Genomic DNA, 263,257 nt, shown 5'->3' on the forward strand with positions numbered 1-263,257 from the left:
GGACGGTGACGGCTAACAATGACCTTGTTGAATAATGCAGCTCCCGGGGCAGCCGGGACGTTTCAGGACCTCCAGGCTCAGAGTTAAGTCCTCCAGGAGCCCTAAGATAAGTGTGCACACAGCAATCACAGCGCTCACTAACTGTATTCTAATGTTTGCATGAAGTTATATTATTCTCTGACGGGCGCAGTCACGAGGAAGTTTATTCTGCACGCTTGGATTTCATAGAATAACAGCATCCAACTCGCTTCCGCGTGCGCGCTGAAGTAAGTCTTTGTGAAATGGTTTCGGGAACACGGTCTTTTTCAATTTCATGTCCCATCTGAACTACGTGGTCTTCGAGAGACGATACATTCCAGCAATTGTCGTCTCATCCCACAAGCATTCGTTAAGCCTTTCAAACCATCCTGGGCACTGCTTACTCCCGCTGAAGGAAAGTGGGAAAATCCATAAATATTGCAAGATTTGTTCACCGAGCAAACAGAATTGCCCAAGCCGACACTTCCGGTTTTTTTCTTTCTTTCTTTCTTTCTTTCTTTTTTTTTTTTTTATTAGTCTGACTTGAGCAATCGCCTGGCTTTTGATCTCTTGCGCAATTAAAAAACAATTGTTGGAATATAAAGTCTCTTGAAGACCAAATATTTCAAGTGAGATATGAAATGTAAAGTATAGAGTTTAAAAAATCACCGCAGAAAATATAAATGAGGGTGGGGGGTGAGGAAAGTGACTTGCACTTGGAGAAATAAAAACAGGACAGCCTCCCGGCGACCCCTGGAAGCACACGGGGTGGAGGGGGAACCCCAATTCCTATGGCTCCCGCCCCCGAGCTCTGTGCTCTGTGCTCACGGAGGATGCAGGGCTCGGAGGAGACAGGTAAACAAAGACATCTGCTGGCCCCGAGCACGTCCTGGCGTTGGCGAAGCACCGTTCTGTGCTGCCAGACTTGCCAAAGCCCTCAATCTGTTTCAGGGGCCTCATGGGTCCCCCAAGTCGGGGGCAGGGCAGGCAAAATCCCCCAAATCGTGTCTAATTGAACTCCCTTTTAATTGAATTACTGTGGCAGTTTGGGGAAGGCAGGGCTGTCGATCTCTGTTTGGGACTAATCAAGATTCACGTGGTATCCTGGAGGCCACACGAGGCTGCGTGAAGACAAAAGGCAGACAAGAATAGCACATCACAGGCTCCCGGACAAGCCGAGGCTTATACTGGGTTCCGGCGCCTGCCATAGATTCCGAGAAATTGAAAACGAGAAGGAAGAGCCCGGCTGGCATGGCTCAGTGGTTGAGCATCGACCTATGAACCAGGAGGTCACAGCCCTGATTCCCTGTCTGGGCACAGGCCCGGGTTGCAGGCTCGATCCCCAGTAAGGGGTGTGGAGGAGGCAGCCGATCCATGATTCTCTCTCATCACTGATGTTCCTATCTCTCTCTCCCTCTCCCTTCCTCTCTGAAATCAATACAAATATTTAAAAAAAAAAATCAAGCCCTGGCCTGTTTGGCTCAGTGGATAGAGCATCGGCCTGCAGACTGAAGGGTCCCGGGTTCGATTCCGGTCAAGGGCATGTACCTTGGTTGCAGGCACATCCCCAGTGGGGGATGTGCAGGAGGCAGCTGATCGATGCTTCTCTCTCATCGATGTTTCTAACTCTCTATCCCTCTCCCTCCTCTCTGTAAAAAAATCAATAAAATAAAAAAAAATTTTAAAAAAAAATCAAGAGATAGCCGTAGCCGGATTGGCTCAGTGGATAGAGCGTCGGCCTGCAGACCAAAAGGTCTGGGATTCGATTCCGGTCAAGGGCACGTACCTTGGTTGCAGGCTCCTCCCCAGCCCGGGTCCTGGTTGGGGTGCGTGCAGGAGGCAACCAATGGATGTGTTTCTCTCACATCGATGTTTCCCTCTGTCTTCTACTCTCTCTCTCTAAAAATCAATGGGAAAAATATCCTCCGTTGAGGATTAACAAACAATAAATAAATAATCAATCAAGATATAAGACAATTGAGCCTAATCGCGCCCTGAACAAAAGCAACAACCTCTGGCCACAAGACATGAAACTCTGTTAAAAATAATTTCTTAATATAGAAGGTGAAGGAATGGACCGGGCCCCTTCCTTCCTTCGGGTCATTTGTCACAAGGAGGAAGGATGCTCTGACCGGGCAAAGCCGACCAAGCCCTTGTTGGGAGCAAGGACACCAGGACAGTGCACGTGACCACGATAGGAAGAAACGAGAAAGTCCCCAGGGTGTGCAGTGATATTGAACCTTTTGTTGTTTCGATTGAAATGTTAAGTGAGGATGAAAGTTGAGTAATTTGTTTTTATTTTTCTGGACCGCCCAACAATAATTCCAGGCACATGACAGGTGACTGTTGTTTTTCTCTTTAGTAAAGGATTCTGGGTGTGGACATAAAATAGTACGAATGGTATAAACTTCCAGCAGCATTTCACACTATATATTTAATATATATATATTTTATCTCAGAGAGGAAAGGAGAAGGAGAGTTAGAAACATCAATGACGAGAGAGAATCATGGATTGGCTGCCTCCTACATGCCCCCTCCGGGGATCGAACCCACAACCCGGGCCTGTGCCCTGACCAGGAATCGAACCATGACCTCCTGGTTCCTCGGTTGATGTTCAACCACTGAGTCACACCAGCTGGGCTCACACTCATTTTTATATTTAAAAAATAACAACAAGAGGAATTACTGGAAACGTATTCAATATGTTTCTTAAAACAACTACAGTTGTGGAGCTGTTGGGAATCCTGTTTCCTGTCCTCATCGGCAACAGTGTTTGCTCATAAAAGACAGGCCACTGCACCGCTGGCTGCCTCGCAGCTGTACCTTCGCTCGGTTCTCATTTTCCATCTAATTAAATGTAAATATTATTACAAGCCAATGGAGCGAGATGTCATCTGCCCACCTTTCTCTACAACTTCTTTATTTCCCTGAGCAGGTGCCATAATAGATAGGAACTCTAAATGCCTATAACATGGAAATAACAACAGTATCTGCCTCATAGTCCTACTGAGAGGCTAAAGTAGGATAATATTTGTGGCCACTCTTTGGAGTAAAGCACAACGTATACAATACAGATTATTTTTATTTTTGTATTTTCTTGATTTTTTTTAAAATATATTTTATTGATTTTTTACAGAGAGGAAGGGAGAGAGATAGAGAGCCAGAAACATCGATGAGAGAGAAACATCGATCAGCTGCCTCCTGCACATCTCCTACCGGAGATGTGCCCGCAACCCAGGCACATGCCCCCGACCGGAATCAAACCCGGGACCCTTCAGTCCGCAGGCCGATGCTCCATCCACTGAGCCAAACCGGTTTTGGCATATTTTCTTGATTTTTTACAGAGAGGAAGGGAGAGGGATAGAGAGTTAGAAACATCGATGAGAGAGAAATATCCATCAGCTGCCTCCTGCACACCCCCTACTGGGGATGTGCCCGCAACCAAGGTACATGCCCTTGACCGGAATCGAACCTGGGACCCTTCAGAGCGCAGGCCGACGCTCTATCCACTGAGCCAAACCGGTTAGGGCTACAATATGGATTTTTATGATTACTAGGGTTGCCATTATTATTTTGTTGTTTTTGTTCATCCTCACCCGAGGGGATTTTTCCACTGATTTTCAGAGAAACGGGGTTGGAGAGAGAAGTGCCCTTTTACACACAAGCCTGCCGTGGCTCAGACAGCAACGACTACATGTCCAGGACCCAGCGTTCATGAACTACTGACTCTGTATGCACATTGTTTTAAATCCATCCGCCAGTAAAATAATTTCTGCTGAAAAGCTGTCCGATCATACGTTGGGAAGCTTATAGCCAATTCATAGTTTAAGATTTATTGATTTATCACATCTATTCACAGCTTTTATTGCACACCTACAGCGTGAGAGGCAATGCCCTTTCATGCATATCAGCTCCCGCATTCATTTGCACTAGAGCAAGTCATATATCATCACTGAATCTCATTACAGGCGACTTTACTTCCTGGTCCCAAAGCTGTAGCTTCTATCTATAATAATAAAAGGGTAATATGCTAATATTACCAAATATTAAGACCAAATGTCTTCTGGACATCATTCCAGACATCCTTCCTGAAGAAGCTGGGGCCCGAGAGAAGCTAGCCTGGGTCCCAGGTGCCTGCCGGCGGCCAGAGTAGGGAAGCCCAGGTCCCGGGTGCCGGAGGGAAGCCGGTGCTGGCAGCCGGGGGAAGGAAGGCCTACTCTTGCACGAATTTTCCTGCACCCGGCCTCTAGTATTAAAATAAAATAGAATTCAAAGCATGACCGCAATGTAAAGGGGACTAGTATTGGGTTATCTTTCAAATAACCACATTTTCTCTTTCTGTACAATTAATACGTTGGTATAGAATGTTATTGATTTTCCTCCTACTCAAATATCTGACTGTGCCTTATTATGACTAAATCAATAATCCACTTTGTGTGTTATCAGTGGAGGTACTTATGAGTTATAATGTTGCCTAAGTCTTTTTTCTGGCATTTGATGAGTCAGATGGCTCTACCAGACCACATTGGCAAAGGCTCTGCTTTTACACAAGAAGTATTCCGTGAAAAGAAATCTGAAACATGTGGGTAAAAGAGCTCTTTGTTTTGATTCATAAGAATCATTTCTGCTTTAATTTCTAGCTATATTACACGTGACCGTATACATGGAAACTTGCCAGATCGCTTCTATCTCCATACACTGTAGACCTGTCTCTTGCTTTCGAATCGATTGGCCTCAATGACCATTGTTCCTCAGCTGTAGCTTGGGAGCACGCAGGTTCATATTAAAGGGCCCCTTTTGGTGACTTGCTGTCCCAGTCCGTGCAGGTCGGGTACTGGCACTCTGTGGACACATCACCTAAGGTCGTGCCCAGGGCTGTGAAAGGCCCGAGGGAGACCTTCCCCCCTAAAGCAGGAGGCGTGGTACCCCTTTGAGAGAGTGCAAATCAGGGACCTGCCCTGTTATGTGAGGGATCGGCCCCAGAAGCCACACTGATCTATGTGAACAGCGCCTCTGCTTGGATGTCTGCCGTGATCACTCTCCTCCTGTTTTTTTATTTTAATTTTAATATATTGTATTGATTTTTTACAGAGAGGAAGGGAGAGGGATAGAGAGTTAGAAACATCGATGAGAGAGAAACATCGATCAGCTGCCTCCTGCACATCCCCCACTAGGGGATGTGCCCGCAACCCAGGTACATGCCCTTGACCGGAATCGAACCCGGGACCCTTGAGTCCGCAGGCCGACGCTCTATCCACTGAGCCAAACCTGTTAGGGCTTCTCTCCTCCTGTTTTGTTGGAGGAACACGAAACCTTCAGGCCGACGGATCCCAGGAAAGAAGTCAAACGGGCTGTGAGAACCACTTTGTGGTTCAGTTACCAGCAGCGGAAGAGCGAGTACCTTCAACGAGATGTCAGTGTGTGTGTGTGTGTGTGTGTGTGTGTGTGTGGTGTGCGTGTGTCCTCTCTGTCTCATTTCTCACCGTGGTCACACTGCCGTGGGCACGTACTTTGGCCCTCAGAATTCTTGCTGCGCTGAACGAGAGGCAAACATTTGTGCTGGGAGGCCGTGTGGACGGGTTTGCGAAGAAGCCATCCTGTTTGCTTTTGGTGCAATTCGGCCCTGGCTAGATACACATTTGTTCTCAGATTTTTTTTATTTTTTTTTTAACTGCGATGCATGTTGGAGGGGAAGTTGGATGACATTTTATTTATTTTAAGCTGTCTTTTTTTTTTTTGCACTAAGAGCAGCAAACGGACGGATGTTTTTTGAGATCTTTTTTTAGTTACTGATTTCCACAAGCAAAGGCGTTTTCATACATTTGAATAATTCCCCTTACAACGCAGATTGTTTTTGCTTTTGAAGTAAGACGCTCTGGACGCTCGTTGACCGATCGCCATGGCAAGTTTCTGCTTGTGAGGTGTTCCCGGGCTACGTGCCATCGTGTCCGAAATGCTTTCATCGCCCTGGCTGGTGTGGCTCAGTGGATAGAGCGTCGGCCTGTGGACTGAAGGGTCCTGGGTTTGATTCTGGTCAAGGGCACAAGCCTGGGATGTGGGCATGCAGGAGGCAGCCAATTCATGATTCTCTCTCATCATTGATGTTTCTATCTCTCTCTCCCTCTCCCTTCCTCTCAGAAATCTATAAAAATATCTTTTTTTAAATATATTTTATTGATTTTTTACAGAGAGGAAGGGAGAGGGATAGAGAGTCAGAAACATCGATGAGAGAGAAACATCGACCAGCTGCCTCCTGCACACTCCCCACTGGGGATGTGCCCGCAACCCAGGTACATGCCCTTGACCGGAATCGAACCTGGGACCTTTCAGTCCACAGGCCGACGCTCTATCCACTGAGCCAGACCAGTTACGGCTATAAAGATATCTTTTTAAAAAATAAACGCTTTTGTCGCCTAAAGAATTCTTGCAGCTCTTTGAAAACTACCCTTCTTCTTACTAAATTTTACGCTGACAGCCTGACGAAGCTAAACTGGAAGCTGAGGTTTATGTCTTCGGTCTGTGATGGAGGGGACATTTCTTCTTGTTGAAAACCAATCCGTGTTCTCCTTGCTTTTCATTTTTCAATGCTGACCGAGTAGCTGCTGTGTGCCAGGCTCTGGCCCGGTCACTGAGGCACACAATGTGTATGACACATAGTCCCAGACGTCAATGAACCTGTCACCTATTTTGGAAAATAAACTATAGACACAAACGCTCTGCTGTCCACCTAAAAACGATGTACTGGCTGAGTGCAGGGGAGGAAAAGATAACTTCTCAATCAGGGATCCAAAAGACGTGCTGAGCTGGGGTCGCCGGGGTAGAGGGTGTTGGGGATGTCCAGGTGGGAGGTCAAAGGTCAGGAATCCGAGGGGCGTGGCCACAGTGGGGGAAACAGGATGGACGCACTGTCTCACCAGGGCTGGGCTGAGCTGTGGAGGACGGTCACTGCTCACTGCTGTGTGACCCCCGGTCAGGACCCCTGCAGCCTAGGCCTCACCCTGGGCTCTCTCATCCGGAGGCCGATGGGCTGTGTGTCCATGTGTCCGTGTGTCCTGTTGTTATCTGAAGCTGTAAAGGCAGCAACAGGGAGCCATCTCCGTAGGCAAGGCCCTGTCTCATATCATTGGCTCTACTGGCCACGCCTGCGAGGATGTGGGGAGGGTCGCGCAGCCCCAGGAGGGAGCCGGAGTCGCTGGGCTCCAGGACTGTGACAACCTGCAGGTGACATGGGCCACATTGTCAGAGGCTGAAAATAAACACATTGAGCCTAACCGGTGTGGCTCGGTGGAGAGAGCATCAGCCTGCTGACTGAAGGGTCCCAGGTTCGATTCCGGTCAAGGGCATGTACCTTGGTTGCGGGCACATCCCCAGTGGGGGGTGTGCAGGAGGCAGCAGATCGGTGTTTCTCTCTCGTCGATGTTTCTAACTCTCTATCCTTCTCCCTTCCTCTCCGTAAAAAATCAATAAAATACATTTTTTTAAAAAAGAGAAAAGAAAACAAACACATGGAAAGAGGATGAAGGCTGAGAAGGGGGTCCTTGGATTTGGCATTTGGAGATAAGGTTTAGGAGCTAGAGAGGGGCAAACCAGTCCAAGAAAGGGCCTTGAGCAAAGGGGAGACAGCGACCGGGCCAGGCCCCAAGGGACAACGCGGCGAGAGATCTGCAGCCTGTCTGTGGGCTGGTTCTTATTGCTCATCGTGGGCAGAGGTGATTTGGGCCATTTTGTTGTCTGAGGAGACTCAACAGAGAGGAAAACATAAACGTTTGGAGAGAAAAAGTCACAGCTGCTCCCCGGGCAGAGGCTGGGAGATACACAAGAGAAGGTGACTGGCGGTCGCCTCCAGCCCCGGACGGACGGGGCGAGGTGTGAAGACGGAGTGTCCCCGCCTGTTAATGATTAGCCAGGAGTCGGGATGCAGGTGCCAGGCTGCCCGTGACAGGCGTGGCGCTCCGGGCCACCTCCTTGGAAATCTCCTGGCCTCCCGCCTCCCGGGGGGCCTGGCGCTCAGCTCTGGGAGACTTCCCGGACCCGCCACCTGCCGCCCTCGGCTGATCGAGAGTTTGATTGACTGTCTCCCTGACGGAGAGGAAAGAGAACAAACGCGTTCCACGTCTGTGGAGTTTAATCCTGGGGAACGTACAGGTTTCTGGGTCTCCCAGGGGAAAAAGCAGCCGTGATGGAGTCAGAGCTGACTCGCCTGAAAGGTCAAGTGCACAATCTAAACAAATGCCCGGACTCCCAGGGCCAATGCACTCATCCCGTCCAACACGATGGGCACTGTGCTCATCACCCACGTGACCGTCGCACACCGGGGACAGCGGGGCCATCACAGCTACTATTTCACGGCACTTGGGTGTTTGGGAAGAAGCAGGTGAAAAATCATACACACTTTGTAAATGTGTAAGAACGACCGTTCCTATTGTTCTTCCTAGCTTTGGATCCGACCCTTTAAACACACATGGAAAGATCCCCTTCATTCACTGGAAGTTCATCTCGCGACAGAGCCAGTGCAGTAATTCAAACTATCTGCCCGATGCCACGTGTAGAATTCCTGCCCCAAAGACTGGGCCTGGACTCGCAGGGCAGCTTGACTGTCAGGGCAGTTCATCTGAGAGCTTAGTAACGGGCAGGGGGTCCGTAGTCTCCGCCCTGAAGAGCCAGTCAAGAATACTCCCATAGGGGAGGCTAGGGGACTGTCTAGGGCGGGGGGATAAAATGGACACATATGTAATACCCTTTGTAATACTTTAAGCAATAAAAAAAAAAAAAAAGAATACTCCCCAGCCCCGGCCAGTGTGGCTCAGTTTGGTTGAGGGTCATCCATGCACCCAAGAGGCTGTGAGTTCAAATCCCAGTCAGGGCACATGCCCCGGGTTGCGAGCTCAATCCCCAGTAGGGGGGCGGTAAGGAGGCAGCTGATCCATATTTCTCTATCATCAATGTTTCTCTATCAATAATGTTTCTCTATTATTGGTGTTTCTTTCTCTCTCTCCCTTCCTCACTCTCTAAAATCAATAAACACACTTAAAAAAAAAAAAAGACAGCAAGTCCCCATATCCATGAGCTGCTCAGTTGTCCTTGGGGCACGAAAACACAATTGGAGAGTACAAAACAAGAATGACTCTCCTGTGAATGTCTCTTTCAATGACTTTGGATGCATTGGTTCAGATCTAATTAAGAGGTATGAGTAGCCCTGGCCGGTTTGGCTCAGTGGATAGAGCATCGGCCTGCGGACTGAAGGGTCCCAGGTTCGATTCCGACCAAGGACACATACCTGAGTTGCGGGCTCTCTCCCCAGTGTGGGGCGTGCAGGAGGCAGCCAGTCAATGATTCTCTTTCATCAATGATGTTTCTCTCTCTCTCTCTCCCTCTCCCTTCCTCTCTGAAATCAATAAAAATATATCTTTTTAAAAAAGAGACATGCGTAAAAGAGGGATTTCCCCAACTTAAGAAAAGGTTTATTGTCATGTATCATAAACTTGGCACTAACTGCCCTTTGATAAATGTACAACTATCTAGTTTATCTCTAACCTTTGAATTATAAATTTCAAGTAAATATCTATTTATATACCTATAGAAGATATTTGTATATCTATATCTATATCAATATCTATATCTATATCTACATCTATATCTATATCTCTACCTAGAAGGTGTGTGTGTGTGTGTGTTATGGGTTAGTACATATACACATATTCCCATGTTCTTCCTGCTACAGATACAGGAACCTCATTTTATTGCACTTCACTTTATTGCTCCTCACAGATAATTAGGGTTTTACAAGCTGAAAGTTTGTGGGAACCCTGAGTCCAGCTCGTCTCTCGGCGCCATTTTTCCAACAGCATGTGCTTGCTCACCGTGTGTAGCTGCGTCACCTTTTGGTCCTCCTCACAATATGTCAGGCTCTCTCGTCATTCTATTTGTTATGACCTGTGATCAGTCATCTCTGATGTTACCCGTATCATTGTTTGGGGGGCTCCAAGGCCCCACCCATGTAAGACGACAAACGTAATCGGTAAATGTGTGTGTTCCCCACACACACACCTCTCTCCCTCTCCATGGCCCCCCTAGTCCCTGAGACACAACAATGTTGAAGTTAAGCAACTAATAAGCTGGTAATGGCCTGCAAGAGTTCCAGTTAACAGAAAAACTGGTGAAACCCAAATAGGATGTAGGGTTTAGTTGATAGGACGGCATGATGGTTAACTTGCTGGTTTTACTAACTCTGTTACGGTTATTCAGGCTTTACCACTAGGGTATGTAAAAGATATACAGAAACTCTCAGCATTACTCCTGCAGATTTCCTCTAAATCTAAAATTATTGAGGAATGTAAAAACAAACTGATCTTGTATGGACGGAGACAGCAGGGCCCCTGCCGGGGGCACTAGGATCTTGCCCTGGGCATCCAGACAGGACCCACGCAAAGGCTCCTGGGGGGGATAGGGCGGGGCGGGGGAAGCCGCCATTCACAACTGATAGTCTTAACGGAAACTCATGTATGAAGGAGAGTTCATGGGATCAACCAAAAGGAGATTTTGGACCTAAAACATAGACCCATATGAAAGAGATCCACCTGAAAAATAGACCCGGGCTTAAAGAAAGTATGTTTCAAATGTTTAAAGAGGCTTTAAAACATAAACGCTAGAAGAACAGCACATCTTGAAAGTTACAAAGCAAATTTGACCAAACCAAAAATGAATCCTAAAAGAAAGAATTTAAATGTATGTATTTCAATAGAATGTATAAGCCAATGTTTTAAACATGGCTGAAAAATAATAATGATCATCGTTTTAATTCATATAGCCTTATATTAGGTGTGAGTAAATATTGCTTTTTGTAATTGTGCGGACATCTTTCCTCAATGGTGTGTGTGTGTGTGTGTGTGTGTGTTTATGTAAGAGTGTGGTAATGACGGACAACTTAATAGGTTGCAAAGGGAAAATTCCTTATTCATTTGGTTAAAAATAATCTTTACCTCACATAAGACATTAATTCCTGTTGAATTAAAGATAAAAATATAGGGGGACATACTTCTAATTGAAGCGTTACCGAAGCCGGAATGGAATATCCACAGATTTGACAACACAAAATTAGAGTATTTGGTTTAGCAAAAGAAAACAAAGAAAAAATAACATGATGGAGGAAGAACCAATTGGGACAAATGGTGAACATCGGGGAGCTGATGTCCCTGGTGTTTGTGAAGTTCTCTGTGTGCCCGTGGTTTGGGATGCTGTACTCAATAAATTACGTGAGAGAGTCATCACTTCATTGCAAAATAGACATGTTGGTTGCTGCCATGTCCGGGCGACTCTGAACAAAGATGCTGCAAGCATCCACGTGCAGGTCTGTGTGTGGACACTGTTGCCCAGACTTGGCCGGAACCAAGAGGTCCCTCAGTGTGTGATCTATAATAATAAAAGGGTAATATGCTAATTAGACCAGATGTCATTCCGGACATCATGCCAGACATCCATACGGATGAAGCCAGGGCCGGAGGGAAGCCCGGGTCCCGGGTGCCAGAGGGAAGCTGATGCCAGTAGCTGGGGGGAAGGGAGGCCTACTCTTGCACGAATTTCGTGCACCGGGCCTCTAGTAGAGGAATAAACTGCCCAAGGAAAGTGACATCCTGGTCCTGGGGGGACACAGGAGGGCACAGGGGAGACCCCGAGACAAAGGAGTGGATCACATCCCCTTGCAAAGAGGAAGGGAGAGGAGTCCGCTCTCTCCTTTGAGGACTCAGGAGCGTGTGCGGAGGGTGCGGTCAGGCCGTGACAATCTGCACCCACACACAGCACAGCTCCGAAACCTTCCTCTGCCGCTGCCTGCGATGCAGCCGGTCAGTGGGGAGGATGAGTCATCAGCCGTAGGTGGGAGCTGGTTCGCTAAACCTCAAGCTCAAGGGAAGGAAGAGAGGAAATAGTCGTTTCTCAGTGCCCCGTTAGGCCAGTGGCCAGGTGATTCAGAGCCCTCAGGAGCCCTGATTCGGGCCTCATTCCTCGCTGCTGATGGGTGGCTGCCACACAGCTTCTCCTCCCACACTGGAGTGGGGTGCCTCTCCACCGTCCGCCTCTAACAGAAGTCCAGGGCCTCCGCTGCCTGGGGGCTTCGGTCCCACGTCCTAACCGTTTTCCTCATTCTTCTTTATCGTTTGAATCCCCTGGTCCATGTGCTGTCGCTTCAAATGTCCCTACAGGGAACTCTTCGGGCCCTTGGCCACGGCCTGCCATCTCCCTCTGGGGACTTGGATGAATGTGTGCCTTGGGAACGTCTTCTGCGTAATTCATGATTCTGCGTAACTCATGCCCGCCACTTGGGAGAGTTTTCCATATAGTTTCTTCATCCCCTCCACCCCCATGTGCATTTTCTCTCATTCTGGAACCCCGATTACTTGTATGCCCCATGGATTGTTCCCGAATGACCACCCCTCATTTCTTATTATCCACAGGTTCTATTGTCCTGGACTTGAAAACCCAAAACGTTTTTGCTTTAGAAAAAAAAATTGTTTTCCTCTGGGCAGTTCTAATTTCCTAGGGCTTTGCCTTTCATCTCCACGCTTCCTCTCTGACGGCTTCTCCTTCACGGGCTCCGTCGCCACGTCTCTGAGTTTCCGACATTCATTAGAGTTTCTCTGAAGCTTTCTCTGCTTTCCACACGGCCTCTGCTTCTGGCGCCTGGCTTGTTGGTTTCTCCCTCTCATGTGAGAGGCGTTTCCCAGGAGTGTGGAAAGTCTTTGCTTCGCTCGCTGTTCATATTTAAAAACTGGCTTTTAATCTCGGTGTGCGGAGCAGAGACTACCAACTGAGGGGCGGCTTTGTCAAGTGATCAGGGAGACTTTGGGGAAGGCCAGCTGGCAGGATCCGATCTTCTCTCCGGATGGTTCGGCTCGTGTAGAGAAGGACCCCCGAGTCCGGGTCTTGGGTGGGACCTGACTGTGGGTGTCCTGTCGCCCGGGGGGAGGGACAGGAAGACACTGGAGGGGCGGTCAGCATGCGTGTGGTCCGTCCACACCCCCCCTCCAGCTCGCCCCTCACCCTGTATTCCTCGCAGCTGGCTTTCCTTCATCTAAACCGCTTGGGTTCCATTTCTGCAGAGAGTTCGAGAGCCTGAGCATTGTCGCTGTCTGAGCGTGTGAGGGGGCGGTGGGAGCTGGGATCTAACTGCGTCTTGGGGAGAATTCCAAACTCCCCAGGCGCCCACCATCGCCACGCACGCCCCTCCCTGTAACCATGGCGCAGCTCCCCGCGTCTCCCCAGGATTCGGAAGGACAGAGCAGCCTTCTGCTCAGGGGTAACGCACAGCGATGGCGAACCTTTTGAGCTCGGGGTGTCAGCATTTTGAAAAACCCTAACTTAACTCTGGTGCCATGTCACATATAGAAATTTTTTGATCTTTGCAACCATAGTAAAACAAAGACTTATATTTTTGATATTTATTTTATATATTGAAATGCCATTTAACAAAGAAAAATCAAGCAAAAAAACGAGTTCGCATGTCACTTCTGACACGCGTGTCATAGGGTCGCCATCACTGGTCTAGACACACAGAGCTTATCTAGCTCCACTGTGAGGCGCAATCGGATTCCTGCTCTCCCTGCCCATCTCCACGGTCCTCACGCAGAACTGTGCCTGTCTCCTGATTTGGTGCCGATGGAGCCCGTGTTTCTATTTCCTGGCAGAGGCGGCCACCATGATGAGCTGCCATCTCAGAACAGAAGACGGTTTAAATTCCATTTTAACAGCCATGTTCTCTCTTGAACGATCAATATTCCTGAAAATGTCGTCTTCCCGAAACTCTACCGTAACAGCGAGGTTGACAGTGTTCCGCATCCTATAATCCCATCCCCGTGCTGTTCACTTGTATCCTAAGAATTGCAGGGGTAGGGGAAGGACAGCATCCTCTTCAAACTGCGTACTTAAAAACCAGAAGAATTACCATCTTGTTTTTTAAAAGAAAAAACATTCAGAATCAGAGGAAAACCAGTGGGTCTGACGACCTAATAAAATAGAGAGGACTCTGCCCTAGCCAGTTTGACTCAGTGGATAGAGCGTCGGCCTGCGGACTGAAGAGTCCCAGGTTCGATTCCGGCCAAGGGCACATGTCCGGGTTGCAGGCTCAATCCCCAGTCTGGGGCGTGCAGGAGGCAGCCAATCAGTGATTCTCTCTCATCGTTGATGTTTCTGTCTCTCTCTCTCCCTCTTCCTTCCTCTCTGAAATCAATAAAGAAATATATTGAAAAAAATAGAGAGGCCTCCATAAAGCAACTGACATTTCTCCTACCCCTTGGAAGCCGCGCCTGCCTTTTGAAAGGCATTTCAAGAGGGAATGATGTTTCTATCACAAGAGAATGGGGCAAAAGGAAGAACAATGTGTTGAATAATGAGAGATTTGGGAGGACAGAAAAGAGATAATGCGCGCAAAAGGATGCGGGCCAATGAAGGCTTTACCTAGCCTCAAAGGACGCGATTTGTATTGAGTTTTGCACCTTCTCCGGGGAGCCACAGGCAGGCCTGGCGGTCCATCACACAGAACTCCTGAAGCAGTCTTTGATTATGTTGTCACTGTTAAGAATCGGGCTACAGTCCATGGCTGTGCAAACTCCCCCGAGCCCAGCTGACTCCATCTCGTGGGTGGTGGGCAGCTCCAAGCACACGGTCCCTTGAGCCGCAGGAGGCCAGCCAGCTGCCAGCTGGCCCCGCTTGCGAAGACGGGGAGCCATTCCCGGAGCAACCCTCCGTCCGTGTGGGAGTCTTGATGAACGCCCAGCCTCCACTCCTCCGTGGAGACGAGCTAAGCAGGTGCGGCACAGCTCCTCACAGAGGCCCCCCCCTGCCCCCCATCATCCCTGCCGTGCTGGCTTCTCTTCCCCTTCGTCTCCCCCGTCCCCTCTCTTCAGAAATTTCCTCTTGAATAATTCACCTGAACGCAATTCCTTCTCTCCGGCTGTGCGTTAGGGGCCAATGAAAGGAGAACATAAACTTAGCAAAGGATGTGCCTCTATTGTTGACCTATTTCTATTCGCTCCGCATCATTTGCCGGCTCCGTCCGGGCTTCTCCGGCTCTTGATCTTAAAGACTGGAGAACCGCGTCGCGGGATGGGGTTTCATTTGGTACGGATTCTTGATATTTATGCGAAAGATTCGTTAGTGATGCACGAAGGAGGAACATGGAACTGGAAGCCAGGAAACCCACGTGTGAGTCCCAGATTTTATTTCCCGGGGAGGAGACTGCGAGACAGTCCTTCTCTCTCTTCCAAAATCGGAGTTCCCTGCGTTGCTGAAATGAAGCTGTTGGTGTAGAAGGTTATTCCCAGGCACTGGTTTTATGATTTCGTGACGTGAGAGAGGCAGTGGCTTTAGTAGAGCTGTGCCTGGGGCCTGCTGCGCGGTGGTGGCGGCCACGGTGTAGAGCTACGTCTCGCCTGCGACCAGGCCAAGCCCGTCCCTCGCTGGACAGCCCCGATACCTCGCTAGCCCAGGGCTGTGGCTATCCACACCAGGCAACTTCTGCAAGTAGCAGGTTCCATCGGCTTCCAGAGAACGTAATGTAACCAAGTACACCATGTTTGTTTGTTTTTTATACATTTTCATTGATTTCAGAGAGGATGGGAGAGGAAGGGAGAGAGAGAAACATCCATGATGAGAGAGAATCATGGATCGGCTGCCTCCTGCACGCCCCCCACTGGGGATCGAGCCCGCAACCCGGGCATGTGCCCTGACTGAGAATCGAACCGTGACCTCCTGGGTCATAGGTCAACGCTCAACCCCTGAGCAACTGTGGCCGAGCCTAAGTAAACCATGTTAATAGGAAACCCACTCGGGAGCGAAGGCATGCCACGCTGTCCCTACACAGCCCTCCCAAGTCACACACGTCAATGCAAGTGACCTGCGCCCCAGTCACCTGCCTTTGTGTCATTGTTCAACAGTGACTCCAAAGGCCAGGATTTTAGACAGAAGGGAGGGGGAGCCCCTGGCGGGGGGGATGTGGGGAAGCTGAGAGGCAGGGAGGGCTTTGGGTTCCGTCTGGGGCACTGGCTGCGATTAGACTCTGCAGACTACTGGCTCACACAGAGGCATTAAAGCCGAAAGGAAAATGGTTCCTTTGTTCCGCCCGGAGATATGCTTAAAGGAAATTCCTGCTCACAGCAGGTGATCAAACAAGCTCTCTTAGAGGCCATTGCACGGAGCCACTCACGTTGCTTTGCTGCCATAAAATGGTTCATTTTCCCATTTTCTCCCGCTTTAACTTCCAGGTCGTATTAATTAGGTTTATCAACAATGTGACAACTCCGAACGGGCTGCCAGCGTCTTATCAGAACACGTTTACAACCTGTTCTCTCAGAGGAGTAAAGCTCCCAACTACCCAGCGATCCCCCTAAGACAGAAGAAAATAGCTTCTTATCTTGGGAGAAGGGTGAGCCTGTCGCTCAAAGTATGTCACCACAAGCACCATCCCGCCTTCATCTGAGACATTCACATGGATTGGCCTTCCGCTCGGTCATACACCTCAACTTTTTAAAAAATATATTTTATTGATTTTTTTTTACAGAGAGGAAGGGAGAGGGATAGAGAGTTAGAAACATTGATGAGAGAGAAACATGGATCAGCTGCCTCCTGCACGCCCCCTACTGGGGATGTGGCCTCAACCAAGGTACATGCCCTTGACCGGAATCGAACCTGGGACCTGTCAGTCCGCAGGCCGAAGCTCTATCCACTGAGCCAAACGGTTAGGGCTACACCTCAACATTTACTAATTCCAATGTGGTGCACACAATGATTTACTAATTACTTTATTGATCAAAATGTTTCACGGAGAAGAATGTAATTTGTACTTTATGTTTTATCCTAATACTTTTCACTTATTTGTAAGGATGAAATAGAAGTGTGTCCCTTTCTTCTCATGACCCTCCAAACCATTCCAGTATCACATCTTTACCCTGGGAAGTAAATTTCCCCATTATTTGTGTGTGTGTGTGTGTGTGTGTGTGTGCATCCAAAAGCCATATGAAATCCAAATGTCAACTCCACTAACCTTGCAAGAGAAACATAAAGATCAAGATTCGTTGTCTATCAAGTGAAGCTAGAAAAAAAGGGGTGCCTCACCAGCGTGGCTCAGTGGTTGAGCATCAACCTATGAACCAGGAGGTCACGGTTCGATTCCCGGTCAAGGGCACATGCCCCGGGCTGCGGGCTCGATCCCCAGTGTGGGGTGTGCAGGAGGCAGCCGATCCATGATTCTCTCTCATCGTTGATGTTTCTATCTCTCCTCCCCTTCCTCTCAGAAATCAATAAAAATATATTTTTTTAAAAAGAAGGAGAAAGGGGCTACTGTGGTCCTGGTGTCTTCAAGCTTCAGCGGCCTAGGTTTAGTCTGACAGCCACACCAGCTGCACAGCCCAGGGATTTGTGCTGCTGGTGTCTGACTTGCCACAACCCCCGGCACAGGTTCAAGGTGACCAACAAGGAAACATCCATTTCTCTCCCTCTTTCCCTCCTGCCTCATAAACGCACCCTCTCACTTCCTTTCCTTTCCTTGGACTTTACAGACCCATCACTGCCCATGTCCGAGCATGCTTCGTCATTTGTCTCGACCCCACGCTTCCCCGGGGTGTGCAGCATCAGAGGGAGGTCCAGCCACCATCCCTTCTCCCCTACAGACACTCTTGTTGGACTTTATATTATAGGAATCATGACTTTTTTTGCCTTGATCAATTATGACTCTGCTCGACATAAATTCAGTAAGTGGATGGGGAAAATCTGCCAAGTGGTTTGGATATCACGGAACGGGAACCTCTCTGTATAAATGTTTGTAACGATTCTATTAGGCAAAGACACTTTAGGGCATGTTTTATTGGCCCATTAATACCTGAGTGGAGTGGTAAAGATATCTGGCTCCAAGCCCTGTTGCATGCAAGCAAGAAAGATGTGGGTTAATGGAGCAATTAAACATCCTTTCACATCCCAGGGCTGGAGTGAGGTTGGGAAAAGGTAAGGGGACTACTATAATAGTAAGACGACTATAAACACAGCGAAAGAACTAGAAGCTTCTGTGTGAGCCACAGGAAGACCTACGACAGCCGCCATACAGCTGGGACTTTGTAGGGCACCAGAATGGCTGTCTTTACATGCTTTCTTGTCAAAAGAGCGGTTGTGCTTTACGGAGGGGAAGGGGCCGTGCAGTGAGGAGGCCCGCCATGGGCAGCATGAGGTCAGAGGGTGGCAGAGCGGCAGACGGCATGCTGAGAAATGCCAGCAGTTGTCTGATTACCAGATGTTGACATGACAGGACTGTTGTGAGGATTCAGAAGATGTGAGGGGTTGCAAAGAGAGGCCAAGTGCTGCCCTAGCTGGTTTGCTCAGTGGACAGAGCATCAGCCTGCAGACTGAAGGGTCCCGGGTTTGATTCCAGTCAAGGGCACATGCCCAGGTTGGGGGCTCGATCCCCAGTAGGGGGCATGCAGGAGGCAGGCAGTCTATGATTCTCTCTCATCATGGATGTTTCTATCTCTCTCTCTCCCTCTCCCTTACTCTCTGAAATCAATTATTTACATATATATATATATATATATATATATATATATATATATATATATATTAAAAAGAGAGAGAGCCCTAACCAGTTTGGCTCAGTGGATAGAGCGTCAGCCAGCGGACTGAAGGGTCCCAGGTTCGATTCTGGTCAAGGGCACATGGCCGGGTTGCGGGCTCGATCCCCAGTTGGGGCATGTAGGAGGCAGCCAATCAATGATTCTGTCTCATCATTGCTGTGAATCCCAGCCAATTGAAGAAAGCAAGGCCACTCTTGTGAGGGAAACGTATTGATGACTGGGACCCAGTTCATTCCATGGTTCTGGGTTCTTCTTTCTGTGTCAACAGACGTGTGGATTGAACAATGTCAGGCCCGAGACACTCGGCACCACTCCATCCAGTACCTCTGGCCCCAATAAACACACGGAGGGGCGTCAGGCTTGGCCTGACTGAGGATCTGGGGGAGCATGGAGACAGCAGAAGACCCAGAAGCAGAGAAAAATGCTGCACAGACCTGTGCTCCCTGCCTCACCCTTAAACCCAGTCATCCTCCAGGACTAAGCCCGAGTTCTAAACAGCAAAGCCCAGCTGCCGCCCGGAATGACCTTGACTTCTCCTCTAAGTCACTTCCTCATCACTTCTTTCTAAAACTCATGGAGACAGCCTCCTCCGTCACCCCTCTGCTTCCCGTCGCTTCCTCTTAAGCCACACTTCTCATAACAACTGCCATTCCATTCTTTTTGTTTTGTTTCTTGGTAATCCTCACCCGAGGTTATTTTTCCATGATTATTATTTTTTTTTTTTTGAGAGAGAGAGAGTGGAAGGGAGGGGAAGAGACAGAGAGAAGCATGGATGAGAGAGAGACACATCGATTGGTTACCTCCCACAGACACCCCACTGACTGGGTCCGGGGATGGAGCCTGCCACCGAGGTGCGTGCCCTTGACTGGAATCGAACCCGGGACCCTTCAGTCCGCAGGCCGAGGCTCTACCCACTGAGCAACACCGGCCAGGGCTGCCATTTCACTCTGTCAAGGAAAACCTTCTATGATGCTTTATGAACCACAAGGTGAAATGCAACCCCTGATGCCACAAACTCCTGAGAAATCTGCCCTTGCCCGTCTTGTTGGCCAACATCTACATTTACCTCCTGCTCCGATCATGTGGAAGGGCGGTCAGTGCTCCCAGCCACCAGGCTGCAAATTGCCAGCGTCGTCTTCCCATCCCCCCCTCCCGCTGGAGAGCTGGTCCTCACCGTTTCCTGGATCCTCTCCCTGTCCAAGCTGTGTCCCTCACCACCTCAACCACACCACCCGCCCCCATTGGGTGCAGACCATTTCCTGTGCTCCCAGAGCATCGTGGCTTCATCTAAATGACCCTCTCATTACTTATTTATGTCATAACCAGTTTTCCCAGAAGGACTTAATTTATTTCCATTCCTACATCTTATGCGTCTCAGGTACTATTACCAGTTATTCCTCTAAATGTTCCTTTGCATCAAGTACCCTCATTTTTAAGAGTATCATTGAGATTAGGAAACTGAGACTTAAAAGAGATTAATTGAATAACCAGTTATTAATTGGGAGATATGGGATTTCAACGCACCTGTGTAACTAGATAGGGCCTCCGCTGTTAATCACCTCCGTGGCCAACGTGCCCTCCTTTCTGATCCCCCCCCCCCCGAAATTATGTGTTCATCTTAGTGCCCTTCAGAATAGGACCTAACACAGCTGACATTCAACAAACCTGTGTCCAATGAATACATGAATCCTGACATCCAATACAATTTCTTTTCCACTGTACCATTTACTGGCCCTTAAAGTAACAGCAGGGAGAAAAAAAAAAAAATACCTCTTTAAGTCTGAACAATTCTGAAAATTCATGTTCTCCAGTTCAATCAGTTTCACATAAAGACATTTTATTCCCCAATAAGCCTGTTCGTTCCTTTTAAGAGTGAAGGCCCATGTGTGCTGAAATGCTCTATCTTTTCCTTCAGGTCCTCCAATTCCAGGAGAGTTTGTTTAACTTATTAATTATGGCCATTTAAAAGTCTTTGGCTACTAATTCCAAAATCTGGATCGTTTCTTGGGCTCTACTGACTGTTCTCTCTCTCTCTCTGGTCAAAATCCCCTCCCCCCAAATTTATTTATTTGTTTGTTTGCTTCTTTGCCCCTGCTAAGTTTTTCTTGCAGGCTGTAATTGTAGAGGTTCCAGTTTCTGTGTCTTTCTCCGACGAATTCTGAGTGGTGCTGCAGCCAGTGGGCAGATCACTGGGGATCTATCGCCTTCATCCTCCAAAGGCCTAGTTTTGGTTCCCCTTAGGCCAAATCTATTTCGGTTTTATTCTTTCTGCGGGGGCTTCCTTCTTACCTCTAGAAAGCAGCCTCGGGGGCGCGGAACGCAAACGCCCGAGTTGTTTACCAAGGTCTGGCCACTGTGTCCGGGCCCCAAGTTCAATATCCTCCCAGAAATGTGTGATTCTCTAGAATCTCTGCTCGGTTTTCCAGCGCTGGCCACCGCACTCTTTCAGAGCCTCCAGAGTCCTGCCTCTGGGCGCACGCAGCCTAGGAATTCAGCCAAGGATTCGGGGGGCTTTCTGCACGTTGGGATCTTTCTCTTAGCTGGCAACAGTAGAGTAAGAAATTTATTTTTCCCTTCCCAGCCCTTGCCCTCCCTCCCTCACTGGTCCTTCTTGCGTTATAGGTGAAATAGAAAAGCCTCTATTTTCTTATCCAAATAGTGTGTGTGTGTGTGTGTGTGTGTGTGTGTGTGTGTGTGTGTGTGTGTGTGTGTATGCGCGCGCATGCCTGTATTTTCCACGCAAGCTCCCTCGTTGACTCCTGAGGTGTAAACTTCCAGGAGAGGAAACGCCAAGTCTCCACGTTGTGCTGCATGAAGACTCACCATGTGTCAAGCCATCAATGCACCAGGCAGCTCTCTGGGGAAGCTTTCCAACCGAGCTCTACATGGCAGCCGAGCGGGGTGCTCCTTCACCCTTAAGTGGTCCCCAAGACCCGACTTCCTTGCAACCCTGGGAAGCAGCACAAGCAAATCAATTCAGCAGAACCTCACCGCACAGCCAACTGACCCGCCCACCCGCCTAGCCCTGCAGCGCGGGGCGCACGTGGGGACGCGGGTGGCGGAGCTGCGCGGGGGAGTCCCCCGACTTCAGCGAGCCCAGCAGGTGCCCCGCAGCCGGAGCCCCAGGCCCTCGGGGTGCGGGACGCCCCGGGAGCCGCCGCGGGGCCAGGCGCAGCGCCAGCGGCACCTGGGCGCCTGGGCATGCGCAGAGCGGGTCTGGGGCTCGGGCGGCCGAGCCTGGCGGCGCCGGGGGGAGCGGGAGGAGGAGGAGGAGGAGGAGGAGGGGGAGGAGGAGGAGCGCAAAGCCGGGAGGAGGCGCGCAGGCAGCAGCCGCCACCGCCACCACCAGGCAGAGGGAGAGTTCGCGAGGAGAGACCCTGCTCCCACTTGGAGCGCCTTGGTCGGCTTTTGGAGACAGAGAATGCGAGACCCGGGAGGAGCCGGGAAGAAGAAGAAGAAGGAAAAGGACGTGAGGGGAGCCTGAGCGGCCCGGGGCGTGGACGGAGGGCGCCGGCGGGGCAGGGAGCCCGAGGCACCCGGCGCGGCCGGAGCGCGGCCCGGGTGGCAGGTGCCGCGGGCGCAGCGCCCTCGCACCCCGCGCGCCTCGCGGAGCTGGAGCGCACGCCGCGGCCGGTCGGGGCCGCCCGGAGCCCCCGCTCCTCGTCGGTTCGCCGGGCGGCGGCGCCTCGGGAAGGACGGGCGATGGACCGCAGGGCGGCTCCCGGCGCGGGCGCGCGTTCCTAGGGCGCTGCTCCCTGGCGCCGAGCGGGAGGCGGCGAGGGACCGCGGGCCCTGCGCCCCCCGCGCACCGGAGGCGCGACGCCGGCGGGGACCGCACGCGGAGGAGCCCCGCGCCCAGGTGAGGACGCCCGCACCGCTCGCCTGGTCTCCCTCGCCGATCGCCTGCGGGAGGAGGAAAAGTTTTCAGCTCAGGTAGGAAATGGCTTCGCTGGGAGGGTTTGAAGTGGGTTCTGGAGACGGAGGAGGGAGCCGGTCTGTGCATTTGGGGGTGGGGGTGGCGGGGGCCTTGAACCTGGAGAGAGCGCGGTCTGGAGCGGAGTGCGGCTCCCGGAATGAGGGTGGGGTTGCGGGGTGCCACCGGCTGCCAGAAAAGGCCGGGGAAGGGGGGCAGCGGCGGCCAGGGGGGCAGCCCGGGACGTGCCCCCCCCCGCGCCCCCTCCGCGCTCGGATTCCTTCGCCCCGATGGTCGGGTCCGAGGCACCAAGTGCGCGGACGGGAGGAGCCGCTGGGCAGGGTGTGCGTGGCGCGCGCGCGGGTCCGCGTTTGGTTTCCCGGCGCTTTGGAGAAGCTCAGGCAGACACCCACCCGCCGACCTTGCTTCGCGGTGGGCGCTGGTTCGAGGGCGTTTTCAGGCGCCAAGAGGCGAACCGGGCGCCGAGGGTCGCACCTGCCCAAGGTCCGCGGCCGCCGCGCGCCGTCCTCCCCCGGAGCGTCCACGCCCGCCACGCGGCGGCGGGTGGATGGCGCGGGGTCTGCTGGCCGCCGCGCAGCTGCCTCCCAGCTGGGCTGTCTTGTGCGTGTTTCACGCGGCGGATCGGGGGGAGGAGGGGGCGCGGGGGTGGGGGACCCCAGGGGAATTCGTCCCTCTGCCTCGCTCGGTTGGGTGGCGATCCTTTGGATCGCACGCAGGTGGGAAGCGGCCCAGGAGCCCCAGCCCCGCATCCATATGGACGGGTTTGGGGAATGCAGGCGCTCCTTTGCCTGCCAGCGCTTGAACCTGACCGCGTCCGCATTTGCGATGCGAGAAAGAATGGCTCAGCCCAGCCCGCGGCCGCCTCTAGGAGGGTTTGTGCTGTGGAGGGCAATTGGCAATCGATGGTCGTTGCACGGAATGCTTCGCCCAGACCTTCCCTTTCTCTCCCGGCCTCTGGGTGCCCAGCACACAGATAGCCTGCTCCCCGTGTTGGGTCTTTCACGGTTCCTATTAGAAAAATAACCTTTCTTAAATTAAAAAATTTTTTTAAAAATAGTGCATCTGTTGATTACGTAGTCCCAAATAATTTTATAGCGTGAGTCACGGTGCGGCGTGAAGCATTCATCACGATTTCCTGTGTTTAAAACAATGCCTTGTATTTACTTAAGCGAGAGACCCAGCCTGAGACTGTGCACTTGGGAAAGGCGAGAGCTGTGCCCAGAACAAATGCATGCGTCCAGGGGAGTCGGGGGGGAAGGAGCATATGAAATTCAAAACGGGGGTGTCGGGGTGTGGGGGGGTGGCTTTTGGTTCCACACGTGTGGCCTGCGTGCACCCTCTTGCCATGGGAGCTGGTATTGCCCAGGGTACATAGAACATGCCTGCCTCTTTGGGGTGCGTTCCACATGCCAGGGAACGTGGTTGGGATCACCCATTTCGTTTCCCCAAAGAACCTGCCTTCAGATGTGTTGACAGGGTCCCTCTCCATCCGCTAAGTATACACTTCGCTATTGTTGAGGTCGAAAGCGCCTTCGTTTTGAAATGGGTTTCCATATGGAACTGTAACTTCGGTTTAAATTATTCATTTAAAATGAATTGCGTCGCAGGTCTGGTTCAGACTGTTTCTGCGGGCTGGGGTGTGGGGGAGGGTGACCTCAGATTGAATTTAAGGTGGAAACAGCCGTGTTGAAATACTCAAAAACAGCAACGAATCTTTATTCAGGTGAACTTGATCTCTGAAAAGCGGCGTTTGAAACACAGATATCTTTGACGAGGCACGCCTTGTGCATGGGAAGTTATTGTAAAAGATCAGTGTAATTTGGGACAAGGGGAAGCATGTAAGTGGAACTGGTCAAGACTCAGAGAAAGATTGAGAGTGTTTACACAAGTAGTTCTTCATTAGCCTACATCTAAACTTCATTCTGAACCTTCCCTTTACAGTTTAGAGAAATGTGTGACGATACAGTGCCTCGTTTTTCTTCCTGTGAAAACAAGTAAAATTCCATTCAAAATGATTATTTTTTTTTTCTTAAGAGTCTTTAGGCATACTTACTTAAAGATTATTTACCTTGCACCCTCTCGTTCCCTTAGAAAGACACGCAATTTCTTTTCTGACCCAAAATTTGTTGTTTGAAGGTTCAGTTTAAAAACGTGAGTTTCTTTGTGGGCTGTTTTGGCTCTTAATTGCATGCAACCTGTTGACAATTGAGCCTGGAAGGTTGTTCAAGAATGAGGGTATCTTGGGCAGTCAATTGAACAGGCAGAAAATGAAGCAACATGACTAAAGCTACTTGTGGATGCGAAAATTACAACGCAGTCGTCTTCAGATTTTTATCTAGAAGGTCCTGTATCATTTCCTGAGCCAACGTTTTGCTGTGGCCTCGTAAAGCTGAGACCATTGGCGGGATGAGTTTCTCACTCCTAAATGGCCTGCATGTGTTCGGGGTCACGGGGAGACCGGGTCTTGTTTGCGGGCAGGGCAGTGCGTCTTGAGAACAGCTGTGTGCGGTGGCATTTCGGCTGTGACACGGATGAACTGCCCGGCCCATGGAGACGGGGCCTGGTCCCTGGAGAGACGCAGCTGTCCTTCGTTTAAGGAACCTAATTTTCTGTCATCATAGATTATTGTCCTCACGTTGTGCTTTGGAAGTGTCCGTGAGTAATGGGATGTGTTTTATTTTATGTGACATGTTTCTGCACGTGAAATGCATTTTTTCCTCGCAGAGGGATATTAAAAAGGCCTATATGGCTCCAATAAAAGTAATCAGATGCCTCCAGCACGGGTGGCTCTTTTGGAAAAGCAGTCAGCGTGCTGGAATGTGCCTCCTGCTTAGCCCTGAACGCCCCAGGCTTTTCCTGGGGGCGGCGGCGGGGGCGGAGGGCGCTCACGGGTCTGTCACCTGTCAGTCCCAGTGGGCCCAGTGGGACCCTTGTCTAGTTCTTAGTCTGCCTAGAACTCAGGGATGGAATTTCAACTTCAATGGGAAGCTTCCATTTTAGGGGGAAATGAGAAGAGATTATGTAATGGATTTGCCAGGAGGCATCGCCAGTCACACCGGAAGTTAGCTTCTCGTCTCTGGCAGCCTGTCTTCTCCTTTGAGGATGAGGCCCTTGTTCAGATCCATTCAGAGCAGCACCTTGGAACCCCAGCTCAGCCCCCGCAGAAAGGACTTGCCGTGCCAAAGGTGCCCCTTTCAGCTGTAACCCAGCCTGGGGCGGGGTGGGGCGGGATGGAGGGGGTTCTGCCCGGCCTCTCTGATCCCTGAAAGTTGCATATCCTGGGCACTGCCCGTGTGTGTGCGCAGTGTCTCCAAACAGAAAAGAAGACGATGTCCTTGGTCGAAGCGCAATGGGCCTTCGTCTTTCCCGGCGTCCGGTGCAGGCGACAGCGGTGCCCGGCCCACCCGGAGCGGTTTTGAGGGTTGAAAGGCATCATGCACGTGGGGGTGCTTTTCTGGACGCCCTCCGAAGCGCCGTGACATGCAGGACACCCACCTTACTGTTCCCCGACCTGCGGGTGGCCCCGGGGCTCAGGAGTTGGCAGCCCTGCCCTCCTTTTTGCCCAGACGTCTGGCAGCTCGTGGACTCCCCGGCTCCTGGCAGGCTCGCCCGCAGGCTGGCGATGTGTTCTCCCACCTGTGGCATCTCCCTGCCCACAGGCGCCTCAGGCCGAGCGTCCTGGCTGGGGAGCACCTTCCTAGACAGGTCCCCGGAGGCCGCCGCTGCAGCTCGCCACGGCGCCACAGCCCGGGACCCGCTGGGTGATGGCAGGAGGACCATCTGAGCTGCTGCCATCTTCCTCCCACCAACTGTGCCAGCCCGTCCTGAGCCAGGAGGACATGAGCACTTCGAGAAGAAACGTGGTGGTAAAAACAACCGCACACTGACCGGCCGGCGTGGCTCCGTGGGGGGGCGTCCACCTAGGAACCAGGAGGTTGCGGTTCAATTCCCGGTCAGGGCACATGCGAGGGTTGTGGGCTCCATCCCCAGTGTGGGGCGTGCAGGAGGCAGCCGATCCATGATTCTCTCTCATCATGGATGTATTTCTCTCTCTCTCTCCCTTCCTCTCTGAAATCAATAAAAATATATATTTAAAAACAAATGAAAAACACCTGCGTACTATTAGGCCAACAGTAGCTGGCAGGTGCCTGTGGGCTCTGAGGTCCCCGGACGCCTTCCCAGCCCGGCTCTGCGTGAGACTCAGGCCCCACTTCCGACTGTTCCGTTTGAGGTCTCCCCGGAGAAGGGAGTCTGAGATGGTTGACTGCCCTTCCCCTGGTCAGTGTAGAAATTCCCATGCCCATAAGCCTCCGTTTCTCTCACTTGTGTCATATTTGCCATTTCAGCGCCCTAGGCTGCTCTCTTGTGTTTGCAATTTGCATTCTTAGTGCTAACGTCTTGCCTGGCAAGACGTTCGCTATGACCTTGACAGTTAACCTCATCCTTGCCAAGAACTTCTCTCCGGGAGCCGGTCTTCACCAGCGTAGACACCCTCCCCGACAGGGCGTCCCTGCGGCCTGGAGACGTGGCCGCCAAGTTCCACTTGACAAATAAAATCTCCTTGTGTGTCATTGTTGGCAGGATCAAATCTCAGCTCCGCACACTCCTCCCGGCCGCTGTAATTGGAGTTGCTGACTGTCAGCGACAGAATTAATCCTTCGTGCGGGTCATTGTTCTAGCCCGGCCCTGGCTTATTTCCTGTGCCCCGTGTTCCCGTGAAACCCAGCACAGCAGCTGAGCGGTGACAGCTGCTGCCTGTCAGTCACCTCTGCTGCGGGGGACGGTGCTGTGCGGGCATCCTGGGTCGGGCAGGGTGCCCTCAGATAGCACTCAGGTGAGCTTACACCCCAGGTGACACCTGCCTGTGTCAAAGAGGATGGGGCCACCGGAAGTCCCCTGCAGGGGACCGTGCGTGGATGGGGGTGCGGCGCCTTCTAATGTATCCCTGGCAGCTAGAGCCACGGACTTAGATTCTTGCAAAAAGCCCCTGCCAGGAAGCTGTGGGCAAAGGGGTCTGCTACCGCTCTGTCCGTACCTTTGGACATAGCACTTCGTAGCGCAGTCCCCTCACTAGAATTGCCCCCGCGACCTGGGCCGGAGAGAAACCTCGTCACTGCTGAACCTCAGAAAGTGCCTCCCCCGCAGCCATTCGAAGGCCCAGCCAGCCAGCCAGCGCTCAGGAGGCTCCAGCGGGCCCCAGTCCAGTGGTGTCTTGCAGATTCCAAGAATCCGTATCAATTTTAAGTGTTATGGAGTTGTATCCATCCACCCATCTGACTATCCATCTACCTCTATGGACACGTCTATCTTTGTCTGTTTATTCATTTAAAACTAGTATTGAGTCCTGACCGGTATGGCTCAGTGGATAGAGCATAGGCCTGTGGACTCAGGGGTTCCAGGTTCGATTCCTGTCAAGGGCATGTACCTTGGTTGCGGGCACATGCCCAGTGGGGCGTGTGCAGGAGGCGGCTGATCGATGTTTCTCTCTCATCGATGTTTCTGACTCTCTATCCCTCTCCCTTCCTCTCTATAAAAAAAATCAATAAAATATATTAAAAAGAAAAGACTATATATATATTTTTTATTTTTTTTTTAAACTGGTATTGAACACAGTGGGGGTTTTGTGGTTCTCAATTTTTTTTTAGTTCAAAATACCCTAAAAGCACAACTTCTCTCATGTAAAGACACCTCGAATCATCTGCATGGAAAGATGACCCTCCTGTCTTCTTGCCTGGAATTTCTCAGTGGCTGATAACACCCGCCCTTGCATTTCTTGTGGGAAGGCAGACATACAGGAGTCCTGGGATTGACCCAGTGTTCTTCCTTAGGGGGTCCTCCTTTCTTCCCCCCAAATCCTCTCATCACACAAGAGCCAGCCAAAGCCAACTCTTTAAACTTCCCTCGAGCGTGGCTCTCACTCCACATTCCCTGGTGATCAATGCTTCAACACCCCTCAACTCACTGAATTGTAAGAAACTGCAAACGTATCTAAACAGCTGCAAGCCACATGCCCCTGCTCTGAGTTCTGGCTGTGCCCTCCATCTTTAATAGTCAGGGGCAACCCACAGAGCATTTACGATTCTCACCGAAGAAACTCTTTAAAGTTCAACGATCGAAGGTTCATTCCATCTCGTCTTCTGTGCCCTTTCTCAATGTTCATGGCCGTTCTGGACCTTTTCATTGACCGTCAGTGAATGCACCCCCCACCCTTCTTGTTTCACTGCCCCTTCCTCTTGGTCCTGTGCTCCCTGGCTCCCCTCTCCCCCCTCCCCACCACCTGGTGCACAGAAACCGCTCTGCCCAAAACCAGCGGCCCTTCTTGGGGGATCCCTGGTAACCCCTCTCCAGCCCCTTCAACCTCCTGTAGTTCCCAGCTCCCGCCCTCGGGCTCCTGCTCCTCCCAGCTGCCAGCCCATCTCCTGAGCAGTGGGAGACTCCCATGGCTTTCTTGCCCCTTCTTCCTTTTGTAACTCTATTTTCACGGTTTCATTATTGTCATCAAACCCTTCGGCGTGGATCCTACCCGTTTCATCAGCTCGGCTTCTGGAAGGAGCGTTTCCGGGAGCTTGATGGTCAGTGAGCCTTCGTCTGTGTGTCTGTGTCCTGTCCTTCCTGTCCCTCGGACCAACATGACTGTCCTGCAGGCCCACGCTCCCCAGTCGTCTCGGTTTATCCTCTTCTACTGCCTCCCCCATTGAGTCAGACATCAGGCTGCAGTCATTCGGCCAAGGAAGAGCTCAGGCCTCATGACTTCTTTCCTTCCTGCTAACACAGCGGTTCTCAACCTGTGGGTCGCGACCCCTTTGGCGGTCGAACGACCCTTGCACAGGGGTCGCCTAAGACCATCCTGCAGATCAGATGTTTCCATGACGATTCATCACAGTAGCAACATGACAGTGATGAAGTAGCCACGAAAATAATGTTATGGTGGGGGTCACCACATGAGGAACCGTATTGAAAGGGCCAGAAGGTTGAGAACCGCTGTGCTAACAGCTTTGCCATTCGTAGCTTTTCCAGCGTTCACGCAGGAACCTGGTTAGCAGGCAGGTCCGGGGCGGGGCCTGGGGATCTGAATTTCCATCCGTGCAAGGCTTTCCCCTCACACCTCTTTCTCAGAGTCTCTGAGCTGCCCTGATGAGCTCTTGCTCGCTCCTAACCCATTCTCTACAGATGACTTTTATTGGAGACCAAATCCCATCCTTTTTACCCTCTCCGGTAACTTCTTCGCCATCCCCCGCAGTCCCTGCTGCATCACCGCTAAATGTCTCCCGTCGGCATCCCACTGGCATTCGGCTCGTCCCATGGCTCGGGCGCAGATTTGAAATTCAGCCTCAAGGTCCTGTCCAGGTGACCCTGAGCCCTTGCCGTTTCGTAAATGCCATTGTCCCGACTTTCACAGGCTCTCGTGACTCCTGCTCTTCCGCATCCTCATGAGTTCAGGTTTCAGCAGTTTGTCAAGGACTGATTGCTTTACACAACCCTTCGCGTGGGGAATTCATCTCTCGGTGACTTAGCCGACTCTCATTTGTCTAACGGCTCACATGCGTGCGTGTGTGAGCAAATATTTCAAAGGCTGGAGTGTGGCATCCCGGAAGTAAGATCCCAGGTTGCGTGTGTCCTTGATTCAGCCTCAGGTTGCCCCATCTACACATGGACATAGAAAATGGGTAAATACCATCTTTGCTGTTTTTCTAGTTATAAAGGTAAAATGGATTACCAAAAAAAACTCAGACGTTACTGAGCTGTATTATGTCAAAAATGCACATCTACCAGGGCCCAAAGGCCCCGGAGGTGACTGTGGGTAACGGTTGGGTGTCGGACCCTCTGACACTCTTCTACGAACACCCTCCCATTGACTTCACACGAAACTGAGAGAGGAATAGACTTTTGCAACCGGCCTTTAAGTCCATCGATTTTCCTGGATTTTGAATCTGCAGCGTGTTCCAAACGATTGACTGATTTCGCTGCATAAAAATCAATCCACGTAAAATGGCCTGGCGATGTAGGGCTACGTTGGCTATGAATTTCTGACCAGTGAAGTATGTCTTTATTCAGCGCTCCGTCTGCCCCTAGGACAGTGCTGGAGATGTGGATGTGTAGGGGAGACACGCCGATCCTGCCCTCCCCCACTCCCCACCCCCCGGCTCAGCCTCTTCTCCTACCTTCGGGCTCATGTTGGCCATGGACCGATGGAGACATGGTGGGCAGATTATCATCATCGTGTTTGGGGACATGTCCTCTGAGAGAGCTGATTTTCATCCTGAAATGTAAGCTTTTGGATTTGTTGTGTCTGGAAAGACAGATGACTTATTTTTGAATTCTGAACATGGACATATGTGTCTATCCAACATACACATATATATGCATATTAGTTTTTTGTTTCAGGAACGAATATAAACTTGGAATGAGAAACATAGAAAACCTTTAACAGAGATTTAACCGCACGTTTTTGTATATTTAACAAAGCTCCATTTTGGGGAGAAGTGCAGAAAATGAGCCGTGTCTTAAAATGCCAGTGAGTGAAGGCACCGTCTAAGACATTTGTCAAACAGAGCATCCCTGCAGAAGTCAAAATCCACATTGCTCTGAGGATTTGGGACAGATACAAGGTGAATGGTTACTGCCACCAGGTTTGTTATCCTCTGAGATGAATCCGTTCCGTGGTGGGATTCTGCAAGACGGTGGACCAGACAGTGTGGGAGCAGGTACAGGTTTGGGGACTCTAGAGTGATCATGTTGTGTGAAGAAGAAGCTTCCGGGTGTAAAATGCCAGATGATAAGGGGCCAACACTCTGAGGCCAAATGAGGCCTCTGCTGTCTGCGTGAGTGAAATGCTAGAACAGCGGTTCTCAACCTTCCTGACGCCGAGACATTTTAATACAGTTCTTCATGTTGTGGTGACCCCCAATTTCATTGTTACAAATTGAACATACTTAAAGCATAGTGATTAATCACAAAAACAATCTGTCATTATAGATGTGTGTTTTCCGATGGTCTTAAGCGACCCCAAAGGGGTCGCGACCCACAGGTTGAGAACCGTTGTGCTAGAAGGAATCTTTTCACATCTTAGTAGATCTTTTTTTTAAAATATATTTTATTGATTTTTTACAGAGAAGAAGGGAGAGGGATAGAGAGTTAGAAACATCGATGAGAGAGAAACATCAATCATCCGCCTCCTGCACACCTCCTACTGGGGATGTGCCCGCAACCGTGGTACATGCCCTTGACCGGAATCGAACCTGGGACCTTTCAGTCCGCAGGCTGACGCTCTATCCACTGAGCCAAACCGGCCAGGGCCTTAGTAGATCTTTTATTCGAGGACCCCGCGGTCCCAGATGTTGGCGGACTCACCGAGGCCACCCAGCGAATGAGCTGGATTTCTGACTCCAGGTCCAACTTCTCTTCCTTGCAGTCCGAGCTCTTCCTAGGCGTCTAGGTGTGTCTCTCCCCCCACGTACTCCCTCTCGGTGGTTTCAGCCGCACTCAGCGCTTCCCCGAGTGCTGGATGCTTCCAGAGGCCCGCTCAGGCACCTGTAATGCGCGCTGTGGACATGGGGACCCATCACCTTCCTCCAGATGCACCATTTCCTGGTAATGGATGCCATCGCAGTCATCCTGGTTTCTCAGAGCGAGCCCTGTGGCCGGTGCTTCCTTTATCCCATTGCTGCTAAGTGCGGTCTGTACATCCCCATGGGATTTGGGGAGCGGCCTCATCCGTCCCTCCCCACCTGCTCCCACTCCCCCTTCCTTCATTCCGGCTCTTCCCGGCCCCCCCTCCGCCCAGTTCCAGGAACCTCCAGCTCCTGGTCCTGCTTCCCATCTCCGAGCTCTTCTCTAGTCTCCGAGGAGATGGAGTCACTTCCAGTTTCATTCCACGTCGAGGTCCGTTCCATCTCCCTTCGTCCCCCTACGGCGGCCACACCCGCTGCGTGAGGAGGCTTGGGGGTGCCTCTCTTCTCCTGCCTCTGGGGTTCTGGGGAGACCCTCCTGCTTCCTCAAACGGGCTCACTTCCCTTTGCCCGCCCGTGAGCATCCCACACGTCGTAAGAACTCTGTCTTCTCAAGAGACATTGGCTCTTCCATCCTGTCTCGTGTGGGATCCTTGTGTCCGTTACAGCGTTGGCCATCCCTGCTTCTGCCACCGTCAACGCTGGACATGGCAGGCCTTTCCTTTGGGATTTGAGCTTCTTCTTGGAGCCAGCCACCGATGTCTTCTCTCCACCCAGGACTTTCCACGCTGGGAATCTGAGTGATGCAACGGGTCCCTGTGAAGGCCGGGGTTTGCGTGCTACGTTTTATTCACTCAACTATCCCAGCGGCCGACTTACCCCAGTGCTAGCGCGTAGCACGCTTTCGTTATGTGTTGCTTTGAATGCGTTTCCTCTGACTATTTCTTTGGGGGGTGGGGGGGTGAATCTGAGGTTGAGCCGTTTCAGGGCGTGTGGCACTTTATAGGTGAGCAGACAGTCAATGTTCTGGAAGAGGATTCACAGACACGGTGCAGGGGATGCTCTCAGCTCAGGCTCAGACGTTGCGCCTGCAGCCTCTCTGCTGCAGATGTGAGGGCGACACTGGGTCCCCTCCTCCTCTGAGAGGCGCGGTCCTTTCTGAGCACAGCCTTCGGCGAGGGCCCCTCTCCGCAGCCAGTCCTCGCGGCCAGGACACCTGGAGGAGTCCGTGTTGGTCGCTGACCGTCACTCCTGGGGGATCCTCGCCGGCAGCTCCCGAAGGGCTTCTGGAACCACTGGAGAGACTTCCACCCCAGGGCTTGGCGGTGAGATCCCTGAAACCCTAACCCAGGACCGTCCCCACCAGGGCTGTCCGGGCGGGCGTGACACGTGTCGTCTTGGGACTGAAGCCAGGACAGCTGATTCGGAACTGGGCCAGGGTCTCTCCGTCTGCATTGGAAATAAATACCTCGAGTAATCCTCCCGCTGCATGAATTAAAAACCCCAGGAACGGAAGATTAACCGGGAGAGAGAGAGACAGATGCTGAGACAGAGAGAGCGGGGGGAGGGAGAGAGAGAGATTGAGAGCGAGCATTTTCTGTTTTCCCTGAGTAGGCTCATCGGCTGGATTGGCGGGGGGTGAGATCCTAGGCTGTTCTCTCGGGTAAGATGATTCATAATCAGTGTAGGGTGTTCTCGGGCTTCCAATAGGGCGACAGGCTCTTTCTCCCTGGAATGTAAACACATGGAGCCAGGTCTGAGCTCTCGGGTGTAGAACTGAGACGGAAGTGTTCCCGGCGAATGTACCCCCCGTCGCCAGCCATAGAGTCGTGAGTATTTTTTAATGAGGGTAACCATGCTCAGAAGCGGGTACAGGAAGAGCAGTTGTTCCCTCAAGTACAAGAAGTCCTTAGCGCTTCGGGGAGGTCCTGAGTTGTGGCACAAGCAGACCATGTGTTTGCACGTGGGCAACGCTCCGTGTAGAGCAAGCATGTCAAACTCGCAGCCTGCGGGCCACCACAACGAGTACTTTTGCGGCCCAGCCAATATAACGGCATGTAAGAAACATTTTAATAAAAATTTCGTCACTTAATTTTTACAATATCCTGTCACACATAATTATTAATAATGAACTACAACGTTGGCTCATGACGGATCACGATCATCGTGTAGCATTCATTTCCCTTACGCGCAGGCGCACCATTTCTCCCCGCTAATGCTGCAGCGGGTATTTTAGCATCCAATGGCCACGTCGTTAGTCTGGGACTGACTTGTTTGGTGTGCGCAGCGGGAAATATTTCGCTTTCGGAGCACAAGAAAAATAGGTTTATTTGCCTTAGGCTTATTAATTTGTGCAGTTATTCAGTGTCTGGCAAGATAATCTTGAAGAGAAAATACTAATTTTTATTAAAATGTTCTGTTATTTTCTGTTAAGGATGACTCATTCATTTCAGCCCTCTGTATTCCGCATCTCTATCGAAATAAACCTACGTTTCTATGAAAACGGAAGCTTTTTGCTTCTTTTGTGGCCCACAGACACTTAAACCTTGTTTATTTGGCCGGTGTCAGCCCTTGAGTCTGATATGCCTGGTGTAGGGGTTACTTCTCTGAGCAAGAACATCACGTATATTATTGACACGAACAACAGAAGGTCAAGAAAGCAAAGTCAGAACAGCCTGGAACTGCGTGTGCGCCTAAGAGTTCAATTCTTGGGAATGTTCCTAAAAATGGACATAGGTTCGTTTTGCTCCTTGGTTAAAGGGCATCCCTATGTAGATCTAGAAACGGGAACACTTTAAAAAGAGATACCCAATGCAATGAAGACTTTTCACAAGTTCCATGTCAAGCGTTATATGAGTCCTAAGAGAATGAAGCAAAAGCGTCGGTCACCGAGTTCCTTAGGATTTGGGAGAATCCTGGGGGAGGGGACCACAGTCTGGTCCCTCCCAGCTCTTCTGCTGGCCCCGGCCTGGCTCAGCAGTTACTCCCTTTCTGGGTTGTCTCGGGCACTGTTCAAGGTGCTGGAGGCGAAGCGATGACTCAGAGGGCCAGCTGCTGCCTCTGCGGAATTTGCGTCCTTGTGAAAACCCATCGGGCCTGGAATAGTGTCCCTACGGGTTCTACCGGGCCTTTCCGGTGGCTGTCAGGGCGGGGGGCGTGGGGTGTTAGACTGGCACAGCCTGACCTGCCTTGGGCTGTACTCACCCCCTAGCCCACCTCTGCAACTCGGGGCTAAGATTGCATTTTTCTCCAAACAAACAAACAAACACAGTGTTTTCTAGAAAAATGAGACTGCTGGCGCTGGTGTTTGACACTAGATGGCAGACATCTGCATTTCGGCGTTTCATGAGTGAGCCAGAGTTTGAAACATTGACGTGAGCTTCCGCACAAGCCACCTGATGGGAAAGAAATGTTGGCAGTTTCCCGTGAGCCAGCGGTAAGGGTTCGGTTTTATGTTCCATGCTTTCGACCGGCCGTTCTTTTCATCCATCGCCTTTAGCCCATTTTCTCTCCAAACACAGGATCGCCCCTTTTGGAAGCCCTTTTCGGAAGTCACAGGTATCGGGGGAGGGATGACATAACCTTCTCTGGTGTCCTCTGACCCGTGTTCTGTTTATACGAAACGTTAAAATCAGCGTTGCAAGTGGAGACACAGATGGACGCCCTTGGAGCTGGGGAGCCGGCTGCTTTCCCAGGGGCCTGAGAAACAACCGTTCCATTTTCTTGTGACGGAGAAACAAAGACACTAGAAACGCCCCACGTGACTACATCCCCTGACTCTCTATTTGTTACCGAAATCCAAAAAAATGCAATGTGGGCAGATGTTGTCCCGGGCAAGTCACATGCATCAGCCGAGGTTAGCATCACCATCACAGAACCGGTCCCCAGCCCAAGGCCTACTCACGGAGAGCCCGCCCACCCACCCAATTTTCAGCAAAGAAATAACCAACCACAGCGCGATGCCCACCACATCCCCACAGGACGGAGGTCCACAGCCAAGTCCAAACCAGACTGAGCCAAGCAGTGCCCACTGACTCCCCAAATCCCGGGAAAGCCGTGGCAACCACAGATGCTGCCTTGGCCGTCCTAAGCGAGCCAGCCACGAAAGTCTTGGCCCTCGATAAGCTACACACCTGGCACCCTGTGAAATAGCGTTGTCTGCGCCAAGTTGTTCTTGGGACTCAAAGGGTGGAGGAGCCTAACCAGTGGGCAGCATCCCAGGAACTGCTTCCTGTAAGGGATCTCCCTGGAGGGAGACTTGAAAGCAGCCGTTCTCAACCTGTGGGTCGCGACCCCTTTGGGGGTCGAACGACCCTTTCACAGGGGTCGCCTAAGACCATCGGAAAACACGTCTATAATGACATACTGTTTTTGTGATGAATCACTATGCTTTCATGATGTTCAATTTGTAACAATGACATTGGGGGTCACCACAACATGAGGAACTGTGTTAAAGGGTCGCCGCATTAGGAAGGTTGAGAACCACTGCTTTCAAGGGTCAGCCAGATGGAAAGAGACGGAGATGGAGGGTGGACCAGTTGAGGCAGAACTTTGCTCATCAGCGCCACCTCCTTGCTGTTTTCTGAGCCCTCGCATGCGCTTTCCTCCCCTTTGGAACACGCTCCATCCACAAATCGATACACTTGCTTCTTCACTTACTGTCTAGATCTTTCCTCAAACGTCAGCTGGTCAGACCAGCATTTTGTGGTCGACTCATCAGAGGTAACCTCCTCTCCCCCATGGCCATCTCCTCAATCTGCTGCCTGGGCCCTGAGCACTCATCCCATCTCATAATGTGTTGTTCTCACTTAGTGTCTGTTTGCTTCGCTGCAGATGAGCTTGCTGAGGCCAAGGGCTTCGTCCTTTCATTAAATTGCTAAGTGTCCAATTCCTAGAACTCTGCCCGGCCCAGAGCAGGCCAACAGCGCTGACTGAAGAAAGGAACGCTGACAGAGCCACCCCCTGTGGGCCTTCCAGCCAGGCCTTTGCGTTTGTACGCATCCATAGTGGAATCATGTACAATGAGTTACAGGATGACAGGCTGCGGAACCATGAAATCAACCGGGACATTCAATCAGATTGACTTGAGGATGCCTAGCTTTGTTTCCAACCCTGCTCTTTTACCCTCGTTTTCTATGAGAAGTAGATAAGGGTAACCAACTTGTCTATTTTTGAAAATTCTGTTGTTGTAAATGCTCACTGAGCAAATCGTGAACATATCCATTAAAAAGAAAATCAAGAAATTATCGAAACATAAAATGGAAGAGGAAGGTGGAGTAGGGCTTTTCTGAATTTGGGGATTCTGTGGCGTACATTAGGAAGTCAGCAGTTGAATACCTACTGTGCGCCACTACGGAGCATGAGATGGGTAACAGCTGAGTACCTACTGCAGGGGTCCTCAAACTACGGCCCGCGGGCCACATGCAAATACAAATACTGTATTTGTTCCCGTTTTGTTTTTTTTACTTCAAAATAAGATATGTGCAGTGTGCATAGGAATTTGTTCATAGTTCTTTTTTAAACTATAGTCCGGCCCTCCAAAGGTCTGAGGGACAGTGAACTGGCCCCCTGTTTAAAAAGTTTGAGGACCCCTGACCTACTGTGTGCCACTACGCAGCATGTGATGGGTAACAGCCGAGTACCTACTGTGTGCCACTACGCAGCATGAGATGGGTAACAGCCGAGTACCTACTGTGTGCCACTACGCAGCATGAGATGGGTAACAGCCGAGTACCTACTGTGTGCCACTACGCAGCATGTGATGGGTAACAGCCGAGTACCTGCTGTGTGCCATTATGCAGCATGTGATGGGTAAAACTGAGTTCTGACGATGGTAGGGTAGAAGGCACGCCCTGTCGTCACTGTTCCTGGGACACGCACCCAAGTTTAAGAACTGCTTTGACTACACGAGACCTCAGTTGGGCCTGAATGTTTGTCATCTTTGATCTTGAACCCATATGTGTATGTGAAAATCTTTGACGGTCTGGGCTCTGAATCAAAGTGGAAAACAGTATTTGTACAGGTGTGGTTTCAAAGCAGATATGTAGAAAGTCAGGCAGATACGGGGATCCTATGGGAGTCCGTGGTCCAATAGACTTTGGGGCTGTCGTGAGCTTGATTAATTGATTTCTGAAAGATAAAGAGATGCGAGGAGCCAGTACCAAGGACCCTCCCTGAATAGGGGATGTCTTGTTAAGACAAAATCAGTGCTCTAGATACTAGAAGCATTTTGATTTGAGCGTATCTGCTGTTCTTTTCTAACGTTTAAAAAAAACATTTTGGTGTATGGCCTTAGATGGATGACATGAACCTTAAAAATGCTATTTTTTTAATAAGAACTCGATGTTTGTTTGTTAGAAGTTGTTTCCCTTGCAAACGTTCGCTTTGGTGTGTTTCTAAGTCATAGTGAAGACGTCAGTTTAACTAAACCCAAAGGGGAGGGGTTTTTTGAAAAGAAAGCGGGTTTTTGAAAGAAAGAACTTGAACTTTAGACTCTCCCAGGGCCTTGTGGTGGGTGGCGCTTCCGTGGTAAATGTATCAGCCGTCCGCCTGTTGCCATTACAGGCGGACTCTTTGCGGGACATCTAAGCGTGTTTGCATGCCAGGCACCTGCACCTGTGATCTGTGTTTCTTCTCCTCTGCTTCCGGAATGTTCACGGTTACTTTGTATTGCACACATGCTTTGGTGACATGTAAATACTTGTCCTTGGCATCAGTGAAAAGGATACTTCTACAGAAAATCCCACCCCTTTTTTTAAAAAGCTGTTAATCCCTTCCTCGCTTTGTTTTCAATCAACCCAAGCCATTGCAAACGTTACTTAGGGACCGTCCGCCTCAGGCCGGTGTCTACAGCTGTTTGATGTTATTTGGAACAAACCGCCTTTCACCCTTTCCTGTTTGCTCTGTGTCAGTAAACGACTTCGGCCTTTGCTTTCTGCTTCCCCCAAAGCAGGGAGTGAAAGCCTGGCCCGTGGTGAGTGATTGTAGGTCAGATAACATGCATTTAGAAAAAAAAAAAAATGGATTGGCATCGACTGTCTGACTCCTTCTGTACCTTTCCCAAGATCCATGCAGCTGGGACCAAGGTGGATTCATTCGAGGCAGACTGGGAAGTGAGTCTGTATTTTCTTCTTTTTTTAATATATTTTATTGATTTTTTTACAGAGAGGAAGGAAAAGGGAGAGGGATACAGAGTTAGATACATCGATGAGAGACAAACATCGATTCAGCTGCCTCTTGCACGCCCCCCACTGGAGATGCGCCCGCAACCCAGGTACCTGCCCTTGACGGGAATCAAACCTGGGACCCTTCAGTCCGCAGTCCGACGCTCTATCCGCTGAGCCAAACCGGTTAGGGCGAGTCTGTATTTTCTTTTGTGATCCATTTCTTGGGAGCTCCTGCCCTGTGGGACGCGTGGCTCGTGGTGGAAATACCATGAGGTTGTAGGGCCCTTTTGTTAGAACGGCTCACCGAAAACAACATAGACGTTAACCTCTACACAATTTATCGTGTGCCCGTTCTGTGTGAGCGCTGAGCACCTCCTCTGTCATAAATCATGTGATGCTTATACGGGACTCCAAGGTACCATTTGGGGCACAGACTACATTTTTCCCGCTGCAGCCTCCCGCTGAGATTTGAGAGATTGACTCTGTGCGGTACCTGCCTGTTCGGACCCTGTAAATCCTGAGAAAGTGGCTTGCCCGGGGCATGTGTTTACGGGGATTCTGCGAAGTCGGTAAATATTTTGCCTTTTTCTCTTTCCTGTTTTACTTTGTTTCCTTCAGAACAAGCATTGGAAAGCTATCGATTGTGGTGGTGCCATGTTGAGCTTTATTCACCTGTTTATTTTTTAATTTAAGAGAGATTATACATTTTCTTTTTTTAAATATATTTTTATTGATTTCAGAGAGGAAGGGAGAGGGAGAGAGAATAGAAACATCAATGATGAGAGAGAATCATGGATCGGCTGCCTCCTGCATGCCCCCCACTGGGGATCAAGCCCACAGTCCAGGCATGTGCCCTTGACCAGAATCGAACCCGGGACCCCTTAGTCCTCAGGCCAACACTCTATCCACTGAACCGAACCGGCTAGGGCTCACCTGTTTGTTTTTAAAAGGCAATCTCATGCAGTTAAGAGTGATAAAATCTTGCTTAGGGGTCGCTAGGACAAGAAGAAAACCATTTGCTACCGGACGGCGGTGGTCATCGAGAACAAGCCACTGGGAGGTGGGGAGATGGGTCTGCAGGTAGAACCATATGCGCTAAGCAAAGATGGGCTTCAGGGTCCTGTGTTCCGTGTTGGATCTTGGCCAGGTTTCATATGTCCTGTGAAATGGGGTAGCAACACCAAGCCCACGGCTGGACCCGGGACCACATGAAGGAAAGCACCCTAGCATCTCCTGCACCCACGGTGCCTGTGCCTAGGACATTCCTGGGAAATTGGTCGAAATCCCAAAGAAACTTCATTTCTTCCTCATTTTCCTCTTGGTCTTTCAAGGACATGCGTTAAAACGTGGGCAGCAGGTGCACAGCGCTGATCCTCACGCTTCTGCACTTAAAAAAAATCTTGCAACCAGGAGGTTAGAACTCTCAGGAGAGAAACCCTCTGCTCACGTGCTCCCAGAGCACCCAGATCCATGTATCCCAAAACCTCCATGAACCCTTACCCGCCCTGGCCCAGCGCTGCGGGCAGGATGGAGGGAGCTGGGAGTGAGGGGATGGGATCAGATCAAAATGCTTTGGAGCAGCATTTTGCGAAGCCAAGGCATTGAGAAAATTTGAATAACAGTCGTACAGGATATACTTGAGTGGAATCTAGATATATAAAAGGCTAATATGCTGTGTCCAACTGGTCGCTATGACGCAGACTGACCACCAGGGGGGCAGATGCTCAAAGCAGGAGCTACCAAGCTGTGGTGACTTGGCAGCGGTGGTTCTCGGGTGACACACTGGAACCAGAGAGGAGGGAGCCCGATTCCTCTCGGGGTAGCGCTGTTCCACCTTCGGCCGTGGGTTATGTTGTTGCGGGGGCACTGTCGGCCCCAAATCTGGTTTACTGCACACTCGCGTTTGCGTTCCACACCCTGTATGACAGCAACTTTGCAGAGTGCCCTCTTGCACTCCAGAAACCCTCGGGGGATGTCGAAGTGCCGGTTTCAGCCCGATCCCCGAGGGCCAGGCCGAGGAACCCCACCTGCTGGAGAGACCCCACTCACTCCACAGACGCCAGGGAGGGACCGCGGGAGGTTGGCTCCAGGGCGTGTCCGGCCCCTCTCTTCCAGTCCCTCCCTGCCGGCCACCTTCTAATTAATTTCCTTTCAATGTGCGCGAATCCGTGCACCGGGTCACTAGTTTTATTATAAAACTCTGTTACTCCATTTAGAGTCAGAAAAGGTTATGCCTTGATGAGAACATTTGTAAACATCCCCAATCAGAGTGACTGACGCAGAAGCCCAATAAGTAGGGGGTTTAAACGTGTACATTTGAATATATTTAGGGTGACATCAATAAATATTAAATATTAAATATTTAATGCCGTTTTTAAGAAATTTGAAAACGTTCACGCAGGGAGTGTTAGGCCAACCAGGCAAAAGCCGGTTTCTTTCCGAAGCTGTTGACGACTCACCATGACCCCTGTGTTTCCAATGACATCTGCCTCGCGGACGTGGGTGCTCCTCAGGCCACAGGTCACTGGGGTGTGTCTCCACCCCCCGGACTCCCCCTCTCCCCCCCGGGCAGGCCAGCACCCTCAGGGGAGCTGCGGGGGCCTCATGCAGCTGTATAGCCTGTGTCCCACGCAGGACCCAGAGCACAAAGATGCGTTGAGTTAAAGAATGGCCTCGGAGCTGGGCCTGTCAAGAGATGTGAGGTTTGCATTCCTGGCGGGCAGTGGGGGGCGGGGGAGGGGCGGGAATGGGAGCAGCCCTTACAGATGTGGACGTTGAAATGAACCTGTCATGTCGTCCATTCAACAAACAGCTATTCAGCGGCTACGCGGTGCCAAACACTTGAGTGAAAACAGACCCGGCCGCTCCCTCTGGGACTTACAGGCGAGTGGGAAAGGACAGCACTCATCACGCAGCCCCGCGAGTGAGTGCACAGCTGGACTGTGTGTGTGCCCCAGCGGACACACGAGTGTGACGTTGGGGGAGGGGAGAGGGGGGGGAGTGCTCCCCAAGCAGCTGTGACGCAGACGGGACGCCGTGGCCGGAGGGAGGCCGTGGGGCCCCGTGGGCCGCCGGAAGGGGCTCTGACTTCCGAGCCATTCATCCCCTTGAGCGTGAAGTGAGCCGTGGGGGGTGCGGATCCCCCGGGTTCCAGTGAGGGGTCTGGGACCCTCAGTGCCTGCGGAGGAGGTGGCCCGTTGGTGCCGGGACAGAGTGGGTTCTGGGAGGATGTCGCAGTCCTCCGGGGCTTGGACGTTGCGTGCTAAGGATGGAGACAGAGCAGGTGGATACTGGGACAAAGGAGAATTAACAACAGCCCAGCTGGTGTGGCTCAGTGGTTGAGCATCAACCTGTGAACCAGGAGGTCATGGTTCAATTCCTGGTCAGGGCACAGGCCCGGGTTATCAGCTCGAACCCCAGTGTGGGGCGTGCAGGAGGCAGCTGTTGGATATTCCGCTCTCACATAGAGGTTTCTCTCTCCCTCCCCCTTCCTCTCTCTCTCTCTCTCTCTCTCTCTCTCTCAAAATCAATAAAAAATATTTTTAAAACACACGCACAAAGAATAAAATTGGTAAATTTTGCATGACACCAAATTAAATGGTCCCCAAATAATGGTCAGATTCTGACGATGCCCAGAACTTTATGCACTGTTACTACCTTTTTTTTTTTTTTTCAGGAAGTGACGATGAAGGCGTGTATTTTTCATGTATAAAGTGAAAGCCCCCCATTCCTGGTCATTTTGTTCCTTCAGACATCGCTGGTGGTTTGGGGACCCTCCCCTCCCTGCCTCTGTGACTTCAGCCGGAGCCAGCTCCCTCGCTCAGGGCCAGATGCGCCCGTCCGGCGGTCCTGAGTCAGGGATGGCGTTCCGTTCGGCAGCTTGAAATGGGCAGTGATGTCACTGTTTCCACCACAGACACGGGCGAGGGCTGTAGATCAGAGTTTTGGCTTTTCTCCCTGGGAAGCTGGTTGTTAATTACTTTCTATTGTACTATTGCTTTAAGTTAAAAAATTCAATGATGAGTAGATTGTCTGAATTCTTAAAATATATGCGTGCGGCCCTGACTGGTTTGGCTCAGTGGATAGAGCGTCAGCCTGCGGACTGAAGGGTCCCAGGTCCGATTCCGGTCAAGGGCATGTACCTTGGTTGCGGGCACATCCCCAGTGTGGGGTGTGCAGGAGGCAGCTGATCGATGCTTCTCTCTCATCGATGTTTCTAACTCTCTATCCCTCTCCCTTCCTCTCTGTAAAAAAATCAATAAAATATATTAAAAAATATATATGCGTGCGTGCGTGTGTGTGTGTGTGTGTGTGTGTGTCAAGTTCAAGTGATTGGGAGCCACCTGTAACCCCTGCGGACAAAAGTGAAACCCTGTTATTCGCATCTTCGAGTGGTACCTCATCCTTTCCATCACGCATTCACCCGCCCGTGCACAGAGCAGGCATCGGTCTCCCTTAGGGAGATGGCCACCTGGTCGGTGAGAGATGCAGAGACGCCTGAACCACGTGGGAGGATGGGTTCTGAAGGGAGGCGAGAGTCCTGATGGGAGAGGACTTGGATTTAGGAACTGTGTGGGGGGTAGAGCTAGATCCCTTGATAACAGGTGAGAGAGGGTGGAGGGACCTGCCCGTTTTCTAGATGGTGCGGGGGGTGGGCTGTGGGGTGTCTCTCTCTCGCTCGCTCTAGCATGAAACTACAGGCAGAGAAAATGGGTTGGAAGGAGGAGGGGTGGGCTGGGAGGAGGTGGGTTTAATTTGGGGCATGCTAATTCGAAGCTATTTTGGAAGATTTAGGAAGTCTTTGACACGTGCCTTTGAAATGGGAAGACGATGGGGGTGACAGTGATAGAGAGTCATTCGCAGGTGGGAGTGATTAAGGCAGAGTGAGAATGAGATGGAGTTCGTCAGGATCCCGGCAGGAAGCAGATGTCACGCTCAAACGGGGTAATTCAGGAGAATTTGAGGACAAGGGTGTCCCTAACGGTGATGGGCAGCGTGAAGGCCGCCCCCACACACACACACCCACCCGGAGCGGACGGCACACGGGGCCTCGCAGGGCGGGTGGGACGGTGGGGCCTGTTGACATGGCAACATAACCATGTGAGTCCCTTTGATGCATTTCTTTGAGGGCCGCTGTGCTCCCTGCCAGTTTTCCTACACGTTATGGACATAATGACGTGTAGCGTCTCCTTATTAGCTGCATAGTGAGGCATGCTCCCCCTCCTTTATCTTCCTCCCTTTTCGTGGCATAGAAATAGCTTCTCCAGAAGGTGCAAGATGGTCCTTGGCCGTTGCCCTGTTCCTGGTTCGGATGTGTGTTTTGTTCATGTTGTTACTCTTGTAGGTAGACGTACGGTAAGGTCTCGCCCAGAAGTCTTCCCCGAGTCCTGTTTGGGTTGTTTCCTTCGGAAATATTTTGGGTTTCCTGAAGTCAAATGGCAAGATCCAAGAGCGATCTCCTGGGGATGGGTCATGATTCCATTGAAGGCTCCTTGATACCGTGCTCTGAGCTGGCTTTGAACAAATACAGGATCATTTCTTCCGCACCTTACGTGTCCGACAGCTCCCGCCAATGAGGGACTCAGGCCTGGCGGCCTGTGGGACGCACACGGGGAGAGGGAAATGAATCAAGTGACTTACGCCCCTTCTCCCTGGCGACACAGGGTAAGAGGACACAGCCTTCCGACACGGAACTGAACCTGGCACGTGTTGAGGTTTCGCCGCCCGATTCTGAAGGCGCTGCCTGCGATGCATGGCGACCCGGCGCTGATCTGCTGTCGTGCTTCCTTCGAACTGGATCAAAAGGCCAGCGGTGACCCCGGCCGGGCCCCGCCAGGCAGCATATGCTCACCCGGGAGGACGTGCTGGCGTGGGTGACTCGGTTTCTCGCGGCGGAGCTCGGGGCCCGCGCGTTGGTGCTCTTTCGCACGCCTGCCCATGTGCTAATTCGTGCATCTGCTGTTTTCCCCTGACGAGTCTGACTGCATTTCCTTCTCTTTGCATTTCGTGTTTTTCCCCTTCTGTCGGTGGTTTCCACCCGTCTTCATTATCATGGGTCTCTCTCCTCTAGCATTTCAGTGGGGATGCTTCTGAAGTTTTCCAAACGACCTCCTCCACGTGGGTTCCGCCATCTTTTACTTCCGAAACGTCTTAAAAAGCGTATCACCATTAAAAAATAATAATACTAATAAATAAAATAAATGCTTAGTTGTAGAAAATCGTTTGGTTCGGGAAATTAACATGCAGGCGGCCCTTTAAATATTTTTGCACTGTTGCCCTAGCTGGTTTGGCTCAGTGGATAGAGCGTCAGCCTGTGTACTGAAGGGTCCTGGGTTCAATTCCGGTCAAGGGCACATGCCCGGGTTGCGGACTCCATCCCCAGTAGGGAGCGTGCAGGAGGCAGCCGATCCATGATTCTCTCTCATCATTGATGTTTCTATCTCTCTCTCCCGCTCCCTTCCTCTCTGAAATCAATTAAAAGTACATATTTTTAAATATTTTTGCACTGGATAAAAGCGGTGAAAGATGTAACCTGACACATGTTTAAATGTTTCGCTTTGATTCCAAATTAAATAAGTAAATGCCCAAAATGCATATGGTTTCATAAACTTTCACACACTACCAATATAATTTGTTGGGGGGAATGGGATCTGTGTATAAGTGGACTTATGCCGCCCAAACTCATGTCGTTCAAGGGTTGACATATTCAAAGGCTGATCAACTTCTTGCTATTTTCTTATTGGCTTTTTTTTTGCATTGAGATGTTGCCTGATACTTTGATTTTTTTTTTTTTGTAGTAGATAAGTTTGTTCTAAGATAGGAGTTTTCAAAGCATGAAAGGAGAATAATGGCTAAGGAGGTCTTAGTTCCTTTTAATGTTCAGTGAATAATACAAAAGCATTTTCAGCTTACTGTAAACAGAACACCTATTACTTTTCGCTGACATCAGAGCGTTTTAAAACTGCTCTCTCTGCCTGTCGTCCAACCAGACTATACTCCTGGGCCAAACTTCTCCCTGTGAGTGAGGGCGGATGGCCTCCCTCACCCGAACGTACTGAAAAGTCTACTGTAATCGGCTCACGTGTTCGCTTGTTCATGAAATATTTATAGGCACCTGTTGTGCTTATAAAATGCTCTGGGCACAAAAGGAGTCGGATTAAATTACATAATAGCGATGCCATCTGGTTTGTTTCCCCAGAAATAAATGTGTGAGTGCAGGAGGATCACATCTCCCTTCTTGTTCTAGCCGTTCTGCACAGCGTACCGGCTCTGCCTCGTTGATTGTCGTTTTCAGAGAAGGGTTTTTAAAGGCCATAAAACGGCAATTACGGCGCCTGAGGCTCGGATGCCAAATCATGAAACCCACAGCGCCCAGCGGCTCTCCGTGGTTCGGTAGCCTCTCTACTAACAAGGAAATAAATATTATCCCTAAAAGTGACTACGTGTGGACTCTGGGTTGAGCGAAAAATAAACCCAGAGTTGAAGGTCAGGCAGTCCTCTGAGGAGAGAAAGACGTCCTGTCTGGGGGTGTAAGTGCCTCTGTCGTGCTCGGGATTTGAAATGCTGAACTTCCGGAACATGATCCTAAACTACGTGCATTTCCTGGTGCTGCACCCGGATGCTCACTCCCAGGAGTCCGGGGTCTCCTCGGGGGGCACCTCTGCTGGCGAGGCAGAAACCGGGGCCGTGGCCACAGGTGAGAACTCTGCACCCACCTGCAGAGCCTGGGGCACCGGCCGGATGCTCATCACGAACCATCCCCCTCCCCCGTGAACTTGGATGTGCGAGGCGTGGGCAGGGACGCTACCCAAGGAGGTTGACGGACGGATGGATGGTGACTGTCTCCAGGCCGAGGGGGTAGGTGGGGGAGGCGGGAGAGACAAGGGAGAGAGGTTCAGATTCAAAATCCTCCTGTCTGATCGTCGCCTGCTCAGTCATCTCCGGGGAAAACCCTGGGAACGTGTTTTCGGTGGATGACTTGGTGGGAGCATTAGACCGGCCAGTCTGTGCCCCTGTGATCCCGCCTGATCGACGTAGAAGGTCACTCTTTCTCTGCATTTATACTGCCATGTATTATTCCTCTTCTCTAGTCTATTCCTCTTCATTTCTGTCCAGTCTTGCTGGTTGGCTCGGACAGTGGGTGGGGGGCGGGATCTGTGTGCAGGTGATGGACAGGCGGCTTTGGCAAAAGTACGTTTCCGCGCCACGACATGCCATTTTAAGGGTTAGGCTCAGACGTCTCCCTTGTGTACTCGGAAAGGTTGGTTTTCATGGTCATTGCATGACACTGCGGTGTCATCGGCGGCAGGATAATGGAATGTACGAGCACCCATCACGGCGACCACACACGAGGGAGACATGAAGAGAAACATGTAAGAGGAACGAAGGCCAAAAAAAGAAAAAAAATCGGCATGGATCGTGTGTGCGTCCAGCATACGGTGCTATTTGAGCTTCCCTGGAGGCTTAGACAAGAAGCAGCCCGGGTGCTCATTTTTAAACTGTCTGTCAATGTCTGTTTTCGCAAATGCCTCCTCTCAGACGGCAGGTGGGACATCAGGCTGTCTCGGATTGGCACTGCGCGCTGAAGACACATTAAATGCATGTTGGTCTCCGTGAAGGGGGGTGGAGACGGCTGGGGTAGAGTGTTGTGCTAAGGAGAGGACTGGGTGTTTCGGGCTGAGAGAGGTGGGCTGTCTCGGAAACAGAAGGCGTCCGGGCCAGGACCAGACATGTCTCTCTGTGTCTCTGTCTTGCCCTCGTTAGCGATGGGAGCCTAAATGGGAATGTGGACTCTGGGGCCCCGACAACACTCCCACTGTTTGCTGTGCTCTGATTGGAGCAGAAGAGACGAAGATGACAAGCAGGGAATGGCCAAAGGCTGATGACACCCGTGGCACGGGTTTTGTTTTGGGGTGTAGAGGGGGCAGAGACCTGAACTCTCCCCGCGGCCAGCAGTCACGGGAAGAGGATGAAATGTTCGCCTCCTCCTGGGATCGCCTCCCTGCAGTCCTCCGGCCTCTCTCCCTGGCAGCCGCCCCCCAGTCGCCAATGCACTCGGGCCCAGGGCTACGTTTTCGTCCAGTTTAAGGTTTTAAAAACTGTATTTACAAACGAGGGTAAAAGAGCCGTGTTAGCAGGTCTCACGTTGCTGTTCGATGGTGCGACGTGTTACTGCTTGATGGTTTTATGTGTTTAATCTATTGTGAGATAACAAAGCTTATTTTATTCCCTTTACTAGCGGATTGCGAACGTCTGAGGTCACTGTTCTCTCTTATAAAAAATATATATATATATATATATATTTGGGCCTGGCCCAAATTTGGGTTTGGCTCGGTGGCTAGAGCGTCGGCTTGCGGACTGAAGGGTCCCAGGTTCGATTCCGGTCAAGGGCACGTACCTTGGTTGTGGGCACATCCCCAAGTAGGGGGTGTGCAGGAGGCAGCTGATAGATGTTTCTCTCTCATCGATGTTTCTAACTCTCTATCCCTCTCCCTTCCTCTCTGTAAAAAATCAATAAAATATATTTAAATATATATAGATAGATATATAGATATGAAGGGAATTGACAATATTTTTCTCCTCCGTATGTGACTTGCAATGTTTGGTGCTCACCAAGGATGGAGGTCCCTGATGGCACGGTCGTGCATTTGAGGAATAATCTGGCGATTGTGTAATGGGTCATGACTCATAGCGTTTCCTAATATGGTACTAAAGCAAATCCTTTTTTCCTAAGGTCTCCTGCCGCTTCCCACGGAAAGCTGCTTTTTACAGCGTTAGGGACATAAAATTGATATTAGTTGTTTCTAAATAAATAATTTGGAGAAGGTCATTTCTGGGAAATATCATGAATAAACTGCTTTTACCTGAGTGCCGATGAGGGTAGAATTGCGCAGGCCGCGTCCCAGCGTCTGAGGAAACCTGCCCCTGAGACGGGGCTGCCCGCCGTGTACGTGTGACCGTGACCTAGAAACCTGCACAGAGCCAATCAGGGTGTTTTTCTCGGAAAGTCGCATGATGAGGAATCCGGAGAAGTGCTAGGGAAGAGAAAACGTGAAGGAAATAACTTTCCTCGTTCGGGCATGAATCAGTGTATATGTGGGCTCATCGGGGGCCGGAGAAGACCCCAAACTTAGCTGAGTGAAACTTCAGTCGCCGCAGAGAACGTTCCAGAATAAAAGAGGATTCCGCGACACATGTTGTGGCGGTCTCCTTTGACTCCCGAGGACACTGGATGGGCTGCTTTGCGTAAATGCGTTTCATATGTTATAGTTTTCAGAATTCGTCCACGTTTACTAGGCCGTGGAATGCCAAGCAAACAGTAGCTTCTGAGGCGTTGGCTTTTAGTCATTGCAGGGGGGACCTTTGAGAACTGAAGGCAGAGCATCCTGCCCCGCAGGCCTTTCTCCAGGTTTGGGGGGGCCCTCCGGCCTGGGCATTAGCATTTCTGCTTCAAGGATGCGTGTAGACCAGGAGTGGGCAAACTTTTTGGCCCGAGGGCCACAGTGGGTTCTTAAACTGGACCGGAGGGCCGGAACAAAAGCATGGATGGAGTGTTTGTGTGAACTAATATAAATTCAAAGTAAACATCATGACATAAAAGGGTACGGTCTTTTTTTTTTTTTTTTTTTTTTAGTTTTATTCATTTCAAACGGGCCGGATCCAGCCCGCGGGCCGTAGTTTGCCCACGGCTGGTGTAGAGTCTTAGGCTGGTTGTGGGTCTGCCTTCCAGAGCCACACCGTTCATAGGTATCAGAGAGAATATGGGAAACCCCATCATATACGTGGGTGTGTGTGTGTGTGTACGTGTACATTTATATAAAAGAATCATTTATTGATTTGAGAGAGAGGGGAAGGGAGAGGGAGACAGAAAGAGAGAGAGAGAAACATCGACGTGAGAGAGATACATCGATCGGCTGCCTCCTACTGGGGATGGAGCCTGCAACCCAGGCATGTGCCCTGACCGGGAGTGGAACCAGCGGCCTTTCCCTGCACAGGATGACGCCCGTCCATCTGAGCCCCACTGGCCATTATACTTTCACTGTGCCTGGCTTTTCTCTACATATATTTTAAATTGCTTCCTCTTTTTTAAAAAAGAACAAGTTAAGAGGGTGGGGTGGAGAGGAAGGACGATGAAGGGGCTCTCCAAGGTGGAGAGCCTGGGTTTGGGACAGTTTGCTCATTGGGGCAGATGGAGAGAGAAGGGACAAGAGTGATGCCAGGGTTTCTGCATTCCTGACGCGGGGATGGAAGGTTCGGCAGGTTTGAGGAGGTAGATGGTGACTCTGTTCGGTGCCGCCGACCAGGGGGTTTGGCAGTGAGGGGCTGGTTGGCATTGGAGGCGATCCGACTGTGATGCTGAAGAGACTGTCACGGTGGCGAATGGGAGCCGGGCGCCTGTTAAGGGCTTTTTTTGTCCAGAAACGTCGAGAGCTCGGCAGAGGAGGAAGGACGAGTCCCTGGGTGGTGCTGACTGGTGTGATCATGGGGGTGCGGAGGAGAGTGGCTGAGGTCACCGCCCTCTCCCAGGTCCAGGCATGGCCGGCAGGTCTGCTGTCCGCTCTGCTCTGGGCCCCGTGGGTCACTTTCCACATCAGAGTCTCAGGACTTTTACCCAAATTAACTTTCATTTTAAAATATTACACATTGCCCTGGCTGGTGTGGCTCAGTGGGTAGAGCGTTGACCTGCGGACTGAAGGATCCCGGGTTCAATTCCAGTCAAAGGCACATGCCCCGGTTGCGGGCTCGATCCCCAGTTGGGGGCGCACAGGAGGCAGCCGATCAATGATTCTCTCTCATCATTGATGTTTCCATCTCTCTCTCTCTCCCTCTCTCTTCCTCTCTGAAATCAGTAAAAACATAAATATTACACGTTGAGTAAGGTGCTTGGGAAATCATTACTATGTTAGGTTGGAACCTAGCACGTATCTTATTAAAGGACATCTTGAATTTAGCGAATTATTCTGCCAAGTGACTGAGAAATGACAGGTAATATTTGTGATAAGCTTTGAGTGAAGATAATTGATTTTTTAGAACATGAACACTTTATCAAGTTTATGGCGTATATTGAGTCCCATTTTACCTCAGACAGGAAAAGATTACCTAAGCCGTTTAAAAATTCAAATAAAGGTTTCCTTAGGAACATCCACAAAGATGTATTAATAGATGACTTTATCATGGCTAAAATATTGCTGGTGCCACACGATAATGTTAAAAGATGACAGGAGATTGACAATAATTATTAAATCAAGCATCCAAAATTTTATTACAGGCAGGTAGTTAATTTTTTATTTTTTTATTTTTTTATTTTTTTGTCAATCTGGTTACAACTCAGCTAAACGGTGAGAGAAGATACTGGAGGGTTGACTGGATGTAAAAATTTAGACCGAAATTCTCCCTGGATGGATATGAGGAGCCGCGGGCCTTTCTGGCGTACAGCGCGCCGGTGGGTGCGTCTTTGCATCCCAAAGTGCAAAGTTGGGGGATATCAGACCCTTTTCAGCTCCAGGCGGAACCCGGAGCCTCCCTATTTGATTTCTAACACACGGCTCTGTTTATCATAACCGCTTGTGACCATAAAAGTATAAACTGCAAGGTAGCGATGATGGGTGAGGGTAATATATTACGTTAAGTAAACTTGTCCCGCGCGCAGGGCGAGGAGAGCTCTGTTTACGTTACAGTAAGCTGTTTTCTGCTGCATTTACAGTTCTGCTATGCAGATAAATCCAGAGGGCTTGTGGCAGCACAATTAGTTCATCTGGCAAACCCCAAAGACAGCATTAGTATAATTTTAGCCTATTTAACTCTGTTTAGGTCATTAGTAACACGATATCAACACAGTCTTTTTTTTTTTTTTTTTAGCTGATCAGTTAAAAAAAAAAAAAAAGAAAATTACCGGACAAAAACCTGAACAGTCCAATCTAACATACCTCAAGCTTGCAAAACAAAATGAATATAAAGGTCATGAAATGAGCTGGAAGAGACATTTAAAATGGAAGGATGTGTAATAAAAGTTATTTTTCATGCTCCCTCTCCCTTTCAACAAGGCCTGAGCCCCACTCCCCACCCCACCCCCTGATTCCCTACTGAAGCAGGATTGCAAACTTCAGTCCGGAGTTTCTAACAAGTAAGATCTTGTTAATAAATTTAACTCGGTAGCCAATAGGAAAACCTCCGGCCAAGGGATGGGGAAAAAATAAAATACTTTTCACAGTGCAGTATTACTGAATGCAAACTATGGGGATGAAGTGGCTCAGAATAAACACAATGCACCAAGTGTTTGATCTCGCCTTCCTAAAGTCTGGTGCCTTTTAAAACTGCGTATTTGTCGACCAGAGGTCATCGGCGTCCATTCGACACCCATGGGAATCCCCAGTGTGGGGTACAGTGAACCCTAGTCCACTCTTCTCCTCCGGGAAACCACCCCGTCTTCAGTGGGAAGAAGGGAACGTTTGCTCCTTCCGCCAAGGGGCGCTGACTTATGTAGACAGAAGACCCCGCCCCTGGTCTCTGATTGGGCCATCCTCATCCAATGAGGACTCCAGATCCTCCCAGTCTGATTGGTCTAGCAGTCACTGTCCTGAGTGGCCAGAAGGGAGCCACTCTGATTGGCCAGTGAAAAAAGCGGATGGGGAAAGCCAGTCCTATTGGCTGAAGCGGGATCCCAGGAGCCCCTTTATAAGGGCTGCTCAGATGTGAGAGGCCCCTGTAGAAGTGGCTGCTAAGCTTTGCTTTCTAAATCTGAGCCCAGTTAACCACCGATACCTGAATAGGTATCTTCTTTCTCGGGGTCCACATATCCTAGAACACCTATTTTATTAGACTTCAGAAATAAAATAAGTTGATTAAAAGCAATATCCTTTGAAATAATAAAAGCTTAATATGCAAATCGACCGAATGGCAGAACGACCGGCCGCTATAACGTGCACTGACCACCAGGGGGGAGACACTCAACGTAGGAGATGCTCCCAGCCCGCAGGCCCCAGGCCAGCCGAGGCGGGTGCCAGCAGGGCCCCCCCCCCCCGATCACCCCGCCGGTCGCCCCACAGATTGGCCCTGATCGCCGGCCAGAACTAGGGACCCTACCCATGCACAAATTTCGTGCACCAGGCCTCTAGTTTTGAAATAAAAGAAAGTGTGAAATTTCAGTACACTTTTATGTAATTCAGTTACACAACTTTCTTACATAAATATGCTTTCCATAAAATATTGTTTATTCTTTAAAAGAAGATGTTTATCCATTTTTTCGTAACTACGTATTACAGACTGATAGCCACCTGTTGTAATTCAAACACCCTGCATTCGTCCCTGATCCAGGCCACAGGCAGGAGAGAAAAATTCCATGTCAGAATGATTGTGAGAATATCTGTTCGAATTATTTTAAATCTGGATTTGCATCCCATAGCTTTAGTGGAAATCACTGGCCATTTATAGGTGGTAAATATCATTTGATTCTTTAAAAAGTTTGTGTCACTTGCCATTAAATAATTAACAGCCCTCTCATCACCCAGCCATGGGATGTCTGCAGCGAAAAGCAAGCCTTGACCGATATGGGACTGGGGGTCAGGGTGAGAAAAAGACCTCAGAAATTGTATCAATTCAATGCTTCATTCAGCCCGGAATGTAAAGGTGGTTTCCTATTTTTAACAAACCTCTGCCTGGAGAACCCCTGGGCTCTAAGCATGTTCCCGTGTTTCCAGTTTCCACCCCAGCGAAGACCTTTCGCGGGATGTAGTCACTTCAGTAACCAGCCCCACCGCCTCCTGTCAGCAGACAATTAATAAAGGTGTCAGATCCATGACCCAAAGGGAGGCTCGCTGGTAGAAACATTCTAGATTAATATCTGACAGTCTTATTAAAAAGCAAGTCATTCTTATTCCGAAAAGCAGCCCGAGTTAAGAAGATGAAAAACTTTCTTTATGGTTTAATTAAAGTACGTGGGGGCTGGGGGTGGGTGGATGAGAGAGGCTGGAGGACGGGGAATCGGCCTGTTGGGCCTTAGACCTTCCGACCCACCATGTCCTCAGGAAGCTAAGTTAACGCCCCATTTTATTTCAGAAATGCCCGCTTTCAGAAATAGGCTATTCCTCCCATGCGCTTGCCTCTCCGTACGTGCCAATGTCTACAGCGACATCCAGGGTCTCCTTTGGACTGACCAAGCCATGTCTCTGTGTCGGCTGACACAAATGGTTGTGCAAACGCATTCGATGTCGTGTTAGAAACGAGACGTTGCCTGCTGGTACTGCCACGCAGCGAACACGGATGCATGCCGAACGGAATGGACACGTTGAGCCGTTCAGGGCAGAAGCTTGCCCGTCGGTGTAAAGTAGGCCTAGTCCTAGGCAAGGCGTCGGTAATCCCTTCTCTCAGGCAATCCTAGTGCTGGGATCCACACAGAAGTGATGTTCTCGGGAGCAAGCATGACTGTGTAGCTTGGAAGCAAGCTCGGAAATAGCTGAACCAATTTGGCTCAGTGGATAGAGCATCGGCCTGCAGAATGAAGGGTCCCAGGTTCGATTCCGGTCAAGGGCATGTACCTTGGTTGCAGGCACATCTCCAGTAGGGGGCGTGCAGGAGGCAGCTGATGGATCTCTCTCATTGATGTTTCTAACTCTCTATCCCTCTCCCTTCTTCTCTATAAAAAATCAATAAAATATTTTTAAAAAGAAAGCTCGGAAATAGAGTTAGTGCCCCATGGGGGTGCTGGGGAGATGCCTGTGAAGGGCGAGGGGAAGGGAGTGGGCTGGACAGGGAGGGCCTTCAGGCCCCACTGCAGGTCTGGCCCCTCTGATGGGTGTGCGGGAGCCCCAAACCACACCAGGTGAGGGGAGTCTCAGGCCCGAGCTGGTTCTAATCTCCAGCCACTGGCTGTGAGCAGCTGGATGGGGCAGTATGGGGCTGGGCCTGGTGGCAAGGCCGGTGCCGGGCTGAATGCAGCAGAGTAGATCAATAGGACAGAGAGTGCCCTGGCTGGTTTGGCTCAGTGGATAGAGCGTCAGCCTGCGGACTGAAGGGTCCCAGGTTCGATTCCGGTCAAGGGCACATGCCCGGGTTGCAGGCTCAATCCCCAGTAGGGGGTATGCAGGAGGCAGCCGATCAATAAGTCTCTCTCATCATTGATGTGTGTGTGTCTCTCTCTCCTTCTCCCTTCCTCTCTGAAATCAATAAAATATGTTTTTTAAAAAAAATGGACAGTGAGTGGCGGCTGCCACCTTCAACCTTCCCGAAGCAGGTTCTGTGGCAGGAAATTGAGCGGACTGCCGTGGCCACCCTGCCGACCAGGCTGTAAAGTGCAAACTGCATCTTCACACCTGAGCAGCCCTCGCTGGTCTATCTACCCTCTCACCGCTTTGTATCTGTTGAGAGATGTTTATCTTCACTGGGGGCCTGGGTTGCGCAGTGTCAGCCCTCCCAGCTCTGAGGTCTGGCCATCGATTAAGGAGCTCGCCGCTGCTGTTCCACAGAAATCCTCCGCTGCCTGCGCCTGGCGTGTGTGGCAGCCGGGAACGCCATCACCATGTGGCGGCAGCCACTCCCCTGGCTTCCTCTGGGTCATCAGAGGAGGGTGACGGGGCTTTTTGAGCCGCCGTTTTCTCCGTTGTAAACCGTGAAGGATAGTGTCGAGGATTAGAAGTGAGGATTAGCGGGTGAACATGAGTAAAACTCGCAATAGGGCGTGCTAAGCGCCCTGCCAGCATTAGCGATCGCTATGGTGACTGTAGGTTTCGAGACTCCTTCTGTTACCGTACATTTCACTCTTCTCCTGAACTATCTGGCTCCTATATACAGTGGGGCCTTGACTTACGAGTTTAATTCGTTCCAAGACCGAGCTCATTAACTCAAATTACTCTATCAATTCAATGCAAAAAATCGGCTGAGAGACAGCTGGTATCTCAAAAAACTCGTTAGTCTGGACACTCGTAAGTCAAGGTCCCACTGTACATCGCTTCCCTCTGAGCCCACAAGCTTTGCTGCAAAAGCTCCAATCGTGCCCTGCCCTTTAACGTCACGTGTCGGTAAACGATGCTGGAAACCGAGAGAAGTCCTACATTAGGGCCTGGCCTAGTGCCGCGGGTTCTCGATGGGACGTTTTGCCGATTTCCTCGCAAAGCCACGGGCCCTGGATGCGCGCTGAGATCTCATATTTCTGAGGAGCAGAAATAAACGTTGGGGGTTTGTGATGCTTACGTGTGAAAGGAAGCTTGGGGCCTGTCTAGACAGAGGCCGGGCCACCTGCCGCCGACGGAGGCTCGGGGACGAATCGAGAAATGATACCACCTCTGTCGCTTTGGTAGCTTTGGGGACGTGTTCACCCGGAAATTATTACCTGCCTGAGAACGGGTGTGGGAAGGGCAGCTTGGGAAAGGGATTGTACGCTCTGCTACATGCGATGGAATGCAGCCATTCACATTCAGTGGATCGCGTACTCTCTGTTTTTCCTGGGAAAATGCAGTTCTATCGGGGCAGGCACACGTATGCATGCACCCCCTGTGAAGCAGGTCTGCTAGCCCTACTTGTGTGTCGTGTGTTAAACTGGCCTTTTGCCTACCTAGGTCAGTGGTTCTCAACCTTCTGGCCCTGTAAATACAGCTCCTCACGTGGTGACCCAACCATAAAATTATTTTCGTGGCTACTTCATCACTGTCATGTGGCTACTGTGATGAATCGTCATGTAAACATCTGATCTGCAGGATGGACTTAGGCGACCCCTGTGAAAGGGTCGTTGGACCGCCAAAGGGGCCGCGACCCACGGGTTGAGAACCGCTGTCCTGGGTACAAATACATTGCATTGGCCTAGGTATTTGTTTGTAGCGTAATTACCATGGCTTCGCTGAGCATCTGAAACATGGAGCTAGTCAAATGCATTCTCAGTCTCAAAAATATGTACATCTATTAGGCGCCTACTGAATGCTGAGCACACAAAAAAAGAATGCATTTGTTCAGAAAGTGTGTAGTAAGTGCCTCTGTGAGGCCCGGGGCTGGGTTGCATAGAAGAGGCACGAGGCACCGTCTGTGTTTCTGAGGTTTGAACGACGTGGCTGGGAAGGTACCACGCAGATGCAGGGACCTGCGGGAACGTAGGCCAGGGCAGTGCGGGGGTGCCCCTTCTCACAATCCGCCTTCACCGATGGTTTACTCAGCGAAGAGTCGCTTTGGGAGTAATTTTACTATTTTTGACCTGTTTTCTCCCCCGGCCCTCGCCTGCACCCGCTTTTCTGAGCACCAGCGTCCGACTCCTGCGCCCTCCGTCTGGCCCGGCGACGGCAGAAAGCCATCAGCGTAATCGCTGTAAGAGGACTTTGTTTTATTTTTTGTCACCCAGCACATTTTTATTGTCAGCGTGGTTACTAATCATTCATTTTTATTTACTCTAGCCTGGGGAAGTTTTGCAAATAGCTTGGGACTATTTAGGAAAAAAACGCTTTAAATCCTGGGTTCTGTCCTAGCCTGTTGACCGGTGAACACAGCGCAGACACCGACCTCGTGACCCCCTCCCTTCTCCCCCTCTACCCTCCCCCCGGGATTAAGACGTGAGTAACAGACAAGGTCTGCCTCCCCTTCTGCCAACTGGGGTTTCCTGGCCCCACGGCCCCCATCCTCCCAGACCAGGCTCAGCTCCAGGACGTCGGAGCGAGGCTGTGCTCCTCACAGGTTTCATTGGAATAAATACTCTGAGCGGCTGAGATAGAAAATAAAGGTGCTTGCCCGGCCGGCGTGGCTCAGGGTGGAGTGTCGACCTATGAACCAGGAGGTCACGGTTCGATTCCCGGTCAGGGCACATGCCTGGGTTGCGGGCTCGATCCCCAGTGTGGGGCGTGCAGGAGGCAGACCATCCATGATTCTCTCTCATCATTCATGTTTCTCTCTCTCCCTCTCCCCTCCTCTCTGAAATCAATAAAAAATTTGTTTTAAAAAGAAAAGGAAGGTACAGACCATAAGTGTCTATTTTATAGTTTTCTTAAACGGAATTAAAATATTTAGGAGTGTATTTAATTAAGAAAAGGGGAGAGGGCCCTGGCTGGTGTGATCAATGGTTAGAACACCATCCTGTGTATGGAAAGATCACAGTTTCGATTCTGGTCAGGGCACATACCCAGGCAATGGGTTCGATCCCTGGTCGGGGACAAACAGGAGGTAAACGATAGATGTTTGCCTCTTGCATCGGTTGTTTCTCAGAACTCTCTCCTTCTCTCTCCCTTTCTTTCTCTGAAAAAAAAAAAAAATCAATGAAACATTTCCTCAGGTGAGGATTCATAAAAAAATAAATAAAAGAGGAGCGCTAGGATCAGATTAAACATGACATAGACGGAAAAAAAACCCTATGACATCAATGATGAGTTCTTTGGAAGCGGATGTGAGTGGCTCAACCCTTGTGAGAATCGTCAGGGGGTCTGAAAGAGAGGAAGTCCCTTAGGGGTCCGGGTTTTTGCCTTCCCCAAAGGGCCAGTGTGGGGACGTCTCTTACCGGGTTAGGACGCGCTCCTGTGGCCGTGTGAAGAGCACCGGTTGGTCGTGTGGCCGTCACGGTGCCCAGCGGCACAGAAATCCTAGTCCTTGGTTCTCAGGAAAATCACAAAGACCTTGGAGTCCTATTGACTGAGGAATCGGTGTTCTCATTCTAAAGTGAAACGGAAGTTGTGAGCGTCCGCACTAGGTTCTGGTGGGAGGGATTGCACCAGGCCCGTGGCTCACGGCCGGGAGAGGCAATGGTTATTCAGGAGAATGAATAGAAAAATGACACACGTGGCCGCTTGGAGACGCAGTGAATACACGGATCCGTACACACTTGCGGACACATCCACATGCGGGTGCAGTCCCGGGATTTCATGCTAACAGGGTCACCATTGGGAAACTCCCCTTGAATACACGGTGGTTGCTCTTTCTCTCTCTTGATTATCGATCATTAAATGAGTGATTTGGGAGGAAAACATAGGTCTTCCGGAATTTCATGAGAATTAACCAACCTATCAGGGAGAAAGCGTTTCAGCTTGGTGAGAGTGGGGAGATTTTAAAGCTGAGGTTGGTCGCCAGGCAAGGATTTTGAGCAAACGCAGCTGACTTTGTTCAAGGAAGGAAGGGGCTAGGATTATCCTAAGACAGTGATGGCGAGAACCTTTTGAGCTCGGCGTGTCAGCATTTTGGAAAACCCTAACTTCACTCTGGTGCCGTGTCACCTATAGACATTTTTTGATCTTTGCCACCATAGTAAAACAAAGGCTTACATTTTTGATATTTATTTTATATACTTAAATGCCATTTAACAAAGAAAAATCAACCAAAAATATGAGTTCGCGTGTCACCTCTGACACGCGTGCCATAGGTTCGCCATCACTGTCCTAGGGAGAGAGAATGTACGGAAGGGGACCCTTCGTCACCTTCAGTCGCTCAGAGATGAGACGGAGAAACGTCTCCCCGTGGGTCCTTTCACATTAAGAAGCACCTCAGCCTCGCCCCGCCCAGCATCGCTGCGGCGTAAACGCGGGACATGGGCCCACGTGGCCGCGTCCACGGGTCGGGGTGCAGGCGGCCCTGAGCCTGGGCAGGCATGCCTTCCTCTGTTCCTTTCCAGGCTGAGCCTTGGGAACGCCGGGGAGTTGCAGCTCAGTGAGTCCTTCTGCTTTAAGGAGAGAGAGACTGAATTCTAATGGCCACACAGGAGGCCCTGGGTATGTGGGCCGTGGCCACCGTCGGGTGTCAGCTGTGCGTAGCACGCAAGGGGAGGAGAGGAGGGGGATTCTGCTTCCTTTTTATTTATTTTTTTAAGCTTTCCTCTGCCGTGTTGCTTTGATTTCTCACTCCCATTCGAGAGAGGAGACTCCTGGCCCTGTCTAGTGTCTTGGGGAACTCGTGAGGCAAACCCAGCCCGACGGGCGGTCTGTCCGCCTTCCTCCCGCCCCCCACGCTGGTCTCTGAGCGTGATTTCTGTCCGCCCTGCTCCGCCTCGGGGAGCAGACGATCGGGGCCTCCGGGCCTGGGAATTCACGTGTGGCATATGCTTCGATTCTTCGTGAAACGTATCTGAGGCCAAGCCAAGTCAGGACCGATGGAAAGTTCTGGAGGTGTCTCGGTTGCTATCTTCCCGTGGATTTTCGCTCTGGAATCACACCAGAGCCTGTCAACACGTAACCGTGGTCCCGGCGGCCGTGAAGGCCTCCACGTGAAAACGGGCCAAGCTGCACTTGGACCGCGGCCCGCGGCGATCTGCGGGCGGACATTTCCCAAGGCCCATGTCAGGGCTTTAGAATTTCATGAATCAAAACACAGACAGGGATAAAATGCGAGACGCGCTTAGAACCCAAACCTAAAGCCCAGAATGTAATCCCCTCCCCATTCTTCAACGTCGCAAGGAGATTACTCTTCCGTTGGCCATGAACTTATGTGTAAAACCCTCAGGTGTTCTGTAAAAGATGCAGGAGGCTGTCCGGCTGCCCTGTGCCTCACGGGCACTCCCTGTGCTGCGGCCCGCTCCACGAGTGTCCTGGGGGTTAGGGGCACGTTTATGGCTCCCTCTTCCTTCTAGGTTCTGTCCGCTGCCCCTGGAAAGAAAGGGGAGGTTGATGCTCAACCATTGAGCCACACCAGCCAGGAAGTCACAGTTTGATTCCCGATCAGGGCTCATGCCTAGGTTGCAGGCTCGATCCCCAGTATGGGGGGGTGCAGGAGGCAGCCGATCCATGATTCTCTGTCATCATGGACGTTTCTCTCTCTCTCCCTCTCTGAAATCAATAAAAAAATATTATTTTTAAAAAAGGGAAGGTTGAAGCTTCGGCTTTATTTAAGAGGAACACTGAGATCTCCCAGTACAGAGGTCGTCCTGGTGACGCTGGGTTTGCAAACATGGCTGATCGAGAAGTCGGGGCTCCTCTGGCGGCACCCTCTGCGCTCATATAGAAAGCAGGGTGCACGCCCCCTCCTGGAGCCAGGGCTGGCCTCAGGTCCAGGCCACATGTCCGTCACAGGCCCGCAGGGGCAGCGTGGGTTGACCGCCCTGGCCGCGCAGAGCAGACACAGAGGCCTGCTCCTCCCTGCAGATCCGGGGCGCCCACCCCAGGGAGACAGCAACACCTGCCAGTTCCCACGCCTCCTCTGTGGGCATGGCGGTGCCCACAGCGCCAGTCTCTTACCTAAGGCTTATTGAGGCTCCTTCTCTTTTGATGGGAAATATGGCAGAAGAGCCATATAAAGGTAGAAAGGGAGTCTTTTTCTCCCCCTCCCCCAGCACACACAGCCCGAGGACTACCATGGAGAGCTGGACTCCCCTGCAGGCCTCCGGGGACTTGGGGGCGGAGGGGTGCCATTCGATGGGTGCACGGGGCGTTCGGGTGGGGACCTGCCTCCAGACACTGACCCCTGCCCCTCTCTGTCCTTCACTCCCTCCTCTCTCCAGCTCCCTCACCCCAAAAGAGCATAAGCCCCTTTTCGGGCCTTCATTCCGGCGTTGCAGCCAGTTACACAAGTGTGTTCTGGCGAAGAGCGACCTCGTCTCAGATTCATATACACAGAGACTTTCTCACGGACTGAGCAGCCAGAGAAGCTCCCTGTTTAGTTAAAATTCACAGACCTGACTTAACCTGACTTCATTATACATGATTAGACCCGTAAGCAAGTCTTCGATTCAAGTCCCAGGGTTTCTGAAACGTGGTTTTCGAACACCCCCTTAGACTCATGGTTCTCAACCTCCCGAATGCCGCGGCCCTTTCATACCGTTCCTCGTGCCATGGTGACCCCCAATGTCATTGTCACAAACTGAACGTCATGAAAGCATAGTGACTCATCACAGAAACAATACGTCATTATCTATGTGTTTTCCGAGGGTCTTAGGCGACCCCTGTGAAAGGGTCGTCCGACCCCCAAAGGGGTCGCGACCCACAGGTTGAGAACCGCTGCCTTAGACCCACAGAGGAGCCGCCCCTCTCTGCTCTCTTCAGCCAGGGAGCGTATTTTCAATCCTGTGTGAACCCCGCGTAAAACTTGGAATGCATGGTGCCGTGTCCTACTTGTAAATGAACTCGGATTGCGGCACATGAGCCGATCGGTCCGGGCGCCATCCTAGGGGGCACCCCTCCCCGTGGCCCCCTGCGCACGGATGGGCCCGGGACGGTGTTTACGCAGCCGGAGGTGAGACTGAGCACGCTCCACGCCGGCCAGTTGACAGCCTGTTGGGGATCACGTCAGGCATCTGGAGGTGTCGTCTGCCATGTGGAGGTGTTTTGCTGATGGTTAGGCAAATGCTGGGCTAGAATTCACGGGCCTCCGCTGCGAGGCGGTGCACGAAGGAGGGAGAAGCGCCACCTGCCATTGCTGGCCAGTCGCCGCTCATGGGAGCCGTGTGTGTGGTCCGAATCCATCCCACACCCCCGGCCCCCCAGGAACTGTCAATGTCCTTTTCCTTGGACATTTCCGAGTATCTTGTTCTGATGGAGAACGTAGCCATCTTACTCCAGCGAACAGAAGATCCCTTTGAAAAATCCAGCCCCAGTCGGTTTGGCTCAGTGGCTAAAGCGTCGGCCTGCGGACTGAAGGGGCCAGGGTTCGAATCCAGTCAAGGGCACACGCCTAGGTTGTGGGCTTGATCCCCAGGAGGGGCCGTGCAGGAGGCAGCTGACCAAGGATGGATCTCTCATCGATTGATGTTTCTCTCTCTCGCTCCCTCTCCTTTCCTCTCTAAAATTAATTTTAAAAAAAAAATTTTTTTAAAGAGTCCAAAATAAAAGTAAAAGAGAGCATTAAGACACTTTGAAAAATGTATACGCTTTTCTGGGACAAAGGAACAGAATGCCAGTGGGACTGGGGCAAAGACTGCTCGTTAAGGCATTTAACAAAAGGCTGCCCAGGCTTTAGGTACAAGAATCGTGGGGTGACTATATCCACGTGTATACGAAACTTCACACACGCCCAGACTAAATTTAGTATCCGATACAGCACTAAACTAAGTGAAAATGGCCTCCTTGTAGACCTCTCTCTGCCAAAAAGGCATATATTAATGCATGAAAATTACCTAAAACTATTTCTGACTTTGCCTCTGAAGTACTATGTAAGCTCCCATTAAATGCATGGCCTTTAGAAACAAGGCCATTTAGCCCGGCCGGCATGGCTCAGTGGCTGAGCGTCGACCTATGAACCAGGAGGTCACGGTTCGATTCCCAGTCAGGGCACATGCCCGGGGTGCGGGCTCGATCCCCAGTGTGGGGTGTGCAGGAGGCAGCCCATCCATGATTCTCTCTCCTCATGGATGTTTCTATCTCTCTCTTCCTTCCTTTCTGAAATAAATAAAAATATTTTTAAAAAAGAAGAGAAAGAAGGTCATTTATTTTCAAATGTCATAAAAACGCCTTAGTGGTAAATATAAAATAATAGGATCACTTTTATATCTATATAAAAACCCACATTTTAAGCATCATTAATTTTTTAAAAACTTATTATTCATATGTACTACTATTTGTAATACCTTAATAAAATTTAAAAAAATAAAAATAAAATTAAAAACCTATTATTTTATATTTCTCTATGTGGCATATTATCCTGTTTGTATGTAAATGATCTTGGGCCATTTTAGGATGAATGTGCTGGATCCGCAGGAGACTCAAGGTCACCTTCATAGCTGGCCTAGTCCCATGGTCGCCAAGTTGCAGCTCGCGAGCCACATGCGGCTCTTTGGCCCCTTGAGTGTGGCTCTTCCTAAGCCTTAGGCATACCCTAATTAGGTTAATAACAATGTACCTACTTATATAGTTTAAGTTTAAAAAATCTGGCTCTCAAAAGAAATTCAACCGTTGTACTGTTGATATCTGGCTCTGTTGACTCATGAGTTTGCCGACCACTGGCCTAACCTGAAGAGAGGACCGATAAGTAAAGAAGCCCCATACTTTTTACCGATAGCATGACCTACGTGTAAAACAAGATGCATCTGGGACTCAAAGAAAAGAGGGGCCAAGTCTCCTTGCGGCAGGAATAAAAGTTTAAAGGACTAGGATGTAACCATGTTTAACAAGGTGAAACTTTATCACTGTCAAAAGTCTTGATCATTATTTAAAAAAAGAGAGAGAGAGCGAGGGAGAGAGACCAGAATTTTCCCCTGAGTCTGTCCTGGCTTCTCTACCCGCCCATCCCCCTTACGAACGCGAACCACACTCCCCAGGTGCTCTTTTAACTTGAAGTTCCTCACTTTTCCCAGGGAGATAGAAAGCACTGATTGGTGCTCCTTATTTAGCAATCTAGATTTTTTTTTGGCAGGCTGCATTGCTGGACCAAAACCAAAAAGATGAAATATAACAGGAATAAACATTAAATCTTATATTTAAATTAAAAGTGTTATCCAGAATTTTTTAAAAAAAAAAAAAAAGAGAGAGAGAAGCAGGCACTTACATGGAAAAAATAAAGTCTGAGGATTTCAGCGCAAACTTAAAGCTAAGCCCCTCGTAGGAGGTGGATGCTCAACACCAAAGGCGAACTTCTGCTCACAGCGGGCTTCTGGGAGACCCACTGCCCGTCACCATCATGCTGGGCACCAGTGAGAGCCCATCTGAACAACGGCCGGCTCGGTCTGCGTGTCACGTTCACGGTTACGGAAAACCGGAAGCTCCGTGGGAGGAGACGAGACGTTCGCACCTGCATCCCAGGCCAGCCTCCCTTCCCTGGGATGAGCGCCTCTCCCCGTAACACGCGTGTCCTTCCCTGGCGCCAACACCCATCCAGACGGACAGACGGATGGACGGACAGCTCCAGGCGTCTTCCCTCCTTCCCCTTGGCCTCGGCTTTTCTGACGCCCCTGGAACCAGAGCCGAGGCTCACACACTTCATTGTCTTGCCTTTAGCCTCAGTCGTCCTGCTCCTGTGTCCGGGCCCCAGTTCCCAGGGGAGAGGGAAGAAGATGCTCACGCCGCCCTAACACGTGATGCCAGATTAGACTCACATCTACCGCTGAAGACGTGTTCCTTCCTTCCGTTTCAGGAAAGACTATTGCAACGCTTTCCACGCATGCAGTCTTGATTGGAAAAAGGAAAGACACGTCGCCCTAGCTGGTTTGGCTCAGTGGATAGAGCGTCAGCCTGTGGACTGACGGGTCCCCGGTTCGATTCCGATCAAGGGCACATGCCCAGGTTGCGGGCTCGATCCCCACCCCCAGTAGGGGGCATGCAGGAGGCAGCCAATCGATGGTTCTCTCTCATCATTGATGTTTCTATCTCTCTCTCTCTCCCTCTCCCTTCCTCTCTGAAATCAATAAAAATATTTTTTAAAAAAGGAAAAACACAAGAAGGCTACTCTGAACGTATGTTCTTCACGGGAGGTTTTATAACCGCTGAAGTAACCATGTGGGCGTCGGCGAAAAGCCCAGAATCGCCGAGTCCCTAGCAAGCATGTCCTTGGGCCCGGTGTCTGAGAACGCACTAAAGTATCACAGTTTGAAGGTCATCTGGGTAGGACTGCTGCAGAGCTGTCTTGGAAAGTGACGGAAGTCGGTCTATTTGTGTAAAGAGGAGGGGCCGGTTCCACTTCCTTCAGGGCGCTTCCTCCGTGCAACGGGAGATGCTGGTCTGGCTCAGGCCCAGGAAGTCCAAGGTCAGAGGGCTCCTTCCCAAGGCCTCACATTGATGGCCACTCAGAAGCTCCCGCTTGCTCCAGACCCCCAAGTTGGCTGAACCCAGTCTTTTATTTGCTCTCTTGTGGGTGGCTTGCTTGCTGAACCTGGAGCTGATTCACTTGAATGAGGTCTTCTCACCACATCATCATTACAAAATAGATGGGGTCCCTGCCCTAGCCGGCTTGGCTCAGTGGATAGAGCATTGGCCTGTGGACTAAAGAGTCCCGGGTTCAATTCCGGTCCAAGGCACGTGCCTGGTTTGTGGGCTCAATCCCCAGTGTGGGGCGTGCAGGAGGCAGCCGATCAATGATTCTCTCTCATCATTGATGTTTCTATCTCTTTCTTCCTCTCCTTTCCTCTCTGAAATCAATCTATATATATAAAAGCCTACACGACCATTATGACTGGACGACCGGATGACCGGACGGTAGCTATGATGCACACCGACCACCAGGGGGAAGACTCTCAACACAGGAGCTTCCCCCTGGTGGTCAGGGCGCTCCCACAGCCAACCTCCCGTCCTCCTGGCCAGCCCCGATTGGCCCTGATGGGGACTGGGCGAGACGGCCCTGATCGGCCCTGGCCAAAAGACCCCACCCATGCATGAATTTGTGCACTGGGCCTCTAGTAAAAATATATTTCTTAAAAAAAATAGATGAGGTTCCTGATACATGACATCCATACGTTCCTTAGTGTCCCAGACACTGTAGTGGCTCAGCCGTAGTTAAAAATGAATTTTACTCTTCGAAAGCTTCATTGCAGCAAAGAGGTTGTGACTTTTGTTTGTCCCTCAAAAATATAGCTAATGTAGAAATAGGGGCCCCTATAATTTTTTGAGCATGAACTGACCTGTCATGATCGAACTTAAAACTGAAATGTTATTATTCTTCATCGATAGTAGTAGCCCTACCATTTTGTTTTTCATCAGAAATTGTCAGATTAAAATTTTGGGGGGGGGGAGGGGGTGTTCATTTTAAATTCCTGAAGGGCCCTAATTTCTCATTTCGCTTCCAAAATCTGTTGGGGTGCGAGACCAAAGTAACAATTAGATATTCTCGATTTATTTCTTACTGTAGACCGTCCTTTTAGAAAAAAAAAAAATAGATCCCAAATAATTTATTTCATTTGGCTGAGATCAGTTCTGTAATCTGTTTAGCAGGTGGGTATAATCCAACATGGAGTTTATATCATCTAAGAAAAAATTATATTAACTGATATTAAAAACAATATTAATTTCAGCAGCTGCTCCATTTTCCTTCTCTTCTCGATTTCCAAAAACAAAGGGTCTGGCTTTTGTTTGATTTTCTCGTTTGTACCCATTTCTCTGAAAGTATGTACTTAAGGACTAACTCATGAACTGAAGATAGCAATTTTCATCTTGCTGCCTGATGGCGACCTCATCCTGGAGAATGTAGGCATTTCTTTATGAAGCTCGGATTTTCGGGCCGTGGAGTGGTTTGGGGTGCGATGACGTTACCCCGAGCGGTTCTGGGCGATGATAGTCCAGCAGGTCACACCTCTCAGCAGGAGGACACGGCGCCAGGCCTTCTGCAAACCGTCAGGTTAAGCAAAACGCCCACCGCTAGGAACCTTCACTCATCCCACAGTTGATTAGAAACGTGTTCAAACTTATCACCTGTAACCCATCCTCCAAGCCGCTGCCATTAAATTGCAAGCTCATCATTTTCTGCTCTATAGAGCCACTTGATTTCTGCTCAGGGACGCGTTCCTTGCTAGTCACATCCTCCCCCCCCCCCCCTTATGTAGCCGTATTTATTATCAGGCATGGACGGTATCAAAGTTTTGTAAAGCGAGAACGTAGATAACCTTCTTCTCCCTTTTGACCTCTAATTATGTTGCTAGGCATACGCTATTTCTGTATCCTGTGTTATGACACAATTCAACATTATTAGTGTTAACATTTGGAAATCAGAAGTGAAGTACTCTTCAAAGGATTCGTTTGATTAACAATCAAGGAAATAAAACTGCATTTCTAAAAGCAGGCGAGTTGGATCCGCGCAGTTGTGCCACTTGGGACTCTGTCGCCTTTGGCTCTAGGAGACCAGCAGGCACGGCAAAGCTTCCCCCCACCCCCCACCACACACACACACACACACACACACACACGCACACACGCACAGACACACGGTTGGATTTTCTGTGTGTGGTGCGTATGGTGAGGCGCACTGATAACCCGTTTTGTGAGACGTTTGTGTTTATATCTGTGCAGGACTGACTCTCTTGACTGTGTTACTCTTGTCCCTCCATCGAGGCTACAGTCTAAAACCTGGGACTTTATCGTCATGGACTCAATGTCGTTGGCCAGTAAGGTTCACTTACGTTCAAGGCCAACTCCGGACCGTCCTTAATGCTCCAAACTTTTTTATTTTAATATATTTTTATTGATTTTTTACAGAGAGGAAGGGAGAGGGATAGAGAGTTAGAAACATCGATGAGAGAGAAACATCGATCAGCTGCCTCCTGCACACTCCCCACTGGGGATGTGCCCGCAACCAAGGTACATGCCCTTGACTGGAATCGAACCCGGGACCTTTCAGTCCACAGGCCGACGCTCTATCCACTGAGCCACACCAGTTAGGGCAACGCTCCAAACTTTTAAGGTGTTTTGAAAAAGTGCGATTTCAGATGCATCGGTGGCCATTTCTCAGTTTGGTCCAAGTGTCTTTTAAGGGGGGGAAAAAAAGTATTAATTTGATAACTGAAAGAAGAGAACGTCCTCAGAAGTATTCCCCATAAGTTAAGGTACTGACATAGGCAGCTAGGCCTCGACTGCCGGCATCCTTCATACTTCATTTTTATAAAACATACAATCGCCGGATTTACTTATGTATTTGTAAACCATGTATTTTCAACGTGCTTGTCATACCCGAACACTTTCTAAACTTCTCTTTGGATTCTCCAAGACTGTGAGCAGCAAATAACCTTTGAAACTATATTTAGAATGTATTCATCTGTGTGGAAGGGATCAGAATTTTCTATAGATAAATTATTTTTAAAATTTTATTTATTGAGTTCAGAGAAGAGGGGAAAGAGAGAGAGACAGACAGAGAGAGAGAGAGAGAAGAGATTTGTTGTCCCATCCACCTGTGAATTCATTGATGTTTGTATGTGCCCTGACTGGGATGGGATCTGCCACCATGGGGTATTGAGGACTCACTGAGCTACCCGGCCAGCCCAGGGGCAGCCAAATCTGAACCCACGTTAACTCTTTCGCTATAAAATGGTCCAATGGGCTCCGGTGTGGCTGGGAGTTGGCTTGCGCCCCGGGGAGACACGTGTGCTGACGTGAGCATCGATGCCGAAACGCAGTCCTGTTCGTCTCCCTTACGCTCCACCCGCTGAATCTCAGAGTCGATTTTTAGAACACGCGAGCTTTTGCAGCTAGGCCCACGGTTTTAAATGCTCAGTGACGAGACAGAACCTCAAGGCGAGGTTTTCAGAACCAGCGTTCGATCCTGCTCTCCGGCAGCTCCCAGGGTTCGTTAGAGCAAAAGCAAAATCCACCTTAAGATGTATCCCACCTCGACGGATGTGTCAAATTTGCGGACTTTCGGGAAGGCGGTACCAAGCGGTACTCTCTCTCTCTGTTTTCAGGGAACTAGTTGAAGGGCCTGAGACACCCGTCCCGTCGGGTTAACTCCTCCACGGCTGCCCTCGCTCCCCCTCCGCGCCCCGTAATTTTCCATCTCTGACTCCGTGAACATCAGCGGCGGCTCCCGGGACATTTCAGCTGCTCACACTTTAGGAACCTCCAACTCCGTGTGGGCGTTGGAAGCCAATCTGAACCCGGAGGCGGAAGGAGAGCCATATGTCCCTAATGGTTTGATTTCATTTTTTTTTTTTTTTAAGTGAACGCACTGCTGCCAGCTCCGAGGGGAGACAGGGAGCCGCTCCGACGTGAGAGCCGCCTGAGAGCCGGGCCGCCGAAGCGGCAGCCGGCCCGGGGCTGCTGGGGGCATCCGCAGAGCTCAGCCGGGGCTGCGGAACGATGCTGCTGCGTTTTGGTGGATAAAAAAGCTTGTGTTGAAAGGTCAGTGTTTCGCCTGATACGTTGGAAGGAATGGATTGGCCGATGACTTTTAAATCTGAGTGTGGGCTCCAGTGCCCACCCTCCCGCTGGGAGAAGAGAGCTGCTAGCAGCCCAGCTCCCGCCCCTGCCGCCCCTGCTGGCGTCCGTGACCTCGGGTGGCCCCTGTGGGTGACTGGAGAGCAGGTGAATGTTGGATGGATGAGGGGTCCCTGGACCTGAATACAAAAACTGCATCTATAGGGAGTCCCAAAATTCACGCAAGAAGTAATTTTGATAGAAAACACAGGTTTATAATTAAAAATTGTAAACTTTTTATTGATTCATAAAGTATACAGTATAGGGTTATGTATGGAATAGCACATCGGGTAATATGGCCTCCACGGCTTTGCTGGCACAGACGCAAAGCCGTAGTCTTCATTGTCCCTGCTCCTGGGCCATCATTGGTACTTGGTCATGCTCATCAAATGGAAGAGATTGAAATCAAAGGGCAACAGATATTAGAATCTGATTCAATAAACCAAGTAAAATTAGGCTTTTACTTTTTGTTGTTGTTAATGCTCACCCAAAATTCAAATCTTGCGTGAATTTTGGGACAACCCTTTACAAAAACTGCATATACTCGTCAGTGCTGCACAAGGGACCATGTTCTTAACAAGATTTAAGGCTCAGAAAACCAAAGAATCTTCGTGTTTGTAAGCGTGTCCATGAGGGGGGGAGGGGGGAGGGGGAGTGAGTGCCTTGTCGTGCGTTCCCCACTTTGGACGGCAGCTTGTGATTGGCGAGCCCTCCTTCGGGTTCAGGTAAAAGCAAGATAAAGGCCGTTTCAGCCAATATTTGTTCTCCTGGCAGCTCCCTCCGCCGAGCTCAGCTTCACTGCCTGGGGCTCTCTGTGTGTTTATCCCGGGATTAGTCTCAAAGGAGGCAGATGGGGTCAGGCCCCTGAGTCAATCTGACCGTTTCATCCGGCGATTTCAGTTCTACTGTTTCGCAGCAATGCCCGTTGACTAGGAACACACCTTTGGCATGTGCCCATTGAAGGTGGGGGGGAGACACATCACACCATCTGCTTACGTAGCCGTGGGGTTTCAGGCCGGCCCCTTGTGTGTCTGGGCTGTAAGTCCCTGTGCGGACTCAGTGCAGAAGCAGGAGGCCTTTGAGAACAAGTGAGCCCTCAGGGGAAGTGGCCGGTCCTCACACCCATCCTCCCGCCGCCCGTGGGAAAGGGCTGGCATTTGTGTCCTGCTCCGAGCACACGAAGGGTAGATCTCTGTTTATTTCCACGAAGAAAGGACGTTGTGTGTGTGTGTGTGTGTGTGTGTGTGTGTGTGTGTGTGGTTGGCACCTATGGTGGCAGGAGGAGTTGATTGCTTCCGAAAGCTTTGTTCCAGCTCCAGCCTCGGCAAGGATTTTTAAACGCTGAACTTGGAACCGGGCACCGGACATACGCGCACGGGAGACCTGGGTGCATTGTTTCAGTTCCGAAGGGCAGGGTGGAGGCTGGCAACCTCTGCCGTTAGCCGTGTCGTTGCAACAGTGGTTGTGGCTCAGGGGCAGGGACTGGCCCTGTCACATGTCCCACCTGCAGATTAGTGAGGGTGGCCCGTGGCATGAAACCTATGGATTGGCATTTTTATTAAGCGATCATTTATATTTTCAGGGCTTCTGAAAATAATAAAGAATGAGTAACGCATGGAGGACGTAAGTAAGTCAAACTAGGAGTTTGTATTTTAATGGTGTACAGAAAAACTACCCTCCTAACAGATCACAAAGAATGAAAAGAGCCTTTTAAGATATTGTCAGTCCAAGTGAAAACATTTCGTAATGGGAAATGCAAAAGCCATGTTAAGCATATAATCTGGTTGGAGATTAGAGGCGCTCATCCGTATTATGCACACGCATGAGCCACTGGAAGAAAATTCAAACGAGACAAAAATATAACAATGTCGCATGAAAAAATAGATGTCGCGGCAAGTGAGGGCGGGGACCGAGCTCATGGGGCAGATATCCAGGATGCGGAGGTATTTTCAAGATGGACCTTAAAAATGGGTAGAGCTCTAGCAGGTTTGGCTCAGTGGATAGTGTCAACCTGCGGACTGAAGGGTCCTGGGTTCGATTCTGGTCAAGGGCACATGCCTGGGTTGTGAGCTCTATACCCAGTAGGGGGCGTGCAGGAGGCGGGTGATCCATGATTCTCATCATTGATGTTTCTATCTCTCGCTCCCTCTCCCTTCCTCTCTGAAATCAATAAAAAATATTTTCTTTAAAAAAAATGGGTAGAGTCTGGCCCCTCAACAAAGGGTAGGGAACGGCATTCCAGACCCTGAAATTCTAGAAGAAAATGAAAAGGATTTCACTTCCAATTCTCATTCAGCATTTGGTTCAAGGAACAAGCATTTAGATACGACGCAGCCTATTTGATCTTCTTCCCCTTAAGTCATTTAATTTCTTTCATGTTTGGCCAAAGCCTGTGAAGCAATGTAACCACTTGATTTTGCCGGGTGAGTTAGAAAGATGTAGTCACCTGGAAAATGCCAGAAGGATGGACTGAGACCGGTTTTCTTCCAGTCTTGGGAGAGGTGCCGGGTTTCATCAGGTTGACTTAGTAGCTAATAACAGAAAGAACCTGCCGGACACGTTCCCAGCACCCAACCCTCCCTGCACCAAGTGAGTTGCATGAGTAGGTATTATTGCCACACACCCCCCAAACACATACCCCAACTAAGTATGATTTCTGTCAACTTACAAATCTTTCCTCTTGCAGTTTAATAGAAAAAAGGACACAAATAACAAAATTGGGAGACTTCGATTCCAGGGTTGACATTGTTCCTTCATGCGCGTCATAGCTACCGGTCGAATGGTAGGACGGTTGCTTAGGCTTTTATATACATAGATGATGAAGATTCTTTGCAATACGTGCATGGCAGGCCACGCGTTGCATTGCTGCTCAGTGTGCTTAATGAGTAGTTACTCGGTGGAAGAAAACAAAGATGAAACAAAGATGTGAAATGGCTGAGCAAAGTCACCAGGCCGAGGGACCCCACCAGTGCACGAATCCGTGCACCGGGCCTCTAGTTTAAAGTATAAAATAAAACTGTCCACAGATAGTACATTCCACTTAGAACGACGTTACCATATGCAAGCGTGGCATTTCTGATGATCCTTCAAATCAAATGCATTCTTTCCAGCCTGGAAAAGCTGTGCATGTATTGTAGGATCGTTCATCCACGTAATGGTGCTTTATTGAATCTCGTGTTTCTACGACTTTGGTTTCTTAAATGTGTGTACGTTCCAGGGTCGATAGGGAGCAGCTCTCACTCAGGAGAGGAGAAAAGATTCAAAGGGGAAGAGAAGTCAAGCTTGGCTTGTTTGATTGTCGTCGCCGTGTTAATCTGTTTTGATTAAAGCGTGGCAGCTCCTGTCCATGCATATATTGTTCTGAGATTAGCACGTGGGTCAGGGGAGACCTGAGAGCTTACTCAGTATTCCCAGCGTTCTCTCTCTTATTTCTTCTGTGTAATGTGAGAAATATCGCCAAGCTGTAATGCCAATGCCACCTAATTCTACTTGCATTAGGAAGAGGTAATCACTTCAATCTATTTGGCGCCACGGGGGGCAAGATCCCTTGGGTATTTGCCAGAAATACTCAATATGTCAGCAGTGCCCTTCGGTGAGCGTGAAACAGTGCCTGAGTAACTCCCATCGACACTTACCACAAGGGTACAATAAAGTGTTTTCTCAAGTGTAATTGAACAATAGCTTCTTAAAAAGAATTTTCATGTCTTGTCAATATTTTCCTTGGAAATGGCAATCATTTAGATTATCTTGAGCAGCGGCGATATGAACCGAATTAGGTGTTTTTTTTATTTATTTGGACTTTATATTCTCAGCTCTGTGTTTTAGGTGCATGATGGGTAGATAAGAGCGGGCACATCCAACGGTGGGGCAGGCATTTGTCCGTCTCCCGGGCCCCTGTTACTGAACCACAGCTTCCGGCCGCTGGCCCAGGCCGGACGGGCCTGTGTATGTGTGCCAACGCACACCCTGTGCCTCACACCTTGTACCTCCCACACCAGTCACGTGTAGGATGGATTAAATAGCACCCCTGCCCTTCGGTGTAAATCGTTGGAGATGTTTCTAGAACTAGGCTGGGAATGGCTGGGGTCTGTGTGACTGACCCCAAGCTAAGACAGCCCTGGGGGGCCTCCTCTTCTCTCCACTCATTTAGCCCCTGCTGATTCTGGGATGTGTGGATATGGTCCCAGGTGCAGACTCCCACACCTGTGGCCCCAGGGTGCAGACTCACACACCTGTGGCCCCAGGGTGCAGGCTTGCCACACCAATCCAAGTAAGTGCCCCAGTTTTTCCGGAAATCCAGGGGGCTTCTTGCCTTTGTGGACCCTGGGTGATGCTGACCTGAAGAAAATGTTAACATAGGAGGGTACATGCCGGTCCTTAGAAACCTCCCAGATTTATAGAAATACTAGAGGCCTGATGCATGAAAATTCGTGCAAGAGTCGGCATTCCTTCCCCCAGCTGCCGGCACTGGCTTCCCTCCAGGACCCGGGACCCAGGCTGGCTTCCCTCGGGCTGCCTGCAGGCATCTGGGACCCATGCTGGCTTCCCTCACCCTCCAGCTTCATCCAGAAGGACATCCGGAAGACGTCCGGTCTAATTAGCATATTACCCTTTTATTACTGTAGCTGTCCCGAGCTTTTAAGGGCGTGTATGTAGCCCACGGGACTCTCTTTATCAGGCCGTTTGCAGAGAATACACATGGCAAAGGCCACACACTGCTCCCTGGGGCTGGTGCTGGGCAGAGCCATCACCCTTGTAGCACCTTCCGATTGAGCTGGTTTATGATCACAAGACGTAGTCGCGGCCAAGAAGCAAACGAAGAATCCGAAGGACCGGGTTAAAGCCCAGGCCTTGCCGCGCGCTGAACTGAAGGTGCTTTGGAAAATGGCCTCACCAGGCTCTCGCTCCCTCCCCTGTAAAATGCATGCCCGTGGGGCTCTGGCGAAGATTAATGAGGTTCCACAGGCAAAGTGCCTGGTGCGAGGGACACGCGGAATCAATGCTAATGTCAGAATAGTTTGAGGGGATGACTCACCGCGCTGGCATTTGCTCTGCACGGGTGCATAGCTCACAGTTCCTCCATCTTCCGCCCCCGGGTCCCTGTGAAATTCTGTTGGTTCTATTTCAACTTCTCCCAAAATCAACTTGGCTAGAAATCCCAGTGACTGACTCTCCCTTCCCGACCCTACACGTGGCATCTGTTACTCAGACCTGATGCGTTTCCCCTCTAGGTCACGGACCCCTGGTGGTCCATGAGGTCCGAAAGGCTGGCGACCGCTGCTCTAGGTGGTCCATGACCTTCTCCGCATCCTTACGCGAGAGCCTGATTCCGGGCTCTCATCACCTCTGCACCCGGTGGCCAGCCCATGCCTCCTCCTCACCGGTGACCTCGCCTCCTCCCTGCCTCTGCCTCCCGCACTGTCCTGGGCACAAACCACTCGGCTGGGTCCAAGGCAAGAATTCTGCATGTGGAGGGTGTAAACTCCCGGGGAACCCCTGCGTTAGGAACCCGGGGAACCTCTGTGAAAACAGACATGGCGGTAAATGGGGACCAACCAACTCAGAGCCAGGAGGCACCTGGGAACCCTGGTGTGTGAAAAAGGAAGAATCATGTCTTCCTTACTATCTTACGGTCGGCACCTGGCCTGACAGAGAGCAGTGCCTCTTCGATGTGTTTGTCTGAGCGCAGGTGATGCAGGAGAGCATCGCAGATGTTCCGGAAGCTACTAGAAAATATTCCTTATAGCCCTAATCAGTTTGGCTCAGTGGATAGAGTGTTGGCCTGCAGACTGAAGGGTCCCAGGTTCGATTCCGGCCAAGGGCATGTACCTTGGTTTCGGGCACATCCCCAACAGGGGGTGTGCAAGAGGCAGCTGATCGATGTTTCTCTCTCATCGATGTTTCTGACTCTCTGTCCCTCTCCCTTCCTCTCTGTAAAAAATCAACAAAATAAAATAAGAAAAAGAAAGAAAGAAAGAAACATCCATGATGAGAGAGCATCATGGATTGGCCGCCTCCTAAAAAAAAAAAAAAATATTCCTTATAGAGCCAGCAGCCGGAGCCTGGAGACCGGCTTCCCTCGCTCCCTCCGTCCCTTCACACATGAGTTAAACGTGAAGCCACAGACAGTCATCTGTGTGATGGGGTCTAATCGCACCGCCTTCGTAGAGCCACTGTGACGATCTCGAGGGGTGAGATCCTGCACCCCGTGGACTTGGCCCGCGGCAGGCCTCGGTGAACACGGATACCGTCCGCGTTAACGCAACTCCTGGCGGAGGGGGAAGCTGTTTCGAAGGTCCCCCTCCCTGCAGGCCTTCATCTTCTGTTTGCATAGAGTTGTGAATCTGAGTGGCTGCCCTCACCCCCACCCCCACCCCCCCGCGCCCAAAAGAACGGAGATGAAAATGTCCTCTGATTTCAAGACGTCAGGTTCGTACTTTCTCGGCCCATTGAACCCCTGACAGTGAGCCACTCTCTCGGTGACCTTTTTTGGTCTCGCCCATTGTTTAAAAGTCTCCGTTTGATTTCACAAAGGCTTTTGTGCGGCGTTTTCCTGATGCTTATTACAGGGTGAGAATTGTGTGCTATAAAAAGGATTTGGCTGCATCGTGCCTTTGCCACGAACGTGATTTCATGGGGGCACGCTGCCCCCGCAGAGCAGCCAGGGTCAGCGTGACTTTTGCAAGAGTCCGTGAGAGAAGCATCAGAGAAAGGGAGGAAAACCCCGTCCCACACACCCCCACACCTCCCCACACCCCCCACACCCCCCCGCACCGAATGCCACATGCTCCTCGGGCCCGTGTGAGTCACCTGGGCTGTGGCACGGCTTCCCCCGGGACAGAGCCCTCCCCAGGCTTCCCCTGCAGGGCGGGGCAGCACCCACATCCGCTCGGTCTGATCTGCACAATTCAACCCTCCCAGGGCCAGGGCACCCCACACACACGACTCTGATATATTACACCCCAGTTAGGGGCGCAGATGGCAGTCACAAGAGCCCCGAAAGCAAAGCCCACTCCTCAGGGTCAGCTTCTGACCAACAGCTTCTCCACTGAGTCACAGCCGGTCCCCAGCCACCAGCAGGAGGGCAAACAGCCGCACAGGGACACAGCCTGAGCGCTCAGCTCCGGTGGCACCAGACTCCCCCCCCCCCCCCCCCCCCCAGGACACCACTCCCCGGCCACTCCACCAAGACTGGGGGACAGAGCGGCGAGGCCTGATACGCAGAAGCAAACGCCGGAAGGAAGCCAAAATGAGGAGGCAACAGAATGTGTCCCCAAGGAGAGGACAACAGCAAAAGCCAGAAAAAACAAAATTCAGACAAATCCAGCAGACACGGAGTTCAGCTGGTTACGAGGATGCGCGATGGTGTCAGCGAGAACAACGGGGAGATGGCAAACATAACAACGGAGATAGGAGATCCAAAACCAGGACCCGTCAGAAGCGAAGAAGACGGTCACGGGAACGAATGGCCCGAGGCATGTCTTTAGCGTGTTCTGTGTGCACGGTGTGCGGCACACGCCTGTGTCGGCTTCCAGCCGAGGCCAGGCGCTGGTCTTGACTCAGGGGAGAGCACGCGTTCCAGCCGCCAGCTGGACGGCCGTCTGTACTTGAAAACCGACGCGTAGACGGACTCGGGCGGTTCACATGGGTGTGTTGCAGGTAATTGTCTCCAAAAAAAGGAATCCAAGGAGCTGTCACGTCAAGGAAAATAGCTGACAGGGCTTGTTGCCAGTGGCAAAATGCAACGTTTCAAGCAAAAATTAAATTTCGGAGCAAGTATATCCCGTCCTGTGAGCGTGACAGCTTTGTAGTGTTGAAGGAGCTCTCTGATGAGACAGGTGGTGGCATTAATTAATGGGGCTTGTGTGTGTTATGCAATGGAATGTGCTGGAATTGGGAAGATCTGCATACTTCCGTGAACCAAGGCTTTTTTAAAAAAAATGCAAGATGCTGCCAGTTCGCCAAAGGAAAAAGATTCACCCAAAATGCAGTGGGTTTTAATATAACACAGTGCGAGGACTTCATCGGCGGGTGAAGAGTCCACGTCGCAACTCAGTGGATCTCCTATATAAGAAACCACCACTGTTGCCTTAGCTGGTTTGGCTCAGTGGATAGAACAACAGCCTGCGGACTGAAGGGTCCCAGGTTCGATTCCGGTCAATGGCACAGGCCCGGGTTGTGGGCTCGATCCCCAGTGGGGGACATGCAGGAGGCAGCCGATCAATGATTCTCTCTCATCATGGATGTCTCTGTCTCTCTCTCCCTCTCCCTCCCTCTCTGAAATGAATTAAAACACACACACACACACACACACACACACACACTTAAAAATCTTTACTGGTGACGATGCTTGGCCAGAAATGATGATCCAAAACTGAAAAAAAAAATAACCAGCGATTACCTCTCTGTGCCTGTGTTTTACACTTTAACACGTAGATTAAACTACTGTATGAGGACGGTGGGCCTAGGATAGAAAGAGTAAATATTAATTATTAGCAGTCTTCACACTTGGATTCCATCTCAGAAGGACCTGAGTCTAGATCAGTGGTTCTCAACCTTCTGGCCCTTTAAATACAGTTCCTCATGTTGTAACCCAACTGTAAAATTACTTTCTTTTCTTTTTTTTAAATATATTTTATTGATTTTTTACAGAGAGGAAGGGAGAAGGATAGAGAGTTAGAAACATCGATGAGTGAGAAACATCGATCAGCTGCCTCCTGCACACCCCCCACTGGGGATGTGCCGCAACCAAGGTACATGCCCTTGGCCGGAATCGAACCTGGGACCCTTCAGTCTGCAAGCCGACGCTTTATCCACTGAGCCAAGCCGGCTAGGGCCATAAAATTATTTTCGTTGCTACTTCATGACTGTCATGTTGCTACTCTTATGAATCGTCATGTAAATATCTGATATGCAGGATGGTCTTAGGCGACCCCTGTGAAAGGGTCGTTCAACCGCCAAAGGGCACCCAAAAAAAAAAGCGGGGGTGGGGTGGGGAGGTGGCAGAGTTCAGTGCAGACTGCAGAGTTCAAATCCTGGTCCTAGCACAGGCTAGCTAGCCTGATGATTTGGGGCAGGTAATTATACCCGAAAACTGGTAGCTTTTGGAGAGGGCTAGGAACCCCCTCTGTATTCTCCAAACTGGTCAGTAAAAGGAAAGACTCAAGCTTTGTTTTCCTGCTTCTCCTCTGCCCACTGTTTCTCCAGCCGCGCCAAGTCATGGATGAGGGAAATGTTATCTTTTTAGGAAAAAAATTCCAGTTAATAGCTGAGGACGAAATGGCTAACTGAGAAGAGAACAGCTTTTTTTAAAACCCTCGCCTGCAATCATGAATGTGGGCAGGGATCCTCTGTTGCTGTCAGAATCATTAGCGGGAAGGATGAAAAACTAACCAGGACCTTCAGCGAAGGGGAGAAGCAGAGATGAAGAAACAGGACGCAGAGATGAAGAGAACAACGGCCAAACAGAGGCAGTGGGTGGGCCTTGTTTGGATCCTGATTTGAAGAAATCGGGCCCAAAATAACATCTGCGATATCACCAGAGCACGCTCCCAGCGAGCATTCAAGGAATCTCGGACAGTTTGTAGGTGTGGGGTTGGTGGGGTGCTTATGTATGTAGGATGGGCGGGCGTTTAGGTGAAATATAATTGCCATGTGTTGGCGGTGTCCCTACCTGGGTGATGGGGTTCATCACACTGTCTCTACATCTGTGCATGTTGGAAATGTTCCATTACTTAAAATTGATTTTTGTTTTATTATTCCATAGGGGGCCCTCTTTTAAAATACAGGGCATTTGTATTTGGTTCAAAAGGGTGATTATGTTAGAATGGGGAGCCCTAACCAGTTTGGCTCAGTGGATAGAGCGTCGGCCTGCAGACTGAAGGGTCCCAGGTTCGATTCCGGTCAAGGGCATGTATCTGGGTTGCAGGCACATCCCAGTAAGGGGTGTACAGGAGGCAGCTGATCGATGTTTCTCTCTCATCGATGCTTCTAACTCTCTATCCCTCTCCCTTCCTCTCTGTAAAAAATCAATAACATATATTTTATTTTAAAAAGAATGGGGGAAGAATGATCATATTTTTAATTCACCTGTTTTTGTACGGGGGAAAGACTGTATGTGCTGAGGAAAAGAAGCATAGCACTGATTATAAAACCGGCGTAATGTGAGTTTGCCATCCCCACTTCACTGGCTGGGGTCCCTATGACTGGTCCCCGTGGGCCCTGCAGAGGAAGGAAAAGTCAGGCCGTTCCCACTGTCACATTCTGGGGGGCTGTTTGCTGAGCTCCCCAGTGCAGTTCAAGGACGTTGCCTGTGTCTGTCTCCTGTCCTGCCCAGTAACCCTGCTCAGCACTGTGCCTGCTGCCACGGACACGTGTTACATGGAGACAACGTCCCCCTGCTTTCACTATCCTTTGACAGATGAGCCTATTGAAAAATCATGGAAAGGTTTTCAATATTTTAGTCCAAATGAGTCCCTGTCAAACGGGGGAATTTCATTCCTTTGGAATCAAATCAAACCGAGAATAAAACCAACACATAATCAACGAGGCCGGATCCTGGCTAGAGGTGCAGAAGCGGCTGTCGCGTTTCTCTCTCTGGCGGCGTGATTTGATCAGCACCTCTTGAGGACTGAATTTGTCTCGATTGCTTCTCTCTGCTTTTGTCCTGGAGCATTTGCCACCCAGAGAAAACTGCCTCCCTAAGAAGGAGGCTGAGGAGTCGGCGTTATTCTATAGTTTGCACAACCGGAATACACCGGAGAAGCAGTGACACTGAAATCGTGTCGCACCTGAGACCACACAGATGCGTGGGTGGGCCGGGACCCGTGCTGGTCACGCCTTCAGCAATCAGAACACGCTCTGAACAAATGCATCAGTGACAACCTGGTCCCAGCTTCCCTGCCTCCCGCCGTGAGGTCTGAGCCAGAGGGCGAGAGGAGCTAAACAGTGGGGATGTCAGGAGATTCTCAATCAAAATGACAGCAGCTCCCCGAGCCCCACTCTGCCCAGTGCCAGACGTACCTCTCCTGCTCTTCATGCATCCACACCTTTCATCTTCCTAGAAGTTGTTTATTGAGGCATAGTGTCCCTCGAGGAACTGGTGGCTTATGGGAAATCACCTGCCCCAAACCATCAGGCTAGCCTGTGCTAGGACCAGGATTTGAACTCTGCAGTCTGCACTGAACTCTGCCGCCACCACCACCCCACCTTTTTTTTTTTTTTTTTGGTGCCCTGATCAGGAATCAAACAGAGAGTTCTGGTGCATAGGATGATGCTCTACTCACTGAGCCACACCGACCAGGGCCAGGGCTGGGCAAACTTTTTGACTCGAGGGCCACAATGGGTTCTTAAACTGGACCGGAGGACCGGAACAAAAGCATGGATGGAGTGTTTGTGTGAACTAATATAAATTCAAAGTAAACATCATTACATAAAAGGGTACGGTCTTTTTTTTTCCAGTAGTTTTATTCATTTCAAACGGGCCAGATCCAGCCCGCGGGCCGTAGTTTGCCCACGGCTGGACCAGGGCAAACCCTGCCCTTTTCGTCTCTACTCGATGAATCTCCTTGAGGATAAATAGGTTATTAGCATCCGCTAAAAAAAAAAGGTGTAGTTAAAAGCATCACCAGCCCTAACCGGTTTGGCTCAGTGGATAGAGCGTTGGCCTGCAGACTCAAGGGTCCCAGGTTCGATTCCGGTCAAGGGCATGTACCTTGGTTGTAGGGAGTGTGCAGGAGGCAGCTGATTGATGTTTCTCTCTCATCAATGTTTCTAACGCTCTATCCCTCTCCCTTCCTCTCTGTAAAAAAATCAATAAAATATGTTTTTAAAAATAAAAAATAAATAAAAGCATAACCAGTCACCGATAATATATATAACAAGATAGATAATAACAATATTAGAGTTTGTTAACTCCATCTCCACGTTAACCCTGCCCTAGCCACATCGCCCCCCACCCCCACCCCCCACCCTCTGCCTTGGTTGCGTATGCCCGGGGCACCGGTGTGTCCACAGTTCACGCTGTGGGATTAAAGGATTTCTTTGGGGGTGTCTTATCAGATGTTGAACCTAGCGGCTGTCAGATTAACACAGAAGGCTACAGATTTTGCTTTATCTTATGGATTGGAGACTGCATCTTAGTTTTCGTTTCTGAAATCTTTCCAGGATGAATTGCGGATCTTAGTTCCATAGCAGACGATGCCAATAAAATTGATATTGGCAGCGTTGAGTTGTTGACGTTTTGTTTCCTCCAAACATAATACAGCGTCGTGAAGTCACTTGTGAAATCGCCTGTGAAAATGGCTGCGACTTAAACTGTTCCGTTGGGTAATCACAGAAATCAACGCTCTGCTTTTAACTTGGGTTCCCATGGAAGTCCACTCTCGCTGGAAATGGTGCGGATACACTTACATAACATTTCTATTTGTATAGATCTTCTGCTACTGCAGAGTATTTTAAAATAGCTCATTGTTGTTGGTTCTTTTCTGGGATGTTTTCCCCTAAAGCTAACTTCTGGGCAATCCTATATAAGAAAAAGCTAATATGCTAATTGTCCCCTCGGGAGTTTGACCGACTGGGAGTTTGACCACTCGCTGTGATGTGTGCTGACCACCCAAGGGCGGCACGGAACGAAGGCAGCCCCCGGCTGGCAGCGTGGGGAAGTAAGGCTCCGATCGGCCCTGATCGCCAGCCAGGCCTTGGGACCCTACCTGTGCACAAATTTCGTGCACCGGGCCTCTAGTGAAGGATATATTTGACTTCATATCTACGTTTTCGACGTACAACATGCCTCCTCCACTAAATCGCCCTGAAGGACATACTGAAAATGGTGCGCCTGAATCTACTCACGATCGCTTGTCTCCCACGCATATTTGTGTTAGTATGTTACTGAGCGGAATTTTTAGCCACATCTTCATGACAAAAGGCCTGTTGCACTTTGTTGTCCTTTGTCACCGTGGCAATGGGTCGACCCACTGTGTGAGGAGCTCTTTGCACACCAGGAGTTTTCCACAGACATTCTGGGCAAGTCGTGGAACTTAAACCCAACCACTGACTCCAAGGTGAGTCGTGGAAAGTGAGGCAATGTTACTGTGGGGATCGCCGCTACAGACCACGTCAAGAAAGGACAACCCAGAACTGACCGCAGGGCCAGGTGTTCACACATTTCAAGCGCCGTTGACCCAAGTCCCCCACGCACAGCTCAGGGCCGGGGCTCTGCCCAGTGGCGGGGCCTTGCCCAGGTCTCCTCTGCTCCGCACCCTGAAGACATGACTGATCCCCTCTCGCATAGGGTGTCGCGGCTTCTGCGGCTGAGCCCTGGCACCGCGGGTGACCTGGGCGATGTGTCCAGGCAGAGCTGGCTGTGTGCCCAACACGATGCTGCTTCCTGCTGCTGGGGTTTGTGTGACGTGATAGCTCACTCAGAAAACCCTTCCCTAGCCCTAACCGGTTTGGCTCAGCGGATAGAGCGTCGGCCTGCGGACTCGAGGGTCCCAGGTTCAATTCCGGTCTCTCATCGATGTTTCTAGCTCTCTGTCCCTCTCCCCTCCTCTCTGTAAAAAATCAATAAAATTTTTTTTTTTTAAAAGAAAACCCTTCCCAAGATACCCCAACGAGGAGAGGGTCTTGGGGATCATATGCATCTATCAACAAGTGAATCTAAGAATCTAGTGAATAAATAATCTGATGAACAGAATGAACTGGTGATTATAATAGAATCAGGGACATAGAAAGGGAATGGACTGACTATTCCTGGGGGGGAATGGGGTGTGGGAGATGCGGGAAGAGACTGGACAAAAATTGTGCACCTATGGATGAGGACAGTGGGTGGGGAGTGAGGGCGGAGGGTGGGGCGGGAACTGGGAGGAGGGGAGTTATGGGGGGGAAAAAAGAGGAACAAATGTAATAATCTGAACAATAAAGATTTAATTAAAAAAAAAAAAAGAAAGAAAGAAAACCCTTTCCAAGATACCCCAACGAGGAGAGGGTCTTGGGGATCGATGACAGATCCTCTTCGAGTGTCTCTGAGTCACAGCTCCAGGAGCCAGCAGGCGCCGTGAACGGGCCTCGCAGAACACGCGTGAACGTTGTGTTACTTTCTCGTGGTCAAACTGGTGAAGCAATTACTCATAGCTGTATCTTCTCTCGTGTGCCTGTTGCAAGAATTAAGAGGAACACTTTATTTTTTTAATATATTTTTATTGATTTCAGAGAGGAAGGGAGAGGGAGCGAGAGAGATAGACACATCAATGATGAGAACCATCACTGATCGGCTGCCTCCCGCACGCCCCCTCCTGGGCATCGAGCCCGCAACCCGGGCATGTGCCCTGACCGGGAATCGAACCTGGGACCCTTCAGCCCATCCACACACAGAGCACAGGACAGAAGACCTGCTCCGTGAGGCCTATGCTGTGTCCTTACACGAGCTGGGATCCTAGGGCAGCCCCGGCCAGAGGCCGGCGAGGAGGAAACACTCCACAGGCTCCTCCCCGGGGGCTGGAAAGGGAGGAAACGGAAGGAAGGTTTTGACAGTCTGTCTGCTTGAGGGGGAAGTGCCCACTTTCATTACCAGGTTCAGGTCCTTAGCGCATTGGGAGTGTTCAGTGCCAAGCCGTGACCTGACTTCGCGGGATTATGGGCTGGATTAAGGGGCTTTTCTGTTCCAGGGAAATTTACAGGAAGTTCCCTACTTTACCCAAGTGGAACTCTCTTGAATTTTAATGACACATCTCCTTTCTTTGTTCTCTTAAAACTGAATTCAAAGCATTTCCTTCTCGATGCTTCCATACCAGGTTCAATATTCCAGGGGACTCTAGCCTCCGAGTTTTTTTTATTTTTTTCTTTATTGATGAAGGTATTAATTACATATGTGTCCTTATCCCCCCATTGTCCCCCACCCCCCCACTCATGCCCTCACCCCCCTGGTGTCTGTGTCCATTGGTTAGGCTTATATGCATACATACAAGTCCTTTGGTTCATCTCTAGCCTCCTATTTTTTTTTTCTTTATTGATTAAGGTATTACAAATGTGTCCTTATTCTCCCATTGTCCCCCAACCCCCTCAGTCCTGCCCTCACCCTCACCCCCTGTTGTCTGCGTCCATCGCTTAGGCCTATATGCATGCATACAAGTCCTTTGGTTGGTCTCTCCCTCTTACCCCCACCCTCCCCTGCCTTCCCTCTGAGGTTTGAGCAGCTGATCGATGCTTCTCTGGCTCTGGACCTGTTCTTGTTCATCGGTTTATGTTGTTCATTATATTCCACAAATGAGGGCCTCCTATTTTTTAAAGGGAATCCGCTCTAACCCCCGGGAGCTGCGACCCACGGGCGGAAGGGTTCCCCACCTCAGGCAGTGAGGCGGCCTCCAGGCTGTGAGTCGGAAGCCACAGTAAAACCTCGTTCATCAGGAACTGCCTTCTCCGTGAGCCTCAAATGTGTAGGACAGTTTCCTTTCCTTTTTCTTTTTATTCCTGATTTCCAGGCCCAAACCAGAAAGCTTTCAGGGTCTCCTGGGAGTCAATTTATTCTCAATTTACAGACAGTTCTAAGAAGCTCGGTGATCTGGGTCTCTAGCTTGCACCTGATCGAAAAATGAGTAGCCTGCCCAGCCAGTGTGGCTCAGTGGTTGAGCGTCGACCCATGAACCAGGAGGTCACGGTTCCATTCCCGGTCAGGGCACAGGCCCGGGTTTCAGGCTCGATCCCCAGCGTGGGGCGTGCAGGAGGCAGCTGATCATTGACTCTCTCTCATGGATGTTTCTCTCTCTCCCTCTCCCTTCCTCTCTGAAATCAATCAAAATATTTTTTTTTAAAAAAAAAAGAAAGAAAAATGAGCAGCCAGAGCCGTGTCTAGTTGAGGTGGAGGATTGCAGCAGGAGCTTGCTAGCGAGGAGAAGGTGGTGGGGGAGGAGGCACCAGAATTTGATTTGAAAACCATCAAGGAGCTCCCGGTCAGAGGGAGCGTTCCGAGGTGCCGTCCAGAGGCGCCATCAGCAAGGGCTGCTGCTCCCGGCCAGCGGGGGAAGTTCGGGGCACGTTTTATCAGGCTCCTCTCCTATTTGTGATTAAAGTTGTGTTCGTTATAAGAGGAAGCTGTCGTTGTCCGGAAAAACCCCACTTGATCTAGAAGATCTAGTTGCAGTTCAAGGGCTCACCCGCTGCCGCCTCTCCCGTTTTGGGCTGCGTTTTTTGCATTGTGTTTCCGCCCTTTCCCTGCAGAGGTACGTTTTCCAGATGGTTCGTGTTTTTGTTTGTGAGGAAACCCTGAGATGTCGGTTATCATTTGCGTTTTTAGGCATTAGACGCATGACTTGCACCAGAGGAACAAGAGATGAGCCAGAGCAAGAGAATTCCTGCGTCCGGGGATTTTAACTCCAAGATTTTAGGCGCCTGCAGTGGCCGCACCCCCTCTGGGCAAGGATCTCTGCTCCCAGGAATGACTGACTGGCAGTAGCATCTTCACCGGGTCACCCCGACTTTCCTGCGCGGCCTCTGTCTCCCCTCCGTCCAGTCCCTTCCCCGGTGATCGGCAGGGGAGGGGCGGGTGGCTCCCTGGGGAGCGAGCTTGCCATTCCTGGTGAAGCTGCCCAGATGGCCATGCGTGTAATGTCTGGCCTTCCTCTGCCTCCTTTCCTATTAATACTAATAACTAGCTAATTGCAATGTTATCAGTTGCAAGTCCCGTGGGCACCCTGAGAGTTTAGGAGAAAGTAAAAGCTCATGCCCTAAAGGGGCAGGGGCGGGGACCCCGAGAATTCCCACGCGGGTTCCCTTTGTCTTGAGGGATTTTTTTAAAAAATATATATTTTACTGATTTTTTTAGAGACAGGAAGGGAGAGGAATAGAGAGTGAGAAACATCGATGAGAGAGAGAGAGAAACATCGATCAGCTGCCTCCTGCACACTCCCCACTGGGGATGTGCCCACAACCAAGGTACATGCCCTTGACCGGAATCGAACCTGGGACCTTTCAGTCCGCAGGCCGACACTCTATCCACTGAGCCACACCGGTTAGGGCAGCATTGAGGGATTGTATCTCTCTGTGTGGGAGAGCCTCTTAGGAGAGGGTTTCAGCAGAATATGCACCAGCCCCCACTATGTGCATTTGCCCCTTTAGAATGATAATCACGGGGCCCTTTGGGGTGGAAAGGTGAGAAAGGAGGCTCACCTTGACACTGAATTGGGAGCATCCCCCCTTGCCCCGGAGTCTGCCCTCTTCTCTCTCGGGAGGGAAGGAGGAGGAGTCTGCACAGCAGCTGTGTGGGGGTTGGACGCTGAGTGAGTTTCCACAGACGTGGCTTTCGCGCTAATTCCACAGAGCAGACCAGCCCAGACGTGTGCTGGGCGTGGGACTGGGCCTCACGGAAGGTGACGTGGAACGGGGGTTTCGGTCCAAAGGGTTTTCAGTGGAGTCTGGTGGGGGTGGGGGGTGTACCCTCTGACTCCCTGTACCCCTTCTGTATGCACACGCAGTTTCCACAACAGAAGACAGGTTAGTTCCTCTCTGGGCTTGGCAGGCCCTGGACAGGCGAGGGCGTTAAGATGGTCTTATCTAGCCCGGCCGGCGTGGCTCAGTGGTTGAGCATCAACCTATGAACCAGGAGGTCACGGTTCGATTCCGGTCAAGGGCACATGCCTGAGTTGCAGGCTCGGTCCCCAGTAGGGGGCGTGCAGGAGGCAGCTGATCAATGATTCTCTCTCATCATTGATGTTTCTCTCTCTCTCCCTCTCCCTTCCTCTCTGAAATCAATAAAAATATATGTATTTTTTTTAAAAGACAGCCTTGCCCTAGCTGGTTTGGCTCAGTGGATAGATCATCGGACTTCGGACTGAAGGGTCCCAGGTTCGATTCTGGTCAAGGGCACATGCCGGGGTTGCAGGCTCAATCCCCAGTGGGGGGCGTGCAGGAGGCAGCCGATCCATGATCCTCTCTCATCATTGATGTTTCTATGTCTCTCTCTCTTCCTCTCCCTTCCTCTCTGAAATCAATCAAAATATATTAAAAAAAATAAAAAACAGTCTTGTCCAGTGAGCCCGGAATGGCCCTTTGTTGGGAATAAGTGTGACCCTGTGAAGGGGCTACCAGGGAGAGGAATTCTAAAACCCTGCAAGGTCTTTTCCGCCGTTCCCACGCTCTACAGATCAGAATATTCCAGAAAACAAATCCTAGGCCCATTTGGAACCATAGACTTAGAATAGTCTGGACATGAAAGGGACCGAGATATCATTTCACCCCCTTGTTTTAACGATGAGGAGACGGGCCAGGCAGAGTGTTCCGGAAGGTGCTGGGCGCTGCGTGCTGCTGCCCTGGCCTCTCCAGGGGAAATGCTGGCCTTTCCCCAGGGCGGTCAGCAAACTCCGCCCCCCTCCCAGAGCCCGGGCCCTGCTCCTCTCCCCGAGGCCCTCCCCGCCCTCGGGTGCAATGCAGGCCTTTGCTGTGGCCCCTGGACCAGCCCGCTGGCATGTCCTCGTCACCATGGCAACAGTCCTGTTCGGGGTCAGGTCAGGTTAATGCTTTATTATTTTCTAGTTATGGCCATTGTGATGCTAATTGTTTATGGCAACAGACAGTAGGAACCTATGCAGACTTCATTTGGACAGTCTGTGACACTGGACAGAAGTAAACTGAAAAGCATTTCAGGTCAAAAGACCCGGAGTTGAATCTACTGATGTGCTTGGTTTCAGATCGGGCCTAAAAACTGACATCTCCCTTTTCACAAAAGGTGGCTTTGCAGGGGAAGAGCCTCCTTTCTGACTTTTATCTATTTTTACTTGATAGAAGAATGATTGAGCCATGGTAGAAAGGTGACCAGGCGGTCAGTATACTCAGCATCATTTATCTGATCATACTGGGAGGGGAAATCAAACGGGCAATGAAATAAACTTAATAAAAACGAATGGGTATTTTTAAACAAAAACCAGTGCTAGAAATGGGCGCGGTAAACAAGAAGAACTGGTGTGTATACATACCTGAAATTCTGAGAGCTATCCTCAAATGTGGGGTTACCGGCCCGGCCGGCACGGCTCAGTGGTTGAGCATTGACCCATGCACCGAAAGGTTGCAGGTTCGATTCCCGGTCACGGCACATGCCCAGGTGGTGGGTTTGGTCCCCGGTTGGGGTGTGTACTGGAGGCAGTTAATCCATGTTTCTCTCTCTCTCTCTCTCTCTCTCTCTCTCTCTCTCTCTCTCTCTTTCCCTCTCTCTCTCTCTCCCTCTAACCTTCTCTTCTCTCTAAAATCAATACAATAAAATAAAAACATTAAAGCATATGGGGGTGCAAATTACAAGTAGAGTTCATAGGGGATATATATATTAAACAGTGTGGCAAAAATAGAAAGTGTGGACAGGAAGAATGTTTACCTGCTAGTCAAAATTTATTTTTCATTTCGTTTCACCGCTTTCCCAATCAGCTTTTGTATGTTTTTCTTTCTGATTTCATGGCTCAGGAAATGTCTGCTGCAGACAACACGAAAGTGAGGCTGGTGTGATTTTTTTTATATAAAATGGATATTGGTTATACAAGCCTAAGATAAACTGAAGTTGCATCGCTAATTAAATATCGGGGTCTTCATTTAACGGCATAAAATGTGGGTCCTCGGGAACGTAAGCGTCGCGGACGGGAGACTTCAATCCAGTTCTGGGTCCTCCATTTCTCTGCCAAGGAAAAGTGGGAGGAGCCAGAGGACCATCTCATCTCCTTTCTATTTCTCTAAAAGTACAGGTCCCTCCAATAAAAACAACTCCTTTGAAGGGTTAAAGGGGCCTTTTGGGTTATGAAATTCCCCTTTTATTGCAGCCAACATTCATTATTACGAACCTTCTAGAATCGAAACTATGAACAGATCAGTTCTGGTGAGTATTTGAAATCAGTCGCTGTGATTATATATTGCGTAATATATAATGAGTGACGTTCATGTAGAAAATAAATGATAATCATAACATGGCCCTAGCCGGTTTGGCTCAGTGGATAGAGCATCGGCCTGCGGACTGAGGGGTCCCGGGTTCGATTCCGGTCAAGGGCACATGCCCAGGTTTCCGGCTTGATCCCGAGTGTGGGGCATGCAGGAGGCGGCTGATCAATGATTTTCTCTCATCATTGATGTTTCCCTCTCTCTCTCTCTCTCTCCCTCTCCCTTCCTCTCTGAAATCAATAAAAATATTTTTTAAATCATAATATGGACTATTATAATGCCAAGTGATTTATGTGAATATTACTGACCTAGTCAGCAGGTAGGATGGTTGAGTAAGCACTGTGTCCCAGAGGCAGTGATTCTCAACCTTCTGGCCCTTTAAATACAGTTCCTCATGCTGTGACCCGACCATAACATTATTTTTGTTGCTACTTCATGACTGTCATGTTGCTACTGTGATGAATCGTCATGTAAATATCTGATATGCAGGATGGTCTTAGGCGACCCCTGTGAAAGGGCCGTTCGACCGCCAAAGGGGTCGCGACCCACAGGTTGGGAACCGCTGCCAAAGGGGCCGTCACATTTTGCATCAGTTTTGTTGCTATCGCTCTTCTCTTTCTGGATCGCTCACTGACCTCATCCCTGTTTCTTCTCCGCATTCATAATCACGTGCTTGGGATCCACCTGCTTCTTTCAGGGCAACACTCAACTTTCTTTTGCTCAAATTCTTGTCCGTTAGGGGGGTCTCCTTTCCACTTAAAAATTGAAAAACAAGGAAACCACACGTGTAATAACATGACCTCGTTTTTAAAGTGCTCGTTTGATTTTAGGGCGCTGTGGGTTGGGACTCACAGGAACTCTGTGTTGAAAGCTGTCCCACGTGCTGGGGAAGGCCAGCTGCCTGCAGCATCTTCAGATCTTGCAGCTTTTCTTTCAACCAGGTGTCCTCGCTCTCGACTCTGCGAGCCTTAGCCTGTGGATCCGAACAGGCCCCGCGGCCAGCAGAGGGGGGGGGGGGGGGGGGCCTGGACAGGACCCGTGTTTACATGTTCTCTGGCTTTGTGGCCCTCTGGTAATCTCAGCTTAATCGGGTAATGCCTGTGACATGGAAAACTTATTACTTTGTGAGAAATGGTCATAAAGTGAAAGAGATAATTTTAGCAAAAGGTAAATAATGTGTTTAACTTGTGGTGTGAGGATATACACAGGAAAGAGGTGACTTCCTAGGAACACGTGATTCAGAAGAAACCTCGATGCCTGGATAAACATTTCAGTAGTCATGATGTTAGGGATTCAAGGATGTTTGCCTCGGACGAGGGGTCCGCTGTCCTGGGGGGTGAGGGGAAGGGCCGAGGGGAGACTGAAGGGTCCCGGGTTCCGTCCACAGAGGCAGGGAGAGGGAGAGAGAGAGAGAGAGAGAGAGAAACATCAATGATGAGAGAGAATGTATTGGCTTCCTCTTGCATTCCTCATACCGGGGATCGAGCCCACAGCCCAGACATGTGCCCTTGACCGGAATCGAACCCGGGACCCTTCATTCCGCAGGCTAACGCTCTCTCCACTGAGCCAAACCAGCTAGGGCATCACTGTGGTTTTATTTGAGACAAAATAATGGGAGATCTCCCCATCAATATGGAAATGAGGGCATTTACTCTACTGCCTGGATATTATAGAGCAAGAATCAGAACCCTTTTTCTATAAAAGGCCAGACAGTAATCGTTTAGGCTCTCCACACCTACCGTCTCTATCATAATTACTCAAAAAGCAGCCATAGGCAGCCCATAGGCAAACGGCGGTGGCTGTGTCCCAATAAAACTTTATTTACAAAAGAGGAGCGTGCTCACTTGTTTCAGGCACGAAGAAGTCTGAGAAAGGTGGCGTTGACCTTCTGTTAAATGCTCGATGCTGCCATTTTCACCTCCACTCTTACTATTAACTGTTACTGTGGAAAGCACTTATTTGAGAAACTCCAATACGTGTCTTTCATCAGCCAGCTTGGTAAGAGGTACGGGACTGTGTGCCAAAGATTCTACCCAGGTTGGGGGAGGGGGAGGTGTTTTTGTTTGTTTTTTGTTTGTTTTCAAACCTTCACCAAAACAATTCTGCTGTGAAAAAGGTTTAAAAACACATGATCTTTTGTAATATGAATAGGGAAATGTCCTGGGTCCCCTTGACAGAAAACTCCATTCAACCTGAACTTGTGCTTTTAGAACTTCCGAAGCCTCGCCCAGAGCCGCCGTTTCTGCTCTTCCTGGCTGGCTGGACGATGCGGCGACGCCTTCCCGTGCTTGATCACAGCTCCACGCTCGGCTCCTGCTGCAGGGAAGCCCAAGGTATGGCGCAGATCAATCGGGGTAAGCGCAGCGTATTGGGCCGGGCGTTATATAGTCAGTGGGAAATGGAGAAATGCACTGTGACAGGGAAGAGTGTGGCGAACCCGCTGGTGGTGCAAGGATGCTGCAGGTGAGCTCATAGGAAGGGGGGTTTCTAGGGAGGCGTGATTTGGGGGGAGGAGGAAGTGCCCTGTGCGGCATCTCAGTGCTCAGAGGCTTGGAACCTGCCTGGATATTTGTGGACCTGCCGTCCTGTCATGGTCATATATGTTGTAAGAAGAGAAATTTGATTTATTTTGCCTGACCGTGCTTTCTTTTGTGCATGTATGTTGTGTGTGTATTTCTCCATTCATCTTCTCTGTTGAAAGAGGCATCAAATGATGATTTGGCCGCTGTGGGCATTTCTCCTGTTACTTCCATAGCAGCATAGCAGAGGCTAAAACCACAGGCTTTGGAGCCAAGCTGCCGGGGTTTCAATCCAGGCTCCACCTGCTACCAGTGTAGTGCCTCAGTTTTGTCATCTGTAAAATGGGGATAATATTAGTTCCTCCTTTATAAAGATTTTATGAATTAATGAGTTAAAGTCCTTAAGTTAATATTTATTTTTTCCTTTATATTTTTATCATGAACGAGAATAACACACATACATAAAAAGTAGGAATGTATAGCTCAAGAAAAGCAAGACCCACATAACGACCTGGAATAGAGCCAGGCCCCCTCCCAGCTGCTCCTCTGCCAATCCCTCCCACTTTATTTAAAGCATAGCGGGCATTTTATAAGTGTATCTTAAATAAAATTTTAAAACACCAGTTATTAAACGGGGTAATAATACAAAGGAGTGCTCGAATAGTCTCCTTTCCCCCAGCGTTGCTACTCCGAACACGATGCCTCTCTCCACATCCCCCTCCCCCGGCAGGCAGCAAGCCCTCCACGCAGTAATAGGAAGGGGAGGGAGGAGGAAGAGGAAAGGGGAAAGGATATGCTAAGTGAGGCCCAGGCCTGGGGGCGGGCTGCACAGAGAAGCTATGACTGACTAAAAAATACATACATGTATTTATATATATACACTTGCACTGACCATATATATATGGACACACACACACATATATATATGTTTATGTGTATATATATATATACACATATACATATATTGCTTAAAAATGCAAGAGCTGGATGTTTAATTAGATCAGTAGTTATGAAAAAGAAAACTAACATTATTCCATAAAACTTCCTTCTGAAAACTGTGCGATTTGGGGTGGGATAGTTAGAATCAGCTGGATCGCAACGAAGACTTCAGGCAGATAAACCATTAGCCATATCACCTTTAAGTCAGTGAACATGCAGCCCCACCTTCAGACACCGTTTTCGCTTAAGTAAACGAGGGGGTGGATGGGGCACAAGGTCTGGGAGCACAGACTCTCGGTTCTCGGAGCGGGGCTCCGGCTGTTCTCACACAGACGCGGGGCAGACAAGCACCGGCGAACGGGCACACACCGGCCGCGTTCCAGAGGGTTCCGTGTGCGACGTCATGTTGGCGGAGGCTCGCATTTCTGGGCACCCATAGAGCATGCCTTTGGCCAGTTTCCCTTCTTAAGGGGAACACAAGAAACGCAGAGTTGGGTTTGCATGTCGGCCATCCATTCTCAGCAGAATCAAGGAGCACCTGGAGCAAGGTCACATCCTTAAACTCAAACTTACAAGAACCTCGCAAGCCGCCCGGCCGGGTGGTTCGGTGGTTAGAGCGCCATCCTGTGCCCCAAGGGGTTGCGGGTTCCATTTCTGGTCAGGGACGTACCTAGATTGTGGGTTCAATCCCTAATAGGGGTGCCTACAGGAGGCAACCACCAGATGTCTGTCTCTCTCTCTCTCTCTCTCTCTCTCTCTCTCTCTCTCTGTCTCTCTCTCCCCCCCCCCCTTTCCTACCTCGGTAAAAATCAATAAATATATACCTGCCGAAACCGGTTTGGTTCAATGGATGGAGCGTCCCCTGCGGACTGAAGGGTCCCAGGTTCGATTCCGGTCAAGGGCATGTGCCTGGGTTGCGGGCACATCCCCAGTAGGAGGTGTGCAGGAGGCAGCTGATCGATGTTTCTCTCTCCTTGATGTTTCTGACTCTCTATCTTTCTCCCTTCCTCTCTGTAAAAAATCAGTAAAATATATTTTTTAAAAATTAAATAAATAAATAAATATATACTTGGGGAGGATTAAGAAGAGAGACTATAGTCTGCATCCCAACATTATAGGCACATAGTCTGAAAACATAACAGTGAACTGTTAGAGGTGATAAGAACATCAAGCAAACGGTCTTCTGGAGTTCGATATGTTGTCAACCTTTAACAGTTCTTGAAGGAATGAGTGACACATGCTTCCTGGGTACTGATTCAATGGGGCTTTTATTTCATCCTAAATTGACTTCTATCATCTCCAAGGCGGCACCTCCACACTCTCTCCCCACAACTCCACTGGCTATAAAAGTTCCATGTGCACCCTGCGCATGCCCCTTCCAGTTTTATAAACTTGCATCCACTCCCTCTTCCCCGGTCATCCTTGTAGACAAATTTAACAGCTCCCTCCCGCCCGTGGTCACTTCCGCTGCTTCTCTCTGGCCCTTTTCCAGCGACATCGCAGGATCCTGGCGGGGCAGGGACCAGGACCTCCCGCGGGCCCTGCTGTGGGCGGGTAACGGGTTGGCCTGCACAGTGTTTTCCTGATAGCGGCTTGGGGGTTTGGGTTTGATTCAGAAATGACTCGGACGTTCCCCCCCACACAGCCTGTAACTCCCCTCTTTAGAGCCACCATGGCAGGGGGTGCCAGCTCCTATTCAGTTTGGCCTTTTTTGTCTAACTTTTCCTTCCCCCGTTTGTAAACACTTGCACTGACCATACAAGGGCCTGCCCTTAAAGAGGACTCACTCGGTGACTGTTTCAGAAAGGTGATGACGGGGCTCCATGGCTGTTCTTACGCCTTCAAAACGGGCAGTTTAGCCCTAACCGATTTGGCTCAGTGGATAGAGCGTCAGCCTGTGGACTGAAAGGTCCCAGGTTCGATTCCAGTCAAGGGCATGTACTGTGGTTGTGGGCACATCCCCAGTAGGGGGTGTGCAGGAGGCAGCTGATCAATGTTTCTCTCTCATCGATGTTTCTAACTCTCTATCCCTCTCCCTTCCTCTCTGTAAAAATTCAATAAAACATATTTTTTAAAAAAAAAAAAAGAAGGAGGAAGAGGAGGAGGGGAAGGGGGAGGTGGAGGAGGAGAAAACGGGCAGTTTAGCCGCGTCCTCTCCTCTCGTCACGTGTCAGCAGGATGAGTGGACAGTCGCGCCTTACTTTATATTGACAGTGATCGCTCACTAATCCATCTCGGTGTATAAGTTTGTGTTACTTGTTGGTATTATAACCTGAATGAACTTGAGCAAGGCCGCCCACAACTCATCTGAGCCTCTAAATCAGGGGTGGGCAAACTTTTTGACTCGAGGGCCACAATGGGTTCTTAAACTAGACTGGAGGGCCGGAACAAAAGCATGGATGGAGTGTTTGTGTGAACTAATATAAATTCAAAGTAAACATCATTACATAAAAGGGTACGGTCTTTTTTTTCAATAGTTTTATTCATTTCAAACGGGCCAGATCTGGCCCGCGGGCCGTAGTTTGCCCACGGCTGCTCTAAATCCTCCTCCTCTCTTGATAAATATTTGGGGCGGGGGGCACTTTATTAATCTAATGTCTGTCCCGTTCTGTCTTTCTGTGGTTTTAGTCTACTCTTTATTTTAAATATATTTTTATTGATTTCAGAGAGGAAGGGAGAGAGAGAGATAGAAGCATCACTGATGAGAGAGAATCATTGATCGGCTGCCTCCTGCACACCCCACACTGGGGATCGAGCCCACAGCCCAGGTAGGTGCCCTTGACCGGAATCGAACCTGGGACCCTTCAGTCTGAAGGCCGATGCTCCATTCACTGAGCCACACCGGCCAGGGCCTAGTTTAGTCTTTCTCCTCTTTGATTGCTTGCTAGATTTGCATAGCAAATGGTTAGTTAAAACCAAATGGAATTTCACCCGACGGTTGTCCAGCATTCGCAGGGTCTCCTCCGTGCCCTGCTCTTTCCAATTTGCCGCCTGTCCACTTGCTGACTTGGCAGTATGTCCACGAAGCGTTTGCCAGCTCTGCAACCTGCCAGCCAGGCTTGCGGCTCCTCCTTCCGCCCAATGTGAGGGTCTCTGTGTAAATAGAACAGGGGTGGTGGGGGCAGAGGAAGCACCCAGCCTCCCCCATAAAGTCATGGGGTTCCAGGCCAGCGTCCTCCTGGCCCGGGATTGTGGATGGAGCCCTGTGACTGCATTTAGGAGTTTCATTTCTATCGATCAGATGAAATCAGGAGATGGAAACACTAGAAATCCTAGTTATGTAGCTTCTTAACGCTAAATTCTGACACATTAAGCCTGTGTTATTCTTCATTGGTTTGGGAATTGAGTTGAGAAGTTGAGGATTTAAAAATAGAAAACTAGCCCTAGCTGGTTTGGCTCCGTGGCTAGAGCGTCGGCCTGCGGACGGAAGGGTCCCGGGTTCGATTCCTGGTCAGGGCACATGCCCTGGTTGCAGGCTCGATCCCCAGTAGGGGGCATGCAGAAGGCAGCCGGTCCATGGTTCTCTCTCATCGATGATGTTTCTCTCTCTCTCTCTCTCTCTCTCTCCCTCTCCCTTTCTCTCTGAAATCAATAAAAATATATTTAAACAAATAAGAATAGAAAAATAATCGTGTGAGCCCCTGGCTTTCTATCGGCTGCAAGGCGGCCACCTGGGTGGTTCATCTGCCTTGGCGACATCTCGTCGACGTCCCCGTGTGCTGTCATCTGCTTCTGAGGATGACCTGGGGTGACTGTCCTTTCGCTAGCCTGGCTGTTTGCAGCCCTGAGCAGAGGCAAAGGCAGACCCGTTGGAAGGAGGACCCACGAGGAATGGAGAGCTCCCCGGCCGCGGGCCCAGGACACCCGCCCCAGGCCCCTCACCTCCTGGAGCTCAAGGACACTGGAGCCACTGAGGCAGCTCATCGACCCCAGCCTCAGTGATGGGAGAGCCTCGAGGTCTGTGGTTGCACCAAAAGTATAACTTTGTGCAAACTACTGTTAACAAGGAAATTGACAATAAAATTATGCAGGTTTGCATCGTTTTATTAGTAAAGTTACACACACACACACACACACACACACATACATACACACACGCAAAGGAAAAGATCTGCAGAAATCTCTCCTAAAGAAAAAAATAGCAAGACCTACAGCTTGCCGCGATCGATAGAATGTCTTTAAATGGCGCGCATTCAGCCACCTCAGGAAGATCGTTACAGGATCTGCTGAGCGAGGAGAAGCGAGGAGCTTGAGGACGGCCAGAACCGCGGCCTCGGCGGCCGTAGAAACGCTGCTGTCGGCGTTTCCATGTTTCTGATCAGTCCCACGTTTGCATGTCTGATAACAGCGCATTTTCCCAGCCATCCTAAGACTTGCTTCCTCTTGGGAGATCACAACCCAAGCGGAAGGCCCAGGACAGTCTCTGCCGATCTGAGACCTTGGCAGAGGGCAGGGGCAAGAGCAGGGGCAGGGGGCGTTTCTCCTGGCACAGCCACTGAAATGGCGTGAAAGGAGGAAGCGGGTCCTGAGGATGGAGAGCAGGCGGGCTCGGCTGGGAAGGTGAGGCAGGCCAGACCGAGGGACCCCACCGGTGCACGATTCCATGCACCGGGCCTCTAGTATGCATATAAGATCTTTGGTTACTCTCTTCCCACCCTCCTCCCTACTCCCTTCTCTCTGAGACTCATCAGTCTGTTCCATGTTTCCATGCCTGCGCATTGAGTGTCTGCCCCCTGGTGGTCAGTGCATGTCATAGATAACAATCAGAAGGTCGTTTAGGCTTTTATACATAGAGATGAATTTTTGAGATCCCGTAAAATACTTGTCTTTTTTTTTGGTGGGGGGGGGGGGTGGCAGGGGGTGGCCTTTGGCAATGAGTAGTCATTCCGAAAGGTATGGTGAGAACAGTTTCTTAATTCTCAAGGGATTACTCCACGGTGGCTTGTGTTAAGGTAGTTTTATATTTAGTTTCAAGAGGTTAAGATTTTCGTCTGCCCTGGACGAGTGGTAAATAAACGCACAATGACCTGTTCACTTTCCCGGGGGTGACTGGCCACACTGCCCTGGGATCAGAATTCGCTCTGGGATTCTCCCCGGATTTAGCACGATTCCAGGAAGCCTGAGGGGACCTTGACTGCATTAGGGACTTTTTGAAAACGGGTGGTAAGCATTAATGCCATACGCTTGAAGCCACGTGATTCCCGGGGGCCTAGCTGCTCAGGGAGAAGAATGAGACATGTCGGGTCAGGGGTTGTGGAGGGACAGCTGCTGCAGGTGCTCTGTCTTTTGAGCTTTTCCGCGTGAAGACGTTTCCTCTCCCAGGATTGGGCAGCACGCCCTCGAGGGTAAGAGTGTGGCTTCTCTCCTCGGCGTTTTGGGGCGTCTGGGGAATTCTCCCTTCATGACAACCTTCTTCTGTGTCCAGTCGGCCAATCGGTAACTACTTGCGGGAAATGAAATGTGAACGTTCTCCTCCGATGACCTGCGGTCAGACGTGTAGGTTAGAAAATCGTATCGCAGGTCCAGCAAGTCTTTATGAATGGAAACTACAGAGGTGGCCCTAGCTGGTTTGGCTCAGTGGATAGAGCGTCAGCCTGCAGACTGAAAGGTCCTGGGTTTGATTCCTGTCAAGGGCACATGCCCGACTTGTGGGCTTGATCCCCAGTGAAGGGGGGGTGCTGGAGGCAGCAGCGATCAATAATTCTCATCATTGATGTTCCTATCTCGCTCTCTCCCTCTTCTCTCCTCTCTGAAATCAATAAAAGTATATTTAATTTAAAAGAAAGAAAGAAACGACAGAGGTGGCAGTGAAATAAGTGCTGCTACGCCAGGTCTTTGCTCCCCGTCACCGAGAGGAAGGCGTGCACACAGTGAGGGGAAAACCTCCGTGAGTCGCAAACACCTGGAATGAGCCTGCGTCTTGCCTCTTCCTCTGATGAGTCTGTGGTCTTCCCTCGGGCTGCCCTGTAGCGTGTGTTAGATTTACTGCGGGGCCATCACATGACCTAAAGGGACGTGTCCGTGACAGGCCGGCCCTCAGACACAAGCGCCAGAGGCGTGGTGACCAAGAATCGGCCCTGGAACTTCTGGAACTTTCGTTTGCATTAGCGTCAGCCACTTGATACCTAATCTCTCTGTATGTGCGTTCATTTTCCCACGGCTACGAGGTGGGGATTGGGCTACTCAGGGGTTTATGAATTCAGAGGCTGGCTTCCGCCCAAATCCTGTCCTTGTAAGCACCCCCGTGGTGACCCATCATAGTGTTTCTGTCTGTTCCATTTCAAGTTGTATAAGACAGCAAACCACTTCGAATAGTAAGCAAGCGACGGTATTACATCGCTACACCTCCGTCCCACTGGCTCCTCTCTTGTTATATGTTCAAGGTGTTTCTGGTCCCTCACTGCCTACGTCAAGTGCCGTTTGCCTGAGTGCAACTCTGTGGACACAGCCCTGAGATGGCAGCACGCAGGCTGGTATCTGCCATTCCACCACGCGCCAGGCTCACCAGCCAAACCGGTTCCCTTTCTTTTCTTTTCTTTTTTTTAAAAATATATTTTATTGATTTTTTACAGAGAGGAAGGGAGAGGGATAGAGAGTTGGAAACATCGATGAGAGAAAAACATCGATCAGCTGCCTCCTGCACACTCCCTTCTGGGGATGTGCCCGCAACCAAGGTACATGCCCTTGACCGGAATCGAACCTGGGACCTTTCAGTCCGCAGGCCGACGCTCTATCCACTGAGCCAAACCGGTTACCTTTCAACGATGGCGACAGGGGATTCGCGGCCTCCAGGAGTCTTGGGCAGGTGGCCACGGGAGAGAGGCCGTGTTCCCCTCTCAGGGGAAGGTTCTCGCTCCTAAGGGATGAGGGTGCTTTTACAAAATCAAGTGTCTTTTTGGTGTTTCCCAGGATGGGGGCCCAGGATAGAGCAGCCGTGTCCGGACTGCTTGCCTAGGATTTCTTGGGCCTCATTCACTCAACAATCACTTGTGCCTGGTGCTACGCAGGCCCCTGCCGTGCGGGGTGGAGCACACAGCAGACACATCTGACATCCGGGTTGTAAGTGCTGTGTCCATTGGGGCAGACAGGCAGGGAGCCAGGGAGCCGTGACCGAGGACGGGCCAGACGTGCGCCCGGCAGAGCTGGCAGCGGCGCCGAGGCCCTGTGCCCGCGGGCACGCAGCAAAGCTTCCCCCGGGAGACAGGCCTTTCGCTGCTCACCTTCGGAAATACACGTGCTGTGGGAAGCGCATGCCACATACCTGCTAATTCATCTCCTCCAATAGAGACACGTCTTAATTTCTTGTTCCTTCCATTGTTTAGGGCAGGCAGTGTGGGCAAGGAGAGAGAAACAGTGAAGAAAAAAAAAAAAGAGAAATACAAGGCACCTGGCAAATGAGATGTGCTTTCATTATTTTTTTCAAGACAAAGATAATAAAGAATTCACAGACGAACCAATAAGAAGTATGTTTTCTGTTGGAGAGCGGCGCCTGTCATCGCTGTGAGGCTGCTCCCGCATCAGGGAACATTCCCAGTGGCTGGGGCTCCGCGTGGGCTCTGATGGGAATGACCATAAAAATCCCCATTCATACAGTTTTTTTTTTAACATATATATATTTTTTAATTTCAGAGAGGAAGGGAGAGGGAGAGAGAGAGAGAGATAGAAACATCAATGATGAGAGAGAATCATGGATCGGCCGCCTCCTGCACGCCCCCTCCTGGGGATCGAGCCCGCAACCCGGGCATGTGCCCTTGACCGGAATCGAACCCGGGACTCCTCAGTCCGCAGGCCGACTCTCTAACCACTGAGCAACCCAGCTAGAGCGATACAGTTTCTCTATTTGAGCTTAGGGGTCAGATGCCTGTATCCAGCCGAGGTGAGGCTTTGACAAACACATTCTTCTGCAGGTTTCAGCTGCTACCACAATGTAAACATAAGAAAAGAAACAAACGCCTTATTTGGGTAGAAAATCATGTGACTTTTTAATCTTTAAAAACCCAGTTCCTTTTTACTTCTTCAGAAAAAGAGAAGTAGCTCCAGCTCCCTACTACAGCCTCGTAAATAATTATTCTCCAGGCCCTTTATCAGTGGGTTTTATAGTTTCGTTGCGAGAATAATGTCTATAGGTTGGCCCAATCCTAAAGATGACCTTGCTTGACATTGACCTGCCATTTAGACATCATCATTTTGGCAGGGACCACCTTCCACATGCATCCTGCTCAGCTGTGGGCATGACGCCCATCATTCGGAATGCGGGGGGGGGGGGGGGGGGGGTAGGCAGGGAGCTCCCAGGAGAAGAGAGGTTTGGAGACGTGAATGGAAAATGTCGCCTCTGTTTAGCATGAATGAGCCTGGGATTTAAATAACATTCTTCGGGCCAGATAAGTCGTTTTTCTTTGGCTTCCTAGGCATGTGTCGACTTCAGATATTTAAGTGAAGTGTTTTCTGGCTGTCCTCAGTCCGTCTTTGATCTTCCTATTCCCTGTTGTGTGTTCACTCTTAAGCTTCCCCAGTAGGGGGTGTGCAGGAGGCAGCCAGTACATGATTCTCTCTCATCATTGATGTTTCTATCTCTCTCTCCCTCTCCCTTCTTCTCTGAAATCAGAAAATATATATATATATATACTAGAGGCCCGATGCATGAAAATTCGTGCAAGAATGGGCCTTCTTTCCCCTGGCTGCCAGCACCACCTTCGCTCTAGCCGGAGCTGCCTTCCTGCCTTCCCACACTGCCCAGAGGTCCAGAAAGGCTGGGGCAGTGCAGAACTCCTGCGTCATCACCATGGCGACAATGCAAGCGTCCCGCCCCCCCCCCCAGCTGTTTGGCACCTGTGTATGCAAATCAATCAGCCATCTTTGTTGGGTTAATTTGCATACTCACTCCTGATTGGCTGGTGGTGTTGTGAAGGTACAGTCGATTTGCATCTTTCTCTTTTATTAGTGTAAATATTATTTTTAAAGCGTTCCGGAGACAATGGTGGTGATGGTTGCCCAGCAGTGTGACTGAATCCAATGCCATACACTGTGGCACAACACAGTTGAGACGGTAAACTTTCTATTCTGTGTATTTTAACACAATTAGAAAAAATAGTTACGCAATTACTCGTGTTCATTCCCCATCCCATTCCCGTGGGAGGAATTTGAGGGGCCTCTTTCCATCGTCATGCTGCTGCCCTGTGCTCTCCACACCCCAGAAATGTCGGAACAGCAGGCATGCCCAGCCGGCGTCTCGCACACGACTGCAGAGTGAGACTCAGAGGTGGGGAGAGGACCCCTCCGCATCGCAGCCTCTCCGGCCTTCCTCTGGCTGCGTGGTCCATCCGCCGATAGTTTAAGAAGAGGACGAGGTCAGTTTGTCTGTAGTTTAAGATGAGGACTGTGGCAAAGAGCCAAATGAGCAAAAATGCACCGCAATCCCAGGATTGGAGAAGTGGAAGGAATCCGGTAATCAATAGAAAAGCAAGCTTGGAGATCGATATGGAAGTAGGGCACTTCATTAAATAGATTTTGATGAAAGGGTAGAAACACGCACAGCGTGAATAAAAGAAAGCTGCAAGAAATGCAAGCAATATGGAGGAAATAAGATGAGAGAAGGTCTATCAATATATTGAGGGGAAATGCAAAAATATATATATCATCTCTACAATACAGGGAGAGACAGGAATCAATGGAAGTAATAGATATTCCTTTCCGGGCCAGTGCTGGATGCGAGGTGCAGAGCCGGCCCGTGCTGGAAACCGCAAGTGTTATTGGCCGCGTATGAAAAGAGACAACAAGCTGTGTATGGAGAAACGCAGAAATATCCTCCCTGGCCACACCATCTCTTCGGATGGCTAGGAAAACCTAGATGAGCCCGAGCCAGTTTGGCTCAATGGATAGGGCGTCGGCCTGTGGACTGAAGGGTCCCGGGTTCAATTCCAGGTCGGGTCACATGCCCGGGTTGCAGGCTCAATCCCCAATAGAGGGTGTGCAGGAGGCAGCCGATCAGTGATTCTCTCATCGCTAATGTTTCTATCTCTCTCTCCTTCTCCCTTCTTCTCTGAAATCAATAAAAATGTATCTTTTAAAAAAGAGAAAAGGGAAGGAAAACCTAGAAGAAAAGTGGCAGGCTCTCAAGTTACAAATCCAAGGCCGCCCACAGAGCCAAACATCAAGGCTCCAGCAACTTCCTGCGGAAACAGTCCCTTCATTGGCTCCATGTATTTGGGGAGGTCCTTCCTGAGTTTCTAGGACTCTATCCGCCAAACAAAGATGGAGATATGTACTGCTCAACGTTGTTATGAAGAGTAAAAGAGAGCATGTATTTAAAGGGCAGGACAGTATACCCTTCACCTCTCCACCCTGAGGAACAACGTGTGCAACGTAAGCAGCCCATGGGAAGCGGAATGGGGGCTGCCAAGGCTGAGAAATGAAATGTGTCCGTGACCACAGTGGGTGGGAACGAGAAAGTGAGACCATGTGGGCGGGGGGGAGCGTGGACAGTGAGCATGGGTAGTGGGTCGTGAGCGAGGGTGATGAGCCTGGGCCATGGGCATGGGCGTTAGGGCCTGGGCAGTGGAGCATGAGCCAGGGTAGTGAGCCTGGGCAGTGGGCATGGGTGTTAGGGCCTGGGCAGTGGGGCATGAGCCAGGGTAGTGAGCCTGGGCAGTGGACATGGGCAGTGGAGCATGAGCCAGGGTAGTGAGCCTGGGCAGTGGGCATGGGCGTTAGGGCCTGGGCAGTGGGGCATGAGCGAGGGTGGTGAGCCTGGGCCATGGGCATGGGCGTTAGGGCCTGGGCAGTGGGGCATGAGCCAGGGTAGTGAGCCTGGGCAGTGGGTGGTGGGGCGTGAGCAGTGAAAGTGGACAGTGGGGTGTGGGCACTGACCCACATAGGTGCTGCCGGACCCCTGCCCAGTCTGGAGCGCCGGCCTTGTTGTCTGGTGTTTTCTCGGCCCCACTTCCAGAACATTCCATACCAGTGGGCTGAGGAGGCAGAGAATTTCCGTGTCATTTCGTGGTGAGATTTTCAAAGCTGTCTTTCTCGGTGCCTGGGACCCTATTTTCACGTGGGCGTTGCACTTCGGAAGCACATGGAGGAGATTGCCTTGCACTGTCTACTTCCCTTTATTGTCCCCCGGAGAGGGCAGCAGCTCATAAGGATGATTTCCTCTCTGAAATCAATAAAAACATATTATTAAAAAATACAAAGCCCTAACCGGTTTGGCTCAGTGGGTAGAGCGTCGGCCTGCAGACTGAAAGGTCCCGGGTTCGATTCCGGTCAAGGGCATGTACCTGGGTTGCAGGCACATCCCCAGTGGGAGTGTGCAGGAGGCAGCTGATCGATGTTTCTCTCTCACTGATGTTCCTAACTCTCTATCCCTCTCCTTCCTCTCTTAAAAAAAATCAATAAAATATATTTTTTAAAAAACAAAGGGACAACATCATTCAAAGTTCGCGTGACAAGCAGCCCTTCTCTGAGGACGGTCAGAAGTTCAGCACCTGAGGCTGGAGGGGGGCCGACCTACAGGGAGCTCGATGGGGCCCAGGGCGGGGGCGGGACTTGGCCCAGAAGCTTCTGGAGACAATCTACGAAGTGCCGTTGATGAAATCAGGTGTTATGTAGGTTTTCACAGATTATATTTCTATGTAGTATCAGGGATAAAGTAAGACTTCTAAAGCAGAACTCTCTTTTCTTCTCGGCGGCGTCCTGCCGAAGGTGAGCCAGCGTTGGCATCCGCATGTGCTGGGCCTCCTCGGGGCTCCCCGCGGGCCGGCCCGTTTGTCCTCGGCTGTCATGCTCACTGTTTGCTCACGACCTTTATGGAAATGAGGGGAAAGAATTAACTCTGCCAGCGTGGGGTCCGGGACAGACTGTCACCGCATGGTTTAAGGGGCTCCCCTGTGTGCGGACCGCGTGGTCCCTGCCCTGTGCCGCCGACTCCTGACTCCCGTGGGAGTCAGGGCTTCTCCGTGGGCCGGTGACGAGCTGTTATCTTTGGCACATCCTTGTCCTTCATTTGTAATTTTGTCAAACTTTTTTTTTAATGGGGTTTTTTTTGCTTTTTGTTTTGTGTGTGTGTGTGTGTGTGTGTGTGTGTGTTTGGGGGGTTAATCCTCACCTGAGGATGTTTTTCCATTGATTTTTTTTTTTTTTTTTAGGGAGAGTGGAAGAGAGAGGGAAAGACGGAGAGAAACATCGATGGGAGAGAAACACATCGATCGGTTGCCTCCTGCACGAGCCCTGACCAGGGCCCAGTCTGGGGAGGAGCCTGCCACCGAGGTACCTGCCCTTGACTGGACTCGAACCCGGACCCCTCAGTCCACAGGCCGACGCTCTATCCACTGAGCCACACCGGCCAGGGCAGGAGAATTTTCTTTACGCTGCGGAGGAGATGACCTTCTAGGTGGCCTCTCCCTGACTGAATCACGAGATTCAGGTCCTGCTTCTGGTTCCTTCTGCATCCGTTGCCTCGTTCCCCCGGCCTCCGGGCGCCTCTGCGCTCAGTCCCAGGTCCAAGCCGCTTCACGGCAGATTCCCGAGCAGTGAGATGACGGGGACACCCACCTGCTCCCACACTTGCTTCCTGCTCACGTTCAATAGACGTGAATTGGTGTGGGGTGTGGGGTTTTTTTGCTTTTTGACTAAGAGCCAGGCCGTCCACCAGCGGCAGGAGGATTGCTTTCTATCTATATGCAAATGGGCTGCCGGTCCTCTCCAACCTCTGGGAAAAGGCCTTTTAACCAAATGACTTCTATTTCTGTGACTTCAGGTGTGACATTAGTGGGGTGGGAGCTGACCGCCGAGTTCCCATCCAGCCGTGTCACCCACATCAGGAACCCGGGGGAGGGGGAGGTTTGCACCCACTCGACAGGGAATAAACAAGTCGTTGAAATGCCCAGTAGCCGTAACCGGTTTGGCTCAGTGGATACAGCGTCGGCCTGCAGACTGAAGGGTCCCAGGTTCGATTCCAGTCAAGGGCATGCACCTGGGTTGCGGGCACATCCCCAGTAGGGAGTGTGCAGGAGGCAGCTCATCGATGTTTCTCTCTCATCGATGTTTCCAACTCTCTATCCCTCTCCCTTCCTCTCTGTAAAAAATCAATAAGATATATTCAAAACGAATCTATTGAAGCTAAAGTTTAATAAATGCACGCGGTGCTGACCTTGAGGTCAGTGCGATAGGGCAAGCCGGGGGAGACCTGGGCCAGCTTTGGTTCCTGGCTGATTCGTGCGTTTAGATGACTTGGAAATTCGAGGACCAATGTGCCGAAGATTCAGGCGGTGGCGCTGGAGAAGGAGAGCGAGGGACCGTGTCCCTTGGGGTTGCCACGTTGATTTAAATGTGTTCCCCCTTTTGCAATCGTTTGTCTAAAGCGGTGACATAACATGGGGCTCTCGCGGGCCAACCTGAGACTCCGCACACCTCCCGTCTCTGCCTCTCTGTGCCAGCTCGCCCTGCGCCTGCTGTTTGAGGATGAGCAGAGCTGGCCCTGCCTTTCTCTCTCCCTTCCTGCCCTTCCCTCCAGTGCAGACATGAGCACCTGAATCTTTCCTGGGGTTCTCAGGCCTCTGGGGCCCCCCAGTTCCTCTGCATCACAGGAAACACAGCGAGGGAAATCAAAAGATCTTTGGGCGGTGCCGGGAAAGAGACCATTTTTCTTACTTGGAAAAGAAAAGGGGATGCCCTCGCTGGTGTGGCTCAGTGGATACAGCATCAGCCTGTGGACTGAAGGGTCCCGGGTTCGATTCCAGTCAAGGGCACTTGCCCCAGTTGCGTGCTTGATCCCCAAGTGGGGGGCGTGCAGAAGGCAGCCAATCAATGATTCTCTCTCATCATTGATGTTTCTCTCTCCCGCTCCCTTCCTCTCTGAAATCAATAAAAATATATTTAATTTTTAAAAAAAGAAAGAAAAAGGGAGCAAGCTTTCTTGACTGTTTTTTACAGTGAAGGCACTGTCAGAGACGGAGATCAATAAAGCACGTTTCTCGACCTCAACGTCCTTAGAGTTTCAAACAGTGGTTTTCAAGTTTCAAGGCATGAAATCAATGTATTAGATTAGGGAGTGTTTTTATTTACTTATAATAATATAAAATAGAAAACAGTTCTAGCTGGTTTGGCTCAATGGATAGAGCGTCGGCCTACAGACTGAAGAGTCCTGGGTTCGATTCCAGGTCAGGGCACATGCCTGGGGTGCAGGCTCGATCCCCAGTCGGGGTGTGCAGGAGGCAGCCGATCCATGGTTCTCTTCTCATCATTGATGTTTCTATCTCTCTCTCCCTCTCCCTTCCTCTCTGAAATCAATAAAATATATTTTTTAAAAATAAAATGAAATAGAAAACAGCAAAGTGTCTCCCATGAAGTGAGGGTCGTTGGCATGAAATTAATTCTCAGGAGAATGGGTATGTGTGTGTGCTGCTACGCCCTGTAGAGCTGTTTCTTTCTGTAAGATTCAGTAGAATCATGAACATGGACGTAAATCCCTGCAGCTCAGGTGTTAAGACATTGACATTGAGAAGAGACGTGGGGGTGAGAGGACTCAGTGTCAAACCAAAAGCGTCAAGGGTCCCCGTGGCCAGAACTGCATCAAGTCTGTGCCATGTCGCCCGCCCTTCCAGGACCAGACGTGGATGAACTAATTCTCTGCGTGGCCTGTTTCCGTTGATCGTCTTCATGACAAGTAGGAGGGCGCTGATGAGGAGGAACCCTGTGAGGATGTTATTCCTATTCCGGTAGGTTTCCTGGCTGGGGCGCTGCAGTCCGAGCTGATTCTGTCTTTAACATCCAGCTCTGCTAGAAGCGTGGGATCCAGATCCCTCCCCGCCCGCCCCCCCTCCCCATCTCCACACACAAACCCCAAAGCTCCCCTCACCTGGGAGAGACCCTCCTCGAGGCCTGGACACTCCTCGGGGTGCAGCCCCCGCAGCAAAGGGAAGGTTGTTGGCGTGTGAGGTGGGTGGGGGGAGCCCTTACACAGACATCAGTGCCTGCCGTCAGAAACGCCTGATTCTGGGGCTGTGCTCTGTGGATGGCCCACTGAAATGCTAGCTGAATCATAAACTGGGGCTCTGTCCTGCCTCCCATCTTCCTTTCCTTTCATTCCCACACTTGCCCTTTGAAGAGTCTGTTTAGAGCCAATAAAAGGATGCATCAGACACACCCTTAACGATGGCTCAAGAAAGCTGGACACATATCCAGGGGTCTAGAGTCACAGTCGCAAAATTAGAGAGACGCCATGGTGGTCACTCCGTCCGCCTCTTCTCCAGGCCTCCTGAGCCCCACCTCGCCAATCGGTCCTGGCCGGGCAGGACCCTGGGGGTCAGCTCAACCCTCCCTGTCCCCTCTCCTAGCCTCGCTCTCCTTAGGAAGCTGCAAACCCTGACAGACACTCTCAACCAGTTAATTCCAGGGACTGCATAGCCATGTCATGTTACGTTGTAGGTTAGAGTCCACAGAACTGAAGGTGAAACCATGTCAAACCTTTCCCTCTCTCTCTTTCTCCCTCTCTCTCTCTCTCTCTCTCTCTCTCTCTTAAAAAAACCAGGCAGAATATGAATGTATTTCAACTGATAAAGGTACAAGCCCTGTGATTATGTTATTCCTATGCCAGTGTTCTCAGTAAGAACTGGATGTAAGTCGTGAATTTGAGTTTCTGCAAAGTATCTTTGCACCTAAGCACTGAACTACACAATTACACAATGGTCGCTAGACAGTTCTTCTTCCGAATTTCATAGATGCTGATTTTACCTGTTTATCTGATCCCCGGTCTCCTAAAGAGGCTTAGAGTCGGGGGCAGGGGGTCTCCTTTTGACACTCGTTTCTCAGTATCTGCTGAATGCAGCCTCGCTCACTCATTCACTCATTCACTCATTCACTCATTCACTCATTCACTCATTCGTGGTTCATTTGCAGAGTTTCTGTTAAGTGTGACAGGTTGGGCCAAGCTGTGTAGATACTATGACGGTGAAAAACACTGGTGTCGCCCTCGCCCATATGGCTCAGTGGATAGAGCGTCGGCCTGCAGACCGAAGGGTCCCGGGTTCAGTTCCGGTCAAGGGCACATGCCCAGGTTGTGGACTCGATCCCCAGTGTGGGGCGTGCAGGGGGCAGCCAGTCAATGATTCTCTCTCATCATCGATGTTTCTATCTCTCCCTCTCCCTTCCTCTCTGACATCAATTTTTAAAAAAAAGAAAAACACTGGTTTCTACCCTCAAGGTTTGGGGTGTAGGCCCTCGCAGATACCGAAACCCATGATTCCCAAGTCCCCTCTATGAAATGGCATAGATCAGTGTTCATACAGTTGGCCCTCTGCATCCGAAGACTTGCAACTGTGAATTGAAAACAGTACAGGTTTCTGGCCCTGGCCAGTTTGGCTCAGTGGATAGAGCGTCGGCCTGCAGACCGAAGGGTCCCGGGTTCAATTCTGATCAAGGGCACGTGCCTGGGTTGCGGGCTCGATCCCCAGTAGGGGGCGTGTAGGAGGCAGCCAATCAATGGTTCCCTCTCATCATTGATGTTTCTATCTCCCTTTCCCTTCCTCTCTGAAATCAGTAAAAAATATATTTTAAAAATATGGGGTTGACGGGCCTGGAGGGGCAGGCTTCGTAGTGGGCGTAGACACCATTCATCGGGGACAAGATGTTCGATTTAGGATTGTTACTAACCGAGGTACAGACCGTTATTCCGGGGTAACGCGCTAAGGATCTTATTTTAAAAACCAAACCAAAACAAAACTTTCAGGACCACAGGCATCCCGTGTCTTTAAATGACTCAAATACCACCGGTTAGAATATGAAACGTTGGCCGTGGCGTTTGCTTTTCAAAACTCCCAGGATTCTTTCTGTGTCTAACATCTATGCAGTTCAGGAACTGAGCACAGTCACTGCTTGTTCCGTTTGTTGGTGATTAACATTCATCGCCGCCACCCTGACGCGTGAAGTGATTGTCTCTTGACGCGTGGTGTGTGTGTGTGGGGAGGGGGGGGGGGGCAGCAGCAGGAAGCATGACAACCTTAGCCATTTACAAAGGCCCGGCCGCCAGGACAGGTGTTCTGAGGCCTGTCCCTGCGCCGGATCCGACACCTGCCTCCCTGTGGCTGCAGCCCTGACGCCCAGCATCTTCTTCAGTGACGGGCAGCGGGAGTGGCCTCAGATCTGCTAACGCTCTGACGTGGACGGACTCTCTGATGGTCTCTCGGCATCCGCCTCTCCTGGAATGACACCAGGTAGCAGATGTCAGATCCTGGCCCGGGGGGCCGGGGCCATTGCCAGGGCTTGCAGCGTGGGGTCTTAGTACGTTCCCCAGGCGACTTCGGAAGGGATGTGGGATTTGGTGACACATGTCGGAACCTGATGTTGCCTTTTTGGTAAAACAGATTTATGTTAATTTTTTTAAGTTTTTTGTTTTTTGTGGAGGTTTTTTTCAGAGAGGAAGGGAGAGAGAGAGAGAGACAAACATCAATGATGACAGAGAATCACAGATCGGCTGCCTCCTGCACACGCCTGCTCTGGGAATCAAGCCCACAACCCAGGCACGTGGCCTTGACCGGAATCGAACCCGGAACCCTTCAGGCCGCAGGCTGACACTCTATCCACTCAGCCAAACCGGCTAGGGATTCTGTTAACTTTTGATGATCTGTTGGGATTCACTGTAGAATTTTATTGGGCATAGATTTGCAAACGTCCGGCTGTATCTAAGGGGGTAAAACAAAGAAAAAAATGCTGTTTTTGTTGACTTGCTGTGTTACATGAAGCCCGCAGGCCCCAAATATTTCCCAGCACAAAGAGAAGTTTCCAGCCCTGACCAGTTTGGCTCAGTGGCTAAAACATCTGCCTGTGGACTGAAGAGTCCCAGGTTCGATTCCGGTTAAGGGCATGTACCTTGGTTGCGGGCACATCCCCAGTGGGGGGCGGGGGGGTGCAGGAGGCAGCTGATGGATGTTTCTCTCTCACGGATGTTTCTAACTTTCTATCCCTCTCCCTTCCTCTCTGTAAAAAATCAATAAAATATATTTTTTAAAAAAAAAGAGAGAGAGAAGTTGCCATGTGTGCATGTCATCTTGGTAACGGTGGTGGAGGAGGAGGGAGGGCTGGGCAGAAGGTGAAATTCTCCGATGGGCAAGCAAAGGCAAGGGGCCTATCGGGTGTCTTGTCTTCCAACCTCCAGGCGAAGGTACGGTTTAGTCGGCTTTTCAAGTATGTGGCTACTGTAAACACAGCCGCGGTCGCAGACAGGCCGAACAGCATGAGACCAGCCGAGAGATGCTGGGCCCAGACCACGGTTTCTCACACTCCACGTGGGTAAACAAGTCGCCTAAGGAGACATCAGAAACCGTCAGAAGGGCTTCCTGGATACAGCGAGGCAGGGAGATGGTGTGAACGAGACATAGCAAACGGCAGCCCTTGGTCACATGAGGAATCAAACCCACACCTGTTGGTGTTTCTTTGTTGTTGTTGTCATTTGATTTTTTTACCCTGATGGTTGTCTGGAGTCTGCTTATCTGTTTGCTTTGCTTTTCATCATTAGTTGCCCAAACGGTAAATGCTTTGCTTTTTTATCTTTTTTTAATATTTTTTTATTGATTTCTTACAGAGAGGAAGGGAGTGGGATAGAGAGTTAGAAACAAGGATGAGAGAGAAACATCAATCAGCTGCCTCCTGCACACCCCCTACTGGGGATGTGCCCGCAACCAAGGTACGTGCCCTTGACCGGAATCGAACCTGGGACCTTTCAGTCCGCAGGCCGACGCTCTATCCACTGAGCCAAACCGGTTAGGGCCAGGCTCTGGTCTAAATCTCTGGCCCCCTGTGCTGTCTTTCTCCAACTTGGAAGAGACTGTTCATCCATTCAGAAGTACGTATACCTGTTGGAATGTATTTCTGCAAGGGAGTCTCAAGAGCTCATGTTTCTGTCTAACAAACAACCCACACTATCATTTGCCATCGAGAATGGGTAGAATGAGCCAGGAACTAACTGTGCAAATGTGTCACGTGTCCACAGCTTGAGCAGAAATGCAGTTCTGAATACTCCTGGTCCTATAGGCCTGAAAATAACTTTATCGTCGACAAGGAATTTCACCAAAGCATTGTTAGCGTACAGAGCTTTCGACATAAAGTATTCCCTTTTCACCGTGGAAACTTCGAGGCTTCGTTCTGATGGGTAGACGTCAAACAATTTCGAGAAAAGAGGTTGGATGCTAGTTTCAGCTGATTATATAAAAAAGTGATGATGGATAAGTGGGTGTTTTTTTTTTTTTTCTTAAATCAACATCTGTTTCCTATGTGTCGCGCTGTCATATTTGCTTAGTGTACAATTCAGGCGAAATCTGGGCTGTTTTTAGCAAAGCCAACACATCAATGGAGGGAGAACTTGAATGGCATTCTGATTTTGCTTACTGACTTCGCTGTCCCAGGAGTCTGTGCTCCTGGTGATGACTCAAGTATCCTTGTCACACAAAGATAAGGCCACCAGCTCCGTTCTTTCATCTGGAGACGGTTCCTATTTTAGGGGCAGTGACCGCATGGGAGTTCAGTCATAAAACAGATGTGAAATCCTGACTGCATGGGGTCTTCTACTTCCTCTCTCTGAAAACTAGAAAAGTTGTCACGTGAAATGATTTTATAAATCTTTTTAAAATTTTTACAAGAAATAAAATATGTAGGTATTCATTGTGCAGCAAAATACAGAGATCCTGCCCTAACCAGTTTGGCTCAGTGGATAGAGCGTCAGTCTGGGGACTGAAGGGTCCCAGGTTCGATTCCGGTCAAGGGCATGTATCTTGGTTGCGGGCACATCCTCAGTAGGGGGTGTGCAGGAGGCAGCTGATCGATGTTCCTCTCTCTCATCGATGTTTCTCTCTATTCCTCTCCCTTCCTCTCTAAAAAAAATCAATAAAATATATTTTTTAAAAAATTTTTAAAAAAATACAGAGATCCTATTGACATATTTTAATATGTCCCCCTATTCTATGGTGCTAGGTTGATCTTGATTTCAAAGATGCTGCTTCTTTTATCAGTTGTGTGACATTGTTAATTAGACTCTTCTTCTCTCATTCTCTCTTCTATAAAATGAGATAATAATGGTACTTGCGTCATAAGGTTTTCCAAGAAATAAGAGAATGACTATGGGTAAAGCTCTTTGGAAGACATCATTAAATGCTGGCCAATTTTGTTAATATTAGTAATAAGTGTCATTGGTATCTTCAGCTCATGAATCCTGGTTTTCTTATTGCAATGTATCTGCTCCCTTTTTTATATTTAGCATACCCTTTAAAAAAAAAAAACAACTTTATTATTTTATCCACTAGCCAGTTTGGCTCAGTGGACAGAGCATCAGCCTGCAGACTGAAGGGTTCCGGGTTTGATTTCGGTCAAGGGTGTGCAGGAGGCAGCCGGTCAATGATTCTCCCTCATCATTAATGTTTCTATCTCTCTCTCCCTCTCCTTTCCTCTCTGAAATCAATAAAAATACACTTTTTAAAAAAGGAGAAAAGTAAATAGAACTTTATTGTTGAAAGTATTACACATGTCCCCCTTTTTCCCCATTGACCCCTTCTACCTGCCCCCACTCCCAGCCCCAGCCCTTCACCACCCTATTGCCTATGTCCATGGGTTATGCACATCCTATATAATAAAAGGCTAATACGCAAATTGACCAAACATCGGAGCAACCAGTTGCTATGATGCACACTGACCACCAGGGGGCAGATGCTCAACGCAGGAGCTTCCCCCTGGTGGTCAGTGCACTTCCACAGGGGGAGCGCCGCTCAGCCAGAAGCCGGGCTCACGGCTGGCGAGAGCAGTGGCGGTGGTGGGAGCCTCTCCCACCTCCAAGGCAGCGCTAAGGATGTCCAACTGTAGGGAGGGCCTAAGCCATCAGTCAGACATCCCCTGAGGGCTCCTGGACTGCAAGAGGGCGCAGACTGGGCTGAGGGACCCCCTACCAAGTGCACGAATTTCATGCACCAGGCCTCTAGTGTGCATATAAGTTGTTTGGTTAATCTCTCTCCCCCTCCCCACTTCCCTCTGAGATTAGTCATTCTGTGCCATGCTTCCATGCCTCTGGGCCTGTTTTTTTCATTGTTGGGGCTGACCAGCAGACCCTGAACAGATTACTTTGACATACATTTCTGTGAAAGAGAAGGCTAAGGGACTAATTTGCTTTAGTAGCAAAAAGCCCTGATTGCCTGCCTCGTTGGCTTTTGATTGTAACAACAGCTTGACCTCAACTTCATCTCTAGATACAATCAGCAGGGTAAGCATCCTTGAGAAAGCACATGCTTCTACCAGGTCGGGCCTTTAAAGACTGAACATGGAGATTTTAGTAAAACACCCGGGGGATGAGACTTGTTTGGAAAAAGTCAAGGTCGGGGCTGCCGCCTTCGGCAAGATCCCCCAGGAGGCCCCCGACCTTTCAGAGAATCCTCCTTACAGACATGCCTTCCAAGTCCTGTGCTTCCCCACCTTCCATCAGTTTATTTTGTTCATTAGAGTCCACAGATAAGTGAGATCATGGGACAGCCTTTTCAATGAATCGTTTACGATCCTCCATCACAACAACGCACAGTCTTCCAGATTTTCAGAGCGTTGAAAACCTAGCAATCAAACCTTCCGTTGTGACGCAGCAGCAGGACCTGTCTGCAGGCACAGGGCTCATTTCCCCTGCAGGGCAGAGTGCCTCCTGGGCCTAGTGCCTCATGAATGTCGCAAAAGAACGGCTTTGCATGCGTTTCTCCTTGTATTGCCACGTCTCTAGAAATTCTAATAACAAAAGGTTGTCTTCTTCGTGGTGCGGATGCAGAATAACCAGGAGGCCCGTTGGCTTGTGTGTCTGAGGGAATACGTGGTGTTTCCGCAGCAGCTGGCGTGCTGCACGGTTCTATTCCCAGCACCCTTCCCTTTGTGGTCAAATGGAATAAAACTGTGAAAGGAGGCAGCAGGGCACTTTTAAAAGCAAGCTTCTCCTTGTTAAAGGGAATGCTGTTCCGGTGCTGGCGACCTGGAATGTTCTGTTCGCAACATGAGCAACGGCACCATATTAGGGCACGTCTTCCCTCCTGGCAGCTTGGCACGAGTAGCCGGAGTTAACAAGTCAGATTCTGACTGTGCAAGTCCGAACGCATCTTACCCCCTTGAAGGACACATTAGCTTACGGAGGGTTTGTTGACCGGATGGACGGGACGGCGGGGCTGAACTAAGCTGGGAATCTGATTACCACCTTGGGGCTCCTTGCGGCCTTCGCCTTGGCACCTGCCTGTGGTAGGGTTGTTGTCCAAGTCTGCTTCGCCACCTAGTGGCGGGCTCTGGTCTTGCCTTCACCTGACCAGCGCAACTCACATCAGCTATCGAATCCTGTAATGAATTAGGACAGAGGCAGACGTCCTTCGCAAAGAAGGCAGTTCAAAGACAGACCCCAAAACAAGCCCCTTTAACTCTTACCACTCGCAACAGCATGGATGGGCCCGGAGAGCATGATGCTATGCGAAATGAGCCAGTCGGAGAAAGACACGTATCACATGATCTCACTCGTTTGTGGAATATGATGAACAACATAAACTGATGAACTAAAATAGAGCCAGAGACATAGAAGCATCGAACAGACCATCCAGCCTCAGAGAGAAGGCAGGGGAAAGGGGGGTGAGAGATCAACCAAAGGACTTGTATGCAGCCCTAACCGGTTTGGCTCAGTGGATTGAGCGTCAGCCTGCGGACTCAAGGGCCCCAGGTTCGATTCCGGTCAAGGGCATGTACCTTGGTTGCGGGCACATCCCCAGTAGGGGGTGTGCAGGAGGCAGCTGATGGATGTTTCTCTCTCATGGATGTTTCTAACTCTCTATCCCTCTCCCTTCCTCTCTGTAAAAAATCAATAAAATATATTTTTTTAAAGAAGGACTTGTATGCATGCATGTAAGCAGAACCCATGGACACAGACAGTTAGGGGGGGAGGGCATGTGCTGGGGGGTGGGAATGACTGGGGAGAGGTCAATGGGGGAAAAAGCAGACATATGTAATACTTTCAACAATAAGGAATTTTTTAAAAAAAAAAACAAGTCCCTTTGATACTGTACATACTGGATTCCGAATAGGGAAGAAGCACGAATCATTGCTCTTAGAATAAAGAGCAAACTGATTGCAAACTGCAAAGGTCATTTTCTCCTGGCTCTTCGTGGTTAAAATAACGATAGAGGTAGAGTGGCATTCGTTTAGACTTCTATTAAAAAGTGACCTACACATTTTCAATTCGTTTGGGAGGTTTAAGAATTGACAACTCCTGCCCGGCCAGTGTGGTTCAGTGGTTGAGCATCCATCAATGAACCAGGAGGTAGCTGGTTCGATTCCTGATCAGCGCACATGCCCTGGTTGCGGGCTCGATCCCCAGTGGGGGGGCGTGTAGGAGGCAGCGGATTCATGATTCTCTCTCATCATTGATGTTTCTAGCTTTCCCTCTCTCTTCCTCTCTGAAATCGATAAAAAATATATTTTAAAAAAGAATTGACAACTCCCAATTTTTTTTTTTTCAGGGATAGGCACAGTCAGGCTGGTTTAGAGGAAATAAAATGAGCTCATCTTCTTGGAATTCATCACAGAAAAAAAGATCCCACGTTTATATTGGCCCTTAGGTTTCTCTGAGCACTTCCCCGTGTGTTTTCACATTGGATATTTACACACATTTTTTAATTTAAAAAGGTATCTATAGATTGATAATCCCCCAAAATTTTATTTGATAGCTAGGGGAACGGGAGTAGATTTCTCATGACAGTTGCTCACTTTTCCCTAACCGTGGCACTCTCAAATGATTTTTTCACATTTTCTGCTTCACTGTCTCCTTTTAAATATGAATAAAAGGTGTCAAACCATCTGCGGCAGGGGCTTCTGGGTATTGTGGACCATGACCCACAGCACAAAACACATTTTTTACATCATGACTGCATACGCGTGTGTGTGTTTAATTGATTTTTTTAAAGAGAGAGAAACATTGATGTGAGAGTGGGACTTCAGTCAGCTGCCTCCTGAACACCCACTTACCAGGGATCAAGCCTGCAACCTGGACAGGTACCCTGACTGGGAATCGAACTGGCAACCTTCCGGTGCATGAGACGACACTCAGCCAACTGAGCCACACCAGCCAGGGCTGTGTGTGTGTGTGTGTCTTACACAGAAATTTTATGAAACAATACTTACTGTTATTAGGTGGAATGCCTTCTGATCCAGCCTGTCAATTCTGTTTCTTCTCTTTTTTTATTCTTGTATGGGCCCAATTTTGGCCTCCTGACTTACATTTTGAATCTTAGAGAATCCTTTCTGGATGGGATCTTAAATGCAATCCCATATAATAAAAGCCTAATATGCAAATCGACCGAACGGCTGAACGACCAGTGGAACAACAGGTCTCTATGACATGCACTCACTGACCACCAGGGGGCAGATGCTCAATGTAGGAGCTGCCCCCAGCCCACAGGCCCCTGGCCAGACAAGCCGGGTGCCAGCGGGGTCCCCCTGATCGCCCCACCTGTCACCCCACAGATCAGCCGTGATCACTGGCCAGGCCTAAGAACCCTACCCATCCAGAATTTCATGCACTGGGCCTCTAGTGTAGTGATAATGGTCTAGAAAAAATAGACACTCAGAGTTGAAATCTAGAACCAACCTGTAGGTACCCCCATGGTTAGGATGGGGCCTTCCTCCCAAAATCCAGGGGTGCTTTCCAAGGGGCTCCTGTCATGCACCAGCAGGTCCAGGTTTGGTTTCATCCTCCTTGCGTGAGGGGTGGAGCCTGGAGTACTTCAGTGGCACTGCCCAGAATGTCTCACCAACCCGCAGGCCCCGGCTCCCACCGGAAGGGTCAGGAACCTACTCTGAATCCCTGAGAGGAACTTGAGCTAGACCCCTGCCCCCATTCCATTCCTGCCTGACCCCCCTCTCCCCTCACACAGGCTGCATTCCTCCTGGGAACCACTTGTAAGAGGCGAGGATCAGAAGGCTTATAGGAGTGTCTGTCCCCACCGCCTGTTTCTGAGGATTAAAAGCATGTCTTCCCTGCCCTAGCTGGTTTGGCTCAGTGGATAGAGCAGTGGTTCTCAACCTGTGGGTTGTGACCCCTTTGGGGGTCAAACAACCCTTTCACAGGGGTCACCTAAGACCATCGGAAAACACATATATAATTACATATTGTTTTTGTGATTCATCACTATGCTTTAATTATGTTCAATTTGTAACAGTAAAATTGGGGGTCACCACAACATGAGAAACTGTATTAAAGGGTCGCGGCATTAGGAAGGTTGAGAACCACTGGGATAGAGCATCAGCCTGCAGATTGAACGGTTCTGGGGTTCAATTCTGGTCAAGGGCACATGCCTGGGTTGCAGGCTTGATCCCCAGTGGGGTGGGGGGGGGGGGTGGGAGGCAACAGATCAATGATTCTCATTATTGATGTTTCTCTCTCTCTCTCCCTCTCCCTTCCTCTCTGAAATCAATAAAAAGATTTTTTTAAAAAGTATGTCTTCCCTTAGGTGTCTGCACCTATATGTCAACTCAGTGCCTATCTATATATATAAAAGGCTAAGCGACTATCCAATCGGCTGGTTGGTGTGATGCACACTGACCCCCAGGGGGCAGACGCTCAACTCAGAAGCTGCTGAGCTGCAGTGACTTGGCAGCGGCAATTCTCCGGTGATGCACCCCCAAACTAGAGAGGAAGGAGCCCGATTCCAGGGTGTGTCACCCAAGAACCGCCCTCTCGCAATCCGGGACCCCTTGGGGGATGTCAGAGAGCCAGTTTCGGCCCAATCCCTGCAGGCCAGGCCCAGGGACCCCACCTGCCGGAGGGACTGTGCTCACTCTGCAGATGACCTTCAAGCTGTGTGGCTGCCCCAGGTGCAACCGGCCCGGGAGGAACCTCTAGAGGTTGGCTCCAGGGTGTGTCTGGCCCTCTAGCCCAGTCCCGCCCTGCCGACCACCTTCTAATTAATTTCCTTTCAATGTGCACGAATCCGGGCACCAGGGCACTAGTAGAATATGAACACCCTTGACTCAAAACATACTAACTCTCGGGCAGAAAGGCTGTGTGTGAGTCAGGATAAGGAAACGGGCATTGAGCATAGAGATGATAATTCTCTTCTCAGGAAAAAGCACCTTAAACAGAAGGCTTTTGGCCTGGATTTATCATTATTTCATTTGAGTCCCACCTAGACCTCCTGATGTTTAGGAAGTCACGTGTTCCTTATGAAACGATAACTCTTTTCTCTCTCTCTTTTCTCCCCAGACTATGTCCGAGAGTCACAATGAACTTGCATAATAACAATACAACGTTGCCGTTGTTGCCAAACCTCAGCTCCCTCTGGGTACCCGGCTCCCCAGGTGCAGGGCTGCCCCCGGGCACGGCCACTGATTCTGGCAGCTACAACGTTTCTCAGGCAGCTGGGAATGCCAGTCCTGCCAATGGCACCGTCAGCGACCCTCTGGGAGGCCACACCGTCTGGCAGGTGGTCTTGATTGCCGTCCTCACGGGGGTCGTGGCCCTGGTGACCATCATTGGCAACATCCTGGTGATCGTGGCGTTTAAGGTCAACAAGCAGCTGAAGACGGTCAACAACTACTTCCTCTTAAGCCTGGCCTGCGCCGATCTGATCATCGGGGTCATTTCCATGAATATGTTTACGACCTACATCATCATGAATCGCTGGGCTATGGGGAACTTGGCCTGCGACCTCTGGCTTTCGATTGACTATGTGGCCAGCAACGCCTCCGTCATGAACCTGCTGGTGATTAGCTTTGACCGGTACTTCTCCATCACCAGGCCGCTCACCTACCGAGCCAAAAGGACAACGAAAAGAGCCGGCATGATGATAGGCCTGGCCTGGGTCATCTCCTTCGTCCTCTGGGCGCCTGCCATCCTGTTCTGGCAGTACTTCGTGGGCAAGAGAACCGTGCCCCCGGGGGAGTGTTATATCCAGTTCCTCACCGAGCCCACCATTACCTTCGGCACGGCCATCGCCGCCTTCTATTTGCCCGTCACCATCATGACGATCTTATACTGGCGGATCTATAAGGAAACGGAAAAGCGTACCAAAGAGCTGGCCGGGCTGCAGGCCTCCGGGACGGAAGCAGAGGCGGAAAACTTTGTCCCAACCACGGGCAGCTCTCGGAGCTGCAGCAGCTACGAGCTGCAACAGCAGAGCGTGGCGCGCTCGGCCCGCAGGCGGTGCGGCTGCTGCGACTTCTGGTTCCCCACCAAGACCTGGCAGCCCAGCGCCCAGCGCGTGGAGCCGGACCACAGCAGCAGCGACAGCTGGAACAACAACGACGCGGCGGCCTCCCTGGAAAACTCCGCGTCCTCCGACGAGGAGGACATCGGCTCGGAGACCAGAGCCATCTACTCCATTGTGCTCAAGCTGCCCGGGCACAGCACCCTCCTCAATTCCACCGCGCCACCGTCCCCAGACAGCCTGCGGGTGCCCGACCCAGAGCTGGGCACGGCGGGCGTGGAGAGGAAAGCCAGCAAGCTGCAGGCCCAGAGGAGCATGGATGACGGAGGCCGCTTTCAAAAGAGCTTCTCCAAGCTTCCCATCGAGTTAGAGTCGGCCGTGGACCCGGCCAAGACGTCCGACGCCAACTCCTCCGTGGGGAGGTCCACGGCCACGCTACCTCTGTCTTCCAAGGAGGCCACCCTGGCCAAGAGGTTTGCTCTGAAGACCCGGAGCCAGATCACGAAGCGGAAGCGGATGTCCCTCATCAAGGAGAAGAAAGCCGCGCAGACCCTCAGCGCCATCCTGCTCGCCTTCATCATCACCTGGACGCCCTACAACATCATGGTCCTGGTGAACACCTTCTGCGACAGCTGCATCCCCAAAAACTACTGGAACCTGGGCTACTGGCTGTGCTACATCAACAGCACCGTGAACCCCGTGTGCTACGCCCTGTGCAACAAGACCTTCCGCACCACCTTCAAGACGCTGCTGCTCTGCCAGTGCGACAAGCGGCGGCGGCGCAGGCAGCAGTACCAGCAGCGGCAGTCCGTGACCTTCCACAGGTGTGTGCCCGCGCAGGACCTGTAGAGTGAGCTGGGTATATGGCCGTGCCCTTCTGCAGGTGTGCGCCCAAGCAGGAACTGTAGAATGAGTTTGGCCAATGGCCATGACTTTCTACAGCTGTGCAACCAAGCAGGACATGTAGAGTGAGCTTGGTATATGGCCGTGACCTTCTGCAGGTGTGCGCCCAAGCAGGAATGGTAGAGTGAGCTTGGTCAATGGCGTGACCTTCTACAGGTGTGCACCCAAGAAGGACCTGTAGAACGAACTCGGTCAATGGCCGTCACCAAACACACACGCCAGCCCACAGGCCTTCGGAGGGCGTCCGTGGGGGGTGGGGGAGGATGATTCCTGGTAAATAATGTTCTTACCACTCAGATGAGAAAGCTGCCTGTTTACTGAACCATTGGATAAACCCATTTTAATACAAAAAAAGTCAAATATTAATTCAGAGGGGGGAAAAAACATATTACTGAATATAAAGAAAGTGACTCTGAAATAGACTTCAAGTGTTTTTTCTTAAAGAGGAAAAAAATTGCTTCATGGCCATTCGACACCCATGCTTGCCTCTTTTCATGTCCGTGAGTCCTGGAATCTCAGGGCCACACAGCTGGCTGCCCTCGATGCTACGTCTTTTACCCGGACCCCAACAGTGTGGATTCGGGTTCCGCCTGGACAGGGCCAGGCGACTGCCTCCGCGGCCCTGAGGTGGTTTCATCCGCCGCTAAGCTGCACCTTCTCGCCCCAGTAGAGCTGTTCGTCTCCTCTTTGGAGTGTTGTGAAACTCTGTTTGTGGACTTGATTTTTGATTCCTGCTGAGTCCTGTTTGGTGCAGTTCAAGTTTTGTACAAATAAATATGTAAGGATATGGATATGTGTGAGTGTGTGCGAGTTCCACATACACACACACCATGTATACGATATAGTGCGAATCCTTGAACTGGCAAGGTATTCCCACAAGACATGCTTTCAGTACTTTGGTAACTGAAGTTCTCCAGACCCTAACACAACATAAAGGCGAACCCAACCCAGAGTCACGTTTCCAAACCCAGGGCTGTTTGACAAAGACCACCCTGGAGAGCGTGCCCGGCCCTCCCGCAGATCTGGGCCGAGGAGTCAGCCTGGGATCAAGGTCAAGCCCCAGGACTTGGCCAGACGGAGTGTCAACCATCTCCTTTTTTGATATCCTCAGCAAAGCTCCATCCCCTGGGGCCCCTGTGAGCTCCAACACTGAACCCCACCCCCAGGTTCGAATGGAATTGTCCAATACTGAATGTGCCCCAACCAGGCTGCTTCCCACGTAATGATCGTGTCACATGGGAAAGTCACACACAGCGATGTGTGTGGGAAAGCAGGCCGGCTCGCGAGGGAGGGCGAAGGAAGGAGCGGCTGGCATCACCCCGGTGAAAACTTTCCCCCTTGGTCACGTAGCTCTGCCCAGCGCCTCCTGGTCCATCCTGTGGCCTCACCTGGGGGGTGGGGCTTAGGCAGTCACGTGTCTTCTACAGAAAGCATGACACTTTGAAAAGTCATGTTTCAAATGGATTTGGGGGTTGTTGGGGGTTTTTTTTACATTTTTTTAAATGACTTTTTTATTCTTCTCCGAATTGACCAAAATGTTAAATGTTCTATTTGGGCGTGGGGGTGGGGGCGCTGCTGTTGGTATCATTTTTGTTGCTGCTATCATTGTTGGGGTTGTGTGGGGAGAGGGTGGGGAGGGGAGGGGCGGGGGGGACATCTCACCTTTGTACAGGCCTCCGTGAGGAGGGGCGGGGCCAGAGCTGCTTCTGTGTCCGTGTGAGCTGATGTTTACAGGTGACTTTGATGACCATGGGGAGCGGGGGGGGGGGGGGGGGGGGGGAGGTGGTACTGTGGCGTCTGTGTTTCTGAGCTATTTAATTTTGTGTTCTATTTCTATGAAGAACTATTTATGCATACTTCACCACATGTCTGTTCACGTTGATCCATATTGCTCTTCGGTCTTCAGCTGGGGTGCCTTGAAAGGGGCTCCCCAAGGCCCCACTCGAGCAGCGAGTTGAGTGCACCCAGCTTTCACGAGGCTGAGAAGAGAAGTGTCATTCTGTGGGCATAATAAATAAAACCAACTGTAACTTCAACATAAAGTTTAACTCCGTAGTGACCCTTGACCGGGGCTGGACAGAGCCCTCGTCACCCTTGTGTTTGAAATCACATGACAAAGAGAAGGCAGCAAATCAGTGTTATTGAAAGATTTTTTTGAGGGGGGGGGGGCGGTGGGAGGGCCACATTTAACCAAAGAACAAGAAAAAAGAGCAGAAGCTATTTTCTAATGTGTATAGCTATCCCCAGGATGTGATGTTACCCACCCATGAAATGTCTAGTGAGTACCTGCACCTACAGTTCATGTCTCCGGTGAGCTGGCACTAATAAACCTGTGAATGCTAATCCACGTCTCCCGTTCTTCCGTGATTTCCATCCGTTTTGAATCTTCGAAACTGCCTCTCCTTCAAAGGGCTGTTTCTTGTAGTAAAAAAAAAAAAAATCAACGATTAGAAATAGAGAGACCCTGAGCTTCGGAAGAACTGCAAAGGTTCATAGAAATCCCTTTTCTAAACTATGTTTTTGTTGATTTTAAAGGGAGAGAGAGAGAAACATCCATGAGGAGAGAGAATCATGGGTCGGCTGCCTCCTGCACGCCCCACACTGGGATCGAGCCCACAACCCGGGCATGTGCACGGATGACAGGAATTGAGCCTACAACCTCCTGGTACATGAGACGAAGCTCAACCAACTGAGACCCACCAGGCAGGGCCAGTAACAACCCTTACCCATGATTACCCCTTGTCCCATCATGAGGCTGACACTGATAGAAAATAAAATTCCAAGACTAGCCTCTCCTTTTTTTTTTTTAATATATTGTATTGATTTTTTACAGAGAGGAAGGGAGAGGGATAGAGAATTAGAAACATCGATGAGAAAGAAACATCGATCAGCTGCCTCCTGCACACCCCCTAACTGGGGATGTGCCCGCAACCAAGGTACAATGCCCTTGACCGGAATCGAACCTGGGACTTTTGAGTCCGCAGGCCGACGCTCTATCCACTGAGCCAAACCGGTTAGGGCTTCTCCTCTTCTTTTCCTAGTTTCATCGAACTGTTGCTTTCACGTCTCTTAGGGGTGAAAGCTGCTTTGAAACACTCCTGACTGTGCTGATAGAAAGGTATGTCCAACTCTTAGGTCGTTCCTGCAGAGGGAGTATAAGAAAAACACTATTTTGAATGTGGACGATTTAGAAGGGAAATCGAAGAGGTAGTAAGTGTTTGCAACTGGACGTGGTTGCACCTGCGTCTCCCAAAGAACTGTCATGGGAGAAGGTATTGAGCATTTACACAAGGTCGACGGGCCTTCATCCCCAAATGGGAAATCACACTATTTTATTCCATAAGAATTAGGTTCCAAGAGCTTTCATGATCACTCACTTTATTTCAAGGAGAAAGCCCTGGCTGGTGTGGCTCAGGGGTTAGAGTGTCTGCCTATGGAATGAAGGGTCCTGGGTTTGATTCCAGTCAAGGGCATATGCCCAGGTTGTGGGCTCAATCCCCAGTAAGGGATGTGCAGGAGGCAGCCGATCCATGATTATCTCTCATCATTGGTGTTTCCATCTCTCCCTCTCCTCCCTCTCCCAAATCAATAAAAACATATATATACTTTTTTTAAAAAGTGAGTTTATTACCAGGTCTGGCTTCCCATTTACGTAAACACAGAGGTGTTATTTGCTGCCATCTAGTGTGCATATTGGGAATAACACCTTGGTGGGCATAACTGGAAATACCTGCTTTCTGCGGGCATCTTGAGACGAACATCTCAGGGCAGGTCACTAGGAAAAGCTTTTGTCTGCTGCCATCTAGCGCACACACCGCTGACCAACCGCAGATGGAACAGCTTTCATGAAGCTGTAAGCGGAACAACTACTGCAGCCATCACAGGGTCTGGAGGTACTGAATTGCTGAAGGAAAAGTATCCCAGTTAGAAAGGCACTCGTATCCTGTAACGAGGGAAAGAAACCACAAGTGGTTTCTGGGCACGATCACAAGAGGTAGCTACTATGGCGAGAGGCACCTGAATCCCCACAGGCAGCTACCTAACCAGACTCTATTGTGAGAGGCAGGCACAACAAAATGGGTCTCCCTTAAATCGGGAGGAGTTGGAAGCAGAGGCATCCAATCCAACTAGTAGAGGCCAAGGAGACCCCTGCCCAGCCCCTCCCTGACAGATGGGCACGGAGCCTGTCTGGGAGCCCATGCCCACTGAGGCCTCCCCTCATGTGCCCAGCACACTCTGGGTATACACAGCCCTGCTATTAGGATCTTTATTTTAATGAAACCAAGACATCATTCCCTATAATTATGACCTTCGGTTCATGATTTGCCTTAATATGCATGTATGGTAAGAGGGAACGTGGCCCCTGGGCAAAATTTCCATTCTGCCTTGAGACCAGTATGGGGGGTGGGGGGACGGGCAGAGCGGGTGTTTGGCTAAGGGGTGAGGAGAGAATGAGAGACCAATATGTATCCCCTTTCCACACACCTTTTGAGGGGGTCATGAGTTAGTGGGCAAGGAGAGACCTGTAGGCATATTCTCCCTCCCTCCTTCAGGAATTCTGTATCAGGGCTCCCGACAGCCTGTGTGGTTACAGCGGTTGCCTGGCAAAAGGAGGAAGATCTGGAGCTGAATTTCCCATCCCTGCTTTCGCCAGGATGTGATGGGAAGGAGGACATGAGAGCCAGAGGAGACCTTGAGATGAATTACGTGTCCTGGCTCCAGCCCGGCATCTAATGGGCAGCTGGCACCTGAGGAAACTGGCGAGGAGAGACCTGGATGCCATCTCTCCACCTGGTGCTGGCAGTGTGGGGAGTAGAGGGGGTGCCTGAAATAAGGGTGGAGTTCCCGGGAGTGTCTGAGAACCAGAGGGGATGCCTGGGGTCGGGTGCACTCGCGCAGCTGGAGTCTGTGGGCACCTTCTCCAGCTGTTTTCAAGCCAGTGCTTCCCCAGGACCAGTTTCCTGGGGAACTTCCTCCTGGTTCCAGTTGGATCCCTTCTTTTTTTTTTTAATATATATTTTATTGATTTTCTACAGAGAGGAAGGGAGAGGGATAGAGAGTTAGAAACATCAATGAGAGAGAAACATCGACCAGCTGCCTCCTGCACACCCCCCACTGGGGATGTGCCCGCAACCAAGGTACATGCCCTTGACCGGAATCGAACCTGGGACCCTTCAGTCCGCAGGCCAACGCTCTATCCACTGAGCCAAATCGGTTAGAGCTGGACCCCTTCTTGCGATCACCTCCTCCGGACAGGATTCAGAAGTGCGCTACTTGCAAATACACACTTTTTAAAAAATATATATGTTTTTATTGATTTTTAGGGAGAGAGAAACATTCATCAGCTGCTCTACAGCCTCCTCCAGGCGCAGACAGCAGGCGTGCCCGCCCCGCCCCGCCCTCCAGACACCGGGACCGCCATTCAGGTGGCGCCACGGAGGGCGTAGCCCCGCCTCCGGGAGGAACCGGGTCGGGAGGGCGGGCTGGGCACCCGGGACCGGGTTCCGGACCCTCGGAGCCTGGAGGGGGCGTGGCGCGTGGCAGCGAGGGCGGCTGCCAGCCCGGGTCTGAGGGGCGGGGCCCCAGGACTCCGCCCCTTTCCCTGGAGCCGGCTCCGCCCCGGAAGTTCCGGTGTCGGCCAGTGGGGGTGAGAGGTCAGCAGGAAGTCGATACGTGGCCGCCGCCTGTCCCCGCCGAGGAGGCGCAGCAGCCGGAGATGGCGGCGGTGCTGAGCGCAGAGCGCCTCGAGGTGTCGGTGGACGGCCTGACGCTGAGCCCCGACCCGGAGGAGCGGCCCGGCGCGGAGGGCGCCCCGCTGCTGCCGCCGCCGCTGCCGCCGCCCTCGCCTCCCGGGGCCGGCCGGGGCCCGAGCGCCGCGGGGAGGCCGCCGGAGCCCGGGGCGGCGGCGGGGGGCGCGGCGGAGGAGGCGCGGTGCCTGGAGCAGCGCTGGGGCTTCGGGCTGGAGGAGCTGTACGGCCTGGCGCTGCGCTTCTTCAAAGGTGAGCCCGCCGCCCCGCCCGCTCCGGGAGCGCGGCCCGGCCCGGCGGGGGCCCCGGCGGGGCTGGGCAGTCTCACCCGCGCCGGGCCGGGCCGGGCCCCCCGAGCCGGGCTCCGTCCTTGGCGGCTCCCGAACTTCGTCCCTGCCCGCTGGGCCGCTGGGTCACAGCCCTGACGGCCTGGGGCCTCGGTTCCGCCGTCCGAGGGCCGCCTCCCCGAGGGGACCGGGCGTTTTCCCTGATTTGGCTTCTCGGGTTTCCGGGAGCTGGGATGGAAGCATGAGCCCGCTCTCTCCCAGCGGACCCCATCCTGGAATTTATTTATTGCTATTCTTCTTCTTATTATTATTACTGTTACTATTATTGTTATTGTTTTCTGTTTTACCGCCGCGTTTCTTTCTCTGCTTCTCTGGCGCGGCACGTCGCACCCCACCGACCTGAACCCCCTTCCCGCGGGCGAAGGCGGCTTTCCGTCGGGGGCTGCACACCCTCCCCGGTCCTGCGGGGGGACCGCGCGCTCCTGCAGGGTCTGAGCACCTGGCACTCCCGGTGTGGCCGACAGGAGGGCGTGTTCCGCCCGCACGTCCCCTCCGGCGGGTCACACTCCCAGGAGGAAGGATGCTCGCCATGTCCTAGGAACTTGCAGAAGGTTAAAGTGTTACCCCGTAAAGCAGTGAGCCAAGAGCGAATGCTCAGCGTTAGGTTTAAAAGTGCTCCCCCACCACCCCCACCCCGTGCACCTCGCAGAATTGTAAAATGTCTCTTCTAAGAGCAGCGGTTCTCAACCTGTGGGTCGCGACCCCTTTGGCGGTCGAACGACCCTTGCACAGGATGGTCGCCTAAGACCATCCTGCATATCAGATGTTTGCATGACGATTCATCACAGTAGCAGCATGACAGTGATGAAATAGCCACGAAAATAATTTTATGGTTGGGTCACAACATGAGGAACTGTACTTAAAGGGCCAGAAGGTTGAGAACCGCTGTTGGAGCAAGCTTGCGGTGTGTGGGGTTGTGTGTGTGTGTGTATGTAATTGGGTGATTCACTGAGTCAGATGGTGGCGATACCAGTCACATGAGCTGTCAGTGGGAAAAAGTGATGAGCAGCCCGTTAGTTCGATCTCTTCGAGATAGTGGGACCTCGTGGGCTGCCTGGGCGAGGAGAGACCTCAGCCCAGGAAACTTTAAGCGGGGTTGCTAGGTTCCCTACACATTCCAGAACCGTTGTATTTGTGACACTTTCCCCAGAGGGGGTACCCTTGGGGGTGCATGTTTTACCAGCTGAAGGTGAGTGGTTCAATGTGGTGATGCATGCATGCAAGAGTTACTTGCTTTTTCTCAAAAAACTTCAGTCGTGCACGCTAATGAAAGTCTCTCTCTCATACATGTTACAGAACAGTTGATCGTGCCACACTCATTGCACTTTTCGTTAAGAAGTTTACCCTTGAGCCCTAACCGGTTTGGCTCAGTGGATAGAGCATCAGCCTGCGGACTCAAGGGTCCCAGGTTCGATTCCCGTCAAGGGCATGTACCCAGTAGGGAGTGTGCAGGAGGCAGCTGATCGATGTTTCTCTCTCATCGATGTTTCTAACTCTCTATCCCTCTCCCTTCCTCTCTGTAAAAAAAATCAATAAAATATATTTAAAAAAAAAAAAAAAGACATTTACCCTTGAAATACTCATCATCATTGCACAATGAATCCAGCCTTGGATTTGGGATCTCTTGGCCCTTGAATGTAGGGTTTCCTGTAGTGATGATGCATTCTCACAGATATAAAATCCTGATGGTTTCTGTGCTATGATTAATAACTACATTTTACCTTCAAATTTTATTCTTAGAATGTAATTTCCCAGATTCGGGAAGGTTAACGTATATTGTAGCAGAAGTACGTCAGAATAGAAAAGAACCAGCTTCTAATCCTAGCTTTTGCCACTTGACTAACAACAAAAACACAAATAGGTAATCTCCTCACCTGAGCCTGTCTTATTTGGAAATGGTAGTGGTATCATCCTTGAAAGATTAAAGCACTGTACAGTGTGCGGGAAACGTAGCATTGCTTTGGAGTCAGGAAGCCGTGGGTTCCATTTACTGTGTAATTCCTAGACAGCTAAGTTTTCTAGACTCGGTTTCCGTCCAATTATACACGCGGAGCTGGATTTGATGCCTCGGACTTGAGATGTAGTGGGCTAACCCTAATATTATTTTGCTGAGTAGTACGACTCCTAGGGAACCTGTAATTTGGGGGCCTAGTTATCAGTCACCTTAAAGCAGTGGTTCTCAACCTTCCTGACACCGCGACCCTTTCATACAGTTCCTCATGTTGTGGTGACCCCCAACCATAAAATTATTTTCGTTGTTACTTCAGTAATGTAAATATCTGATCTGCAGGATGTATTTAATGGGGTCGCGACCCACAGGTTGAGAACCGCTGCCTTAAAGGAAAAAAGCTACATTGATAGGTATGGTTCACTCCCTTCCTAAGTTAGGCTTTCAAAGCAATATCCAAGCACTTAAAAGGAGAAATAGCAGCATAGCAATCAAAAACGACCTTTCTGCGTGAATCTTTACATAGTTAGCAATGAAGAGGCCATTAGGATGTGAGACGCCTCATTGGGGGAGGGGAAGGAAAGGGTCCTAACGCAGTCAGGAATGATGGGAAGAGGGGTAAGGGGCTGCTGCCTTTTTTTTAATGTGAAATTTTCCAGTGTAATATTTGGCATTTTTATCAGCCTTGCAAGGACTTTGGATAGATCACTATTCTGTGGATTTGTACTAGTATCTCACAAGAATTAGCAATAGCATTACACTTGTTTATCTTCCTCTGTGGGATAAATATGACTCTTGAAAGCATGGGTATCTTTTTCCATTGAAAACAACTTGGGCTGGGAATCAGGAACCCTGTCTCTCGTTCCATCCCTGCGGCAGTGGTCACAGGCCAGTGACTGAACCATCATGTCAATTACCTATCCTTTCAGTCTTCTGAAGGTAAAAGTCAAATAATAGATGAAAATGCAGATACATGTAAGTTAGCATTTCCCCATCTCAACCGCAGACATTGTGGAGCCCTTGTTATGGATAAAGCTTTATATTAGGTCACCACTGTGAATGAATAGTCCATTCCCTTTTGCTGTTAAGGAACTGAGAGGCCAGAGGAGGAGTTAAAGACCCAGTGACAGCTGCAGTCCACTGTGGGGGCTCCGGGAGCAAATGCCATTCCAGAGGGGGCAGGCCGGGAGTCACTCAAGGGCAAGGCTTGTGTGTCTGGGAAGGGCAGGTAGGGAGCAGTTCCAGGGAGGGAGCTGGAAGGTAAGCTGTCGGGCCCGTGGGCCGGTGAATGCCTTGTAAAGAGCCTTTTTGTTGGTACACAGGAGACACACTGAAGGTTTTCAGCGGAGGAGCAAAGTTGCCCAATTCTAGTTTAGCAAGATTAAGCTGGGTAAGCACTAAATCGGTTGGCTCTATTGTAGCCTTCGTACTTTTTGGATGGCGTTAACTTGCGGAGTTGTACTTTGGCTTTCAGAGTTCTTAGGGGTGAATGTTTCCTTCTGTAACACTTCATCACCTCATTATTTAAGCTGGTGGGTGGTTGCATTAATTTTAAATTCCAGAGTAATAATTGCCACCAGTTACTGAGCAGATGTTCGCTGAAAGCCCGGTACGGTTTTGCGAGCTGCATCTACACCGTTCTGTTTAATGCTGCACAAGCCCTTCGTGAGGCATCACCTCGGTTTCTTAGTTGAGGAGCTTGCCCAAGGCCACTCAGTTATTATTAGTAAGAGGCCGGCTCGGTTCCAGAGACCGTCCTTCCCGCAGCAGGAGATGAGCAGCAAGGAGGAGCCCTGTTCCTGGTGGTGTTCCGAGGACAATATTTTAAAGTTCCTACCCTATTGCCTTATCACATCATGGAACTTCTTTTTTTTAATTGAGTTTCTTTGGATGGCATTGGTTAACAAAACCATACAGGTTTCACGTGTACAGCTCAGCAAAACATCATCTGCCCACTGCGCAGTGCTCCATTGCCCGAAGTCAGTCTCTTTCTCTCCTCCATTACCCCTCCCCCCTTTACCCTCTCCCACCTCCCCCACCCCTTTCCCTCTGGCCATCACCAAGCTGTTGTCTGTGTCCCTTCACCTTTTTTCACTCAGCTCCCAACCCCCTCCCTGGAACTTCTTTAATATATTTGCTTGAAAATATTAAGGGCTGATGGAAAGATTCATTTTGTTTTTCTTTTTGTTTTTTCATTTTGTTTTTCTACACACGATCACTTTCTTGAGATTCGCTCAGATATCTGGAAAAGTAAAGTGTGAGAAAGCATCTACTCTGAATCATAACATTGCTGTCAGTTTGAAATACTGATGTAGTGGCAGGGAATCCCCTCCAAAGGACTGAAGTAAATGTGCCCATCAAAAATATTGGTATTAATAGTATATTTCTATTAATATACTAGGAGACTTTGCAGGAAGCCTGCATTTAGCTAACCTAATGATTGTCATTAGAGATTGAAAAATGTTGGTATTCTAATTGTCTTTCCTTCACTGTAACACTTTTCCTCATATACTATTTGGTTTGGGGTACAGTAAAAATAGGAAAGGAAAGTAAATGCTTCTTTCTCTATTTTCAAAATAATGAGTGTCTCTAACAACCTCAAAAGGTGACTTTTTTTTTTTAGTATACTATTGATTTCAGAGAGGAAGAGAGAGGGAGAGAAACATCAATGATGAGAGAGAACCATTGATCAACTGCCTCCTGCACACCCCCCACTGGGGATCAGGCCCACAACCCAGGCATGTGCACTGACTGGGAATCAAACCATGACCTCCTGCTTCATAGGTCAACTCTCAACGACTGAGCTGTGCCGGCCAAGCAAACGGTGACAATTTTTTAATGTCATTATGTACTCATGCTTTTAAACATTTGATTTTATTATTTTAGCTGTTATTATTGATGCTCAAATGATAGGATCACACACACACACACACACACACACACACACACACACACTCTAGATGCCCAGTGTACGAAATTCGTGCATGGGTAGGGTCCCTAGCAGCTGCTTGCTGGCTGCCAGCCAGAGCCTCCCTTCACATCCACCTTGTCTTGGCGCCACCTGCTCACCTGCTCCAACATCCCTGCGGTCCCACTCTCGTTGGGGCCAGGAGCACCTCCACTGCTGCCCACTGCCAGCTGTGTCATCGACACCCACCATGTTCTGCTCCGCCCCCTGGTGGTCAGTGCACATCTAACTCCTGGTCAGTCGAACTCCCGCCCATGGGGACAATTTGCATGTTAGCCTTTTATTATGTAGGATATATGTATGATTTTAGCATCTGCCAGAGGATTTGTGCAAAAATACACAAATCATAAGTATATGGCTTGATGACTTTTCACACAGGGAACACACCCTGGTAACCAACACCCAGAAGGAGGTAATGTTTACTTTTATCAGTTAACTAAAATGAGAGCTACTCTGCTCATATTTAGGAAGCTGAGTCTAGAATCGCAGTACCTGGGGTGCTCTCTCCTAGTTCTGCCACTCAGTTTAAACTTCGTGCTTTCCTTTACTCAAAGGGTTGTAAGAATTATAAGAAATTACATATATAAACTCATAGATAGTACCTGGCAATTGGTGTTCTGTGGCCAAGGACATTGCTTATTGTGGGGTGTGTTGACTTAATGGGGAGGGAAGTCAACTTTCAATAAGCACTTTGGCCATGATAGGCAGTTCCCAGTGTTTCATACTCATTGACGCAGCAATATTGCATTGTATTATACTTTCTTGTAAGTAGTATAAGAATTTATCATTCAAGTTTTTTCTCAGCTCAATATGGGAGCGATGTGGCTGTTTTTTTAAATATGTTTTTATTGATATTAGAGGGGAAGGTAAAGAGAGAAGAAGAAGAAAAAAAACATTGATTGCTGCACTGGGGATCAAGCCCACAACCTGGGCATGTGCCCTGACCGGGAATGGAACCCGTAACCTCTCATTGCATGGGACAATGCTCAGTCAAGTGAGCCACACCAGCCAGGGTGAGGTGTGATTTTAATATTCCTAAAAGTAGCATATTCTCTGTGAGGCAAAAGTGTGATTGTAAGCTGCTGTGGGGGAAATTCGGTGTCTAGGATGAGGGAGGGGAGGTGGTCCTGCTCTCCTCTGCACAGAGGAGCGATCCCTGGGTGCTGCTTGCACTTTGCAGCACCAGGCTTTAGGGTGGGAATTCAAATCCCTGCCCTCGGTATCATAAGAGCTGCTGTTTAGCCATTGACTGTGGAACCCACAACCTAGGCATATGCCCTGACTGAGAATTGAACCCACAACCTTTCTGTGTACCAGCCAAGGCCCCAACCACTGAGCCACATGGCCAGGGCTTTTGTGGCTTTTTTGAGGTCCGTTAGATGCGTTTTATGTAATGCTGAAGACTAGAAAGAGATCAACTCAGAATGAAGAAGTGAAAATCACAGCTGTCCAGTGATGGAATAGACGGCTGTGGGGCAGTGAGTTACTACCACCAGGAAGTGTTCGAGACGGGTTAGTAATTACTAGGTGGATATGCTGTGATTGCTTTTGTGTATCTACACAGTTTTTTCTTTGTGGTTACCATGAGGCTTATATAAAAGATTTTATAGTTCTAGTTTAAGCACATCACTTCACAGCATACAGAAATTCTATACTTTTATTTCTCCCTAGCATTTTAGGTTATTGATGTTACAGTTTACATCTTTTCTATACTGTATATATAGTAACAAATTACTGGAGGCCAAGTAGATATGGAGGGCAGATTTGAGCTTTGGTTGTGCCATTCAGTCACCTGTCTTTAATATCCTTCCCAACCCATGTATTTGATGGCTTTCATTTCATCAAGTAAAGGCTAGACAGGACTTTGAAATAATTTGTTACCTTTACCTCCAGACAGAAGGGAAAATATGATTTCTCCGTAAATGTACTCTAGCAATTGAGGTATGAGACTAATAACCTTGTGATGATTAATTTCAGGTGGAAGGGACTTAATTTTAATCTTTCAGACCTTTGGGCGTGGTAACAGTGATTATAATGCTGATACCAAATTATTTATGCTGTCTTATTAAAACTTATGAATTTAATAAGAACATGATCTAGAAGCCATTTCTACTTTTAATTGCTTGGGAACATGTGTTTTGTGTATTGTATTGGTTTCCTATTGCTCCTGTAACAAACTACCAGAAAATTCGTGTCTTAAAACAACACCTCCTGTCTTAGAGTTTTTGGGGTCAGAAGTTCAAAATAGGTCTCACTGGGTTCAAAGAAAGTGGGGTGGTGGGCAGAGCTGTGCTCCTGGAGGCGCTGGGAAAGCAGCTGTTGCCTCTTCTGGCCTCTAGAGGCCGCCTGCACGCTTTGGCTTTATGGTCCCTCCTCCGCTTGGAGGGTACAAGCTGTACACCAGCTTCCGGGCTCCCTCAGACCCTCTCTCTCCTCCCATAGAGAAGGACCCTGGTGATTACATTGGGCCAAGGCGGGGAAGTCCATGGTAAGGCAGTTGCAGCCTTAATTCCCTTTTTTCATATAATCGAACGTATCCACAGATTTGGGGTTAGGATGTAGACATGGGGGTGGGGGGTGGCTGTTATTATGCCTACCACAGGCCATAAAGTCTTCCTGTTACTGGACAGCAGAATATTCATCCATTTTCTAGACATGCTCTTTCAGGGTCGTGGTCTCCACTGATGGGTCAGTGCTAGGGCAAGGGGTCCCTCGGTCCTGGCATTGCCCACCTGGCTTTGCTGCTTTTCTTCCCATCCTGGAGGTGAAATACAACTGAAGCTCTAGGGAGGGCACCTTCTGTACCCGGCTGTAAATTACTCTGCCAGTTTGCTCAGCTGTCTGACTCAGTTTCCCTATTCCACGTGTCCTGGTTTACTGGCCTGTCTCATTGTGAACTGACCACTGAAATTTAGCATATTATTAGTTAACTCATTTGACCTTTTTACCAAGTGGAAACCAAAGCAATTAAAAAGGTCAGGTTTATGAAGGAAGGAAAGGGATCAAGTAGTTATTACTCTTGGTGTTATCAGGATGATGCTCTCACCAACTGAGCTATCCGGCCCGGGCTAGTTATTACTCTTAATAGTAATAATATCTATTACCTCTGAAGTAGCAGTGGACTCCTTACTCCTCTCTGACTGATTGATCAGAGAGGTTAAGTGTCCTACACCTAGGAAGTGTCTGAGAGGAGAGGTAAACCTAGGCTGTCTGATTCCAGAGCCCCTCCTACCACGTCACACTGCATCAGCAGGATGGGAACGTTTTGAATACAGCCTTTCAAAGTATATGTGTGATCATATTGAAAATGACTGATTCAAAAGTATTTTTTAAACCTTTTAAAGAATGATTGTTGAACATGTTTAATATGTATAAAAGATGTCAGTGGTACCCTTACGTTTGTGTGCCTGACTGTAGCTTTACAGACTGGTTTCTCTGGAGTCGGGTTTTTTTGTTGTTGTTCTGTTGTTTTTTTTAAATATTTTTTTATTGATTTCAGAGAGGAAGGGAGAGGGAGAGAGAGATTGAAACATCAGTGATGAAAGAGAATCATTGATAGGCTGCCTTCCGCATGCCCCCTGCTGGGGATCAAGCCCACAACCCGGGCATGTGCCCTGACCAGGAATCGAACCCAGGACCCTTCAGTCCTCAGCCCGATGCTCTACCCACTGAGCCAAACCGGATAGGGCTGGAGTCATTTTAACAAATATTGGTACTTGGCTTCATTTTTTAAAAATTCCGCATAAAGGTTATTAAAATTTAGTATTTGAAAAAGGTCTCACTATAATAGTGTTTCTACTCTCGTAGGCAGTTTGGACATACCTATAGCAAAACTTGAGCATGCAGCTAAAAATTATGCATTTTTCCAGTGCTAATTATTTTCCTTGTGGGTTTTCTTTCTTTTCTTACAGAAAAAGATGGCAAAGCATTTCATCCAACTTACGAAGAAAAACTGAAGCTTGTGGCACTGCATAAGCAGGTTCTTTTGGGCCCGTATAACCCCGACACTGGTCCTGAGGTTGGATTCTTCGATGTGTTAGGGAATGACAGGAGGTAAGTGTTTTGTTGTATTATTAATTTAACGAGAACAGTGTTGAAAACGGTACAAAGTGAATTGGTGACGATGCAAATAGCTGGTTCATTAGCTTAGAACTGAAACAAACATTTTTGCTTGCAGCTTCTGGAGTCTTCAGGTGTTTATCTCTTTTGGGCTTGGAGGTGTTTATGGCTAAATATTGTGGAAGAAGCTTACTCATCTGATTATGAACATAAGACAAGTACAGCTTCATTTGATTCTTCCTAATAATAATAATAATAATAAAAGCTGCCATTTAAAATATGTAGTAATTGATTTCCTTATTGGGACATATAGAGAGCTGTGACAAAAAGGAATACATTGACTATTCAGTTAAGGCTAAAATATAAGTAAAATTCAGATACGCTTTTGCTAGTACAGAAATGATCAGCAGTGCAGTGGTTAAGTTGTAGTTTGGGTTGTACGTGGCATGGCTCATTTAGTAAATCAGTATATGCTTGTTGAAACTGGAAGTTTTGCACCTTTTGTGTATAATAGAATTATTCTTCACTTTAGTTAGGATTGAGAATTGTTCATGTTTAGGTTTCAATTTAATGGAATTCTCATCCTCAAGACGAGGAGGTGACTTTTCTTGTTATTCCTTCCAGGAGAGAATGGGCAGCGCTGGGAAACATGTCTAAGGAGGAGGCCATGGTGGAGTTTGTCAAGCTCCTAAACAGGTGCTGCCATCTCTTCTCAACATACGTCACATCGCACAAAATAGAGAAGGAAGAGCAAGAAAAGAAGAGGTGAGGCTTGGGTGCCCCAAGCACTGGATCCTTGTACCGCCCAGTATGTTGAGGCCTCTGCTTTATGGAGTGTTCTAGATCAGGTGTCTGACTGCCTTTGGCTCCACAGTGATGGCAGTTGGCAGACTTCCTCATGTGAGCAGATACATATTCCCGAGTTTGGGGCTTGCTGCCTCTGCCTGGCTATCCCTGTAAGAGGACCCGCCTTCCACGGGCAGCATTCCTTCTGTGTCATTACACTAAATTTTTGAGCAAGCACCATAAAGTCAGCCACCCTCTCCTCCTTACCCTCTGGTCCGACACACCCTTTGCGGCTGCCTCCCTTGTTTCTAGAATATTCATACTGCGTATCATGCTCACGGGCTGTGAAGCACGGTAGGCCTTATATACACATTCCATGTTGGTTCTGGCTTCCAGATGGCTTATTCGTTGTTTCGAGGGGCTGGAGGGGGAGCTGCTGGATGCACTTCGCATTTATGGATTCTGCATCGTTGTGAGTGCAGCAGGATGGTAGTTAACACTTATTTATCCAGAGGCTATATTCTTAATAACTTCGGCTATCTACATGTTCTACGTAATGAAAATGACGCTATAAAACCAAATTTGTTCAGATTATATTACACTTACTCTAGAAACAGTTGGTTCTTTGGTTTCTCACCTGAACCTGGATTGGAAATAATAGATGAGCAGAGAACATAGCCTGATAATGAGGGAGAAGCCAGAAGCCAGGAAAAAATAGACACAAGAATTATAAAAATGTGGCAGTTTGGCGCCATTTAATAGAAAGGTAAACTTCTCCATCACTGTATTATGGCACATGCAGTTTTTATGCTTATAGTTATAACTCTAGAGTCATCAAAAGACAGAGCACTGGATATAATTTCCCGTTTAAGAGGATAGGAAGTAGCTTAATACATTTTCAAAGGTCATTTTTCTCCAGAGGAAATGTTTCGATTCCTGTAAGAATGTAATGAGGTCCCTTTACTGGAAAATTGATTTATGTGCTACGGTGCATTGTGTAGTGATGTTAAGTTCCTTTTTAACAATAAATTGAATATTTAAGTGCCTATTCAACATATAAAACTGTAGTTTTCCTTTTAAAAATAAATTTCTGTCATGAGATAAGGTCCATGTAGAATTCCTTTAAGGCATTTAAAAGACTAGACTTCCTTGCCCAGCTGGTGTGGCTCAGTGGTTAAGCTAAGAACCAGGAGGTTATGGTTGGATTCAGGGTCGGGGCACGTGCCCAGGTTGCAGGCTCGATTCCCAGTAGAGGATGTGCAGGAGGCAGCTGATCAATGATTTCCTCTCATCGTTGATGTTTCTCTCTCTCTCTCTCCCTCCCTCCCTCCCTCCCTTCTTCTCTGAAGTCTATAAAAATATAAAATAAAATGAAGAGACTAGACTTCTTTTATCCTAAAGCTTAAGCTCTGGCTTGTGGAACATTTGCCCTGTATACCAGCTGTGAAATATTAAAAGTAGGTCACTTTATTACTGTATGTTGAGTCTTGGCTGTGGTTCAGGTGTGTGGTTAATTATTTAATAGGAATTTGGAAAGAAAAGTGGGGTAACCAGAAACAGTACTCATGGTAGAACCAAGAAACAGTGTATTTTCTGAGAATCCTCAGAAATCTTCTCTTTCATCCCCTCTTCAGCCTCCCTGTTCCCCACACGCTCTTAGACGCGGATGGCATCCACTCCTCGAGCCGGGATCTGTGGTCCTTTGGGAGACGGGTTATGGGGAAGGGGAGCGCTGGGGAAGGGCTGCACCTTATTCCAAGTGTTCTTTTCTTTCTTAAAAGCTTTCAAGTTATTTTTAGTTTCTGAAACAATACGCAAATGAATGCAATACAAGTTATTTTTATGTATGAAACAATCTGAAAACCTCCCTTCCCACCGTACCTTTAATCTCACTCCTCTCTCCATAGATAAAAATTGACACAATTAAGATGTATACATTTTCAAAGGTCATTTTTTTTTTCTCTAGACCTTTTTCTGTATATTTACCTGTTTTTTGTTGGTTTTTGTGTGTGTGTGTGGTTTGTTTGTTTGTTTCCATGAAACAGATATGTTAAATGTCTTTACAAATTAGACCAGCAGTTCTAGCCTTCTTTTATGGTGCATGGCATTTCAGGGTGGATTATTCATTCCTCTAAAGTGTGTTGGCTGCTTCTCTTTCCGGCCCTGTGCTAAGCCCTGAGAATGTAGTGGTGAGCTAGGCTGTCTCTGCCCTTAAGCCGCATGTACCTTCACGGGGAAGGCGGATAGAAGTAGTGCTGAACTTACCACACAGCTTTCATTGCAGTTACAGGAGTAGCCTGAAGGAAAAGCATGTGGTGCTGTGAGCATATGTACGAGGGGAGCCTTGGGGCATGGGTAGGCAGCTCGTCATGATCTGAGTAGTAGTAATTCTGGCCGAGATCTTGTATATTGTGTGATTGGTTCTATATGTTAAGTGTGTGCATTTCAGATTTTGATACTGTGTGGTTTTCTGAAAAGTTTCTGTCCATGTCACTGTGAAATGAAGTCTGAAGTTGCTTTTAAACAGGATGTCCGTATGGGGCTCATTCTCTCTGTCCTGTACCTGGTAGGAAGGAGGAGGAGGAGCGCAGGCGGCGGGAAGAGGAGGAGAGAGAACGTCTGCAGAAGGAGGAAGAGAAACGTCGGAAAGAAGAAGAAGAAAGGCTCAGGCGGGAGGAGGAAGAGAGGAGGCGGCTGGAAGAAGAGAGGCTTCGGTTGGAGCAGCAGAAGTAAGCTGGCTGTGCGCTTCAGCTTAGGGGAGAGAAACGGACGCCTTGCTGCTGTGGCCTGACTATGTGCCGAGGATCGTTCTGATCCGGGCGGCTGGGGGGTGGACCAGCGTCAGCTACTTAGCGTTTCTGCCAGTGGTGTGTTGCCACAGAGGGCCTCGTCTTAAGCAGCATCTGGCTGCAAAAGGAGTGAAGGGTATTGAAAGGGTTTGGGCTTCACTCCAGAACCAGAGACTGAGCAGCTGAGGTTGCTCGCTTGCTCCCTATCCCTGAGTCCGCGTGGTCTCTTGTCTTTGGTGTCTCTTTTCCAACCTTCCTGTTCTCTGCAAATCGTCGCTGTCTGCTTGGGCACCCACAGGCTAGTCCAGCCTGGATTTAGATGGTTTTTGTTTTTGTGCATCTGATAGAGAGAGACTGGCTGGCATCTGAGAGACCCAGTTTCACATTCCCGGGACAGGGAGTTTGGTTGTTTTAGCCTATGCCGGGGGTCCCCAGTACAGGGCGTGGGAGCTGAGACCGTTCCTTAATCAGGGCTGTGAGAGCAGCTGTCTCAGAAGCTGCTGTTCTGGAGGAGCTCTGGGTCCAGGAGGAAGGACTGACCCCCACAGGACACTGGGAAGAAGGCCCGGGGTCCTCAAGGTGGCAGGGCGTATGAATTAAACCAGAGGACATGGGAGCCCAGGGATTTCTCCGCATTATTGCTGAGTCATTCCTCAGAAAAGCTGCAGATCAGCCCAGGCCTCCATCTGCTTTGAAGAGAGATGATGGCTACTGCTCCTGGTGGGGCCATAGTTGCCAGTCGGTCCTCTCACAGCTTCGTGGTTAGAGCAGAGGCTGGAGCCAGTCCGCCTTGCCTTCAGCACTGGTTCTGGCATCTGCTACCAGGGTAATCTCTAGCCTCCATTACCCTAACGCCTCCATTTCCTCTTGTGAAACCCTACCCCCAAAAGCAGTGGCGAGACCTGGGGGGTCAGTCCAGGGAAGGGCCTTGAACACTGCCTGGTACAGAGTAAGGGCACATAACCGTTAACAGATGTGCTGGTAGTGATAATGATGATGTGTTTATTATTATTCTCTCTCTCCATCCCAGATTTTCCTTGGGAACCTAAGTAAAAAATTAGAGATCATATTCATTTTCTTAAATTGCTTCTGGGCCTGGGACACATGCTGATTGGTATACATTACTAGCTGAGTCATTTCTAAGAGGTGTCAGTTATAAAAATAAGTAACAAGGGCATTTTATTTTGTCATGACCGCTCTCCTGTAGCCAGACTGGTGTCTATTCTTTCCTGTTTTTAGGCAGCAGATAATGGCAGCTCTAAACTCGCAGACCGCCGTGCAGTTCCAGCAGTACGCAGCCCAGCAGTACCCGGGCAACTACGAGCAGCAGCAGATCCTCATCCGCCAGCTGCAGGAGCAGCACTACCAGCAGTACATGCAGCAGCTCTATCAAGTCCAGCTCGCCCAGCAGCAGGTATGGGAGGCGGCTCAGCCTGCAGCCTCAGGGGGTGTCTCGTTTCATTGGAACCCCAGGTCTTTTTTAACAGTCGCTGATGAATTTTGCATTAGCCTCAGGTATAGAGTAACTTTTAGCTGACCTTTATTAAGGGAGACTTTAATGTTGCATTGGCAATTATGAAAGAAAATGTAATCCTCAAGCAACAGGCAGTGTGGCCGCTGGTCTATCGTCCGAGGTGTATCTGGGAGTTGTGTGGGTTGAGTGTCATTCCACTGAGTCTATGTAGATTTCAATAGTGGTCCTGGAGCCAGGAGGACTTGGTAACTAGCATTAGTTCAAGGATGTCCTTCGGGCAGTGTGCTGTCATAGGCCTGGACAGCTTCCATGGGAGGACCCTGGCCCTTAAGGCTACTGGCTGGTCCATCTTGACTTTTGTGTAATGAAATCCTGGTACCTGTCCTGTTAACCTCACAGGACAGTCAGAGGAGTAAGGTGAGGAGATAGCTACTCTGTGAAAGTTTTTGTGCATTTGGAGGGTAACTGATTTTACATTCTCTTTGACATCTTGCGGTGGCATAAAATGCCTCTTTACAGTCAATTTGGCTAAGTTTTCCTTATTGGAGTAATTTTCACTTATAAAGCGGTTACTACCTGTCAAATCTGAGTGAAGAAATTCTTGTTAGATGAAGAAATCTTTGTTTTGCCAAGCTCTTTAAATTCCTTGAAATTTAATATTCTAACCTAAAATACCTTTCCCCCTAGTCTTAAGCATTAGTGTCAGACACAAAAAAAGAGCATATATTACACAATTCCATTTATGTAAAGTTCAATATAGGCAAAGAAGACTATAGTGCTATGAATCAGAATAGTTGTTACCCTTGGGGGTGGGGTGGAAAGGGCACCAGGGACAGGTCTGAGATGCAGATAATGTCTTGATCTGGGGGTTAGTTACATGGGCATGTTTGATTTATTAAAAACAATCAAGCTGTACATTTATGATTTGTATACTTTTGATATTTCTACTGGTATTAGTATTTATCATCTTGATATAAGAAAAGGAATGCCCTGCCCTTGCTAGTGTGCCTCGGTGATTGGAGCGTTGGCTCGCACAGTGAAGGGTCGCGGGTTTGATTCCCAGTCAAGGGCACGTACCTGGGTTGTGGGTTCAATCCCTGGCCCTGGTCGGGGTGCGTGCAAGAGGCAGCCAATCGAGTGTCTGTCTGTCTCACATCGATGTTTCTCTCTCTCCCTCTCCTTCCTCCTCTCTACCTCTGAGCCATTCTCTCTAAATCAATGGAAAAAAATACCCTTGGGTAAGGATTAACAAAACAAAAAAAGAAAAGAAGAAAAAAAAAAAGGAAAGGGAATATCACAAAATAATTGTCCTTTGGATTTCAGATGTTTTTGCTCTCCCATTTTACCTCAGAGAGCATTTTGATTTCATGTATATGAATTTTATCAAGATTCTCTTCTCTCAATTTTAAGGACAAATGTCACTGTGTCCAGCTTTTGCCCTTAATAATTTTATTTTGTGTTGATTATTTCTGCCTACTTTAATTTTTCTCTTTAGTTTTTCTAGTGATCCTCAGATAACAAAATGTGATTCTCAGTTACAGGTTTTCATTCACGTTGATTTTTTAAATCACTTTTAACTGTTGGTTTATATTGTGCTATTAACATTCATTACAGATAGGATAAAAACTGGTAAGGTTTATTAGTAACCTCTTGGGGCAGAATGTTCTGGTCGTGTTAATACATGGGTCAGAACGCATTCCAGGGCAAGTGTCTCCTTTATTAGCCTTTCGGGTCAGTGTGTCTTCACTCTTTCTCCACTGCAGGCGGCGTTACAGAAACAGCAGGAGGTAGGAGTGGCGGGGGCTCCTTCGCCTGCATCCTCGAAAATGAACGCAGCTGTACCAAGTGATATGATGTCGGTTAATGGACAGGCCAAAACCCACACTGACAACTCTGAGAAAGAGCTTGAGCCAGAAGCTGCAGAAGAGGCCCTGGAGAATGGACCAAAAGGTATTACATCCACATGACTGAATCCAGACGCCGTGAAAAGCAAAGTCAGGAGGTCATATTGACTAGACCTGAGAGCAAGCACATGTGTGCGAGAGTTGCACGCATTTTCACTCTGTTTAGTCTGAATCTGTGCTTCTGGTGACCCTTAGAAGAATAGTGTAGAGGGGGAAATCAGATCTATATTGATTATCTGTTGCTGTGTGACAAATCGCCCCCAAATTCAGCAGCTTAAAATAATAATAAACATGTGTCATCTCACGCAGTTCCTGTGGGCATTTTGATTTCATGTATCTGAATTATAGATGGAGGACAGCTTAGCTGAGTGGTGGTGGACCTGGTCCCTCCTGAGGTTGGAGTTGAGGTGTTGGCCGGGACTGTGGTCCTATGAAGCTTGACTGGGACTAGAGGCTCTGCTTCCCAAAGGGCTCCCTCACCCGACGGGCAAGTTCAGGTTGGCCGTGGGCCGAGGTCTCACTTCCTGCCTGGGGAAGCCTCTCCTGGAGCTGCTGAGTGTCCTCACCACAGCGGCAGTGGCTGGCTTCCTCCAGAGCACGTGCCCTGAAGGTGCGCAGAGCTGCGCGGCAGTGTCTCTCGTGCCCTGACCTTGGGGTAACACACCCACATTTCCGTGCGTTCTCTTGGCCACAGGTACCACCTGATGGGCGTTTCGGATGGTGACCTCACAGGGGCATGAACACCCCGAGGCAAGGGGACTGGCAGCCATCTAGCAGGCTGGCTCCCATGTACTACAGTGTATTTTTTGAGACTGAAGTACCATGCTGCCCAGAAGATCATGTAGCATTTTCGAGGTCTACTGGCTTTTTATGGGCAACTTGTTCATTCATCCAGCAGTTGGCTGAAAATTTCCTGTGCGCTAGGAGTACTGGGGTGAGGCAAACTGCACACACACTTGTAAATCATGGCTCTGGTTAGCACTGATGGAGAGAGAGGGTTATTATCGTTTGAGCGCGTGTAACATGGGGAGGTGACCTAGTCAGAGAAGTCGCCAGAGGCTTTGCTGGGGAAGGGACCATTGAGCTGAGACATCAGAAGCAAGATGGGCGTCAGCTCAGTAAGACGGAGAGAGGAGCGCTCGGTGCCAGTGCTCAGGGCGGCGGGTTCAGAGCTCTTCCTTGTCTTTTAGAGCAAGTAACAGAAAACGGTGTCAGAAAAGACTTTGAAATGCCTTAGCTTGCAGCCCCCCCTTTTTTCCCCTGTTAACAATATATCAGTATTTTGAAATGAATCTTGGTCGAAAGCTCTGTGATGAACTCTGGGAAACCCGTTGAGTAGTCCAGTGCGTGTGGAGACTGCTCAGCAGCAAGACTTGCCTCCTCCTTACTGAGTCCCTGGCAGTTCCACTTCTGCCCGAGTTTTTCTGTTTCTCTGAGTTCCTCGAGAATAACTTCTAGGAACTTGAGCTACTGAGAGATGAAGACCTTTTTCAAAGTCCATATCCAAAAGTGAATTTATTTCTAAGTCTGGATCCTTCTTTTTTAAGGCCAGATCTTTCTTCTTTGTTATAGATAAGATAAAAACTGATAAAGGCCCAGCTAGGAAGTTCCCACGGTTATTTCTAAATCCCCACATGTAATTAGCATGTCGGGGAGGGCGGCGGGGGAATCACGTGTAAGATTTCGGATCACATGTCTTACTTGAAGTGGCATGCTGACCTCTGGGCACCTGTGACATTGTTCAGGGAAGTAAATTGGGGAGACCTCCCTGGGGGCCTTTATGTGCCTCTGAGTCCTCCATCCGGTAGACCGTGTCGCCCTGGGTGCCTGCATGCGGCTGGGCTGCCTCAGGTGACGGCTCCTCCCCTGTAGCTGTTGTAATTTCTGTTGTCTTCAGACTCTCTTCCAGTAATAGCAGCTCCATCCATGTGGACGCGACCCCAGATCAAAGACTTTAAGGAGAAGATCCGGCAGGACGCGGATTCCGTGATCACCGTGGGCCGAGGAGAGGTGGTCACTGTTCGCGTACCCACCCACGAAGAAGGATCCTATCTCTTCTGGGAATTTGCCACAGACAGTTATGACATTGGGTTTGGGGTATATTTTGAATGGACAGACTCTCCGAACACTACTGTCAGCGTGCATGTCAGTGAATCCAGCGATGACGAGGAGGAGGAAGAAGGTAGAGCCATTGGTCCATATTCAGTCGCTGCTGGGTTGTGTCTTGGCAGAAGGGGCAGCGGTTCAGAGGTCAGCCAGCCTTCCGCTTCCTGATTAACACTTCACAGGCAGGATCGCTCCCTACAGGGTTGGGGCTTTGGCTGGGAAGGTGGTGAGAGGCCAGCTCCTGTAGGGACTGGTGCCTGAACAAGGTCTGTTTGGCCATTGGTTTGGCCATTTCTGCTTCCTGAATAGTATTTTACTTCCAGCCTTGTGTGTGTGAAAGCTAAACATGCAAGGTGATTGTGAAAAATTTCAAAGGCGCAAGCAAGAAACTCTGCCAACTTCGGAATTTATTTAAATTTGTTTCTGGTGTTAGCTTTTTAGGTCATTATTCTAAAAAATTTTAATGTAAGTACAGAAACTCATTAGAACATCCTACAAGACATACAAATTTTAAAAATCACTCGCTCTTCCCTGTTTCACTAGAAGGTAATTTTTTATTTGCTCTGAGTGGGCAAAATTGTTTCCAAGGACAGTCTAGGACAGCCGTGGGCAAACTACGGCCCGCGGGCCGGATCCGGCCCATTCGGCTGTTCTATCCGGCCCGCGGAGCCGAAAGAGCGGAGGGTTCTCTTGCTCTCCCCTCCGCTCCTTCACCAGCAGCAGTGTTTACATGGCAACGTCGGGAAACACGGCCACAGCTCCTTCTTCTGAGTCCAGCTTAAGAACCCATTGTGGCCCTCGAGTCAAAAAGTTTGCCCACCCCTGGTCTAGGAAGTAGGTTATCAAATGTATTGCTTGTTAATTGAGAAGATGGTCTCCTCGGTATTGTCACATAGCAGGCTAGAACTCGGGGCTTTTGTGCACGGTGCCTAGTAAGCACTGCAGTGTTTGCTGCCGCGGTGGAGAGTGACATGGAGGGAGCTGACGGTGAGAATGGAAAGCACCTTCTCGTGGGTCCTGGGAGCCCGCTGTTCAGACGCTTGTAGACTGGCCGCTCGTTCCTGAAGAGGCTGGGAGACTAGAGGGGGTCACTTTAAAGAGGCAGCCGGTCGGGGGAAGTGTGTGGCGGGAGGCTCAGAGTTCCGTGAGCTTCTGAGCAGCACAATCATGTCACCGCACCGTGCCCCAGCCTGGGCCACGCGTGGAAACACACGGGGCAGTGTCCTTTCGGAGCTGCTGTGCCTCCCATGGCGTTTTGTCGCCAGCCGTCTTCATTTCTGAGGGCCACCTGCAAGATGAAGCGTTGTCCACACATGTTCCTGACTGAACCCGAAAGAAAAGATACAAGAGGGAAAAGCAAAAAGAAGTGAGACAGAGAGCTGAGCAGCAGGTGCCAGGGCCACGGTCTCAGCGACCTCAGAACCCGGCACTGAGCCTGTGCCGGCCTTTCTGGGTCATCACAGGGACTCATTGCGATCAGACCGTTGGCAGGCGATCAGACCGTTGGCAGGCATCTGCGAAGGAAAGTGTGTGTGCGTGTGTGTGTGTGTGTGTGTGTGTGTGTGTGTGTGTGTGCACGCGCGCGCAGATAGTTCTACTTACAGAGAGCTTTGTAAGTAACAGAAGAGTTCTCTGTTCCGGAGCAGGTACAGGAGTATTTCTCCTGGCTTGCCTGCTGAAGAGCTTCTAAAAGTAGGTTCCTTCCTAGTCTGAGCCCTCAGCTATAATAATTTGGGGGTTATTGCTATTGGGAGGAGCACTGTAAACATGGCTGGGACCTATCTAGAGGTGAGAACCCTGATATCCCAAATCTAATCTAGAATGCTCCTCAGTGGACGATGGCATGACCTTCCTGGTGCTGTTTTGAACCTTAAAACAATTGGCAGCTAAAACTAACCATGAAACCTCTGTATTAATGTGAAGTAGCCACAGTGAGCATTGCTCGCCCCCAGGAAATGCTTGCTGGGCGTGCGTACAACTTCTTGTTGGAAGAGGCAGCTCACAAGCTCCTGGGTCCCTATGCGTGTGCCTCCTGGTGGAGGCCACTGAGCCACCAAGGCTTGTCCACGTTGTGTTTCCTGGGGATCCTCTCGGCTCAGGTAGATAGGAGTCCGGGTTTTTGTTTGTTGCTGTGGCTTTTTCTCCGTTCGGTCTTGAAAGAGGAGTTTGTTTTCTCTGAAGTGTGGTGGGTGTAACCCATCTTCCTACTGTAAGTCTCCACTTTCTTGCTTCCAAGTCCCAAGTCTTTGCTTAAAGTGAGGAAAGGAGCGTTGTTCATCCATCCTAGTAACTTTAGTTTTACAGATTTTGAACAAAATTTGGGTCTTGAACTAATGGACCAATGATCTGTTTCATGGATATCCTTTTAGGCAACAGTGAACATTTGGAATGGCTTTGTATTTCTCATTTGTAAATGAAGGACATTAATTTTTAAGTATTGCTGTGATCTGATTTGGGCCTGTTTATATCATCTTTTCTTTTCTTTTTTTTTCTTTTTTTAAATTTTTTTTTTTTTAATTTTTTTTTGGATATATATTTTATTGAGTTTTTACAGAGAGGAAGGGAGAGAGATAGAGAGCTAGAAACATCGATGAGAGAGAAACATCGATCAGCTGCCTCCTGCACATCTCCTACCGGGGATGTGCCTGCAACCCAGGTACATGCCCTTGACCGGAATCGAACCTGGGACCTTTCAGTCCGCAGGCTGACGCTCTATCCACTGAGCCAAACCGGTTTCGGCATCTTTTCTTTTTTTTTAACAACTTTCTTTTTTAGATTATTTTTAGACTGATAGGAAAAGTTGCAAAGATAGTACATGGAATTCCCATATTACACCCCCACCCTCCCCACCCCTGCACCCAATTTCCCCTGTTGTTAATATTGTACATTGTACTGTGGTACATTCATCATAACTAATGAACCAGTACTGATACATTATTATTAACTAAAGTACATCGTTTTTCACATTTCCTTAGTTTTTACCTAATGTCCAGGACCCCATCGAGGATGCCACATGGCATAGAGTTCATGATCATGTTGCCTCAGGCGCCTCTAGACTCTGAGAGTTGGTCAGACTTTTTTGTTATAATTCCTGGTAGTAGCCATTGACAGTCACCATGCAGCTAACACAGTCACCACATCCACTCTGCCGTGTTATAAACCTGAAAGTCTTCTATCTTCGCTGAACATTCCCTTGACCTATTTTCCTTGAGGCTGTTTATATTTAATACGTTAAGCTGGGACTTTTGAACTGGTGTATAATTGTCTCCCTCCTGTAGGTTTCTATATCTATCTTCCTCTCCTCTAGCCTTATGTCATTACACGGAAACTATTGACTGGGGCCAGCCGAGAACCAGAGCTCATATTTCTGTCACTGGGATCATCCCTAGATTACACGGGCCTAGTGAACATAATTGAACTGTCAGAGTGTCTCTGAGTGCCTACCTCTTACGGTTTTTTCATCTCATTCCTTATATTTAAGATAATAGTGCTCCTAGGTGCCCTCCCTTCCAACAGCAGAGAGGACTTCCAGATTGGTGAGCAGAAGGAGGAGTCTGTGGCCTTACGCAGATGAGGGAGGTCCTTCCAGTTGGGAATTGAATGGCTTGGAAGGGGAAAGTGAGGCTCACAAATAGGAGCAGTGATTAGAGTACAGAGAGGGAGAGGATGCAGCCGCTCCACAGCCAGATGTTCACCCCTGGGCTCCCAGGGCCCAGGCAGAGCTGGGCACATAGCAGTGACTCATCTGTGTGAATGAGTGAGTGATAGATCTTTACTGATTTCAGAGAGGAAGGGAGAGAGAGAGAGAAACATCCATGATGAGAGAGAATCATGGATCGGCTGCCTCCTGCACGCCCCACACTGGGATCGAGCCCACAACCCAGGCATGTGCCCTTGGCCAGAATCAAAACCGGGACCCTTCAGTCCACAGACCAACACTCCACTCACTGAGCCAAACCAGCTAGGGCAAGCGAATTTTTTTTTTTAAGTGAATTCCTAACAGGCAGTTTTGAAAGAAAGGATGGAGTTTCAGTGCTTGATGGAAATGCATGATTTGTCTCTCTTCTTTCTCACAGAAAACATCCCTTCTGAAGAGAAAGCCAAAAAGAATGCCAACAAGCCCTTGCTGGACGAGATTGTGCCTGTGTACCGACGGGACTGTCACGAAGAGGTGTACGCCGGCAGCCACCAATACCCAGGGAGAGGAGTCTACCTCCTCAAGTTTGACAACTCCTACTCTTTGTGGAGGTCAAAGTCAGTCTACTACAGAGTCTATTATACGAGATAAAGCTGTTACTGCAGAGCCGGGGTCTAGGGCTGGGCAGGAGATGGCATTTAGTTGGAAGGTTTCTTTTGACTTTTGTGGAGCATTGCAGTCAGTGTTTGTGGTGGTTGGTGGTTTGTGAACTCTTGTTGAGAATCGGGACTTCCTGGAGACTCTAGCATTAATCCTCGGGGTGAAAGGGGTTCCTCAGACTTAGCCCGCTGTTCAGTGCCGGCCAGCAGCATCCCTAGAGGAAGCGGAAGTTCCATGAGCTGCGTGTTACATCTTTAAAGTCTCCAGAATAAACATCCCGCTGGGTTAGTCCCCTGCTACCTGCCCCATGTGTTTATGGGAGCCTACCGTTACAGCGCCCTCACGTGAAACCCTTACGTTAGTGTTCTACCCGAGGCACACAACTGGGAAGATCACGATTTTTAAAACTTAAAAACTCGAGACCTCACAGATTGTAGTGGGAAATAATTGCTTCAATTTGATGTGGTTGTGAATGACCCAGATTGGTTTTTGCTTTGGGATCAGCTGCTTAGTTCAGAGTTACATTACAGGGAGTTACTTTCTGAGATGATCTTAAAATAGAATGTCCACACCCGATTGCTGACGCAAGTGTCAGCACACGTAGACCACCCCAACACCCTCGCCTCACGGCCCGCGGTCCCCTTCATTTGGTGTGGATACTGCCCGTAGCAGACCGAAAGCCACTCATTTTTGTCTTGATTTGGCTTTGTGTAAGAGCATCTCCCATTGAAACTGCTTTCTACCAAGCATAGAGTTACATAAACAGTTTTGTAAACTCAAATTGCCACCCACTGAATTAAAAATAGAGAAAATCATTTAAATATAATTCAGTGTATGAAGAATAACTTTGCACTATGTGGAGATCACTGCCAGAGACGGCTCATTTTTAATTTGTTACTCCTTAGGCACAAACCCTACAGGATTTCCGTTTGGAATTACTAGAGAATTGGACGTGCATATGCCCACGCTTAAATTTTTTATGGCTTTAGTCTGTATTATGTTTTTATTGATGGGAAGAGGTATACCTTCGTTCTCTTCACTGAAAACGAATGTGGGTTAATTAATTGCCTCCGATATATATAAGTGATTGACTAGTCTAGAGATTCTTGTTTTCAGAGGGAGGGTAGTACAGATAGAAAATGGCAACGATGGCAATATACACACGTAATGTTACTCTATGTTGTTACTGAAATACTTCCATTTTTTACATGTCAGATCCTAAGTCACTCTGTAGGCGGGCTCCCCTGCAGTGGGTACAGTTCACTACATAAGGAAGGGGCTGTTGGTTTTGTGTGCTGCGTTCTTTCTGTTTTTTTAATACCTGGTTTTGTACATACCTAACTGTTCTCTTCTGTTGTTTGGAAACTGGATTATTTTTCCTAAGAAGTGCTTAACCTGTGTTTTTTCATGTTGATTAGTTTCAGCTCATAGACGTTCACACTGTTACATTAGAGCACTTGTCAGCTGTCCGTCAGCTCTCATGTACATACGGTCTAGAAACCACGGGGTTAGGCACTTCCGGGCTGTTTTGTTGTGTTTTGTTTTGGTTTTTTAATGAGAAAATACTGTATTTAAAATGTAAAATAAACTTTTAAAAAGCAGGCACTAATATATATTTCTTCCAGCCTTTGATTACAGACTTGTCCTTGCACATGTTAAGATGAATTACCTTCTAAAATATTATTGTTCTTGGGAGCAGTGTGTGTGACTTCACATAGCAGCGGTTCCTGTCACGTGTCCATGTCAGAACATTGTGGGTTTAAACTTTTATATTGCCTTTGGCTGTTGATTAGTACAGTTCAAATGCGATTTCAAAGAGATCTTGGAAAATATATATTTAATCAATTAAAATGTTTATCTGTAACTTGTTGATGTTTCATTGATAAGTCCCTCTCTGAAGTGTTAGTTCTGCATCTCATCACTTGGGTAGGACAAGAAGGAATGTTTTAAATGATCTTTTCTGTTTTAAAAAATTAAGAAAACGAGCAAACCATCTCTGGCTGATTATTTAAGTTTTGCTGTGAATTAACCTCATGAGTTAAACAGATTAAAACTTTTCAGACTTGCTGGTGAATGGAAAGCACTGGCTTCTATAAGATGATTTCCCCGCCCTGACCAGTTTGGCTCAGTGGATAGAGCATCAGCCTGCGGACTGAAAGGTCCCAGGTTCGATTCTAGTCAAGGGCATGTACCTTGGTTGCGGGCACATCCCCAGTAGGAGGTGTGCAGGAGGCAGCTGATCGATGTTTCTCTCCCATTGATATTTCTAACTCTCTATCCCTCTCCCTTCCTCTCTGTAAAAAATCAATAAAATATATTTTATATAAAAAAATAAAATAAAAAGATGATTTCCCCTGCCCGCTTGTGGGTGGCCTGTCCTGCTGTCCATGGAGGCGGCCGCTTTAGCACAGCCCCTGAGCATGGCACCAAGGAGCGTGCCCACCCCGCTGGCGTGCAGAGGCTCAGACATGGATTTTTCTTTTTCTTCTGAGATTCGGAGACAGAATGAAATCATCTTGGCTTTGGCTGTGCTGGGGACCCTGCCGCCAGACCAGAGAACAGTGCAGGAAGCCGTGCTGCCGACCCTGAGCCATCCGTCAGGGCCGAGGAAGAAGCAGCCGGTTCAGAACCATAGGTGATCGCTAATCATTTCTTGGGGCTTAGCGTGCAACAGTCTGCAACCAAAGCCAGCTTTGCGGCTGTCCCCAGGTTTTTCTCAGTTCAGCATTCCTGGCAGGCCCTGGCTGGTTTGGCTCAGTGGATGGAGCGTCGGCCTGGGGACTCAGGGGTCCCAGGTTCAATTGCGGTCAAGGGTACATGCCTGGGTTGTGGGCTCAGTCCCCAGTGGGGGGCGTGCCAAGAGGTGGCCGATCTGTGATTCTCTCTCATCTTGATGTTTCTGTCTGTCTCTCTCTCCCTCTCCCTTCCTCTCTGAAATCAATAAAGATATATTGAAAAAAACAAAATAAAAACATTCCTGTCAGCGACCTAAGAAGGTGCACATGCGTGTCTACTTGGGGTGGAGGCAATCTTCATGTCCCTGTACCGACCTCAGGATGTGAATGAGATCCGTATTGGACTTCTCTCTCGCATAGATTTCCCAGGATTCTTCATCTTTCCTAGTGAAAGCTTCGGAAAGACCCAGTTGCTTACTGTCCTTTTTAACACCCTTATTTTGACTGCATTGTTACTATTTCGGGTGCTTGTTGGCTAGGTCTGTTTTGTCATGAAAGAGGAAAGCATTTGCTCCATTTTTATTAGTTGAGGTGCCGCTTGTAAGTTGTTCCGTGATTCGGGCACTTCATTCAGTGCCAGGAAACGAAGTGGCTCACTTTCCCAGGTTGACATTGGCATTTGGACTCGGGCTGTCCAGCCTGGGGGGGCGAAGGTATAAACTGGAGCGGTTAACTCATCCCAGAGCCATAACCAAAGCTTCTGTGTGACTGCCAGGTTCGGCCCTCCGGTGAATATACTGCCAGTCTGTTTATGAAAAGAGCAAGTACAAGTTCGATTACGAATGCTGGTTTCTAAAGACCTTTCTCTGATGGCATGTCTATACAATTACAACTATTTCTACTCTTCGCCAAGATTAAATATCTCCATGCAACTCGGGGGAGGGGTGCATGGCAAGACACCGAAATGTAAACAGGATTCAGGCGGCCTACATTTTGCAACTTTTAAAATTCCAGGTTGTGTTGGAGAATTTTTCCTGTAAGTAGAGTCTCCTGTGTTCTTCATATCTGCTGTCATCTGTAGAGCGGCTCTCCGGGCGTTTTTCTGTTAATGAACATTTTAGGTTGCTTCTGGGTTGGTTGGTTGGTTGGTTGTGGGTTTTTTGTTCTTTGTTTTTTAATGATTTTACTGATTTCAGAGAGAGGAAGGGAGAGGGAGGGAAAGATAGGAACATCCATGAGAAAGAAACATGGATCGCCTGCCTCCTGCATGCCTCCTCCTGGGATTCGAGCCCACAACCCCGGCATGTGCCCTGACCAGGAATCCAGGAATGGAACCGGTGACCTCCTGGTGCCTGGGACAACATGCAACCAGCTGAGCCCCACCGGCTGAGTACTTCCGTTTTTTTATTGTAAGTGGTGTCCCAGTGAACACCCTTGCATATGTCTTTCTGCAAATCTGCATGAGCCTTGCAGGAGTAGGTACCAAGAGTGGAATTGCTGGGTCCTAAGTTCTGTGCATGAGTTCTCATCGACCGTGCAGTCCAGCCCTGTCAACAGCTGATACTATCTAACTTAAACTGGTCCATCTGCTGGGTGAAAAGTGAAGTAGTTGGGTTTTTTTTTGTGTGTGTTTCCCTGATAAGTGATAAGATTAAGCATCTATTTGTATTGGTCATTTGTAGTTCCTCTCCAATAAATTGCCTATTTGTGTCCTCGACCCATTTTTCAACTGGGGACTCTTTTATATTGATTTATGAACATTTAAAACAGTTTGTATACTAGTCATACATTACATATAAGTATTTTCTTCTACTTTATTGCTAGTCTGTTAATTTTGTTTATGGTGGTGTGTGTGTGTGTGAGAGAGAGAGAGAAAGAGAGAGAGACTGTGTTTGGTCATAGAGGTTATAAACTATGTTACCAGTTTTATTCCATTTTTTTCTTTATGGCTGTTGCTTAATTCCACATATATATGAGATTGCTTCTGAATTCTGTTCCATGTACCTGTTAATTTTACATTTTAAATTATAGTTTTAAAATATATTTTGGTACAAGCAGATCTTCCCTGTTCTTTTGATGCTTTTTCTTGACTATTTTGTACCTTTCATATGAGTTTAATTATTAGCTTGTCATACATACTTCATGAAAAATCCTTTTTGTTTTTTCCCAGAGAGGAAGGGGAAGGGAGAGAAAAACATCAATGATAAGAGAGAACCATTGATCGACTGCCTCCTGCACGCCCCCTACTGGGGATCAGGGCTCAAACCTGGGCTTGTGCCCTGACCAGGAATCAAACCCTGTGACCTGTTGGTTCGTAGGTTGACGCTTCAATCACTGAGCCGCACCGCCCAGACATCAGGTTGTCCTTTTACTTGGTTTACAGTATCTTGTATTAGAAATTTTTAAGGCACATTTTAAAATACAGAAAACATGCCCGGCCATTGTGGCTCAGGGTCAATTCCCGGTCAGGGCACGTGCCTGGGTTGCGAGCTCAATCCCCAGTGTGGGGTGTGCAGAAGGCAGCCGATCAGTGATTCTCTCATCATTGATGTTTCTGCCTCTCCCTCTCCCTTCCTCTCTGAAATCAGTAAGAATATATATAACTTTTTCACCTTAGAACACCCAGAACCATTAAAAATCACTTCTCATTCCCCCTCCTCCCATCCCTTTTGCAGCCACTAATCTGTTTTTCTGTCTCCATGCATTTGCCTCTTCTGGATAGTTCTTGTATGCGGACTCACAACGTGTCTTCTTTCACTTGGTGTAATGTTTTCAAGGTTAATTCGAGTTACAGCATCTATCCGCCCTTCATTGCTGCTCGTGACTGAATGGTAAGGCGTCCTGTGGGCGCACCACTGTTTGTTTATTCGTTGGTTGAGGGACGTTGGGTCGGGTTGCTTCCATCTCTTGGCTGTTGTGAACAGTGCTGTTAGGAACAGCCTGAGCACCTGTTTGAATACAAGGGTTTGTTTGAATACCTGTTCCTATTCCCTTGGGGCATATACACACCTGGGAGTGGAATTACTGGGCTCTGTGATCATTCTCGCTTAACTTCTTGAGAAGCAGACATGCTTTCCCCCAGTGGCGGCACCATTTCACATTCTGCCCAAGGGCTCCTGCTCCTCCACACCCCCTCCAGTGCTTGTATTTGTCTGTTGTGGTTGTCTTTATCGCTGTCATCATGGTTGTGAAGGGGTGTCTCATTGTGGTTTTATTTTGCAGCAGAACCAGACCTGGATCTGGAGCCACCCAGTCATCTTACCTGGAAACAGTTGAAGTTCCTGGTTTCCTCCCGTCCTTTCTGCGGGGCCTTGATGTGTCTGCTTCCGTGCGATCGCGCTCTCCTACCGTAAATACAGGCCTGTGGCCCCCTTTTGGTCTGTTTGCCAGGTTTTTGTTGGCTTTTATGCAGCGGTTTTCTTCCGTGATCCATGTGTTAGGGTTCGAACCGGCCCTGGTGGAGACGGCCACCTCCATCCATAACAGGGTTTGCAGGAGAAAAGCATCGGCCTGGGACCTGCGTGGGACCTGCTTAGACGCGGCCGAAAAGGCTGCTGGGGAGCCTCTCCGCCCCTTCTCCAGAGTCCTAGTCCAGGCCCTGCATTCCTAGCACCCTTGACCCCACCTCCAGCAGGTGAGCTCGCCTCCTACCAGCAGGGGAGGAAGCCCTGGCCTCCGCTTTGCATCCCTCCCCATCGCCCAGGGTCCTCCCACGTCCTCCCGCATCATCTAGGTCCTCTTCCTGGCCACGGGAGCAGGAGCCAGTTTCACCTTAAAGGCAAAAAGCTCACGTCCCCTGAGCGCGAGTGGGCTCCTGTGTCCCTCTCAACACCAGGCTGGCGTCTGCCCCTCCGGAGGTCACCAGCTGCCTCTGGGTAAAGCCCCGGGCTCCTTTGTGCCCTGGCCGCCCTGCACCACTTGACCCTGGTCGCTGCTTCCTTCTCAAAAGCCTCTGCTCACTCGGCCTCCAGCCCCCTCTCCTGGTCTCCTGTGCACCTCTGGGCTACCCGCCCCCCCCACCCCCACCCCCTTCCTGCGCTGCCCCCATCTGTCTGCTGTGGGCCAGTGTGGCCTGGATTCTGGGTGCAGCCCTCTCCACCCCTGGTTTATGGGCTTCCTCTTTTGTAATCCTCTTGGCAGGCTGAATGAGGTTGTGTGTGTAAAACGCCTTTGGCAACCAGTGGGTAGTAAGCAGTGTTATCAGGTTAGAGCAGCGGTCGGCAAACTCATTAGTCAACAGAGCCAAATATCAACAGTACAACGATTGAAATTTCTTTTGAGAGCCATATTTTTTAAATTGAAACTATATAGGTAGGTGCACTGTTATTAACTAGGGTACTCCTAAGGCTTAGGAAGAGCCACACTCAAGGGGCCAAAGAGCCGCATGTGGCTCGAGAGCCGCAGTTTGCCGACCACGGGGCTAGAGGATCCAGAAGATGGAGGCTCCTGACGTGGCTCTGGACCCATGGCCCATGGCGAGGGTGGGGGACACGTGGGCCCCCTGGGAACCTGGATGCAAGCTTTGGACACACGGGCGTTTTTCTCGGCTTGCACCCTGTTGTCACAGACGAACCAAGAGGCCAGTGCGCGCCGCTCACCTCCCCTGCAACCCACCCCCCTCCTCCAGCTCCCCGGAAGGTGAACTGGGAGCAGGTGGTTCCCTAAAGGGGTGGCATCTCCCCAGAACCGGAAGCGGAGTGGACTTTGGCCCTGGGAGGGGAGAGGTGCTGGAGATAAGCTGGCCTCCTTCAGACCCCCGCCCCCAGCTGGGAGGGGAGGGGCTGCGTGCACAGAGCACAGTGGCGTCTCGCCCTCAGCCTCGGTGCTGCCCCCAGGCACCCAACCAGGGCCTCTGCAGCATCCAGTGAACAGCTCCTTGTCACCTGCTCTCCCAGTGTCAGACGCTGGTGGTCTGGGGACATGGAGCCCCGAGGCCACCAGAAACACCCCGTAAACCAGGAGGAAATCTTGTCCGATCATGAAAGCGGTGAAGGCAGTCACAGCTGGGCCAGTCGCTCCGCTGCGAGGTCAAGATCAAGAAAGGCTTTTCCGAAGGGGGTTTGTCTGAGGCCTGAATGATGATCCCCCGCCCCGTCCTGTGCAGATGTGGGGCTGGAGCCTCCGGGAGGGGACAGCGCCTGCAGAAGCCTCCTCCCCCCCCCGGGGGGAGGGGCCCTGTTGATGGTGTGTGAAGATGCCCATGAGCTAGAAGGGAGCTGGGCAGGGGCGTGGGGCCGAGGACAGAGAAGCAAGCAGGGACAAGGCGGGGGCAAGGGGCTTGGGTTCTAGGCCAGGTGCAGTGGGAGTCCTGGCGGGAAGGCCTTACGCCCAGGAGTGACACAGTCTGGCTTACGTTTCTTTTTTTTCTTTTTTAAGCAGTTTTTATTTTTTTTATTTTTTTTAATTCTTTATTAGTTAAGGTATTACAAATGTGTCCTTACCCCCCCCCCATTAACCCCCATCCTCTCCCCCCCCCGCCCCCAAGCCTGGCTTACGTTTCAAAAGATGTCCTGGTTGCTCTGGGGAGAGTGGGGAGGCGGGAGCAGGAGGCCAGGCGGTGGCGCAGGTGAACTGCCCAGGTGAGGGGGCTGGAACTAGGGGGTGCAGTAAAGATGGGGTGGGATTCAGGATACATTGGGAGACAGTGCTGACAGTGACGAGACCTGTCCGAGGGGCAGTTCGCAGAGCCCGGCCGGGCTGCAGTTTATACCGAGGTCACCCCACCTGATGTGGAGGGGCCCTGGGCAGTGTTAGCGAGGCCTGGGTCTGTCCACCTGTGGCTCCCCCACTCCGGCCGCTGCAGGCACTTGGCGAACTCGTGTGAATTAGCAGAAAGCAGCCCCTCCCTGGGCTGTCCCCACCTTGGCTCTCTGCAGAACCATGCATGGCTGCCCACAGCGGTTCTCAACCTGTGGGTCGCGACCCCTTTGGCCGTCGAACGACCCTTTCACAGGGGTCGCCTAAGACCATCCTGCATATCAGATATTTCCATGACGATTCATCACAGTAGCAACATGACAGTGATGAAGTAGCCGCGAAAATAATGTTATGGTTGGGTCACAGCATGAGGAACTGTATTTAAAGGGCCAGAAGGTTGAGAACCGCTGTCAGAAACGCGGGCTCTGCAGACTTTGGCGCCATCTATTGGGCACTTCTGGGCCTGATGACAACAGCGGAATGCAGCAACCCCCATGGCCGTCCAGATGGCGAACACGGGCGCGATGGGGTCTTACGGGATGTGCGTTACGAGCCTGCTGGACGGGGAGCGTCTCCAACAGGCACGTTAAAGAGCACCAGTTACAGTGTGGTTCGTCACGAAAAGAAACAGACCCAAACCTGGCCTATTATTCACACAGTTTTAAAAATGTATGGGGGGGGAAAAATAAAATAGTGTATGGGGGAGGGGTGCTGGTCAGGACACCCTCCTCTGGGGACGGAGGGGGGGAAAGAAGGGGGAGGAGGCCTTTCCTTGTACAAACCCTTACTGTTCGCCTTTTTAAGTTTTAAGACAAAAGGTACACGAAACAGCTGACAGCTGGGGCTGTGGCTGCAGCCCTCCCCACGCCACCATCCTCAGCCTCTAGGGGGCGCCGGGGAGCAGCGGGGCCGCCCGCCTGGGCCAACAGGTGCTGCGGCGCAGGGCTCGGCTCCGTGCAGTAAACACTCCGCACGCAGGGACGCTCCTTCCGCCGCCTCGCCCGCCTGGGGGGCCACGCTCGGGCCCCACTGCCCTCGGGGACCCTACGCCAGGCCTCGGACTGCCCTCCACCTCGTCCCTGCCCGGCCACCCTTCTCTCCACGGAGACCCAGTCTGGAGCCTTGCTACCCTGTCACCCCCACCCCCACCCCGGCTCCTGCCAGGCTCAGGACAACCCCCTCCCATCGTTCCACCCCTGTCGGCTCAGCCAGCGCCCGCCCGGCTCAGGTCGCACCTCCGTCCTGCAACTCAGAGTAGGTATTTATCGATGGAGCACCTACCACGGGCCAGGTTCTGGAGAACGCCGAGGGGCGCCCCCATTTCTCTCCCTAGGGAGACCCCCACTCCTTGACCCGCCACCTCCTGCTGCTCCCGGGAGCGCTGTGTCTGTCCCGCTCCCGCCCTGGGCTGCAAGGCGAGGCAGGCCCACCCCCCCCCCACCCCCCGCCGGGGCGGCCGCTGACCCTCCAAGGCGGGTGCCTGAGCCTCGGGCCAGCACCTGCGCCGCAGCCAACACCCTTTCTGTTCTGATTCCACCGCAGAAGGCGGCGCCTCTGACCGGCCTCTGCAAAGAGGGGCGCTTTTAAAACTCAGGGTGCTGGGGTTCTCCAGCCACTGCGCCCCCCTGACCTCTGCGCCTCCGCCCGCGCCGGTGGAGGAGGCCGGGGTGGGGGGGGGAGGAGGAGGAAGGGGCGCGCTCTGGGTCCGGTCCTGGATGTGTGGGGGACCTGGAGCCAGGCCCCTCCCCTCCGGGGGCGGGTGTTCCCGGCGGGGCTGGCACCCGGCGGCCCGGGCAGGGCGTCGCCCGCGGACAAAGAGGGGCGGGGCCTCCGCGGTTCGTCCTCGCCGCCCCCTCCATCCGCCCGCGCCCGGGTGGGGCCCCGCGGCCGCCGCCACAACAGCCCCCGCTTCCTCCCCGCGCGGCTCCGTCGCTGCTCCCGCGGGGCTGGGGGCGGGAGGGCGCTTCTCCCTCGGTGAACCCACTCGGTGCCCCTGTCGATGGTATTGATTCTGCAGAAGGTCGGCTTCACTAGCAGTGAGCTTCCTTTCTGTGGGGGAAAAACCGCGGCGCGAGGTCCCGGCGCCCCGCGAGCAGGGGTCCCCGGTCGCTGTCGCCCCCTCCCGGCTGCGAACCCGGGGACACCGCGCTCCCGGCCTTTGCGCGCAGCGGCCACCAGAGGGCGCCCGTCCCGCCCGCCCGTCCCCTCGGCCTCCTGCTCCCAGGCCGCCGACACCCGGCTGGGGGTGGGGAGCCCCGACCCGCCACCTCCCGCTGCTCGCGTGGGAGCTGTGGTCCTGCGGGCGGAGGCGCCGGGATGTGTGAGTGTGTGTCTCCGGGGGGCCATGGAGCAGCCCTGTGTAAACCCCGACCTCCAGGTGCCACCAGGTGGAGAACCCAGCTGAGAGGCTGTGTGACCTCGGGGCAGGTGCTGGCCCTCTCTATGCCCCAGTCCCCTGTGAACGGAGAGGGCACACTGCCTGGCACACAGCGCGGTGCTGAGGCTCCCGGGAGCCCGCCCGCGGCAGCTCCGGGCACAGGTGCATCCTACGAACAGCCTGATCACTGCATTTTAAAATTACAGGCATTTGAGGGTGGGATCCAGCCCTCTAAGTCCCACCTGCGATGCCTGTTCGCACTCAGAACAGCCTGACACACCCTGAGCGGCCCTTCCCTCCGCCTCGCGGTGAAGGGGAATCTGGCCAACCAGCCGGCAGGCGTCCCGGGTGCAGATGGATGCAGGGCCACGGGCCGGCATGGAATCTGGGGGAGCTGACTCGGGGTGTACCTGATAGTTGCAAAGGACCCCTTGCGGATAAGGATCGGTTCCCAGACATAAGAGGGGTCATAGATGTAAGTCTAGATGGTGCTAAAAAGAGAACAGCCCTTGCCGATTTGGTTCAGTGGATAGAGCTTTGGCCTGCAGACTCAAGGGACCCGGGTTCGATTAAGGTCAAGGGCACATGCCTGCCAGTGTGCAAGAGGCAGCCAATCAGTGATTCTCTCTCATCAATGTTTCTATCTATCCCTCTCTCTTCCTCTTTGAAATCAATAAAAACATATTTTTTAAAAAATAAAATAAACCGAGGCAAATTACACATTTTAAGAGTTTATTTGAGCGAATGTCCCTCTGAACGGGGCAGTGGCCCGCCAGGAGCCAGGGAAAGATTAACACAGAGGAAGTGCAGAAGCAAAGAACGGAAATGATTTGCGTGGCTCTAGCTAGAAGCCTCAATGGCTGTCTGTGATGAGTTGTCTTTATGGGTTTGATTTCATAATCCTGAAGCATTTACAGGCTCAGATTTTGGTTTGCTTGTGTGGGCCTGGCCCATGTGTCAGTCTAGTGGGCCCCTTGTTTAATTAATTTAATAGTAGGTACCCCCGGGGCGTCTGCCACCCTTGCTTCCCTTCTCAAAAGGGAAGCAGTGATGTCCCAGGAGCACAAAGGCACTCAGATGTGTTCCCTCCCAGCAGCGGGCCTGCCTGCTGGCCCGGTCCTAGGCAGGTGCTTTGCAAGCATCCGTTCTCCCTTGGAGGGCGGGATGGAGAGCAGGGAGGGGGACACGTGGCAGAAAGAGGTCTCATCACCCCAAGGTCCTTTTTATTGATTTCAAAGAGGAAGGGAGAGGGAGAAACATCAATGATGAGAGAATCATGGATCGCTGCCTCCTGCACACCCCCTACTGGGGACCAAGCCTGCAACCCCGGGTATGTACCCTGATCAGGAATCGAACCATGACCTCCTGGTTCATAGGTCAACACTCAACCCCTGAGCCACGCCAGCCGGGCCCGAAGGTCCTTTTTAGTTATGTCTTGAAGTGGTGCCATCCTTCTGTTTAATAGAAATTGCACTCAAAGAAATGGCTGCTGGGTCTTCTTCCTTTTCTTGCCTCTGTTCCCTCTGACTCTGTTTCAGCCGTGATCAAGCCTGGGCTGCGAGTCCACGGGACACGGGTGGGCCCCGTAGGAGACGCAGCTCCCAAGTTGCAAGGGGAAGGCAAAGGAGCCCCGAAGGAGGTTTTAAAACAGCTGGGGTTTCCCTTTGTGTTTATTTTTAGCGAGGACTGTGCGCCTCACTCTGCATTAAAATAGCTGATGCCAGAGTCATTGTTCCAGGCCCTCCCTGGCACAAGGCAGCCTGGCAGGCTTTCTGCAGCCACAAGTGAAGGCAGCTGGCAGGGCCTGGCCCACCCAGGCGGGGGAGAAGACGTTTGGTTCAGGGACCCTGCTCCCAGGAACCTCGGCAACGTGAATGCAAACAGAAGCGGGGCCCTTTGGAGCTGAGGCAGGCTGGGAGAGAAAGCTCCCAGGAGGCGGCCATGCTGGAGGACTGAGGCCTCCCCAAGGCCTCCCCTGCTGACTGCAACCAGCAGAGGGCTCCCCTCCCTCCCCTGGATCACCAAGCCTGGCAACCCAAGAGGACAGCATGGAGGCGGCAGCCAGCTCTCCTCACCTGCATGAGGGCTTTCCTGGGAGTGCTTTTCCTAGGAGATGGGGGTCAGGGAAGACTCTCTTTACTCAGCAAGTCCTACCTTAACATGCCTGGCTCTGGCATATCCTCCGCTCTGGCCCCCTGGGAGAAACAGACAAGGCTGGGGAGCGGGGTCAGAGAGAGGAAGGGGAGGGGACCTGGAGACCAGAGTGAGAAGGTTCACGAGACAAACTTTCCCTTTGCCCAAGTCTGGGCCTCGGGGTCAGTGAGCTCCCAGCAGTCCCAGGGCAGAGCTGGCAGGCTGTCCTGAGCAGGGAGGTCCCCAGTGTCCTCGGGCGACCTGAAGAGAGTGCGATGATGCTGTGTTTGAGGACTTACATCTACCCTGGGGACAGTTCCTGAGCTTTTGAAGGACCCTGGTCGGGAGCCCTCTCTCTGGAGGTCGCTATGCTAACCCTTTGAATGAGCCCCTGGGGGTGTTAAAAAGACATTTTCTTTGGCAAAATGATTGGTGCTTGTGAGGTGCGATTGTCTAGAAGCCTGAGCAGGCTCCTGGGGGTGAGTGAAGGGGGTTAGGAAAACCTGACAAGCTCCGAGGCGGCCCCAGGGTTCCCGCGCTGACACTTGCATTGACTCCTTGCAACAGAAGTCAAAACCGGGGACCGAGCCCTGACCGGTTTGGCTCTGTGGATGGAGCATCCGCCTGTGGACCAAGGGGTCCCAGGTTCGATTCCGGTCAAGCGCATGTACCTTGGTTGCGGGCTCCTCCCCAGTGGGAGGTGTGCAGGAGGCAGCTGATGGATGTTTCTAACTCTCTATCCCTCTCCCTTCTTCTCTGTAAAAAATCAATAAAATATATATTTTTTTAAGAAAAACCCGGGGCTACGCTGCGGGCAGCAGCACCGTGACCTCGAGCAGGTTACCATCTCAGCTACACGATAACCTTGCAAGGGGCCCGGGAGCTCGAAAGGGTCACATTTCCGCAGCAGCGCCCGCCCCTAGTGCAACCGAACCAAGGTCAGAAGGCGCGTCCTGGCATCCTCGGGGCTCTGGGCCCCCCTCGCCGGCTCCCGGGAGGGCGGATGCTCGCGGGGCTGCGCCTGCCGAGCCTGGGTGCTCCCAGCCCTTCCTCCCTCCCCGCCCGCTGATCGCCGACACCCGGTGGCCCCGCGCCCTCCGTCGCCCCCGCTCCGGGAAGCCTGGCTCTGGCACCCTCGCTCTGGGCTTCGCTGCAGCCGCAGGGCCCGCCTCTCCCCCCGAGGGCACCGCTCCGGAGGGCAGCTGCCCGCCTCGCGCGGAGGGGACGCGCCCGGGAGGCCTCGGGCCCCGCAGCTCCGCGCCCGCAGCGTTGAACTTGGCCGCGCCCCTCCCCCAGCGCGGGAAGCAGCTGCCAGGAGCTGAAATATTAATAGGCACAAACTTCCTGGAAAGATCCTTGTCCCCAGGACCGAGGCCCCGCCCTCCTCCACCAAAATAAAGAGATGAAGGGCAGCCGCGGGGCCGCCGCCGGGCGGGGGAGCTGGGGACACGGGGCGGCGCGGGCGCGCGGGGAAGGGCGCTCCTTTGTGAGCACCGCCCGGGCGCGCGCACCGGGCCAGCGCCCCCGCCGCCCTGGGCAGCCCCCGCCCCCGAGGCCGCGCGCCCGGCTCCCCCAGCTCCGGAGATTGCGCGCCCGGATCCCCCCGCCCGGCTCGGAGCGCAAGGCCTCGGCCGCCCCCCCCCAGCCTCGCGCCCATCGCCCGGCCCCATAGCCCCGTTCCGGGGATGGCGGATCCCGCGAGGTCGGGGGACTGGAGGGGGTGCGGGCCCCGAGGGGGTCCGGGGGAACCGGCAGTCATGTGACGCGCGCTCCTCCTCCCCGGACAAAGCCGGGCCCGCCCTCCGCGCTCAGCCGCGGGGCCCTCGCCATTTAGGATCCGCAAAACAAACCCATCCCCATCTCCCCCTGCGTTTGAAGATCGCCATCAGCTTCTCGCAGTTGACGTTCGTGCCTCCCGGGTGTCCCGGACCCGGGGCCGGTGCAGCGGGGGCAGCACCTGCCTGTCTCCTCTCCTGGCCTCTCGGGAGGGGACCGACGGGGAGCCCCGCTCCCGCTCCTGCTCCCGCCCCGGGCGCTGCGGTTGGTCCAGTGCGGGAGGCGTCAGGGCCCCCCCGGACCACGCCACCCCCGCACCCTGGGGCTCCGGCCCCCGCAGAGGACAGCAGCCGCCCTGGCTTTGCTGCAGCTCTTCTCCCCGCCCGGAAGCCACTCGTTCATCCCTTGGTTCAGATTTAGAATATGTGCTGTCTAAGGTCCCAGGCACGATTCTAGGCGCTGGGGGAGGAGCGGCAAAAACACACACAACGCCGCTGCCCTCCGGGAGCTTATGTTGCAATAGAAGAGGCAGAACAGACATAAAATAATACGTTACGTGGTAATAAGGAGAGAGAGAGAGAGAGAGAGAGAGAGAGAGAGAGAGAGAGAGAGAGAGAGAGCGCGCAGGGACGGGAGCTCTGAGATGCGCGTTTAGGGGAGGGGAGGTTTTGGACAGGGGTGACCGGGGAAGCCTCGCTGAGAAGGCGACAGTGAGTTTTGAGGAAAGGCCCAGGGAATCGAGTGAACCAGCCTTGCAGAGATGTCTGGGGACCTACTTTGTTCCAGAAAAAAGCCAGGAGGCCAGCGTGGAGGAGGCGTCTAAGCGATGGAGCGGGCCGGGTCAGGTGTGGGAGCGCCGCATGGGCCCCAGCGAGGACTTGGGCTTCTCTCCTGCGTGACCAGGGAAGCCCGGCGGGGCTCGGAGCGGAGGGAGGACTCGTCTGACCTCGTTGAAAAGCAGCGGTCCGGCTGGCGAACCGGCCGCAGGGGCAGGGCCCGCAGCGCGAGACCAGTCGGGAGGCGCTAGCAGGAATCCGAGGAGGTGACGGGGCGTGGCTTCGGGTGGTGGCCAGAAGCGGTGGGATTTTGGAAATGCTTTTTAGGAAAGACTGCCAGGATCTATTGCCAGGCCAGACATGAAGTAGAGAGAGAGAGAGGAGTCAAGGAGAGCACCAAGGTTTTGGCCTGGGAAGGAAGACTTGCTGTTCACCGAGATGGGGACAGCTGGCCTGGCTGGTTTGGGGGGCGGGGGTGAGCCCCTCGGGGCACAGTTTTGCACAGGTTAGGTGTGAGGCGCCTCAATCTGACAGGTACTTGTTAGGCAGGTCTGCAGAGCAAAGGATGCGTGCTGTCTGGAGGTGAACGTGGGAAGTTGTCTGCACAGGCTTGCTGGTGTTTAGATGCACAATTTTCTGACACTCTCCAGCCCTGTGCTGTCCTGGGCAGCAGCCACTTAGCCACTGGGGCTACTAAGGCCTTGTAACTAGCAGAAATTGTGCAACGGAAGAACTACGTTTTAATTAATATAAATTTTAAAAAGCACAACTGCTGTTTGATTCAGTTATTGAAAATAATTCAAGAATGTTTGGAACAACCTGGTTATGTAAATCTCCTTTTTCGACTGTCAAGATGATCAAATCTAAAAACAGATCAAGAATTCCCAATAAAAATGTGGTGTCCAATTGGAGATATGCTGTCAAATATTCACTGGATTTCAAGGATTTGGTACCAAAAAAAAAAAAAGCAAGATGTCTCATTAATAATTTTTATATTGATTACATGTTTAAGTGGCACTATTTGGCTCTGTTTGGGTTAATAAAAATGGTATTAAAATTAATTTTACCTGTTTTCTCTTTTACTTTCTTACAAATGGCCACGGGGAGCCCTGGTGGGATGCTCACTTGGGGGGAGCGTCCTCCTGATTCGCCAAGGTCTTGGTTCAATCTGTGGTCAGGGCACATACGGAAAGAAACCAGTGAATGGATGGGTGGAACAACAAATTGATGCTTCTCTCTCTCCTCCCTCTCTCTCTCCAATCAATCAATCAAAATTTTAAAATGGCAACTGGGAAATTTAAAATTCTGCATGTGCTTTCATGTTAAATTTCTTGTGGAGCCCTAGCTGGCCTGGCTCAGTGGATAGAGCGTCGGCCTGGGGACTGAAAGGTCCCAGGTTCGATTCCGGTCAAGGGCATGTACCCTGATTGCGGGCACATCCCCAGTGGGAGGTATGCAGGAGGCAGCTGATCTCATCGATGTTTGTAACTCTCTATCTCTCTCCCTTCCTCTCTGTAAAATATCAATAAAATATATATTAAAAAAAATTTCATTCGGATAGCGCCAATCTAGAGAGGGAGTGTTGGTAGTTTCAGCTCACCCTTGCACACCAGACCCCGCTCCATCGGCCCCTGTCAGGCAACAGATTGGCCATTTAGGGCCCATCAGCTGTGCTGGGGGAGGGAGTGGGCCTCAGGGTGTCCTTGGAGCTGCCCCTTCAGAGGGGACTGTAGGCTGGACAGTGTCACTTGCAGGAGCCTGTTGGGGTGAGAGGAACCATCCTAGACGTCCGTTCGCAGGTGATACGCTGTGGGAGGGGTCTGCGAGCCTTTATGGATGCCGTGGTGTTTGAGATGGGCCTGGAGGCTGGGTAGGATTCCAGGGAGCAGAGATGGGGCAGAACATTCCAGGACGAGTAGAGGAAGTTACGCAGATGTTCGGGGGGGGGGGGGGGGCAGGGGGGAGTCTGGTGTGGCTGGCGCGGGACTTGGGGAGGGCGGGCAGGGGAGCGAAAGGAAGTGAGGCAACGTTGGGTGGAGGCCAGACTGACAAGGGACTGTTTTGTAGGAGGGGAGGCACCTGGCCAGGAGCCCTCCCCTTCCCCTGCTGCCTTTGTCATCCATCCTTCCATGTCCAGGCGGGGCCCACCTGCTCTCCACCCTGGCCCTCGCCAGGCTGCAAAGAACTGTCAATGCTCAAGGTCAATGCTCAAGGTCACGGGGAACTGGAGTCCCCACACTTGGCTCCCTGACCCCAAGCCCTGAAACCGTGTTTTTTTTCCCAGCCAGCTCAGCCATGCTGGGGCACTGGAAAGCCTTCTTAGAAGTGTCTTTCTGGGGTTGTGAGCAAGTGTTTGTGTCAGTGTCTGAGGGTGACACGGTGACGTAGCCAGGTCTCAAGGCTCGTGACCTCCAGAGCGTGATGAGGGAAGTGGACAAGCGTGGGGTTTGGCTGCCTAGAAGGCTCTTGGGAATGAAACTGCTTTTCTAGGAGGTGCCATCACCTCCTTTCTCTGTGTTCCTGTGTCTTGCACGGACTCCAGCTGCAGGTCACTCACCTCTGGGTTTGCATGCGTGGTGGTGGCGTGGGTGGAGGTAGGCGGGCCCAGGTTGAGCTTCCAGAAGTCCTGTCAGTCAGCTCTCCGCACACAGGAGCCCTCCCCGCTGTCTCCGGCAGGCCTCTGCCCAGATGAGCTGACTGAATAGTTTCTAGAAGCAGTGCTTGCTCTAGCTGTTCTCCAGGAAGTAAAAAAAGACAGTGTTGCCTCTCCCAGGAGCCCAGGAAGAGCCGCTTTATGGATTTAGAACCCGGGCCACGGGCAGATTTCAGAAGAGTCACCAATCACTGCCTGGCTGCCTCCTGCACAACCCCGACTGGGGATCCAGCTTGCTACCCGGGCATGGGCCCTGACCGGGAATCGAACTGTGACCTCCTGGTTCATAGGTTGACGCTCAACCACTGAGCCACACCAGCCAGGCACTTCATACATTTATTTTTCCTTTTTTCCCCCCCTCTGGATTTTAAAAAGATATAGGGAACGCCTCACGCATTTGCGTGTCAGCCTTGCACAGGGGCCATGCTCACCTTCTCTGTATCGTTCCAACGTTAGTATAAGTGCCTCCGACGCGAGCACCGCTTCTTAATGATGGAAATTCACTCCACCACGATTGAAGTCAAGGGCTGTCTTACGATCCTGCCTCTGTCCCTTCGGGCTGTGTGATCGGTGCCTGCCGTTTCATTGCCGCAAGCTCAGTGCCGGATTGCTTCGGCAGGGAAACCGATACCCATTCCTCAGGGCCGCTGACGATAGGAGACTGTGGGCTTCGCATGGCGCTTGGCACACGGAGAAGAAGATATTCAAAAACATCTGTTCACCCCGAACGTGAAGCCAAATAATCTCCTCTAAACTGTCAACCGTTTTCAACATTAAGTCCCAGGGTCCCAGGAAATTTGGAGCTAAGCGGTTGTTACTTTCCTCTTTTTGTTTGGCTGCAAAAAGCTTTATTGTTGCATTTGCTCCAAGTCATGGGGCCGGGGCTCGGGAGTGATTAGAAGGCTGCCTAGTGGTTGCAGAGAGCGGCTCAGGCAGAAGGGAGACACCCAGGGGGGTGCACAGGGACCCCTCAAAGGCCTCTGGCCTCCAAGTTGCGCTTGAGGTTGAGCCTTTGGAAGAGATACTGGCCTGGCCCGGCCTGGGGGCGGCAGCGGGAGGGGGGTCAGGTGTGGCCCATCTTCCTGATGAGCTTCACCTCCTCGCCCAGGAAGTGGTTCTCCCGGAAGTCGGCCTGCAGACCCTCGGGGCCTGGGTCAGGCTCTTCCCAGGGCCCTGGCGGCGCCCATGGCGGCTCCCATGGCGGCCGGCGTGCTGCCCCATTCGCTGTGGGAAGGCCCTGCAGGGCCTGGAGGAGGGCACGGCCGTCCCCTGGTTTTCCTCTTCAAGAGACGCTGGGCGCCCGCAGCTCCTCCTCTGGGGACTCGGGGAAGGAGTGGCCCTCGCCCACCAGAGCCCCACGTGGAGGTGGAAGCAGACGCCCAGAGAGAGGTAGGTGAGGGCGCCCGAGGACGCAGGGGGACACGTGGTTGCTGGGGCCTCCACCTGGCTGGGCGAAGTGAGGAATTTGGGAGCTCATGGTTGCTCGGCAATAAGGAGATGAGCTCAAAAAATGGTGTTGGCTGGTCTGGAATGGTGTTGGTTGGTCTGGAAGGGTGTTGGCCGGTCTGGAAGGGTGTTGGCCGGTCTGGAAGGGCGTTGGCTGGTCTGGAATGGCGTTGGCTGGTCTGGGATGGCGTTGGCTGGTCTGGGATGGTGTTGGCTGGTCTGGGATGGTGTTGGCCGGTCTGGAATGGTGTTGGCCGGTCTGGAATGGTGTTGGCCGGTCTGGAATGGTGTTGGCGGGTCTGGAATGGTGTTGGCTGGTCTGGGATGGTGTTGGCTGGTCTGGGATGGTCTTGGCTGGTCTCGAAGGGTGTTGGCTGGTCTGGAATGGTGTTGGCTGATCTGGAATGGTACTGAAGGTGGTGACAGGAAAGAGGTTGGAGGTGGTCTGAGGGGGAAGAGGGGGCGTCTCTAGGTGTGTTCTGTCCAAACACGGCTGAAGCAAGAGACAGAGGAGGGGACTGCCAAGGGCTGAAAGAGGTTGTTCTTTATTTCCCAAGTGGGAGAGCTGGTAGGCTTTGGGAGTGACAGCCCCCTCACCCCCACCCCCGCCAGTGGAAGGGAGGGGGGCTCTGGGGCGGCCCCAGGTAGAGCCCAGCTGAAATCTCCAAGTGTGGAAGTGCTGTCCTCTCTGGGTGCGCCCCCCTCAGCTGAGGACTGTGCCCCGGATTTGCTCCTGGACTCAGTGCCAGCTCTCGGATTTATGACGGGGTTCGGTGAACTGGGGAGGGCTGGGGTGGTGCAGAGGCCTGGGTGTCTGTCCTGGGATCCTCCCCAGCCTGCTCCCCCCTCAATGGGAGAAGCTGAGAAAGGCCTTGAAGCGCCTTTAGGAGACAGCCCCCCACCCAGGGCTGCTGTCAGCCATGTGAACACCCTTTCCTCTGTGTGTCCCCAAGACCCGGCTCCTCCAGCTCTGAGGACCCCCCTATCCCCGGGGCAGCCCTTCAGGCCTTTTTGTGACCTCATCATGGATCTCTTTGGAACCACCCTGCAGGCAGGACTGGTTCTTAAGTAAAATCGGACCCTCTAGTCGTGACCCGGGCCCTCCAGCCCCTTCCCTCAGCGCTGGCCCCCCTCTCCTGAGTGTCCCCCCAGGGGTCCTAGGGCCCGCGGGGTCATCCCTCCTCCCATCCTATAACCTGGAGGACTGGGGGCGGTGAGGGGCGCAGTGACTGTCCCCCGAAGGCCTCGGCTTCCTGACCCGCACAGCCAGGTCCAGGTGGGTTAAAGCTGATGCCCACCCGCTCGGGGCACAAGGGACGGGGCTGCGGAAGGCAGATTGCGGGCATCGCTGAGCGGGAACGGCTGCGCCCCGAGAGCGCGGCCAGCATGGCGCAGTGGTTACCGCGCACGGGCCTCCGTTCGTAAACATGACATCTGCACCCTCCTCCTCGGGAGGCGCGGCGGCGGAGCACCCGCCAGCTTTGTTTTCACGGGGCCACGTGGGGTCCCGCCACCGGGTGCGCGGAGGCGGCGTCAGGTTCAGCTTCGGCTCGCGCGTCCCCGGGCGGCCACGTGCGGGACAGAGGCCCGGAGCTGGGGCCCTGCGGGCCGGCGTCCCCCACCCAGGAAAGGACCCCAAACCCTGCGGGCCCGGAGATGCGGGGACAGCGTGCAGGGGCCCTGCCCGCCGCGAGGCTGCGGTCTCGGGAACAAGCCGCCCCGTGGGGCCGGGCGGGGACGGCGGGGGCGCGTCGGGAAGCCGGGAAATGTGGCGAGATCGCGAGGTGGTAACCTCCCCCCGGCCCCCCCGGGCCCCCACCCCGCAGCAGCCTGGGGAGCGGGGGCGCGGCGGGGTCCGAGGGGCGTGGTCTGAGTGGGGTGCCGCGTCCGCCCGCGGGGACCCTGGTGGTGGCGCAGGGCCGCGCCGCCTGAGGCTGGCGGGGAGGGAAGGGGTGGGCTCCGGAATCTAAGATCGAGGATGTGGGTGCGAGGGGCGGGGGTGGGGGAGACCCTGAACGTTCAGTTCTCGAGGCCTGAGAGCCCCCCCTCCCCCGCCGGGCCGCTCCCGGGGACGGCTGGCAGGGGCGGCCTTTCGCACCCCCAGGTCCCGGGACCGGCAGTGCCTCTCGGGGGCCGGGCCGGGCCGGGCTCAGCTGGCAGCCACCAGTCCTGAGGCTTCCCCTGCCCGTTTCCTTCTGTGAAGCTGTTTGCAGACTGGTGTGCACTGTGGATTTCTCTGGCTGCCATCCTCGCGATTCTATGCAGGTGAAACGTTGGGGTCGTGTCGGGCCCCCCGTGTTTTACATTAGGAGGCTCACAGCCTGTCTGTCTCCTTATTGACGATGTGAAATGTGATCATTTTAAGTCAAAGCCCCAGTCGCTCTCGAATCCCCTCGTCACACTCGTTCTCTATTGTCACCAAAACTGTTATCAAGATCACCAATCACCTCCGCGTTGCCAAATCTAACGGTCAGTTCATACCTCGTTTTCAAATGCAGAGGGGTTTTCCTGTGATGTCTACATTTCGTCTTTTTCCATCAGTTGTTACTACTGTCAAGGCTCTTAACTTCTGGCAACCCCCGCCCCAAAATAAACTAATTTATCTCACATTTAGAGCACGGGAATTAAAAGAGCAAGGCCCTGGATACAGCCTATCCGGGCACATCTTCCATCTCAATTTACTGTGATCTTGGCAAGTTTCTCACCTATAAAACGGGGTATATGATGGTACCCATCTTATAGGGTTAAGAATTAAATTTCAGTCCAAGCACCTTTATACCTTTACATTCTCGACATCCAGCAGCCCTAAATTTGCATATTTGAATTTCCTGTTTGTAGGCTGTCAAGAATTGGGTATTGTTCAAGTGCTCACCCAATTCTATTAGCAAAGTGAGATTCTCCCAATTTGCTTAAAAGAACCCAACTTGCCCTAGCTGGTTTGGCTCAGTGGATAGAGCGTCAGCCTGCGGACTGAAGGGTCCCAGGTTCGATTCTGGCCAAGGGCACATGCCTGGGTTGTGGGCTTGATCCCCAGGAGGGGGCATGCAAGAGGCAAACAATCAATGATTGATTCTCATCATTGATGTTTCTCTCTCTCTCTCCCCCTCTCCCTTCCTCTCTAAAATCAATATATTTAAAAAAAAAAAATTAAGAGAATGTCCCCAAATTCCTTCCTAAATGTCCTTCCAGCTACAGTAATTCCCCTGGTTTCTCCAAGACCTAACCTAACATTATCTTGCCTTGGCCCCGGCTGGGGAACTCAGCTGGTTAGAGCATCAGCCCATACACCGGGCGCACACAAGCTGTAACCAATGAATGCATAAATAAGTGCAACAACAAATTTGATGTTTCCTCTTCCCTAAAACCAAGTAAAAACTATCTTGCCACATAATTTCATAGGGTTTTTTCATTTGCATATTTACTTTAGTATTCAAATGCCGTTTACCTTCTTGAAGATGCTAAAAACCAATCATAACCAAGTGTGTAAATTTAGCTAGTTCCCACTCATCACTTTGGACCCAACACAAATTCACTGAACTTGTCCTGAGCTGGAAGGAGTGGCTCGCCTCACAGGTCAGATGTTAACAGACCATGGTATATTGAGACAAGCTCAGGACACTGACCCAACATGTTGATACAGTGCCATGTTCACCTGCTCTGCCAGTGTTTTGGTCTCATTTTGTAACAGATGACTCATTGGATGATACCCAGATAGTGAGCACCTAGGACTATTTGTAAGGAACTGGTCTACAAGCTTTCAGCAGGTAACTTTCCTTCTCCTATTGGAGACACCCACTTCCCTGTTTTCATGAATCGGACTCCTGTGTCCCTTTGCACTGCAGAGAACTGAACAGGAGACATCCCACTCAACTTTTAGTTTACATTGCAATGAGTAAAGTAGATCAGTGGTTCTCAACCTTCCTAAGGCTGCAACCCTTTAATACAGTTCCCCATGTTGTGGTGACCCCCAACCATCAAATTATTTTTGTTGCTACTCCATAACTGTAATTTTGCTAGTTATTAATTGTAATGTAAATATCTGATATGCAGGATGTATTTTGTTACAAATTGAACATAATTCAAGCATAGTGATTAATCACAAAAACACTATGTAATTATATGTGAAAGGGTTGTTCCACCCCCAAGGGGTCACGACCCACAGGTTGAGAACCACTGAACTAGATGCTCTTGCCAATACTTCACTAGTGCCTGTCTGCGGAAGCAGATGCAAAGCAAAGGGTCACATTAAGATCCTTAAATGGTAGGCTCTAAAAAAATACAAATTAAGGAATTTTGTAACAACCAACAACATAAAAATTAAGTTATAGCTAAAAGTTTACAACCAGTAAGAACATAAGCTCAGTGTTACACTTTGACATGGGCCTGTTCTTAGTTCACTGATGTCTAATATTTCACTTTACTTCCAGGAGCTTAAATGACTCGAACGGTTAGCCCTGGCTGGTGTGGCTCATGCACTGAAAGGCTGCCAGTCAGGGGACATCCCTGGGTCGGGATCAACTGCCCAATGGCAGGGTACGCAGGAAGCAGCCAATAGATTCTCTCTTCCTTCCTCTCTAAAAATCAATACAAATTAAAAACACACTCAAGTGTTACAACTAATGGTCACCATTAGGGAGGTGTTATAGGTCTTAAAAGGTTCGTTACCATCGTTCCACAGCTAAAACGTCCTAAGAATTAATTATTGGTGCTTAATAACTTCAGGGTTAATACACAGCATCTTAAAATTTTTGGACTGGACTTACTATGTTTATAAATGTACTTTTCACTACTTACAGACTTCCACTATTTCCGTGTAATATTGTTAGCTAACTAGGTTTGAAAGTTACTAGGTTTAGAATACAACATATCCAAAGAGTTAAGATCTGGTTTTGGCAAAAAGATTCCCTATACAAGGATTATACTTTCCCTCTCAACATTTGTTTCAGATATAAGGTGGTAAAACACTTGATACTAAAATTATTTTTAATATGAACATTTCAAGTGAATTATAAGGGTAAGGTTGATAATAAAGACCAAAAGCAAGTATAGTTTAATGTATTTTAATAGCAAACTTACAGGAACAGCACAGAAGACAGACAACATTAAAAACATGTACTTGCATGTAGGACAACTAAGTTAGAAAAGTATAGTGAACGGATGGAATCTACTGTGTGATAAAAATGCTACAAACACCATTTAGTTGCCATCAATAAGAAATTTACTTGTTTTAAAAAAATCCAAATGCTGGCATTGTCCAGAAAAATTTAACAGGTTTATTTATATTGTTATAAAGTTGAACTGCTGAAACTTGTTCACTGAAACATTTGACTTGCATTAATGCTTTATGTCCCCGCATTTATATTAAAAAAATTCACACACAAATGAAAATGGAAAAACTGCCAAATACCTGATTTGTCCCCTATTTTCAACTTGCAATCATATACTTAGGTACCTTTTGACCCCATGGAAAAAAAAAAAAAAACCTAACGTTCAGAACTACCAATAACAGGAAGAAGAGAAAAATTTTTAAAAGAATGAAATGTTTCCATCATAGTGGATTCTTAAGCACGTTCTCCACGTATGCGGCGTGCTAGCTGGATGTCTTTTGGCATAATTGTTACACGTTTGGCATGGATAGCACACAGGTTGGTGTCTTCAAACAGGCCAACCAGATAGGCCTCACTTGCCTCCTACAACAGGAATAAAAAAAATATATATTAATGGTATTCCCAACTGTTAAAAAAAGTTACAATGATGGGGTTACTGAACCCTTTAAAAACGTACTTCAGAAACGTTAACTATTTTACCAGATGCTTACGTTTAAAAACCTAGGGGATAAAGCTAAAAGGCAGCTTATAAGTGGAATCTCATAACCAATCCAAATACTCCTTCCCCGCTCAGTGTCTCACTCTGAATCCCACTCACACTCCCAGGTAGGTTTGACCTTTGCCTGGCCCAATAATGCAGTACAGCCGACAAATGGTGTTCATCTTATGGTCCTCCCTAGCCTACCCTCCTCTTACACCTCAGATTGCATCACAAGAGACTGCAGGTTCCAGAACACACACGCTGCCCTATTTTGCCTAGCAGATGTGCACCCCGCCCCTATCAAGCACACCTCCCTCTATATACCATAGTATACAGTGGCACTAATACTGGTCCATTAGGCTTTCCTATCACACTGGAAGAGTCTTTGAAGGCACCTTCTTACCCCTACTATCACTGCTAGTTGTGGGAATCGCTCACTGACACTTGGTACACAAAGAGGGAAAGGGGAGCCTACTGTAACTCAACTCGAAATGTCAGTGCATCTTACAGCTGTCTGAAAAGGTGGCTCAGTGGATAGAGCGTCGGTCTGCAGACTGAAGGGTTCCTGGTTTGATTCCAGGCAAGGGCACATGCCCAGGTGGTAGGCTTAATCCCCAGTAGGGGATGTACAGGAGGCAGCAGATCAATGATTCTCTCTCCTCACTGATGTTTCTATTTCTCTCTCCCTCTCCCTTCCTCTCTGAAATCAATAGAAACATATTTAAAACAAAACAAACCCAGAAATACTTGAGCAGTTCAAGCCCCATATTACATAATACATAAGACACACAGATGGGAAGTCAGGTTTGCCTTTTACAAACATTGTGACTATGCAATAAAACCACAAAGATTCTGCTTTTAAAAGCATTAACACAGCAACACTAATTCAAATGGTTCATATTATTTCATCTTATGAAAAATACTTCTTCACCCTTATACCCTTCATCTAATCTCTCCTCTAAAAACTTGTTTCCCCCGAATTTCCCTATCCCTACCTGTCGTTCTGCAGCATTTGTTACCATAAGCCGGGTCTTACCGACCTACTCTGTAAGGCGACCTTAAGGCCGTCGCATGAAGGAGAATGCACGCACTCCTCTTGCCCTGGCTTCCAGGTGCAGGTAACCTTGAAGCGCCTCCATCCTTGGCACCCATGAGTCGTATACCAGCCAACTTTTAAGGCCTTCAGTTACTTAACAGAGATTTCATTTTATACTCCTAATGCTAATGCCTTGCTCTTAAGTAGATGTTTAATAAATATTTGCTGGTTGCGTTTTTATATTTAACCCTAACTTAAATTTGCATCTTTCCTATACAATGGGTCCCTCATATCAAACTCATTCCAAAGAATATATTAACAGCAAAATTCTTTAATATTCAGGGATTCATTCTTGAGATATTCTAGAAATGGTTAAAAAAGTTTGGAAAACAGCATACTGTAGCCTACTCTTGGGAGATTTGAAGTTTAATGTTGTTTTACACACCTTATATCAGCATTATGCATATCTAGAATGCTTTTGCAAGAAAAAAGAAAAGAAAAAGCAGTAGTATGAGCTGATATATGGCCAATAGGTCCTGTGACTCGGAGACCATTTACGTAACACTCCCCTGTACTACTCAGATGCGCCATATGGCAGCCAGGGCTCTCAGTCCTGTCTTAGAACCTGGTTATCAGTTTTATAGGATTGGGTCTGGTCAACTCTAGAAGATTCAATATTCACAGGGGATTCGACTATAACCCATATATTTCCAATTCTATAAACAATGTCCCAGTCTCCTAAACATTAAGGCTGTGATAAGAATGAGACTACCATGTTAATTTGTAGCCCAATGAACGCAATTTTGAGATAATAACAAAAAATACCTTACAACTTGAAGGAAACAATGTCTGACTCTTCCACCATTCAACAAACCTTTGTCCGTTTTTAACATAAAAATACCTTAGTTCAAACTCTCAGATATTAAAGGCGAAGGCTAAGTTTTAATTAAGTTAGTCAATTCAGATCTAGACTAACTTTTCTACCACCCTTACTAAACTACCCCCCCCCACCCTCATTTAGTTGTATTAGAAAAGCTGTAAATTATGTCATAATTCTGAAGCCAAAAACAAAGAAACCTTTGTAATTCATTGCTCTTTTATTACTCTACTTTTATTAGCCAATTCCCCATCTCTATATCTTTAAGAGAACTGAAGTGCATATATAAAATAAGAAAACAAAAAACTTGTAATAAAGATTACTCTTTCCAATAAAAATAAGAATGATCTAATACTAGAATATTATGGGCAGCAGAGGTGAACATTTGCTCAAAACCAATACAACTATACTTAACAGCAACCATAAAAGTTTACACATGAATTTTAAAAAGAAAATAGTCTTTTTATCCAGATTGTTTAGTACTTTCAATTTACAAGGCTGTATACTGACATTTAAGCTCAGTAACAATGGAAGTTTACACATGGAATTTAAAGACAATAGTCGCTCACTCGACTGTTTAGCAATCTCAAATTATAAGGCTCTGTATCACTGACAAACTCAAAATGTTGGATTTTCAAGTATAATTTATATTCTCAAAAAGCATAGTCCTGTTAACTCTAACTAGAAAACAAAATTAGCAGCTTTGAACCGATGCTAAGATTCTTAGTAATATTTCTGTCATTTCTGTGTTAAGATAGTGGGGAAATTGTGATTTGCAATGGCAATAATAAATGAAACAGGACCTGAAGATGATCTGTGATGAAACCAGAAAATAAAGTTTTAAGTAACAACACTGGAAGGTTTTAGTAGTTTGAAATTTCAATTCATTGACAATTTAATGGCTGCCTACACCTGGAATTCACCAAATGAGCCTGGAATTCACCAATCAAATGAAGTTCAGACTAACCATAGAAACAGCTCAACCAATTACATTTCAGTATAGAATCCACCTATCAAATCCTTCTCACTTATAAAGCAAAAGCTTGGCACAGCAACAGCAGCCTTGAAAATCACCCAACGGAGGGCATGTAGGGTCTAGGCCCTTCCCAAGAGCCTGTAACTCAGATCTGTGGTGGGGCCCAGCAAGCTGCATTTTTAACCACCTCCAACCCCATGCTCTAATGGAGGAGGTGGCTTTATGGTGTTCCGAGACACACCGATCTAAAGAATACCACACACACAATAGAAAACAGGGTTACTTCAGCGACGTTAACTATTCCCTTGTACCTAATCAAATTCTCTCACTTGTGGGCATTTCAAGTTTAATCTCAGCATAAACCACAAATATTTCAAATACATAACCACCCCTAAAATAGCATTTCTCAAAGTTCTGACACCTTGGACCCAAGAATAAATTTCACATGCTTCCCGTTTAAGGTGAAATCCCTAATCCCCTTCAGCAAAGGACAAGTCTTCCAAGCCTTGTTCATTGACAAGCGGCGTCTTTAAGCGCTCCGTCTCTCCCCACTGCCAACCCTACACCGCCGTCCTGCTGCTCAGTGCCAGCCTAGCCAGCATGCTCTTTCCACCTGCGCCTGCCTCTTCAGCACCAGCAAGACATTTATTCCAACATCCCTTTTCCATCGGCACCTTGAAACTACCTACCAGCACAGACCACGTCTTCCTGTCCGACAGCATCCGTAAGCCAAAGCCAACGGTGCCTCCCCCCTTAAACGTTGCTTTTAGCGCCATGTTAAATATTTGTAATGGTATAACGGAATGCGCACTAGGCTTTGGAGTCAAATGGGTTCAAATTACATTTTGTGTGTATGACCTAGAGCAACTTAACCTTTCTGACACCTCAGCAATGAAAAAAGGCTTGTGATGATTTAATAATCGTTTGTTCGTGGTACCCAGCAGCCCCAGCTCTTGGAGCTTTTCCTGCCGCCCTTTTACCTGCAAAGCACCAATGGCCGCGCTCTGGAAGCGCAGGTCTGTTTTGAAGTCCTGAGCAATTTCTCGCACCAGACGCTGGAAGGGAAGCTTGCGAATGAGCAGCTCAGTGGACTTCTGATAACGTCTAATTTCACGAAGTGCCACGGTACCAGGCCTTAAGGGAAAAAAATATTTTTTAACTTCAAGAAATGGTTACCAAATACATAAAAAACATAAAATAGTAAGTGGCCTTAAAGAAATGCAGTCTTTCCCCCTTTCCAAAGAAACAAACCACCCAATTTTCTTCAACTTCTGTATTAAATTTCACTTATCAATTTATAACCCGAATGTTCAAAAGTCTGTTCAGAGTAACAGAATATCTTAAAGCAAAAAGCATATTAGAATCCTGGCAGGGAGCTCATCAAAACGCCAGGTACTCTATTCCTCTGTAACACACACATCACTAGCTGTTACGATGACAGCTCAGGAGGGTAGTAGGGCCACTAATAAAGAAGCCAAAATTGTCCAAACTCTTCAGATGCTTCTCCATCTGGCAGCTCTCCCTCCCACCTGCACCCTCTATTCCTCTGTCAGACCCATAGGCTTCATTCCCTAAGACCCTGTGGCATCTGACTTTGATTTCCAAGAATACCTTCACTTTGCCACTGTCCCTCCCCTGTAATTCCTGATGTGCAGCTATCTACGGGAGGTGTTTGGTTTTTTTGAAAATAAGTCTCTCTCCTAAGAAACCACCTCAGTTCTGACTTATTCCTTCCACTGCATGAGCTTTTGTTTTTTGCAGAGACTACCTCAGTGCAGGCACCTTCCGCCCTCTAATGGCAGATGCCCTTAACAACACTGCTCAGGGTAGCTCAAAACCAAAGGCCTTAATCGGAGAAATAAGCAAATTCAAGTAAATGAGGGATGAGAAACTGACTAAACAAGGACGCTGATCTTGATTAAATTATTATTTTTGCCAAAAGCAAGGTGTTCTCAAAATGTATCTTTAATTACCATCTTACTATTTTAAAAATATGTATTACTAACAGCTAAATAAGTCGTTAGCCCATTTAACTTTATTAGTGATGTAATAGGTCTCCTTTGGGTTATGGGTACGATTGTGGCTTAAAAATTAAACACGGTCCCAATAAACCCAACGCTGAATTTTGTGTAAATTTTCAAGTATTAGCAAATACTCAAAAAAAAAAAAAAAAGAAAAACGGTTTCTCTAAAGCAAAAGTTTGATTATACCTCTTTTTATTAGATTATGTGGATACTGCGCTTCGGGACTGTCCTATTTCTTTTTTCTTTTTTGACGCGGCAAAATGATGTGTGTAGCTGTGCCTCCCCCTTCCTCCCGCCCGGCCACGCTTCCCGGTCCCCTTCCTCCCGTACCTGTAGCGATGCGGCTTCTTCACCCCTCCGGTGGAGGGCGCACTCTTCCGAGCGGCTTTGGTCGCCAGCTGCTTCCGAGGCGCTTTGCCCCCGGTCGACTTGCGGGCGGTCTGCTTGGTACGAGCCATGGCGCAGGGACCTCGTCACTTACCTGCCGGCGCCGGGAAAACCAAGTCACCACATGCCCCAAACACGCCAGCTCCCCTGCCACGACCCACCGCGCCCCCCCGCCCGCCCACATCAGAAAAAAAAAAAAAAAAAAATCTGGAAATATGCTCAGCGTTAAAAAAAAAAAAAAAAAATGTCGGTAATGTTATATAATTCGAAAAGGTGCAGGATGACACGTTCACCCACCCCAACACGACCGACTTCCCCAAACAAACGGCGGGGAACTACACCACCGTGACCATCACCCACCCTCTCCAAAAACGCCCGAACCCGAGCGACAGACAAAAAAGACCCCTAACGGGCCCTGGCTTCCGATTCCTTCAATTACAGCAGGAATTAGAAATGCCTGGAAACACACTCGATCCACAAACCAGAGGAAGGCCGGGTCAGATTACAGCAAAAAAAAAAAAGAGAGAGAAAGAGGCTTTAAGCCCCCCTCCCTCGCGCCGCGACCCCCCCGCCCCCCGGCGTCTGGCAGTTGATAAATCGCTGTAAATATCGGAGCGCGTTCCCGCTTCAGCATCTCTAGTTAAAATGGAAAAAAAAACGGAAAAAACACAAAAAACGGGAGAGGAACAGCAGCAGCCGCCGCCAGCGAGCCTTCTGCAAAGCACCGTCCCCGAGTCCAACCAAGGCTTCGCGATGAAAAGAAGAAGAAGAAGAAAAAAAAAAAGGCAAAAAAAATAAAGAAAGCGCCCGCACCCCGGCCGCAGGGAACGCGCCGGCGCCCGGCCCACCCCGCGCCCCGCGTAAACTTTTGGTCTCGCCCCCACCGGCCCCGGCTCGGGGGGTCCCCGGCCCCCCGCGCGCGCCCCGCGCCCCCGCACAACAAACGCGGCCGCGGACACCACCAGGAGATGGGAAACAATCGCAAAAAAAAAACAAAAAAACACGCCTCCAGCTCCCTTCCTCGGAGACAAAAAAAACAAAACAAAACACACAAAAAAACACCCAAACGCTCGAAAATACCCCCGAGCCCCTGCCACGTGCCGCCCTCCAAAAATGCAAAAGTTTTTTTTTGTTTTTTTGCATTTCAGATGCATCAAGTTTCCGCTTCTCCAAAAAAAAAAAAAAAAAAAGGTAAAAAAAAAAAAAAGGTCCCTCTTCAAAAGAATTTTCCCCCTTTTCTGAAATGGGGAAGAGAGAAACAGGGAGGTGAAAAAAATAAAAAAATTAAAAAAAAAAAAACATGGTCGGTGACCAGAGAGGAGAGAGACAAGATGGTGAAGCTTAGCAACAACTGCGGGGAGGCAGCGAGGCAGCGAGTCCCCCCCCGGCGGCCCGGCGGCGGCGGTTCCCACCCTCTTCCCGCTCGGAAACGGGGCGCCGCGGCCCGGGGCCGGTCGCCGAGGGGCCCGCGCGGGGCCTGGGGACGGCCCGGGGTCCCGGTGAGGGCCGGCGGGCGGGATTTCACCGAAGAAAGGGGAGCCCGGGGCGCGGGGAGGCGGCGGAGGGAAGGCTCGGCGCCGCGGCGGTGGCGGCTGTTGGGGCCGCGGCGGCGAGCGACGGGGGAGCCGAGGGAACTCGCTCCTCGCCTCCATTTCTGGGCCAAAAAGTTTGCGGGCCGAACCGGAGCGGCTCGGGGGGGGGGGGTCCCTTCCCCGCGCCGCCGGGTCCCGGCCCGGGGGGGCTGACGGCCGGCGGGGCTCGGTCCTGGGGCCGCGGGGCCGCCGGGGCAACTTACCCCCCTTCTCCTTCGGCTGGAGCTCGGCGAGCTGGAGGCGGCGCAGGCGTTGGAGAGCGACGGCGGCGGCGGCGAACACAATTGAAAGATGGCTGACACCGAGGTGATCCCCCCCCGACACACGCCGCCCCGCCCCCCGCGCCGCGCGCCAGCCAATCACACACAATGGAGGGAAGGCTCGGCCCCGCCCCTCGCCCCCGCTCGCGCCCCGCCCCCGCCCTGCCCCCCGCGCGCCCGTTCGCCGGCGCGCGCTCGCCCCTCCCCCCCCCCCGCCCCGCCCCCGCCCGCGCGCCGGCGCCGTCGCTCCCTCCCCCGCGGCCGCCGCGCTGTGTGTACAAACACAAAAGCCGTGCGGAGGGGCGCCGGCTCCCGCCGCGATGGCCGCCGCGCCCCCGCGCTGTCCCCCGCGCCCCGGGCCCCGCACTCGCACCGGGCTCCGTGCGCGCACATCATCGAGATCGCGAAGCCCCGGTTTGGGGCGCCGAGAGGGAGGGAGGGGGAGAGGGGGGGGCCGGAGGAGGCTCGGCGGGTGAACGCCCGGTCTGCGGGCGTCTGGGGCCACGGCGGGAGGAGGCGGGGCGCCCCCGCTCCCGCGCGGGCCCCGGCGCGCGTCCCCGAGGCGCCGGGACGGCGTGGGGAGCGGGTGGAGGACGCGGCGGCCGGGTCGCCGCGCCCCGGGGGGCCGCTTGCAATCGGGGGTCTGCGGTCCCGCGCCCACGTTCGGGCCGGGCTGCTCGGGCGGCTGGCGGGGCGCACGGCCCTCTCTGCCGGCTGTCGCTCCGGGCCAGGTGCGGCCGGTCCGCCCGCGGACAACTTTACCCGCTCAGACACTGGGCCCGGGCCGAAGCAGGCCACCCCCCCCCCCCACCCCGGGGACGGCCAGCCCCTCGCAGGTGGCGTCTCCCAGGCCAAAGGAGTCGGGCTCGCGTCTTGCCCGGCCGGCGCCTGATGCAAGATGGCTGTGGTCCGTCAGCCTCTGCAACAATGTGGCCCGCTCCCTGCACCGGGGCCTGCCTGCCCGTCCCGCAGCCGGTCTTCCCGGCCGGTTGGGCCCTCGCCCCGTGTCAGTCGTGCTGGGTGGCGATGCCCCATCGGGGTATAATACGATGTCAGCGTCTTCTGCATAGTTTAGAGGCGGCAGGAAGCAAGAACGTGTGTTTTAGGGATTACTACATGTTCCAGTTCTCAGTAGCACGGGGAACAGACTTTGCACAGCTCAAGTCATCCCCGTTATCAGTTCATGGGCCTGGAAGGTGTGGACCCTCCGCAGATGGTGTTGACAACTGTGTGCGAAGGCTTTCAGTACAAGTGTCATGCAGACAACCCATAGGAGAGCGAAGGGGATGCATTTCAGGGATGAAGGGCACTGTCATCTGGAGATCTTAGAAAGCATCCGAGTCGTCCACGTTATCCTGACACGGACATACGGAAATGAGGGAGGGGATAGATCTGTGCAAGGTCACTCAAGTGAGAAACAGTCCCAGGAGAAACAAACAAACAATCAAAAAAAAAAAAAAAAATCCAGGCCTCCTGTTTCATTATTATGGCATGAAAGTTAAGTGTCCCTGGTCGCTGTGCGGAGCGCACGCAGTCTGCTAGCTTATCCGGACAGCACATGTGCAAAAAAGCCCGGACAGCTGCCAGCTACGCGTTGCCATAATTCAGACCAAGAAGTATTTTTTGGTTTTGCTCTTTTTTTTGTTTGTTTGTCCCCTCCAGAAAACCAAAATATTTGTTGGGTTTATCCAGAAAGGCTGTTCGACATCAATTAAATTCCTCATGTCCTCAAGAAATGTTAAACTGTTAAACGGCCCTAACCGGTTTGGCTCAGTGGATAGAGCGTCAGCCTGCGGACTCAAGGGTCCCGGGTTCGATTCCGGTCAAGGGCATGTACCTTGGTTGCAGGCACATCCCCAGTAGGGAGTGTGCAGGAGGCAGCTGATCGATATTTCTAACTCTATCCCTCTCCCCTTCTCTCTGTAAAAAATAAATAAAATAGATTTTTTTAAAAAAAAAAAAGAAACATTAAACAACATGGGTGATGTTCTCTTTATATGCTAGATTTTTCTATAGCTCATATATATATATTTTTTTTTTGGCTTAAAAATATTTCTAAAGAAGGGAGAGACTATTTGAGGTGAAACAGAACTTGGATGAGGGGCTAGGAGGGGGGTCCTTTGGAGTCCCAGGCAAGAGCATGTACCTGGGTTGCAAGTTTGATCCTCTGCCCGCATGGGGGAAGCAACCAGTCAATGTGTCTCTCTCACATCAATGTTTCTCTCTCTCTCTTCCTCTCCTCTTCCCATCCCTCCTTACCACTCTCTCTCAAAAAAAAAAAAAAAATCAATGGAAAAAATATCCTCGGGCGAGGATTAACAATAACAAAAAAATATCCTGAGGCTTTGGATTCCAGTCCTCTCTCCAAAACAGTCCCTCCTTCAGTCTTGCCCGGTAAATGGTGTTATGATTTATTCACCTGCTCAAACCGAAAAACACAGGCATTATCCTTAAGCTTCCCTTTCTCCCACCCCCATCGTCCCATTGGTCCTACCTCTGAAAAGGGTCTCAGAAGGGTCTATTCCCCTCTCACCTCTCCCAAGGCCCCCAGTCACTTCCTGTGTGACCTCTCTCCACCGCGGCACACCTGTATTCCTCTCTCCGCAGCCTGCAGAGATGAGGGTTATAGAATGTAAATCAGGTGGTCACACCCTTGCTGACATCCCTGCATTTGCAGGACCTACCACCATGCCTTGCCCTCGCTCATGACACTTGAATATACGGACCCCCTGCTTTTGGCAGGGCTCACCTTCTAATCTAAAGCAACATTTTCCCATGTCTTTTTACTCTCAGGAAAATGATCTGGCCCCCTCTTGTCTGTGTCCATTGGTTAGGCCAGGGGTCCTCAAACTACGGCCCGCGGGCCAAATGCGGCCCGCCGAAAACATTTATCCGGCCTGCCAGGTGTTTTTGCTGCCACTGCCTGTTGCTTAGCAGCCGACTAGTTTTATTTTTAAACTATAGTCCGGCCCTCCAACGGTCCAAGGGACAGTGAACTGGCCCCCTGTTTAAAACATTTGAGGACCCCTGGGTTAGGCCTATATGCTTGCCTGTAAGTCCTTTGGTTGACCTCTAAAATGGTGTATTTATTTTGGTAAAAGCTGGGAAAACTATACACTAGTATGTATCTATACACTGGATGGTGGTTTTTATGGGTGAGACATTTTTCCTCCTAGTTTTCAAATGTTAATAATATGGTTATAGTATTTTTATAGTGAAAATTTTAAAATAAAAGCTCTTCAAAGTACAGTTACAATCACATGACGTTATGATGAGAATCTTCCCACCGAAAACACCAGGACACATGGCCTGGCTTATGGTCTGGCCATAAGTCACAGGGGTTTTGAAACTGTAATTATTCCCCCAGATCTAGGACTCAAACATATACATAAACTGGCCATTGATGGCTACAAGGCAGACATGAGTAGGACCACTCAGCTGTATTTTTTAAAAATATATTTTATTGATTTTTTACAGAGAGGAAGGGAGAGAGATAGAGAGTTAGAAACATTGATGAGAGAGAAGTATCAATCAGCTGCCTCCTGCACACCCCCTACTGGGGATGTGCCTGCAACCAAGGTACATGCCCTTGACCGGAATTGAACCTGGGACCCTTCAGTCCGCAGGTTCTGGATGCTCTATCCAGTGAGCCAAACCAGCTAGGGCCACTCAGCTGTATTTGAGGCAACCCCCTCCGGACACAATGTTGTAGGTGACTCAAGACCACCCACAGTGCCATAGTCCCAGGGCAGTACACGCTGTCAGAGGACCAAATAAAATCGATACCTTGCTGTGGCTAAAACAACGCGTCTTCCGCAATGGCCCCACCCAGGACACTTCTGTGTGCGTAGCATCATCATTCCATACAAAGGAAGCCCCATCAGTCCCAACTGAGGTAAGTTTCTCCTCTGCTGGCACATTCTAGAAAAGGAGACTTCCTCCCCGTCCTGCATTGAGTCGAACATCCAAGGTGGTGCCTGGACAGTAAGCCAGATGTCATTGTTGTTCTCTCTCTCTCTCTCTCTCTCTCTCTCTCTCTCTCTCTCTCTCTCTCTCTCTCTTCCCCCCTGCCCCTAGTACATAAACTCCAAATTAAGTCTTAATAAAAAGTTATTGCTGAATGCCCTAAAGATTCGTTCATTCAGTCATTTGTTCACTTGCTAAAGGGTAATGAAAGCAGGCCCAGTTTATTACATCCTGGTATTGACGAGCACAGAAAAACATCCCTCTCCTTCCAGTTTATAGGCTCGATCAGAGTTCACAGGAGTTGCTGGAGAAGGTGGGCGGTCTGTGGTCTTCGGACCTGCTGATCAGTGTGAGAGGGGCCACACTTTCCTCGGGGAGTAGGGCTCCGGGGGGCGGGGGGGGGGTGTCCTTGGGGAATTGCTAGCAAAAGTGGTCCTCATGGGCGTGCCCCCAGGGAGGCCTTGGGAGACTGGTGCCTCCTGGTGTGCTGAGATGAGGTGGACATTTAGAAGGAGGTTTAGAAAGAGGAAGGAGACACTGAGGGCAAAGGTCACTACTAGACAAGTCTGTCTCTTGAGTGAGGGGCAGTAAGACTGGCTTTTTCTTTCGGAATCCACCGCTGGAGTGTGGCCTACCTTTTGATTCGGCTAATACGAGAGTGTTCATGGCCACCTGCCTAGGAAGCTTCCTAGAGTTCTATTTATTTATTTTTAAATATATTTGGATTGATTTCAGAGAGGCAGGGAGAGGGAGAGAGTGATAGAAACATCAATGATGTGACAGAGTCATCGATCGGCTGCCTCCTGCACACCCTGCACTGAGTATCAAGCCCACAACCTGGGCATGTGCCCTGACCAGGAATTGAACCGTGATCTCCTGGTTTATAGGTCGATGCTCAACCACTGAGCAACACTGGCCGGGCCCTAGACCAGCCGTAGGCAAACTGCAGCCCGCAGGCCGGATCCGGCCCCTTTGAAATGAATAAAACTAAAAAAAAAAAAAAAAAGACCGTACCCTTTTATGTAATGATGTTTACTTTGAATTTATATTAGTTCACACAAACACTCCATCCATGCTTTTGTTCCGGCCCTCCGGTCCAGTTTAAGAACCCATTGTGGCCCTCGAGTCAAAAAGTGTGCCCACCCCTGCTCTAGACATTTATTGAGCAGATTTCTTGGATGCCTGAGAGCTGATGCTTACCAAGCATTAGTCTGAGCACATTCCTCAGTATTGGACCTGAGAAGGATGTCCTCGGGGTCAGCAGAAGCTGCGAATTGCTTGTCCTACCAGAGACTTGCACGAGTACAGGCTCCCTCTTCACCCACTGAGCGCAGGTCTGTTGGCCTTCGGGGGGCCTCGCCGTCCTGTTCTTGTCTTTGAGAGGATTTCTGGAGTGTACAGACCTAGTGATGCTCAGCAGCCTAAAACGCCTTGTTCTTCTGAAAAAACGCCTTGTTCTTCTGAAAATAAGAAGACTGTCTGTCCTCTCTGCAAGTGTGGTTGTGAAAAGGAGTGATTTGCGTTAGGTCTAGCTGATCCAGCCCAGTCTCTGCATCTTACTTAGTTCATCAGGAAAACCGAGGGAATCGGGTGTGAGCTCCACTGACTCCTCCCCGTGGACGTCTCCATGGGACCACCCTCCCCTGCCTGCCTCAGGCTCAGAGAACGGGGTCCCTCCTGCCTGCTTTGGGGGCTCGCCTCATCAGACACATCAGGTCCTGGCAGAGGAGAAGTGGCTGCTGAGCAGCGCTGGGGCTTAACTGAGGGGTGTGGGCAGCATAAGACAGAGCCCTTGGGCACAAGCCACAGTGGGGAGCCTTCCCTACCAGGCTTTGGGGAAAGGGAAGAGCTGGCACAGTGAGGGGGGGATGCCTGAGGTAATGGGGACCTTAAAATGCGGGGAGTGGAGTTGTGTCTGCCCATTAGTTGTGTCCAGAATTATGGGAGATGAAGGGCAAGGAGCTGGACTGAGGACTAAAACATGCTGAATACTGGTCCAGCCGGCGTGGCCAGGGAGTCACAGTTCGATTCCTGGTCGGGGCACATGCCCGGGTTGCAGGCTCGGTCCCCAGTGTGGGGCGTGCGGGAGGCAGCCGATCGATGATTCTCTCTCATCATGGATGTTTCTCTCTCTTGCTCCCTCTCCCTTCCTCTCTGAAATTAATAAAAACATATACTTAAAAAGAGAACATGCTGAATACCGTGGGCAAATGTAATGTGCTATGACATTACAATGGTTATGATTTCACTAGGCAATAGGAATTTTTCAGCTCTGTTATAATCTTACTAGAGGACCGGTGCACGAATTTGTGTTGGGGGGAGGGAGGAGGGGTGCGCCGACCCGGGGGAGGGGACGCTGGAGCTTGGCCGGCTAGCCCCACCCCCATCAAGCCAGTTGGCTGGCCGCAGTGCACATCATAGCAACCGGTCATTCCTGTCGCTTGGCTTTTATATAGATAGATGGGAGCTGTGTTTTACTAGTATATGTGGTCCCTCGTTGACTCAACTGTCATCCTGCAGCGCATGCTTGTATTTGCTCAGTGTTACTTTCTCCCACTTGATTGTAAATTCCGCGAGGAGTGTGTTTTCTCACCGTTGACTCTGCGACAACAATGCTTGATTCTTAGCGGGCTCTCAATATACCTTTGTGGATGGAGTGGGTAAAAGCAACCTTTCTACTCTAGATAACGATGGGACTTTTATTCTTACAATGTCCAAAACCAAGTAGCGTTCGTTTTTATTTAAGCCACTTTGATGCCATTCAAGCCAAGGACATCTTGGTCCTTAGGCAGTGGATTCCGGAGGGAACCTCAGGGAGTTTTTTCATAGTCTCGTTGTGGAAAAACAGCAATGAGAGCACTCAATTCGTCTTTCTTTTTTTTTCCCCATTCTCCTCCCAAATACCAGAGCAGAACCAGGGCCAGTGATGTGGACCGGAGAGGATCCAAGCAGAGGCACAAATGCATTGGCGCCTGAGGGCTCACCTGCTAGCATCATGAACATCTAGCCCCAGGCCTTAGAGATTAAAAACAAAAAAATGCAATGGGGGAACACATGGCTTCTTGTTCCTGGGCCCAGCTGGGCCTGGAGAGGCGGTGCTGGGCTCCGGTCTACTGGTCTACCTGAGCAGTGCTGCCCACTGCTAGCGGCTTGGGATGGGAATATGTGAAGCTTTGGGATGGGAGGCCCAAAGTACCCCTGAGGTGTTGCCACAGAATTCAGAAGGGTGCCCAATGCCCGACCTTCTCTGGGACCCTTTCCCCCCCCCCCCCCCCCCCCCGCCCCAGCCTCCCACCTCTTCTACTTTAGTCTGTTATGGAGGAAAGGATGTGGCTGAATACACCTCAGGTTAGTTGTTTCCAGATATACAGAGGGAGGGCATAAAAAGGAAGCAAACTCCTTTTCTTTTCTTTTTTTAAAAATATATCTTTATTGATTTCAGAGAGTAAGGGAGAGAGAGAGAGATAGAAACATCAATGATGAGAATCATCGATCGGCTGTCTTCTGCACGCCCCCTACTGGGGATCGAGCCCACAACCCAGGCATGTGCCCTTGACCAGAATCGAACCCAGGACCCTTCAGTCCCCAGGCCGCTGCTCTATCCACTGAGCCAAACCAGCTAGGGCGCAAACTCCTTTTCAAGTGGTAATGCCAGCCCGTCTGTCTACTCTAGACAGAATGGTACCCCGCCATGAAAAGGGTCCAAAGGACACTGTCAACTCATCATCTATGGCCAGTAATGAAGTTAGTGACTACGGAGAGGCCAAGGGCCTGGTGGCCTCCTGTCCTCAGCATACTGTCCTCCAAAGCAGGCTCACTGAGCCCCACCGCAGAGGAACTTAGAGCCGGCCCATACCCAGGTGGGGGTGGACGACAGCCTCTGTTTGTCTATAAAACATATACCTTTTTTTTTATTCTTTTGGTGGAAAATGAGGAAGTGGAATTGAACGTGACCTTTGGAGTCAGGCTGACCTGGGTTCCTCTCCTGGCACTGCCTCTTCCCGGCTGTGTGTTACCCAACCTTTAGCTTCCTCTTCTGTCAGGTGAGGAGAAAAGTGCCCCCTAACGAAGTAGGAGAGGGGATTCACCGAGGGCCCTGATCTGGGACACGGCTGGATCCCCTGTGTCTGAATTTGGAGGAAAAAAAGTTCGGAGTCTGCACTGGGCCTGGGAAAGGAGGCAGGGGATATGAAGATCAGATTCCCGCCAGCCAGTGCAGGCCCTTGGCCTCCGCCCTCAGCCAGGGACCGGGAGGGGCCTGCTGCTGAGAGATCTGGCTTTGTTTTGATCCTGCCAAGTAAATAAGCCACAGGGATGGCTCGGTGTTTGGGAGTGGCCTCCTTTAGTCATGCGCTGGGTCACCTGGCCCAGGCGGGGCCCCAGTCTCGGTGTTACTTACGTTTGGAAAGAGAGCAGCTTTCCTTTTCGCGGGAATGTGGATGCCATGACCACCGGGAGGACACAGAGCCCCCACGCTGCTCAGGCAGCTGGTGGTTGCCTGTCCGAAGTCAAAAAAAGGCTCAAGCCACTGGTGTCAGACGCAGAAGGGGCGTGTTTGCCCGCGCTAGCCAGATGGGACGATCAGAATCACTCCTCCCTCTCCGCCGCTGAGAGAGCAATCTGTCCGCCTGCCAGCAGCCCCTCACCAGGCCATGCCTTGGCCTTTCACCCGAGAAACGTTCTCCGTGGGCAGAACAGCCGGGCTCTGTAATTCCACCTCTGCCTCCACCGTCACCCCTGGGTAACTCGAGGCCGCCAAAGGAAACATACATTATTCAGGGAATGCGAGCTGGGCGGTCCCACGCCCATAGCGTGTATCATGCACACATCCAACAGGCGTGTGTGTCGCCGAGGCTGAGTTTCGTCTTGTTTCAAACAGTTGGAAGCTGTCAGTCATTGGAGGAAGATGCCCGGTGATACTCCTCTTGTAGGAAACACACTCCCCCAAGGTGGTGGGCAGACTTCAAGCCAATAACGACTCTACCTCACCTATCCTCTTAGGCCTCGCAAGCTGGTTCCACAAGGTTCTAAATAAGTCACCCAGTGGTGGGTGGACATTTATCTTCTGGGAACTACTCCCAGGCGCCCGAAACACCAATTGAGAATGAGCAAGGCAAGTTCCCAAGGCCAAGGTCTTCTTTAGAGGGACAATGACACTTCACTCTGTGCTGATCACACATGGATTTTTGGTGTGACTTGTAAACCGTAACAGGTTGTTGGTTAGCGATCCAAATATATGCAGAACCATGAAGGATAGGATATTTATCCTTCCATTTTTTAAATAATATTATTGCCCTGGAGTGAAGGGGGCAGGTATGAGAAATGTTTACGTAGAGTCCACGTCTCGTATGGCGTGTGCGTTCTAGATTCGTGCTTTGGCACCGATGCTAACCACACAGATGCCAATTAGGAAACTCAAATCCAGTCATTACTCAGAGATTAAATATTTCAACACGGTGTCTCAAACTATAATTAAAGGCAAAGGCAGTGAGCCCCACTGCTGGGAGGGCAGAAGCCCAGAGGGGCAGCAGGCACCTACCTACCTCAGGAATTGTTCTCATCTCCAAGACAACCTACTGCCCCCGTGATGGACGTGTTCACAGCATTTCCCACCTTACAGCACAACCGGAGTAGAAGCCCGTCACGTGACCCATTTGGGAAGCGGCTGAGGGACGAGGGAGGACGCAGGTAGAAAAAGAGAACCAGGCTGAGGGCGAGGCCTCACCTCTCCCAGAAAAGGTGAAGTAAGGAAATGAAATCACGGAAGCCCATAGTGTGCGTCCCATTTTAAGGGGCGGCACGGTTCAATTTTGACCCACATTTTTGCTCTTTGTACTTTGTTGTGGCATCCAGCTCAAATCATAGCTGTAAGAGTATAAAAAAATACAGTGTGCGCATATCTTGAGCACATACTCATGAAATCCATTACTTTATGAATGTCAAGGTTGCTGTCATTTTTTCAAATGATGGGCCATATATAACAGAGATCTAGATCTAGATATAGATATAGATATAGATCAGTGATGGTGAACCTATGACACCATCATTTGAATCATATGAATCATTTTTTTGGTTCATTTTTCTTTGTTAAATGGCATTTCAATATATAAAATAAATACCAAAAATGTAAGTCTTTGTTTTACTATGGTTGCAAAGATCAAAAAATTTCTCTATGTGACACGGCACCAGGGTTCAGTTAGGGTTTTTCAAAATGCTGACACGCCGAGCTCAAAAGGTTCGCCATCACTGATATAGATATATAGAAAAATATGACTTGAGTTAAATTTAAAAATTCCATTTCCTGTCACCTAAACATTTGGTCAACTATCTTCTTGTGGTTACATTCTTCTCTTTTTGGCCTGCTGTTTTGGTAACACTTAAGCACTTTTCTTTCCTTCTTTCTTTCTTTCTTTCTTTTTTTCTTTCTTTCTTTCTTTCTATTTCTTTCTTTCTCCTCACCAAAGGATATTTTTTATATTGCTTTTTAGAGGGGGGGGGGGAGAGAGAGAGAGGGAGAGAGAAATATGGATGTGAGAGAGACACATCGATTAATTGCCTCCCGCACGAGCCCGATACAGGCAGGGATCAAACCTGCAACCCAGGGACATGCCCTTGACCGGGAATCGAATCCATGACCCTTCAGTATGCAGGCCAATGCTCTAACCACTGAACACACCAGCCAGGGCTAAGCAGTTTCTTCACGGTTGTTAAAAACTGTAAAAAGAGTTAGTATAGGTAAAGTGCTTAAAAGCGCCACATGAGTGGGTACAATTACTCTTTCTGACCCTAGAAATGGAGAGGACTAGGAATATTTTGAAGGTGCTGAGAATAGTTTACTATATTTTTAATACTTACTCAGCACAGGCATTTCCAAAGCAGTGTCGGGAAACACCACACATTTCAACAACACTTACGTTGACGATTCAGAGAGTGGGGCAGATAGACATATGGCAGGAAGCTATACTTACACCCACTGAGATTCACCCTGGTTAATTACTTTTCCTGACAGGAGCATGATATCACAGCATCCATAAGGGAAACTTGTTTCATGGGTAATATTATGAAGTCCATAGATAATAAAGAACGTCCCTCAGACACTTACAGACTTACTCCTACCTAAAAGGAATATTCTTTTCAAGGGATATTTTACAAAGAAAAATGTCTAAAGTCCTTTCCTTCTTCGTCAGTATCCCCCTCGATTTTATCGTTGTAGGTGGACGTCGTCATATAGAAAATAGCCAGCTACAATAGAATTAGACTCTATTTCAGTGACAAAAAAAAAAAAATTGATTATAGTCTGGGTAGTAGGAGAAACCAAGGAAGTACTGTTCTTTCTGTTAGGCTGATATGGACATTGTGGTCACATAAGAACATAAGTAATATATACATACTAGAGGCCCAGCACACGAAATCGTGCAGCCCCGCCCACCTGCGCACGCCTCGCCTTGCTCACCTGGGGGCACCCACCTTGCTGGCCCACCCGCCCACTGGCCGCCAGGCTTGCTGTGATTGGAGCCTGTGGGCCGCAGGGGGGAGGGACTGAGAGGTGCTCCATGCACTCACTTCATGGTGACTGGTCCTTTGGTCGTTACGGCGTTACGGCACTGGCTTTTTATAATATAGATAATTTTTGTTTTGGTTTTGTTGTTTTGTTAATCCTTGCCCAAGGATATTTTTTCCATTGGTTTTTAGAGAGAGTGGAAGGGAGGGAAGGGAGTGGGAGGGACAGAAGCATCGGTGAGAGGCTCATCAAACCCCAGTATCTACTCACCTCCAAGCAGCGCTCTGAGAAGCATCGCTGTTCATGAGGTCTTTCCGAACGGGGCTTGCAAAGAGTCCAGGATGCTGACGGTGATTCCTGTGATTCTCTCAAAGCACCCCCCCCCCCCAATCCCACCGCATTTCCCAGCACCCTCCGCGTTTCTCAGACCGGGCAGGGCCCGCAGGGCTTCTGCTCTGATGGCGGTGGACAGGTGACTTCCCAACACTGCTCGAGGTTTTCTGGGAAAACGAGTTTACAGTAAAACGGGAGGCGCTGGAAATGCCCACATAACGCTTGGCTTCTTGAGCAGAAGGGAAGCTGAGATGCTCTGGGTCCCCCTCCAGCAGGGAGGTGTGGGGCCCTGGAGCTGGGCCTGGGCTGCTTCCCCTTGTTAGTCTCACTCCCGGGCTCCCAGGCGTCAGGATTCTGCTGCCTGTTATCTGGACAAAACCTTCCTGTTGAAGTTACTGCTGCTCAAAGTCTGAGTGTGTAGATTTTGGCCTGTGTGTCTTCAGGGAGCATATAGCGCTCTCTCTCTCTCTCTCTCTCTCTCTCTCTCTCTCTCTCTCTCTCTCGTAGAATAGCTCAAGTGGTCTGTTGATTCATTGCATATCTGTTGTGACCCACGGGAAAGAATATTCCATCAACCCCTAAGCTCGGGATTCTCTAGCCTCCGTTTTCCTGGATGACAACTCCCCTCTCTGCTTTATTCCCGCATCCCTGGGGTTGACCTGGCTTGGTGCCGCTCGAGAAATCGGTCATCAACCGTTAAAAAAAAAAAAAGTCTTCTGAATCCGTAGCTGTAACTGCCTGGGTTGGATGAAAAGAAAAGGACTCCAGCGCTCACACAGGCCCAGGCAGACATGGGCAGGGCCGTCATTAAGCAGTAAATCACCAGGTGCTGTTAGCGCAAGCCCCGGATGGGCTGGGGGGGTGGGGGTGGAGGGAGTTGAATGTCCTCACCTGCCAACAGGAACGAAAACAAAAGGAAGAGCCCGGTCAAGCTTGACCAGGCAGAGCTTCTGCCTGGCATGGCCACAGAGCCGGAAGCCAGGGCTCTATGCCACGCCAGATGCCAACTCCCTCCTCCGCAGCCAGATCAGGGCAAACGCTTCCTGGTTGGCAAGGAGCAACTTTGGTTTGACTCATGCGTGAGATCAGAAGTCCTCGAACGGCTCCCACTGGTGTGCCAAGGAAGCCTGCAACTTCAGGAAAACAACAAAATTCGCACACAGACTCCGTTCATCAGAAGGTGTTGGTTTTTCGTGTTTGCTAATCCTTACCGGGAGGATTTGTTTGTTGTTTGTTTTGCATTGCTTTTCAGAGAGAGTAGGAAGGAGGAGGGAGAGTGAGAGAGACAGAGGAGAGCGAGAGGAACATCGATGTGAGAGAGACACATCGATTGGTTGCCTCCTGCACCTGCCCCGACCATAGGGGCGGGGGGGCGGGGGGGGGGGGCTGGGGATTGAATCTGCAACCCAGGTCGGTGCTCTTGACAAGGAATCGAACCCGCGACCCTTTAGTGAGTGGGCCCATGCTCCGACTGCTGAGCCACACCAGCCAGGGCAGAAGGTGTAGGTTTGGAACCTGGGCCGGCCGTCAGTTAACCAGGATCTCAGGGCACCGTGGCTCCCGGCTGCGGCCTCCAAAGCCCGTTGTTGGCATTTGTCCCCCCTGCACAGGGACACCGTGGTGGGTGGCCCGTGATTCCTGACTCCGACGCCAGGAAAACAAACAAACAAGCAGAGGAGGAGGCCCTGACTCTCCGTCCCCAGCTGCCCGTTGAGCCCAATTCAGGACACGCTTCCGTGGACGAGGGCCTCTCTGCTTGGCCCGTGCGGACGATGGGGATTTATCGATGCCTCCTCCCCTCCTGACTTTTATGGGAAACGCGTCCCGAGGTGTCACGACGGGCTCGTCGCCTTTGGAGTCCACGCCCCTCGATCCCTCGCAGAGGACTGGGTTCAGGGAGAGACCACGGAGATCGCATAGCCGAACCCTGGATTTTTTAGTGCCTTCTTCTAGAACGTTCCAAGGGGAAGGGATCCAAGGGTCTGTCACAGCTGACAGAGTGCCATGTCTCGTGTCACGGCGTGTCCTAGGGCCACGGTCTGAAGCATGTTCTCCACGTGTGGCCCCTGACCACCTGGCAGGTGGCACATCCCCTGGAATTCGTTAGAAATGCACATTCCTAGGCCCCGGCCCAGACCCACAGAGTCAGAAACCCTGGGGCTGGGGCCCAGCGATGCTCTGACAGCTCCTTCGGATGGCGCTCAAGTTTGAGAGCCGCTGGTCTCCAAGAAAAACATATATTTCCATAGGGAGGAAGTTGGGGGAGAGGGGTATTGTCTGCCTTGAGGGTGCTTACTATTTCTATAGCCATTCCTCAGCCTTCTTTACAGCTTAGTTTTTTAGCTGGTTTGGCTCAGCGGATAGAGCGTCGGCCTGCGGACTGAAGGGTCCCGGGTTCGATTCCGGTCAAGGGCACCTGCCCGGGTTGCGGGCTCCATCCCCAGTAGGGGGCGTGCAGGAGGCAGCCGATCAATGGTTCTCCCTCATCACTGATGTTTCTCTCTCTCTCTCCCTCTCCCTTCCTCTCTGAAATCAATAAAAATATATATTAAAAAAACAACAAAGAAAATTAGAAATGACCTTCATTTGCCCTCTTGACCCAGAGGAGGAGGATGACATAGGAGCAAGACATTCTCTTCTTACCTGTCCTTCATCTCATGGTGGATCCCAGATCCTCGCAGAGCAAGGCGTTCCTGCGGGTCCCAGGCCCTGGAGGCCCCCAGGCCAAGGAGTTTCCCGAGCCATTTGGGAGGGCCGGGGCGGCTGAGGTCAGGGACACAAAGGCTTGGCTGCCGCCCCACAGGAAAGAAATCTGGGAGTGTGCTCAGGACCCCGCCTGGCCTCGGGGGAGCCCGCCAGCTTGGGAAACACCTGACCCACATTCACTCAGGGAGCTGGGGGCCTGGGACCTCGCAAAGCAAGGACACATGTCCTCAGTGCCCTTCCCCGGGCGGGGAGCAGAAGAAAATGGTGAGGCCGGCGAGCCAGAGGCCCTGGAGCCCTTTGGGAGGAAAGCATAGGACCAAGACTATTCATAGCACCTGCTCTGTGTTTACGTATTACAAGGGGGTGACATTTTCCTATTTGTCTTTCTGCCTTCTACCAATTCAGCTGCCACGGCGTGTCTAGTGCCGTCCTTTGCCATTGTGTGTGGCGACAAGTCACCCGCTTATTGAAACACTCGGGGAAGGACAGTCTAGTGGTTAGGCCTGGCGAGCCAGACCGACTGGCTCTGCGTGAACTAGCTGTTGGGACTTGGGGAAATGACTTAATCTCTTTGGGCCCCAGGTGTCCACAGGGGGGAAAAAAAATATGAGTAATAGTAGTGTTTACGTTGTGAGCCTCAAAGGTGATCATCTCATTCTACTGGTATGTGGTCAGCACTGAAAACAAAGTCCCCAAACGCATCCTCGCCCCTTCTTTTTGTCTTCTAAGATTTTTACATGGGTTTTGAGAGGGAGAAAGGGAGAAGGAGAGAGCAACATGGATGTAGGCTGCCTCTTGCACGCCCCCTACAGGGCTCAAGCCTGACACGCAGTGTGGGACTGGAAACCTTACAGTGCCTGGGACGATGCCCAACCCATTGAGCCGCCCTGGCCAGGGCGGATCCTGCCCCTTCTTGCTTCTCTGGTTCTGTCATTCTGCTCTGTGGAATCCTCCTTGTCCAGCGCCCCCAGACACAGATATTGCCTGTGCCTCCTGATCCCCCAGAGTTCACCTTCAATGTCACTTCCTCCATAGAGCACCTCTCAGGATCTGGTGATCATCTCATTCTACTGGTATGTGGTCAGCGCTGTGCTTTCTGTTTGTTTGTTTGTTTCGTTTTAAAATGTTTTTATTGCTATTTTAGCGAGAGAGGAAGGGAGAGGGAGAGAGAGAGAGAAACATCCATGATGAGAGAGAATCATGGATCGGCTGCCTCTTGCACACCCCACACTGAGGATCGAGCCCGCAACCCGGGCCTGTGCCCTGACCGGGAATCGAACCGTGACCTCCTGGTTCCTAGGTCAACGCTCAACCACTGAGCCACACCAGCTGGGCTAGTCGAGTCATGGTTAACTTGGGAAAAGGGTATCATGATGTATGTAATCTTTTGGAATTTATTTTTAAAATGGAATATGTTGCCACAATTCAATCGGATCGTTGCGTGTAGCCGTAGTTCATGTTGGAACTGCCGAATCAGATTCTGTTGTGGGAATAAAAGCACAGCTTATCTGTCCACTCTTCTCTTGATGGGCATTTGGGTTGTTTGGGGGTTTTGTTACTGTGAACAGGAGACAGGGTGGTTGTAAAAGAAGATCTCGCCCTAACCGGTTTGGCTCAGTGGATAGAGCGTCGGCCTGCGGACTGAAGGGTCCCGGGTTCGATTCCGGTCAAGGGCATGTACCTTGGTTGCGGGCACATCCCCAGTAGGAGGTGTGCAGGAGGCAGCTGATCGATGTTTCTCTCTCATCGATTCTAACTCTCTATCCCTCTCCTTTCCTCTCTGTAAAAAGTCAATAAAATATATTTAAAAAAAAAAAAAAGAAGATCTCCAAGGAGAAAACCTACTATGAAGCAACAGTGATTAACACAGTGCAGGACTTGCCCAGGGACAAACTGACCAATGGAATCGGACGGGATGCTGGGAAATCTTGCTGTATGGCAGCGGTGGAATTTCAGACTCGTAGGGAAAGGAGAGGCTATTCAATAAATGAACTTGGAAAAAATGGCTATGCCTATGAAAAAGAAGGAAACTGAATCCCGAACTCAGACTCTGAATAAAAATCAGCACCAAATGGATCAAGAACTTAAGTATCAAAACAAAACCTAAAAAATGCAGGTGACTCGCCCTGGCTGGTTTGGCTCAGTGGATAGAGCGTTGGCCTGCGGACTGAAGGGTCCCGGGTTCGATGCCAGTCAAGGGCACATGCCAGGGTTGCGGGCTCGATCCCCAGTAGGGGACATGCAGGAGGCAGCTGATTCGTGATTCTCTCTCCTCATTGATGTTTCTTTTCTTTCTTTCTTTTTTTTACTTTTCATTTGCATTTATTTAACACAGTTCTCAAGACATTTGAGTGAAATTGGGCCTCCTCTGGTATGCAAAGGGTCTGAAATAATATTTAAAAAATGAACAGGCAGTCTTCAGTTCATACACAGCACAGTCGTGTTTTTCTCTCCAAATTCTGAAGCACCCAGTTTCTTTCATATCGTCTAAAACAGGGGTCCTCAAACTACGGCCCACGGGCCACATGCAAATACAAATATTGTATTTGTTCCCGTTTTGGTTTTTTACTTCAAAATAAGATATGTGCAGTGTGCATAGGAATTTGTTCATAGTTGTTTTTTTAAACTATAGTCCGGCCCTCCAACGGTCTGAGGGACAGTGAACGGGCCCCCTGTTTAAAAAGTTTGAGGACCCCTGGTCTAAAAGCTAGAAAAAGAGCACATTTGTGGTGGAATGTATTATCATTTGCTGATAACCAGTTGAAATGCCATCATTGAGAAGTAGCCTTTTTAAGCCATACATTGTGCCACTCTTTCCCTGCTATAAAATACAGATTACATAAAGGCTGACAAATCCACATTCGTATAAGCATTACGCATTTGCTGTATTGAAAGATCATTAGGTCTAATACTAGCAGTACTGAGTTACAGAGCATCATTTTTAATATTTAGTTGCAGGTATGTTAAGTATGGTAGGTTCCATGGACTAAAGGAAAATGGACATTTTTGTCTTCAAACTTACTACTGACAACCTAGTCTGAACAATTCTGCTAAGGACTGATGTTAGAAAGAAAAGTAAAACATCAAACTTTAGCCCTAACCGGTTTGGCTCAGTGGATAGAGCATCAGCCTGCGGACTGAAAGGTCCCAGGTTCAATTCCAGTCAAGGGCATGTACCTTGGTTGCGGGCACATCCCCAGTAGGGAGTGTGTGCAGGAGGCAGCTGATGGATGTTTCTCTCTCATTGATGTTTCTAACTCTCTATCCCTCTCCCTTCCTCTCTGTAAAAAATCAATAAAAATATATTTTTTTAAAAAATCAAACTTTATTGTTGCTTTTTGCCATTTGGTAGCATTTTACACACAGGCTTTGATCTTCAGAATACCCTGGATTCAGTAGGAAAAAACCCTTTCAATGAAGTTTTGTACAATAAAGTCACCTAACTTCACTAGGCACTGTTCACTTTTTAAACAGGAGACAATAAAAAATACTGTCCACAAACAATATGCAAACTCTAAAGTAGATTTCAGAAAGCCTTCCACTTCGTGCTTTAATAGCGACGAGGTGAGTATGATCGCGATCTGGGACGCGATCTATATTCTCCACGGTTATAGTAAGGAGAAGGTGACCGCCTTCTGTAAACCTGCTCCCTGTCTTGAGCAGCCCTCCATCCTCCTCGCCCTCCACCACCACCTCTGTCTAATCTGCTGTAGTAGTCCCGGTCATCACAGCCTCGATCGTATCCTCTGTCGTAGTAATCACGACGGCGCGAGCTGCCATAGGTAGGTCTCCCCATATAAATTCCTGGTGTTGGGGAATATGGTCTTTTTGTTATAGAGAAATCAACTCTGATTCTACGTCCATCGATCTCCATTCCATTGGCGCGCTCTCTTGCTTCCTTGGCATCATCTACATTTTCAAAATACACAAAGGCGAACCCTCTTGAACGTCTAGATTGCTGGTCGTAGACCACAGTCACATCAGCAATGGGGCCATATTTAGAGAATACGTCTCTGAGATCTCTTTCTGTCGTGTACAAGCTCAATCCAAATGCTCCAAGACAACAGTTGGGAGCAGGATTGGCCCGATTCCCCACATGACGTCTGCGAGTAGACATGGGAAAATGACCGTGGCTGGGACGCCTCCGGTAGTCTCGACTGCCAGACCTGCTACCGGATCGTCTATGGCAGCGAGACCGAGATCGTGATCTTGTATAATAACGCCTTCGAGAACTTCTCCTGGATCTAGACCTAGGTTCAGATCTGGACCTGGACTTTGATCTGGAACGCCTGGAATCTTCCTCGGAGCGAGACCTTGCAGGGGTATGCCTCGCAGATGTCCCAGATCCATGAGCACTTCCACTTCTGGAAGCAGAACGGGATTCCCGCTCACCGTGGTTCTGCTCGCCGCTGTCGCTCATGACTCCTAGATGCTGCTGCCGCTGCCGCCACCACTGCCACCACCGCCACTCAGCTCGATGTGCTTCAACCGAAGCTGCCAACCTCTTGCACTGTTGGGGTCCAACCCCAGCAGGTCCAGGGGTTCCCAAAGGTGTGGATGGAGTCGGTGAAGAAGGAAGGACACGGCAACAGTGTTCAGTTGATCAGCAGCCTAGCCAGGTTCTCCAGCCAGGATCTCCAGCCAAGTTCTGTGTTTTATTGTCTTGTTACATCTGTATTTATACCAGTTGATTTTAATCCTATCAATCTCTATTCCAAAGGTTAGGGCGTTTCTTATCTCCATTCCAGGGAGTAAAGATTATGTAGCTTAAGTGTGATTGTTCGTAGTTAAAGTGATTAACTACCCGCCTGGCACTTAGTTAAGGGGTTTTATCCCCTCCCTAACTTCAGGGGAAAATCCCCACCTGGGGAAACAACCTTTCTCGGAGAGGTGACCTTGGTTAAAACACATAGTACTAAGAAGGGGAGCAAACATATTAAGAACAGTGTGCCATAGACGCCAGGTCCCTTGAAACATAAGCTGTGCAGATGTTTCTTCCCTGCAGCGACTGTGTCAAGCAGCAAGGATGGGCCGGCTCCCGGCATTGCACCTTCTGTACAGAGGCTTGGCCTCAGCCTGTCGGCACCACAAGTTTCCACACCGCTGAGGTCCCAATCGCTACGCACTGCTGCCACGCGGGCTCTAAGTCTCCAGGATGTGACGCAGCGTCTTTAATCCGGCTCCGCCCCTCTCAAAGCGCGCACTTTGTTGGCCTCATTGATGTTTCTATCTCTCTCTTCCTCTCCCTTCCTCTCTGAAATCAATAAAAATGTATATTTTTAAAAACACAGGTGACTCTTTTAGACCTTGGAGTTGCAAAAGACGTTGTAAATAAGACACGAACAACATGTATCAGAAAAGGAGAGACTGGTAAGTTTGACTATATTAAAAGTAAGAACACTTGTTTGCCTATAGATGTTGTGCAAACAACCTCCAGGACTAAAGATCACCATCCTGGGCTGAACTCCGCCCTCACAATAAATCCCGTTTATAATTTGAGATTAGATTTAAATATACATAAGACTTCAGAAGACTCTGTAGTCTTAAAGGGACCATTGTTTCCTTTCGAACGATAAGTCTTATTGGCGCCCAGGTGTTCCCTCTTGCTTCCTGGTTGCTCTCACTCCACTTGGAATATGAACTTCAGAGCCTTCGTAGACCGGAAGCAAAAGGCTGAAATCTGCCGTATTAAGCCAGGCAGGACTTTATCTCCATCCCCAAAGTAAAAATTCTAAAGTTCCTAAAAAATAAAGTTTCCACGGAGGCGAGTGACAATAAACACTCCTTCCGCAGATGTTTATTGAGCACCAACTCCCTGTCGGACACTGTGCTAGAAGCTAGGAGTACAAAAATAGTTAAGATACAGTCCCGGTCCTTATGCAATCCTTCACTACCATCTGTCACAGGAAGATAAGGAGATGGCAGTGTTCTTGTCCCTGTGTTAGGATTGTCACGGCAGCAGGAATCTGGCCTTTGCGTGGCAAGCACACAATGGAGTATACAGATGTTGTAGTCTGACGTTGTATAACGGAAATTTATGTAATGTTATTAACCAGTTACCCCAAGAAATTTAATTTTTTTTAAAAAAAGAGTTGCCTGTCTGGTGTGGCTCAGTGGTTGAGCATTGACCTTTGAACCAGGAGGTCACTGTTCGATTCCGGTCAGGGCACATGCCCAGGTTGTGGGCTCGATTCCTAGTAGGGGGCGTGCAGGAGGCAGCCGATCTATGATTCTCTCTCCTCATTGATGTTTCTATTTCTCTCTCCCTCTTTCTCTCTCTCTCTCCCCTTCCTCTCTGAAATCAATAAAATCAATCAATGAATCAATAGAGTTGTCGCAGAGTCTAGTAGGGCACCAAGGAAGGGCCGGACATGCTGAGGAGAGGTAGGCATAGGAGAAGCTTGAAATCTGAGCAAAGATATGAAGGTGTGAACAATGACGTGAGTATAGGGAAGCACGGAGTCCGATGGGCGGCCTGGTGAGACCAAGAAGTCACCTTAATAAGGCAGGGTCTAGTTTGGGCCTTTGAACTTCTGCTAGAGGCTACCAGCTGCCTTAGGAGAATTTGAGGCAAGAGAGTAACATCATTAAACTTGGTTTAAACTTGATTTCAGGGAGATCAGTCTGGTTGGAGGGGTTGGACGATGGTGGCAGGAAGCTCACCCAGGCCCTGAGACCAGGATGGCACCAGCATTAGGCGGGGGGAGGGCTGGGAGAGAGGTGTGAAGGATCTGGACATTGACCAGATTTGGGAAGTCACAAAACCCGGGAATCTGCAACGACTTGCAGTTTTGCAAATGAAGCCTGCGTAGCTAGATGGTAGTCCCTGAGTTAGGCCAGTGGTCGGCAAACTCATTAGTCAACAGAGCCAAATATCAACAGTACAACGATTGAAATTTCTTTGGAGAGCCAAATTTTTAAAAAAATATATTTCTTTATTGATTTCAGAGAGGAAGGGAGAAGGAGAGAGATAGAAACATCAATGATGAGAGAGAATCATCGATCGGCTGCCTCCTGCACACCCCACACTGGGGATGGAGCCCACAACCCAGCCATGTGCCCTTGGCTGGAATCGAACCCAGGACCCCTCAGTCCGCAGGCCGGCGCTCTATCCACTGAGCCAAGCCAGCCAGGGCCAAATTTTTTAAACTTAAACTATATAGGTAGGTACATTGTTATTAACTTAATTAGGGTCCTCCTAAGGCTTAGGAAGAGCCACACTCAAGGGGCCAAAGAGCCGCATGTGGCTCTCGAGCCGCCGTTTGCCAACCACAGAGTTAGGGAATACTAAAGGTGAAGCAAGCTTAGGGGGAAAAGAAATTGACCTTGGCCAAAACCGGTTTGGCTCAGTGGATAGAGCGTCGGCCTGCGGACTGAAAGGTCCCAGGTTCGATTCCGGTCGAGGGCATGTACCTGGGTTGCGGGCATATCCCCAGTAGGAGATGTGCAGGAGGCAGCTGATCAATGTTTCTCTCTCTCATCGATGTCTCTAACTTTCTATCTCTCTCCCTTCCTCTCTGTAAAAAATCAATAAAATATATTTAAAAAAAAGAAAAAAAAGAAATTGACCTTGAGCTGAGAAGGTGCCCTGGTGAGTGAAGGGGCAGGACAAGCAGGGAGAACACCCCCCAACCCCTCAAGGGACATCCCGGAGGGCGGGGTGATGGCGATCCGGAGAGGGAGTGTCTGAAGGACACAGGATTGAGGAGGTTTTTTTAGGTTTTAGACGTGTGAAGCAGAACTATGCCTGAGGGCTGCAAGAACAAAGCCAGGGGAGGTGGAATGGCTCAAAATATCTGACGGAGGGATCGCATCTTTCTGCCGTACATCTTGTGAGTGTTGAAATTTCAAAGACAAGATCAGGGTGATTCCAGGAAGCTGCTCTTCCCCTAAAATACGTCCCAGACAGCATCTGAATTGTAACATAGACCATCCTGTCTCCCGGACAACAAGCGGCCATTTCCACGTGCAAACAAGGCCTATGTCCAATAGTGTGAGAATCACACAAAGGGATGTAACTCGGGATGACAGTGCAGGCCTAATGTCTCTATCCACATCTGTGCTTCATGAATATTATAACAGCATCCAGCCCTTCTCATTGGGTTTTTTCTATTTACACAGACCGATGACGCAAACACGCAAGCCTGTTCCAGATTCGTGCAGATAATAGCAGAGTATCATTATGAATTCATAACAGACCTCGACAGGCTGCGCATGGAGCCCAGATATACACGGGGAAAGGCAAAGAGAAGGGACCTGGCAAGAAGTACATTGAAGATAGACACAGCAGAGCCCGGCCGGTGTGGCTCAGTGGTTGAGCATCGACCTAGGAACCAGGAGGTCACGGTTCCATCCCTGGTCAGGGCACATGCCCGGGTTGCAGGCTCCATCCCCTGTGTGGGGCGTGCGGGAGGCAGCCGATCGATGATTCTCTCTCATCATTGAGTTTCTATCTCTCTCCCTTCTTCTCTGAAATCAATTTTTTTTTTTTTAAAAAAAGAAAGATTTTGATTTATGATGGTGTTAGAGCATCTGGAGAATAGGCCGTTACCCTTTTGATCTTGGTTTATCTCTGCCCAGTCTCAGCTCTCTTTTCCGGCACGTAGGAAGTAAGAAATAGAGTTGTTAAATTGCATGGAGCCACCCACTCTCACTGCAGGTCTCTCCGTCTTCAGTGTGAGCTATGATGACACAGAGGCCCGCCTTGACACAGTAAATTCCTTTGTGTTCATTGACTCTGCACATGGGCGCGACGAAGACAAGTTAGCACCGTATCCTCCAAGAGGCAGAAAGAAGAAAGAGTTAAAAAAAAAAGACTTAGCTCGCCAGCATTGGTCCTAACAAGAAAAATACAACCCTAGATGGTTTGGCTCAGTGGATAGAGTGCCGGGCTGTGGACCAAAGGGTCCCGGGTTTGATTCTGGTCGAGGGCATGTACCACAGTTGCAGGCTCCTTGGGCCCTGGCCCTGGTCGGAGGCAACCAATCAATGTGTTTCTCTCACATCGATGTTTCTCTCTGTCTTTCCCTCTCTCTTCCATTCTCCCTAAAAATCAATGGACAAATATCCTCAGGTGAGGATTAACAAAAAAAAAAGAAAGGAAAAATATATACGGTAAAGTGGATTTTGATGGCATGCGGGGAAAAAAAAGTGTTTGTTTTTATGAATTAAAATGAATTGAGCTCCAGAAGCCCCTCAAGAATTGCAGGCTGAAACCTCCGGATTTTATTCGGAAATCCCGTAGCGAACCTCAGCCTTTTGGAGGGCACATGCCCAGGTTGCAGGCTCCATTTTTGAACACTAGTCCTAGAGCACGCTTGGCTTGCCATTGGTGTAACTCGAAAAGAAGTTCCATAGTCAAATAGGTTTATGAAAGACTGGATTTAATAAAGATAGAATTTCTCAGGGCTTCTTTTTTTTATCATGTTAATGAACTTTGTGACTCTCTAAAAGGGGGCATATGTATGGGAGTGTTGCCAAATTCATTTGAAAATTATCTATAGTAATAACAGCATACTATGCTAATTAGACTGGACAGTGGAACGACCTTCCGGACATCCTTCCAGACGACCTTCCGGACGAAGCCAGGGCTGCGAGGGCCGAGCCCCTTGCACGAATTTCGTGCATTGGGCCTCTAGTCTCCTTATAATATCTCATTGTGGTGACATAGCACTTCATGAAGCACACTTTGGGGAACACTGCTCTGATGGAATATTAATATCATCTTGAGACTATATGTGAAGTTTCCGCACCTCCTAAGAGCAGCACAAAATGTGAACTACTCCTCTCCTTCTACCAATGCCCAGAGGATTTTGACAATGATTACAGGATACATATGCATTCGGATCCTCATGGATCCTTTCTATAGCCCATCCCCGTGGATTGTAAATTCTTAGTCAATAGTCCAAGGAAAGCCCTCTGCTAACTCGTGGAAAATGAGAGAATTTTGTGTCATTTCCATCCTCATCTTCTTATCCAGAGCGGCAAAGATTGTCTTGTCTCTCAAGGCCCTGGGTAACCAAAGGAGAAGTCGTGTGTTGAAATAACATCACATTACAGCAACAAGGAGGAAATTGTTTGTTTGTACACAAGGCAGTTTGTCTTGTCCTCTATCTGAAATACATTAAAGTAGAAAAGTAGCCCTAGCCGGGGTTGCTCAGTGGATAGAGCGTTGGCCTGCGGACTGAAGGGTCCCGGGTTCGATTCCGGTCAAGGGCACATGCCCAGCTTGCAGGTTTGATCCCCAGTAGGGGGCATGCAGGAGGCAGCCGATCAATGATTCTCTCTCATCGCTGATGTTTCTATCTCTCTCCCCTCTCCGTTCCTTTCTGAAATCAATAAAAATATATTTTAAAAAAAATACAAAAGTAAAAAACAAACAAAAAAGACAAAAAAAACCCCAAAGTTACCCGGGGAGAGCCTAGCCAGCTGAGACTAACTACCTGGTGCTCTCAGGGAGCCTGCTGTTCAGAACAGCTGAGTTCTCATCATTGTTAGGGTTCACCCCGTATACTCATGAATGTTCAGATTTCTACCCTTCTTGGGGGACATTTCCTAACCTGTGTATCATCCTGCCTTGTTATCTTAACTGGGGTGCACTGAACCGGAGCCAGGCCTGCAGGACTGGGGGTTCCCTGTCTCTTCACCAATGCTCTCACGCCGCTGTGCTGTAGGACTGGCGTTCGGGTCCGCTGAGGTGTGTTTGGCCCAGCACAGAGTCTTCCCCAACGGCGGTGTTTGTGTGGTTTTGTCTTTTTATAGCGTCGCTCTGGCCACAGCTATCACTTCTCATTCCTGTCCCCACGCCAGCCCCTTGCAGCCCCTGTTGCTCTCCATTCTTCTTGTATCTCCCTCCACTTCCTATTATTCAATGACTAGAGGCCCGGTGCACGAAATTCATGCACCTGGGGGGGGGGGGCGTCCCTCAGCCTGGCCTGCTTCTGCCACTGCCGCTGCACTCGCCAGCTGTGAGCCCAGCTCAGGGCTTCTGGCTGAGTAGCGCTCCCCCTGTGGGAGGGCACTGACCCCCAGGGGGCAGCTCCTGCATCAAGCGTCTGCCCCCTGGTGGTCAGTGTGCGTCATAGCGACTGGTCGTTCCGCCGTTCGGTCAATTTGCGTATTACCCTTTTATTATATAGGATTTACTTCAGATTAATTTACCAATTTTCTGTAGGCTGTTAAGCAGACTTGTTAGAATAATTTAAAGAAGAAGAAGAAGAGCCTAGGGTTCTATGAGAAAAAAATGCACGAATGTTAGCTGTGTAGAGACTTTGGGGCATGCGTATCCTCAGGTGGGCGAAAAAAATGATGTGTTCTGGGTAGGTGAGTTAGCTAGACAGCGGAGTTGTTAAAGTTAGTTAACTTATTCAGACCAGAGTCCTAATTCAGGTGCCCAGTGACTTCTCATTTTAACTGAGAAAGCACACACCTTTTACTCCATCAAATTTTTACAGTTACAAACGGGGACCACACCGTGTCGTGAAAAGCTAAATTATAGCAACAGCTGGGGTGTTGCTCTTCAGCCATTCAGAGGCATGTGCCTAAAGCAGCCGCGTGAGTTTCCTGGCATTCAGTCTCTCTCTATTCACCAAATAATGTTTCCTCTTTGGTTGTAAAAGTGAAATGAAATAAAATAGTGAAGGTTATTTCTTTATCAAAGATAACCTCGGTTAGTGGATGTGACGGTTAACTTTATGTGTCAACTTGATGGGGCCAGGAGGTGCCCAGATATTTGATCTAACGTTATTCTGGTTGTTCCTGTGTTTCTGGATGAGGTTAGCACTTGAGTTGGTAGACCCGCATAAAGCAGGTTGCCCTCCCTAGTGTGGGTGGGCCTCAGCCAATCAGTTGAAGACCTGCATCGAACAAAAAGGCTGGCCTCCTCCCAGAAAGGGGGGAATTCCTAACTCTTGAGCTCGCTGGCCTCCAGACTAGAAGTACTCATCATCTCTCCTGGATCTTTAGCTTGCAACTCACCCTGCAGATCTTGGGACTTATCAGACTCCATAATTATGTGAGGAGGGAGCAATTCCTTATAATAAATCTCTTCCTCTTTTTCCATATATATAATAAATGCTAGAGGCCTGGTGCACAACATTCGTGCACTCAGGGGGAGGAGGGTCCCCTCAGCCCGGCCTGTGCCCTTTAGCAGTCCAGAAGCCCTTGGGGGAATGTCCGACTGATGGCTTAGGGCCCACTCCCCACCATCAGTCGGACATCCTTAGCACTGCTGGGGCGGGGGGGGGGGGGGGGGGGGCGGGGCAGGAGAGGCTCCCTCCACCACTGCTATGCTTGCCAGCCATCAGCCCGGCTTGTGGCTGAGGGGTGCGCCCCCTGTGGGAGCACACTGACCACCAGGGGGAAGCTCCTGCATTAAGCATCTGCCCCCTGGTGGTCAGTGCATGTCATAGCGACTGGTCGTTCCACCATTTGGTCGATTTGCATATTACCCTTCTATTATATAGGATAATATATAATACAATATATACAGGGTGGGACAAAAGTAGGTTTACAGTTGTTCATATGGAAAATAACATAATATTAATAAATCATAATGCAAGAATAAACGATGTTTTGTGTGCTGACAACTGTAAACCTACTTTTGCCCCATCCTGTATATAAACTGTTGGCTCTGTTTCTCTGGAAAACCCTAAGCACAGTGGACAGATTTTAATATCAACAAATTAAAGGAGAAAAAAAAAACAATCCAAAGACCTATCCTTTCTCTAGCAAGAAAGCCCCCCTTTGGAAGGCTTGGCTATGCAGAATTCATGAAGGATTATGGATTTCTATTAACCAGGGAGAGAAATCAAATTTCCATGTTGACGAAAAGTTCCAGCACTGAGGTCCTACATTTCTGGCAGGCAGGTGCTCTTCCTGGTTTGTTGTACAGCTCTGATGCAGGGAAGGGCAAGACAGAAATGAAAAGTTTTCGACGTGACGACATTATCTCATGGTGGTGTAGGACTGACGATCACCAAGACACCTCTGGGAACCCGTGTTGTCGTGATCATGGCAAGGAGGGATGATCCGGGCGATCAGAAGCCATGGCATTGCTTGATGGAAGTCCACGCTGACTGGAGATCCTTGCTTCTTGCTGATACGATGACAAAGAGGTGGGCTTCTATGTTCAGCATCGACTGTGGGCCCCGCATTTTATCTCTGCCCCTATCTCCTCCCCTTTCAGGCTTCCTCCTAGCGTCTGTGCTACACACAAACCTCTTCTCCGTCTCAACTCCACCTCATCCTTGACGTGTCTTATTTTCTTTTGTCCAATAAAGGAAGGAGGGTGGAGCTGTGCCTTCTCTGGCAGCCAAACCTCTCCGTCCTTGTAGGCTCCACCTCCCACGCTGTCCACCATCCAGTGTGGACCACACAGCTCTCATCCTGAAGCTGTTTTTCCATCCGAGGGGCTGACCTCCTTGTTCCTGGGGCTGGAGCCCCCTAGGGGGTGACACTGGCCGGTTTGGGAGTGTATAGCAGTTTTGGTGGCCCGGGAGAGGTCCTCCCGCACTGTCGTCTTTTGTCATAAAGGCGACATTAACAACCTCCTGGGAGCACCAACATGGCTGAAAGCACAGATGTGCACCGTGCTTGTCACACACGGAGACAGCCTGCACTCACTAGTTGGGAAGCTTTGCTGTCGTTTATGGAAATGACCAGCGTGCAGAGCTCTGCTTCCTGTCCTTGCAGACCAGTGTGACATGTGGACTCCACGGAGCCCCTGTCACGGGTTGCCACATCAATACTGCGCTGTCATTTCCTGGCGGTGAACAATGACCCCACATTGCCTCAGGAGGCTCGCACGGGGTCCTTCCCGCGCCAGCTCAACCAGGCCTCAAACAGCAAATGCACAGCCAGCCCGACACTCTCTCATTTTAAAAAAAAATATTTGTATTGATTTCAGAGAGGAAGGAAGAGGGAGAGAGAGATAGAAACATCCATGATGAGAGAGAATCATGGATGGGCTGCCTCCTGCAAGTCCCCCGCTGGGGATCAAGCCCACAACCCAGGCTTGTGCCCTTGACCGGAATTGAACCCGGGACCTTTCAGTTCGCAGGCCAATGCTCTATCCACTGAGCCAAACCAGCCAGGGCTCTGTCATTATTGATGTTTCTATCTCTCTTGTCCTCCCTGAAATCAATAAAAAATATATTTTTTAAAAAAGCAAATGTAGCCCTCGCTGCTTTGACTCAGTGGATAGAGCATCGGCCTGTGGACTGAAGGGTCCTGGGTTCGATTCTGGTCAAGGACACATGCCCAGGGTGTGGGCTCGATCCCCAGTAGGGGGCGTGCAGGAGGCAGCTGATCAATGATTCTCTCTCATCATTGATGTTTCTCTCTCCCTCTCCCTTCATCTCTGAAATCAATAAAAATATGCATTTTAAAATAAAAAAAGCAAATGTACAGCTAGTCAAGCTTTTGGAGAAGATGAGTAAGAACAAAGCCAGTGTGGTTTACTGGAAATAAACCTAGGAGCATAGTTACACTGTTTTTTTTTTATTATTATTTTACATATATATATTTTTTATTTCAGAGAGGGAGAGAGATAGAAACATTAATGATGAGAGAGAACCACCGATTGGCTGCCTCCTGCACATCCCCCACTGGGAGGGATCGAGTTGACAACCGGGGCATGTGCCCCTGGTCAGAATCGAACCGGGGACCCTTCAGCCTGCCGGCCAACGCTCTATCCACCGAGCCAAACCGGCCAGGGCTACACTGTTTTGTTAATACGGGAACTGGCCCCACCCACTTCCCACTTAGTTGTTACAAGCCTACAGGTATGTGTCTTCCTGTCCCTTCCCTCCCTGACACTATGAGGTGGGCAAGGTGTCAGCAGCTGCCTCCGTTTTTCCATAGCCACTGACCAGCCTGGCCACATAACACCGTCTACTGGACACCACCACAAACTCTCAGCCGCCCAGCTAATCAGCCGTCTTTCTAGATTTTTTTCCATTGATGTGACTGGTGTTCTTGGCCATAGCCCTCATTTTCAGTCCCTCAATTTCCTTATTATTTAAATGAATTGAATGACCGATCCAGGTTGAATTTTGCTTCCTTAGGAGAGAAAGTGTTTTATCAGTGCAAAAGAAATGTCTTCAGATGTCTATTGGAAATAATTAGACTTCAGTAATCCATCAGATATCTAACATCTATTTAATGTCTACTTTGTGTATATCACGGAGTTATGTGCTTATTTAAGGAAAGGTTTAGCAACAGATGCTATATAGCCCTAGCTGGTTTGGCTCAGTAGATAGAGCATCGGCCTGCAGACTGAAGGGTCCCGGGTTCGATTCTGGTCAAGGGCACATGCCTGAGTTTCGAGCTCAATCCCCAGTAGGGGGCATGCAGGAGGCAGCCGATCTATGATTCTCTCTCATCATTGATGTTTCTCTTTCCCTCTCCCTTCCTTTCTGATATCAATACAAATATATATTTTTTTAAAAAACAGATGCTATATATATTGCTCAGGAAATGCGTGTCTCTGAAAAGTTAACAACAGTAGTTATTCCATATTTTCAATGGCAAATGCCTATTCAATATTTGTTTCTTTTTAAACAATAAGAATTTAAATGCACCCAAGAGATAAAAAGCAAACGACTTCATGCAGATGTCAGGTTTTGCAAGGACTGGATACAACGTTAGCGATGCACAGTGAGGCCCTTTCTCTCCCATGCTCCTTCCTGTGTTCAGTGCAATAAAGACAACAGACTCTCTAACTTCACAGGCCTCTGAATTCTATTTCTGCACGTGCCGCCGCCATGAAGGATTTCTCAGTTTCTTTGTTGCTTTCCCCTTGGCACCCAGTTTCCTTTGGCCAAGTATCTTAGCAGAGCATTCGCGTCTGCGGGCCAGGCCATTTGTGTTCAGCGGGCACAGATGCCTCCCGATCGCCCTCCTATCTTCACTCCAGTGTTTTTTTTTAATTGCTCACGATTTTAGAAACACCCTAACCTCGGCATATTAAATATTAAGGGACTCCAGATTCCCAGAGCCTTCACGTTACGCCGTGCAGAGCTGCGCGGATGCGTTTCCATGGTGCCGGGTAAACGTTACGGCGGGGTTTTGCGAGCATCGTTGCCGGAAGCGCCTCTCCCGCCACTGCCTGGCACGGGGGCGGGGGGGGGGGCCCTCGCTGTGAAATATTTTGGAAACAGAGCCGAAGCGGCGATAACGCAGAGCGCGAACAGGCGGAAATAAGAATAAACGGAGCGAGGCTGGCAGACAGCGAGGGGCTGGCAGCTTCTGCATAGGAAGAGGAGGCGTGGTCAGCCGGGAGGGCAAACCACGCGGGGGCCGTTGTTTAGAGACCTCCGGAGGTCGTTTCCTTCCCCCGCCCTCGGGTAGGGGGAGCTCCCCGGGGCCGAGGAAGCAGCCCCCCCAAAACCGTTTCCGGGACCGCAGCCTCTCCCCTCCCGCCCCAGGAGCAGCGCCTCCCCAGGCCACGCTTCCCCGCGACCCAAAAATAACCGCACAGATGTGAGGACCAGGGCCAAGGCCCGCGCTCGGGGCGGTGCTCCGTTACGGCCTTATCGCTGACAGCCAGCGCCTGGAAACCTAACCCCGCGCCAGCCTTTTATACCGGGTCCCTGGAGCCCCGCCCTAGCAACCGCCCCTAGCAACGCCTCGCCCGGGCGCTATCGGCCTCCGCCAGGCTCTTCCTGTTCCCCTCCCGCTGCCAGCTGGGCTCGGCGGCCGGGGATCACGTGACCTGCCCCAGGGGAGGGGCGGAGCGAGCGGAAGACCTGAGGGGCGGGGCGCCGGGCGGCTAGAGGACGTCATCAAGAGGCGCCCGGGCCAGTTGCGTCGCAAGGCCCGGGGAGCCTTTGCTTCCGGGACTGGGTGAAATGGCGGAGGCGGTGGCGCTGGTGTGGATTCGCGGCCCCGGCGTTGGGTGCAGGGCGGTGCGGGATGTCTCGGCCGCGTGCTCGGTCCAAGACCTTATCCACCGCCATTGCCAAGACCAGGTGAGGCTCGCGGTTCCCGGAAGGAGGGGGAAGGAGCCGGACAGGGGAGCGGGTGGGAGGCGAGAGGGTCTGGCTGGAGCAGTGGTTCTCAACCTTCCTAATGCCGCGACCCTTTAATAAGTTCCTCATGTTGTGGTGACCCCCCCAACCATAACATTATTTTCGTTGCTACTTCATAACTGTAATGTTGCTACTGTTATGAATCGTAATGTAAATATCTCATATGCAGGATGTACTTTGATTGTTCGCGACCCACAGGTTGAGAACCGCTGGTGGGGTGTTGGTTCTTTGGGGCTTTCGGTTTTTTAAGGCTGAGGGTTCCTCAGTTTTAAGGTGCTTCAAGCTGATGCTGAGGCCTCCCTTTGCTTTTTGTGGTGGTGGTGGTGCTGTTGTCACCGCACAGAAAAGGGGAAAACTCCGCTCACGACGCCTAGTCAATCCCTCAGTCCGGACTAACGGGAAACACTTTGGGATTCCGTATTTTCATTCCTAAATGGGGCATTTGGACCGGATGACTTTTTTTTAAAATATATTTTATTGAATTTTTACAGAGAGGAGGGAGAAGGATAGAGAGTTAGAAACATCGTTGAGAGAGAAACATCGATCAGCTGCCTCCTGCACATCCCCTACCAGGCATGTGCCTGCAACCAAGGTACATGCCCTTGACCGGAATCGAACCTGGGACCTTTCAGTCCGCAGGCCGACGCTCTATCCATCCACTGAGCCAAACCGGTTAGGGCATGGACCGGATGACTTTTGAGGCTCATTTTGCTACATTCATTCTGTGATTGTTGGATATAGTCACATTCTGTCCACAGATCAAACATTCCAATGAACAAACAACCTAGAGGGGAAGTATTTCCTATCCGGACCCAGACCAAAGGATGGTCGGGGAGGGGAATGGATTCACCTGGTTACTCACAGGTTGGGACAGCCAAACACACGTGTCTGTTGAGGGTATGGATTCTTGGGTTCTTAGGGCCCGTCATTTAAAAAAAAAATTGATTTCAGAGAGGAAGGGAGAGGGGTGAGGGGGAACACTTCTCTATCGTCTTAAGTTTACAGCATCAAACACTGGCTCGGAAAGACTTACAGTTTTTAGAATTTCCTTTCGTCACTTGCTCTGAGAACACACAGAGTGGCTCTGGGGGCGCGTGGGCTTCTGCCGTGATTGGCTGTAATTCAGAGGGATGCCAGCAGGACAGACAAGCGCTGGCTGCCAGTTGGCCCTGAAACCGCTGAAGCTTATATGTCTCCTTCCTTCCGCTCTTCTTGTCCTTTTACCTACACTTTGAGGGGTGCACATTTTCACTTTTACACTTGGGGGCCTCTCGTGATTTTATTTTCACCCAAAAGACAAAAGCTTCTTCTTTATGTCGTGATTAGGTATCAGGAAAAAAATTGTATGCAGAATACATCATATGAAGTGATTTTTTTTCTTTTACTGGTTTTATTTATTTATTTTTCATGTTCAATTAAACAAGTATTAATTGAACACACTGCCTGCTTCTCACTGGAGTGGTAAAAAGACAATAAGCTAAGACCCTTCCTGCAAAGAACTTGTATTGTCTCGTGAACAGCATTTTTAAAAAAAATATATTTTATTGATTTTCCACAGAGAGGAAGGGAGAGGGATAGAGAGTTAGAAACATCGATGAGAGAGAAACATCGATCAGCTGCCTCCTGCACATCTCCTACTGGGGATGTGCCTGCAACCCAGGTACATGCCCTTGACTGGAATCGAACCTGGGACCCTTCAGTCCGCAGGCTGACACTCTATCCGCTGAGTCAAACCGGTTTCGGCAATGAACAGCATTTTTAACAGCCCCGTTTGTCTCCAGGGCGTCCCCGTGGAATGCTTCTTCGTGAAATGCAACGGCGCGCTGGCTGACGCCGGCGACACAGTGCAGCATGGAGCTGTTTATAGTTTGGAGCCCAGACTTCGTGGTGGAAAAGGAGGTAGGACGTGAATGTCGCCTGCTTGACGAGCTGTGTCACCTCTGCAGATGCCTTAAATGAAGAGACTCCTTGGTCCCTATGCGTGCCAGCCTTACGTTCTGCCTTATGAAATCCTTTACTTCCCTGGTTTCGAATGTCTTCTCTGTTGCTTTTTTTGAGGGAGATGCTGTGTGATATAGTTCCCACCTTCTCCGGCCCGGTAGCTCCTAGGCAACCGAGGTGCTGAAGCTCTCGGGAAGATGGACAGAGGGAGATGGCCCTTCTTCTGTCCAATCTGCTGAAGAAAGCGTGTAAAACATCCAAATCCGCTTTTAGGAAGATTTGGTCTCATTACTGTATTTCCAAGGGAGGTCTTAAGTCACTTTATAAATAAATACAACTGCTTATGTGTTGGGGGAGATTAAGGTCCTGGTGGTATTAACACATCTAAGAAAAGAGAAGAAACTAGATGAGCAAAAACTAAATATACACAGTTCTTAGTCTTTCTCCTGATGCACTAAGATGCAATCCCTAAGCTTTCTCAAAATCTACCATGATTTTTAGAGCGGACATCTCATTATAATCATCCTGCTGTGGAATTGTGTCGGTAAGAATGAAGTGTGTGCTATCAGCCAGTGACACCTTCAAATTGCCTTTCCTTTTACACTCACTATAAAATCTCACCCGATGCTTTTTAAAGTTCCTCATCTGGGAATCTTGTGTTTTTTTGGCATTGGGTACAGGCCTTTACAATATCTCAGTGGTGCAGGTGCAGTATTTCAGAAATAGAAGAGGACGCAGGGAAGGCATGAGGTTGAATCAAGTTCACTTTTACCTTTGTTCCCTGGGTTCGAATCTTGGTGTCCATTTCCTTTATTAAAAGAGAAAAAGAAAGCAGAGATCACCTTTGATCTTGTGCTGCATCACTGTGTCCACGAGGTCAGCACTTCCCATCCTGAATGCTCTGTGACCCGCTCTCCCCACATATCTCTGCTCAGGCTTCGGGTCTATGCTCCGAGCCCTTGGTGCGCAGATTGAGAAGACAACCAATCGAGAAGCTTGCCGGGACCTCAGTGGGAGGAGACTACGAGATGTCAATCATGAAAAAGCGTAAGAGGCCGTTTGTGTTTGTTTTTCTAAAATACATTTGTATTGATCTCAGGAAGTGAGAGGGAGAAAAAGATAGAAACATCAATGATGAGAGGGAACCACTGATCGGCTGCCTCCTGGGGGGCGAGTCCGCAACCCGGGCACGTGCCCTGACTGGGAATCGAACTGTGACCTCCTGGTTCATGGGTCGATGCTCAACCACTGAGCCACACCAGTCAGGCTGCTTTTGTTTTTTTAAAGAGAGAAACAGACTTGTCTATCAGTGGTGATGATACATGCACCATGCATATCAGAAATATAAACTTGTGTTCTGATTTATTGTTATCAGATGTTACCTTTTCCATAATTTTTTTTAAAATATATTTTATTGAATTTTTACAGAGAGGAAGGGAGAGGGATAGAGAGTTAGAAACATCGATGAGAGAGAAGCATCAAATCAGCTGCCTCCTGCACACTCCCCACTGGGGATGTGCCCGCAGCCAAGGTACATGCCCTTGACTGGAATCGAACCTGGGACCCTTCAGTCCGCAGGCCGACGCTCTATCCAGTGAGCCAAACCGGCTAGGGCACCTTTTCCATAATTTCATAGCTATCTCTAGGTCTCGGTTAAGTCCATGGCAGTATGCTGGGAGTAAGCGTGGCACACCTTCCTGAGGGGACAGCACAGTCTGAGCAAGAGTGCGTCACTTTGCTGGGGGCAGGAAATGCATAGAAGACAGCCATCCGGTGGCATCTCGCTCTCTCCCCGCAGGATGGCTGAGTGGGTGAAGCAGCAGGCTGAGCGCGAGGCTGAGAAGGAGCAGAGGCGCCTGGAACGGCTGCAGCGGAAGCTGGCGGAGCCCCGGCACTGCTTCGCCAACCCCGACTACCAGCAGCAGTGCCACGAGATGGCGGAGCGTCTGGAGGATTCCGTCCTCAAAGGTGAGGGGGGCTTCCTTGGTGTGGGCAGCAGGCGCCCTGAGGCCAGCTGTTCCTGGCTGTCCCGCTGCACGCAAAGAGGTTCTTCAGTGTTTTGGGGTCACAGACCTTTGAGAAGCTCTCTGTTGATGTTGTTAATCCTCATTCAATTATATTTTTCCATTGATTTTTTCTTTTCTTTCTCATTTTTCTTTTTTTTCCCATTGATTTTTAAAAAAATGTTTTTATTGATTTTTACAGAGAGGAAGGGAGAGGGATAGAGAGTTAGAAACATCGATGAGAGAGAAACATCGATCAGCTGCCTCCTGTACAACCCCTACTGGGGATCAAGCTTGCAACCAAGGTACATGCCCTTGACCAGAATCGAATTCGGGACCCTTCAGTCTGAGGGCCAATGCTGTATCCACTGAGCCAAACTGGCTAGGGCTCCATTGATTTTTAGAGAGTGGAAGGGAGGGGGTGAAATAGAAACATCAACTGGTTGCCTCCCGCTCGGGGCCCCAATTAGGGCCGGGATAGAGCCTGCAACCAAGTTACGTGCCCTTGACCGCAGTTGAACCCAGGACCCTTCAGTCCATGGGCCAGTGCTATACCCACTTAGCCAAATCGGCTAGGGCGGGACCTCTGAGATCTGATGAAAGCTGTGCGACCTCTCCCCTCAATATTGATCACAGTGTATCTTACAGAGAAAAAAAAGAAAAAAAGACCTCAAGCCCACATAACGCTTGGTATCCTTAATGCCTGACTCCGTGGGCCCCAGTTAAGAACAGTCTTTGTGCTTCATCGGGATAAGTTAAGTCTTTAGGAGGTGCTGAGAGCTGAACATACTTGCTTCCAGTTTTAGGTCAGACTTTTTTTTTTAGTGGTTTTTAGTGAGAATGATTGCCATGAACTTGTATTAGAATCCAGGGCATTATGCTAGGGCAATTGTGGGTACAATTGAATAAGAAGGAATCTTTCCAAAAGGTTCTGACACAACAAGGGAAAGACAAATGCATGCAAATGATTAGGCGTGGGGAGGGCGAGGCCTCACCCTGTCGGCCTCAGAGTGGACAAGTTGGTCGTTGGTGCTTTAAAATGCTGGCTCCAGGTCCAGAACGCTTCCCGCTTTACGTCGGTGTAAATTTGAGGTTAATCTTTTCACCATCTTGAGTATGACATCTTACGGAATTTAAATCTAGAGCTCTAGATGGCAGCTCTTTTTGCAATCTGGATTACTTGGAGCCTTTCATTAGACGTAGTCCGGAGAGTAGACGCCGAGCTGTTAACCCCTAGGGTGCCGGGGACCGCGCTAGCGCTGCTCCTGTCTTTCGCCAAAAGTGCCGGGAGCGCTATCAAAGCTTCGAAATGGCGTCCAGTTCTAATCTGCTTTTATTAGTGATGATGCTATTTCTTAATATGTCAGTGTAGTAAAGGCTTCCTTAAGTTTTTGAATATGTAACTTCATTTACTTGCGATTCATAATTTTTTTTCTAACCTGCTGTAAAATCAGCAAAAATGCCTTGGCAATTTTAGCATAGTTCCTAGGCTGTTGGTTGGCACTCACAGGGTTAACATTTCTGGCCAGGTATGCAGGCTTCCTCCAGCAAGGTGGTGTCAGCAGAAATGGGGGAGACTCGGAAGCGGCCTCACAAACCAGAAGCAGACGGAGGATCCGGTGCCCCGAAAAGGAAATGCTTTTGGTAAGTGAGTTTCATTTTCGTTCCAAATGGAGCTTTGAGGACTGCCGTGGGCCATGGCCTCTGTGTCTGTCTGGGATAAACACATCTCTAAGTGACGTCCGACGGCAGCTCCGGCATTTTCCCGTGTGCTTCGACCTCCAGAGTTCAGTGATTCTCACATTGTGCACACCCCTGATGGTTTCTGCTGTGAGCGCCATTCATAGAACCCCAAGGACAAGATGTTTCCGGCCATGAGAGATCACACACATTGCTTTAGACCTGAATGACTGTTTGGTGTGGAAAGGGTTAACTTCCAAGCATCCCCAGTGGAAATGCCAGAGCTGTGCTTGGCAGGTGGCTCTGGTTTTTTTCTGGGGTTTTTCAAGGTCATAATCGAGGCCTTGGGTCCCTTTGCCAGACCTCTCTTCACCACCCTGGCGCTCATGGGTCAAGAGCACAACGGGCCTTTCCTTATCCTTTGTTCTGCTAGCTCTCCCGCCCTCCCCAGCTGGTCCTTCGGTTTCCAGCTCAGTTCCCTTGGGCCATGTTCTAGATAAGTCCAAATGGATCTGGCTTCCTTGTAGGCCTGCCCTTAGGGACAGAAAGATAATCATTAACCAAAGACCATGTAACTCTGAGTCCAGCAGAGAATGTTATGTGTTCTTTCTAAAATGGGAGTGAAATGCTTTTGGGGAGAAAAGGCATTGTGTGTTTCTTCTAATCGGGTTTATTGAGGTATAATTTATATTCAGTAAAATTAACCTTTTTTCGTGGAACAGTTCTAGTAATTTAAAAAAATACAGCCATGTAACCATCACCGAAATCAAGACACAGAATCTTCCCATCACCCTAAAAATTCCCCATGTGCCCCTTTGCAGTTAATTCCCTACCCCTACCCCCCACCCCTGGCCAACTCCCATCACTGGTGCAATGTTTTAATACTGTCCATCTCAGGTTAGATATTTTTATTCAGCCAGAGTCTGATCCCTGCACAAACCGCAGCCCCTTTCAAGTGGCCACTGTACGTGGCGGTGAACCTTTCTGTGGTTTCTGACAGGCTGGGCATGGAAGGACTGGAGACGGTGGAGGGGTCCGGCTCTGACAGCTCCGATGACGACAGTGACGAAGCCCCTGGCACCTCGGGAGTGAGCTCGCCTGTGCCGAGCAGTGACAGTGCTGGAGTGGAGAGGGCAGGCGGGGTTCCCAGGAGTCCTCAGAGGGCAGGAGCACGGAGTACAGACTGTAGCTCACCCGAAGAACTTCCGAGCCCTGGGGCTGGCCCTGGGAACGGTATTTCAGACGACCTGTGTGCCCCGCTGGGGGACACATCTGCTCAGGAGCGTGTGGAAAGGAAGGCGGCCGCGGAAACAGAGGCAGCCCCGGAGGAAAAGGAGGCCGAGAGCCCAGGACCCAGGGAAGCAGCAGCAGCCGGGGCCGGACTGAGTCAGGAGAAAGAGACAGAAGTCACTGATGGGGCGCGAGCGGCCAGGGCAGCACCTGGAGAAGACGGGGAGAGCATTCCCAGCACCAAACGGGGGGACAGCCAGGCAGGAAGCACAGTAAGTAATTGGGGTCGTGTCTAAAGCCAGGTCCGTTCAGTCTCCACGGACTGTCCAGAAGGACAGTGCCCAACCACTGAGGCACACCAGTCAGGGTTCTTTCTGGTTTTTTGTGTATTTTTTTTATTTATTTTTATTTGGGGGGGGGGGGTGTCTTTTTTTTTCAAAAATGGATACACTTTCTGAACCCTCACAATCCTTTCAGTGAGTCAGTGAAATGAAGGTGCTTTTCCCATCAGCTGCTTAGTGGGTAGGCTCGTTCCATAATCACACGTGAAGGACAGGTTGATGGTGGTGACGCTGGCCCTGGCCCCCTAAAAATCCTTAGACTTTTTTTAGCTCCAGAATTTGTGTGTTTTTTTGCCACTAGGTGGTGTCCTTTCATTAATTCTATGGTTTTCACATTTTAATCTGAATTTGGATGTATATCCCAAATTATAGCATAATTGTTGTTTATTCTTTCTTAGTAATACATTCAATCGGAAGCCATGTTAAGGTAGATGGTATTTTAGATTTGATGAAAGGAGCCTGTTTTAAGTGTTTTCTCCATTGTGTTATTCTCCCCTCAGGCTGTGGGTCAGGGATCTGTGGATTTACTGGCCTTCAGCTCCGTGGCAGAAATGGAGTCGCTGGGTCTGGAGAAGCTCAAGTGCGAACTGATGGCCCGGGGGCTGAAGTGCGGGGGCACCCTCCAGGAGCGGGCCGCCCGGCTCTTCTCCGTCAGGGGCCTGGCCCAGGAGCAGATCGACCCCGCGCTGTTCGCCAGGCCCCTGAAAGGGAAGAAGAAGTGACTCCCCGAGCTGATGTCCTGTGTCCTTCCGGTCTAGCACTTACAACCCGCACAATGCTGACTCTTGGCCATTATTCCTGTTGACGCTAAAGCTGGCTTTTTCATGAGCCAGTTCTCATCGCCCGCTTTCCCGTTATGGCATTTATAGAATTAATGGGTGAAACCCTCCGAGCCTGACTCTGTGGGGAGGGTTTTTAATAACAAATTTAATTTAATAAACATATGACTATTCCGATTTCTGGTAAGTTATGTTTTCAAGGAATTTATCCATTTGACCCAAGTTGTCAGATTTGTAGGTGTCTGTAGAGGTCGCAGTGGTAACTTTCTTTTCACCTGAGGTTTTTTTGTCTTGTTTTTTTTCATCTGAGTTTTTAAATGATTTCCTGAAAGGGAGAAAGCCATACCATAATTCTTTCACAGTATTAGCAGGGTCCTCTGTTTAAGTATGGTTATCACATAGAAAACAGCAAGTCAATGAAAGGTCCTGGCAAAGCTGGAAGGTAATAGTTCTTTAAGAAGTCACGTGGCTATCCAGAGATCACAGGGCTTAAAGTCTTAGCAAAAGGAAAAACATTTTCTGTGATCCCAAATTTTGTTGAAATTGGCCACTAGATTCAGTGGGGGCAGGTGGGAGTTTGTAAGCGTGAGTGAAATACATACGCTCAACATTTGGCCTAATCTTTCCGAGGGTGGTACAAACTGCATTTGACCTTAGATGCCTGGAAAAGGCTCAAGTTGCAAGAAGAACTGTATTTTTTCCTCATTGTGATCTTTTAGTAATGCTTCGGACACTTGCCTTGTTTCATGATGATAGTAACAACCGCGTGAAGACATTGCTCTTCGTTTTTCTTGGTTTCTGTTCATTGGAACTATGTCTGAGCTCCCCTCCACTCCCTTTTCTGTAATGTTTTAAGTTTTTATTTCGGCCCAAGTAGCATTCTTTGACATGGTCTGGCCAATCCTTTCATAGTTTTTATTTTTTTGTCTTTTCCTGGTATTCTTACAGTGGACTCTTTCTTTGTTTTTTTATTGATTTTTATAGAGGCAGAGAGGGAGGTTGGGAGGGAGGAAGAGAGAGAGAGCGCGAGAGAAACACGGATGTGAGATGGGCAGTCTCTTCCATGCTCCCTACCAGGGATCGAACTCGAAACCTGGGCCTGTGCCCTGACTGGGAATTGAACTGGTAGCCTTTTAGTGCCCAACCACTGAGCCACACCAGCCAGGGCTCTTTCTTTTGTGTGTGTGTGTGTGTGTATTTTTTAAAAAAATATTTTTAAATGTATTGGGAGGGGGGTCTTTTTTTTCAAAAATGGATACACTTTCTGAACCCTCACATATCTGACAGTGATTTTCTGTTGCCTACGCATATGCAATACCTTGTCTTTTCCTTAAACAATAGACATTTGGTATTTTCTGGCGTATGGTTTTGTGGAAGAAAAGCTTTATGCCCATTTTGAGGTGTTTCTTTTTTTTAGTGTATAAAATGGGAGTTTTCCTCCTTAGACACTTCAGTATTTTTCCTTTGTCCTTCAAATTAAAAATGTCACCAAGAACCCTAGCCGGTTTGGCTCAGTGATAGAGCGTCAGCCTGCGGACTGAAGGGTCCTGGGTTCGATTCCCGTCAAGGGCACGTACCTCGGTGGCAGGCTTTTCCCCGGCCCAGGCCCTGGTCGGGGTGCATGCAGGAGGCAACCAGTCGATGTGTTTCTCTCACATCAGTGTTTCTCTTTCCCTCTCTTCCAGGCTCTCTCAAAGTCAGTGGAAAAATGTCCTTGGGTGAGGATTGAAAAAAAAACAAATGTCCCCAGGTTATTTCTGGGTCTGGTCTCTTCCTTAATATTTCTTCCTATTGGGAGACCCTTTTGAGGTCTGAAGACTAGCCTTTTATTTTAAACTGTCGTTTTCCTGTTACTTAATTGATTATTGCTTTTATTCTCTGCCCGGTTCCCATGGAACCTCATTTTCTGTTGTATCCAGTTTGCTGTTTGCCACTCCTCTTGTGTTTGTCAGTTCAGCAGTTACGTTTTTCCCTTAAAAAAACCTTTCTCGCCAGAACCGGTTTGGCTCAGTGGATAGAGCGTTGGCCTGCGGACTCAAGGGTCCCAGGTTCGATTCCGGTCAAGGGCATGTACCTTGGTTGCGGGCACATCCCCAGTGGGAGGCGTGCAGGAGGCAGCTGATCGATGTTTCTGGCTCTCTATCCCTCTCCCTCCCTCTCTGTAAGAAAATCAATAAAATATATTAAAAAAAAACAACAACAACCTTTCTCAACAGGCCTGTGTAGCTCTGTGGTTGAGTGTCGACCCATGAACAGAGGTCCCAGGTTTGATTCCTGACCAGGGCACATGCCCCGGTTGTGGGCTTGATCCCCAACAGGGGGCATGCAAGAGGCAGCTGACTATGTGTCTCTCTCTCTCTCTCTTTTTCTATCTCTGTCCCTCTCCTTCCTCTCTCTCTAAAATAAAAAAAAAACACATATTTTAACAACAAAAACACCTTTCTCACTCTCAGATGAGTCCCTCTTCCTGCTTGCTTTTTTTTAAAAAAAATATATTTTTATTGATTTCAGAGAGAGAGAGAGACAAAAACATCAATGATGAGAATCATTGATTGGCTGCCTCCTGCATGCCCCCCACCGGGGGTTGAGCCCACAACCCAGACATGTGCCTTCCACTGGAATTGAACCTGGGAGCCCCCCCACCCCGCAACTCCGCAGGCCAATGCGCTATCCACTGAGCAAAACCAGCCAGGGCTTGCTTCTGTTTTCATAGATGTGTTGCCTTGAAACTCAGTGTGTGTATGTTTTAAGGACGTGGTATATCTTGTGATCCCTCAAATTGATGACAATTATTCCTTTTTGAAGGATGTCCAAATGTGCATGAATGGAGGCCTAGGGTGGAATTAGGTGGACGGGGGTTTGTTGGGGTCAGTGCAGAAGACAAGGGGAGTGGGCAGAAATGGGGGGGTTGGGGAGGAAGAGTCTGCTGCGGTATAGTTTCAGGGGAGGTTCAGCCAGGCAGCCTGGGCATTTGAGAACAGCTTTCTTCAAATTATGTGGCTGTCTGCACTTTTTTAAAATATGTTTTTACTGATTTCATAGGGAGAGGGAGAGAAACATCAAGGATAAAAGAGAATCACTGATCCGCTGCCTCCTGCAAGCCCCCCACTGGGGATTGAGCCCCGAAACCCCGGGCATGTGCCCTCATCAGGATTTGAACCGTGACCTCCCGGTTCATAGGTCGACCCTCCCCCACTGAGCCACGCCGGCCGGGCTGTGCAGGTCTTAAAGACCACGCTCGGAGAGGGAAGGGGAGCGTTCAGATTGCGGGAGGTTTACTTGGCCAGATCAGAGGTTCCTTCACTGTGGGAGTCGGGCAGCCACGCCCATCGCATTTTCCTGTGGCTGCTGTGGCCGTGCCAGCGCCCCTTCCCTCATTGGCACCGCCAGGCCCTTCCAATTGCCCTCTCCTGCTGTGCCCTGCCTCCTTGACCTTGACTGGCAAAGTGAGAAGACTGCGGTTCTGTAAGTGCTCCTTTCCCGTAACACGAAAGGCTGGGAGCAGGGAGGGTCACGCCGCACAGAGACGGGCCACCTCGCCATCCTCCCGCACGGCTGTCGGGCCGGCCCTCGCGGGTCCACGCGCCGGGGAGTTCGTGGGCTGCTGCTGCGGGTCCATGTCACGTGCTGACACTTGGATCTGAGTGTCAGCCTTTCTCCGTCCCGGCTGCTGGTGCTGATACTGAGGTTCCTCGTGACATTTCTTCGCTTCTTACTCCGATGGGAGTTTGCGAGAGGGAGTTAAATAGATGTGCTCAGGTTACCGCCTTGATCCAGCGCCTGATAATGGATTTTCACAGTTAAAAGTGCCCCCCAGCCCTCCCCGGTCTGGCTCAGCGGTTAGAGCGTCAGCCTGGGGACTGAAGGGTCCCGGGTTCGAATCTGGTCAAGGGCACATGCCCGGGTTGCGGGCCCGATCCGCAGTAGGGGGCGTGCAGGAGGCAGCCGGTCTATGATTCTGTCTCATCGTTGATGTTTCTGTCTTTCCCTTCCTCTGAAATCAATACAAAAATACACTTAAAAAAAAGTGCCCCCCAGGTGAAGGTTGTTGAGGAAAATGATTGGGACTGAGCATTTAACAAAATGAAAGCTGAGAGCAATTAAAGGGCAACACGAGTAGAATTCTGTCGAAAGGGATTCTGTTGCTCACCACCTGCCAACCTTCAAAAAACGCTACCAGTTTCCGGGAGGAAAGGAGGACTCTCCCTGCTGCCAGTAGGGGGTGCTGGGTGCTAGCAGACGTGAGCAGGAGCCGGGCGAGTCCCGTGGGCCGCTGCTCCGAAGGCGGGTCCCTGCGAGCCCCGAGACCGCCCCTTGCCCCCCTCCTCCAGGGTAAGTGGTGGACAGATGGTGGGGTGCAGCTGGCCTGAACTTGACCCCCTTCTAGCCTTTCTGATTCTTGCGTTCTCGTATTTCGCTCCAGCTCTTCGCTCTGCCAGGCGTGAATAAATCATTTAGAGCAGCGGTTCTCAACCTTCTTAATGCCCGCCACCCTTTAATCCAGTTCCTCACGTTGTGGGGACCCCCAACCATAACATTATTTTCGTGGCTACTCCATAACTGTAATGTTGCTACTGTTATGAATCGCCATGTAAATATCTGATATGCAGGATGTATTTTCATTGTTACAAATTGAACATCATTAAAGCATAGTGATGAATCACAAAAACAATATGTAATTATAGATGTGTTTTCCCATGGTCTTAGGCGACCCCTGTGAAAGGGTCGTTCGACCCCCAAAGGGGTCGTGACCCACAGGTTGAGAACCGCTGATAGAGGCTTGCAGCATCGCCCATACAATGAATTCCTTCTCAGCAAACAACTCTTCTAAGCGTTTGCTCTTGTTTCCTTTGGCATTTGAGTCTCCCGGAGCGGGGGTCGGAGGCCCGGGGCGCCTCCAGCCTGATGCGGGCTGCACTTGGAGACTTGCATGAGGGTTTTTTATTCTTGTTGAACCAATGACAGCGTGTTGAAGACAGCAGCCTTAAAGACAGTTCTGGAAATGCAAACATAGTAAACACCAAGCGAGCACAACGCTTTCTGGAAATGCTTCCTAGTGGCTCCATTCTGTATCCCGCTACTGTCACTCATTCAATAGGTCACCAGCATTGACCTCTAATCCACACCATCGCCAGTCCTAGTGACCTGGACGGCAAGTCTGCCCACTTCGCCCACCCCCACGGCCGCTGCGCAGTCAGGCCTCCGGCCCCTCTCACAGGCCGCCCTCTACTGTGGCCTCCACCCTCTCTCTGCTCCCCCTTTTTTCTGCTTTTCCCCTTGAGCCCCAGCCCTGTCCCCCATCCCCCACACAGCAGGCACAATCATCTTGTAACCATACTTTACTGCGCTAAAATAGACCTAACGTAAAAGGTTCTATTTTAAGTACTTTTGACTGCGGTTAAGTGCGTTCACACTTGTGCAAACAGGACCTCCCTCCATCTCCAGAACTTTCTCATCTTCCCAAGCTGAAACTCTAGCCCCAGTGACACACTAACCCCGCACTCCCCTCCTCCAGCCCCTGTAACCACCATTCTGCTCCCTGTCCGTGAATTTGCCAGCTCCAGGGACCTCATGGAAGTGGAATCATACACCACTTGTCCTCCTGTGACTGGCTTCACGTCTTCAAGGTGCATCCGTGTCGTGGCCTGTGTCCGAATTTCCGTCTGTTTTAAGGCTGAATGAATATTGCATGTGTATACCGTGTTCTGCTTATCCATAAGGATTATCTTTTAAAATGCAAATCAGACCAATTCCCTTTTTTGCTTAACACTCCTCAGTGGCTTCCCCTGGCTCTCAGAGTCAGAGCCTTAAGGTGGCCTGGGACCTCCCCTCCCCAGGCCCCATCCTCTGCACTCCAGCCACCGCTGACTGCTTCCTGACCCAGAACAGCCATGCCCTGTCTCAGGCCCACACTCGCCACTCCCTCTGCCTGGGACCACCTTCCAGGCCGGGTCACTCTCATCTCAGACTGTGGCCTCCTCCCTGAGGCCTCCCAGGCACCCTCGCTCATTGCCCAGTTTCCTTCCTTCCCGTTATCTGGCTTCCTGATGGCTTGTTTACCATCTGTGTCCTCTCACTGGAAGGGGCTTCAGGGACACGCGCCTGGCTCTGCCACGAGGGGCTCAGTTCAGATGCGTTCAGGCCGGGCCGTCAGCTCGTCAGGGTGGTGTGGCCTGAACGTCACTTGCTCACTTGTCCTAAATGCTCATTTATAAAAACATTCCTGTTCGAAGATGCACGTGGCCTGGGGAGGGCCTGACCGCGGTGGTCAGGAACCTGGTTTTCTCCTTTCTTCCTGGTGTCCAGACCCTCCTGACATTTAGCTGGACCGAAGGTTACTCCTCACATCGACCGCGGGAGGTGATGCTGACAGCCTGCGTCCTCCCTCGCTTCCTAGCAATTCTTTTAGTCCTCATCTCTGAGGATGTGTTTTTTAACTTGATTTTAGAGAGAAGAAGGGAAAGAGGGAGAGAGAGAAACATTGACCGATCGCCTCCCATACATACCCTGAACGGGGTTCAAACCCACAGCCTGGGAACGTACCCTGACTGGGAGTCGAACCCGCCACCTTTCGGCGTTTGTTGATTTGTTGATGGCCGCCATTCTGACAGGTGTGAGATGGTACCTCATGGTCGTTACCTCCTGGATTCTTGACCCATAAAAACGGGGAGGTTCTCCGGAAGGTCGTTCTGCTGTTCCTGTTCGGCCTTCCAGTCTAATTAGCACATTGTGCTTTTATTATTATGGGTGGTAACATAAATGTCATTTATTGGTGTTTAGCATTTAAAATCAACTTAGAAACAAAGGGCTAGGCAGAATGTTAAGGTTACAGACGTTGACAAAGCAGAAGGCAGGGTGCAGCTGATGGAGGTGGGGGGCGGGGGGGACGGGACAAGGGTGCGGGAGAAGGTGGGGACCGTGGCAGTGTCACCGTCTTGCATGTGTCGGTTACTCGTTTCCGGAATGAATACCACCTAAAGCTCGAGGCACCGGAAATAGAAGTTTTAGTCTCTTGTTTAGCGTTTATTAACAACTTGAGAGGAGGATGAAAGGCAAGTGACCGAAGCCTGCTGTTGCTCATGGTTTGGGAGGTAAGCCAGCAGAAGCGGCGGTTAGAGAGTGGGACAGGACGGCCTGGGAGACTGGCTTTTCTTCATAAACCCTTCTTTGCTATTGGATTGTGTGCAATAGGTAGGTCTTAGAGCACACACACACACACACACACACACACACACACACACATACACACTCCCCCCAGGAACCTCTGGGAGAGCCCAGAGACTCAGAGGCAGGCCAAATGCTCCCAGGACAGCTTACAGTTGCATCGCAGAGGGAAGCAGAAAGTGTCTGCAGGAGGTGTAGGGGCTGCGCGGTGGCTGGAGTGTCATGTTCCCTAATGGGCCTGCAGGGAGGGTATCGAACGTGCCAGCAGCTTCTCACCTGAGCGGACAGGACGGCAAAAGCTCGTTTCCTCTCCCGACAGCTGCCGCCGCGCGGAGCTGTGTTGATAAAGGGCTTAGGTTTGTGCGAAGAGGATCCGTCCCAGCAGGAGAGAGCTAATCCTACCGATTTTCAGATGCCTGTGCGCTCATTGTTATGTATTTTGTTTGCTCAGCCCGCCTTCCCAATTACCTCTCAGAACGTGCAAATCTTTCGTCCCGTCCCGCTGTATCAGCCGGGCCCTGGAGATTAGAGAGCAGGGTAATGACCCTCACTGTCCATCCCTCCGCCCGCCTCCGCTGATGCTCCCTCCTGGACTCCACAAAGATGAGCTCGGTGCCTGCAGCCGAGAAAACATGATTCAACCCGGGCCTTTAAGACTTTGCCGTCTAGCCCGGCCAGTGTGACTCAGTGGCTGAGCATCGACCTATGAACCAGGAGGTCATGGTTCGATTCCCGGTCAGGACACATGCCCACCCAGGTTGCGGGCTCGATCCCCAGTGTGGGGCGCGCAGGAAGCAGCCGATGCATGATTCTCTCTTATTGTTGATGTTTCTGTCTCTCTCTCCCACTCCCTTCATTTCTGAAATTAATTATATACACACACACACACACACACACACACACACACACACACTGGGTGGCCAAATTATTATGACCACCCATCAGTACAATGAAGTGAATTAGTTATGCAAATAATAATAAAACCTTGAGAGTATTTGCTTAGGAAGTTTTCAATATTCAGTATTTTTGAAAGTGTCAATGAAGTACTGATGGGGTGGTCATAATAATCTGGCCACTCGTGTGTGTGTGTGTGTGTGTGTGTGTGTACATATATATATTTGTGGGTTTTTTTTAAAGAATTTTCCATCTAGAACAGGGTGGTCCTAGAGAAAGGCCAAAGAAGTCATGTGAGGTCAGGAGCGCTGGGGTCAGCTCAGGGGCAGAGAGGCGATTGCAGATATGCTGTCAGGAGAGCCCAGCTGGTGTGGCTCAGTGGTTGAGCATCGACCTATGAACCAGGAGGTCATGGTTCAATTCCAGGTCAGGGCACCTGCCCAGGTTTCTGACTCGATCCCCAGTGGGGGACATGCAGGAGGCAGCCCAATGATGTTTTGCTCTCACATCGATGTGTTTCTCCCTCTCTCTCTCTCTCTCTCTCAAAATCAATACAAAAACCTTAAGGAAAAAAGAGAATTGTAGGGAAGGAAGTGAAGTCTATCTGAGACTTAGCAAAATGCAGAAGTAGCACCTGGTCTCCTGCCTGCTACGTCACGGTTCTTTTTTGTTTAAAATATATTTTTATTGATTTCAAAGAGGAAGGGAGAGGGAGAGGGAGAAACATCAATGATGAGAGAGAGAATCATTGATTGGCTGCCTCCTGCACATCCCCTCCTGGGGATCGATCCTGCAACCCGGACATGTGCCCTTGACCCTTCAGCCCACAGGCCGACGACGCTCTATCCACTGGGCCCAACCAGCCAGGGCCATGTCAGAGTTCTTGAAAGCGAACGTAATCGAAGTATTGAAGCTCTTGGGAAAGACATACATGGGTTTTATGCAGGACAGGGAGGCGGAGAAGCAACAGAAACTAGAGGGAAATGTTGTCCGCTGAAGAGGGTTGGATAGTAAACGTAATTTGCATGTAATGTGCTTCTATTCAGAGCATTTAGAGAGAAGCCCTTTGTGTTCCCTTGTTCTGACTCCCCAGCGTTCAGGGAAAGCTCAGGGAGGACCTTGGGGGGAAATGCCTTTTCCATTGTGATTTTCTGATCACTTTCTTTCCTCTCCTCACAGCCGACCAGGAAGCTGAGGCGCCATTGAACCCGCCTGGAGTGTGGACCTGTAACCCTCGTGGTGTGGCGGGTCGTCCTGTCCTCAGGGGCAGCTGCGCTGTGGCTCCGGGAGAGCCAGGCTGCGTGGAGTGGCACCAGGTGGAGGAGCGGCTGCAGAAACCAGGGACTGCGGGCCGAGGACAGGGCCGGCTGGAAGGCTGGGTGGTCGCCAGGCCCTCGGGGTTGGAGGAGACCTGGTTTTGTTTTTAATAAAATATATTTTTATTGATTTCAGAGAGGAAGGGAGAGGAAGAGAGATAGAAACATCAATGTTGGGAGAGCATCATGGATCGGCTGCCACCTGCACGCCCCGCACTGGGGATCCAGCCCGCAACCTGGGCCTGTGCCCTGACCGGGAATCGACCCGTGACCTGGAGGAGGCCTGCTTTAAGCATCCTCAGTCCTACAATTTCGAGCCTCCTGCAGTTTCACTCAGGGCATCGGCAAGGTAAAATCTCCAGGGGAGCCCTAGCCGGTTTGGCTCAGTGGATAGAGCGTCGGCCTGTGCACTGAAAGGTCCCAGGTTCAGTTCCCATCAAGGGCACATGCCCGGGTTCCAGGCTCGATCCCCAGGGTGGGGCGTGCAGGAGGCCGCCGATCCATGAGTCTCTCTCATCACTGACGTTTCTGTCTCTCTCTCCCTCTCCTTTCCTCTCTGAAATCAATAAAAATGTATTTAAAAATATCTCTGGGGGAGAAGTCTTCACATTAAAAATCCCTAACAATATGGGTTTGTTGGGTTTGTAACCAGCACGGGCTCCGCCCACCGTGGGGAGCCTGTGGGGAGGAGGTCTGGTTTGGGCAGCTTTATAAGTAGCCTCCCCTCCCCCCTCCGAGGTCAGGTCAGAAGAGGCTGTTTTATGGTTTTTCTGCTTTTCAAGCCCATCCTGACCCCACAACTGACCGTCCAGACTCTCCACCCAGATCCACACTCAGAGGGGAGGCCGGCTCCCTCCTCTGCATGACAAAGGGCAGCTGCCTCCTCCCGAGGACTGAGGACTGAGCCCCTCGGAAAAAGTGCCCCAATCCACACTCCTGGCCTTCCTTTGGCCACTAGCTAATTGCCCAATTATTTTATTTCCCCCAGCAAAACGTCAAGCCGCCTGGAATCCACATTCGGGGCGGGAGCCTGTGTCCGGGAAGCCACAGGGGTCTGGAGATTTGTCGTGTCTGTCTGCTTCTCGCGCCTCCCCTGCCCTGCCCTGCCCGGCCCTGCCCGGCCTGGCTGGTCCCCAGCTCACCTGGCGCTGCGGGCTGCCTCCCGCCAGCTTCTGGGGGGGTCGGGGTGACTGTGCGCTGGCAATAGCTCGGGGTGTGGAAGGAATTTGGGGCTGGGAATCGGGAGACTCGGCTTTCTGCAGACCCATCCACTGCGTGAGCTCGGGGACATCGCCCATCTCAGCCTCCGTCTTAGCTCTAAGCGCTGGGGGCAGGACAATGGCCTGATAGTCCATTTCAGCTCTGATTCTACAAAGAATCGGATCATCTGTGCAGTAAGTCCTCACCTACAGTGGTGGATCGCTTCTCAGAGAAGGGGAACGGCGTAGAAGGAAACCAATGTTCCCACAGGCTCATCCGTAGAGACAAGTTAAATTCCTGCGGCGTTCCGGTCACAAAAACATCCCCAACCTTCTAAATAAAGACCCCAAACACTTCTGTAAAATTGTTGTATTTTATTTTATTGATTTTAGCGAGGAAGGGAGAGGGAGAGAGAGAGAGAAACATCCATGATGAGAGAGAACCATGGATCGGCTGCCTCCTGCACGCCCCCCACTGGGGATCCAGCCCGCAACCTGGGACCCTTCAGTCTGCAGGCAACGCTCTATCCACTGAGCTAACCGGCCAGAGCAGGAAGTGATTTCTCCCATCAGCGTTACAATGAGATGGCAGCCAACCGAACCACGTTATTGGATGACCTGCTGTAGCACCATTTCCCTCTGGTTCCCCTAAATTCACAGGGAGAAGGGGGAGGGTCTGACACCTGCTGGGCAAACCCTCTGGGGTGCTGAGTGCTCCCAGGCTCCCCCCCCATTAAGTGAGGTCCCCAAGACTGGGAAGGGCTCTCAGTTTCCCAATGCTGGGCCGCTTGCCCAGGCTCTCAGGGCCCCTGGGACCTCCTGAGCACGGGGACCAGAGGCCAGCGGCAGACGGGACTGTCCTCAGTTAGGCGCTGGGAGTTGGCTGGGCAGTTCCAGTCCCCACTGAGGACACGGCTCTGGAGGGGCTCCGTGCTGGGAGGCCAGCCCGGGAGCGTCCGAGAGAAATGGAGGGGTGACGGGGGGTGATGGGGGGCAAGGGTTAGGGGGGCCAGAGACTCCAGTGGAGGAGGGACCTTCCCCTTGACCTTGTGCTGGGGGTCCGTTACCCCCAGTGCAGAGGGGCTCCTGGCCACTGGGGACTCCCATGGGTCCTCAGCCCCGGGCATCTCCTCGGTGGGAGGGAGCCTCGTGGGGGCACATGCTGGTTGGGGGGCAGCAGTCCCAGGGCCCGGCCTCCCTCAGCCTGGTGACGGCAGGTCCCTGCCGGAGCCAGTGCGGAGCCTCCCAGGCTCCCAGCCCCAGGAGCTCGCAGGGGTCCAGCCGCTGGGGCCTGTCGAGGGGCCATGGCTTGCAGAGGGCAGCCTGGGTGTTATATCCTCGGCACCACCCTGGCCAGTGATAAGCCACAGGGCTTCCTCTCCCGCAGCGCCAGGGGTGGCGGGCTTTGCATATTTATGGAACACCAGCCCGGGGACAGCTCCCAGGCCCGGGTCGCCTGTCAGTGGGACACTTCTGCACCTTTTGGCCTGACTTGAGGCCCAAATGTTTGCATCCAGTAAGTCCTCTCCCTGCTAATCATCACTTGCAAAGAAAAGCAACAGCCGCCTTTTGAAGAAGGCTCCACTTGTCACAGAGCGAGCAGGAGGGCCTGTGTAGGCGCACCCAGAGTTCCGGAACGGGCAGACTCTGAGATACGTGCCCATCCCCACGATGGGCTCTGAATTCCTCCTTGTGAGTCACACAGATTCCCAGGCAACAGAGGAGGGAGAGGAAAGGGCAGGGGGGCAGGGGAGGTCACGATTCTGTCTCCCCTGAGGATCCCCTCTTGGGCTCAGCTGTCAACATTCCCCTTACCTTGTCCCTGGTATTCGACAGGACCCGTTTCCTCCGCTCCGAACAGCCCTAGCTCTGGCGCCTCCCAGCTGTGTGACCCTGGGCGAGTCAGGTAAGGTTCTGTGCCTCAGTTTCTTCATCTGGGAAATGGGTACAAGAATGGCAAGCGGTGAGGATAAAGAGTTAAAGGATGTAAAACGCTCAGAACTGTAAGCACTGTTAGCCACGATGACTCTTATCGGTGTTAATATTATTCCTCCCCGTCCGCAGTTTCTAAGCCCCTCCCTCCCTCCCCCCCACACCTCACTACTAAAACCCCTCAATGTACTTGCACATGTGCACATGGGGGCAGTTTGTGTCTGACGTCCCTGGGCGCATGCGGGGGAGACCCGGCCCTTGAGCACCCGAAGGTTCTCTCTGCCTGTGCCTGGGATGTGTGGGGAGCACAGTGGCAGGGGGGTGACACAGGACACCTAATGGGAAGGGGAAGCAGGGGTGCTCCCGCCTCCCGGGCCCCTAGGCCCTCGCCCGCACCCTGTCCTCCTTCACCATCATCGCTCGCCTCCCATGTGACGGAACACGGGCCGGGGGAAGGAATTCTTCCTGCACGTCTGCACATCCCCTGGGCCAGGAGGGACCCCGGGGCACAGGTGACCTGCCGAGCCCTCCACCTGCTCAGTGAGTTGTGGCAGGTTCGCCGGGTGCTCTTCTGACTTTGCATCCGGAGGAAGATCAAGTTCAGGGCGGGTGCTGACACCTGCCTCCCAGGGCTGCTGTGAATCCATGTCCAGAGCCTAGAACGGTGCCTGGCACACAGCGGGCTGCCCTGGGTGTCACCCAGAGAATGCAGTGGCCGGGCAGTAATGACGACGGTGAGCGCTTATATGGGCTTACTATGCCCCAGGCACTGGGCTCGGAGTCCTACACGTGCTGATCCATTTACTCTTCCCACTAGCCCTCTGCAGCAGCCCCATGACCATCGCCCTCCTTCAGAGGAGCACACCGAAGCCATGAGCAGTTAAGGAACTTGCTGGCAGATCGAACAGCCAGCAAGCAGCCTATCTGAACCCAGCCAGTCTAAGATGTGTGTTTGAGCCCGGCCGGCGTGGCTCAGTGGTTGAGCATTGACCCATGAACCAGGAGGCCATGGTTCGGTTCCCAGTCAGGGCACAGGCCCGGGTTGCAGGCTCGATCCCCAGTGTGGGGCGTGCAGGAGGCAGCCGATCCATGATTCTCTCTCATCACTGATGTTTCTATCTCTGTCTCCCTCTTCCTTCCTCTCTGAAATTAATTAAAAAAATATATAAAAGCAAACATTGGTTAAAAAACTGTGTGTTTGAGGAGGCACAGGGGGCTCCCGCCCACCCCGTGTGTCCAATACCCGCGACTCTGGACAGGACAGGACTCTGGGCAGCTCTGGCCTCTGCTTTCCAGGTTCCTGTCCCTTGACCGCTGTCTGGGCGTGACATGGGCTCAAACTAAGTGTGGGTGGTGGGGCCCGCAGCCAGGCTCCCTGCATAATGCTCTACCTGGAAGATGCCGTGCCTGCAAAGACACTGCCGAAATCTCGGTCCCTGGCACTTCCAAGGAGCCGAGCTGCCAGATCCCTGTCCCAACAGCATTGCGCCTCCTCCTGTCCCAGGGGGGACAAGGACCCCTGAGGCGGTGAGGAGGCGTTTGAGGGGACTGGAGATGGAGGGAGAGACGTTGGCTTCTGTGTGATGTCCTGCATGGGCCTGGCCAGAGTGGGCAGGGATGCAGGTGTGTTCCCTGCGTCCCTCCCAGGGAGCACCCCGACACCCAGGCTGGTCTCCAGGAAAGAGACTTAAGTGGCTGGGCTGGCTTGAGGGCCTCGCCTTTCACAGTGTAGACCGGCTTTTCCATGGACGAGGACTGGGCCAGGGCCAGCGGAATTCAGCAGGCACTAAAGTTATCACTGAGCCGCCAGACAGCAGCGGCCAGAGGCCCAAGCCGGGGTACAGACGGCCTTTGTGCCCTTTCTAGACAGCCCCTCCTCAGGCCCAGGGACCTGTCTGGCTGATGAGCTCCCAGGAGGGCGAGGGGTGTGACCTGCCTCCCTCCCTCCCTCTCTCCCCCCCTGTCACCACCCAGGCCCAGCCCAGGGCTGCTATAAAGCTGGCCCAGCCTGGCCCTGAGCACGCCCAGCTGGGACCCTCCTGGAGCCTCCTCAGGGGCCACATCTGCTCTGCTGCTCCTCCCAAGTGGCACCATGAGGGCCCTGTGGCTGTGCTGGGCACTGTGGGCGCTGGCCCTGGCCCGCCCCGGGGCGGCCGTGACCGAGGAGCAGATCCTGGGCAGCCTGCTGCAGCAGCTGCAGCTCCGGGAGGTGCCAGTGCTGGACCAGAGCGACGCGGAGCGGCTGGTCACCCCTGCCCACGTGCGGGCCCAGTACGTGGCCCTGCTGCAGCGCAGCCACGGCGTCCCCTCCCGTGGGAAGAGGTTCAGCCAGAACTTCCGAGGTGAGGCCCTCCCTGCACCCTGGACCGTGTGCGTGTATGTGTACATGTGCGTGTGCGTGTGCATGTGTGTGTGCGTGTGTGTGTACGTGTGCATGTGCTAAGATTGGATGTGCCCATCTGGGAAGGCTGTCTGGGGCCTCTCTCTGGGCCTGGGGCTCTCCCGCTCGGTGCCCACAGACAGACCCCAGTACCCCAAGGTGGGAATCCTGACCCTCAACATCTCAGCTGGCCAGTTAGTTAGCTCAGGGTGCCAGGGCTGCCCCTTCCTGTTAATGGAGATGGTTACAAAGCAGGCCCAGGGTCACAGGGCAGTGAGGGGGACCATGGCCTGTAAGGAGGGCAGGTCTCTGCACTGAGGTCCCCACCCCGCGGGCCAGGCTGGACCCTGCCAAAGCCAAGGCGTCAGAGGAGAGGAGGGTGGAAGGATGAGGCTGAGCCGATGGAAGCAGAGGTGGGGGTGGGGTGGGGTGGGGGTGGGAGAACCTAGGCTCAGCTCAGAGGCCTGGGGAACATCGGGGTTCCTTGGGGTCTGTTTTCGCACGGCCACTGATGGCCTGACCTTGAGCAAGTGGCTTGAAATCACTGAACCCGTTTGCGTCTCTGCACCCATGAGCGAGTCTGCCCTCCTTGCCAGTGCGTCGCTGTGGGTGGGAACGAGGTGGGGGACCTGGCAGATACTGTAAAGTGCAGTTACTCCGCTGTCAGGGATGCAGGGGCCTGAATCCTACTCAGCCCCCGCCTCTGTGGGCCTGCGCTCACCCCCTCCTCGCCCAGTGCCCCCAGGTGAGGATTCTGACCCTCAATGTCTAGCTGACCCCACAGCTCAGGGCCCCAGGGCTGTCCCTTCCTGCCGTGGAGGTTGTTATAAGGACCCCAGGCCCCAGGGGGATTTGTGGGTAACCAGGGAGAGGGAATAGGGCCCCCCTCAGAGCTGCCCCCTTGGCTGGAGAGGCCCTGCTGACGCTGCTGTTGTCCCCAAGAGGTGGCCGGCAGGTTCCTGGTGTCCGACGCCTCCACGCGCCTGCTGGTGCTCAGCATGGAGCGGCGGCTGCCCCCCAACAGCGAGCTGGTGCAGGCCGTGCTGCGCCTCTTCCAGGAGCCGGTCCCCGAGGCCGCGCTCCGCAGGCACGAGCGGCTGTCCCCTCGCAGCGACCTGGCCCGGGTCACCATCGAGTGGCTGCACGTCCGTGCCGATGGCTCCAACCGCACCTCCCTCATCGACTCCAGGTGCGGAGGTTGCCCGGGGTACTGGGAGGGAGGGTAGAGGAAAAGGGGAGGACGGGGGGGGGGGGGCGAGGGGTGTCTATCTCGGGGAGAGGGATGGGAGGAGGTGGGGGGGGCTTCCCTGGCCCCCACCACTCAGCGCCCGGGTCCCGCCTGGTGTCGCAGGCTGGTGTCCATCCACGAGAGCGGCTGGAAGGCCTTCGACGTGACCGAGGCCGTGAACTTCTGGCAGCAGCTGAGCCGGCCCCAGGAGCCGCTGCTGCTGCAGGTGTCGGTGCAGCGGGAGCACCTGGGCCCGCTGGCCTCCAGCGCCCACAGGCTGGTCCGCTTTGCCTCCCAGGGGCCTTGGGATGGCGCGCAGGGCGAGCCCCAGCTGGAGCTGCACACCCTGGACCTCGGGGACTTCGGGTAGGTCCGGGGGGAGGAGTGGGGTCACCGGGTGGGTGAGCAGACAGCCCAGGAGGCCAGCCATCCCCACTGCATGTCCGTTTCTAACAGAACTTTTTATTCAAACATTTTACTGAAAAACATCTTCCGATATTTTCAGTGGGTTTTTAATGTTGTCATTGACACACATTATTCCAGTCGTCTAATTTCATTTTACCCTTTTCCATGATTAATTCTTTTTTGTTAAATATGTTTTTATTGATTTTTAGAGAGAGAGGAAAGGAGAGGGAGAGAGAGATAGGAACATCAATGATGAGAAAGAAACATCATCCATTAACTGCCTCCTGCACGCCCCCTACTGGGGATCAAGCCCACAACCTGGGTATGTGCCCTGACCGGGAATCGAACCAGTGACCTTTTGGTTCCTGGGTGGACACTCAACTACTAACCCACAGCCAGCCAGGCACCCATGATTAAGTCTTTGAAAACTATTAGCATGAACTGCTGCTAAGTTGAACAGCTTTCCCCTGACATCCTGGATTCTTCATGGAGTCCCAGGCCTGCGGAATCACACAGCCTGCGTTCCATGGAGCGCTGCCTGCCATGGCTTCACAGCCTCTGGCATGTCGCTTCACACCTTTGGGTCCCCGCGTCCTCAGGGTCATAGGGATAATGCTGGACCCGCATTGAGTGTATGTGTCAGGATACATGCAGGTGCCAGCTGAGATGACATGTGAAGTCCCTCGTTCAGTGCCTGGCATACTAGGAGACCTTTAACAGGAACTCATTTATGTTTTGGATGTTTATTCATTCGCCATTTATCACACACATGCAGCTTTTTTAACATCCTGAGGGATGCATCGCACGTCTCCCTCCCAGATGCCCCACTGGGCCCCACCCTGGGTCCCCTGACCTCAGCCCTCCCAACTGACCTCTGACCCGCCTCTCCTTGCCCCCCCACAGAGCTCAGGGCAACTGTGACCCCGAGGCCCCAGTGACCGAAGGCACCCGCTGCTGCCGCCAGGAGATGTACATTGACCTGCAGGGGATGAAGTGGGCCGAGCACTGGGTGCTGGAGCCCCCGGGCTTCCTGGCCTATGAGTGCGTGGGCACCTGCCAGCAGCCCCCGCAGACCCTGACCTTCAAGTGGCCGTTCCTGGGGCCGAGGCAGTGCATCGCCTCGGAGACCACCTCGCTGCCCATGATCGTCGGCATCAAGGAGGGCGGCAGGCCCCGCGCCCAGGTGGTCAGCCTGCCCAACATGCGGGTGCAGAAGTGCAGCTGCGCCTCGGACGGGGCGCCCGTGCCAAGGCGGCTGGAGCCGTAGGGCGCTGGGCATGGCCACCGAGGCCCCTGACTACACACGTGCACCAAAGCAGGTGCTAATGTAGGTTTTAGTTTTCTACTTAGCAAGTCATCCCCTGCCCCAAACAGGGCCCCTATTTTACCTTTCGGCGTGTTCTCCCATTCCTTGTCCTCCTGCCCGGCACCCTAAGCACTTACATGAGTAACTAATGCCACTTGTTGCTGGCTAGGAAATCCTGGCTCCTGGCTAGCCGGTGTGGCTGAGCCTGGGCAGACCGTGGCCTGGGAGCTTCTGTTCCCTGGCAAGTTCTCAACCGACTTTGGGACAACACACCCTACGATAAGAACTGGGGAAAGAACTCATTTATTCTATTACATGATGAATTAAAACCAAACCCTAAGACCCCTCTGTTCACCCTAGGTAGGGAGGATGTCTGAAAATGAACCCCATCTCCCAAATATGGAATCATTTTGGACTTTTGCAAACATACCCGGGTTCCCCTGCCAGGGCGCTTGGAGGGAGGGGGAGGGACTTCGGGCCAGGGGCGCTGCACGGGGGAGCAGGACACCTGTTTCTGGATAGAACCGGGCCCCAAGCTGTGACGTCATCGCCCGCAGCCCTAACCTCCCCCTCTCCTCCGCCCCCCACTACTCCGCCTGCCCGCGCATACTTAGTTATTCCCCCCGTTTTACAGAACTTCTCACCAGTTAGCACCACACGCATTTACGTTGTTTTATTATTATTATTTAGGAAAAAAAACACTGAATGTAGATAATACGCAGGAATAAAAGTGGCTTCACTCTGCGTCCACGCAGTTCATTTCCAGTATTTACTCCTTTACAGAGGAGGCGGGCGCACAGCCGCGATCCGACCGCGGATTGGCCCGCCCCGAGCTCCCGGCCGAGGATTGGCTGCCGGGGCGGAGCGGGGCGTGGCCACGTGAGTGCGCGCGGAGGGTGGCGGGATCGGGGCGGAAGCGGCTGGATCCGGCTCCCGAGGCGCCGCCCGCTGGGTTCTCCGCCCGCCGCCTCCCCTGACGGCGTCTCCCGCCCGCGTGGGGCGATTCCTGCGGCCGCCGGGCCCGGGACCATGAGCGTGGGCTTCATCGGCGCGGGCCAGCTGGCCTGGGCCCTGGCGCGGGGCTTCACGGCCGCGGGTGAGCGCGTGGCGGCGGGGGCGGGGCGCGGCGGCCGGTGCGCTGCCGGCGTGGGGGCCGAGCGGGGCGATCGGCGCTGCTGGAGCCTCGTGGGTTTGGGTTCTGCTTTCCCGGGGGGAGCACGGGGCCGGGGTGGGCCACGGCCCCCCAGCTGAAGAACCCCGTCTGCTGCAGGCATCCTTTCGGCTCACAAGATCATCGCCAGCTCCCCGGACATGGACCTGCCCACGGTATCCGCGCTCAGGGTAGGTGCGGCCGAGGGGTGCGGGGCCGAGGGGGGAGGCCCAGGAGGGTGGCCTGAGTCGCTGGAGCCCCCGAGCTGGTCATCAGCCGGCTGACTACCTCTCCCCCTCCCCCCCCAATCTGTAGCATCAGGATCCTCCGCCTCCCCCCAGGCGAACAGACGGGGATTCAAATGCAGGCACTGGGGCGGTTAGATTAACTGAGATATTTGCCCATGGAAAGCATCTGGCTCGTAGGACGTGCCCAGCAAATATGCGTTTGTCTTCATGGACTGTCTGCGTGTCCTTGAGGCACGCTGAGCCTCAGTTTCCCCTGTAAAAATGGAGAGCGCAGTAGCCACTTTGCTGAGTTAGTGAGGCAGGAAGGAGCCAGGCATGGTAGCTGTTCCTCTCTCTGCAAAGACCATTCTCAGTCTTCAGCCCACACCTGGGCCGTGTGGGAGGGGAGGACCAAGGAGGCAGATGACAGGCAGGGTCTGTTCGGAGGATGGCTGATGCTCCCAGCACCGGGGTCCCGCAGGGAGGGGTGCCTGCAGCCCGCCCTGGACCACGCAGACGCCAGATGGGTTAGGGCCTGTGTCACTTCCCAGCCCTGGAGATTTCTTACCTGGCACAGGGGTGCCAGGCCCGGCAGACGCTGGTGGGGATGTGGGACAGCCGGTTCCTGGTTGCCATGGAGACGCGGGTCCAGGCTCTGCACCTGTGCTGGCTTGCCCAGTAGCAGCATGTGCCAGTGGGGTTAGGGGCAGACCCTGAGGGACAAGGCAGGGCATTCCGGGCTGCGGCTGGCAGAGGGGTCTCCGCAGGGGTTCAGCTGCTCCCTGGGAGGGCCTGTGCCCGGCGAGGCCGCCCGCACCCACACCGTGAGCCGGGCGGTTTCCTCCCGCAGAAGTTGGGGGTGAACCTGACCCGGAGCAACAAGGAGACGGTGAGGCACAGCGACGTCCTGTTTCTGGCTGTGAAGCCGCACATCATCCCCTTCATCCTGGACGAGGTCGGGGCCGACGTCCAGGCCAGGCACATCGTGGTGTCCTGTGCCGCCGGCGTCACCATCAGCTCCGTGGAGAAGGTGCCGGGCTCAGCTCCCCTGCCAGGCGGGAGGGGAGCGGGGCTGCTCGCGGGAGCCGTGGCCTGCAACTCCCTCGCCCCCTTCCTCGCTGCAGAAGCTGGCGGCCTTCCAGCCGGCCCCCAAGGTGATCCGCTGTATGACCAACACGCCCGTGGTGGTGCGGGAGGGCGCCACGGTGTACGCCACGGGCACCCACGCCCTGGTGGAGGACGGGCAGCTCCTGGAGCAGCTCATGAGCAGCGTGGGCTTCTGCACGGAGGTGGAGGAGGACCTGATCGACGCCGTCACCGGGCTCAGCGGCAGCGGGCCCGCCTATGTGAGCCCCCACTCCCTCACATAGACTGCCTCAGCCTCCTGGGGACGCGGAGCAGGCTGGGCTGGAAGGCAGCGGGGGCCGGGGGTGCCTCCACCTCTGGGGAGCTGGTGGGGGACACTGGTCCTGGGCTCTAGCTCCAGTCATCGGGGAAAGCAGACCCTCGGGGGTGCCCTTGAGTGCCTGCTGCCCCAAGACTCACCGAGTGTCTCCACAGGCGTTCATGGCCCTGGACGCGCTTGCCGACGGTGGGGTGAAGATGGGCCTCCCCCGGCGCCTGGCGATCCGGCTGGGGGCCCAGGCCTTGCTGGTTAGTACCTTCCCTCTGCGTGTTCTGAGCCAGGGCGTGGCCTGGGGGCGGAGGGTGCCTTGTGGGTCAGTGAGTTGGGGCAGGGCGTGGTGGGGAAGCTGGCGAAAGGCCTGGGAAGGTGTGTTCCTCTCACTTCCCGCGTGTGCTCCAGGGCGCTGCCAAGATGCTGTTGGACTCGGAGCAGCACCCAGGCCAGCTCAAGGACAATGTCTGCTCCCCCGGCGGCGCCACCATCCATGCCCTGCACTTCCTGGAGAGCGGGGGCTTCCGCTCCCTGCTCATCAACGCCGTGGAGGCCTCCTGCATCCGCACACGGTGGGTGTCTCTCCTCCGCCCAGGCCCCCCTTCCCAGCCGGCCCCTGGGCTGGGCAGAACCAGTCGCCTTTGGTCCCATTCGCCGTGCTGGAACCTGTGCTGTTCGTAGCCACCACTTCGTAGCCGAAGGTTTGCAGGCCTTACGTCATTTAGTTCTCCCCACAGTTCCACTGTCGGGATCAGCTTTGATTGGTGGGTGAGGAGGTGGAGACTCAGACAGTTCTCCACATGCCGAAGGGCTAGTAAGCGATGGACACAGGGTTCAGCTTCAGGTTCATGACTTCAAGCCCTGTGACTGTCCACACTGTCTCTCTCCCCTTATGATCACAGATACATTGGTGCCCTACATCTAGGCAGTAACCCATCGTTAGTTAAAGAGCACGTCTAGCCCTCGCCAGTTTGGCTCAGAGGATAGAGCGTCAGCCTGCAGACTGAAGGGTTCCGGGTTCGATTCTGGTCAAGGGCACGTACTTTGGTTGCAGGCGCCTCCCCGGCCCTGGTTGGGGCTCTTGCAGGAGACACCCACTCGATGAGTCTCCGTCACATTGATGTTTCTCTCTGTCTCCCCTTCCCTTCCACTCTCTGAAAAATCAATAGAAAAATATCCTAGGGGGAGGATTAACAAAAAAAGAAAGAAAAAGAGCACGTCTGAGAAGGCGGGGGGAGTGTTTGGTGTGTTGGGCTTCTATTTGGGGTGGTATCCAGTCAGCAAGGGTGGGAATTATGTGGGTGGGGAAGCCTTGAGACGGTCTGGCTCAAGGGTTTAATGCCTCCCTCCTCCTCCCCTCTCGGGGCCGTCTCCAGAGAGCTGCAGTCCATGGCCGACCAGGAAAAGGTCTCCCCAGCCGCCCTCAAGAAGACCCTCCTGGACAGAGTGAAGCTGGAGTCCCCGACAGTGTCCACGCTGACCCCCTTCAGCTCCGGGAAGGTCCTCACCAGAAGCCCGGCCCCGGGAGGCAAGAAGGACTAAGGTAGCCCTGCCCCTTGGTGACGGGGCCCTCGCCCGAGGGGCCGGGCAGGGTGAGGGCAGGCTCAGCCGTCTTCAGATCCTGGTGTAAAAGCTCCTTAAATCTGTTCAGACCAAGCAGCCCTCGGTGGCAGGGGCGGTAGATGCTAGAAGCCAGGTGAATCCCGCACATTCCCACTTGGTCCCCCAATGGGAGCCCAGAGCAGCGTCAGTGTGGTGCCACGTCGAGGTGAGGGGCGCAACACACGACAAGGGCATCCTCTTTGCATGAGCGCGAGCAGCTTGGAATTGTCCGCAGCAGGAACGCACAGGGTGGCTGTGCTGCATTGAGGAAGTATGATTCGGTCCCGCCAAGTTTAGCCGCTTTAATAAAGTTTTATTTTTTATTACCCCCGCTTTTCTGCTTTTGCTCTGCTTAGTTGTAAGTCTGTTCTAGGGGACTCGAGGCCCTGTGTCTGTGTGGAGCACGGTCTAAGGCACTAGGCCTGCTGGCAAGCTGCCCGAGGCGACAGGAGGCCACCCCCTTCCAGGCCTAAACCCACCCACATACCTTTACTGAGAACCTCCCAACTGCCAGGCCCTGGCTGATGCCTTGGTGTGCACATGGGGCTCAGACGAGCCCTTCCCCTCGAAGCTTCGCCCAGGTCTGGCCGGGGCCAGATTTGACTGAAGGTGGCTGTGGCCCCTGTCCTCCAGGGCGACGGGGAAAGGGTCCCCTCTTGGAAAACAGTTCTGGTATCTCTTCCTTGGACCTCGGGCCTGCCCTCCCAGCGCCCTCCTTCTCAGTGGGCTGGCTGGCCCTGGGCTGGCAGTCAGAGCCAGAGGCTGGCATCCCAGAGGAGGTCCACGGCCCCAGTGTGCCCGGCTCCGGGCAGAGGGTCCAGAGCTGTGCAGTGTCTCCCCAGACGCCTGAGCCTCGGGAAAGCAGCTGAACGCCCCCTGCAAGCATTTTAGGAGAAAGGCTGCTGTTGGAGGGTAGCGCAGTGTTTCGAATAAACACACGCTGAACGCTCCCTCCCTCGTGCCACGTGTCCCGTGAGGCCTCCGTGCACCCTAGTCAGCAACACCCTGGCCTTGTCCTGAGTTGCACAGGGGCCGAGGACAGATGTGGACGCGCAGAGATGAGGAAAAGACGGGAAGGCAGAGGAAAAGGCAGCGGGAGGAGAGGGGTAAGAGGGAGGGGCTGACCCCCCTGCCCCTCCCCAGCCTCCTCCCCCTGGAGCAGGCCTCAGTCCCCATTTCATAACTCGCTCCTCTCAGCACCCCAAAGCTCTGTCCCCACTGCGCGCAGTAGTTACTTTGGGGCAGTGGGATTGCGGCTGGCTTCCCACTTGATTCTTTATTTTACTTTAGATTGCCGGTTGCCATACGTAGATATCATCTCCATAGGTAGAAGGTTAAAGTGTCTCCACTGCTCCCCATTGGCCACACGGGAGCACAAACTCACCAGGCTTCATCCATGTCCCTAGGTAACCGTTGCTAAGTAGCGCTATAGGGGCGCTGGAGAGCCTGACTGCACTCCCCTGCTGTCCACAGCCCCCTCTTACCCCCCCCCCCCCGCCCCCCTTTCTGCAGCCCACACACTGCAGGCAGGGGGGCGGGTGTGTGAGCAGCTAAGCAACTAGGGGAGCTGGGTCAGGACCCCAGCCTCCGGAGTCCAAGTCCTCCTTCCGGGTTCCCTCCCAGGCGTCTCAGAGACGAGCTCTGAAGGCAGCAGGCGGCTCCCTGCGCAGCAGGCCCCAAGGGAAGTTGGTCCTGGAGGCCCTGCTCTGTCCCAGCCGCACTGGCCAGCTGCAGAGGGAAGGCTCGCCTGCACCACTAGAGGGCGCCAGGCGCTAACCAGTGAGGGCCCCAGGCCCACCAGCGGGCTACAGCAGCCAGGGTGCGGGGTCCAGGGGAGAAACCCTACCCAGCTGGGTGCCCCGTGTGCCAGCTGTGGCAGGTGATCCGTGTGTTCACAAAGCAGAGCAGCTTAGCGTTGGTTAGCAATGGGGATCTTTTCTGGGGGGACAGCGCTTCCCCTCTGCCCTTCGCCATCCTCTTGGCCATCCCAGGAGGGCAAGGTGGGCGGCCACCCTCCTGGCTGCCCCCACACCTGGGCCCTCCCGGGCGTCCGGGGCTGAGGAAGAGGAGTCTCATGGTCTCCTAGGTCGTCTGATGGGTAAGGCCAGTCTTGCTCAAGAGGCTTGAAAGTCAGATGTGTCACTGGTCACTTGACCTTGGGCTACCTACCTACTTACCCTCCAGGAACTTACCTGCAAATGAAGACAATGGCCGTCCCCTCCCCACCCACCCCGCCTGGAGGGGCTGAGCCGGGATCAGGAGAGCTTAGGGCTGGGCTGCTGTCTGGCGGGAGGGGAGGATGGAGTGAGGAGGGGTGTGGAGACCGAGGATTTTATGGGCATCGCTAAGGAGCTGGGGGCTCAGAGAAGGGGGCTGGGAGGGCCGGGTGGAGCCAGAGCTCTGGTCTGGGTCATGTGAGCCCTGTCCCCGGGCATCCCTGGCTCCAGACCCGGTTCTCAAAAAATTTTTTATTGATTTTAGAGAGGAAGGGAGAGGGATAGAGGGATAGAAACATCAATGAGAGAGAAACATTGATGGGCTGCCTCCTCCACGCCCCCTACTGGGGATGAAGCTGGCAACCTAGGCATGTGACCTGATCGGGAATGGAACCAGGGACCTGTTGGTTCATGGGTCGCACTCAACCACTGAGCCATACCGGCCGGGCTCAAAATCTTTTAAAGGAAGGGAAATGGAGAGGAAATGCATGTATTGAGCTCTCTTTCCAATCTTATTACCCTCAGCTCTCCAAAACGCTCCCTGTCTGGACCCCAGACATACCCTAACTGTACGCTCCCCACTGTTTCTGCTCACCCCATTGCCTCCCCTGGAAACGCCGCCTTGCCTTTCTGGCCTCTCTAAGTGTGGCAGATCCTCGCCTCCCACCTAAATCCCGCCCAGAGCGTCTGCCCCTCAGCCAGGGGCGAGAGCCACCACCTGGCAGGACGGGGGCGGCAGGGGGGGGGGGGGGGCCGCGGGAGAACAACGTCGCTTGTTAAATTGAATGGAGCTGATTGTGGCCTGAAGCCAACATTCCCGGGTGTCCAGGGAGACAGGTGAAAAGCCGAGATGATTGTCAATGGATGTGTATTTATTTAGATCTTATTATGGGCACATAAAATGCCATTTCCTCATGTGTCAGGACCCTCCGTGGGAAATGGAGGCCCAGGTCAAGAGAAGGCCCAGGGGTCGAGGGAGGCAGGGAGGTAGGGAGGGTGGAGAGAGAAGCCGGCCTTCCTACAAGCCGGTACTTGTTCAGCCGCGTGAGGATTGCACGGATGAGGTGTGAGAAGCACCTGACAGCCCTGCTCACGTGCATTCGTCCGTGCATTCACTCAGCCCGCAAACATGGAGCCGCCCTGTGTGCTAGACACCAGCCTCTCCTGCCCCGGGGGCGGGGTTGTGGGGAGACTGCGATGACAGATGTTGCTGCAGAGTCCACCCTGCAAGCTGATAAGGGCTCGGATGGAGGCACTACTTGGGGGAGCAGAGAGGAAGGGTTCAGGAGGACTCGGGGAAGACAGCTCTTGAGAGTTATGGTGAGTTTTCCAGATAAGAAAGAGGTGGTAACGGGCCAGGGTGGGCTCAGGAGGGACTCCTGGGCATTGAGGGTGGGGCTGATGCCCAAGGAAGTGTGTGCTGGCAGGCAGGGAGGTGGCTGGGCGGGGAGTGGGGGTGGGGAGGACAGGAGGCAGGAAGGCCCGGGTGAGGCTGACCATGTGCAGGGGGACTGGGCCTGTTGGATGGAAGGCAGGTGCAGCCCCAGGAGGGGGTTAAGCTGGGAGGGATCAGGCCTGGTTTTGCCGAAGAAAGAAAACTCTGGAAGCCTTGCGGACAGTCTTGCAGCCAGCTGGGTGTCAGAGGAGACAGGCCAGTGGAGGAGGGTAATCCACGAGGCGTAAGGACCCCCCTCCCCCCTACACATCCCTGTATATCGTAATTGATTGTGTAAAAACCGATTTGTTTATGCGGATAAGCAGCCGATAAGCCCAGCTCCTCTGCAGACCACAGTGGCTATCGGTGAGTCAGTGCTTGGGGGATTGTCGAGCTAATGAAGCAAACAGACGCGATACGGGGAAGGGAGCAGGTGGGGACAGAGGCTGCAGGCCCAGGTGTGGATTTGCAACCTGGCCCCGCATATGAGAGCTTCGGGGGCACCTGTGTGGGAAGAGCAGCTCGGGCTGCTTAAGCAGCAGGCATTGATTTCTCACAGAGGCTGGAGATCTGAGGTCAAGGTGTCGGCAGGTTGCTTTCTCTGTAGGCCTCTCTCCTAAGAGACCCTGCCCTGTCTCAGGGCTTCGCGGGCCCTTCATTCCTGATGACTCCAGCCTGAGCCTCCACTGGGCACCGGAACTGCGCCCAACTGCCCTTCCACCCCCACCCGCTCCCCCTCAGTAAGTGGCTCCACCCCACTCCCAGCCAGGCCTCCAGACCTACAGGTCACTCTGTGTGTGTGTGTGTTTTTTTTTTAAAATATATTTTATTGATTTTTTACAGAGAGGAAGGGAGAGAGATAGAGCGTTAGAAACATCGATGGGAGAGAAACATTGATCAGCTGCCTCCTGCACACCCCCCACTGGGGATGTGCCCATAACCCAGGTACATGCCCTTGACCGGAATCGAACCCAGGACCTTTCAGTCCGCAGGCCGACGCTCTATCCACTGAGCCAAACCGGTTTCGGCACTCTGTGTGTTTTTTTAATATATCTTTATTGATTTCAGAAAGGAGCGGAGAGAGAGAGAGAAACATCAATGATGAGAGAGTATCATTGATCGGCTGCCTCCTGAACGCCCCACACTGGGGATGGAGCCAGCAACCCGGGCATGTGCCCTTGACCGGAATCGAACCCGGGACCTTCCAGTCCGCAGTCCAGCGTTCTATCCACTGAGCCAAACCAGCTAAGGCTAGGGGTCACTCTGGATTCCTATCCCACCAGGGGCCTGGCCTTCCTCATGGGGGCTTTGGCGGGGGGCGGGGGGGGGCGGGGGCGGCGGCTCCTACTGCAGGACCATGACCAGCTGGGAGTCCAGGCCACGGGGAAGCAGAGTCTCCAGGTGTGTCCTCCCATCAGTGCATACGGTCTGCTTCACGCCCCACCCAGACCTGGTGCATAGTGGGTCTTGGCTACCACTGACCACATCTGGGCCCCTCTGTGAACGCTCTGTGCCCGCCCGTCTCCGAAGGGGCCAGTTCTGTTCTCTTTCTTTGCTCGTGCTGCCCCCTCTAGAATCTACTAGAGCTGCTGCCGCCAGGGACCCAGGGCCCCTGGCCTGTGGGATGGGAAAAGGCCGGGTCCTGTTACTGGATCCGAGGTGGGGCCTCCAACCTGCCCCCCAGCAGCTTTCAGGGGCCCCTGGGCTGGGAGAGGAGAGGCTGGTCCCCCAGCAGCCCTGGGAGCAGCTCCCTCCCTCCCCTGACAGGCTCTTCCATGTTTAATTACTGATTCAAGGCGGCAGGGCCTCCCGGGCTGAGCCCGAGAGAGTCAGCTTCTTAATTTGATTTTTGTTCTCTCAAAGGAAAGCCTCGGGGGCCCACCGCACAGAACAGGCGGGGTGGCGAGAGGGGCTCAGTGGGCCTGGAGCTGGAAATGGGGGCGATCTGGTCACCTAGACATTCCACTCCAGCCCGGCTCTGCCGTCAATACGTAGGGCTACCTCCGCAGCCTTGGTTTTCCCATCTGTGAAATGGGCTGGACCCAAGCTTCCTCCCAGAGCCTTCCCAGCACTAAATCAGTGAATCCGCACGCACACGTGTGCGGCTCTGCCCTCTGATCCATCTCTAGGCTCTCATCCTTTATTGCGATGACAAACCTCTTCTTACCTGCCTGCCCAGGACCCTAGCACCAGCCTGTGGCTCACGGGAGGCCGGGGTGGGGGTGGGGGATTGGGGGTCGGGAGGGTCTCCTCCTGCTTCTCTGACAGTTCTTTTCTGTTCTATCGGGCTTCCTCCTCCCCCCACCCCCCCAAACCTCAGCTACTAACCATTTCCCAGTTTGCCCTTGGCCCCGGGCTCAGCCCCTGTCCCTACGCACCTGGGCCTGCCATCTCTCCTCTCCTGCTGCTGCCTCCTGCTGACAAGCCCCCCTCCCCCCCGCGTGACCTCCAGCAGGTTTCTGGGGCGGCCCCTGGACTCCCCTGGCTCCTCAGACTGTCCTGTCCACTCTCTTCACACTCCCACACCCCCTCCCCGAGTCCTCATTCCTTCCCGGCCTCAATGGCGCCAGCACCTGCCTGGTCTGAGCTGTGGGGTCCAGGAAGAGCAAGGGGCCCCCCAATAGTAAGATCCTTTCTCTGCCCATTCTGCAGCTTTCTTTCCCCAAAAGGGAAAGGATACTGGAGCATCATCCACAAAGGGGACACCCCGTGTCCAGGACCTGCAGGCGGCCTCAAGGGTTGAGGGCAGCCAGAAGCCAGGGCGCTTTGACCTTGCGGTCCTGCAACCAACCGCAAGGACACGGATTCTGCCAACAGCCCGCGGGAGCACAGGCGTGGCTCCTGCCCCAGCCCTGGCTGACACCTGGACGGTGGCCTGTGAGGCCCCACAGAGGACGCAGCGAAGCTGTGCTGCCTCCTGACTCACGGAATCTGTGAGTCATAACTGTGTTTGTTTTTAAGGCTGGGGACGGAGCCTCATTTTTGGAACCGTAGGGCCTCTGTCCCTCGGGCCCAGGGCACAGAAGTATCCTCGTATGAGCTGGCGACTGAGCCAGGTCCAATCCAGGCCTCGAGACTCCCGCCCCAGAGTTCCCTTCGGGCTGCCTCTGCCTGCCCTGCCCTGTCCCCAAGCCCCATGAGGGAGGCCAGGCCCCTAGGAACCAAGTGACCCCTACTTCTCGCTGGGTTGCTCAATGGATAGGGCGTCGGGCTGCGGACTGGAAGGTCCCGGGTTTGATTCCGGTCAGGGCACATGCTTGGGTTGTGGGCTCGATCCCCAGTAGGGGGCTTGCAGGAGGCAGCCGATCAATGATACTCTCTCATCATTGATGTTTCTATCTCTCTCCCCCTCTCACTTCCTTGCTGAAATCAATAAAAATATATTAAAAAACAAAAGAATGACCCCTAGCCCAGCTGGTGTGGCTCAGTGGTTAAGTATCAACCTATGAAGCAGGAGGTCACAGTTTGATTCCTGGTCAGGCCACATGCCCGGGGTTTCAGGCTCGATCCCCAGTGTGAGGAGGCAGCCGATCCATGATTCTCTCTCTTCATTGATGTTTCTGTCTCTCTCTCCCTCTCCCTTCCTCTCTGACATCAATAAAAATATATTAAATGCAAAACACAACACAGAGTGACCTGTAGGTCTGGAGGCCTGGCTGGGAGTGGGGTGGAGCCACTTACTGAGGGGGAGCGGGTGGGGGTGGAGGGCAGTTGGGCGCAGTTCCGGTGCCCAGTGGAGGCTCAGGCTGGAGTCATCAGGAATGAAGGGCCCGCGAAGCCCTGAGACTGGGCAGGGTCTCTTAGGAGGAACAAGACCCCTGGCTGTTTGCACAGGCTGCTGGCCGGGGGTCTGAGAGCTGGCGAGACCCCTTCCTACAGGAGATGGGTGTAGGGCGGGCATCCGTAGGGGCAGACACAGGGCAAATCCCCCAGACCGCTGATCCCTCTGCAAACACGGCCCCGTTCCCGAATGTGGATTCCCCAGGGGTGCAAGTGTTTGCCGGGGAAATAAAATAAGCGGGCAATCAGCCAGAGAGAGCGAATGTGGATTGGGACTTTTACTGTGGACCGGCTAGCTGGGTGGGCAGAGGGCAGCCCTCAACCTTTGTCATGCAGAGGAAGGAGGCCTGATTCCAGGGCTGAGCATCTGGGGGAGTCTGGCCTCTGCAGGTTGGATTGGGCCCCGAGGTCAGAGGTAGGGGGCTCATCCCCAAGCTCCATGTGTTATGCTGGAGAGGAACAGCAGAGTGGGGAGAGGTGAAGGTCACCGCCCGACGGGGGGCTGACCTCGGACCCGGAGTTGAGGACGTGGTGGGGAGATGGGTTCTAGGGGCTGCAACAGGCGGGTGGAGATCCTGCCCCTAAAGGCAAGGGTTTGACCCCAGCCAGAGTCCAGGCTGCCAGGGGAGGGCCACAAGGAAGGGTGAGGCCAGAGGTCATCTCCCGGACTCCATGGGTGGGGAGGAGCTGAAACTGGGCCCCGGGCTCAGAGTCAAAGGGGACTCTGAGGTTGGGGACCGCTGGGTTAGAGAGCCCAGCATCTGGGGACCCAGGGCGGCACATGTCGCCTTCACAGCCAGGGGCAGACACTGCTGGGGGTGCTCCAGAGATGCCCCGAGGCCCAGCCCCAGGAGCCCGGGGCCGCCCCAAACCTGCACCCATCAGCCCTCGGACCCCAAGCCTGGGGCCCACGTGGCTTCTTGGAATCTGCAGGCCCGCCCCTGGGAGGGCCTCCCTGATCTCCCCGAGCAGCTGGGCCTCTGGCATCAGCTGGCAGCCCTTCCCTGGGCTCCCTGGGCTCCGGAGGGTGGGGGCAGGAGGAATAGGGACCCCTGTGTCAGTCCATCCAGCGCCTTCCGGGCCAGAGCGAGTCCTGGGCTCAGTCTGTGCTGTGTCATTTGCAGGGCAGTTATTGGTCCTCCCCCTGCTAGCCGGTGGGGCTGGGCCGCGGCCCAGATTCTGAGAAGGGCCTGGGAGGGGGCCCTGGCATTCAGAGAGGAGCGATGTTGATTGGGTGTGGACGCTGGCCCTCTCTGAACCCTCACACTGAGCGCAGGGGCATGTTATTAGCACCCCATCTCCCTCGATAAAGAAGCCCAGGCAGGTGATGAACTTGTCCAATGTCATTGGCCAGGATGGGCCCTCTCCCCCCATTGTCAATCCGTGACCTTGGGCCGGGTCTGAAGCGCTCTGAGCTTCCTTTGTCAAATGTCAGCAATGCCTTCCTCTGAGGGTGGAGGGGAGCTGAAGGTGAAAGGGGAGGGAGGAAGGACGCTGGGGGCCACCTGAAGCTGGGGTGTGAGGGTACCCTGGGGCTCCCCGCCTTTCCCTGGGGTCCCCACCCTGCTCTTGCGCTTCCTTCCTCTTTGTCTCCAGGTGTGAACCCAGGACACATCGAAGAGGTAGAACCGTAAGTAAATATTTGCTTCATTAATTGAAGAGAAAAGGAGGCAGGAAGTGGAGCTTATGGAGATGAATGGTTTTTAGAAAGTCCCTCTTCCAGGGAGAGGCTGGTGTCTGTGGGTATTTTTTCTTTCTTTCTTTTTTTTTTAAAAAAAATATATTTTATTGATATTTTTACAGAGAGGAAGGGAGAGGGATAGAGAGTCAGAAACATCGATGAGAGAGAAACATCGACCAGCTGCCTCCTGCACACCCCCGACTGGGGATGTGCCCGCAACCAAGGTACATGCACCTGACCGGAACCGTGCCCGGGACCCCCCAGTCCGCAGGCCGACGCTCCATCCACTGAGCAAAACCGGTTAAGGCTTCTTTCTTTCTTTTTACTTAAAATTCTTTTTAAAAAAAAATCCTCACCCGAGGATATGTTTAAAATTGATTTGAGAGAGAGAGGGAAACATTGACTGGTTGCCTCCTGTTTACCTGGGGATTGAACCTGCAACTTAGGTATGTGCCCTAACAGGGAATTATACCCACACCTTTCGGTGTGGGTACCAACTGAGCCACCCAGCCAGGGCAGGGAGAGACCTTTCACTGTGTCATTTAAAAGTAAAGTTATAATGAAGCATTAAAATTGTAATTTCAAACACAGGGTACAGAGCCTGTTGCTAGATTAGTAAGACTCGGGGGGTGGGAAGAATACTTCCGTGTGTCTCTGAAAAGCGCGGACACTCGAGGGGGAACGGGCGGTGACGTTCCTCAAGGGACACCCTTTCGTGCCTTTTGACTTGTGTCCTAATTATAAGAAAAATTAAGAAGCACCGTTCACCCAGAATTTAAAAGGTGAAACATTGTCAAAGTTACTATCCATGTGCGAGACTCCTCTTTCTAAAGCACCTACTGTGTGTCAGAGGGCTGTGCCGACTGTCGCCATGACTACCGACAAGTTCCTGGTACAGAAAGCACCTTATCCCCATTTGAGATGGTGGCAAACTCGTCCGAGGCCACATAATTAGTCAGTGGCACAGCCGGGGCTGAGCCCAGGACTCACTCTTGCCCGGAAGGGGCTGGAGGAACTGAAACAAGGGTCCCTGTCCCCCACCCTCTCGGGCTCCGGGGGCCCAGGCGAGGGCTGGCCCTGTGGTTGTGAGGCCAGGCTGCTCTGGGCGATCAGGGAGGCCCTCCCAGGGTTATGTCGGGAGACTCCAAGGTGCAACCAGGGACCTCAGGCCTGGGGTTGGGGAGGCTGATGGGTGAACACTGGGTCTCGGGGCATCTCTGGAGCACCCACAGGGGTGGCTGCCCCTGGCTGCGAAGGAGACATGTGCCACCCTGGGGACACCCAGATGCTGGGCTCTAACCCAGAAGCAGATCTGCTGCTGGGCCTCAATCTCACAGCTTCCTTTGATCTGAACCCGGGCTATGGTCCTATTTGTCCCCCCACCCCCCCATGGAGTCTGCTGGGTGACCTCTGACCCCCATGTTCCCTCATGGCCCTCCCCTCGCAGCCTGGACTCTGGTTGGGGTCAAATACTGGCCTGTTAGGAGCAGGAGGGCAGTGGTGGACATGGCGCCTGTAGGCAGAGTGTCCCCCAGGCTGACCGGCCCACTGCCCTTCATGGACCCTTCAGCTCTGGGCTCAGGGCCAGAACCAAATTGGTCCTCAATTAGGGCCTCCCCATGACTTTGCCCCCCATGACTTTGCCTCCCTTTCCTCCCTCTGGATGGAGGATCTGATTCCAGGGTCAATGGACCACCTCCAGCCACCAGACCTGGGCGAGTTGGGCCAGACACAGGTGGGGGTGGAGGCGTGGTGGGGGGTGGGGGTGGAGGGAGTGCGTGGGTGGGTGGGTGGGGGAGCCGCCCCTTCTTCTGCATGACAAAGCCTGGGGCTCCCTCCTGCCGGCCACTAACGAGCCCATTGTGAACGGCCTCCCAATCCACAGTCCTTTCTCCTTTCTGCCTCCAGCGAGGGTGGCCAGATTTAGCAAATAAAAACATACAATTCCTAGGAACATTCCCATTTCATTCAGTCACCCGCCCTGGCTGACTGCCCAGTTGTTTTATTTCCCCAGGAAAACTCTTCCACTGGCCTCAATCCACATTCAGGCCGAGGAAGCCTCAGGAAGGGGGGGTGGTGCTGCCCCCTGCCCCCGCCCGGACCCCCCACCTGCACTGGGGTACTTGGCTGGGCTTCAGGGGCCGGCGGGACCTGGCTGGAGATCGCTTGGGGGAGTGGAAAGCGCTGTGGGCTGGGAAGCTCAGACCTGACTTTGTGCAGGCATCCGTCATGAACTGTGTGACCCTGAGGATGTTGTGCCCCGGCTGAGCCTCGGTTTCCTGGGCTCAGACATTGGAAAAGGGGGTGCACCGCCCCCTGCCCACGTGAGGGCCCATGTAGGGTTCGATCCGAGGCAAGATCCTTTCAACTCTGACATCCAGACTCACAAGGAGCCAGGAAGAGGGAGAGGACGTGGCTCCTTAGTGGACAAAACCCCACTGGTGCCCCCGCCCCTCCCCTGACAAGGGGAACACTGGACTTCCTATCCATGGACAGCCCAGCATCCCAGCTGCCCCCAGGCGCCCCCTCATCCCTGCAGGCAGGTGGGTGCTCAGGGAGCCCTGGCATTGGGTGGGCAGTTCCATTGCAGCAAGGAACGGGCTCAAAGTCCACACACCAGGGACCCCTGCTCCGTCCCTGGGAGACAAGGTTGAGCGGAGAATGAGATGCCTACCTCTTCTCCGGGGTACAGACGGCCTTTGTGCCCTTTCTAGACAGCCCCTCCTCAGGCCCAGGGACCTGTCTGGCTGATGAGCTCCCAGGAGGGCGAGGGGTGTGACCTGCCTCCCTCCCTCCCTCCCTCCCTCCCTCCCTCCCTGTCACCACCCAGGCCCAGCCCAGGGCTGCTATAAAGCTGGCCCAGCCTGGCCCTGAGCACGCCCAGCTGGGACCCTCCTGGAGCCTCCTCAGGGGCCACATCCGCTCTGCTGCTCCTTCCAAGTGGCACCATGAGGGCCCTGTGGCTGTGCTGGGCACTGTGGGCGCTGGCCCTGGCCCACCCCGGGGCGGCCGTGACCGAGGAGCAGATCCTGGGCAGCCTGCTGCAGCAGCTGCAGCTCCGCGAGGTGCCCGCACTGGACCAGAGCGACGCAGAGCAGCTGGTCACCCCTGCCCACGTGCGGGCCCAGTACGTGGCCCTGCTGCAGCGCAGCCACGGTGCCCGATCGCGAGGGAAGAGGTTCAGCCAGAACTTCCGAGGTGAGGCCCTCCCTGCACCCTGGCCGGTTGTGGGTAGGGGATGGAGGTGGGAGGGAGACTGGATGTGCCCATCTGGGGGTCCAGGGACCTGCTCCCCTGCCAGGCTGGTGCCGGGGGAGTGGAGGAGGCCCAGCACAAAGACCTCGGCTCATGTTGCCAACCTGGAGTCTCGGGTTTTGGGGTACCTGGTCCCTCCGCTGTACGTGACCCCATTTACCTCTGGGCTTAGGCGTCTGAGAAAGTTGTTCACAGGTCCCTGATCCTCTTCTGCTTTTGGGGACATTTCACGGAAGAGGAAAATGAGGTTAAACTCGGGGCTCTCGCTCTGCCCCGTGGAAGAGCCAGCTGGTACCAGATCCCACTGCCCGGGCCCTCTGCCTCCCACTCCCCACCCCTCCTCACCCACCCTGGTGTTGCCACTCTGCCTGGAAAGGCTGCCTGTCCATCTACATCTGCTCCGGGGCCTAAAGCTGCCCCTGCCCCCTGAGGGCGGCGCGGCGAGTAAACAAGCCCCAATGCAAATGATTGTCCGAAATCAATAACAAATATTAAAATTTTTTTTTATTGATTGTTAGAGAGAGGGATAGAGAGATAGAAACATCAATGAGAGAGAAACTTCATCCATCGGCTGCCACCTGCATGCCCCACACTGGGGACCGAGCCCGCAACCCAGGCGTGTGCCCTGACTGGGAGTCGAACCCTGACCTCCTGGATCATGGGTCAGTGCGCAACCACCGAGCCACACCAGCAGGGCCGGGAGTTTTTGAAGGTGGAGGTGCCCTCTTTCGCCCCTGGCCCCCCGTTTCCCAGGCCCCAGGTTCTCCCTGTGCGTTACTGGGGAAACCCAGGCTCAGCCCGGCCACCTCAGAGGTACCCTGACACTGCTGTTGTCCCCAGAGGTGGCCGGCAGGTTCCTGGTGTCCGACGCCTCCACGCGCCTGCTGGTGCTCAGCATGGAGCGGCGGCTGCCCCCCAACAGCGAGCTGGTGCAGGCCGTGCTGCGCCTCTTCCAGGAGCCGGTCCCCGAGGCCGCGCTGCGCAGGCACGAGCGGCTGTCCCCTCGCAGCGACCTGGCCCGGGTCACCATCGAGTGGCTGCACGTCCGCGCCGATGGCTCCAACCGCACCTCCCTCATCGACTCCAGGTGCGGAGGTTGCCCGGGGGTGCTGGGGGGGCGGGTAGAGGAAAAGGGGAGGGCAGGGGGGGCGAGGGGGTGTCTATCTCGGGGAGAGGGATGGGAGGAGGTGGGAGGGGCTTCCCTGGCCCCCACCACTCAGCGCCCGGGTCCCGCCTGGTGTCGCAGGCTGGTGTCCATCCACGAGAGCGGCTGGAAGGCCTTCGACGTGACCGAGGCCGTGAACTTCTGGCAGCAGCTGAGCCGGCCCCAGGAGCCTCTGCTGCTGCAGGTGTCGGTGCAGCGGGAGCACCTGGGCCCGCTGGCCTCCAGCGCCCACAGGCTGGTCCGCTTTGCCTCCCAGGGGCCTTGGGATGGCGCGCAGGACGAGCCCCAGCTGGAGCTGCACACCCTGGACCTCAGGGACTTCGGGTGAGCGCTGTGGGCCAAAGGGTGACCCCGATCAATAAGACAAAGAGAGAATTACCCTGCAACTGAAAGGGGCGTCTTTTCTCAGGGTGCAATGGGAATGGAGGAGTGTATACAAATTCCCCTTTGAGTCTTAGGAGTAATATCACGTGATTGTTTATATTTTGGTTATTTCCTGTTATCTATCCTTGTCACACATCCAATTTTTAAAAATATATATATTTTATGGATTTTTTACAGAGAGGAAGGGAGAGGGATAGAGAGTTAGAAACATCGATGAGAGAGGAACATCAATCAGCTGCCTCCTGCACACCCCCTACTGGGGATGTGCCCGCAACCAAGGTACATGCCCTTGACTGGAATCGAACCTGGGACCCTTCAGTCCGCAGGCTGACGCTCTATCCACTGAGCCAAACCGGTCAGGGCGATATCCAGCTTTTTTAACATCATGAGAGATGCATTGTACGTCTCCCTCCCAGATGCCCCACCGGGCCCTGCCCTGGGTCCCCTGACCTCAGCCCTCCCAACTGACCTCTGACCCCGCCTCTCCTTGCCCCGCACAGAGCTCAGGGCAACTGTGACCCCGAGGCCCCAGTGACCGAGGGCACCCGCTGCTGCCGCCAGGAGATGTACATTGACCTGCAGGGGATGAAGTGGGCTGAGCACTGGGTGCTGGAGCCCCCGGGCTTCCTGGCCTATGAGTGCGTGGGCACCTGCCAGCAGCCCCCGCAGGCCCTGACCTTCAAGTGGCCGTTCCTGGGGCCGAGGCAGTGCATCGCCTCGGAGACCACCTCGCTGCCCATGATCGTCGGCATCAAGGAGGGCGGCAGGCTCCGCGCCCAGGTGGTCAGCCTGCCCAACATGCGGGTGCAGAAGTGCAGCTGCGCCTCGGACGGGTCGCCCGTGCCAAGGCGGCTGGAGCCGTAGGGCGCTGGGCACGGCCACCGCGGGGCTTGACGTGTGCGCTTCAGAAGTGTCCTGGGTACCAGGAGAGACGGGGGCTGCTGATGGGCAGATGCTCTGTGCTCTCTGCTGAGCTAGGAATTCGCTTCCTCTGACCAGTCAGCTCACCTCCTAATATTCGCTCCCCAGGAACAAGACTCCCTGGGCACCGGGCAGCCCATCCAGGTTTCTCTCTCCTTCCTATTTGTCCGCTGCACTGTATCTAAGCACTTACCCGTGTAGGTTCTGTAATCTACGAGCGGAAACGCCCATTGGCCATTGTTGCCCTATCCCAGGAGCTGGGCTGAGCTCTGGTATGGGCTAGAGACCCAGCTGCCACTCAGAGCTTCAAACCGAGGCCCAAGTACGGGTTGTGCGTTCTCGTCTCAGGTACGGAGGGCATTTTGCAAGAAAGAAAGAAAACGCATTTTATTCTGTGGTTTTATATTTTACCAAGAAGCCTGCCCATTGTTGAGGAAACAGAACGTTCTAGAGCAGTGGTTCTCAACCTTCCTAATGCCGCGACCCTTTCATACAGTTCCTCATGTTGTAGTGACCCCCAACCATAACATTATTTCCATTGCTGTTTCGTAACTGTAATGTTGCTACTGTTATGAATCGTCATGTCAATATCTGATATGCAGGATGTATTTTCATTGTTACAAATTGAACATCATTAAAGCATAGTGATGAATCACAAAAACAATGTGTAATTATAGATGTGTTTTCCCATGGTCTTAGGCGACCCCTGTGAAAGGGTCGTTCGACCCCCCCCAAAAGGGGTCGCAACGCACAGGTTGAGAACCGCTGTTCTAGAGGGACAAGGTTCACATGATTAGAAAGACATGGTCAAGGTCTCCGTTCAGAAGGACAGGAAGCTAAGACTGACATGCATTCAGATTCCCGGTGCCCGTCCGCTTAGAATGGAAGCAGAAATCTTGTCACTGTTGTCGACGTTTTTACTCTTTTCAATTCGACTTGCGATCAAATAAGAAAATCTGATCCTCAGGACTACAGCAATGTGGGTCACGCCTGTAACTGTTGGGGCAGGTAAGGGGAGCAAGTGCTGAAACTGTTAGATATCACACTTTAGGACAGCGGTTCTCAACCTTCTGGCCCTTTAAATACAGCTCCTCATGTTGTGACCCAACCATCAAATTATTTTCGTTGCTACTTCATCACTGTCATGTTGCTACTGTGATGAATCGTCATGTAAATCTCTGATATGTAGGATGGTCTTAGGCAACGACCCCTGTGAAAGGGTCATTCGACCGACAAAGGGGTCGCGACCCACAGGTTGAGAACCGCTGCTTTAGAATGCCAAGATTGCAGGGGCTTCTGAGCCGTCAGAAGCTGGCCTGGGGTACTTGGGGTACGGAGGCCCTGGATTCCTGGCTAGTCTGCACAGCTCTTATAAGCCGTACATTCCACACCCTCTAAACCTCCATCTCCTTCTCTATCAAGTGAGAAAACACCTGCCTACCATACCGTTACTGGAGCTTTTAGGAAATAATGTTTTTTTACAAGCACTCCACACCCTGCGTGATACGTAACAGGGGCTAAGGTTACCAGATGCACACTCTGAACCACTTGGGACTTCTGTTGACTTTGAAATAAACGTAACCCACTGGAAATCAGACTTAGAAGCCCCTTCCCTCTCTGAAAGCAAAGACCCTAACTTTTCCTTCTTGTCAGTGGCTTCCAGTCACTGGGTTAGAACCTTGCTTTTCCAGGGTGGCGCCATTGAGGCCGGGAAGGAATGAGGACGGGCGGGTAAGGGGTATGGGAATGTGAAGAGAGTGGACAGGTCAGTCTGAGGAGCCAGGGGAGTCCAGGGGCCACCCAGGAACCCGCTGGAGGTCAGGTGGGGGGGCCTTGGCAGCAGCAGGAGCGGGGAGATGGCAGGCACAGGTACCGAGGGACAGGGGCTGAGCCCAAGCACAAACTGGGAAAAGGTTAGTAACAGGTTTGGGGGCGGGGGGGAGAGGGGGAGAAGGAGTAAGGCCTATGGGACAGGAAAGAAAAGCAGGAGGAGACCCCCCCCCCCCCACTAGGCTGGTGCTAGGGTCCTGGGCAGGGAGGTAAGGAGAGGTTTGTCATCCAATGAAGGGTGAGAGCCTAGAGGTGAGCAGAGGGAACCCGCAGAGCTGCGCACGGGTGCGTGCGGATTCACCGATCAGAGATCAGCGCTGGGAAGGCTCTGGGCGGGAGCTGCGGTCCAGCCCCCGGGTCTTGCAGGTGCGCAAACCGAGGCCCGAGAAGGAGCGCAGTGGGCGCGTCCTCACCGAGCCAGGCCCTGCGTCCTGCCGGGTGCACCCCCCGCGCCCCCGGCCAGCTCACCGTCCAGTTGGCAGGAAGCACCCCGGTACCCAGCCCGGGAGACAGGCCGCGCTCGGCGAGCTGGGCCCGATCGGTGACCCCGGGCCCGGGCAGTATCGCGCGGCTGCACCGAGGACCCTCCCTCGGGGCGCTCCCGGCGGCGGAGGAACGCGGCCTTTCGCAGCGGCACCGGTGGCCGCGGACTGCGGGGAGCGGAGGTGCCGAGCGCAGCTGAGAGCCCCCCGCTCTGGGGCGGCCTAGGAGCCGTCTAGGAAACCGATGCAAAACCGGGGCGACCACGAACGGGGGCGAAGGCTCCCCCGGCGCCTCCTCCGCGCGGCGCGACCACCTGTGCGCGCCCGGGTCTCCCCGAGGTGCGGGGAGGGTGCCGGGCAGGGGGGTGGCGCTGAGCAGCGGAATCAGCCCTGGCGGCGGCGCCCTCGGCCCCGGGACGGGAGCTGGCGGGGCGCAAGGCGAGGACGGCAGGGGGAGCGCGGCCCGCGCGCAGGTGGCGGCACCGGGACGCCCGCCCCGCGGCGGCGGCAAATTGGGCAAGCGGTGGCCGGCGCTCTGCGCATGTGCGGCGCCGCCGGAGTTTCACTTTGTAACTTTCAGGCGCTCGGGACGCGCCGCGCCGGCCCGGGGGGCGGGCGGACGGACGGACGGCTTCCTCCGCGCGCGCTGCGCCCCCGCCGCAGGTAACGGGGGAGGGGGCCGCCGCGCCGGGGGGGAGGGGTGTCGCCCGCGCCCTCCCGGACCTGCGGGACCTGGCTCTGCGCCGGGTGCCACGCAAGTGTCAGGTTTCGGGGCGCGGCCCTCGCACCCCGCAGCCCCAGGCCCGAGCTGGGGGTGGGGAGGGGGTGGGCGCAGAGGGGCAGCCCGGGCCCGGCAGCCCCGCGCTCCTCCCGCCGCCCGACGGCGTTCCCCGCCCTCCCTCGCCGACGTCTGGCTCTTCGCTGACGCCTCCCCCTCCCCCAGCCCTCCCGGACTTGGGGGCATTTGTCAGCGGGAAGCCGACCCCCCAGCCCAACCGGGGCGCAGCCTGGAGCTGTTCCCCCTGGCACCGCGCGCGGCGGGCCTGGGAAGGGCCGGTGTGTGCGTCCCCCGCGCTGCCCCGGCTCGGCCTGCCCCTCGGTGGCCACTCCCTGCCGTCCCGGCGGCGTCCGTCCCGTGGAGGCGGCGGGGGCTGGGGAGGGACGCGGAGAGAGGAGGACTCCGCTAGGAAGACGGGCTCCCCGGGCCCTGGGTGGCCTCCATGGTTCAGCGCGGGCAGTGCCCTCACGGGTGGGAGTCCACCTTGTGGCTGCCCGGGTCACCCCGCAGCTTCCTTCTTCCCTGAAGTTGTGCGGCTGTGTCCCAGCCCCTGGAGCGGAGCCGGGGGTCATGCGCACCAAGCCCGGGGCGCAGTGGGCGCCAGGGGGCCCTCCCGGCCCCTGCAGGGTGGTGGGCACCCACTGGGGCTCCGGAGAGACCCCGGGGCGGGGGCATCCCTTACAGTTTTCCCTTCTCCCTCCACAAGCCCCGCGGCCTTTCTCTCCTTTCCCCTCCTCCGACACCTGGCGGAGCCCCGAGGTCTGCCCGGCCCTGCCCTGAATGAGAAGCAGCCCAGGCCGCCTTTCCGCTCACGTGCCCCCCTGTTTGTTTAGAGTTGGGGCAAAGGTCTCTCTCGCTGTTCACTGGGCTCTACATGGGGTCCTGTGGGTTTGCCATTCGCTGGAGGGGACGTCAAAGCAAACAGGGCCGGTGTGGCTCAGTGGTTGAGCATCCACCTAGGAACCAGGAGGTCAGGGCGCATGTCCCCGTTGCAGGCTCCATCCCCAGTGGGGGGCGTGCAGGAGGCTGCTGGTCAATGCTTCTCTCTCATCATTGATGTCTCTCTCTCTCTCTCTCTCTCTCTCTCTCTCTCTCTCTCTCTCTCTCTCTGTCTGTCACTTCCTCTCTGAAATATATATGAAGCAAACAGCTTTGAAGTGTTCCCAGGGCTGGGCCCTGGGCTAAGGGCTTTATGGGCATTGTCTCGGGTATGTGCCTGCAGATGCCAGGCGCACTGCCTCTCATCGCTGGGCCAGTTACTTGTCACTCCAGGGTTGACGTGTGTGTGGAGGTAAACAGTCACCCCGCACCTGGGTCCTGTTGGGTGGCACTGTGAGAAGCTTGTGTTTACTTTGTAACCTTCTTCTGCTCCA

General features: G+C 51.5%; 8 protein-coding genes, 3 long non-coding RNA genes and 1 other non-coding gene across 23 annotated transcripts; 8 read left to right on the plus strand and 4 right to left on the minus strand.

Moving 5' to 3' along the window:
• The first annotated feature begins 21,923 nt into the window (after positions 1–21,923).
• On the plus strand, positions 21,924–122,923 carry CHRM3 (cholinergic receptor muscarinic 3). Of its 2 annotated transcripts, none has more exons than XM_036355200.1 (3): positions 21,924–22,559; positions 91,998–92,120; positions 119,485–122,923. In XM_036355200.1, the coding sequence occupies exon 3, from the start codon at positions 119,504–119,506 to the stop codon at positions 121,274–121,276; it is 1,773 nt and encodes a 590-aa protein (XP_036211093.1). In that variant the 5' UTR covers positions 21,924–22,559; positions 91,998–92,120; positions 119,485–119,503; the 3' UTR covers positions 121,277–122,923. The 2 variants fall into 2 exon arrangements, with proteins under 2 accessions (XP_036211093.1, XP_036211094.1); XM_036355201.1 differs by lacking the exon at positions 21,924–22,559 and adding an exon at positions 69,651–69,804.
• Positions 122,924–126,969: 4,046 nt separating this feature from the next.
• On the plus strand, positions 126,970–151,619 carry ACBD3 (acyl-CoA binding domain containing 3). 6 transcript variants are annotated; one of them, XR_004975013.1, is made up of 8 exons: positions 126,971–127,329; positions 136,252–136,393; positions 137,024–137,164; positions 139,756–139,914; positions 141,214–141,388; positions 143,212–143,398; positions 144,047–144,286; positions 145,250–145,388. XR_004975013.1 is itself a non-coding variant. In XM_036354715.1 (8 exons), exons 1-8 carry the CDS (start codon positions 127,047–127,049, stop codon positions 149,862–149,864), a joined length of 1,770 nt encoding a protein of 589 aa, XP_036210608.1. In that variant the 5' UTR covers positions 126,972–127,046; the 3' UTR covers positions 149,865–151,619. The 6 variants fall into 6 exon arrangements, 5 of the variants coding, with proteins under 5 accessions (XP_036210609.1, XP_036210608.1, XP_036210610.1 ...); XM_036354715.1 differs by lacking the exon at positions 144,047–144,286 and adding an exon at positions 149,535–151,619 and having other exon boundaries at positions 126,972–127,329; positions 145,250–145,602; XM_036354717.1 differs by lacking the exon at positions 144,047–144,286 and adding an exon at positions 149,535–151,619 and having other exon boundaries at positions 126,974–127,329; positions 145,250–145,534.
• Positions 128,240–130,762, plus strand: LOC118678772. Its single transcript, XR_004975015.1, has 2 exons — positions 128,240–130,600; positions 130,695–130,762. It is a non-coding gene; the product is annotated as an uncharacterized LOC118678772 (long non-coding RNA).
• A 2,049-nt stretch (positions 151,620–153,668) lies between the features above and the next one.
• On the plus strand, positions 153,669–155,814 carry LOC118678771. Its single transcript, XR_004975014.1, has 2 exons — positions 153,669–155,261; positions 155,653–155,814. It is a non-coding gene; the product is annotated as an uncharacterized LOC118678771 (long non-coding RNA).
• Positions 155,815–168,215: 12,401 nt separating this feature from the next.
• Positions 168,216–168,322, minus strand: LOC118678986. The gene has a single exon (XR_004975082.1). It is a non-coding gene; the product is annotated as a U6 spliceosomal RNA (small nuclear RNA).
• A 6,010-nt stretch (positions 168,323–174,332) lies between these two features.
• On the minus strand, positions 174,333–182,326 carry LOC118678791 (histone H3.3A). Its single transcript, XM_036354772.1, has 4 exons — positions 182,192–182,326; positions 180,340–180,490; positions 178,966–179,119; positions 174,333–174,978 (listed from the first exon to the last, which is right to left on the minus strand). Exons 2-4 carry the CDS (start codon positions 180,465–180,467, stop codon positions 174,850–174,852), a joined length of 411 nt encoding a protein of 136 aa, XP_036210665.1. The 5' UTR covers positions 180,468–180,490; positions 182,192–182,326; the 3' UTR covers positions 174,333–174,849.
• A 7,779-nt stretch (positions 182,327–190,105) lies between these two features.
• On the minus strand, positions 190,106–192,347 carry LOC118678939. The gene is made up of 2 exons (XR_004975067.1): positions 190,614–192,347; positions 190,106–190,381 (listed from the first exon to the last, which is right to left on the minus strand). It is a non-coding gene; the product is annotated as an uncharacterized LOC118678939 (long non-coding RNA).
• A 7,720-nt stretch (positions 192,348–200,067) lies between these two features.
• LOC118678878 (transformer-2 protein homolog beta-like) lies at positions 200,068–201,179 on the minus strand. The gene has a single exon (XM_036355012.1). It carries the CDS (start codon positions 201,172–201,174, stop codon positions 200,305–200,307), a length of 870 nt encoding a protein of 289 aa, XP_036210905.1. The 5' UTR covers positions 201,175–201,179; the 3' UTR covers positions 200,068–200,304.
• A 12,378-nt stretch (positions 201,180–213,557) lies between these two features.
• SDE2 (SDE2 telomere maintenance homolog) lies at positions 213,558–221,935 on the plus strand. 2 transcript variants are annotated; one of them, XM_036354972.1, is made up of 7 exons: positions 213,558–213,724; positions 215,566–215,683; positions 216,661–216,772; positions 217,524–217,693; positions 219,258–219,372; positions 220,409–220,910; positions 221,480–221,935. In XM_036354972.1, exons 1-7 carry the CDS (start codon positions 213,605–213,607, stop codon positions 221,699–221,701), a joined length of 1,359 nt encoding a protein of 452 aa, XP_036210865.1. In that variant the 5' UTR covers positions 213,558–213,604; the 3' UTR covers positions 221,702–221,935. The 2 variants fall into 2 exon arrangements, with proteins under 2 accessions (XP_036210865.1, XP_036210866.1); XM_036354973.1 differs by lacking the exon at positions 215,566–215,683 and having other exon boundaries at positions 213,590–213,724.
• Positions 221,936–236,176: 14,241 nt separating this feature from the next.
• On the plus strand, positions 236,177–240,370 carry LOC118678891 (left-right determination factor 1-like). Its single transcript, XM_036355032.1, has 4 exons — positions 236,177–236,605; positions 237,586–237,832; positions 237,995–238,237; positions 239,180–240,370. Exons 1-4 carry the CDS (start codon positions 236,356–236,358, stop codon positions 239,541–239,543), a joined length of 1,104 nt encoding a protein of 367 aa, XP_036210925.1. The 5' UTR covers positions 236,177–236,355; the 3' UTR covers positions 239,544–240,370.
• Positions 240,371–240,470: 100 nt separating this feature from the next.
• Positions 240,471–244,288, plus strand: PYCR2 (pyrroline-5-carboxylate reductase 2). The gene is made up of 7 exons (XM_036355034.1): positions 240,471–240,678; positions 240,853–240,923; positions 241,810–241,989; positions 242,084–242,305; positions 242,520–242,612; positions 242,764–242,927; positions 243,732–244,288. The coding sequence occupies exons 1-7, from the start codon at positions 240,612–240,614 to the stop codon at positions 243,895–243,897; spliced, it is 963 nt and encodes a 320-aa protein (XP_036210927.1). The 5' UTR covers positions 240,471–240,611; the 3' UTR covers positions 243,898–244,288.
• A 2,640-nt stretch (positions 244,289–246,928) lies between these two features.
• LOC118678979 (left-right determination factor 2-like) lies at positions 246,929–259,345 on the plus strand. Of its 5 annotated transcripts, XM_036355225.1 has the most exons (8): positions 246,935–247,493; positions 252,985–253,018; positions 254,752–254,804; positions 255,084–255,612; positions 255,900–256,267; positions 257,165–257,411; positions 257,571–257,813; positions 258,374–259,345. In XM_036355225.1, the coding sequence occupies exons 5-8, from the start codon at positions 256,018–256,020 to the stop codon at positions 258,735–258,737; spliced, it is 1,104 nt and encodes a 367-aa protein (XP_036211118.1). In that variant the 5' UTR covers positions 246,935–247,493; positions 252,985–253,018; positions 254,752–254,804; positions 255,084–255,612; positions 255,900–256,017; the 3' UTR covers positions 258,738–259,345. The 5 variants fall into 5 exon arrangements, with proteins under 5 accessions (XP_036211115.1, XP_036211118.1, XP_036211120.1 ...); XM_036355227.1 differs by lacking the exon at positions 254,752–254,804 and having other exon boundaries at positions 255,451–255,612; XM_036355223.1 differs by lacking the exons at positions 254,752–254,804; positions 255,084–255,612.
• The last annotated feature ends 3,912 nt before the right edge of the window (positions 259,346–263,257 follow it).

The sequence above is a fragment of the Myotis myotis genome, unplaced genomic scaffold (genome assembly GCF_014108235.1).
Source record: "Myotis myotis isolate mMyoMyo1 unplaced genomic scaffold, mMyoMyo1.p scaffold_m19_p_21, whole genome shotgun sequence".
In the NCBI taxonomy this organism is placed as follows: Eukaryota; Metazoa; Chordata; class Mammalia; order Chiroptera; family Vespertilionidae; genus Myotis; species Myotis myotis.

Coding starts and splice junctions, on each gene's coding strand:
- CHRM3 (XM_036355200.1), top strand. CDS start 119,504: ATGAACTTGCATAATAACAATACAACGTTGCCGTTGTTGCCAAACCTC.
- LOC118678891 (XM_036355032.1), top strand. CDS start 236,356: ATGAGGGCCCTGTGGCTGTGCTGGGCACTGTGGGCGCTGGCCCTGGCC. Junction 236,606..237,585: donor GTTCAGCCAGAACTTCCGAG/GTGAGGCCCTCC, acceptor GTTGTCCCCAAG/AGGTGGCCGGCAGGTTCCTG. Junction 238,238..239,179: donor CTGGACCTCGGGGACTTCGG/GTAGGTCCGGGG, acceptor GCCCCCCCACAG/AGCTCAGGGCAACTGTGACC.
- SDE2 (XM_036354972.1), top strand. CDS start 213,605: ATGGCGGAGGCGGTGGCGCTGGTGTGGATTCGCGGCCCCGGCGTTGGG. Junction 215,684..216,660: donor ACTTCGTGGTGGAAAAGGAG/GTAGGACGTGAA, acceptor ATCTCTGCTCAG/GCTTCGGGTCTATGCTCCGA. Junction 219,373..220,408: donor CCGAAAAGGAAATGCTTTTG/GTAAGTGAGTTT, acceptor GGTTTCTGACAG/GCTGGGCATGGAAGGACTGG.
- LOC118678878 (XM_036355012.1), bottom strand. CDS start 201,174: ATGAGCGACAGCGGCGAGCAGAACCACGGTGAGCGGGAATCCCGTTCT.
- PYCR2 (XM_036355034.1), top strand. CDS start 240,612: ATGAGCGTGGGCTTCATCGGCGCGGGCCAGCTGGCCTGGGCCCTGGCG. Junction 240,924..241,809: donor CCACGGTATCCGCGCTCAGG/GTAGGTGCGGCC, acceptor TTCCTCCCGCAG/AAGTTGGGGGTGAACCTGAC. Junction 242,613..242,763: donor TGGGGGCCCAGGCCTTGCTG/GTTAGTACCTTC, acceptor CGTGTGCTCCAG/GGCGCTGCCAAGATGCTGTT.
- LOC118678791 (XM_036354772.1), bottom strand. CDS start 180,467: ATGGCTCGTACCAAGCAGACCGCCCGCAAGTCGACCGGGGGCAAAGCG. Junction 179,120..180,339: donor AAGAAGCCGCATCGCTACAG/GTACGGGAGGAA, acceptor TTTTCCCTTAAG/GCCTGGTACCGTGGCACTTC. Junction 174,979..178,965: donor CGGCCATTGGTGCTTTGCAG/GTAAAAGGGCGG, acceptor TTCCTGTTGTAG/GAGGCAAGTGAGGCCTATCT.
- LOC118678979 (XM_036355222.1), top strand. CDS start 247,233: ATGAGGTGTGAGAAGCACCTGACAGCCCTGCTCACGTGCATTCGTCCG. Junction 256,268..257,164: donor GTTCAGCCAGAACTTCCGAG/GTGAGGCCCTCC, acceptor TGTTGTCCCCAG/AGGTGGCCGGCAGGTTCCTG. Junction 257,814..258,373: donor CTGGACCTCAGGGACTTCGG/GTGAGCGCTGTG, acceptor TGCCCCGCACAG/AGCTCAGGGCAACTGTGACC.
- ACBD3 (XM_036354715.1), top strand. CDS start 127,047: ATGGCGGCGGTGCTGAGCGCAGAGCGCCTCGAGGTGTCGGTGGACGGC. Junction 141,389..143,211: donor TCCAGCTCGCCCAGCAGCAG/GTATGGGAGGCG, acceptor TCTCCACTGCAG/GCGGCGTTACAGAAACAGCA. Junction 145,603..149,534: donor GAAGGGGCAGCGGTTCAGAG/GTCAGCCAGCCT, acceptor TCTTTCTCACAG/AAAACATCCCTTCTGAAGAG.